Raw genomic sequence first — 288,358 nt, forward strand, 5'->3', positions numbered from 1 at the left:
GGTAGTCCTTATACGTGGTGAGAGAGAGATAGATAGAGTGGGCGACAGCGCGCTATCTCTCTCGCGGCGGGATTGGTCGGCTTACTCCCGCCCGCGGTCTGGAATAATGTTTTCGCCAGGAGTTGTGAACAACACCATTTGTTTTGTTTTTGAAACTCTGGCTGAACAGCCAATGGGAACCCATCCTGTCTTGCGATGCTGGCATTTAACAGTCCTTCCATTCCTTTCTCACGAACCACACTCCTATCATTCTCAACAGGTTCATCGAAACTGAATGATAAAATTCAAATGGGTAGGAGTGTGACTTAGGTAGTACGGGAGGGGATGAGCGGGAAGATTCGGGTCATTGGCCTTGAACGACAAAAGAAGGGAACAATAAACAATTTTGCTTCTGAGCCCTCCCTCTTCGCTGTTGCAACATCACATCATTCATCTCCTCTGTAAAACTTCAAATTTAATTTCTGCACATATTATTTCCATATAAATGCTTATCGTATGCAAATTAAATTAGTTTGAAAGGATTTTAAATGCTGTAATACGCAATTTGCCTTAGCATCCAAACTTTAGAAGCTCATAGCTCGGCAACCAAATATCCTAGGACGAAAATGTATGGGATTAAAATTTTACCACTTTAAATTTTATCACCTTTAATTTTCTATTTTAAATATGTTTCGATAGGAGTGATGGTTTCCGAGATTTATGCGAAAAGCTGGACTCAAAGGTACTTTAAACCCATTGAGTCCATTTTGTAAATTCTTTACATTAGTCATATTTTACGTGCAACAACGGTACATTACACAGAATTATATAAAAACCTTAATTGTTATGGAGAAAAAAAATGCAATTAAATGAAGGACTGATTGTTTAGATCAACAAAATAATATTATGTGACATGAAGCACTTTAGAAAACGGGTGACCAGTTAGCACATTCAGGTGGACTCACAGGACTCTATAGATAAATACCGTATAGATTCTGTAATCCGAACCCTCTATGCACCGAACCTGCATTAATATGAATCATAGCATCGGATAAAGGGCGAGAAATGAATGAACTAATGCTGCCTCCAAAAGCCCTATTGTTATTTGATAATGCTCCTGGTCATCCGAATTGTATCAATTTGATAAGTGATGATGCACAAATTACAGTTGTGTTTCATCCTCTAAATTATAGATACTCTACTATGCAGCCCACGAATCAAAATTTTATTCAGGCGGTGAAAAATTCATATCGCAAGAAACTCCCTTTGAAAATTGTTGGTGAAGAAGATAGCGTCATATTTATCATCAAGAAAATCTATCAAATTATGAGATATAGTTATGGACTTGAAGGAATGCACATTTAACACATATGATATAACTACTATGCCTTATAATATGGTGTATATCACAGTTAAATAATAAATATAAAATCTTATTAACAATATGCAAAAAGCTTGTTTTATTTCTCAAATATTCCAGTAATTCGAAAATTTGCTAAACCAAACAAGCTCTGTATCATGGACGTCAACAAAGTTTAGCGGCCCTTATTGGGGCTTTAGCAACTTATTAGAATAGGGACCTCGGTATATGGCGGCCTCTGTCGTGTAGTGTTCAAGACGCAAGCGTCAAGTGTGTGGAACTTTCCGTGTGTGAGTCTTGACTACTAGTCTTGACTCACACACGGTAGGTTCCGGGTTCGATTCCCGGTGAGAACACAAAAATTAAAATGTGAGTTTTCTCAAGCCCGGGTGTTTTGTGATGTAGTTGTGGTGCAAAATAAATAAATAATAAAATTAATTTGTTAGCAAAGTGCTGCCCTTCAATAAAGAGTGTATTTTTTACTTTCGGGAGTGGCCTTTGCCATTCCGAGTCAGTCTAACTTTACTACTTGTGTTTAAATCATCTCTTCGCTCTACCATTTGCCGATACTGACTAAACTACAAGACTTTCGCTTGCCCTCTGGATTTTAATAGTCCTTTTAAGGTCCTTTTAAAGTCTAATCGGATTTTGTTTGGGCGAGTGTGCGCCCAGTTCGGTTTCTGCCGCTTTACAACTAGCGGAAGGAACGTACTAGTGATCGTGGTGAACCTGCTAAACTTCAGATTATAGAAACTACTGTATTCGGATTGACAAGTACTACAATTTCAAAAAGAGTAAATTTCAGTGTGCCTACTAAAAATAATTATGTATCTACAGTAGAATTTGTGGTGCCAGAAATTATCGCTTTTCTAAATATTTGAATTTGGCTTCAAGCTTCTTCGAATACGAATCTAGTTTGTAAGCAGCTTGTTCTAGCTTATTTACACTTTCTTCCATGGCATCGATCTTCTGTAAATAAGGGAGCAAAGTTATATCTGAAAAAAAAAAAAAATCTTAAAGCAGATTAGCGTACATAAAAGTATACTGAATTTTTAATACTGATATTGTACTGAATTGAATATCCAATCACAATTGACTCAACATTTTACTATTAAAAAATATACCTATGTATAAAATACACTGAGAATTACAAAAAAAAATTTAGCGAATTTTCAAAAAATCATTTTTTATCCTAAGATTTTTTTAGTAAGATGCGATTAGATATTTGAAAATTACGAATATGCAATAATTTTTTTTTTTTAAATGGTAGCATTTATCCATGACAATGTAACTATTGTTGTATTAAAATAAATCAAATAAACAGTTTTACTGACGTACATAATTTATCCAACTCAGTCATAGTTGTAGACAAATTGCCGGCAATTCTGTGAAAGTCTGTGTACTTTGAAATGGTTACTCTATTCATTTCTTCCAGAAGTTTATAATCGTCCTGAAAAATCACATGACATTGTTTTCAGTATTTGGAAAAAAATTGTACTTTGACAAATTGCTTATTTTATTTGACATACTTGAGTAGAAGTTAGTTCTCCATGGAGGTAATCCGACGTTTTTTGAAACATTGTAGTTGCTAAACGACTGAGATTTGGATCGTGGGGATCTAAAGCTTCGAAACTAGAGGTGCTTGTTGATAAAGTGGGTCCTAAAAGATAACAAATCATTGGAAACACTGGCTAATGTCATGCCAAAAATATAAATCGATCTATATTAAAAAGCCAACACCTACCCTTTTTAGGAGATTCTGTTGGATCATAAACGTTCTCCTCTTCCATTATTTGAAAATAAAATTATACACTTATAATCAGATCTGAGAGACAACTATCAGAAAATAAATTATAAATTAAAATTAATAATTGTTACAAAACGTCACATTTGACAGAATGACAGGTAGTTGACAATAGAGTAGAGACTATACACATATTACTCTGTGCTATACACCAGAGATTGTTGACAATAGACAACAAACTACAGTCAGAGACAAAACATAACTGGTTATGGACAACATCGATAGGAAATGTCGCATAGAAAGATTACTAATTAGCATCAGCGCGCAGCGTTGCGATTTTAGCAATAGCAACTACTAAAAATACTTACCAATAATTAAAAAAGAAACCTTTAAGTAATTATTACTCTGAGCAAGAAACAGTATTATTAAAATTCCATTTCGGGGAAGTGTGTTGTTGCATAAACTTTTTTTTTATTAAATAAAAACAATGAAAATGTTCGAAATACTATTTTTCAAATAAAGAATCTTATAAAAATATTTGAAATCTGCAAGTTTATTTCATTACAAAATAACCACAACTGGAGTTGATATTTAAAACAAAGCATACAATAGGGAAATATCACATACTACGAATACTGATAAAAATATATACAAGGGATTAAGAATAATCAATTGTATTTTCAAAATCAATATGGATATTGAGAAGAAATGTTTTCATACAAAAAATTAAAAAATATTATTTTTTAATTACGTCACTAGAAAAACGCGATACGTTTGGCCTTGATAGTTGTAACGTCAAGATTCGTGACGATGGTCTAAACAAATTTAGGTCAAGAACAAATAATGAATCGTGGCATATTAGGGGCATGGCCAATGGAATGGCCGTTTTTGTGGAAATTCAAAATTTAAAATCATTTTTTATGCTACTAATAAGTAACAAAAAAAAAAGAGATGAAGAACACTTAAGAGAAGGTAATATAGGCATCTATAGGGCTTATGACCTGTTATTGAGTGGTTTAAGTGGCCACTTTACACACTGTGTACCATTCACCATTCTGCCCATATTTGAATATCTATATCCCTTCCATTCTTTCATCTGTTGATGTCTACCTTGTAGACGATGAGGGGTGGTTTTAGAGCGACAATGAAAGGAACATTGAATGTTGTAAATGTAAATATTTGTTCGCGCTTTTCCTTACTGAATTTGGTTAGTAAAGGATGAAATATAATCAATTCGTGACGAAAAAAAAAAATTGCTTGCTTGTATGAGTGAATCCGAAGAAAGACATTTAGTCTTTAAAACGGATTCGGGTATGCGGTGGATGCTTTCAATGTTGATGTTTGTGAAGTTAAAGAGCTGAAACCTTACCTTCTCTAAAATGTTCTTCATCTCTGTTGTAATATGTTAATATTAACAGCTCCCCAGGGAGTTAAATACAGTCCTTGTCTGCAGAAATTTGGAAAAACTCAAAATATTGTTGATAAATCCATCTGGTCCATGAAAAAGTAAAGAAATTGAAAAAATAAACATTTTCCGGCGTTGCCTAGTATGTAGATGAAATAATTCAATTACACAAATCTCACCCACGTAACTAAAGGTTTCAGCTCTTTAACTTCGCAAACATTAACAAATGAAAGAATTGAAGGAATATAGATGTTTATTTAAACATTTAAATATTTATGAGCAGAATGGTGAATGTTACAGTGCGTAAAGTGGCCACTTAAACCAGCCAATGACAGGTCATAAGCCCTGTAGATGCCTAGACTTCTATATTACCTTATCTTAAATGTTCTTTACCTCTGTTGTAATATGTCAACATTAACAGCTCCCCAGGGAGTTGAATCTAGTCCTTGTCTACAAAAATTTGGACAAACTCAAAATATTATATTTTAAGTACTTCAATTTTTCCTTCTTTGCACGACTGTTTGAATGCACTTCATTAAATGTTGAATATTTATATTAAATGTTGAGTAACATTAATCCGAAAATTACATATTTTTTTTAGTTCTTATCACATAAAATCATCACCAGTTACAGAAATCAAAAAAATTAACCATACAAAAAACATATTATTTACAATTCGGAGAGACTGAACACTTTTTTTTTAGTAAAGAGCAGCGACTTTCGGTTCATTGGTATAAAGTTCATCTATTCGAGTACTCGACATTTTGTCATTTTCGGAGATCATAATGGACAAAATATTTCAATTAAAATTATCTAATAAACCTAAAAATATGATATAATTTTTTTCTGGTGCGTAAAAAATTATTAGAAGATCACAAAAAATTTAGTCGTAATATTCCAAGTAGTTGACGAGATATTAAAGAATTAAGTGCAATTTGCAACGCCAGTTACATCATAGGAACGGGCGGGTTATAGAAAATAGAAACAGCGGCTGTTATTTATAATAAATAAAAGCTGTTTCATTAGTTTTTCTATAAATGTAGTTACAATAAAATAGATATTGCAGTAATCAGTAACCGCTTATTGACCATATTGGTCCATGGTAAACGGACCATTTTTCGGTGAAGCTTCCAGCCGATTCAATGCATTCACCTTCAGTCCATGTTTCACAGCTGTATAAGAAAGCCGACCATATTATGTAACATTTTATCATTTCTTGCCGAAGTTTTAGGTTCAGGTTATTGTTACAGAAGCCTCTGATTTTATCACAGTATCCGGGTCAAGTGATTTTTTATGATACTGCCAAGGTATTTGAACTTGTGCACTATTTCGACATTCACTCCATTTAACTGTAGAGATGATCCAGAATAATCAAGTTGTTGTTGCTAAAAATAGCAACATTAATTTTCAAACTTATAATACAAAACTCCTCTCCAGCCACAAATACCATTTAGGAGTTCTTGAAGATCTGGGATGCTTTCAGCCAGTATTACTGTGTCATCTGATATTATTTATGGCGACTCCACTGATTTTCACTCCCAGACTAATTTCCTATAGCTTTTTAGAACGCTGTTGGAATACAGATTGAATAAAGGGGGGCAGAATACAAATTTCCCAAACTCCCCCTTGTGTCGCTATCGTCTGTATTCTTACTCCCAAGTATGATTTTGCCATTTGATACAGGTAAATCTTTTTTATGAAATTTTTATCCTTAGTATCATTTTACGCTCCTTAAGCATCTCCATCAGTTCCTAATGTTTCACTCTGCCTTTTGATGAAGCATGCAAAAACTTCTTTGCGTCAATCTCAATATTTCTGTAATAACGCATTGATAGCTAGGAATGCTTTTCCAGTTCTAAATGTATTTCGGAATCTAAATTGCGTGTCATCAAGATCTTCCTCGCAATTGTTTCTCATTCTAGTATGAACAATCATCAGAAACATCTTCAGTACATGGCTCATTAGACTAATCTTCTTCATCGGGTCCATATGCTTTTCTATTAGATGAGGTCACAATGGCACAGTAATGAGTATCTTAGTGAGTCAGAAAAGTAAAAACGTGTTTTTATTTATATTTTTTTAATTTTTCTTCTAATAAATAAGTTATGTCATACAATGGCATGTGAACAGTATAAATAAAAACAGAAAAATGCTGTATAAAAATATCTCTATTAGATGCTACAACTATATAAAATAATAATCGAACATGTTAAAAAGCAAAGCCTACTAAAAGTTTGTACGTAAACAATATGAAGTATAATTAATTATTAAAATTAACCTAAAAAAGCATAATAAAATAAGAACCCCGACCCAAATCCATTAATTGGTGCAAACATGACATTGTATTATGTAAACGTTGTTAAGTACTCAAAACTTAATAAATATCATTATGACACATAATAAGTATAACAAAGAGTTTATGAAAGAAAAGATTTTTTGTGCCATAAGTCCAAATATCCATCCAAGTAACAAGATTAATTCAAATATAAATATCTATATACAAATACACTCATCAAAGGCGCCTTGATCTTTATACAATTACATAGACAGTACAGTCAGAGTCTACTCCGTCGGTCACCCCCATACCATACTTAATGCATAAAGATATTTATCCAAAAATAACTTAATTATGTTTAATAAATTACTATTACAGATACATATTTCTATATACAATAACAATAGTCGTGGAAGGCGTGAAATATATCATCATATTACGGGAGATGCGGTATTTTATCTATCTATTGTGGAAATATCCTAGGGGTGTAATGCAATCGTCACTTCTCACCGGGATTAATATTATATAAACTATGATCTAGAACTTTGTCAGAATTATGCATTTCATCACACAAAGTTGCTGCAGAGCACGATTTGTGACCATACTTACTAAGAAAGCCTTACATGCTAACAATCCATAAAAATAACTATTAAATCTAGAAATCTCAAAACTATCGCTAAACATTGTATGTGCATTGTATGTGTATATGATACGGCCTTAATTTACTGTGGCACCATGATAGAAGAGTACATCTACATACAAAAAGTAATTTTGTAACTGATTTTCACACATACAAAACCATTACCAGAAACTTTTACCCAAATTGGAGCCATCAAAAGCTACATAAATAATAAATCAATAATAAACTACGAGAATTGCGCACTGAAAAAATGCATTTTTGTTAAATATCTCAAAGAGATAAATGTATAGAATATAAAAATATTTGCGCAAATGTGTTGCACAATAATTGTCGCAGAAATTATCAAATCATAATAATTGTTCAAGAGTGCAATGTGAAAACAATTTATGCTTATAAAAAAATTATGTAGCCAAAATACATCACACTATAAATTAATTTGATAAATTACTACTTATTTAGTTACCATTAAATAATACAGTAAAAAATATAATATTTCAATAAATAAGTATTATGCAATGTGTAAAGATCACGGGGAAATGTATTAGTACTAAATAAATAATTAATATAACCGCTATGGGTTTATGTAACCAAACATTTTATACATACTAAGTTTTTGGTTGTTTTTGCATCAAAAAGATAAAAATCGAGGGATTCAAAAACGTAGCTTTACACCTTATTACTAATTACATAATTGGATCAATGTATATACAGACAAAGAATAATAAATAAAGATTCCAAAAAAGTGACAAGCACTGATTCCTAAAAGATGAATACATTGTTAGCGAAATACTGATGATGTAGCTAGTATGGAGTTTCATACGCAACTTCAATATTCACTCAAATCAAATTATTTCAAATATAACGATACAATCATTAAATGTTTTCTTAATGAATAAAACAATTACGTACAGTGGTTTCGCAAATAAAAAGAAAATGTTTCTATTCATTTTCTATAAAGGCATTAATTTGTCACCGAGATACATAGATCACGATAAATTAGTTAGTACATTGAGTAATAAAAATGATGTCAGAATTATATAACAATATAAAGCTGCATTTAAAAATAAAAATTGTATACAACATACATATTAAGCAATTTAACGCATTCCTTAGAAAAGTTTTGTGTACAGAGGTGTCATCGTTTGATTAAAATTAACTGATCAAATTACTTTGTTTAAAACCACTGCTTTTAGTATTAATGAATAAGAAATACATAATTACTGTAATAGAATATACACAATGCCCAGCAAGGCACTAAATGTTGATAATAATAACAACCTGAACACATATAGAAGAGAATATGTAACAATAACAATCCAGGTGTAGAAATTACAGCTACTACGGTTACAGTGAGCCCAATCCATTACTAGCAGTACTATATCAAATACACGGTAACAACGTTATTCTCCAATTTCAAATAACGAGGAGAACATAGTCATCCTCGATAGGAAATCGTGTACGATTCTTGTAAGGAGTAACGTAGTTGGAAGTTGAGAGTTTCCGTAGCATAGAGTTGATGATGGAAGTTTAATAATCGGGATAAGTGAGTCAAGAGGATATGATTTTCTTCCTCTGACGTCTTCCATCGAGTAAGTAGGACATATCCAAAGGTTGTTTAGTCGGCATTTTGGACAGCAGCTTCAGCAGAATGTTGTTTAGCCGACTTTTCTGAGTGGCGCGAGTCTGACAAACAAAGATAAATATTATTTTACACCAGGAAAAAACATTAACACGTATAATATGTTTTTTACTATGTACATTGTAAATTGTATTCAGTTCAGGTTACCCCAGTGAAGACACTTTTTTTTTAAAGTAAAAATTTATTTAAAAAAAAAAAAAAAAAAGAAATATTTGCGTTCTTATGATTTACCCAAATATTTAATTTTGAGGGCCATTTTCAACGAGTTGTAAATAACTCACTATTAGAAAATGGGAATTAAGTTGGGGTAGAGTAGGATTCGAACCACGGACCTTTGGTCCATGAGTCCGAGACACTAGCCACAGGACCAAAACCCGATCTATGAATAAATAAAATGCTTAAATTTTATATTTGAAGCACTAACTTTGTGGTTATTCATTATATTATATAAGTGTTTAAAAACAAAGCTGTTTTTATTCATTTTATTTAAATAAAATAATATTTAAAATAAAGTAAAACCTCATTTTCTTGTTCGACAATTTTATGTTTTCCTGAGGACATTTTCAGGTCTTTATTTTTCCATGCATTCTTATTCAAAAATTCACCCCAATTAATTTGTATCAAAATGTGTATACGAGTAAGTTTATATTTTATTAGTCTGTGCTTTCTATTAACTTGTAAACTATTATCATGTATTAAAATGTAATTGCGTAGCTTGGGACGGGGTATGTACCCTTGTTAGCTGGGCAAAGTGAACATAAAATTGTATATATGATCAAATGTATAAATAAATAAATAAAATAAATAAATTAAGGATTTTTATTTTGAAAAATGTTAAAAACTCATTTGATGCGTCAAAAAATGCAAAGTCGCACGCCGCTGCGTTTGTCCAAGATGGAGAATAAAAGCAAAGTAAATAAAAAAAGGGATAAATTATTGTCTCAAACTAGATTAAAAGTATGTGCAGTTTAATTGACTTTTTAGTTCAAGTGTCTTAATTTTTTTGGCTATTTTGGATTGTATTTTGATACATTTTTCAAGCGAATACAATCTAGCAACATTTCAATGTCCTTAAGGGTTAATTTTTCATTACGTTTTTTCTTTTTTGAACAAACATATTGCCAATTGACATTTTACTAAATTGTTTAGGAAAAAAAAGGTCTTTACATCAATAAATCACGACGCAGAAACTTTGGCAAAAATGTGGCAATAGAAATATTATTTATAAGTTACAAACATTATGTAAAAAGAAGATGGTTTAAACAGTTATCATAAGATTGTGAAACAGTTTTGCCGCGACGTATACATGATACATAGTTGAAATTCTGTGAACCCATAGTAAAAAAAAAGTGATATGACAAAAATAAAATTTCCCGGGGGAAAAATAAATGTATATATTTTATTTTTAAAATTTTAAATTTAAGTACATAAAATGATTTGAACATTTTATGTACTAAAATTAAAAAACACAAAAATTGCATTTTACTGTACAAGATATGAAAAAATTTAAGAATATTTATTTTTTTGTATAAATGTATCTCAAAACAAACTAATCTTAAAAAATAATAATAATTTGAAGAAATTAACACAAAATAATCGAAGCATAATATTAAAAGGTGAGAAAATTCTATTTGTCTTCATTTGCAATTTCAATTATTATTTTAGCTTAATAAGATTATTAGGATAGATACAATTTAAACTACGTTATAAGAATAAAAAAAATAACAGATCAGAAAAAAAATGAAGAAAGTTTGCTTACTTTGACAATGGGGGCGTGTAACAAGGGAGCACCCTTTGGTTTGGGAGCCGGAGGAGCGGGATGTTGTTGCTGTTGCGCCTTCTCATTAATTTTTCCTTCCTTTCCGGAGCTTTCTTGTTTTTTCGGACGATTTTTCAACAGAGACGGTGATACCTCGTGAGGCTATAAGCAAATATCATGCTTAGTAAATATGCACGGTTGATGAATGCCAAAGAGCACTAAATAAATTATGAGACGGTCGCGAATGAGCATGAGAAAGAATATCAAGTTTGACAGACTGGATATGAATTTTTTACATTTTCACAGCCAGCCATTCTGATGAGACACAACAGTGCGGTGTTTGCACTCTTAGCCGATCTTTCGAATCACATCATAGCATCTATCATTAGGAGTTGACGTCGGATGCTATAATTGGATACGAAATACGTAGAGTGCAAACGATACACGCCGCAATAACGCAGAAAAACTCAATTTGTAAATTGGGTTGAAAATAATGTTTGTATTATTTGCTTGCGATATAAATAGTGGTTAACTTACCGCATATGTCCGTGTGATTTTAAGCCTTTGAGGGAACATCTCGAATGCATATGACTTGGTGCAAACAGGGTATTTGGGTTTGGATATCTTGGTGAAGAGCCGAGCACACTTGTCCACGCGTAGCTCGCAGATGTAGACATGCTCCTCTTTAGCTGCCAACGGACGACCCTGTTAAAGCACAAAAAATGTTAGTATTTACAGGTGATTGAAACCACAAATTTTATACAAAACACTTACTACTCATTTTTCATAAACATATACGTTGGAACTTCTTTTACATAGGGGATATGTTTCACACAGTACCGTATAATTTAGTTTTTTAAAATAAATAATAATGCTGGATAGGTTTCCTTGCATAAAAATCAATTCAGGATAAAAAAAAAATTGATCACTATTTATTACACCTTATTTTTTTTCTTAAATATATTTATAACATGACATCAGAATACTTTGAAAATCTTAACAAAGATTATTCACAACACTATCATTACATTATAGGTGAAGTAAAAAAAATAGCTTTGTATACGTAGGGCATTCCAATAATGAAAAGAATTATTGTTTTACATTGTTAAATATTAAAAAAAAACTTTTGGACCATGTTATTTAAAACCATGTAAAACAAGGTTCTAGTTTAGTCCATTTGAGTTTTTTCACAATTATTTAATGAACAGTTTTGTAAACATACTTTGCAAAATGTATTAAGATCCATAACCCAGCATTGTGACATTACTAGTTCTATGGGCACCGCTTCATACAGAGGGACTCTCATTACTTCATTTGGGAAGAATCTGAAAAAGAAAAAATAATACAAACACAAATCTTTGTTAAAACATCTTGGATGTCTTAGTAATTTATATTATGTGAAAAAAAAAGTAAATCATTTTGATGAAATTCGAAAATCTTCTCTATTTAGAGATTATTCCATTAATATATTTTAAACATTATTTCCGATCTGTTGAAATTGATGCGGTTTTTATTTTATTTTTAGGAGCGTCGACTAATGAGTAATGAGCTATCTGCTAATGAGTAAAAACATATTAACTTCTGTCTGTAACCACAATCATTATACAAGATTTAATCAATTATTTCAATTGCAAAGCAGACATGTTTAGCAACTTTCTATAGAGTAAGAAAAAAATATTTTTACAATTTCCAAAGTTAGAAGATAAAAAGATTCAGAAATTTTTAAAGATTGGTATTAATTTATTTAATGTCTGCAACCATTTTTCATTTATCTACAAAATTTAGATGAGAAAGACTGACTGGCTGCCGTATCAAGTTTGTAACTTACTTTCTGGTAGGCTCGTGGTAGGTCTCATGAGGCCGGAGGTAGTGGTGGCCATACACATATCGCTGTCCTGTAGCACTATCCTTCCACAGTCTCTCCACTCGGAATATATCCAGCTCTGAGACACCGATAGAACCGATAGTCTTGTATGTGTGCTTCCGAGGTTCATCCTACAAAACAATTCATTCAAATATAAATTTATTCAGGTGATTTAAAGAACAAGTTTGAATTCACAGTTCTTCATACCCTGAGAAAACCCCCCCAAAGTATACATTATTATTATTATTATTATTTTAATTTTAAGCGAGCAGCTTAAAGCTGATATCGTAAGTGATACTACAAAACCGCATAACCTGTATTTTTAAAGAAAATATTTTATCGCAATCATTTCGATATTCCTACTAACAGCCGTTAGTTTTAAATTATTGCTATGTTTACTCGAAATAATGATAGTTCTTCTGATACACTAGCAGTACTTTTGGTTAATTAAAATTGTAAGTAACATAATGGTTTTTATGTTTCCCTGCCAAAAAAATTAATTGATAGTTATGCGGTATTGCAGTATCACAGACAATATGTTGAAATTTATTTAATGAAAGTTAGTTGTTGGCATGTTTCCGCATTTCCAAGACAAATCTAGCCCATTTCTTAAGTTATTGAGATTATACATTGAGACTAGCTCTTGCGGTAGCTTATTTCAAACATCAACAACCCTATTGCTCAGGAAATGCATCCGTGGGTTTAGGTTGAACATGGTTCTCTCCAGCCCGAGACAGTGGCCTCGAACCCTAGCATCTTTTTTTAGTTTGAACATGGAATTTAAAGTTAAGCAGCTATATATAGCTGTCAGTTGAATATTTTATATGTCTATCGAGTCACCACTTTCTCGCTGTTCTATATGTAGTCTAAATCAGAATAAAAACAGATGTTTAAACTAGGAATGCTACATAAATAAGCTACGACCACTCACTACCTTGTTATTCTTGGCGGCGTCGGTCTCGTCCTTCCTAGTCTTGCCCTTGCCTTTGGCGCCGCGAGGGCGGGCCCCCTCTCCGCTACAGTCGGGTCGATCCTCCCCGATGGGGATGTCCCTCAGGACGTACACCGTGTCCCCCTGCCGCACCTGCAGCTGCCCGCGCACCAGCGACAAGTAGAACTGGTGCCCCTCCTCCGTGTACTCGTCGAGGGAAATCTCCAGATTCACCTGGAAATTCGGAAAATAATCTATCAGAATGGATGTCGACATGCCGGAAAGAGTGCAAAGACGATTTACGTAGATACCACATGGTTTGTGTAGACTTCCACACGAGGAAAGGCTTCAGAAACTCAACTTAACCATACTAGAACAGAGAAGAGCGGGAGGTGACCTTATTGAAATTTATAAAATGCTACATGGGTATTATGACTTCGAACTTGATGAAATTTACACATTAAGCCAGAATACGCAACTGAGAGATCATTTGATGAAAAGAGAAGCCAAAATTTAACTTCAATACAGCTAATGATGGCAGAATTGTGGATGCGTGGAATGATCTGCTTCAAAAAAAAAGTAAAGGCAGCATCTGATAATACATAATACAAAAACCAATTGGACATTCATAAGAAGTGAAATAAACTTGAAAACATAAACGACAAGAGTGGATGACTGATTATATCATCGGTATACTGGTAAAACCCTCAAAATAACTAATTTTGAAAAAAAAACTGTTCAAAATGCAGTTATATACCATTTTTTGAGCTTTACTACATAAAATCTTCTAAATCCTCTGAGGTTTAGTTTCAAATAGGTGCGTAGGTTTTCACGGTCACTGTTATCAATATATTTATTTTTTGGGTGATACTGTGTGTATTGGATTAGTTCCGACGTTTCGGCTACCATTGCAGGAGCGCTAGAGCATTAGACGGGCGCCGTGGCACAGTTGGTTAGACGGCCAACTGTGAAACTGGCGTCGCGGGTTCGATTTCCGCCAGTTGCAAGAAAAAAATTCAAAAAAGATATTTGTCTCAATTGGTCTGGGTGTTATGGTGTATTTTTCATAACCTCCTTCCATATCTCCTCTTTCCCACCAGCTGACAAGCCTCTAAATAGAGGCTTAGCGGGTTATTCCTTAAAAAAAAAGTCTTCAGGGTGAACTGAGTGAAGATGGCTCCTGCAATGGTAGCCGAAACGTCGGAATAAATCCAACACACACGATATCACCCAAAAAAGAAACATATTTGGTTTCATAGTTATCAAGTATAAACACAACCACAATTTTACATATTTGTTTATCCATTAATTCCATTTAAATCGTACTTTTTAAAAAAAATCTCACCTATTGAAACAATTTAAAGAAACTAAGATGGTTTCATAAGAATGCATTATTTCCAAAATATATTAATGGAAAGGGTATGGTATAGGTCAACCATAATAATGAGATGCTAGGTAAGAGTACGAATGTCGGAGTTGTCAGACTGTCAACAAACCAAAGTGATTATCTGGCAACTTAACTGACGAAGTATCGAATGGGTTAAAAGTCCTATTTGTTACCAATTATATACCTAATGGTTTACTATCATGCTATCCCGCCAGACAATGATATTAAATATTAGGTGGCCATTGTCTGGTAAGTCCTGGTATGTTTCATTGTCTAATAAAAATTTGGTTTAGACGACATATTGTTGCGAAAGTGGGAATTTGAAAAGACAACAATCTTTATCAGCACATCTTTGACGGTCGAAGTGTAGCAGGTAAATAAACAGAAGTTTAGTAAACAAATTACCTCTCTAGGTTGGCAACGGTGACAATAATATGGCTCTCCGATATCTGTTACTGCCATACATCTGGCATGCTGCCACACCCCGCAACCCTTGAGCGGCTTCGTGCTGGAATCCCCAGATTTATTGGAGGCAGCATCCGAGTTGGATTCTAAAGAATGTTTAATCACTTCCTTCCCGCTTGCGGCTACATCGTTCTTGGATTCGGTGGGCTTGCTTCTGGATTGCTCACTCTTTTTATCACCGTTAGGAGCGGTAGATTTAGTTAGACTCTTCGCTCCGTCATTTTGGCCCCTTTCACCATGAGTCGGTGCCTTTTCCACATCAGTTTTGGCGGTGGTAGATGATGGTGCTTGAGAAGAAGAGTGTTGCTGTTCAGATTCTCCGCCACATTGTACCATCAATCCTTCTTCTCCGTGCAGACCGCAAACACACATGATAACTTCCTCTGGAAGGAGAGAAAACACAAGCATTAGTCAAATACCATACAAAAGATCAACAAGTCTTTGAATACTCAAATGAGGAAGTTCAGTGGTTTCATAATTTTTTTTATTATTTGTTAATAAAGGTAATTTTTATGTATCGTATTGTAATTGCTATTTTTTTAAGTTTTGAAATTACTCCGCCCGTGAAGTCACTAGTTGTCTTCGGTGAGTTGTCCTGACTGGTGAGTTGGCTTCCTGGAAACCGCAAATCTATCCAACGCTGCAGTTGATTGGTCTTGATTGGATTAGCAAAAACTTATGACGTAGTTCGAAGCAGTTCATTTTTACTAAAATTATTTGTATGAATTTGTTCATACATTTTTGTGAAATTTCACAATACAACAAATTAAATGATCTAAATTTTATCACGTGTAAGAGATCATTTTTTTTATCAGAATTCCAGTGGCGCTGAACTTTCTTATTGAACCTATATTTAGAAAACCAATTAACTACAAAGCTATGTTATGTATATTTTGATCATATATCGAGATATAAATTAAAATAAGTAAAGAGCGAAAAAATAAGAAAATACAGACGGACGCTATGTAAAGTGCTCTATCTGCAAATCTATTACATACTTTGCAGGAGAGAGTTTAAAAGGTTTTGTCATAATGCATAATTTTATTCAGTAACATTTGTTGGTGAATTGTATACGTCTTTAAATTAAGAGTCTTTATATACATTTTAGGTTTTATTATGTTTAAAGAAAAAGGATCATCGGATTATTATAATAACATAAAAATGAAAAATATCAGATCGTCAACAATGCAGTTAGAGTACTTTACGTAGGGGACATCAATATGATATGTATATTTGTCTGTGCGCGAGTGGATTGAGAATACAGTTTTGTGTGTGAAATAGAATCGTGGACGAGTGCATTTTGACTCGATGACCGCTCTCAGGTAAAAATGAATAATGAAATCACGTAGAGATAAGTCCGCCTCGAAGCGTAGTTGTTGGCATGTTCGCTAACCATGCTCGAGGTCCCGGGTTCGATTCCTGAGAAGGTTGACATGAAATATTGATTAAAAAAGTGATATTTCATGTTCTGGACCGGCACTTGAGCGTAAGGCCGATCACCTTACCTTCATGAAACAGATTATTGATATATGCCGCATTTAGTGTACCAGTGCATGATCATGATGATGATGATCACTCATGTAATGAATATTCTTAACAGACCAAAGTGAAAATAACTCACCCTGCTTTCGTTTCTGCAAGAACCCTTGAGGTAATGATTCATCAGGTCCTAGAATGGATGTTAGTTGTTCAGCAAAGTCCAGCTTCGCATTATTATAAACCTGTAATCAACAGTAAAAATGTGATTTTTATAGAAAGTACATAAATCATTTTACTATCATAGTTTACTAATGTATATTATAGTTTTGCATTTCACTTCTACGGATGAGTTCCCGGGTTTGATTCTCAAAAATAATTACATAAGAGTAATAAATAATCATTACCTTTCGAAGTTGCAGAGCGACCATCCCGAGGTTGGAAGTGCGACCGAATGTTTTGGTCACGGAAGCCAACAGAGTGTTGAAGTGAGAATCCAAGAGAGCCACATTCTTATAGTGTCCCGTTTCAATATTCTGTTGTATGGTCGAGAGGTCGGAAGGAGTTCCAGATTGTTCGCTGCTGTTATTCCGTGCTGTTGACTTTCTTCTAAGTAGTGGTGTGCATATGATCTCATTTTTATCATCTGAAAATTTAAAAAAAAACAATTATCAAAATGTTTTTGATAAACCGTGTTGTGGTCCAGTGGTAGTGTTGTGGACTCACGGTTCAAATCCCACTCTAACACAACCCCATTTTTCCAGCACAAGTTCCAATTTACGACCTTTAAAAAATGGTCAGAAAATTTGTTTAAAAATAACTAAAAACTGGGTAATGAAATTTGGAATTGTGTTCTTAAAATTAAAATATTTTTTACCAGATGGTGAGGTAGTGCCCTAAAACTAGTCGGCAGACTTGCTAAACTATTTACGCTTACTGTACATTTGTTTAATTACGCCATTTCTCCAAAGGGGTAGGCAAAAAGGATAGAATGCCATATCACTCTGTCTTTGCATACGGACCTCACTTCCTCTACATCAATACATTTTCTCATGGACATAGGACGATTATTTCTACTTTTGACAATTCGTAAATCTTTTTAGCCATTCTTTCGCTGTCCACATGCTCGACATGTCAAAACCAACACGAAGCACGGCCTTATCAGCATACAAAAGACAATTGACAGTTAAATAACCCATTTTTGCTCCCATTCTTAAATCTTTCAGTTCTTTCATACAGTTATGGATGTGTATGCTGAACAACCACGGTAACATTACACATCCCTGTTTGACTCCTTTAGGGTTGCGCTTTTTGCAGATTAACAAATGGGCAGAAACGCTTTTGGTGTTTAGCCAGAATTTTTCCTGTCATATTTTTCACAGCAAATATTTGATCCATACTCCTCTTCCATTCATAAAGCCACTTTGTGTATCCCACACTCTATCTCGGAACACTCGAGCTTGGGTAAAATCACATTTAATTTTTGTGATCTCACCGGGAATCGAACCTGAAATCCTCGGTGTGTAAGGCTAGCGTCCTAGCTTTTACACAACGGGGCTGCCAATTATTATTTTATTATTGATTAAAGCTTCTCGACTCTTTCTTAATCTTTTACTTTGATATTACAACTGTCCAAAGTTGCTTTCTCGTACAAACCTTATCATACGTAGATTACACAGTCTAAGCATAAAAAACACACTTTTATCTTATGTTTTAATTTTTGTACGTACAAATTAAAAAATTTAAGTATGAAATCGTAATACCCTTTCGGACATTGAAAGCTTTCTCTTCACTTTTTCGGTGTGGCTCACCTTTGGCGTTGACGACCACGTTGTACAGCTCCCTGAAGAGGTTGGCTAGGCGCGCCTGGCGGCTGAGCTCCGGGTTGCCCTCCGCCTGCGCCAGGCGCCGCGTGCGCATGCTGCGGGGCGCGCGCAAGGCGTGCAGGCGCGTGAGGAAGGCGGGTGGCTCCACCGGAGAAGGGATGCGCACCAGGCTCGGCTGCGACAGGATCTTGTCCCGCACTCGGCGAACCTGCAGATACAAATTACACTGTTGAAAGCGCTAATAATAATCGTAGTTAATAACCATTGCTACAAGCATGATAATGGGATTTATCTTTTGGTGCCTTATATAAAAGGCGTAGGAGTTAGGAAGTTTAAAAAAAAACGATAATTATAATCTAATCTAACTTTGCTAAATTTATAAAATTACTATGAATACAGTTTTTGCTTTAATTCGTGTTTGGAATATAGTCATGAGGGTGAATGACAATATCCGGCAAAGCCCCTCTATATAATTTGCCAAACCCACAGTTCCATATTTCCTTCTCTAAAATTTTCTCCATCTCTGTTGTTATTTGTTATAAAGACCCACTATGCCTTGTTCAATCCAGCAACCCATAGAACCTGCTCGCGAGAAGAAGTTTGAACAATAAAATTAGGAGAACTCAGAGTCGAATCAGAGAAAAATCGAGTAATAATATGCCACTGGCTAATAGAGTTGCCCATACGGACAAACACCATTCTACGATAACCAACCACGAAGTAAGTTATAGTTTAGAGCGATACAACGGGCTATAGGTAATCAGGTCGAAAATTGCAAACGCAAACCGAAACCGTCCGTTACACGTTTGTTGTTAAACTAGACCAAACCAAAAATTTGTAACGCTCTTGTTCTATGCAATGGAGCTAAAGGGCTTTTCTAGCGAATTATTACTCTGAGGGAGTACCCCAGTATAAGGTGAGTGCTCATATTATTTTGTATTGGAGTTCAGAGCAGCAATATTGATAACGCAATCTGCAACTATATAAAAACATATGGTTAATCCTAGAGTTAAGACATATGCGTTGAACCAAAGTTTCCCAAAGTTTTTCAGCAACAGAACACTTTGCAAATTTGAAAATTTTAATGGAACGCTTAGCTTGTTTATTTAGTAACTATAACAATTCACATAAAAATATAGGTGAATATAACTCTCCATGACTTTGATGATTTTAAGTTCTTGAATCGTAAATATTTTTGATATCGGACACTTGGCAAGTTGAATTTTTACGTATATCTGTTGTGGCATCAAGCCTGTTTCTGCACTTTGATGTTGCAGCATAGTTAGAAAATCCAAATTCGCATAGATAAGGTGTAGAAAATGGAAGTAAAACAATCATAGCTTGTTTTTACACATCGGTGTAGTCCTGACAAACTTGTCCTGATATCATTTAATCTTTGTATTTTTGTATCAAATCAGTCACCGATCAAATCAATTAGATTTTATTAATCACATGCGCTTAAGCCTACTTTATCTGTCACGGAAAATGGATTCCGAACCCAGGAATCGTCTTTAGTTTTGTGAAAATATTGCTTAAGAGTTTTTATATAAAATCACTCCAATTTTTTGCAGAACACCTATTCAAGCTCTGTGGAACACTGCCGCTCCGCAGAACATAGTTTGGGAAACCCCGTGTTAGACAATTTATAAATTAAATATGCCTATATATAATGTTATTATTAAGAGCACATGTAAGAAAATATTTATGAGCATTATTTCAAGTTCAAAATATTAAAACATTTTTAAAAAACGCAAACCAGCGACCTATTAATCGTGTGCCTACCATTAATCCGGTAAGTAGCGAGGATAGCATAGAATTAAGAATAGTCCAGAAGGAGCGTAGAATCATATTTGAATACATCGGACTGTGTCCAAAAAACCACCCACTTTATCCACTTTACCCCCTTTTGCTGCGGGCATGCGTAAAGTCGCCGCGTAATGTTGCCAGATCGCGAAAAATATAATTATAACAAAAAAAATGTAAGATAATTGTATTTTTAAAAAAATTCTCAAAAAAAAACATAAAGCAGATATTTTTGTGTCATGTTAAAATAATATATGATAAGCAAATTAGCGTAAAAAATTTAACGACCCTGGCAACACTAACAAAAAGTCCATTTTCTTTGACAATCTAACAGATGGAAAAATAATTCAATTTTTAAATATTGCATTAGCTACTTACACATGCATTTGCTACTTACACATGAAATGTGATCCCATCCTGTTTCTATTTGATCCAAGCAGTATTTCTACACTTTAAAACGACAAAAAACGGCAAAGTTGAATTCAAATCGGGAGTTGCGTACTGAGTAACGTCTACAAAGAAACTAATGGGTCAAAACGTAAAACTACTCCTTTAAGAGTAGTTTGGTCGCCTTCTATTTGATACGCGTATGCGGTTTCTGGACTATTCTTAATTCCATGGAGGATAGTTATAAAAATTACCTTATCAAGATTTCTGTGCAGGAAGCAATGCCTGTCCTTGACCATGAGCCTTTCCTTGTTGGTGAGCGGCTTCATCTGCGGCTCCTGCCAGAAGCGGCCGCTGGCACTCAGAGACTGCATCTCCTTCATAAAGCTCAGGGCCTCCTTGTCCTGGCCGAGCGCCGGGGCCGTGCTGGGCTTGATGCTAGCCTTCACGGCCTTGCGCGGCCGCCCCGGGCGAGGGGGGGCCGGGGCAGGGGCAAGGGTCGGGAGAGGAGGCGGGCGGCTCACGCGTTGCGACTTGCCGCCAATCACGCCGCGGCAGTTGTCCGAGTCGCACTTGCAGGGCTGAAAATAGTCGATAAGTTTATTTGTTTATTTATTCTGGATAATTTACATGACGAAAGAATGGTAAAACAGATTTATGTATATGGCGAGAATTAACGGCAAAGTGAGAGGGACGAGGACGACCAAGAAAGACGTGTCATGATCGGATAAACCAAAATCTTAAGAGTGGTCATGTCAAAAGCAGACAACTGAGGGACATGTATGAATATGGAAGAAGCGTGGAATGTGTATCAGGATAGAAGTGTGTGGCGGTCCATTCTCTCTGCCTACCCCTACAGAAATGATGTGATAGTAGCATATATCGTCATTTTTGTGAAAATCACCTCAAGAGCGCTGTTCAGTAAACATCCGTGGGATTCTAGTTCACCAATTTACAATTATATTAAATTTTAATAATTATATCATCATCATCATCATCATACCCTGTACACACCCTATGGTGCATAGGGCACTGCATTGTTACACTAAATGCAGCGTATATCAATCATCTGTTTCATGAAGGTAAGATAATCAGCTGTACGCTTCAGGTACCAGTCCAGGAACATGAAATAAATAAATAGTGAATATTATAAATTAGGATATTCAGTGTATAATAGTGTTTAATAGTGATAAATAATGTTAGAATAAGTATAGATGTAAATATTGTGTTGTAAATATATATTAGACTATGTTAATCATAGAACTAAATAAAATAAATAATAAAAATATTGCAGTGTAGAACCACCTTTCTAATCAATATTTCATGTTGACCTTCCCAGGGCCCCGATTACAATAGGAAGTTAACAGAGTTATCTTCGACTGTCTATAAAGAGAAACCGATATTTGTGTACGAAAATGAGTATATTTAATGAACATTTCACATGTATCTTTGTTGAAAACCTATAATTGAACATGTTTAGAAGGAAAAATTGTATGCATGTTCTACTTTACATACAGAAAACTTAATTTTACTTTGTAGATAAAATTAAAGATAAAAACTAACTTCCCATAGTAATCGGGGCCCGGAGTCTCAATCACGGTAGGAGAAAGCACTGACCACTACACTATGAGGCGGACTTATCTCCATTTGATTTCCTAATTTAGAATTTTTAGCCATCAAGTCAAAAGCACTCGTCCGAGATTCTGGTTCTATTTCACACATATAACTGTATTTTTATTCCACCCGGACAGAGAGAAACAGTTAATAAAATAAGAGAGCTCGATTACAACAGGTCCTGTAGCTACAGAGTGCTTGGGTGGTTGCAAAAGTGCTGCATTGGTTTGGACATGTGGAGCGAATGGATAGTGAAAGAACAGCTAAAAAAATTAACGATGCAACTGTTAATGGATGCAGAAAACGAGGAAGACCAAGAAAAACATGACTCGACCAAATCCAAAAAATACTTAAAGAGAAAATGTATGAATTTAACAGAAGCGAGGTCTGTATGCAAAGACGGAGTGATGTGACATCATAACCTCTCTTACCCCTGCGGAGAAATGGCGTGATGGTGTGTTGATGTTTAAAAATTTGATGAAAATGTGTTTGAGTAAGACTAAAGTAATGAGGCAGTAACAGGTACCTGTCCTTCGGCCGGGTTGAACAGAGAGAAGTTGTAGTCGTAGGTCAACTCTTCGCCGGGTCGGATGTCACGGAGGGCAAACAGAGCCATGCGGAAGAGACCGTTGACGGACCACTTCTGCATCTCGCAGTTGGGACGGCAAGAGTGGTTCACGAATCTTCCTTCCCCACCCATCCTGTGGCCATCGATCACCAGCCCTCCGTCCAGGTGCAGGCAGTAGTGGTGAGTGTCCTTGACGTAACGAGATGCCATCCGATCCTGGGAGAAACCATTTCATAAATAATACGTACTACAATTTTTTTAAATTCAGTAATCAAACATTGAATTTCAAAGGAAAATTATAAGGGTATTCATACGGTGATTTATCATTTTTATAGTGATACCTTGGATGATATTCTGAATCTTATCTACCCCCTGGTTAATTTGAGGATTTTTATTTTTTTAATGCGAAGACGCTTTGCTTCATATAATGGCCGCACTGATGATTAAAGTTAAAAAAAAAAAAAACAATTATGGTTTGGTCAATTAAACCAAATGAAGTGTTTTGGGTAATGTTAAAAGTCGGAAAAATGTTCTAAATGAAAATCATTATCTTCGATTTCATGTGTTCATATATTTATTTGACGTTTGATCATCAGTGTGGCCAGAAAGAGCAAAGTGTAAACGCATTAAAAAAATAAAAATCCCCAAATTAATCACTCTCTAAGGAGTAGAGAAGATTCAGAATAGCACCCCTGTTGTGGAATAAACTCATACTTTCTTTATGCCTTCTAAGTAAAGATATATATATTTTTTATAAGGCATTCCATTCTAAGAAGGATATCTGCCAAGGGTAAAACATAATATACATGGCATTAGGAATATAATTGTGTAAAAATGAAAAAAGCTGAAGAAACCTAAAATTTACCTTATTTTCTGACAAGAATTTTCCTACATGATGGATAACTTCGGGATGTTAATATGGTAAGGAGGAGTACATACTATATCTGTTTCTTATTGGAAAACCGAAGAATACGCGATCTGGAGTCTCGTTATCCTGACCACAATCGCACCATGGACTTCCCGCCACATTGATTCTAAACAGATGCCTATTTGCGCTACAGTGACCAATTCTTAACCCACTAATGCTAGAGATCAATCACTGAAGACAGGTTTGTTTTAAGTATAGATAAAGAAATGAGAATAATACAAGTATTTGAATACAAATATTTGAATTTCCAATTTTAACACGTATTGTAAGAGAGTATTTTTTTTTCCTAGATTGGTACAGTGGGTTTAAATGTTTAATAAGTCAATGCCGGTGTGTTATGTTAGATGGATAGCCTGAAGTGGAAATTTCAGATGATAGATTTGAACAGTAAATCAGTTGAATTAGAAAAATTTACTTAATGCAGAAAAGAAAAGAAAAATTATAGATTAAAGATATAAAATATGAAGATTACCTTGAACTCCTTGTCAGAAACCACTTCCCCGACGTATTCCAGAATGAAGGTACTATTGGAGATGGCCATCTTGGTACGTATGCCCCATCCCTTGTTCTCCGTCATAAACTTGTCTAAGGCGGGCGCCCACTCGTGGCGTTGAATGCGTTGGTTTTTACACAGCTCCCTAAAAGAGAAACGCAATAATGATACAGGAAAATTTGACAACCATACCCCAAGGGCAAATGAATTACATTAGAGGCATAGAAGATAAACATTTCCAACTCTTCTTTGTGAGAAAAGTTGTATGAAAGGATGTGTTAACTCGTAATTAGTGATTCAAATACAGTAAAATAATTATAATCCTTCGCTTTACGAAGTTGAAAATTAGTATTAATTTAAGAAACTTACATGCAAGGGCATAGTTGGGGTGAACATTCCGCATACACCATCCTATTGATGCAGTCGTCTTGACATTCTGTGGACGGCTTGCAGTTACAGGCTTGACTCTCACACCCGTCCGGAGTTGGCTTAACATCGAAGTACACATCTAGAAAAAAGTGGAATTTTTTTAATTTAATTCATCTCAGACCGAATAATAACTATTGGGGTTCGAACTGTCAGTAGGGTCGCAGTGAGTCACATCTTGCTGGAGGATGTAATTCTATAAAATGCTGCGAACGACCAGTTGCATTCCACCGGCAACACTACTGACTAGTCAAACTCGTTAGCGTAGCGAACCCTGGACAATGGGATCACACTTATAACGGTGTGATCACAGTTGATAACGAGAGGATAAAGGCGAGTTTTTGGCGCCTCAAAACCAAAATTAACGGGCTAAGGGAAGGTAACCCCGACAGAAAATCCATCAGAGAAGGCAGCGGGAAACCACTCTTGTCATCTTTTCCCAGGAACCACTATGGAGTTGTCCCGGCTGCGAAATGTAAAATTAGCGCAGGACAGATACATATGCTTTCGCTGTAGTGATCGCCAATGTCGGGGGGACCTGGCAAGGCACTAGAAGTTAAGTTCAGACCAAATAAATAGAATTGCTATCAGTGTTATTTATCTATTCTGAATAATTTTAATAGCACCATTTTTGTGGAAAATCACCTCAAGGGCGCTCTACAATAAACATTCCAACACGCCCTGTAGCTACAGAGAGCATAAGCGGTTGGGATTTTAGTTCTCCGTTTCCAATGGATTATTTTAATAATACATAGGAGCTACATAAAACATGTCTTGCAGCTGCAGAGTGCACCGATGGTTACAATCTAGCTCCCATTTACATTTTACAAAAAAATACTACGAAGTGTTTTAAATAAAAAATTTAAAAATTAAAGAATTTACACATAAAATCTAGATTACAACATATTTTGCAGCTACAGAGCGCATGGACAGCTAGAAATCTAGACCCTATTTACAGTTGAATATGAAGTTGGAAATAAATGTGTAATAAATTTAATTTACATAATATGAAAGCTAATATTATCAAACATCTCGCAGCTACAAAGCGCGTGGACGAATGGAATTCTAGCAACATTAAAATTATCTAAATTTGTTGCAACAGAAGGAAAACATTTTTGAGAAGGTAATATGGAAGTCTAGGCATTTACAGGGCTTATGACCTGCCATTAATAATATTGGCTGATTTATATAGCGCCATTTTTGTGAAAAATCACCTCAGGGGCGCTTCACAATTAGCATTAGCTGGTTTAAGTGGCCACTTTACACACTGTGTAACATTCACCATTCTGCCTATGTTTAAACATTTGGACATACTCAAAACATTGTTGACATAAAGATGATTTCAAAGTCTACAAAAAATGAGTGTTACTATGATAAGTTTATTAGTGTTACAAAGTGAGTGCCGGTTCAATCAATAGAATATTAAAATGTCATTTCTAAACACCAGCAAAATTTTACATTATAATGAAGATATACATATGTTATGTAAGATATATTTTAACAAGAGTAAGAGTAGTTTTAATAAAAATGAGGATTAACAAGAGTTTAACCCACACTGTGACTTAGAATTATTATTGGTTCCCTATATTGCGAACACGTTTCATACAAATGCAGTAGAAGGTAGAGAGCTTACTAGTTCTTATCTTGCGGTAGTTCCAGGAGGGAACCGGCTGATTGTACTGATGTTGCCACCAGATGTCATAGGGCAGTGTGAAGTGAATCTTGCGCTGTCTCACCCACCGCTCGCAGTATGGAGGAGGCGGTAGTACTCCGTTGGGAAAGTCCGTAGAGTTGTAGCTGTTCTTGGATTTGTGGTCAACCGGCTTGGGGCTAAACAAAAATAGCATTTTTCATTACAAAAATGAAGTATTCAAAATAATTCAAGAAATATTTTGTTAAAAAATTGTTATTTATTTATTTGTTAATGAAATCATACAGTCTTTATATAAAACAAGGTACAAAAGAACAATTTAAAAAAGTAAGACCAATTACAGATTTCACACTAATTAATGCAGGAGGAGAGGGGAAAAATAATTTAATTCTAAAAAAGTAAAAATAAAAATATTACATAAAAAGTTCATAAAAAGGAGAAGACATTGTAAAGCTACTCTACTTTCCTTCCTCTCTCTCTGCTTCCATGAACATTTCAATTTAATTGTAAAAAATCACAACCAACAATAAATTATTCGATGCATAACGATGTTATAACCCATTATATAAATAAAATTCAGGTTGCGTCAAAACGCTTCATTCAAAATTATTAATATTTTAGGTAACCAGAAAGTTACATATTTTCCTTGTCAATTTTTATGTAATAGAAATCAATGTATCCAAAATTCAGAAAAGAAGGCAAAAAGGGGTGTCTTAATTAGCTCTTTGTAATATAATCGGTGCTAGAACCAAACGTACGATGTTTGTTCAGAAAAAAAAGGGAATTTTTTAATTTCGTGGGTTTGGAGAGTCCGATTGTCAATTTAAAAAATAAAATATGTTGGTATACATGCTCCTGAAGTATGCTAAAATTTTCGGCAGCTGAAGATTTTACAGCTGCTGAATTCATTGTTAGGCGTGTCTTTATGAGCTCGGCGATTTTCGTTTGTTAAAAAAAATGGTTCAAAGAATTTGTATAAAATTTTGTGTAAAAATTGAAATAAAGTGTGTGAAATGTTAACAAAGGCCTATGGTGAGGTGAACATGGGTTTACGGATACGACGTCAAAACTAAGGCTCAATTGTCCCAGTGGAGGCATTCTGGATCGCCAGTCAGGCCAAACACGTCTAACCTTAGCAGCTGGCACAGACAAAGTAAACAATAAATATAGCTGAAAATTTTAGCATACTTCAGGGGCATGTATAGCAACATAATTTATTTTTTTAATTGACAATCGGACTCTCCAAACCTGCGAAATTTAAACATTTCCATTATTTTCTGAACAAACCTCGTATCTGTATAACGTTTCAATTACATATTCAGTTTTTCTGGGTTACAGTGCCAAGTGTTGATCTTATCAACTCTAAAGATGCAGGCTGCAATGCAAGCTAAATTATTGACAAAGAGTATAAATAAAAGACGGCACAATAACCTAAGAAAAATTAACCTGCATCTGAATGGCTGTGAAAATCTAAGAAATGCAACCTGTCTTCTATTATTAATGCATCGTTATATACGTAATACAAAAATAATATAGTAAAATGGGACTTACTCATTTTCCTTATAGTAGTCTGAGAATAATCCGGCGACCAGGTATTTCTTTTTAGCTTTCTGATTGCGTTTGTTGGTTCCTTTTTCTCGTTCACTTCTGTAACCTCTTTCTACACTGCTGGCTGGACTATCATCCCGCGAAGACATAATGCGTTTTTTACTAATGATATTCTTGGAGAAAACATCGATGCTTTTTTCAAAATCAATCTCCTTTTCTTGGAGAGGCAATGGATCATTTTCTAGACAGTTTTCTTGCATGTTTTTAACAGTCTCTACAGAAGTATCCCTGGATTTGGGAGATCGTTTGATTGTTTTAACAGTTTCTAAAGAGCTATCTCGGGAGCTGGGTGTCATGTCTCTCAATCTCTTCATGGTATTACAACTTCTTGACTTTCTTCGATGTTCTACCCTCTTTACACTACAACTTTCCGCCGCAGAATCAATTTGGTCCTCGACAATTTCTTTAGAAATTTTTTCAAGTTTAGATTGGTCAGCCGCAGGTTTCTCTTTCGAGTTAAGTTTTTTACCCTTCGACTTGGGCATAATTAAAGGTAAATCATCAGCATCTATAACACCAGCGTCAGGTATCTCGTTACTTCTTGTACTTCTTTTATCGGATACGGCATTCGATTTGGGTTTAGAAACTTGTCCAGTCGGTATTCGCTTGCATGTTGCTACACTATCCAAACTGTCGCACGGTGATATATCTCGAATTTTTCTTTTCAGTCTGTCACTCTTAACTTCCAGTCTGCTATTAGGTCTTTCCGATTTGAAATTTAATAGGCTCAGTGGGATGCTATCCTCTGGGTCATTTAATAACAGGCTTGAGGAGATTGGTGGTATACTATCAGTCTCACTGAGAATCTCCCATTTCGAAACAGACTCTAATTCTGGGTTTGTTTGTATACTATTTTTTGAACTGCCACTTGCCAACCCTGCATTGACAGTAATGGCCTCTGAGCTGTTTGTAAGTATCGATGACTTGTTGATGAAAGAAGTGTTATTATTATCAATAGCAACCTTTCCTTGTAACCGTTCCAAAGCGATGACAGAAACCCTACCCTGTTTAGGACAGTCATCTTTGTTAAGAATAACTTTTAGCTCACCTTGCTTTTTTCTCATTGTTCTCTCTAGGAAAGTATTGGTGGCCTCCCCAACTTTGGGCACTCTATCGAAGGCAGAACATGTTTTGATACTTTCTGGAGCAGACTCTGTACAAGTATCAGTAACAGTTTCATCGCTCAAAGAAGTAGGTACATTGAGTTTTTTTCGCTTCTTTTTTATGCTGGGAAAACCTGTCCTATTAATAGTTTTTCTGCGCTTGGCTCTCTTTTTTAAAGGCATGGATGAATCGGCAAGTTTTGTGCTTTTAACATTTTCGACATTTTTAATAGCGACATTTTCAATTTCAGATATCGGTTTTGGGGAGTCTGCTTTGGATGTTTCCGAAACTTTTTCAATTTGGCTCTTGGTTTGCAATACTCTAGGTGGTAATTTGAGTTTACTTTCTTTTAATATGTTAGAAGTTACCTTTTTCTTTTTGCTGTCAACTTGAGTAGATGTGTCAGTCGGTTTTGTTTCAGATTCACTAGAATGATTTCGTTTAGAGTGCCTTAAATTGTGACCACTTTCTAAAATTTTATCTGATATGAACGCTGCTATAGATTCAATCTTTTTGCTTTTGTTAGAAATTTCCGAAGAGATGTGCGGTGGAAGGGATAATGAAGGTATTTGTCTTTCACCTTCCAAGTTGACTTTGGTAACTTTTCCAGCATTCTTATTATCGGAAGGCTTATTAGAAAACTTACCACCTTTAATTGTTTCCATAGACATGTGATTGATGGAAATCGATGACTTCGGTATCTGGAGTTCAATGTCGACAGAAGGTTCGAAGATACCAGTAGGTTTATCAACATTGACAACAACAGTTTCTTCTATAAGAATGTCTGTTCCTTTTGGGAGCTTTTTAGCTTCAGCAGGCAATTTTAATTTAGAAATTGGAGATTTGATAACAGTTGCTCTTGTACTTATGGAACTCAAGTTATCTTTATAAAACTTTGAGCTGTCAGAAGACTTTTCATTAGAATCACTAGAACTGTTTCCAGACTTATTCCTTTCCATTATGCGAGATTCTATAGATTTTCTCAAATTGTTACTCATCAATGTGTCCAAAACTTTTGTAGCTGAGCTAGGATTAATTTTTGAAACTAAATTACTAGTTAACCCTTCTAGCCTATTCTTTTTTCGTGTAATTATTTCAGATTTTGGAGTTGCCATTGCTATTTTACTACTGGCTCGAGAGGAATGCGTTTTATTAGACTCAGGAGAAATATCATCGTTTTTAGAATCATCACTTGTATTCAACGAACTACTGTCATCTTGGTGCTTGCTACTAGAAACATCCAAATGTTTGTTAGATGATTCTGAATGGCTCTTTTCAGTAAACAATGCTTTGTCTTCTGAAAGCTTCTTGGATAAACTTTGAACAACCAGATCGAGACTAGAATTAGCCAAACGATCAGTTTCCAAGCGATGCCTTTTCTTTGGAGTAACAATAGGAGGAGAATTTTTCGTACCAACAGAATTGCTATTAGAAAGAGGAACTGCGGTTGAATTCCCTGAATTACGATTGTCAGACTTTAGAACGACTACTTTATTTGTATCCTGTTTTGACAATTCACTTTCTTTAGTTTTAGGCAAACATTTTTCCAAATCGTGAACCATTTTATTGAAAGCTTTTAACTTTTCAGAGGTTTCATATATTTTTTTAGAAAATTCAGAATGTTCACCGGTAGGTTTTTTGATATTCAAATCATCATCCGTACCTGTAGAAGCTGGTGATATTCTACTGTTGCAACTATCAGCATTCTCATCAATATCTAACAATAAAGGACTAGTAGTAGATGTCGATGTTCCTTTGCTAGATTCGTGGTTGCCACTGTTTACGTTACTTTCTGGAGTTTTATTAAGTACGACATCTTTTTTGGTTTTAGATTCACCTGTGCTAGTAGTTTTGGTTCCAGTTTTTGGTACTACAGTAGATTTCTCTTTAACAGTCTCATCCTTAAGATCTCCCGGACAGTTGGATTCTGTGCAAAGAAAAGCATCTGCATTTTTAGAGTTTTCCGTTTTTAGATCATCTGAAAACTCTGTGGCAACCAGACTTAGACTGAGTGTATTATTTGTTGAAGAATTTATATGATAATGCCTTTTTTTTAAAGGAAGCTTATGTTCATTAGCGCTCGTATCTTTATCTTTACTGCCTTTGGTTTGAGATTCTTGTAGCTGTTTCTTATGGCGACGTTTAGAGATCGGTGTTAGAGCTTCAGGATTATCCAGACCTTTGCGTTTCTTTGAAGTACGCTTCACACATTTCAATATATTTTCAGGTACAACTTTATCACTATTATTTTTAGTAGATTGCTGAGAAACTATTTTGGGCACAGAATGGCACATTTTAACAAAGTGATTGATAAGGTTTTCCATTTCTTGTCCGAATTTCACATCGACAACACCAGATAAAGACTTATTACAAGTCTCCCTATTTCGTGATGCTGATCGTGACCGTCTTTGTTTCTTTAGTTTTTTTAATTTATGCCTATGATGCCTAGAGTCTACACTACTTCTACTGGACATTCTAGATAATCTTCCACTAGATTTCATAACATGTGGTTTGGCTGGTGAAATTAGAAGGTGATTTTTATGTTTTTTCCAGTGAGAAGATGGTTTCTTTTGAGGTTTTTTGAGATTCAAAAATACATTTTTTGATAGCGATTTGTTCGGAACATAAGCACTTTGAGATTTTTGAAACAAATCGATAATCGGTAATGGCGATTTCTCTCTTTTGAAAACAGGGTATACAGTTTCTAATAATTTTTGTGACTTTTTTCCCTTGGGAGATACATTGCGACATGACTGTTTCAATGTATTGTTATTTATGGAGATATCTCTTCCAATTGTTGAAAGTGATGATGTTTTAAACAAACCATCACTTCTTGTAGTAGAAATGGGTGGACATGCAAACTTGTGTGTAAATGAAGAAAATGGGGACCCAAAATACTGCTTGTTTGTTTTGGCAAAACCAAGTCTGTTTGTGTTATTAAAAATATTATTATGGTGGAATAAATTAGAAGAGAATCTTGATCCAAGATTGCTAAATACCGGAGCTGGTGCAAACAAATCAATGTTATTTTGAGGAGGAAAAAGTCCCGGATTAAGTCTACTGGTAGCGCCAAAAGTTAACTTAGATGCAGCGAGGGTAGATTCTCTACTGGTAGTGAATTTTGAAGGCAAGTGCGAATTTTGCAAATTACATTCAGAATCTGAGTCACTTGTGCTGTGTCCTAGAGTTAAGCAACTAAATGTTTTGTTAGCGAGAAGTAATATTTCTTGGTCAGATATAAAATATTTTTGATTTTTGTAATAGCTTCTATCTCTAACAGATCTTGATTTTTTCAACTTTCTCATTTTCCGTCTCAAGTTTCTTACGCTATGATCACTTTTGTACCCTGACTTATCGCTTTTGTAACCAGATTTGTGGTCGCTCTTGTAACCTGATTTACAACAGTGATCGGTTTTATATCCAGATTTAAATCCATAATCACTTTTATATCCAGATTCAATAAGCCTGCTGCAGCTCTTGTACGCTTTAACTTCGTGATCACTTTTATAACCAGAAAGAATATCTCTGTACTTTGGGTTCAGATCTATTTCTCTCCAAGTAGGGTCCAGTGGTTCGTCAGCTTGGGTCTCGTGATCGCTCTGATTATCTCTCCAGTTGCTTAAACTCTTACTACTCTTTTTAGGCATCGCAGCGGCGAGCTTATTCAAGTCTTTTCTTTTGGCATAAACTTCAGAAAGTACATTTCTATTCGGTGGAATATCTTCGTCACTATCTCCAGAATCCGGCGGTGGTTTATTTTTTGGGGGCCGTCCAGGGCCTTTCTTTACAGCGTTGGTCTTATTCTGAGGAGGCCTACCGACCTTTCTACGGGGAGGATAAAGCACTCTATCAGTTGCATATAACATTCTATCCAATACGGCAATATCTAACTTGTTTTCATTCTTCTTGCGGTCTACTTTTAAGACGTCTGATTTCGGGACAGGTGAAGAGGTTTCTATTTTAGTACACTTTTTTTCTGGAATATTTATATTTTTTCTTCTAACACTGGCTTCGCTGGATAAAGATCGGTCTCTATCGATATTCATTCTGCATTTCGACTTAGACCGACTGCCCCGTTTATCGTTGGGACTGCTTTTAGATGGAGATTTATTTTTATTTGTTTTGTGGGAACTTTCGTCAGAATCAACCCTTCGAGCAGGAGAATGTGCCGGAGAGTTGTGATTTGACAAAATACCCGAATCAGGGGAAACGTTGGGAGGATCATTATCATGGCAGAAATTTACAACCATGTTGTTAACATCGCTGAGTTCGTTGATAGGTATTTTTGCATTGACATTCAATTCCTCCTTAACTTTCCTGGGTCTCCCACGCTTGCGCTTTACATCCATAAAACTATTCTTACATTCGCTTTCCCGAGATTCATTAAAATTTGTACTATTACTATCAGCCTTTAGTCCACTTCTTACAAAACAAGATGAATTTAAAATATCCACTTGCGCATTGTTAATATTTCTAGATTCTATTTCAGCGCTAGAACTTGCGATGTCCAGGGGCATGAATTGGCTATTATCGACGCAATCATCCAGGCAAGGAGGGTTAGGAAATATTTGTACACTATCACTAACAGATGTGATTTCTTCCAGATCCTTGTTGATTTGAGTTAATTCTTCCGTCTGTTGCGGGCTCAGGTGCTGATTGGCGATGACCAAGTTGTCGGTGGACAAGAAGTTTTGCGATATTCCGGGAATGGGGCAGGCCAGGACATCCGGGAGGGCCACCTTGTCGATAGAAGCGATGGAGGGGGTGTGGCTGAGGAGCTGCGTCTGCGCCACAAACTCCTGCAGCAGGCGGGAGGCGTAGTGGGGGGCGGCGGGACTCGAGGGGTGGTGGGAGGGACTCTCAGCATCCGAGCTCGAGCTGTCTCCAGCCCGGCGGATGGCGGCGCTGACTAGTTGGGGAGGAAGCTCCATCTCGCTGCTGGATCCGTCTATACAATTCAATAATATATCTAAATCAAACATATGCTGACATTTTAATGGAACATGGAACTAGTAAATAGTAAGAGCCACAAAAAAATTATAAAGGAGATCAATTTTTTAACCCATTTGGGAATCCATCATTGCCTGAAAATTAAAACGACAGTTTTAGCCGATCTCTGTCATTCAGGGTGCGACAACATAATATGCTGATTTGACTGAGGAAGTTCAGTGCTATGGGAAATTGGATAAAAAAATATTTTCTTACACGCTGTAAAAATGAGAGAATTTAATTGTATGGTGAAGTTTCTCTAAAATGTATGAAAAATTAATAAAAATGAAACAAACAAAAAACACCAAACTTTCTCATTGGGCGCCCAGAAACGACGTTTAACCGCTAGACGCCGCAGATGGTTTCATTTGAATGGGTGGATAGAGAATGTATTTTCTCTTCCATTTTAGTACTGTAGAGGCTTTTCGAACAGTCGTTTGATCGTCGCCATGCAGCGAACATTCAGCGCTCACTTCAATATTGCCGCCTGAGCTCGTGTTCCTGGGCTTCTTGCGACATTTTGTATGGGTGTTTACAATTTTTAAAACAGGGTAATCTTAAATATCCCATGTTGTATAAAAATGAGAAAAAGAATGAAAATGATAGCTATAAAATCTTTCTTTACTATCGCCCGATAGTCGAGGCTACATCGTCACTCACCATTCTCCTGCTTGGTCTGGCCGAAGCCCCCGAAGCCGGCGGCGCCGCACGCCTGCTGCTCGGGCGGCAGCAGCGCCGCCAGCGCCTCCTCGTCGATGAGCTCCAGCGAGCACGCGGCCGCCAGCGCCGCGCCGCTGCTGCCGCCGGAGCTGGAGTCGCCGCTGTCCTCGGTGCGCGCGGCGCGCGAGCCGCACGACGAGCGCGCGCTGCTGCAGCAGCTGGAAGACTCGGCGCTGCGGGCCATCTGTGGAGAGGAAAATACCTTCGTGTTAATTATATAGTAAATAGGTATATACGAATATGTAAATACAATGAAGTATAATTAATAGTGACCGACCGAAGTTTAGGTTTCGGTTTAGGCCAGTTTCTGCTAATAAAACGAGTTTCGGTCCAGTCAGATTACGTTCGGCTGCACTCGGGTGCATCTTACAGCTCGTGACAATACAAGTTATATGTATAACATAACAACGAACCAAAAAGCACTAAAAATAAACAAATTAACTCATTAATTTTTTTTATTTTTATTAAATCATACAACTTTTTTTTTATGTACTCCCAGGAGTTACAACAAACTCATTTTGTAACAGAATAATATTTACATAAAGGCATGGTAATAATAATAATAATAATAATATAGTAACAAGTAATAATATGTACATAAAACTGAAAATAAGATAGCAAGCAAGTACAAAGAAATTAAAACAATTCATAATAAAAATTAATATGATATATTATTCGAGGAAAAAGAAGAACTTAAAACTAAATTTCACCTTCCACATAACTCCTCAAGTAGTATTTTTTAAATAAATAGTTATTTATGCCTTTTATTTAACACTTATTTTAATGAATTCGTAATTGAATTTTAATAAAAACGCCTAATTTTGGGCGTTTTGAAGAGACCTTATATAAATAGGATCCGGTTTCGGCCGCAACTATAACAGAAGTCGAAATTAAATTTCGGTTTCGTCTAAAAATCTTGTATCGGTCGGTCACTAATAATTAAATTGCCACGTCACTAGAGCAAATAAAATGTCATTTCAATTCGTGGTTAATTGCCTCTCTAATGGACTTTCATCATGAACATAGGCGGAATTCTGAATCTTCTCTACACCCTAGAGAATGGTTAATTTGGGGGAAGTATTTTTTTCGCATAGACTACAATTTGTTTCGTATAATGGTCACAATGATGATAAACGTCAAATGATGTAACAAACTGTTAAAAAAAAAACGAAAAAAAAAAAACCGAATACGGTTAGGTCAATTCAAGTGTTTAGGAGGGTAATGCTTGAGGTCGCAAAAATGTTCTAATTTTTTTTTTTTTTCACGCCTATAAAGCTTTTACATGCATGAAAGTTTTACAAAATATAAGTATATAAACAACATTAAATTTAAAAAATAAAATATAAAGCAACAAAAGATAGAACAGTGCTAAGAAGTAAAGTTGGTATAAAAAAAGAAGACGAGTATATAAACAACATAGATTTAAAAAAAAAACACAATATAAAGAAATAAAATATAGTAACAGTGTTAAGAAGTATAGTTGGTATAAAAATAAATGAAAATCATCACGTTTGATTTCACGTGTTCATATTAATTTGACGTTTAATCATCGGTGTGGCCATATATGAAGTAAGGTGTGAACGCGTGAAAAAATAAAAATCCCCAAATTGATCACTCTCCAGGGGGTAGAGAAATTGCATTATGGGCACCCCAGTATATTAAAAAAAAAAAGATTTAAAAAAAATTGCGAGCCATATTTTTTTTTTAAATCACGAATACATTTTTATGTAAGGAAACTTATCCAGCATTGTTCTTTTTTAGTAGGTATACTTTTTTTTTACACGGAACCGTGTGCAACGTTATCCCCTGTGTAAAAAGTAGTTCCAGTGTGTATATCGCCGCCACATGGTTAAATCAGCCACTCCATTGGGCGGCTAGGCTGTTCATCAATGCCGGCATTGAATTAAATGGCAAGGCCGTTCGTTGAATAAATTAAGATAGCTCAGCGTCCAACGTGTTGGTTGATTGAAATCTAGTCCTTTGGAAACTGAAGTTTAATAAAAAAATGTTTTTTTCACTAATAAAATTCACGCAACCTATCCTAATCTAACCCAGCTTTACATAACACAATAAATAAAACAATTATTATTGTTGTATTAAAATTAAAGACGCTAAGCGACGTTCAGCCCCTTTGTTAAACGTTGGTTTTTACGTGTTAGCTAAGCGTCCATTAGCCATTCAATTGAATCTCGGCATTTAATAAACAGCCTAGCCCCCCGATTGAGTGGCCGATTTAACTATTTGGCGGTGACATATGCATATTTTAACGTAGTTATGCAGAAAGCAGCCAGCCATAGAAAGGTGAAACTGAGATAATAGCACTTATGTGAAAAGAGTGAATAGCCAAATCTACACGACATTCGGAATGTTTTTGACTTTAACAAATGATAAACAATGAATACATTGTTTTTTTTGTATTAAAAACAAGAATCTAATTATGTATTTCACTAGTTTTTCTGATTTTTAAAGTACTGTAAGATTTTTCTAGTGCTGTGGGTGTTTTCTGCAAATTGAAAAACGCCGTTTTTGTGATCCGACACCATTTTTAGAAGGTGATTATTACAGTTTTTTGTATGAAAGCGGTCTGGCTGTTTTTAGCAGAACATAGAATTTATCTTACTGCACCCAATAACATCAATATTTTTTTTTTTTTTCAAAATTTTGGGGTGGCTGCTTTCTGCATAACTATGTTATTTATGATAGGTTTCAGCTACAAAGTTAGTCGAGGGAAAGGAGAAAATAAATCATTATCAGCCTTAAAAACAAAGGTTCATCTGGTTCCATAAGCAAAGAAGGAAGACCAAATTGGTCTAAAATCATTTACTGCTGCAGCAGCGACTATGGTATGTGTACGTATGTATAAAATTGAGTTTTTTAATACTGTCTTCTCTCTCATGTTCCGAGTAACTGGAATTGACCACTTCAAGTTTCGGGAACAATATTTGAAAAAGCTGTTTGCCGTGTTGATCGCATGTTAACGAAAACTACAGGGGCGTATTTGGGAATATTGTAAAAAAAAAAAAAAACATCGGGGAAAATAATTTAACATAATGACGTCATAGACGTTTGATAATACGAGGGTTGCTACTTAAGTTTTGAGATAGACAAGTAAAAACAAATATTTATAATCGAAAATGGTTTTATTGTTTTTCAAAATATTCTCCTTAGAGATTAATTCACTTTTGCATGCGTTTGAACCAATTTTCGAAGCACTTTTCCACCAGTCCGATTGAGGTACCTCCCAAACATTTTAAAATCACCTCCAATTTTTTTAAACATTTGTTTGCACCAATCGACACGAGCCTTTTTTTGAGCGATTGTCAAATTATGCGGTATCCAACGCGAACAAATCTTTTTGACGACCAAATGTTCATGCAATATTGAATGTATGCAAGTGGAACTAATGCCCAAGCATGCCTCAATCTCAAGGTATGTCACATGATGATCTTGCAATATCAGTTCACGCAAATCGTCGATTTTTTCTGGCACAACGGCCGATTTCGGACGACCTTCACGAAATTCGCCCTGTAACGAAGTGCGACCACGATTGAATTCAACCAGCGAAAGACGGTAGCTCGAGATGGTGCCTCATCACCAAAAGTCGCAGCGAGTTGATCGGCACACTGTTGTTGGTTTGATCCACGTCAAAAGTCATAGAAAATCATCGCACGAAAATGTTCACGATTTAGTTCCATTTTTTTCACAAAATTAATTTTTCAAGTATCTGTAAACAACACAAATATCACATATAAAAATCTGAAAAACATTTAAAGGTGTTGCCAAGTAAGATAAATAACTCAGTCAGATGAATCTCACCAGCATCAATAAAGGTTTCAGCTCTTTGACTTAATGACAAATGAAAATCAATGAAAACAGAACTACGTAATTTTGATTTTGGATTTCTTATAAAATAATTTCGAGAGTCCCGCGTCCTGCGCTTGTAGTGCAGTCCTTCAGAATACATACACAGGTAGGCTAAGTACTCGCTTCCCCTTTCTCTCGTCTCCGAGTCAATCTGCACTCCGCCTTTTGCTCCCTACCTCTGCTGTAAAACCGGTATGGCGAGATTCGCGACATTATTCAATTAATTACTGCACGACAAAAGTTTCATTAGCGGAGGAGTAAACAATTTGCATCGCATTATGTCACCTGAGTAAACATGGCTGGTAGACTAGAAGTTGGAAAGAATGTGAATGTTTTCATTATTAATAAAGATGATCAATCATTTATTTAAAAAAATTAAGTCGGAATATATAGTTGAATAGTTGCTACCTCAAAGTCATTTTGAGTGAACATATATTATTGAAAAAATAACCTTTCCTTTTGCAAAAAAAGTATCGCACGTTGGAGACAATTTAAAAGTAAAAAAAACGAACTTGTTTTATATTTTTTTAGAAAGATCTATAAATCGCGCCAGTGATTACAAATACTTGCATTTTTGTTTCTATTTTATATTAATTTGTACACTTGCCAAACACGAGCCAGACTCTTTTGGCAAGTTCAACCTGAATCGTTCTATTTTTTATGTATTTTTTTCATGTCAAATAAAGGTTTACCAATAAAAACAAAATGGGACATTGGTATAATGACAACAATTTATTGAATTTAAATATTATTTATCAATTATATGTAAACACAACATTTACAAAAAAGCAAAAAAAGGTTTATGATGTTGTAATATACTAATTTTGATTGATCCAGTTCATGTATACAAAAATTTGGATAAACTCAAAATATCGTTGATAAAACCAGCTGGTCCAAGAAGAAGTATAAAAAATGAAGAGTATTTTCAGGCGTTGCCTATAATGTAGGTGAACTAATTCAGTCAGAATTTCACCCACATCAAAAAAGGTTTAAACTCTTAAACTTCGCAAAGATCAACATATAAAGAATTGAAGGAATAGATACATTAAAACATGGGCAGAATGGTGAATGATACACAGTGTGTAAAGTGGCCAGATAAACCAGCCAATGACAGGTCATAAGCCCTGTTAATGCTTAGAGTTCTAAATTCCCTTCTATAAAATGTTCTTCATCTCTGTTGTAATATGTATATTAAGAATTTTATTTAGTTATTTATTAAAATAATTATGCCTAAAAGTTATTACAAATTTTACCAACGTAATTAACAAAATGGACAGTTTGTTTTTATTTTGATTTCAAGAATTCAGTTAGTTCATTAATTATTATTAAAAGTGTCGCTAAAGACATTCATATATGATACGAACAAAAGTGCAAGTGCCGTTGAGTTTGTTGAGTAAAAAATAGCGAGATAATAATAAAAACGCGATACACAGCCAGAAAAAAAAACAAATACATTTTCGTATCCGCTGCTATTAAAATAATCCCTCAAAATTAAAAATGCAATGTTGCCTTACGTTACGGCTCCCAGCTGCGACAATTTGAGCTTTCAGTAAACTGAATTTACAATGTGCTTCGTTATTGGCCGTTTGCAAGTTGCAAGTTTAAACGTTAAATTACTTGTTGAATGTACGCGATAAGCTTCGGACTCTAGAGATAATCTAGCGTCTACACACTACACACGCGAGTCCCGAGCCCGTATTACAATAGGAAGTTAACGTTTATTTTCAATTTTATCTTCAAAGTCAAATAAGGTATTCGGTATAAAAATGTAACGTGAATACATTTTATTTTTCCTAATATGTTCAATTATAGGTTACTGTCTAATATACTACAATTTTTTATACAAATCCACACATTTTTGTACACAAATATCGACTTTATTCCGTCTCGATATGTATGGTAAAATAATCGAAAACAAATGTACGCATATTCTATTTTTCATACAGAAAACATAATTTTACTTTGTAGACAAAAGTCGGCCTTGTGGTGTGATGGTCAGAGCATTTGCCTGCCATGCGAGAGGTCTCGGGTTCAATTCCCGACATGGTTGTTATGAAATATTATTTAAAAGGGTGTTTTTACACTAGAATTTTTCATAGTCCCTAGACTGGTAACTGAAGCGTATGATTGATCACCTTACCTTCATATAACAAAAATGATCAAGATACGCTGCGATTGGTGTACCAATGCAGTGCCCTATGCACTATTGGTGCGGAAAGGGAATGATGGTATAAAATTTTTAAAAAATCTCGTTTTTCTAAGATAGCTATATTTTATAAATTTTAGTATATTTTACATTATCTGGTGTTAACTTATTAAATTTGTACACTTTATTCTATAGTAATCTATATGTACGAAATACCAATGTTGGTATACATAAATATATGTACGTATATAAAAAAAATACCTTTACCGTTGAATCTAGAAAAATAAAATAAATAAAAATAAATGTTACTAAATTATATTAATAACATATTATCGACGAGCAAGGCCTCAAAAGAAAAACATTAGAAAAGTCGAAAAGTGGTTTTAATACACTAAGTAATATTTATTAAAAATAAGTAATAATTGGTTGAATTAGTTTGTGCGACATCAAGAAGAGATCTCGGCAGAATGCACGTATGAGGTTTTCCTGTAATTTGAATTAAACAATACCAAGACTTGTGGCCCCAAGAGTGTTCAACGTTCTGGATAAGCATATTAAGTTCTCAAAAATGATAGCCATTTTCAGGAGAAGTGTACAAATTCGGAGTTCGTCTAACGAAAGAGACCATAGCAGGATACTGCTGCAAGACCAATGGCAATCATAGATTTCCATATTATTAGGCGTGTTGTCCGAATGTTTATTAAAATGAGTTTATTTCATAATTTTGATTTTCGTTATTATTTAATAATATGCACGCTTCATCTTTCCATTATGTTGTATCCGAACTCAACACAGGGATCTTGGCCTCATAAAGTTAGAGATACGCTTTATTTTTTTGTAATATTGCGTATCTTTATTTAAATTAATAAAAATTAAAGCTGCGTAGAAAATTAATACAAATTTTAGGGTCAAAAAATATTTTTTAAATACAATTTCATATATTAAACATCGTAAATCGTAAAGCGCACATCTGTATTTCTGGCTGAGTGAAAACGTTTCGGTGGTTTGATGTAAGGACTGTAAGGTGGCAGTATTTTGGGAGAAGTGCCCGATAAGATAATATATTCCCAGTGAGAGGGAGAGGGTATAACACGGTTAAACAGTATGCAGTATAGAGTGCAGGGGGGGTTTGAGGACAGAGCGGGTATCGGAATGCAGTTTACGCATTACAAAAAGTCGCGACTGGCGCTCGCGCTGGCGCTGGACAGACACGGTTATTTTGTGCGTGCGGAGGCAGAGGCAGAGGCAGAGAGGTTCGGCAGATCAACGCAAACAAGAACCTTTACCTTTCGCGAGACTACTTACCACTTACCGCCGATAACCAACACTCGGCAATGTGTATTGTATAGGGTGAGACTAGTGGGCTTTCTTATTCAATAATCGAAAATTTGGCGCATGCAAAACTAGAAAGAAAATTATACAGCGGAGAGACTATCACTCCCTCTCACTTCTGTTCAATGTACTTCATAGTCCTAACGCTCCTATTTACCTGCGTGAAAAATTTCAACGCTTATCAGTTCATGGTTTACCTCTTCGTTCTAATTCTCGAAGCACTCTCTTAATACCCATTCACAATTCCTCTTTCTTCTCTAACTCATGTAGTGTCCATGCCGCTCGACTGTGGAATCATCTCCCATCCACCCTCAAAGATGTTACTACAATATCTCTGTCTAAAGTTTAAATCACGTCTGAAGAAATATTTCCTTTCTCTTTATTAATCTCTCTTCCTTTCCTCTTTTTTCCTTTTCGTATTGATTAAAGGTAATTTATACACAAATACATTTATTAATATTTTTATATATCTTTAGCTTTTTTATTTTTTTATTTTCGATTAAACATGTTTTAACTTGAATTATAAAAATTTTATTTTATTTTATTGGTTGGTTGAAAGAAATTGCCATTTGGCAATAAAAAAGCCCGCCAACGTACAATTAACATTCTGTACAAAAAGTAAAAAAAAATAAAACGTGTTGAAATTGTCGTATCTCATTTTTGACATAATATTTGAAACGATTTTGTAAATTATTTTGAACAAATGGATGACGAAAAGATGGTAAACAGATATATACGATTAGAATGAATGGCAACGTAGGACAAGCCCGACCAAAAAAGACGTGGAATGATCAAATTAACCAAAATCTCTAGTCTGATCATGCCAAAAGCAGACATGATCTAAGGAAATGTATGAACGTGGAAGAAGCTAGGAATGTATGTCAGAATAGACGTGTGTGGCGGTTCATTCTTTCTGCCTATCCCCACGGGAAATGGAGTTATGTAGTAGTAGTAATTAGTCCTAGTAAGTGTCGCGGACTCACGGATCAAAGGTCCGAGGTACGAATGCCGCTCTACCACAACGTGATTCCCATTCTCTAACAGTGAGTTATTTATAATACAACTCTTCGAAAATGGCCCTAAAATTACAATGTTTGGGAATCATTAAATTATTATTCATTAAATAAAATTGAAAAAAAACTGCATGAAGTTTAGCGTGATCTAGTGAAGATTTTTAAAGTTGCAGGTCATTAGGTGTGGATTTCATTTAAGTACAATAGATTACCGTAGTTTGAGTACGAATTGATAATTTATATACATGTATTTATTAAACGAACGTTTTATGAGAAGATAATATAGAAGATAAGTATTTACAGAGATCATAATACTTGTTTCATTGGCTGACAATTTGTCTGGAGAAAATATAATTTGCTTCTGCGAGTCTGTTTTTTTAATGACATTGAATTTTAATTATTACGGAACTAATATCCCGAGGAAAGGATGGTCATTACAAAACCAGTAAATTAGTATTACGTAAACAATCAATGAATCCCTGTTACTTTACAGGCGAATTTGATACGTTACGTTCAAATTTCCTGTATTGTGGGAAAAGCAGAAGAAAAGAGGAGCGCGATTGTGCGAATCGGGTGGCTATTGGCTGTAAAGTATGCGGGGGTCACGAGGTGTCCGGTAATTGATCGGTAAAGGATCACGAGGTATCCACGACGTTGTAACAGCGTATTAATGTCTACCTACCACCAAATTACAGGTACATAACTGCTGCATAATATTCCTATTACGTATTGCATCACGATACGCTTATAAATACACATTGAACCATCATAAGCGATCTATTAATAAAATAATTTACGGTTTGTTATAGAAGAAAACCTTTTTTTCAAATTTGACACCCGAACGAAAATCTAAAATAAAATAATTATTAATTTATATTTTAGATGTATACGAATTACGTTACTCGTACTGACTTGTTAGTATGTGAGAGCCGTTTTTTTTAATACATTATGAATTGATCATTAACTGATTTAAAATTGCAACCCATTAGGGCCAGTTACACCAAAAACAAGTTTAAAATGTTTAATAATGGTTGCTAAGTTGTTTTATATTCCTTTTTTCGTACGACCCATTTTGTAATTCATTACGAAAACAACGATTATTTTGCTTTAAACTTTTTTAAAGTTTTCATTACCTTTCTTCGCTTAATACATAATAATATCGCGGGATAATTACTACAACTACGTAACGCCAAAATCAGCATTTTTTTATCCTTCTCCATGAATGCTACAAATAGACAAGTCATGCATTCAAATCATCGTAATATAATTTTAACGAATCACGACGTGCCTATTTGAGCATTCACGGAGGAAGATATAAATATGTGTTTTTGTGGATAACTCAAAAATGCTGATTTTTAAGTTACGTAGTTGTAGTAATTACCCAACGATATATATGTAACTTCTATTAAAAATAAGTATTTTTATCGATTAAGTACAATAATTTAAAATACAAATATTTGAATATCTGTTATACAATATTACGCGAATGATTATTATTATTATAATGTTGGCAAAGCGAGATAAAACATCCGATAACATGTTGTGAATTTAATATTATTTACTCGAGGAATATTTACATAAAAAGAGGGAAAAAAACACACTTGTCGCAATAAACCGAAACGGTCTAATTTGCATATGACACATACAACATACTTTTTAGCAGACAGGACACTCGAATAGTCCCAATTTGAGTGAGAAACGACATTCAAATGTCGAGGTCAAATGATTGTATTGTGTACCATTTGTTGTGCTCAAGACACAAAGGGATTCTACAATATATAGGAATACTAAACATAATAAAAACTAGGCGCTGAGATATTATTCATCGCAGCGAGGAGTGAGGATTCAAGACCGCAAGAATGTCGCGCGACGCCGTACTGGGGACTGGGGACTGGGGTCTGGGAGCTGGAGACACAAGGCGCAACGCGGAGGGGAAACATTTTATAATAATGACTAATTATAACCAACCAGCTATAATTATGTATTAGTAAAAATGTTTACTCAAATAAAGGATTAATATCATCGGTGACGAATGAGACTTCTATCACATGTTCATCCAAAGTGTTAGATCACGAGAGCCAGAATCAGTCAATTTGCATGTGGCTATGAATCATATTTATTCATTTGTGAATCGGAAACCATATAAACATCTAGAAATCCTTAATCCACTACTACTACTACCGTTACGCCATTTCCCCGTAGGGGTACGCAGAGAGAATGGACCGCCACACACGTCTATCCTGGCATACATTCCTAGCTTCTTCCACATTCATACATCTTGTCATACATGCCCTTCGGTTCTGTCGGCTTTTGATAAGACCAGACTTAAGATTTTGGTTTATCTGATCATGCCACGTCTTCCTTGGTCGTCCTCGTCTCACGTTACCGTTCATTTTCGCCATATATACTTGTTTTACCATTCTTTCGTCGTAAATTCGTTCTACGTGACCAAACCATCTCAGAGAACGATCAATTATACTTGACTCAGATTTACACTATCGCCTGATTTCATCATTCGTAAATACATTGATTTCCCACACATTTGTCTAAGAGATCGCATTTCAATCAATACCATGATAATAAAATAAAAATCCTACTATCCACAGGTACTTGTTGAATTAATAACTTATTTATTATGCAATCGCGTAAGTAAGTCGCATTTATTGCGTGTTACGGACCGTAATGGGGATTCACCCAGCAACAGCAACTCTAAAGAAACACTGTTCATCCCTAGATTTGATTCAGTCCAAACTTAGAAATAGGCAAAACTGGTATTCCTCTTTAAATATAATATTATTTCAACTATCACCTGAAACCAGACATACTGATTTGAATTGATTTGGGAGGCATCGGTCACATATGCTAACGAAGAATTATCGTCGTCTGATGATATTCCAATAGTTAACTTATTAAGATGTTAATTTATGCTTTATCCTTTCCAATTTTCCTTGTTTAATAAATATTACATATACACGGGTTTTCAGGGCCAGACCGCGGAACTTCAGAGGAACATTCCTTATAGAAAGCTTTTAAAAAAATCCTAATATTTTTTTTCCGAAAACTCATTTTTTAATTTAAAAATAATAAAAAAATATGATTAGAAAATGTAGTAAATCTTTAATTTCTCGGACTAGCATCCCTTCCGCAAACTTCTACCCCTCCCCGACAAAAAAATTGCGATAAAAACTTTTTGGAAAAAATAATTTGGATTTTTTTAAAAGCTTACGAGGAATGTTCCTCTGAAGTTTCGCGGTCTGGCCCTGATAAACCGTGTATATTAACTAGCGAATTACACGCTATTATTACCTCTAAGTAATATTCATACAAAACAAATATTACTTTTTATATTTATAGAGTGTTTTGATCTTTATAAATATAATTCCTATGTACGTGTGATGTCGCCGTACTCCTCCTAAACGGCTTAACCGATTTACGTGCAATTTTCAAAGAAATATAGATCTTTGCGCTGTGCGTGTTCGTAGATATCAAAATCTTCAATATAATAAGTAAAAAAAAGTTAGGAGCATAAATGTTTTATTCATCGATTTACCAGGGTTGCATTCGAGGAGAATACATTTGCAAAAAAATGGAAAGATGTTGTTTTTTTGGGTATAAAAAAAGTTTGTTTTTGAATGTTTACAAACAGAATTTGTTTTTTGTGGATCTCAATCAGATTCTTTCCTTAAACTCTTTATATTTTCTACCCATTTATTTCTTTTTATTAGATTTTTGGTGAGACGACCGGAGTTTGACGTTTGGAAAAAGAATGCCATATTTTAAAAAAAAAAAATTATTTTATGTTTTGGAATTCAACCATTAACAAGTCCTACTTAAATTCAATAGTTTTTTAATATCAACAATTTTTAGTTTTTGAATTTAATCACAAACAAGTACTTACATGAAAAGTATTTTTACAAGATGATAGCAGGCAAGCCAACGTTCGGGCAGGACAACGTCTGTTGGGTCCGCTAGTATTGATATAAATATCATAATATTTTAGAACCCTAACAGAAACATAAGACAGGTTATCCGAGATTATAGTGACTATCGTCCCACATACCCGATTTAAGTGTTAAAAGTACTATAAACGTAACACGATTGTTTGAAAGCAGTGAAATGGCCATACAATACAATACAGTCTCCGTATTGAAGTTTTAGTACCCGTGCTCGTTGCTTGATTGAATTTTAATAGCAGTAATTGTGCGCATATTTTTACTGGTGTACTTCGTTACGCCTCACCTCGATAGCGAATAGCGATGGTGATGAAGTCATTATTGTTTACGTATTTTAATATAAATCTTACACGACTACATTTAATACCCCATAAAAAAGATATACTCTTTAGAAAATAAACTGAGAAATACTAATATATCATTTAAAAAATATAAAAAAGTTGAATGTTGTAATACAAACGTTACACACACTGAAGCCTCGTTGAACACGGTTTTCTTTTCACGGTCCAAATATTGAAATAAAATAAAAATTAAACATTAATTTAATAATGCGTAATTAGGGGGGGGGGGTCTTCTGAGGGGTGTTATTCTCTGTAATTTTGGGGGAAGGGGCAATTTCCAGATTTCATGATACCTGTGGCCACCTCCCCGTGGATTGATGAATTTTGAAGATTCTGACTTTTGTGCTAATTCCGTAATAGGCCACAATAACCGAAACGCCCATCCTATTCCCTAAAGAATACTGGAAATTAATGATTAATTGAATTAACCCATTCGATTATTTAATTAATTTAATTACTAATCATTCGATTTTTTACATCTCTAATGACAGTGAGAGTGAACGACGAACTTTGTGACGATGTCATGTTATTATATATTTGTGGAGAAAAAAAAGGTACAATAGTATTTTTTTTTTTTTTTAAAGCTTGAATTGATTTTTATACAAGGAAACCATATCTAACATTGTTTTATCTTTAGTATACTTTTTTACACAGAACGTGTGGAACGTGAAAGTGCTTCCAATGTAATGTCTGAAACAAATCTATGTAAAGATTCTACTACTATATGCATTCAAAAATTATACACTATCTAGTGACCGACCGAAGTTTCGGTTTCGGGGAGTTTCAGCCAATAAAACGAGTTTCAACTGCGGTTTCAGTTTCGGCCAAAATATGCCTAAAGTGTTACAACCTACTTGCATTGTCCATAAGGACAATTAGTAAGTACTCTCACAATAAAATTGCTTTCAAGAAGTGGATAATGGAGGTGGGTTGCGCACGGATTGGTGAGTGGATCTGGTCGAATAGGTAAAAAAAAAGTGTTTTCGTTAATGAGTATTTAAGGCATATATCAAAATAGTGAAAAATGTCTCCCTCGGGAACGGGTGAGGAAACATTATTTTTAATTAAAAAAAATAAATACAAAAATTGTAAAATAATAAATATATAATGCTCTCAGCAATTTATTAAGTAAAACAAAAAATTTATTCATAAATGGATAAGTTGACGATAGGTCAGCATGTCGGCATTTCAGCATCGAGTTGAACTTTGAAATATTCCCGCACTACGATAATAATACTAGCATTAGCCATCCCCTCCCGACGCGACAGTTAGTACTCGTAGTGGTTAACTTCACGATACAAAGTAAATGTACAGTAAGCCTCGTGATCGATCTGCGGCTTTTACAAAGTAATACTTTCATCATAATTGGATACAAAACCAACATCCTAATGTTTTAAAACAGGGGTCTACAAATACCGGCCCGCGACCACCACAAATAGATACGGTCGCCCGCCAGTTTATTTTGATTGCTTACTTTTGTGTGATTTACTTACATCCATTGGAAAACTTACTTATGAGTGATTTACTTACATTCATTGTAAAACTTACAATGTAAGTAAATCATACAAAAAAATAATAAAATGTTTTTTACGAAAACGACCAATGAGGAAGTTCAGTGCTAAGGGAAATTGGAAATAAAAAATGTTTTATTACACGCAGTAAAAATTAGAGTATTTCTCTGCGATCGTAGAACAATAACGGACGTGCGAAAAATGCGACATTGATTTTCTTTTATATTTGATCTTAAAAAGGTTATATAAAGGCTTTATATTCTAGTTTTGAAAAAAATAATATATTTATAACTAACCCAAGTATCAAAGGATATACTTTTAAAGTTGTGACTAAATTAAACCGCTCTCGTGTAAAGTTACATAAAATCATATGCGTCGTTGTTCTATGATCACGACGATTTAATTAATCTCGAAAATGTATGAAAAAAAAAAGGACTTCTTTAAACTACGTCACAAGTTATTCCGAATCAACCAATGATAGTGTTGTGATAGATTTCCGGTTTCCGGGAAGCCGACTCACACATCAGCCGAACTCACCGATTAGAACTTGTGACGTCCCCGGCGGAGTAATTACAAAACAATAGGGATACCGTAAAATCTTGCAACATGACAACGCTCGTCCACATACCTCGCGCGCAACTGAAGGGGCTCCGCGAAACCTGAAGTTTGAACCGATTCCACACCATTCTTACTCCCCCGATCTTGCGTCTTGCGATTTTTATGTTTTTCCTCTACTCAAGAGAGACCCTCAAGGCTAATCATTACACCTCGAAAGATAAGATGAAGGCAGCTAACAAGTCCTGGATTCGAGAAAAGTAGGAAGAATTTTTCAGTGACGGAATGAAAAAAAATGTTACACGTTGGGAAAAATGTCCAAGGCTTAGCGGTGACTATGTTGAAAAGTTAATACATATATGATTTTGAAGCTTAAAAATTAGTATAAGATAATAGTATATGACAGAGATGATTAATGAAAAGCAAATTATATGTATCATTTTTTTTTGTTGTTAGAAACAAAATTTCAGATTTATAAATTAATTATATGAACTAAGTATATGTATCATATTTATTAACCTATACTCAAAAAAGAAAAATTACAAATATTCATGCCATGTGTTTTATGTTTGAATATTATTGTATTTATTAAACTTATCCTTCAAAATTGCTTTGAGAATGAAATTTTTATATTTGCATGTAATCCAAAACAAGTCAGTTTGATTTATGTACTAGGTATTTTATTATTTCTGAAATTCGCTAAACATGGTTTCTATATAACGTGGTACGAATAATCTGATTAGTTTCAGGGTTGCATATAGCGCGGTATCCATATAACGTTATACGAATTAATCGTGTTTTAGGAGGGTTTTTATAATTATTATTGAGGATAATTTATAAAGCGCCATTATTGTGAAAATCACTTCAAGGGTTGACTAAATTTGTGTTTTATTACTATCGAGTTTTCAGTTTTATCAAAACGCATATATCTTCGAGTGAATTAGCAATATAATGCACATACAAAAATACGCACTCATATTGTTAACCTTTCCCTCACTAAGCACCAAAAAATTACATATAATCCGAACGGAGGGATCAAACGATCCCAGCGCCTACTTGTATATGGCTACTTGTAGGAGAATAAAACGGAAGTGTTTATGACCGTGCAATAATTTATTAATGTTTTCGCGTACACATATTTTTTTTATTTATTTTATTTATTTATAAACCCTTACGGATTATTACATTCATTTTACAAAAAAAAATAAGTTTATTACTAATTCGTGTATTTTATTCATTTTTGTTAGTTTGCCGAATCCTTATGTACATAAAGTGAAATTGACCCTTGTATTCTTTACGTTTTTTTTGTTTTCATATTAAAAAAAAAAAAAAAAACAATTTAAAAACAAAAACAGGAAAATGCTTCTTTCTATTAATTCCAAGATAACAAAAAATATACGTCAAATAGCTTTAATAATACTTGAGTTATCAAATTAAAATCGGTCTATGGGGGATTCGAATACCCCCTTCGGTCCGGCTAGGTTAAACATACTTTAATACACATAACAGAAATGTTTTTTTACGCAAGCAATACAAACTACATAGCGTTAAATAAGAGTCTAATTAAATTAATAATTCGTTAAGAAATCAACCGTAGTTAGTGGAATATAATTTATTTATTATAACAAGTGAATGCATTGGCTAAGTGATTTTTGGAAAATGAAAAGAATGGAGAACGCGGAAGCGCCGTGGAGAGAAATATATGTAATTATTGGTCAGCGATTGTACAACGAAAGTCAATCCGTTATCCGCACCATACTACACTTTATTAAGTAGTATAGTACACACCACACCACAGAGAAAACCTAAGCAATGCCGTAATTGTGTATAATTATAAATAATTAATAATAAATAATTATGGATAACTTATATAGCGCCATTTTCGTAATATAATACCTCAAGGGCGCTTTACAATGTATGTATGTTGCCTAACATCAAAGAAATTACAATTAAAGTATAAGTATATATTTTGCATAAGTAATTTTACAGTAACATTTACCCGAAAAGCCTCCCACGTTAAGACAGTAAAGTTCTTTTTGCGTTGAGGTAAAGCTCAAAAGAAAATTAAATATAAAAAAGAGAATTATAAAAATAAATACTTTCTCGGGAAATTTAATTATTCTTCAGGCATTTTGACGAATCCTTAAATTTTTATAAGGATAAATAAAAAAAAAAAATAACGTAATCCTGATATGAGGGTACTATTTCCAAACCTGGCAAAGTTCTTTTTTTTTTAAAGCTAATCACAAAAAACTGATATAATAATAGCATCCAACTTTATTTTTATATTTCAAATGTTTATTTCAACTTGTTAATATTTTATATGTTACAAGTGACGAAATAATCATGATTATGTCAAGAAATTTTGGAGATTGCCAACTTCGTAATACTCAAGTAGAGGTTGCCGCGTTTGCTGCAAAACCAATAATTTGAAAGTAAGATTCTCGCAAACAAAGCCTTATTTTGAACTGACATGTAGTAATTGTTGTAAACAATTGTATTCTGAATAAGTTTCAATTCATATCTCACTTTTTAAAGATTTTGGATTTTGTCAGGTTTGCAAAACATATTATAAAATCAAGGAGATATTTATTTATATACCTATAATCTGGAATCAGTTAATGGGTCGTGCTTTATGGAACATTACTTATCTAACTAGGTAATAATTAAATAAATATCATTACGTTTAAATGATTTTGCTAAATGATGTAATCTAAAAAGCTGTCATTGTATGGTATTTTGTAACAAACGACATCGCGTGTAGAGCACATATGACCACAAGTCTACCCGCATTAGCTATGTAGGTTTCCTCAGCTGGATTCGACGTCCCGAAGAGGTCAATAATAGAGTCGTCGGTGATCTGGGCGCTAAAATTGTGAAATTGTTCGACCGACAGAAATGAATTTAATGATCTAATTTGTTAATTAGAAAAGGTTGCATAATTTCGTACGCATTGGTGACTGCGGAATATATTTTGACGATGGGAGAAGGGGGACATCGGTAAATACAAGATACGGAAGGGTTAGTCAGCGACCCGGCGCGCACGCGGGTAAGTTGCGATGCAGGCAATGTGGGCACGCTGATCCGCGGCGAATGTAGAGTTAGAAAGTCTCACACCGGCGCAGAGATACCTCCTCGTAATGATCCAACGAGAGCGGCCGAGATAATTCGCATAGAAACTCATAGTCGAGTCGCGAACATTCCGACACTAATCCAATTAGAGTGGCGAGAATGCGGCCCACTGTTGCGAACAATAATATCAACGTAATGATGTATTTATCTGTCCGTTGCTAAGTGGTACTAATGCTCGCGGGATGTCAACCGAACTAGGAAAAGCTCCTCGCTTGTCGCGTATTCTGTACGCCGCCATCACCACCGCCACACGCCACAGTGCACAGCACGTTGCACTTTCTCAGAACAAATATAATCCGATTGCATTATAATGGTAATTATTAGATTACACAAACGAACAAACCATCACGCCATTTCCCCGTCAGGGTAGTCCGTCAGCATAGAACGCCATATCACTCTGCCTTTGCATACATATCTCCCTTTCTCTACATTCAAACATCTTCTCATGCACGCGCGCCGATTATTCTGACATTCGACATGTTCATCTTCGAGTGTTTGTTGGATTTGGTCTTGCCATGTCTTTCTCGGTTTTCCTCGATTTCTGCATCCATCAACATTCTCAAGGCATTTAAGCCTTTCTTTCGCTGTCCATTCGCTCTATATGTCGTAACCAATGAGAACGCCTTTTTAAATTTGGAGATAATGCTTATCTCATCCTTACATAATGTACGGATCTTGATATTTGTGCACCGAGTACTATCGTATATAGTGTTAGGACACATTCGTCTGAGAGATCGTATTTCGACAGCATGCATCCTACTTTCATCCTTGTTTTTCCAATTCCATATTTCACTTCCATACATAAGGGTCGGCAACAGGACTCCATTGTGAACTGCTAATTTTATCTCCCGCGAAAAACATTTATTTGTCTAAGTTGATTTAAGTGCACCGTTCACCCTGAAGTTAAGGACGTCATACCTTCACCATGAAGATAAATTCTCGAGCGATTACGAAGATACACAACTGACTTCGTAATCTTCTCAATTTGAACAACGATAAACATATTTACGAATTAAAATGACATACCTATTATGACGTCATAGAAGAAGATAAATTATCCCGAGCGATTACGAAGATACAGTACCGGCCCATTCCCTTTCAAGTTTTGAGGTAAGTACATCAGTATGTATCATATATTTTTTAAAAAATATCGTTCTGAGGTGGCCAGTTTTTTTCTTAAGCGCATATTTAAAATATGAGAGAGAAATAAGTAAATTTTTAAGTCGAATTAAATTCTGACATAACTGTCAGTTTTTAATCTGAACGGCTAGATGCTGCCCTATTAACATATAAGAGCATCTAGCCGTGAGAACGTTGTCACCATAAAAAAAATAGTTATTACATTTTAAAAAATCTGTTTTACGATCTTCCTGAGAGTACGCGTATCGAGATGTCAAAAGAGCCGGCTTTGTAATAAATACCTCGGTAGATTAATACAGAAGAAAGTTAAGTCTAAGCAATTGTCAAAAGCCTTATAACAATCATGTTCAAGCTAGCATTTTTTGCTTGAATTGGGATTTATTGGAGTTTATAATCTTTTTGAAGTGGCCAGTTTTTATTACCGGAGGCTATTTAAAATATAAATGAGAACTATTTTTAATTAAGTAAGGAATGCGGACTAAATTTTCGGCGTTATCCATTGGTTGGATTCGATCATATGACGTCGAGATGAAAAGTCGGTAGAACATACCGAGGTAGATAGAGATAGTACATACGTTAAGTACACCGTCTCGGTACGTACCGATAAAGATGCAGTTTTAATAAACTACACGAAAAAATAAATGTTCGCCATCTGATTCGAAGGAATAAAATGTGCAAAAGCAAGTGGTAAGAAGATGATTTATCATATTCAATTCAATCACATTACTCGCTTATAAATCTTCCAACAGATGTCTGGTAGAGATAAATGGTTTCGTTAGAGGATTACGGAGCGAGACGTATTCAGGGCGAAATTCCGTGGAGCATCTGGAACCTAAATCAAATCTTCTTAAACGTCCACATAATTATTACAGATCGCTTTTCAAAATCAACACATCCCACACATTACGCATCGCATCTAAAGAGGTTTTCTTATTATTTCAATATCAAAATTCAAGCGAAATGCGAAGCACTATCGGCAAAATTAAGGGGCACGTGGAACGAATGGACGACAAAATAATAGTTTACAAAATATGTACTTGCATAGAAAATATTGCGAAAGGAGGAGTATAAGAAGAAATACATTAAAAAATGTTAGAAACGCTCAAGTTCAATATTTTTGGAGAACATACCAATAGGCAAAACGTGTGGAAAATAGTATAAGTAGTAAGTAAGTGACAATAAACTCTCGGGAGTCTCTGCGAGTCCATGCGAATAAATAATACAGTCATGTGTGTACAATATTCGACTCGATGGCTGCTAAAAAGGAAATCGAGCGGAGATAAACCCGCCTCGTTGAGAGGCGATTGGTTAGTTCACCTACCATCCTTGATGTCCAGGATTCGATTCCTGGCATGGTGGACGTGAAGTACTGATTAAAAAGGTGATATCTGAACAGAAATATTTTATTTTCCCGGACTGGCGCCTAAACCATAAGGCTGATCACCTTACCTTCATGGAACATATGATCGATATATGCTGCATCTAATGAACTAGTGAAGTGTTCTATGCACTATCGGATGCGGACAGGAGTATGATATGATGATTATGATATGCGTTAAAATTGAACTTAATAATTGAAAATATGAAAAAAAATAAACAAAAAATAAAGCATAAAATTTACATTTGTTGCACTAACTTTGTGGTTATTCATTATAATTACAATTAAACAATCTTGTTTTATTTTAATTTTAAACAAAATAACGCATATTACTACCATAAAAGTGTAGTAAGTACCTCAGCATGTCCCCGGGGGAAAACGACGTAATTCTAAGTTCATTCAAATTATTTGGTCACTATTATAAAATGCACATCTAGAGAAATAAATAAATAGACCAGATATTAAAAAATGGTGCACGGTGTTTTTTCAATCGCCTTATAATCGCGTGTTTAGGGCGCGGTTGTAAGTATGGGGTCGGTTGTGTGTGCGGTAATAATAATGTATTAATAAATATCATTATAATACAGGGGGGGCGATTACACAACCAGTGTACGCGAAAACACCGATTAGTCACCAAATAAAGACACATGTAAATAATTTTATTGTGTACACATATTAATATTGAGTACTGACAACCATAATATTGTCTGGCTAAAGAGGGGCGTATAATAAAGGGTTGTTTTATGAAAGGGTGGGCCCATAAATATATAATATAGACACTTGCAACTGCTACTAAACGGTATAAAAGTAAACCAAAAACGTTTCAAAATGTACATTAGAAAAATGTTGAACCGCTCAAAGTTATTTTGGACGGTATATTTTTATTTATTTATTTTTTTATTAAAAGAAAACAACAGCCATTATGACAAAAAATACAATATTTACAAATAAATCAAAATTATAGGCCAATTACAGTTTTCCATTTAGTACTAAATACAATGCCAAAAATAAGAAAAAAGCGTGCCTTTTAAAAGCTACTCCGTATCATTCCACCCGTAAAAAAAATTAATTTACTAAATGTTATTAATTATTTGTATATAACCACTTACCGACTTTTCTTTGTCTACCGGTTTTGAGACGTACCCGTCTCTTCGTCAGGACACCAATTAAACCAACATGCAAAACCCACTATACACCTTCACCATAGTTGTTGCACAAAAATATAAAACCAACCGGTAAGTGGTTATATACAAATATTTAAAAACATTTAGCAAAATGTTTGACCACAAAGTTAATGCTTTAAATATTAATAATAAAATATAAAAAAATTATTTAACATAAAGTTAATACATTACGTCTCTATTTAATATATGTATAAAAAACAGCTTGAAATGCGGTTAATCATTTTACGAATAGACACATACAAACAAAAACACACATACAAAAAACCAACAAAATAAAATATAAAATATGAAGGAATTTCAATGTAACTTAAATCCTCCATCTTCGGAATGTAACAAAAAATTCAATTCGATTATGATTTAATTTTGCGAGTAATGAAGAAATTAGAGAACGGACGCAGCAACTTCCGGTCTCAATGTTTAAAAAAAACGGGGGCGATCTGGGCCATATACTGCGGATGCTTAACCACGCTTGCCTACATTACAAAGCATCCGGTTCTAGGCATCATGGAAGTTCACTGCTGACTATTCGTCGGCAGTTCACGTCAGAAATACGTGACGCGAACCTGATTTGGGAGGTTACACAGGAGCTGGCTGCTGAAAGAGATTCCCGGAGGCTCTTAGTGAACATTATATGCCCAAATTAGGGAGCGGACTTGGAATGATTATAAAATGGATAAACTTTTTTAACCGGCGTTTCTGGTTTTATATTAAGTAGCAATAACAACACGTGGTGACAAACTACTGACCAAAACTATTATAATACCGTCCATGTAAATTATGAACAATTTAATTGTGAGAAGTAACCACCGTATTTAAAACGCGATGACTTACTCATAAATTAAGTATAATGTATATTTTTTGTCTTGTCTGTGTATTCAGACATAAACTAATCATATTACGTAATATCTCAATGTACATATATAATTTACACAGAATAATAAAGTGATGCCGATTGTTGGTATAAGTACATTAAAAATAAACCAACGGTGAATCTTTGCAAGTAAATAATACGGTTCAGAGTCTCATAATATTCTACATTATTTTTAAGAAAATACGAATAGTTAAAAACCGGCAAATAATATTGTAATCGTAATATCAAAGAATTTCTGGGGAAAATAATTATATTCCTTTAACAGTATTATGAAGTTTCAGTGAACTAATGATTCCGAGAAGGAGTGGTTTCATGAATTTATAAAGTGTTATTGAAGGGTTTCAAGGAGAAATGAATAATAAAGACTATTCATAAATAAAAGCGGCACTTTTTGTGTTTTCTAAATTAGCCATTTTAACACGAGAGTCAGACGTGGGGAGAATAATTTGTATGCTAGGGCAGGTGTGGATATACTCAGTGCTGGGAGTAAGGCAAGGGTTGCAGGTTTAGGGTGAACTTGATACAAACACCTTGAATTGAGTCTAGCATTCATTGGATCAATGTTTATTTTAAACCCTCGTAAGAACCTATGCCTCGTAATAACTTACCATGTTATATAACACACAACGGCAAAATGCACGTAAACATCACTTACAACAGAGACCACAAAATCATAATAAATTCTAACTACATATAAAATATACTACCTATAGATAAAAAACACAGCATTGTAGAAATATAATCAAATTAATCTTATGGAAGAGATGAAATTTATTGACATTGTAATTATCTAACACATAGTCTGTTTTATCCGTAGGTACGCATATTTTTTTTATTTTTTTTTTACAATTTTAAAAAACCCGTTAGGGTTACATTAGAAATTTAATATTGTCTAGTCATTTTATGTCTCGTCTAGTCTAGTTAGTTCAGTCATCATGTGCTTTTTCAGATTGATTTTAAATTTGTCTCCAGTAAAAGTTTTCAAGTAGTAAGGTAGGTCGTTGTAGTGTTTAAGCCCATTATGTAGTATTTTTGACTGTCCTGTGTTTGTCTTTGCTTTTTCAATATGATAGTGTTGTTGTTGTCTGGTGTTATATTTGTGTGTGTCAGCATTTTTGACTAATATTATGTCGTCGTCTTGTATGTTTCCCAGTGTTATTTTGTGCACAATTTTTAAGGTCTCAATTTTAGTCAAGTAGTTTATGTCAAACTGGTGTGTTTTTTTGTACAGTTCAGTCGTAGAGGTCAGGTAGGGTAGGTTGTATGTTAGTTTAAGAATTTTGTTTCGTTGTCTTTGTATTCTTGTTATGTCTGTCTTGTTACCAGTTCCCCAGAAGGCGATCATGTAACTCAATTTACTTTTGACATAGGCTTCGTACATCATAATTTTTTCCTTTCTAGGTATAAAATCTTTAATTTTGTAGAAGAGGCTATGTAGTGATGCCATTACTTTAGTGAGTCCGTCTATGTGTTTTGTCCATTTTAATTGTCTGTCCATTGTGAGTCCTAGGTAAGTCACATGTTCTAGTTCTTTAAGAGTTTCGTTGTTTATTTTTATGTTCATGTTATGGTTCTTCTTTGTAAAAAATAATATTCTAGAACTCGTACCTACGGCGAAAAAAAGTGCTGATTTCAGGCAATAAATTAAAGCTCAATTTCTCTTCGAACTCGTTTTACATGCGTGTAATATGGATTAAAAATACAAATATCGAATACATAAAAGCAGTGATTTATAACAAAGACGGATCATTTTCAATCTCTTCCAGTTTCCCTAATAAACGTTTTCGGGGAATTCATAAGTCAGCTACTACGCTGAAGACGCTCCAGAGATTCTTCAGAGGTGATGAATAATAATTATTATTATAAGAGATATCACGGTCGCATAAAATAGTCGAGTGTTATACCGAATAAAACATACAAATATGCAGAAAAAAGTCATTAAAGGGAAACAAAAATGCTAAATGATAAGTATTACCTTTTTCTGTATTCGCCAAATAGTTGTAGATACCTACTAAGATTATTAATTTCCAGAAATAAATTTTGCTCGAGTTTTAGCAAAAAAAAAACAAACTCTTAAGTTCAAAAGGGATTAATATATGTTAATACATAAACACAATACATATAAAATGAAAACAAAAACAACAAATAATATTAATGAAAGTATTCATGGTTTTCTTATAAGCGGATAACATTTGAAGGGTGGGTGGAAGAAACATGCGGGGTCATGTTTTTTACAGATTTGAGTTAAATATGCCAAGTTGTAGGTATTTACAGTATGCACCCGTGTGTCCTATCAAAATATCGTAATATACGCCCAATCATTGGCAAAACGTATTTAAAATTTTGGGCAAAGCTGAAGAAACGCGAGCAGTCAGTATGATATGGAAAAGAAAGATTCGAAGTTCGCGCATAATTTTAAGAAACAAGCGTAGTCAGTCGCTGATCAGGCGGATCTCAACAGTGCGTGTTGAAAAATGCATATTACTGTAATTCTGTTCGCGAGTTACACATTATCTGTGACTCAGCTAAAGGACATAATAATAACTTTACCATATTTAAATTCTGCTATTAATATCGTTCATATTGTCCAGGCGCTTAACGAAAACTAACTCTGAACCCAAAATATTTTTTTTTGGAATGTCACTTAGTTTAAAATTACATTGATTTTGAAGGTTTCTTCCGCGTATAAAGCATACTAGAACGTTTCTTTCCCCTACAATGTGGTTTATTTTTATATTAATCAGCATAATACTTTTGTTTGCTGATCATTTTAACGACTATTTATTTAGAGTCATTCAAAAATGTTAATTAATTACAAATATGCAAAAAAAAAGAAAAGCACTTCATTCATCGATAATGTTTAAAACGGTTTTGAAACTAAAAAATCGTTTTTATCGAAATATTGGTTTCATGACTACGCATGTTTCATCCGCCTACCCTTCATTTGATAACTACAAAAACCACAGAACACCAAACATCTGAGTTTTGAGAGTAAGCGCTTGAGGAGAATATCGGGCATAAGGTGGTTCGATTTAATAACTAACATTGAAGTCCGAAAACGGACGCAGCAGCCTCCTATAACGGGCGTCTCGAGGATGCGGCGGTGGCCCTGGCTCGGACACGTGCTACGCATGACTCCGGATAACCTAAACCCGAGTTGCCTGTTGAGGAACTAAGGGTCGCTGGATTGACGCGGGAGGAGGTGAGAGTGCCGGCCGGCGATAGGGTCTCCTGAAGGCAACTAGTGATGTGCACATGCTCCACTTAGAAGCGGATGTAGAAAAGAAGAAGAAGAAGTTAAAAAAGACAAATATTCTCCAAAAAAAAAGACGGTCAAAATGCCGAATACCTACAAAGGTGCGGGAATTAGGAGGGCAATAAAAGGTGGGTCCATAACAACAATTTAATAATGCTAGCTCGTTCGGTATCCAACTAATTAATCGGCATATTAAAGAAAGTCATTAGATTAATGACACAGATAAGCGGTGAGAACATTTAATTCAATTAAGACGAGGGGCGCTCTAAAACATCACATCATCCTGTTAAATACACACATAAAACACATGCAATATTAAATTTACTAGTTGAATTAGCATTTTTAGGCAAACAAAAAAAACACACCCAACGTTATAAAATCATTGCCACATATTTACAAAAATAAATGGTATCTTAAAATATTTTATTTTGTGACATATTTCAAGAAGACCGGCAGAATGGAGAAAATATATAATAATGTTAATATTATTTTATTTATTTGTAATTTTTTAAAAACCAGTAGGGTTATAAAATGTTACGTATCGTCCGGTTAGTATAGTCCTCATGTGCTTCTTAATGTTAATTTTAAATTTGTCTGCAGCATAATTTGAGTAAGGAGAAAGCACAACATGAATTACGTCGGTAATGTCGTAACATTTACAACGTTTTTATTGATTCGAAGCAATACATTGTTGAAAAGTTAAACAAGACATTCATGAAGCGTAGGTACTTAATTCATTAATTATACTATCAATACACAGCGGGTGTTTCTAATTTGGTTTTCAGTGTTTAACAAAGAAACAGTCTGATTTAATTACAATATCATTATTATTTATTCGCAGCACTATATTTAATTAAAAATATTTCAGACATAAGTCCCAACTCCATGAGACAAAAGTACCTTATTGTACATATAAAAACGAACAAACTATCACGCCGTTTCCCCGTAGGGGTAGGCAGAGAGGATAGAACGCCATATTACTCTATCTTTGCATACATGCTTCGCTTCCTCTACATGCATACATCTTATCATGCACGCACGCCGATTATTTCTACTCTCGACATGTCCATCTTCAAGTATTTGATGGACTTGATCGTGCCATGTCTTTCTCGGTCTTCCTCGTTTTCTGAATCCAGCATTCGCATCGTAGATCCTTTTAGCCGTTCTTTCGCTGTCCATTCGCTCTACATGTCCAAACCAACGCAGCACCCCTCTCTCAATTCTGTCGATAATGCATGTCTTAGTCTTACACAGTTCACGGATCTCGACATTTGTACATATAACAGGGCATATTTTTTGTTGAGAAAGCTTACCTCGTGAGAAAATATTGTGATATGGCATTCTATCCTTTCTTTTAACGACGTGATGGGTAATTTAGTTGATCGATAACATAAATCAACATTGAAAATACGTGGATTTTATTTTAATTTTGAGATAAAAAGGTCTTGTCTCGAAATTTGGCATAAATATGCGTGGCGATAAATATATATATAATGTCCATAGCAATGCATAAAAATTAAACAAAAAATAATGTGGATCGTAAACGGGCGTCGAAAAATAGCTGTTAAAAAAACTATGTAACAAAATGAGAGTAACAAATTGATCCCTAGCTGAAGTAAAGTGGCGAGCAACTTAGGATCAGAGATCCAGCGTCGGTAATTAATAGACTTGTCAGAATAGTATAATACCGACGAATTAGTAATCGTCGATCTTGAATCTCGTGTCACGAATTTTACGCCAACCTCCACACCACAGCAGATGTAATACACTTGATTTATCAGCTTCTTTGTCCTTTAACATGTTGGTAATTTAAACCGTACACATTTAAGAGTACCTACACGTACGTTTTTTTTTTATCGCGCACGTGCTACAAAAAAAAACATTTAAAAAATAAGTAAATACATTTTTAAAAGTAAACAGATGGGTACATAAGGTGACATATTTAGTGGTCGTTATGCATTGTATTGTATAATATTTGGACTAAATCAGAAATATTGTATTATAATATATGTGGATTAGCACAAGTGTTCTGAAATGGACGATTCAGGATATATTTATAGGCAAAAACGCTAGGAAGTCAAAAGTCAAATAAATTATACACACGGAGAAATTTAATCGAGCAATATCCTTTACAAGGATTAGAAAAAACTTCAATGGTAATGAACATTTTAAGACTTATTGCATAAATTAACGAATATTCAAGTTTTATTGTTTTAATAGTAAAAATTAAACGTATTATTTTTTTTTAAGAAATGAAGTCTTAAGATTTAATTAGAAAAAAAAATAATTCTCAGTATCCAAGTGTGTATGAAGTAGAACCAGCACGCTTGACGAGTGTTTTCGACTAAATGGCAGCTCTCAGTTAAAAATCCTGAATAAGGAAATCGAGTGGAGATAAGTTCGCCTTGGCGCGTAATAATTGGCGCGTTCGCCTACCATTCTTGAGGTCCGAGGTTCGATGATTCCCGGCAGGGTAAACGTGAAATATTGATTTTAAAGGTTGTAAAAACAGCAATATTTCATTGTTGCTGGACTGGCAGACTGATCACCTCATTTGAACGTAACAGACGATCGAAATACGCTTTATTTTGTTTTACAAGACAGTGTCACATGCACCACTGGGTGTGGAAAGGTGTTTGATGATTATAACATATGGTATAATTGGGTGGGGAGGAGTCTTGGACGTGCATAGTCGCTCAATAGAAATTGCACAGAAAAATATAATTAAGATAATGTACAAAAAACATAGACTATTTCCTAGTAATGAATTATACGTAGAGAGTGGACACCTTAGTTTTAGAAAATTATGTTTATTCCAGTGCCTGAAATATGTTCACTTAAATAGGGAATTTTTACGTAATAATTTAAATCGTATTAGCAATAGATCTGATAGTGTACTGTCAGTTCCAGGATGCAGAACTAAGTTCGCACAGAAGCACTCCTTACATGTTGGTCCAAGATCCTTCAATCTTCTAACTAAGGAATTACAAAACATTAAATCACTGGTCCAGTTTAAAGTAGGTTTGAGGTCTTGGATTAGCATGGACGGAACAGATAGACAACTTAAAAAAAAAAAAAATCGAAATTAAAAATAAAATGCATACTACAAATAAATCCTATTTTCATAATTTCAGCGTATGTCTATTTACTTTATTTTTTACTATTTCTTTTCTTTTCATAGTCATGTCATACCATATTTATATGCTATAAACTTATTGTTAATTAAAAAAGGAATGGCCCACGCTCAGACGCTGAAGTCTTTGTGGGTATTTTTTCCAATTTATGTTATAGCTTAATTTTATGATGTATTTTTTTAAAGTGTATTTTGTAATTTAAATTCTATGTAAATATATGTATAGAAAAATAAACAAATAAAAAATAAATAAATAATAAACTCACGCTTTACATTTTCCACTCATATAAATAATATCAAAGAAAAGGCCCAAAAGATCTTAGGATTTATATTCAGAATATGTAAACCTTTTAAATCTGTATCATCGATAATTTGTTTATACAATTCATTAGTTCGTAGTAATTTGAATCTGTAGTCCGGTCACCACATTTCATAACTCACATTAATTTAATTGAATATGTGCAAAAAAAAACTTCAGATCTTAACATTTTAAAGTAACCTGGGCAGAACCCTTCAGTTTTATGATCAGCGCCTAGAACATTTTGGTCTAGATAAGTTGGAATACAGGAGACAGATTTTTGACTTGATATATCTATATAAAATAACTAATTGTAATGTTGATTCTACATTTTGTTTAGAGAATGTACCCCTGAATGTCCCCAGTCGACGATTGAGATCGTACAAAACATTTTATCTTCCAACATTTAATAATAATATGGCGCGCTTTAATGCATTATCACGTATGTTAAGATTGTAAAATAATGTAGAAAGTAATGCTGATATTGTATCTTTAACGATACATTAAATAATTATAGGAAAACTGTAACGTAATTTATAAACTTAAATAGTCACTAATGTTAGTTAGGTAAAATAATTTCTAATAATCTGTGAGTAATAATTTATTGTAATAACTTTTATAACAATCATAGAATTCAATTAAGCTAGCCAATTTGAAAAAAATCTATTATATATGTTTTTTCTTTATTTGTGCATGCTGTGTTCACACATAATTGATGAACAATATCTAAAATAACAATTTGTAATTATTATACCGATGTCGAATGTATTGTTTATTGTTTGTGAAACATAATAATAAATAATAAGAATAAACTGATGATAGAAAAAACGAAGCTATGAATAAAGAGGCAATTACTCAAGAGCATTTTTGTCGAATACTATTTATGTCCGAAGTAATGAACGAGGGAACATCCGTTGATATTGTCTCGGGTACACGAATCGATAATTAGCCATTCGGCAGCGGAAGATGGCATGAGAAGATAGTCCGCTGGGTTCGTTGGCTGGGCGCTGGTGCCGGCGTTGGGGACGATTAGCACTCTACATTCGCCAACTACTAACTGCGCCCGGGGTACTAATGGGAGACGGGAGATGAGAGACGGTAGGCGTGCCAGTAGCCGGTAGCCGGTAGCGAGCTATTACTACTACTATCGACCATGGGAATCCGTCCTTTAAGAGTATGAAACCGGCGATCTCGAAAAAATCGAACCATCCGTTAACGCCGCAAGTTTTACATGCATTTACTACCGGTTTGTCGTTAATCTGACGTCGAAACGAGGCTTAACGCCCTTCGAGCGGTGTAAGATAAACATGAATTAAAATTATTCGATCAAAGCGATAAAAGTTTATTTTTCGCAAAAGATTTATTGATTCGGAACAAAAAATACTATGTTCGGGTGGCTGAGATTATTTATGTAAAATTAAACGGATGCATACATACGAGGAATAATAAAATAATGATTAGATTTACAGTAATAATGCCTACGGCTAAAATTAGTGACACATATTTTGGGTATCGATTACCGGATTTTTGGACCACAAGATGTACTTTTTTACTGTGAAAATTCAACCAAAAGTTGGGGTGCGTCTTATCGTCCGCAAAATATGGCATTTGCTTCTATGATACACGTTCTTTGCGGATCCCAGGTACTCTCTAGCGCGTAATAAGACGCCAATATGTTCAGTTTTCGTTTCCACATAATCAAAGTGACTTAAGAATTATGTGGAGATCGGAATGTTCGGTTCTTTTAGAATATGAATTCCTCGTTTTGGATCCTCGATTCATGATGCGGGTCAAATCTTTTGCGATTCGACATGATTACATCACGTTACCGTCGTGGCAATGTTAACACATGGTTGCGCTTAAATGGCAATTTGTCCGGAGACTAATAATTTACGTAAATACAATTCTCAATGTTAAGAAGCTCCTTGTGTTGCGAACCGCGCGCGTGGGAAACTATTACACGATAAAAACGAATTTGTTTCATGTTAATAATTCCATCAAGACCATATATTTATAATTTTACATTTTTAACCTTTCTCTTACTGTCTCAAAAACATCCGCGCATTACGGTGCTGTGTTGTCACTACACATGCAAAAAATAAAAGATTTTAAATCGGAAAATGTAATATTCATAGGCAAGTAATTGCTTCAATTACATATTTAAATAATGAACGACTATCTGAAATTGAACATGTTAAATACTTAGAACTAACAATAGAGAGCCAATTGACATGGACAATTCATATCAACAATTTAACTATCGAGTCTTTTTTTTTAAATCAAAAACTTTGTTCCAAAAAAGGAAACAAATTTAATGTAAGAAGCCTTTGTTAAAACTAAAATATGTTATATGCAACTACTATGGGGAACAGGAAATCAAAACGACATAAACAGACTACAAAGACAGCAAAATAAAATATTAAAGTTAGTTAGTTACCTACCTTATCTAACAGCAACTTATAATAATAATAATTATGGATAACTTATATAGCGCCATTTTCGTAATATAATACCTCAAGGGCGCTTTACAAAGTGGTCATATAAAGATATAAATTTAATTTTAACTTTTTAATCTAAGAAAAATAATGTACTTTTTCATATTTCATATAATTAAAGAACTTTTTAAACAAATAAACAATCCAATTTACAGGACCAACCTGCCAATGGTTATGCCTGTTGGAAGGGCTATCTCTATGTTGAACAATATCACTTTGGACATTGACATTTTTCACGTCTCTGAGGGAGTTTTTCGTTACAAGATTCTCTTACTTTTTAACATATTATTCTTTGGATATTATGTATACTAATGTGTTTTTTTTACATATACCTAATTTTACCTAATTATTTCTATATGTATGAATTAAGATATTTTATTTTGTAATGTACATATATATGAATAAATAAATGATAAATGATAAATGTATTTTATCGTAAATACTACGTGATGGTAAAGGTAAATGTGTATTTTAGTACTTGCATGTTGGTGTAGTGAGTGTCTTGACGAAGAGGCGGGTACGTCTCGAAACCGGTAGACATAAAAAGTCGGCAAGTGGTTAAATACTAATATTTACGAACTATCATTAACTACAAGAAACATTAATGACAGCTATTTATGCGAGTTTCGCTGTTAGAATCAAATTATAAATGATTATGCAGTTAATTGGTATGATGTTACCGTTGAGGACACGGTGGTAATCGCGTGTAAACAATATCGGATAAGTGGAGGCGTATAAAAAAAAATTATCGGATAAACCCATCCTATACCTACTGTTAACGAAAAGCGGACGGTAGCGAAAAAAAACCAATTTCATTCGGTTTTAAAAAGGTTGGAAACATTTCAAAGAAACGAACACGGAAAGGGACCTATCTTTGATACGATGAGAATGGTCTTCAATTTTGGGCACTGGATGATGAAATTCACTACAAATTATATAAAAGATTTATAACTTTTACAACGACGCGCGACGAATTCAAGAATTTTATTGCAATCTAATGTAATGTAAAAAATGTTGTTTATTTTCTTCTAAATCCAAATCTTTCAGTTTTGTATTTCTTCTATCTTGATGTAATGTAGGTACCCACTAGGTACCATTAGGATGGGTCAAGGGAAGGATGGGAAAGAATGGTAATCGGCGAGGAATAATATCGACAAATGCAGTTATATACTAAACACCTACATTTATTACAGAAACAGACCAAAGAATTCAACAAATAAATACCAATTATTACCAATGTAAAAGCGTACGAATTGATCTCATAATAAATACAGCCATAAAGAAGCACGGTGCATAAAGGTTCTTTAAGTTCAATTATAATTATAGCGTAATTAATTATGGTTATGTATGAGGGAAAGAATGTGACTCAACCTGTCGCATGTCGTGTTCGAGAAATGAAAGACGCGCACGCTTAGCATAATAATTTTGTATGTAGCTTTATAGATAAATGTGAACAGTATTGATTAACAAGTCTAAGGAAACAATTTGATGGCATCTATTGTCGGCGGAGAAGCTCAACTCTAATTAACTAAATATTTCACTGCCAGTATAAAAAAAATAGCATCCTTAGGTGATAGCGAAGAAAAAACTGCATTTAAAAATGAAGGTCCTACTTGTTATCTATACAGGGTGTTCATTGAACCCTGTCACATCCGTAACCACGATGATCAGTATGAGCAAGAAGACATATTGGCAAATTAATATATTTTTTTAGAACGAATAAAATTTAAAAAAACAAAATATCAAAAAAAGGGAATGGTTGCTTACTTCTGCAGGGGAAAAACGAGGAGGGGGAGTGGGGAATCTGATCCCCTCACTTCTCCCCTGCAGAAGTAAGTAACCATTTGTTTTTTAAAATATTCTATTTTTTTAAATTTTCTTTGTTTTAAATATTTTTTCAAATATGCTAATATGTCTTCTTGCTCATACTGATCATTGTGGTTTCGGATGTGACATGGTTTAAAGAACATCCTGTATAACATTTATACTCGTCGTCATTAAACCCTAATACACACTCGATGGTGCATAAGGCACTGCATTGGAAAAGTTCAAGCTGTGTATCTCGATCATGTGTAACAAGAAGGTAAGGTGATCAGTCTTACACTTCGTGCGCCAGCCCAGGGACGCAGTAAAAAACAACCTTATGACCAATATTTCAAGTTGACCCTCCCAGAAATCGCGCCCAGAACCTCGACCATGGCGAATACGCCAACCGCAACACTACCAGGCGAATTTTTTTCCACTCGATTTCCATTTTCAGGATTTTTACCCGATAGTAGCCATCGAGTCGAAAACACTTGTCCAGAATTCTGGTCTATTTCACACATAGAACTGTACAACATTTATAATAGGATATCATTGTGTACATATTTACACGTAGTATGTACACAAAAAATTAACCTTCTTACAAATTAGTTCAGACACGGCGAACGGTAGGCGTAGTCTGGATATTGGATAAGCTGAATGGCAATGCATCAACGCGCTCCGTTCGTGATAGTAAGTGCAGGAGTAGTTGGCATTAAGTTCCAGCACTTTTTTACCCAAACCCACTTCGCGATATTATAATAACATCAAGTTGCGGATGTACTGGAGCCAGCAGCCCACGGAGGACATGATTATTTGCCAGACGATTTGTCTAGACTCTAGACGGAGAACAATGCGCAATGGACCGTATGGAAAGGATCCGATTATCAATTACAAAACACAAATGGTTATGCTCGTAATACTTTCGGGCGTATTGATTAAGCAAAAAGGTCACATTGGCTTAGCATGCGGTGCGTAATAATATGAGCACATTGCGGGTGAACTGAATTAACTGAGATTATAAAGGTGACGTACACTTACAACTTATAATTTATATGTCTGTAGTCAATTTAATCCAAAAACGTTATTTTCCTGGTTCATTAAGCACAAAACATTTTTGTCATCTTTTAACACAACCAAAACAAAAACACTGCTTATTATGGGAAAGATGCTGTATGGATGGGTGCGCGTGAATTGATTTGAGGTTAAATGAGAAAGATGGATTACAATTAAAGTTATTTATTGAGTAGATACACACGAGTTACATCCTTACAATTTATTAGAGAAGGAATTTACAATAGCGAACACTGGCGAGGAGCTGGTTGGTGGATGGGCGACACGAAATGCCAAGATAAAATGTGCATATTCTTTCGCTGCACGTCGTTTCATTACTTGTCCGAGCTGACGTTGCGTCGGGTTACACGTTGCGGGCCAGAACGGTGTTCGCCCTGTCAACTTTACGGCTTGATGGTGATGACTTCCACAACGCTAAGGGAGAGGATCAGAAATACTATCACACGTGAAGCCTGCGACATAGAAGGTATCGCGAAATGGGGCAGGAAAAGGCGACGATTTTGGGGCAACCGCGTGGTGAGAATGGATACCAACAGCATGCCAGAGGGTAGTCGCCAACCGAGAGGACCTTCAAAGAGGTAGCGAGCCAGTTGGAATTTGGTGTCCCGGGACACTTTTTTGCAATAAACAGATCCCCAGATCTACTACAAGATGAAGAAGAAAAAAATATTAAAACAGTTCAGTAAAAAAATTAGGAGTTAAAACATTGTATATTCGTCCCAACTCAACAGAGGACTTGGCTTCCATTGGGGATTTGTGTCTCAACAAATGTTACATAAATATATTGAGAATATAAAAAAGTTTGATAATTTCGTCAGTTGGTTCACTTAACCTGCTAAATGAAGGGTAAATTACTACAGAGAGAATAAACCGCCACACACGTCTACCCTGGCATATATTCCTAGCTTCTTCCACATTCATACATCTTGTCATACATGCCCTTCGGTTCTGTATGCTTCATGATCAGACTAAAGATTTTGGTTTATCTGATCATGTCACGTCTTCCTTGGTCGTCCCCGTCTCACGTTACCGTTCATTTTCGCCATATATACTTGTTTCACAATTTTTTGTCGTCCATTCGATCTACGTGGCCAAACCATCTCAGAGACCCTGTCTTAATCTTATCAATTATACTTGACTCAGATTTACACTCGCGCCTGATTTCATCATTCGTAACCCTGTCATCATTGATTTCCCTCACATTCGTCTAAGATATCGCATTTCAACCGCGTTCAGCCGGCTTTCATCCTTCCTCTGCCAGCTGCATGTTTTATTTCCATACTTAAGTGTTGGAACTAAAACTCCGTTGTGCACTGCCAGTTTAGCTTCGACTGACATATTTTATTAGCAATTACTGTGCTTAGTGCGCCGCATTCACACTTTAGACGCAACGTTAGACGAGGACGACCAAGGAAGACGTGGCATGATCAGATAAACCAGAATCTTAAGTCTGGTCATGTCAAAAGCAGACAGAACCGAAGGGCATGTATGACAAGATGTATGAATGTGGAAGAGGCTAGGATTGTATGCCAGGATAGACGTGTGTGGCGGTCCATTCTCTCTGCCTACCCCTACGGGGAAATGGCGTGATGGTAGTAGTAGTAGTAGTAGTAGTTTTCTAAATATCAAATAATCGCTTTATTTCCAGCATTTATCTGACATCCACCCTTTATCCCCTGTGGGCATTTTTTTTGGTTCGGGTATCTTGGAAAGTACAGTCTTGATGTAAAATTTTGTTGAACAGAAATGTAGATCATGTATACTGCCGTCAGATGCTATTATTAGTTTAAAACACAAACATTGGCATAAACGACATCCATATTCAAATGTGTAGTTTGTACAAAACTTGGATGTTATAATGCGGTTACAAGAACAGTAGAAAAACAAAAAACACGCTTGTGAGATTTGACTTTATCTCAAGAGCAGGATAACAGCAAGTAAGATTAAATTTACTAATCAAATCGGTATTCAAATATCATGTGGGGTGATAAAATACCTTTTCAGTTCGTTGGTCATTTAATTAAAATTCTGTAGATGTTCTAAGGATTCTTACAAGCAATTAGCATAAGAATACTTAGGATTGTGCGCATATATTTTAAAACTATTCAAGTTTCTATCCGGCAACTGTCATTCTATAAAACGCAATGCAATCAAAATAAGCATTGCCATAAAAATTCATAATTTTTAAAGTAAATAAGCGCTGACCAAAAAATAGCAATGCGGAGCAAAACAATAACAAAATGGACGTCCGGAGAGCCACGGAGGAGTCGCAGCATTGATATATCGAGATCTAATATTTATTATTTGAAGAAACGAATATATTAGAATTAGGTAGCTAATACAATACGACGTTTGTATACAAAACACAGAGTAAGAAATGACTTATCAATAGTCCAGACATGCGCAAAAACTAAACGAGGATTTGAAGCATCGGGTTCCAGGGCCGCGATTATGATGGGAAGCTAAGGACGTCATACCTTCACCATGACGGTATAGTGGAAGATACACTACCGACCCCCCCACATTCAAGTTTTGGGTAGGTACATCGATATTTAGCGAGGGTCGCGTACGCCACGGAACGTACACATATCTACGAATTAAAGTTGAATCGGGTTGTGGTCCCGTGGTAGTATTGTGAACTCACGGGCCAAAGGTCCGAGGTCCAAATCCCACTCTACCGCAACTCGATTTCCATTTTTCCGGCACAAGTTTTTTACAACTTTTAGGAAATGGTCTGAAAATTTAAATATTTGAGTAAATAATAAGAACTCAAGTATTTATCTTTTTTCTAACAAAAAAGTGACATACCTTCATTATGAGGTCATAGTAGGAGATAAATTCTCCCGAGCAATTACGAAGATACACTACCGACCCCCCATTTTCAAGTTTTGAGGTAAGTACATCGGTATGTCTCGACGGGTCTAGTACTTCGCGGTACACATATCTACTCATTAAAAGTGACAAAAAATTCGTTCCACCAAAAAGTTTTTGCTTTTTAATTACAATTTATTTCATTTTTAAATTTGAGATAGGAATAAGCTAATTTTGAAGTCGAACTGAATTCTGATATGACTGTCTGTTTTTAATTTTTTTTTTAAATATTTTTTATTTATTTGTTTATGATGCAGTAGTTAGTTAGACTGGCTAGATGCTGATAACATATAAGATCATCTAGCCGTCAGAACGTTGATACCATAAAAATAAATTTAGTTATTATATTTTTTCCCTCCGTTTTACGATCTTCCGGAGTGTATGTATCGAGACGTTAAAGGAGCCGCCTTTGTAATCGCTCGGTAAATAAATACAGATGACCGTTAAGCATACCGTCTTGGTAATTGTCAAAAGTCATATAAAATCATGTTCAAGCGAGCATTTTTTGTATGAATTGGGATTTATTGGAGTTTATAATCGCTTTGAAGTGAGCACTTTTTATCTCAATAGCCTATTCAAAATATAAATGAGAACTATTATAAATTTTAATGAATAATAACGCGTTGAGATGACAAGTCGGTAGAACATACCGAGGTAGATAGAGATAGTAAATAAGTTAAGTGTACCGTCTCGATATGTACAGATGAAGATAGCGTTCATAATCGCGGCACAGGTCCCGGGCTTGGGGTATCTATAGGTATAGGTTGATGTGTGAATAGTCGTTCCGCGGTTATTTATTAGCTTATGGATATCTCGCAGCCATTTAGAATCGCAACGGTTGCGCTCTGATATGACGATAAGCGATAATTATACCTCTCGTATGATGAATCGTAAACCACAGTAGCGCAAATGTAGAAACAAATAAAAAATACAGATGATGCGGGTAAGGTAAGCGAACGTGCGAGTAACGTGTAATTATTAAGTAATTAAACCAGGTTTTATACCGCATATGGACTGTTGCTGTGTTGACAAAATGCAATTATTGCGCCGTAAATAATAAAGCAAAAAGCCTTGTTATCGTATTGCTACGAGTATATAAGGTTTATAATATATTATGTTAAATACCTATTGATTCAACTGAAAAAAAGAGCAATTCCTGCCTCGATGCAGGCCAGAAGGCAGTGAGGCAGGTAATTAGGAAATTAAATTAAAATAATAAAATAGGGTTTTAGTATAATAATTCAATGCAATTTGTATTACGAGGATCTGATACGAGTTGAACATGGCTTTATTTTTACAAAGAAAATAAAGTTAGATTTGTTAAACAATATTTTAATAAAACCCGAACGTCGCGATGATATATAAACAAATTTAAGTACTGGGTTCAAAGCATTTTAGTACGTACCCCACCGAAAGAGTTTTCACGATACGAGTACTTTTGAGAATAAAATGCTTCATAGGTGATTATTTTATATTTTTGTTACATTATTTTTAAAAAATAATAAAAACTAATATTGATTACGTGTCCAGGCGGATGAAGAATACAAATCTCAGAGTGAAAAGGCCACAGACCTGGACGAGCGTTTTCGGTTAAATGGCTACTCTCATGTAAAAATCTTAAAAATCGGCCTCGTAGTATAGTGGTTGGCGCACTCTCATACTATTCTTGAGGTCCTGGGTTCGACGTGAATTTTTTTTTATGGTGGTTAAACAGTGCAATATCTCACTGTCTCTGGACTGATACCTAAAGCGTAAGACTGATCACCTTACCTTCCATGCAACAAAAATGATCTAGACCGTTGCGATTCCGAGAATTAGGGCGTATTATCAGAGAAAACAGGCTGTCGATGCCGCGACGCCGGCACTTTTATTGTTTTAAGATTTAACACTTAACAAATGGTCTTTCTTTTAAGTAGAACATTACAAAATGTAAACAATAAGGCGTCATTGGTCTTAAATATAACATTTTTATCAATTTACTTTTATACTGTCGAGATGGGGTTCCAGTAAAAGAGGGTAGATCAATAATTAGAATTCCATGGTCAAAAGAAAATTGGGAACCGCTGGGTGCGGATAAGAAAATTATGATGATAAAACATTTGTTTTAATAAATTCTAATAAATCGTCGCGAGAAACATAATGTTAGTAAATAATTAAGTGCAATGACGTTAAAAATATTTACAGAGGGATTCTAGTAGCATTGATCACTTTTGGGGGTATTAAATTTGCACTTTATCACTGTATCTGTTTCATTAATAGCATAAAAACCAAATAAAGTCACCATTTGTTTGAAACTCGTAAATTGATAAAAGTAATGAATGTCAAGCCGATAATCAATCTTCTAATGGTCTCACAAAAACGTCAACTATCTAGTCGAGTCATTCGCTCGTCCCAAAGCGGCCGCCCACTCCCCACGCCTAATCGATTCCGTTCGCTTAGCAGCTAAATATTTCCAGAGTAAAGAAACACTTTACGTCCAGTCAATTACGTCGGATCACCTGTCATTATTTATTAGGAGATACAGATCGGCGGGTTCAATTTCCATTCGATTTGTTGCGAAAACGCGAGAGAAGCGCATGTTTTATTCAGGCGATGTAGTAAATCTGGCGAGATTCTAGACTGACTATATGCTACGTACACGATGTGTATACGGTACATTCGCACTGAGAACAAAGAGACTATCTACTATCTACCTTACTGTACGGGGCTAGTGAGCGCGGTATTCCAATCCCAATCTCGATACTACACTCGTTCTGCTGTCAAAAGCGAAAATGCCGTTCTTTTGACAAAAATCACAAAATGAGTTAAATCGACATCATTATTTCCTTTCCGCACCGCATTGGTACATCAATCGCAGTATATATTGACGGTAAGATGGTCAGTCTTACGCTTCAGGTACCAGTCCAGGGACTGAAATATTCTAGTGTAAAAACAACTTTTTAAATACATATTTCATATCAACCATGTCTGGAATCGAAATCGAGACCTCTTGCGTGGTAGGCAAAAGTGCTGATCACTACACCACGAGGCAGACAAATGAGTAAAATACGAGGTAATATATAGCAATGAGCTATAAAAACATATTTTGACCAAAACACAATATCTAGAGATCCAACACACATACAGTGTTTTTCAATTTGCATAAAGTTGATAAATACTAAAAAGTCCCATACCCGGAAAATGTGACTTTTGCAAATAACTACCTTTTTGCTTATTTTTTTTCTTCTTTTTTAAATTTTTTTTTTGCACCACAACAGGCCAGGAGGCCCAATTACAGCGGTGAATTACATTACAGAACAACCAGGTTTGAGAAAAATCACATTTTTAATTGTTGTGTTCTCACCGGGAATCGAACCCGGAACCTTCCGTGCGTGAGTCAAGCGTCTTGACCACTACACCACGGAGGCCGCATATGGCGGCAGTATAAGGTATATCGACAATGTTTGAAGACAAGGACTGGAATTAACATCCTAGGCAATTATTAAAATATCATATTACAACAGAGATGGAGACAATTTTAGAGAAATTAATATGGAAGCCTAGGCAACTACAGGGTAAAAACCATTAAACCAGCCAATGATAGGTCATAAGCCCTGTAAATGCCTACACTTACATATTACCTTTTCTAAAATTGTTCTCTGTCTCCGTTGTGATATGTTAATCTCGTGAGGGATATACGTTTATGTAACCTGAAGCCGAACGCTTCCGAAATATGGTGGGCATCCAATCAAATTAATTTCATTTCAAACACCACGTAGATTGTGAATCGGGTTTTGATCCCGTGGCTAGTGTTGTGGACTCACGGATCAGAGAACCTAGATTCGAATCCCACTTAACAAAAACTTGATTCCCATTTTCTAATACTCGTGGAAAACGACCCTAAAATTGAAATATTGGGGTAAATTGTAAGTACGCAAATATTTATTTAAAAAAAGAATAATCAAACGTTCACAATTAGCGTCAATAATAAATTATAAATAAAATGTGTAAACGTTCAAAAGAAACGCATTACATTGTGTCTTTTCTCAGGTATGAAAAAGAGGTTTGATGAAAATTGCAAATTAACAAGAATTCAAAATTTTACTTATTTTAAATTGTGAACCTACGTATCTACAATATATAGATTCCGAGAAATGCATCAAGACAAAAAAAGCGATGAATTTTTCTCGACAGTTAAATATTAAAAATTTTGTATAGTAATGTATTCTTTAATTTCTTTATCGATTTTGCTTCGAAAACGATTTAAAATTTACAATGAAATTTAATTTAATATGAATTAATAACACACAACGCACATTATTTGTGTTTCGGTAACGAAATTAAAAACTAGCTGAGGTAAATCCATTTTTTGTGTGCAAAAAGCTTTAGTACCATACTCGTATACAAATTATTTATAAAGGGATATTTGCTGGTGTTCCAGATCGTATTAGATTAGGTATTAGAATTCAAGACTAGCAGACAGGACGGGGTCGGGGATGGAGCATCGAACCACGCGGTGATCGAACGTAAAGCGTCAATCGATTGCAGTGAGATTTATGCACGGTTGACAAACGTTTCCTTTCGCAAAGGTCGTTTCACGAATTCGTTTAGGCACGATTACCGTGAACTAAAATACTGCTTTGTCGTAGTTTCTATTGGAATATTGTTATACTATCTGAAAAATTATGTACAGGAACGAGAGTTAACCGAGGAGTTATCACGAATACTCTAGTTAAATATTACATATCTCACGATTCGGTATAACTACATGCCGAAGTATACAATAAACACGTTACAACAAAATATAGCAATTGAGTTGATGGATACTGGGGAAGTAAGATAAATTTCAATATCCAGACATAAACGTCGTTCTTGTAACGGAGAATCATCGGCACAATAATGAAATACATAATCACATTATCTCTCTTGAGTTGAGGATAACATTAAGATTTAGAATTTGAAATAATAAAAACATTCTTTAAAACTAATGACCCGACTATTTTAATTTGAAAAAAAAAATATTGAATTTAAAATTTTTATGAAAACACATATTCATAGGAACTTTTGTTAACCGTTTTGCTAAGCTATGACGTGTTTATAACAATTTTAACGTCATTATTTTATTTAAAAAATGGAATTATTCGTGATATATCCTGGTGTTTATTTTGTCGCTACCATCGTCAGAATATTTTTCAATGTCTTATTTTCTCCACTTACATGCAAAACGAGAAATTAATAATTCGACGAGAGAGCACGATTGTTGTAAGTGTTATTTCTCTCCTCGGGAGACAAGATATCCGCGTGAAAGTGCAAGGCTCGGTGCTTGGAGTCTAGTGCAACAAATCCATTGTACATTAGACAGATAATAGATACACGTATTGCCCTCTTGACACGAATGCATCTACCCCGACTCGTAATAATTAACGCCCGACCACAAAAATACAACGCGATGCTGGGTGTAACTGTATGTCTAATAAAGACATGTCGGAAAGTCGATATAAAAGAGTACTGTTGAATATTTATCTCTAGCAGATCTTGATTGACATTCAAATAGAAAATGGCCCTGCCGAGGTGAGATCATTTTGTCGATGGTTTAATGAATGGGAAACGTATGTAGAGTGAACATGTTTTTGAGTTGAATGATATCTAATTTGAAAGCAATGAGCTACTCTATAGGTACGTGAATGTGTGAGCCTTTTTTAAAGGCGGATCCGGTTTAGTAAAATCCTGTAAATATCTCTTTCTCAGTTTATTTTGGCTTTTTCACCTACCAACTGGGGTGTTCTAGCCAGTGTCGAGTAACCTGTACACATCCAAATAGTTCGTCTGAAGTTTTTGTTTTAGTTTTGATAAAATGACGCATATTAAACATCTCAGTAATACCTCATTTAACTCTAAGTTTCACTCAGACATCACCAGCTGCCACCGTGAGACCGAGTAGTATAGGATTCTATTAGGACATATTCGGTTTAGTCTACGCATATCATGTTCAGAAAATTAATTGAATAAATTCAACTGAACGAAACGGGGTTCTACATAAATAAATTAACTGATTATGTTTAACCGTTAGATTTATAATATTATAAAAGAAGACAAGAGACTAGCTCAAAGATGTAAGTAAACATAAAATATAGCTCGTATTAATACTTGTAAGAAAGAAAAATATTCCATAATTCCTCTCGTATCCCGCGGTAAAAGTTTGTGCACAAAGTCATTATTTCTCCAGACAGTGCCAGAGCAGGGAACAGCCAACACAGAACTACACGGGGACACAGAATGAGAATACACAACACAACACAATACATAGAACGGAACACACAACCTAAGGCCACTGGATAAATGTGCTTTCTTATTATGTACTTAGACAAGTACCAACACCCGACACCGACCCGCCTCGGATTCGTGTTTAAAACAAACACAGGCGTAAGAAGTAAGAAGATGTAATGCGAAAATCGTGCAGATTTATATTAAACTGGATGATTATTACAATACTTCCAAACGATTACTTCGTCTCGGCTAGACGTTTACGAAATTACGCCGTCATAACATAATACTCCGAATATTAGCAAATAATAGCGTATTTATTCGGCCAACTTACGGTTACATATTAAACAAATATTGGGTTTGGGTGCCCCTGCCTACTACCTGCCCAATTAATGGTCAGTGTTAAGATTGTACTAATAACCATCGAGTGTTAACAATAGCGTAACGCACTACATCATTCAACACATTTTCCACACATAATAACGGTTTAAATCACCGAGAAATAGACATTAAAAATATGTGAATAAAACTAAAAACTCTGGTAATTTAATATGAAGAACTGAACAGATTAATATCTTCTCTCGATCGCATCGTTGAATCTCTATAAACGTCAGTTTGTGGTTTGAAATTATGGTAACGATTATTCGAGAAGTATTAATCAGAACAAAAAAATATTATACTTCGTGAATCATGTTGTTTACATTCCACATCACTATTGCAAATAAATTAGTAGTAGAAATATTAAAATAAATCGGAAAATAATAATTAAAATTTAATCTAACTTTACTTAACAAGCATCATACTGTTTCATATATACATATTGATATTATATTTATTTTACATTGTTTTAAAATAAAATAAAATAATCTGAGGTTGCTCCGTGTAAATCCGTTGAGGATAAGATTTTTTTATGACCGTATGTCAACGAACACCATTTTTAGTATACATTTTATTTTAATTTTATTACTTTTTTTTGTAAATGGAGTGATATGAAGTAGGCTTTCTTGGCATTGTATTTATTACTATATGCAGAAAACTATAATTGGTCTAAAATTTGAATTTTTTGTAAACATTACGTTTTTTTGTAATGGCTGCTGTTTTCTTAAAAAAATAAAAAAATGCAACGGTAAAGTAAGTACTATTCAAGAGTAACCGCTGTCGTAAAAGAACCTTTCCGTTTTGAAAATACACAGATTGAGTTAGCGAATTGTAAATTTGACAATCAATATGGAGTCAGATTGCAGATTGATCAGGAAATGAATTATTCCATTGTTGGTTTGTAAGTTATGGCTAAGAATTGAATGAAAAACTGACCCTTGATTGTATATTACGAAGTAAGTATCAAACTAGAAGAGCTGTCAAGGACTAGAGCGCTTTTGTAGCAGGACATTCCAAGTTAGTATTTATGAAGACAGTTTTGATGGAGTGTCGAGAGTCTGGTGTGCAGAGGTATCTATTTATTGTATATATACGTACAGCACCGCGAGTTGAGGACGAGGAGACGAGAGTGAGGCTGGTGCAGTGTAGTTGCTGATCTCTACAGTCGCTAGTTGGTTAGTCATATACGTGTGAACCCAGATCACGATTCTTGCCAAGTGGTTATACGTAATAGGTCTTGTAGTAAGACGTTAGAGACCACAAAAGCGAGATGACGCGTATTCAATTATTAAAAAAAAAAACTTTAATTAAATTACGAGGAACTCGTAGGAACTTTTAAATATTATAGTAAATTTAACTTATTTTACAAGGAAAAAAATATAACTACAATAAAAACATAAATTTTTCAGAGTAACATTTTTGGATACTTAATAAAAATTTGTGATGTTTAAGTTAATAAAATTAGTATGTATTTTTATATGAAAATAACACTAATTTAAACGTTAATTTTAATGACGAGAAAAAAGTTCCTTATTTGGTTTAGTGCAGATGGTAAGATTATTGTAATAGTACGAATTATGGACATGTGAAACTGAATTAATAACATCATTTGTCTTAATACAGGTCATGGCTACTAAAGGACTGCTACTTTGAATACCAAATATGATAAATTATGTACAATGTCACTACTTTACATAAATTTATACCACATCAGATATTGCAAACTACTGAATAGTAATACGGTAGAAAACTAATGGTTTTATTGTCTATATCTGATGAAACTGAGAGAATTATACAATGGAACTGACGATAAAAAAAGGTAGTAAAAATATACATATATGTACGTGCAATTATATATCTGACTTTCTCATTCTCTAAAATATGTCTTATTATTGAGTTGATAAATTTTAAATGCAAGTATGTCCACAACGACCCACCAGTGTCCATGTGGGACCCACTAGCTTCTGAATTGAAACATTGTTTTTCGACAGTGTTTTTGTAAAAATGAGAACATGTTTTAATTTGAACAGTACTGAAATGATATTTATTTTTCTCTACATTTTGTAGAACAAATATTTTTTAAAAATGAGTGGACATACTGGCGTTTGATATTTATAATCTCAATTACAATTACTCGCGTTTAAACATATTGAGAAAAAAGGGTAGTGAAGGGTTCGTTAAGTGGCAAATTAGATCGGAATTCAGCAAAGGTACAATTGCAGAGGAAAAACAGTTCAAATTTATAATACGAAGAAACGAAATATTTTTAAAAATATATATAAATACATACATACGCCTACTTAAAAAAGAAACGAGCACGATACATCCATTTTTATTTATGTACAAAACTCGGTTTTAATTATTAATTATTATTAGCATGGTTGGATAATTAATATGGCGCCATTTTTGTGAAAATCATCTCACGTAGCACGTCTCGCAGCTACAGAGCACGTGGACGATTGAGATTCTAGTTCCGCGTTTCCAATTATGATCTATTTACATTATAACAGATATGAGCTAGATTACAGCACGTCTTGCAGCTGCGGAGCGCATGGACGGTAAGAAATTTAGCGCCCTTTTACATTCTGTTTTAATTTGACAATGAAGTTTAGTGTTTGAATGAAATAGATTAAAATAAATTGGAAAAACTTATTTTTAAAAATAAGAGTTGGATTATAACAAGCCTTGCAGCTACTCACATTGCAACGGTTGAAATTTTGGATCCCATTTACAAAATTTAGGTAGGTATCTGATAGTTGATAACATTTACATATTGAAGCTTGATTACCAAACATTGAGCAGAGTAGATATTGTCAAGTGTTCATGCTTAAAAGTAAACAATAAAAATTTTAATATTAAAGCTTGGTTTAAGCTTGGAAAATATCCGAAGGGGTAGTTTTTGTAGATTGTAGATAGTTACAGCCGGACACGTGGCTAACAGGCTGCTTGCCGATTCCTGGAAGGTGGTAGATGCACATATGTGCATGTGCAGTTACCGAGGGATGGTGCGTATTGTTCCAATGACTAGGTGTCCGTTTTTGTCTGAATTGTTTCGTTTTATTATAGGTACGCAACGTTCCCGCTCAATTTTGATTTTAATGATTTGTAAGTATAAATTCAAATGAATAATTTGACTTTAAAATAAAAATTCACTATTGCAGGTCCGGAGAACACGTAAGTACTATGTAAGAGCAGCAACCAGACACTAGACGCTGCGCTGACTGATCGTTTAGTGCATACAGGTAAGCAAGTTTACTAGCTAATTATAGTCGTTTTCATTAAGCTTTTTGCTTTACGTTATTAAAGCGTTGTTGATATTTGCAAGGTGTTGGATTAGACATAAGATATTAGACTATTTGAATTTTTCATTGCATTGAAGAATCCACCCAATTTATAAATTTGTTGCGAGAGAGGAAAACATTTTAAGAAGGGAATATAAAAGTATAGGCATTTACAGGGCTTACGACCTGTCATCGGCAGTTTTTTTATTAAATTAATTTTATTCAGAAAAAAATATAGGTATGTAATATTAGAACTAAACTACAGAAAAGATAATTAACTTTTTACTTCTTTAAGTGGCCACTTTACTCACTGCGTTTCTTTTCTTCCATCTGTTGAGTTTAGTGAAGTAAAAGAGCTGAAACCTTTATCGTGTGGGTGAGGTTCATCCGGTTCAGCTCTTTTCAACAGATAGGCAGAATGACGAATGTTACGCAGTGTATACAGTGGGAATTTAAACTAGCTAATAAGGTCATCAACCCTATAAATGCCTAGACTTCCTTATTCCCTTCTCAAAATGTTTTCCCCTTTCGTTGCAACAGATTTAGATCTAAATAACTCTCTAGAGAGGAAGTCCAGCCTGTCTGCAAGCATTGGGACACACCCAAAACATTGTGGATCCACCCAATTTGTTCAACATTCACGGTGTTTATAATGAAATTTATTTCTTAACCGATTAGCGACTGTGACTTTTCTATTACTACTATTTTTACTAGAATGAAACCTTTTTAATCTCCTTTCTATTTCTGCATAATATATCTGTAGCTCAATCACAAATAACTATCGACGTGCTAATAAGCGACGTGATAACAATTTCTCACCATGGTTGTTTATCGTATTCGCGATCACAATGCAACATCCGTGAACACCTAATAATCAATGTCAAAATATTTACGTTTCGCGACATATAATCATGCTGCGCAATCACATATTTGAATTTCACCGGTGTAAATAAGGAAAATACTCTTAAACTGATGTTTTTATTTAGTTCTTTAATATTTACCATGCTATTTATTGCATTCAACCGACGCGACGGTTGGCAAGCCAAATGTCAGAAAAAGCAGCCACCATAATAATTGTAATTTAATTTTCACTTTTTTGTATAAAATACTCCGTACTATTTTGCAAATGCTATATATTGTATTAATTTTTATAGTAAACGCCGATTTTTCGCCAATGAACTATGTTTATTTACGAGGAAAACAAAAAACAAACCGACACGAGCGTTGATTTAGAGATTACACACGAGTTGACGTATGACTAACTTAAGCATGTTCATTATTCTTCAAAAATATTAATACCATCAAAACTCTTTATTGCTCACTAGTTCGACCCCATCTAGAATACGCTTCTCCTCTTTGGTCTCCATTCTACAGGACTTATCGAGTCTGTCCAACACCGTTTTTTAAGAAAAGTGGCATGGTTGCTCCGATTACAAAGGGGTAATTATTCTTATTTTGAAATAGAGCAATCTCTTAATCTGTCTTCATTGGAGAGACGTAGAACTGAGATGGACCTTATATGCATTTTCAAAATACTTAATACTTTAAGTGATGTCCCATCTCTGTTGCAATAAATTTCTTTTCATGTTCCCAACCGTGTCACCAGAAGTCAAAATCTGCTATTTATAAAATCTTCTAAGAGCAACTTTGGTTTTTATGCCCCAATGTCCAGAATGTGTAGATTAGTCAATTCATCACACGACTTGGAATTTTTTGGGATAGATCTTCCGGCTTTTCGTAGATCTCTTCGCGACTAAACAGTGTGGGATGAAGTTGGATTGGCATGGTTTAGCTCAAAGTTTTTGATCTTTCGTTTTTTTAATATATTGTATACTATTATTGTTTTGCCCTTGTTTGTCTTTGCTAAATAGTTTTATGTTCCTTTTGTTCAGTTTCTTGCATTTATGTTTCTTCATGTAACTGTTGTAATTGGCTTAGGCCGTATATATATATAATAAATAAATAAATTATTGTTCACTGTGATCGCTCAAATGCTTAGCAGGTTTTTAAGCACCTCAAAAGTTATTTGTGATTGAGCTACTGATGTAAATTGGCGTAAAACCATCGAGTCTTCGCAAAACGTCAAAATAAAATTATGTTTCTGTACTCAGAGCTAGGGTCACGAGTTTTATTGTGAATTTATGCAAACATGTAAGTACGGCGGACAAGTATTCGAATTATAAATATTAAAATGCGTGACGTTTCATGTGTAGTTGATGAATGTACATTGCACATGCATGTGAGAGGAGAGAGGCATAATGGGAAGAGAACGTAGAGTACTATAATAGGTACGGGTACACTCGCGGAGTGGGATTCCGGCTGAGATACCGGTCAAGTTACGAGTGCCGTGTTGTTTATACTTTATGTGCAGTACCTGAGCCCCGATTACAAAGGGAAGTAAACAGAGTTATCTTCAATATTCTATAAAGTCAAATCGAATCTTCGATACGAAAATGTGTGTATTTGTATAAACATTTTAAATGTCTTCGTCGGTAACTTGTAATTTAACGGGTTTCGAGAAAACCACACAGATATGTAGGATAACGTTTCTGAGGGTTGGAGCTCCTACTCCAGTTAGAGATTAACAGAATACATGATGTTGCTGTTTGAACGCGTTTTCATTACACGGCGACTAAATAATGAATTATGTTGCGCGATTTTTTTTTTTACTTATATTTTTTTAATTTCAAAATACAAGAAATGTACAGTACATAATTGTATTCCCATGAGTTAGCAAACTCATTCTGGGACAATTGTATTGCGGCGATGAAGAGTTGAACTGGCTGCACTCTAACTACATGCTGGAGCTGAGTGACTGAACTAGGCGTTGACTGCGCCCTGTGGTCTCTTTATAGACCGCGTTTCTTTGTTGTTCATTTCTCCATGGTAGAGTAGATGTTAATGTACTACAAGACGATGCTCTACTGTTAGAGTTGCGTAATATGTTGAATTAGATTATATAAAAAACGCTGACTTGCTTCATCGGTCGTTAGACTATAAATTCAAGTAAAATTATTTAGCACGTGTGTGTCGTCGTTCATGGACTATGAACCCCGCAAATATACACATTTCCGTACACGAAATTCGATTCGACTTTATGGACAATTGAAAATTACTCCGTTAACTTTTCATTGTAATCGCGGCCCTGGTAAGAATATATTATTGCTAATATAATAAGTTCGCAAAAAATAAGCTTCAGTGGACCTTTTAGAAAGTTTAAGAACGTTTTCTAGAAAGAAAAAAAAATTTTTGAAGATATTAATTGAAAAATACCCGAATTCTATGCATGCTTTTGAGTCACCATAGTTATAGGAAAACCGGAAATGAATGATTCATTCGATTATTTCCTTCATTCAATTACTAATCAGAAGATGTAAATTTATTCGATTATTTTTATCTCTAGTAAAAATATATTACTCAATGAGCAATTCGGAATCGACAAGGAAACTTCTACCGCCTGTATATTACGCGATACGTTAAGCGACGTGACAGTTAAACTGTTCCTTAATAAAACCACGACTCAACGTTGCAGAGAATACAGTCATTCAGAAATATTAATAAATATAATAATATTTAGGCTCACGCAAAATTATATACAGGGAAATGATATGATAGGGCCGTGAAGACCGAAATCGTTAATATTTATGTATTGTTCACCACCGATGTATATTGCATTCAATTAATATTTATAACAACCAATAAACAGACTTTATAAAGCCTTATTATCTGATACCTACTTAATCAATTTTAAAATAAATTTACTTAAATGATTAGTACGTAAAATTATGCAATTAAAAAACAAGTATTATGCTAGACGTGCCTAAACAAAAAAAACATAAGCATTTTTTTTTTTATTTATTAAATCATACAAAATTTTTTTTTTTACTCCCAGGAGTTACAACAAACTGATTTTGGGACAGAAAAATATTTACACATAGGTATGTTAAAAACAATAAAATAGCAACAAATAGTAATAAAGTAACAAGTAATAATATGTACATAAAAACTGAAATAAGATAGCAAGCAAATATATGATACAAATCATACATCCGCTTGCCATCCTTTAAACAATCCAAAATAAAAATTAAAAATAAAATTGTTATATTTACATATTGCAAGAAAGAAATATTTAAGGGAAAAAATAACTTAAAACTAAATTTCACCCTCCACGTACCTCCTCAAGTAGTAATTTTTTGAATGAATACAGTTATTTATTGACGTTCTATAGGACTCCGGTAGCCTGTTGTACTCGCTACAAGCAAGGTATAGCAGAGACCTTAGACCATACCTTGTCGTGCGTGATCCAGGTACGTGAATATTTTGACGCTGTCGCGTATTATACTGATGGACGTCACGATTAAAGGTATAGATACTTAATAACATTAAAGTAGATTATATTGAAAAAAAAATAAATAGGTATGAGAAATACCATTTTACACTTTTGAAAACATAATTTATAAAATAAGACAAACGTGTTCAAATAAGTCACTTACTATAGTTGCATCGGTGTTTACGTTTATTTTTATATTTAGTATCACTAACACGTAACAGGATTTTCTACTTAAAGTTTTATATAACTATCCCTCAGCTTGCCGGCGTCAAATTCCAAAGAAAGTAGTGAGCCGCAGTATCAGCCGATCAAAGGTAATATTGTGAGAAATCATACAAAAAATTGACCTCTTGAATACGTGCCACTATTTACTGCATCGATTACGACAATAATTACACAGATGATCGTCCAAAACCTACATTGCCGTCGTGTGGCAAAATGGTTCCGTTAACGTAGTAATGATATACCCAATACATAAGAAAACAAATAATACATAAACAAAGGCCTAATGATTTTAAGTAATAAATAATTTCATAATACACCGTCATTATTCGCTGAGGAGCGATCATATACTTAACCGGTCCAGCCATATTTCTTTAGTACTATTTTAAAGCGAAATAGTATAAGCTTAGTGTCAGTAATAATACTTCACTGCGGTTGTATATGTTATATAATATAGTTTCGAGAAGAAAATATTTCATTTGAAATATAAAAGTAAGTTGAAGCCCTGTCTGTTTAATTTAAAAGTCCACTTAAACTGTCAGCCACACTAAGCTTGAAGGGAAATTCCTAATTAAAAAGAGAGAAAATTAAGAGATTCAGAAATTATTTTTTGAGTACCAAATATTATTAGAAATAAGCGCAGATTAGTTAGCTTAGATTAGCAAGCAGCAAGGCTGATTTGCAGCAAATAGTCTCTAGAATGTATGATGTATGCCTGGAGAGCGAATTGGCGATGAACGAAAGTAAGTCAAAAGTGATGGTATTTGAAAGGGATAGTGAGGTTACTGACTGCGTAATAAATGTAAACAACGAATGTCTCGAGCAAGTAGAAGAATTTGTGTACCTGGGAAGCATGTTTTCAAGAGATGGAAGAGTAGAAAAAGATGTTGAAAGAAGAGTGAATGCGGGCAACAAAATGAACGGAGCACTAAGCACAGTAATTTCTAATAAAAATATGTCAATCGAAGCTAAACTGGCAGTGCACAACGGAGTTTTAGTCCCAACACTTATGTATGGAAGTGAAACATGGAACTGGCAGAGGAAGGATGAAAGCCGAGTGAACGCGGTTGAAATGCGATCTCTTAGACGAATGTGTGGGAAATCAATGTATGACAGGGTTACGAATGATGAAATCAGGAGAGAGTGTAAATCTGAGACAAGTATAATTGATAAGATTAAAAAAGGGTCTCTGAGATGGTTTGGTCACGTAGAACGAATGGACGATGAGAGAATGGTAAAACAAGTATGTATGGCAAAAATGAACGGCAACGTTAGACGAGGACGACCAAGGAAGACGTGGCATGATCAGATAAACCAAAATCTTAAGTCTGGTCATGTCAAAAGCAGACAGAACCGAAGGGCATGTATGACAAGATGTATGAATGTGGAAGAGGCTAGGAGTGTATGCCAGGATAGACGTGTGTGGCGGTCCATTCTCTCTGCCTACCCCTACGGGGAAATGGCGTGATGGTAGTAGTAGTAGTAGTAGCAGATTAGTTCGTAATAAAATGATTAAAATGTTTCGTATTATATACGTAAAACGTTAGTAAAAAACGCATAGTAAAATAAAGTGTTATGTCAACAAATTATTACGCAACTTAGTAAATTCTATAATGGAAATTTATCAGTAAATTAAATGATAATTATTTTGATAAAATGCCTTATATAAGTTTTACTCGATTTTATTTGACCAACGAGCATTTTACCTAAGAAAGCATTTTCGGGACTGGCTAATTGTTTACAACATTTTCGACCTTCATATTATATTTTTTTTTACAAAATTTGACTTTGTTACCTGGTTAAATTTTGTAAATAAATTGTATCAAAGTTGATAATATAAACAATCAACCAGTCCCGAAGATGCCTACTCGGGCGAAAGCTCTAGTCTATCAAGAAATATCTACAAAATACCAAATACTTTTTAACTTTGCAAAAATCATATTTATAAGTTTGGAAAATCTTCAATTAAGTTAAGATCGAACCGCATAATACGAAGAATATAATAAGGAGAATATAATATTCGATCAATGTAATAAATAGTCACAGGAATGAGCAAATACCGAATATGGTCCGTCGGCTGATACGAGCTTCATAAATCAGATGAGCATTTCTACGCCAAGTCTTTCCCTTGCACAATCAATAAAGAGCAAACATCGCGCACAATATAATGTAGGAACTAGACAGTAGACAATACTATACACACACACATCGCGCTAAGGTACTCGCGATCCAGTAATACTCGGACGTGCAATCCGCACACTCTAGGCTAGATTCCGCATGCCGGCGCGTTCAGCAACGGAGGCGAAGTATAGCCGAGGGCTGGATCCAGGGACGGTATGAATGGAAGGTCCCTTTGCAGCCGTCACGGAGAAAAGCTCCAGAAAGTCCAGAAAGTCCAGATTGTATCATTACGTATTGCGCATACAGGCACAGTACAGTAGACGGTTTATCAGTCGGCCGCGGCCGGCCTTGGGACGGACCTTGAGCGCCGCGGTAACTACTTGACACCACTACCTCACGCCCGCGAGGCTATCCTGCACTCGGTGGCGGTGATCACTTCGGTATTTTAAAGGCAACGATTGCGTTTATTATTAATTAGCGTGCGAAATTCATTAGATTCACACGAGAAACGAAAAATATTTAAATTGCCATGGCTGATTGAGACATCCTTCAAAAATTTTCAGCATCTTTCAGGACGATTTATTTGGAATCGTCTACCCCCGCGCCGAATTGATAAAACATTAAAAAAATAATGTTTGTTAAGGCTATAGTCGGGTTGTAACGAAATCAAACGACTTAGCCATTTCAAAACGTTATTTTTTCAAAACCAAAGTGGTTTCAAAGTAGAAAAGTTATTAAATTTAAGTTATATAAAACTTTTAAGTATATTTTTTATCAGAAATATATTTTTAAAATAATGTTTTTATCTACTGCAAGTTAATTTTTTTTAATAGTGCGGAAAATAGCGTTTTAAAATGACTAAATCGCACGATTTTCTTACTTTTTATGAGACTACAGCCTTAAATATTTTATTTTATTTTATTAAGGAACGCCAAAATGCATATGTTAAAAAACACATAAAAGTTTGATTAGAGGCATTCTCATAATTACCACATTAAAAAAGTTTAATATGTAAAACACACACATGTCTACTAAATAACTTTTAACAAACTAAATTTACACTGAGTAAATATGTACGTTCGATTCCCGACATAAGTTGACATGAAATATTAATTTAAAAAGGTGTTTTTACACCAAAATATTTTCACAGTCCCTGGACTGGCACCTAAAGAGTAAGACTGATCATCTTATCTAAATGTAAAAGAGAAAGATCAAGATACGCTGCGATTGGTGTACCAATGCAGTGCACCATTAGGTGCAGAAAGGGAATAATGATGATGATTAATGTACGCAGATATATTATTGAAAATGAAAAATAACAAAGTCAGCGCGTCAAATATTATTTTTTAACTTAAGTCTGTGTATGATTTTTCTTATATCGGAAGTAAGCGAACTCTTTAGAACCAAGTTCACCTTTTAACAGTGAATGCCATTGATTTGCTAAATTCTGTTTAAAATTTATTGAAAATTGCAAGTACACAAATGCACTATCAGGCGACTGTGTGGTAAAACTATGCACGATAAATGCACAAATGTTGAGATCCGTACATCATGTAAGGCTGAGATAAGCACTATCGACAAAACCAAGAAAAGAGCTCTGCGCTGATTTGGACATGTAGAGCGAATGGACAGCGAAAGAACGGCTAAAAATATTTACAATGCGAATGTTGATGGATGCAGAAATAGAGGAAGACCAAAAAAGACACGGCATTTTTTTATTTTTTTGACTTTTGGTATGTAATGTTAATTGTACGTTGGCGGGCTTATTGCCAAGTGGCAATTTCTTCCAACCAACTAATAAAACAAAAGTTTTATTTGTATAATTCAAGTTAAAACATATTCAATAGAAAATAAAGATGAAAAAGCTAAAGATATATAAAAAAATCAATACTATTACTCGGTGGGAAAAGGAAAAAAGAGGTAAGGAGGAGAGATTAAGGAAGAGAAAGGAGATGTTTCTTCAGACGTGTTTTAAATAGAGATACTTTAGTAACATCTTTAATGGTGGATGGGAGATGATTCTACAGTCGAGCGGCATGATCAAATCCAACAAATACTTGAAATGGACATGTTAAAAGTCGGAATAATCGGCGCGCGTGCTAGACAAGATGTATGAATAAAGAGGAAGCGAGATCTGTATGCAACGATAGTGATGTGGCAATCTATCCTCGTTGCCTATCTTTACGGGGAAACGGCGTGATGGTTTGTTTGTTTGAAAAATTGCAAGTAGGCACTTTTAGCAGTAGATGTTTCGTGTAAATTAAACGTGAATTCAAAGTGCTAATGGTAGCCACCTCTAAACCAGAACTCGTTCTTCTATAGGTGCCCATACAAATGGTGCACGATGCAGCACACACACGGCCGCGCCATACGCACATAACACCCGCACACCCGCAGACGAAATACCACCACGCGGACGCACAACGCACAAAGGGATGGCCGAAGTGAACTTCCTTTATCTCAGAATTGGATTTAACGATCGGAGCACCGGACGTGTAAACAGCTAAGCTACATACGTATTATTTATATTTTGAACTACTTGAGCGTAGTGCGTTATCCGCTATTTTAGAAATCAGATCTCGGAAATACAAGTTCTTCAGGACAGAGCTCTGAGAAACATTCTTGGACAGAAATGGGATTCCCATGTCAAGGATATATACCGACAGACAAAAATACTTCCTTTCAAGGCGATGCCACCGCATGACATAACCAATACTATTGTGAATATCATAAACTTTTCTGCTCACACAAATTTAAAATACACATTTGGTCGTGATATTCACAATTGCAATACGCGTTACTCGGGGAATCTTCGTGTATCTTAGTTTCGCTCAGCGAAGTTCGGCAGAAGGTCTCTGGAAAATATTGGCCATTCCGAATTTAATAAACTGCCCGATGAGCTAACACGAAAAGTCGAATAGAAAATCCAAAAGTGTAGCAATTAAAAAGATTACTTAAATCTTTTTGAAAGTGATAGTTATTATTGTAATTTATATAGATGGTGTAAAGTACTGTGTTTTATGTTTATTATATTATTATGTTTTCTTACTATTTCGGATGTATTTACTATGTTTGATATTATGTATTGTCACAAAAATGTTTTCTTTATACGTACGGTCCCAAATAAGATTTTTTAATAACTCCTGGGAGTATAATATGCACTAAATGTATTATATGTTTTATTAATAAAAACAAAAATATTGATATTATTTTGTCGGTCTCGTGGTGTAATTGGTTAGCGCGTTTGCCTACCATGCAAGGTCTCGGGTTCGATTCCCGACATTGTTGATACAAAATATTAATTTAAAAGGGTGTTTTTACATTAGAATATTTCATAGGCCCTGGACTGGCATCTGAAGCGTAAGACTGATCATCTTACCTTCATGTAACAAAAATGGTCAAGATACGCTGCGACTGACGTAGCGATGCAGTGCCCTATATACGAATAATGATGATGAGCAGTGAAACGTTGCAGTTTGAACAAACTTTGAAATCAATATTTATCGTCCACCCTGCTAGGAATCGAACCCAGGACCTTAAGAATGGTAGAAGAACCCTCCGTCAGCCACTAAGCGAGGCGGACTTATCTTTACTCGATTCCCTTATTCAGTATTTTTTATCTGAGAGCAGCCATCGAGTCAAACACTCGTCCAGGGTTCTAGTTTTATTTCATACTTATTTTTAAAAGCACAGTGTAAACACATTTTAACATAAATACCATGAAGAATCTGTAGTGGTGAACGGTGATTTTATTAACAGGTAATCTATAGAAAAATATCATATATTTGTACCTACATAGTAGATACATAATATAATATAATATAAGTAAGAAATACTATAAATTGCTATTTTTTTCTGAGGTTCTGTGTGATACAACAACTCTCATCTGTGAAATCAACTCAAACGACGTAACTTCGTGATGTATTATATTATGTAGCTATATTATCTATTCATATTAAAAAAAATAGCACAATGAATTCAGTCGGTATAAGGTATTCTCATTACGATCGAAATGTCGAATGGCCGATTTGTTCTAGAAATAAATAATGTCAAAAACGGTCGCGTCGAGCGCCACATGTCCTGTGAAATGACGCATGAAAGTAATTATAGTCATATGTCAAAAGCACTGTCTCAAAGAAAAATAGCTCTTAAGAAATAATGTTTGAAATACTGTTTTCCAAACCGGGAATTTTCAAATAATTTGTGTAATCTGCAAGTTTACTCTAGAAGAAAAAAACCGCCACTGAATTTAAGCTGTTCAAAATATAGTATACTCATTTGTATGAAAATATAAGCTGGAATAATAGGCTAGTTTCTTGACTCACTGCTGGCGCTGGGCGCGCTTTATTAGTTTTTTTTTATTTATATTTGGAGAAAAATACAAACAGCGGCAATGATTTATAAGAAATAGTAATTATTTGTTTGTTTTTCTGTAAATAAAGCTACCGTAAAACATTATTATCTATAGTCAAATATAATGGTAAGCTGCGCATAATCGCTTCTATACACGATTCGCCCATGTTAGCTTCTTATGCCGCGAAAAAAAAGAGATATTTAATAATGAGCACTATAGGGAACTCTGATATAGCGATGGAAATCATTACCTTCCTAACCAGTAACTAACTCAGTCCCAGAACAGATTTACTCTAGTGAATATTCACGCCAATGGCAAGTAACAAAGATTTATCTATCCCATTATTGCGACTTATTAATGATTCACCTGCCACAACATGCATGCTTTTTTTAATAAACAAATATTTTAAGCAGGCCTGTGATTATGATTGTATAACAATATTGAATACGCTCCGTCAAGGAGAACAGTTTACTACCGGCAGCTACGGTAGAATTGAATACGAAACAAGGAGTCATCGTTACGGAGCAAAAAGGCAAACGCGATGAAAACGAAGAGCTATTGAATTAGTTTCGCTGCATCGAGATTATTATCGTTTCTTAATCTGCCAATAAACGCCAATAATAAACTGGTCTAAATAGCCTCGCTTGGCGGAGATACGATGATCAGTGGAGACAATCTGGTTACGCGAGGAAAAAAACTATATTTTAAAAAAGTGGTTTGCTGAACGAAGCATCGTCGATTATGCATCGAATCCGACAGGATTTATGCGATAAAAAGGGGAATTATTTTTATGCATCGGAATATCTCGGAGTGTGAATATTTTTTCAGGACATATTTGGACGTAATTGATTGTGCTTTAAATCAAGTTGATTGGCGAATACCTTATATGGCTCGAGCACACAGTTTATTCAATGCGATATCTACATTACATTTCTGTTTAAATAGTAAAACGATGAGAAAATTTAGTTATTTCGAATTGCAATATTTTGTTTGATTCATTTACTAGAAGTTTACTCGAAAATAGTACCGTTAATCTATAAATAGCATTTCAAGTGTCGATTCTTTCGCATTTCACATCGCTACGACAAACCGTTAGAAATTTAGATTTAATAATAATTATTCTTCCAAATCCCGATAGGAACACACTACCAGAAGACATAGTAGAGGATGGGTCATGGGGTCTACCACAAACTCTGAATTCGGGCAAAGAAATTTCAGGTTTCTGGGCCCCAAAATATTCAATATGTTTCTTGAACATTGCAAAATCATGACCCTGATTCAATTAAATAAATTTATAAAAAAATGGTTACTGGGTTTAGGTGTAGAAAAATCGGAAAATTTACTCAGAAACATTCTTAAATAATAACTGGTATAAATAAATATTGTATAACTGTATAATAAATTAACTAGTAGGTAGTCATGTAATTATTTATTTTGCATAAAAATGTCTGCCTTAAAACAGGTTGTACCTAGTTAGGCAGACAAGACATGATCCAGAGAAATCTATTATCAATGTGTGTATGTAGTAGATAAAAAAAATGTTATTTTTTGTTTATAAACCATGATTGTTATTATTATTATTATGAATAATAACAAAATAAATTTTCAGGTCCTTACGACTTAGCGTGAAAAGGTTCGAGTCTGTATGGAATAGAAGCTGAGTTTAATTTGATTAGAAAATATCACAGTTGATCTACAAATTGCATCTAGAATGACGCGTCCAAATATCACGTCGCCACGACTTCCGTTTCGGAGGAGGTGCTGTGACGGACAAACCAACACACACATGTATTTTTAGTTTTATAATATAGATATTATGTATGGGAAATCATTTCAATAAAAATAGCAAGTAAATAAAAATAATATTAAGGGTAGCCGTGGATTTTAGCAAACAGACACAATAAGTTTGATTGAAGTTAATAAGGGTGATAAATAAAGGGAATGCTATTTTTTTTTTATGCACGTAGCCCCATTTTGTGAAAATTTGGAATGCGAATTTGTGATCTAATAACAATTCATTGATAATTAAGTGTTACATATTATTGGTAGTAGGTAGTAGTAGACCCCAAATAAGGAAAAAAAACTGTTCCCGGGTCGCCAGCTATTTTTCTACCCGTAAGGGGGCCCCGTATTCAAAAATGTTGAAAAACACTGTCTTAGCATGTCACGCTTTTGTCCCGTATGTTATTTCGTATTGCATATAATATCTATCTCCTTTCTGTGCCCAGGTAGATGAAGAATAACTTTGCGTGTCAATAGAACCAGAACCCTGGAAGAGTGTTTTTGACTCGATGTCTCCTCCCAGGTAAAACTCCCGAATAAGGAATCGAGTGGTGATGAGTCCGCCTCGGATTGTAGCGGTTGGCTCGCCCGCCTGCCATGGTTGAGATCCCGGAATCGATTTCAGGCAGGGGGAATGTGAAATATTGATTTTAAAGATGCCTTTAAATTGCAATATTCCATTGTTCCTGGACTGGCATCTAAAGCGTAATACTGATCACCTTACCTTCATGTAACGGATGATCGAAATACGCTGTATTTGGTTTACAAATGCAATGCCACCGAGTGCGGAAATGGGAATGAGGATGACATCCATTCTCGTTACCGCTATAAAAGTTTTTTCGTTTTTTATTTTCATTAGAAAAAAAATCTCATACATACGTACATAGAATTAAGAAAAGTCTATAAACCGCATACGCACATCAAACAGAAAGCGACTAAACTACTCATAAAAGAGTAGGTTTACGTTTAGACCCATTAGTTTCTTTGTAGATGTCGCTCAGTACGCAACTCCTGATTAGAATTCAACTATGCCGTGCTGTTTTCTTATAAAGTGTAGAAATACTGCTAGGATCTTAAAGAAACAGGATGCAATCACATTCCATATGTAATTAGCAAATGAATGTGTATGTAACAAATGCATTACTTCTGTCGAAGAAACAAAATGAACATTTCGTTAGTGTTGGCAGGGTATTAATTTTGTTTACCTTACTTTGCTCATCTAATGAGAGAACTAGTGAAAATTGGATCTCGGATTAAACAACTCTATCGTGGACATTTGACTTGACAGTATCCTTAAAACATCAAATATAATTTAACATGATATAAAAATATCCGTTTTATGTCAAATCAAATTTGTTTTATATTTTAAGTTTAAAGTTCATTATTTCAATTACTCTTATTTAATGACCCTTTACTTATCTACTTTGTCGTGTAAATCAAGATTTCTGCGTGGACAATAAAATATTAGAGAAATTAACATATCGCTTTTTTTTACCTTACATTTGTGTTATAATTATATTTTTTCCCATCGTGCAACATAACGTGGCGGCATGCGCGCGGCGAAAGTGAGGCATAGTGGGGGAATTATTGGACACAGTCCGATGTATTCAAGTAAGATTCTACTCTCCTTCTGGACTATTCTTAATTCTATGCATACGTATTATTTTGGCGTGATTCCTACATAATTTTAATAAAAATTTAAAATACGAGATTCTTCAGTAATAAAAAAATAAAAACATTAATCGGCGCTTTTATAAAGTTGCTGCATGTCACTTGGTAACTTTTTCCTTTCCAATGTCGATACGAACGAACACTCTGTGACTGACACGCCGCGCCGAGTACCACAAAATACGATGATTTTCAGTGAACGAGCAATGCTAGGATGAGAAATAATAAATATAAAGTCGCTGTCAAATCTCTCAATTACGTAACCTCACTGAATCACGGTCAGGCTGGGTGGCTCGGCTAGCCGGGGTTCACCAACCTACATAGACCACGAGTGAAAAAACTCAGACACAAAAACACACCGGCAAAAAGCATGACAGGGAAATAAAGCATGGGAGAAAAAATAACACTTTTGCGCTGTCTTAAAACACGAAAAGTTCAACAGAGAACTATTAATCAGCTCAGGCTACCCCAAGGTCAAGAGTTTAGTGTTCATTTACTCCGTGCACCGTGCGCCCAAATATTGGGGGTCTGAGGATTATCAACGACGAACTGAAAACAGATACCTACCTTACGAAATAGAAAATATGTACAATGAGTATTTTTGTCGGGATCATAATCCGCGAATAAAATAATATTTATAAATGGTAAAAGTTTCATTAATATTTTGAGAATATCCTAATCTCTATAGACAAATGCTGTAATGAACCCTCTAGGGAGCTCGCTAAGAATGACATATACTTAACAGATAAAAGGATTTACAATTCAATAAGCAAAGTTAACAGAAGTAATAGTTTTTTTTTAAAATTATTATTATTATTAATAGCTAGAACAATTAGTACAGGAAAAAACTGGGTCCAAAACATGTCGCAACCAAAATTTGTTTTACAGTTTTTCAAAAAAGACCAATTTAACTTCATGCTTTAAAAATATGAATTATATAATAATATTATGTAAGGATATACTAAAAATGAATGATTTGCAATGAGAAGTTTTAATTTTTTAATATTTTTTTTTTACTTTTCTATATGAACACCTCGCTGGGGGCAACCAGTGTCGAGGCATTTATTTACATCGTTGTTTATATTATGATCCATTTTACACACTGTGTAACATTCACCATTCTGCCTATGTTTGAACATAAATATTTCTTCAATTCTTCAAAGTGTTGATTTTTGTGAAGTAAAAGAGCTAAAATCTTCATTGATGCGGGCGAGATTCATCTGACTTGACAAATATTATTAGTAAAATACACGACGACCTTTGTGGTGTAATGGTTAAGACACTCGACTCGCGCACGGAAAGGGTTCCGAGTTCGATTCCCGTTGAGAACCCAAAAATTTAATTCTCAAGCCTGGGTGTTCTGTGTTGGAATGCACCACTGTAATTAGACCTCCAGGCATTTTCTGGTGCAAAAAAATAATTTATTAATGACTTCATTACTCCCTAGGGCAGTGGTCGGCAAACGTATTAGTCAAAAGAGACGAAGATCAGCAATACAACTTAACAACAATTAAGATTTTATTTGAGAGATAGATTTATTATGCAGCAGAAGATCTAGGTATTCACTCTCCTAGCAACTGAAAATTCTTTGAATTGGCAATGATAAAGAACTTTAGGTACAATTGTGTTGACCAATTCTAAAACGCTGTATTTTTGGAAATGTCTGCGCACAAAGTGCTTCTTATTTAATGATGCTATGGCAAACAAGCATCTCGACATCAATTTTTGTCTTTAAAATAGAAATAAAACCATTTCTCACTACGGTCACACTTTTTGGCCAATTTAATGATGTTTCTCTGTGCATTTGCAATATATTAAAGTTCTTCGTTAGGGTCCGTTAAAAAAATAAAACGGAAAATTCAACTTGAGCTGGACGAGCCGCACTCAAGTTGCTAAAAAAAACGACATAAACAATTGGTTAGTAAAATTGAAAGAAATTCTTAATTTAAAAAAATGTATCTGCATATTTTTTCTACTAACGTCTGCATTTTAAACTTCCCGAGTTTGTTCGTATTGCGTGAGTGATAAAGAAACAATTTAATTGAGTCGCCAAACAGGTATCAAAACATTGGAAGTATGACAAATGGCATTTCTGTATAATGTATTAAGTAATTAATTCAAAATGCAAAACGCTCAACGGCCACAAAGCCCGAAATGGTATTTTAAAAATAATATTTTATGGACACCTATGTCGTGATATCGGTTCGCTCAATATTGGATATGCAAATGAACACATCGCACATCCGATAAAATAGACTCGTAACTCAAAAAATCAAAATTCCCAGGGTCCGTATTACAATGGGAAATTAACAGAGTTATCTTCGATCGTCTATAAAATGAAAGCGATTCTTTTAATGAAAATGTAATAATATGCACATTTTCGAACAGAAAATTAAATTTGACTGAATACACGATAGAAGATAATTCTCCCATTTTAATCGGGGTCCCGGGCCTATATAATTATATTACAATTGGAAGTTAATATTTATCTTCAATTTTATCTACATAGTAAAATTAAGTTTTCTATATGAAAAACATAATATTTTTAGATTTTTTTTCTAAACATGTTCAATTACAGGTTACCGACGAAACTACCGTAGATACATTTTCATACAAATATACACATTTTCGTAAATTTATATCAATTTTACTTTATGAAGATACCGTTTGTAATCACGGCCCTGGAGAGCCTAGAAAGTAAACAAACACGTAAACTTAAAACCATGCATTTTTTAAATTTTATGATTTTTTCCATCCTTAAAGCAGAGGTTCCTAAACTTTTTTGTGTCGTAGACCCCTTGCCATTTTTTCGGTTTTTGGTAGACCCCCTACTTACCTGATATTGATTTTTCATAAATTTCTGACTGTAGTGAAGTTTAGTGTTAAAAACTTAAAGTTAAAACAAATATTAAGTTTTATTAATTGAATTTAAATTAAAACTACTCAAAATAAAATTTTGTATCTGTTATATAAAATAAACGTAAAATAAAATAAACATGAAATAAACTAAGCAGTAAGTAAATGTTTTTAGTGGGAAGGATGAACCTGATGCGTTAATAATAAATTATCAACATTTGGCGTCAATTTTGTCAGGTTAAATTTCCTCGGCCAATGATGTCAAGTCTGTTTCTTTTTTTCGTTAGGAGATTAGTAACACTAGGTATGATGATGGAAAGGAAATTAAAAATTTCCTCGCTATATTGCCTACATCCTCAACTTACACAGTTTTATAAACGTATATAATTTTTTTTTTACTTCATAGGTACTTTTATAAATAATGTACATGTCTTTATATTATAAGTATAATGTAAGTAAATAGGTACTATCAGTGTATGTTGAGATCCACTATCGTGGACCCCCATATTTATTTCTTAGACCCCAAATTATTTTTTCGTTGACGTTGACCCCTTGCAGGTTGTCATAGACCCCTGGGGGTCGATATAGACCACTCTGGGAATCACTGCTTTAAAGCAATGATGCCGATACGTCATATAATATATTTAGATTTGTCTTAAAAAAACGTTAGAAAAATTTTAAAGTAAAATCTCGATTTTCACAAAAATTTAAATATGACACTGTTTGAGAATGGTGCCGTTTAAATAAGAGTCAGTGTGAGTGTGTCATATAGCTATCGGGCGAGTAAATCGAGAAGCTAGAATTACGTAGATTAAAAAAAATAAATAATTCTTTACATCATCACTCCCTTTCCGCACCTAATGGTGCATAGGACACTGCATTGGCTAACCACTCGCAGTGCATCTCGATCATATTTTATAACATAAAGGTAAGGTGATCAGGCTTACGCTTCGGACTATGAAATATCCTAATGCGAAAACACCCTTTTAAATAAATATTTCGTATAAACCATGTCGGGAATCGAACCCGCGACCTCTCGTATGGTAGGCAAACGCGCTGACTATTACACCGCGAGACCGAAAAACACCGTACAAAAACAATTCAGTACACGTAACTTAAAATCAGATTTGTTAAGTTATGGCTCTATTTTATCGGATGTGCGATATGTATAGTGTCATATCTTGCTAGAGATAGAGAAGAACACACAACACATGGCGGAATAAGTTCAACGAATTAGTTAATCGCTTCAAGGCCAGACATGTAATTAGTTATTCCAAACCATAGGTCAAAACCGTGAACGGAAAGATTGAGACGTAGGAATAGGAAGGTGTAAATTATCATATGCAGTGTGGATTGTTTATTCATTACACAGAATATATTCACGCCACACCACTAATTGCCGTGTGTTCTTACTCATCCTTGAGATAATGGCTTTATAGGGAAACACACTGCCTACTATACATTAGGAACAGTATTAATTAGAGCAAAACTATTTGCATCGTACTGCCGTCATAAGACAAAAGACAGCTTTTTCTGTTCTACAAGATATTTCGAACCATTTGACAGCCGTTTAGGAGCCGTTTTCGTCATCGTCCTCCTATTGGCACTTGATGGTGCATAGGGCACATAATTGGTACACAAAATGCAGCGTCGTTAGATCATCTATTGATGCTGATCAGCTTTACGCATCGCGTGCCAGTCCAGGGACAGTAAAATATTGTGGGGTAATCAATCGAATCAATCATTCCCTTTCTGCACCTGATGGTGCATAGGGCACTGCATTGGTATACAAATCGCAGCGTATCTTAATATTTTTTATTACATGAAGGTAAGATGATCAGCCTTACGTCCAGGGAAATATTCTAGTGTAAAAACTAGTACTACTACCATCACGCCATTTCGCCGTAGGGGTTGGCAGAGAGAATGGACCGACACACACGTCTATCCTGGCATATATTCCTAGCTTCTTCCACATTTATACATCTTGTCATACATGCCCTTCGGTTCTGTCTGCTTTTGACATGACCAGACTTAAGATTTTGGTTTATCTTCTTTGGTGGTCCTCGTCCCACGTTACCGTTCATTTTCACCAAATATACTTGTTTTACCATTCTTTTGTCGTCCATTCGTTCTAAATGAATAAACCATCCCAGAGACCCTTTCTTAATCTTACCCATTATACTTGTCTCAGATTTACACTCTCGCCTGATTTCACCCTTGTAAAAATACCTTTTAAAAAAAAAAAAAAAAAATGACAACCATGTCGGGAGTGGAGACCTCTTGCATGGTAGGCGACCGTGCTGACTACAACACCACGAGGCTGACTAAAACCACCATTCAAACAAATATTAAATGGGGTAAACCACCTATCAAACTAATATTTTACATCGACTTTGCTAGAAAACGAGCCCGGGATCACAAGCCTGGTAAGCGAATGCGCCGACCACTACGATACGAGGCGGGCTTATCTCCACCTTTTTCTTCGGATTTTCAGCTAAGAGTAGCTATTAGTCTCAGCTACGAAAACACTGGTTAAGGATCCTTGATTTAACACTTTTTTGTGGAGAAGCCTCAGAAAACTAACAATACATTTCAGAGATTCGACCGGGAATCGAATTTGGAAACATCGGTGCGCACGTTGATCAGCGTGTACCGAGTTGTGGTCCCGTGGAAAGTGTAAAGGATTCACGCATCAGAAGTCCGAGATTCGGACCCCACGCTGACAAAACTCGATGCCAATTTTCTAATTGTGTATACATTTAAGTTAATCATAAATCAATCATTTTTAAAAGTAAAAAAAGAGTCGTGTGTCTTAAACTACGGGGGCTGTAGAGCGGGGTTCGAACCTCAGGTCTGTGAGCCTGTGACACTACCACGAAATTACAACCCTCAAATTCATAATGTATATGCATGCAAGCAAAATAAAGAAATACATCTTTCTCGTGTTTTATTTTAAAACTGGCGATAAATATACTAAAGTAAATTAAAAACCCAATTTGGACACACTCAATGAGGAACTTCAGCCCTACGGGAAATTGTATACCATAAATGTTTTCTTGCGCGCGGTAAAAATTGAAGCGTTGTACTGGTTCATATAAATCAAGCAATGCTAAGATAGTTATGGAAGATTTCAGGTTTTCTTGCCGTCAATGGGGCAATAGGCAGAACAGATCGGGAATAAGCGGAAGAGAATCTATGACGTCACACGCGGAGTTATTTCAGAAATTAAAAACTTTAAAAAATCATAGCGCTGATAATACGGTATATAAAAATTAAAAAAATATATTTTAGGCTTAGTTTAATAGTCTATTAAAAAATAATTTAAAAAAACACCTTCCTCATTGGATGATTAAAAGTAAAACAATCGAGGGATTAAATATTTAAACATATTTTTTTAAGTCACGGATAATTTAAGTCACGGTAAATTATGAACGACCACTTCCGACGAAACGAATATTTAAAAAAATAAAATTACGTATTTTAATATGTTATAAACATTTACTAAATTATGTAACCCGATTCGGATTTAAATGTAATTTTACAATTATGGTGAAATTATAACAAAATATAAGAAAAAATATAAACATCGCAGGTGACATCCGTGACAGGTCAATACACTAGTTTTTCATAGGATTCCGGACTAAATTCCCAGTGAGGTCATATGGATTTTCATGAAATTCCCTCGAGCCTGTCTATTTTTTCAAGTGATTCACCGCTAAAACTGAGACATATTACAGTAGGTACTAGTAATAAAAATTTAATATGGAAATAACGAAAATAAACGGAGGGATGATTAATATAAAAGAAGTCGGACCTAACTACATAGCAACTACAAGCGATCTCTTATTTCCCGTTCACACCTAATGCTTTTTACGAAATTTAAAAACTAATTACATCGTATCTCTATTATTTGTGTTAAACCAAAGCAAGACATTAACAACCCACTGAGGGATCATTATTTTGTATAAAAAAAAGAATACAATGTAAAAGTATAAATAAATATTCTACTTGATGAGTTCTGATGCATACCTTATTTTTTAGTTTTTCAATGGCTGACACCTTTAATAAAGTATATAAAAATATAATTATAAAAACAAAGTACAAAATATTTGCCTATGACATAAAATAAAATATTTCAGTGGCAAGTATAGGAAAAAAATATGAACGCTTTAAATAATAACTTTAGCATACAAGTCAAAATAACAGAAGATAAATAATACAAAGTATGGGAGTGACAGAGACAATGCATCATAATTATATTCCTTTATATAAAGGTAATCAGCGCCAGAGACAAGTGCTACACGCAGTTAATAATTAAAGTTTAAACAATATTTTGAGTTTGTCCAAATTTGTGTAGACAAGGACTGGATTTAACTCCTTAGGTAGCTGTTAATATTAACATATTACAACAGAGATGAATAACATTTTAGAGAAGGTAATGTAGAAGTCTAGGCATTACAGGGTTTATTACCTGTCATTGGCTGGTGTCCTTGTGTACAAAAATTTAGGCAAACTCAAAATACTGTTGAAAAATCCACTTGGTCCACGAAGAAGTATAGAAATTAAAAACAAAAATAATTTTCAGGCGTTGCTCAGTATGTAGATGAAATAATTCAATTAGATGAATATAAAATAAATAAAGGTTTCGGCTCTTTAACTTCACAAACATAAACATTGAAAGCATCCACCACAAACACGAATCCGTTTTAAAGACTAAATGTCTTTCTTCGGATTCACTCATACAAGAGAGCTTTTTTGTTTTCGTAACGAATTGATTATATTTCATCTTTTACTAACCAAATTCAGTAAGGAAAAGCGCGAACAAATATTTACAAACATAAGCAGATGAAAGAATTAAAGGAATATAGATGTTCAAATATGGAAAGAACGGTGAATGTTACAGTGTGTAAAGTGGCCAATTAAACCAGCCAATGACAGTTCATAAGCCCTGTAGATGCCTAGACTTGTATATTACCTTCTCTAAAATGCTCTTCATCTCGTTGAAATATGTTTGATTAAAATAAGAAAAGAAATGCTTAAAAAAACATATATTTTAATTTAATAAGGACGAATTTTAAAAATGTAAATCTATACAACACATTTAAAACGTGGGATTTATTTTATGTTTAGAGTTGTAACTATGATTGATTAACAGGTTTTGCCTATTCTGTATTGAACGTCTTTGTAAATAGTAATTTAGGTATTTTTTAATCTTCCATAAAGGATGCAAAGGAAAATAACATAAAATTTCGCGGAATCATTACGGCATAAATAAACAAGATATTTTATTGAAAGCTCAGTCATAACATCTCTTATCGCAATGATTTATTGAGGTTTTATTGCAGACAATTTTATCTGCCATTACATTGCTTATAGCCACATTCGCAACATAAAAAATATTATTATTATTTATGTGATTACACTGATTATTAATAAATCTTATTTAAATTTTAGACTATGAGAGATATAACGTAATGATCTTGAATCTAAATAATTTGAATAATCCTTAGCATGTGATGACAAAGTACATTGTTTTTCTTAAATTACAAATTAAGAAAGATGGAATTAAATTTATTTCTTTATATAATCACTTTGTAAAGCGCCCTTGGGGTATTATACTTCGAAAATGGCGTTATATAAGTTTTCCATAATAATAATGATCTTATAAATCGGTGTCTATAATAAGTTGAAAGGCTTTAACAAAAAAGAAAAATGACAAAAATGAACGCAATATAGATAAAGAAAAAGGGGAGAGATTTATTTTTTGATAAAAATTTCGTTAATATAATTTACCCAAACATTACAATTTTGGGGCTAATTTCAAGGAGTTGTAAAACATCATCATTCCCTTTCCGCAATGGTGCATACGGCATTGCATTGGTACACCGATGGCAGCGTATCTTGATCATTTTTGTTACATGAAGGTAAAATGATCAGGATTTTTTCGGCCTCGTGGTGTTACGGTCAGCACGTTTGCTTACCATGCGAGCGGTCTAGGGTTTGATTCCCTAAATAGTTGATATGGAATATTTATTTAAAAGGGTGTTTACACACCAGAATATTTCATAGTTCCTGAACTGGTACCTGAAGCATAAGATTATTAGGGAATTACACTGGCTACGTTTTCCACAGAGGGTGGAATAACTCTGTTAGCTTATGTATAAGTGACTGCACAACTCTGCTCCAGAATATTTAAGGGAACTCTGCATTCCAGATGAACTAGCTGACAGACGTCTTACGCTTAGATCAGCTACATCTACGTCGAAAGGAAAAATGATTATACCTCTACGCAAACAGCGCACTAAATTCGGCGAACGCGCATTTGCGGTCGCAGGCCCTACGGCATGGAATGCTCTCCCAGCAGAGGTCCAAAACTGTGAGAGTGAAGTGATGTTTCGGAAGAAACTTAAAACCCACATGTTCTCTAAATCATTTGAATAAATTCTTAGCATGTGGTGACAAGGTACATTATTTTTCTTAAATTAAAAAACAAATAAATAATTAAATTGACATCTTTATATCATCGCTTTGTAAAGCGCCCTTGAGGTATTATATTACGAAAATGGCGCTGTATAAGTTATCCATAATAATAATACAGGATTGATCATCTTACCTTCATGTCACAAAAATAATATATATATAATTTTATTTATTTTATTTTATTTGGGAAATCAACAGTTCTACATACATATTAATAGAAAACAAACAGATATAGTGTATAAATTTAGAACTTATAAACAGATTTCCACAAAGTATACAAAGTTAGTAAAGAAAATATATTACATATTAAATAAATACATATAAGTTTATACATATAAAAATGTTATTTTCACGTACTCGTAAATATTTAAACAATTTAATGTATTTTTAATGTGTGCATTGTTTTAATTCCATTCTTTGATATTACATTTACGTAACTAGGTATAAAACCTGTATATGAAACCAATTCGCGGTAAAAAGTGTTAAATACAAGACGTGATTTAAATTCGGCAGTAAAAAAGGTTTTAAATTAAACACGAAACCGGAAAAGTAAATTTTTGGCGACTCTCTGTCCACAAGCGTAACAAATAAAATATGGCGGCGAATGTGCAAAAAAACGACTAATGGAAGGAAAAAAAACGGCGTGCCGAATTCGAGTTTGATATGATACGTTCAAGGCTATTTAGTCTGCAAAACATGCGATTGTTGCTCTCGCAAAGGCGGTAAGTGGGAAGGGAGGGAGAGGTCGGTGACGCTAGTAGTAATCCACTAGCACTTGCTAGCTCCGCTCTTCACGACTAATCTATCTATGTATTTGGAGTGAGAAATAAATACTTTATTTCTCACCCCAGTACCAGATTTCTCAATCTCACAACAACGTAATTGAAAAATATAAAACTAAAAAAACTTAGAAAAATACTAGAGTTAAAATCTTACATACAAATAATAAAGGGTTAATTTACGATGTTCCACTGTAATGGTCACTCTATAAAACCTGTTAGGCTTATCCCCTCCCTCCATCCCCCTCTACTTTTTTCACTAATTCTCAAACAAGAGAATATTTTCATAATTTAATCAGTGTCATGTGCCTATTAAAATGCATGTCGTGTTGGTTTTATATTTTTGTGCAACAACTATGGTGAAGGTGTATAGTGGGTTTCGCATGTTGGTTTAATTGGTGTCCTGACGAAGACGGGTACGTCTCGAAACTGGTAGACATAGAAAAGTCGGTAAGTGGTTATATACAAATATTTAATAACATTTAGAAAAAAACTTTTTCGAAAAGGTAATACGAATGTCTAGGCAAAAAAAAAAAAAAAACAGCCAACGACAGGTCAGGTCTCCCTTTCTGTACCTCAATCACAAATAACTATAGACGTGCTTAAAAACATGCTAAGAATTTGAGCGATCACAATGAACAATAATAAAGATGCTTAAGTTATCGCAGTCTTTTTACCGAGTTCTTTCTTGTACCATTTTTAATACAATTACAAGTTTTAAACAATTATTTTTTTTATACTTACGCACCCACATGCACGCACCCACTCCCTCATTCATTCCCACACGCACATGTACCCTCTCTCTCATTCATTCACGCATACACACATTCACATACACATGAATACAAACGTCACACGCATACAATTACGTAAACTCTTTTCTTATATATTATGTGTCATTAGATTTACAGTGGATTTTTTTAATTGGCTTTAGCATTGTTAATATTTTTCTACTTATTTTGCTTATGTAATAGCTGTAAAAATCCCAAATAAAATAAAATAAGTCAACGCGTGTGTCGGTTTATTTTTAGTTTTCCTCGTACATAAATACAGTTCATTGGCGAAATATCGGCGTTTACTATAAAAAATAATTATCGACAAAATCAAGGAAGGAGCCCTGCGTCGCGAAACGTAAATATTTTGACATTTAATATTAGGTGTTCACGGATGTTCCATTGTGATCGCGAATACGATAAACAACCATGGTGAGAAATTGTTATCACGTCGGTAGTTATTTGTGACTGAGCTACTGGTGATGTGTAGCAAGTACACATTGCATCTAATAACTTTAATATCTCTATAAATATAATAAATAAGTACGAGATGCGTGAACTACGTAAGGCTGAGAAAAGCATTGTCGACGGAATCAAGGGGTGCTGTGTCGGTTTGAATTTGAACGGACAGCGAAACAACGGCTAAAAGGATCCACGGTGCGAATGTTTATGGCTGCAGTAAACGAGGAAGACCGAGAAAGACATGGTACGATCGATTCCATCAAATACTTGGAGATAGACATGTCAAGAATATGAATAATTGGCGTGCGTGCAAGAGAAATTGTATAAATGTAATGGAAGCGAGGTCTGTATGCAAAGACTGAGTGATGTGGCGTTCTAAACTCTCTGCCTGCCCTTACGGGGAAAAGACGTGATGGTTTGTTTGTTTATACTATCAATTCTGGGCTAAGATTTTCGGTATTCCTCTATTATCTGTTGATTTTTGTGAAGTAAAATAGCCGAGACCTAGGGAGCTAGCGAGTGGGTGAAATAATTCAGTCAGATAAATCTCATCCAACTCAGCTTAAACAAGCCAATGTTTTTTTTATTTTGAATCTTGAAATAGGGATTACAAACATATTCTTAAATGTGCTCTAATCATATAACAATGTACATATATTTCTTTTATAAGTTATTTAACACATTTCATAAGTTCTGTAAATTCCTACACTTCTATATTCCCATTTCTCTGTTGCAATAATTTTCCTTCCTAATAACTCCCTAGGAAGTGAAATCCAGCCTTTTCCATAAACATTTGTAAATACTCAAAATATCGTCAATAATGAAATGCATGAACGATCGACTGTCACAATTCACTACGCGGGAAAATCAAATTCGTCATCGCGATGCCGACGCATTTTGCGAATGATAAAACGATAGTTAAGTTATGCACGTGTCACGACCTGTTTATATTGATAAATGGTTATATATTTTAATTACAACGCCCAACAATGAGAAAGTTGGGTGTCTTTTCAATAAAAAAAAAATGTATTTGTTCTTTCCCGTTTATGTATAGTACACATTGCATCTAATAACTTTAATATCTCCATAAATTGCACAAAAAGCTTTAATAAAAATTATCTGAAGAGTCCCATTCAGAAATATCTCTCTCGGTATATTTGAAAATCTTAATGTAAAATCTATAAAACAAATTAATGTAAAAGCTCTGTTACTATACGCACATAAACATTATTCTCTACCTTCCGTTACAAATACAAGAGTTACTAGATACTCCACCCTGATGCTGCAAAAAAATACAACCTTCGGTCAAAGACGATTGGCCTACTACTCGGTTAAAGTGTGCAATCTACTTCCATTATTCATAAGGACAATTAGTAAGTACTCACAATATAAAATTGGTATTAAGAAATGGATAGTGGAGGTGGGTTGCACACGGATCGATAAGTAAATCAAGCCAAATAGGTAAAAGGGTTGCACACGGATCGATGAGTAAATCAAGCCAAATAGGTAAAATGTGTGTACTGTTTATGAAATTTGGTCTATTGGTCTATATAAATTGGTTATGTTTTTTATGATTATTTTAGTTTATATTTTTTATTATGTCAATGATAATTAGGTTAATGAGATTATTTAAGTTTTATTATTATTATTATTATGTTTACTTTGTTAAATAACTAATTTAAGGCATTTATTTATTTATTTATTTATTAACGGACATTGTCCATGTATACAATTTATAAGGTTTAAATATTACAATAAAAGAGTAGTTTAAAACATTTAAAGAAAAAAGAAAGAAGCATTGACAAACATAAGGGACATCGAGACAAGATCTGGACTATTTATTTAGTGCTCGTTTAAATCGTTGTAAACTTAAACCAAAAAAGTGCATGTTTCACATTTTGTAAAATATTTCCCTCGGCACGGGACACTTCAGTGAGGGAACATTATTCTGTATAAAAAAAGAATACCAACAATGTAAAAGTATAAATAAATAAATAAAAATAAAATAAATCGTGGGTTAAGATTTCCGACTATACATTTTTTTAAAACCGAAGATAAATGTGTCGCATGTTGCGGAGAACGTAGTAAGAGAGTAATCCCCATACATTATTGTCTCACAGGCGTCTCAATTTTGATAATGCAGGTATATTCAGGAGGAGCAAGAGACAATTTCACGCGCCACGCTCGAGAGCAGCAAAGTTTCTAGTACTTTTCCCAGAAGACAGTTAGTAGTTCCCGACTTTCGTCGGGGGCGGTTCTTCGTTTACGCTACGAGCATGAGCTAATGGTTTTTTCATGTTTTTATCAATTAAATTAAACATATTATCACTTTTATTTACATTTTCAAGAAACTTCGCCGTACAATTTAATGCTACAATTTTTACCGCGCATTAAAATGTATTTTTTTATATTCTGTTTCCCGCAGGGCTGAACTTCCTCTTAATATAATAATAGCATGAAAATGATTCTAGATCAAATATAAAAAACATTCAATCAGTTCGTAATTTTCACAGCCTTTCAGATATTATTAACGTATTACTACGTTCTGTGTCTAGGCGAACGAAGAATACAATTCTACGTGTACAATAAAACTAGAACTTGATGGCTAATCTCAGGTTAAAATCTTGAAAATAAGAGTGGGGATAAGTCGGCGTCATAGTGGCGCATTCGCCTATCACGCTTGAGGTCCCGGGTTCGATTCCTGGTAGGGTCGAAGTAAAATATTTGTTTTAAAGATGGTTTAACACTGCAATATGTCAGTGTCCCTGGACTGGTACCTGCAGCGCAAGACTGACGACTTTGCCTTCATGTAATAGATGCATTTGGTGTTACAATATTGTGCTCTACAATACAGTTTTAGGGGTATGGTGATGATTTGTTGTTTATATCGAACCAGAAAATAAAAATTTAGAAAAACGCTAATAGTAAATGGGAACTCTAATGGTCAGTTTATAAGAATAACATGTCAACGTTTGGATTGTTAGGTAAATATCAAATATGATATAAAAAACTGCATAAGTGGAAAACACGGACGATAAAATACGAATAGCGAAATTATGCACATACAAGAAATGTGGGGCACTGTAATGCCTAAAGATTCTAAAGGGTTACGAAAGGACACTTCATCAATAGGGAAAAACAGCTAAGTTGAAATGTTAAAGGGGAGAGATATGATCTGTACGTGGTGCCATCTTACTATTCGTGAAAATCTTCTATGTCTATATTGTTGGGGTGGGTCACATACCTAAAACGCCCGGAAATGGAGCAGCGTCGCGACGCTTCCGTGTGCCTTATATTGTTTATTTCAACAACGAGGGTTGTTGGCACAACATGTTTTGCATCGGAAAAGCAGGAATTAAGGGCTGGCGTCAGCTAATTTACGAGCGAATAATGAAGAGTAATAATTTAATCGATAACTTAATTTGCATTATAAGTCACACCGCATTAAAAGTATTTAAAAACATATTAATGAAAGTAGAACATACGTTTTCGAGGTAACACTATGTTGTCAAAAAGAAAACTATTTTTTTACAATAAAATACAAGAAGGGAAATTTAAGTCTAGGCATTTAAAGGAGTTACAGGGTGATTCTGTTTGGATTTGAATTTCTATGGTTTGAACTGAAAAGTTTTTATTTGGAAATGAAATATTTATATGCGAATTCCTGCATACAAATATTTTTTTATTTATTTAATTTTACAATACGCCCAAGGGGCATTTACAAAAAATATACAGTTAAGTACAAACATAGTGCGTAAAAATTTAAAAGATAAACAATACATTTAGAAACAATAAGAAGCATACTGCCATGCAAAATAAAAAGTGAAACTTTACATAGTAAAAAGAAAAAATAATTTTATATGGATATAATAAAAGTAATTGAATTAAAAAGCAAATTGCAAGTAACTTGTAAAGAATTCAAACAAAAAAATAAATACATTTTCATATATTTATAAGTGTAAAAATAAATATACAGGTAACTACAAACAAAGAAAGTAATAATTGTATAAATACACAACACATTAAAAGAAATAAAAAAAGATTTTATATACATGTAGAAACAATAAAAAGCAAACTGCAATGCAAAATAAAAAGCGAAACTTTGCATAAAAAAAAAAGATTAAAAATATGAATATAAGAACAATGTTAAAATTAAAAAACAAATTGTAAATAACTTGTTAAGAATTCTAAATATATATATACACACATATATACACATACATATATACGTATAAAAAACATTACTTAACAGTAAGTATATGTGTGAAAATAATATAATATACGGTACACAAAAATATTTGATAAATTAATATCAGAAAGAGATAAGATAATAATAATACACATCAAAAACAGAGAAAGAATTGTATGAAAAAGAAAGTTTTATTACGACATTAATAATTTGCTTCAAACAGTGCATTTAAGAACGTTTTAAAATTAATAATTGTCGTATTAAAAATGTCTATTTCACAAGTAAATTTGTTGGCTAATATGCAACATAGTGGATAAATGGTGAACAATTATACAGTGTATGAAGTAATATAATTCAGCCCACGACAGGTCATATGTCCCGTATAAGCCCAGTCTTCTATATTCTCGTTTTAAAAAGGTTCTCCTTTATTAAGATATCTATCTTAATGTGTTGACGCCCAACTCACCCGGCTGGGGTTATAATTTTTTTAATCGGAGTAAATCAAAACGCAATTTAGTTATTTAATTTTAAACAGGCCTAGTATGGCGGCCGGCCTGCGGTCGCCAGATTTGTATCGGCCAATAGACGTGTGGGGGTGACTCGGTTTCAGGTCGCGTGAAAAACCAAAGGGGTGCCGTAATGAATGCGAAACGTGTCCGTTACTCGGCTCCGGCACGTCAGGCCGCGAAAGGGAACAATATCACGTAAATGGTATTCATTATTATTATTACCGCTGATAGAAAAGCTTTAACTAACGTAGAGTGAATCATGAGAGCATTTTAATTATTACGGGGCTAATCCACGAGCAAATGGAAAAGGGAGACTAATGGGTTTGATAACGATTCATTGTAAGAAAATAATACTAACCTAATGTGATTCTAAATGAAAGATAAAATTCCGCTCCGAAAAAAACTCAGATATAAATTATAATATTTATTATGTTAGGGTTGTGGCTTGTATATATATATATATATTAATACAGAATGTACATGTATTTATAAACTGAAACACAAAAGATTTTTTTATCGAAAATAATATAATTTTTACTATCATCAGGCTTCTAAACGCTATATATTACTGTAATGTGTTACAGTACTGTGCTAAAGTGAAATAAGTAAATGAAGGGTTGGACAAAAGCGTGGGGTGATGGGAGTTAGGTGTCGGTGTATGCACATTGCTCACGTTATTGTTATGCAATATGCATATTATAAGGAGAGATTAAGTAAGGGGTATTAACTCATTCATATCTATCTACCCATGCGACAAGGGGAGTATGGGGTGCAAAGAACGACCTAACATTTGGAATTTGGACCGACGTGTTTTAAGTAATAAACAACGAAGTAGATATTTTTTACGGACCCTGCGAATAAAATACTTTATGCAAATACGAGTACATAGGTTGAATTATTGCGTGGAGTCCAAGATGGCAAAATACGGTGATTAATAAAATTGCAGAATAGAACACCCGGACGTGAGAAAAATCACAATTAAATTATTGCAATTACACCACGGGGACTGTCGTTTTTTTTAAATTTTTTAAGTGTCTGATAACCGAACATACTTTTTTTGAGATACAATAAAACTCCGTTTATCCGAACTCCAGCAGTCCGGATTGCCAAATATCCCGATTGCTTTTTTTCTTTTAATTTTAATTTAATTGCGCAGGTAACTTTGCTAGACATGTTTAAGTTAATTTTAACGTGATTCTAATTTGTTGTTTTATTTTAAAAGCAATTAAATTACTCATTTATCCGGATACTTGAAGTTTTATCGTACATCCAAAATTATTTATGATCATCAAGATCAGATCCTTTAAATTGTTAAATTTCAAGAAACTTTTTCTACTGCAATTATCATCATCATCCCCCACTCGAACCCAGTAGTGCATAGGGCACTTCGTTGATGCTTTAATGGCAGAGTATCTCAATCGTTTTTGTTATATTGAAGGTAATGTGAACAGTCTACCCTTTCAGGTGTCAGTTTAGAATGATTTATAGTAAATTCCATGCCCGATACGTAAATATAAATGGATAAAAAGATGAGGCACCATTTCTGCGAATAATACGAATTAATCATAACAATGAAAATAATATTTCACGTCCACCCTAGCAAGAATCGAACCAAGGACCCGAAACAAAGCAGGCGAATGCGCCAACCAATACACTGCGAGGCGGACTTATCTCCACTCGATTGACTTTTTAAGGATTTTTACCCGAGAGTTACAACCAAAAACAGTGACAAAAGTATTAAAAAAAACATTTACAGGAAAGCAGATATAAGTAATAAGTACACACATCCGAGCTATCTGTAAATTAAAATTCATTCTAAAAAAAAAGGCACAAGTCCACTGATGCCATCTAGTTTATATTATTGTTATAAAATAACATCCGATCATTGTGCCACTATTATTTTTTGAATTAGGGTAAAAAAAACGTTAAGTACGACACATTGTCATTTTTTATTTGAAGGCTACACAGACATTTTAAAGAACATGCCGTTAATGTGCGGATAAAAAACAAGGAACAATTTTTCTGCATACTAACTAAAAAACGACAATTTTGGACGTGTGCCAGAATTATCGCTCAGGTGCGATATAAAAATAACAAACAGTACGAGTAAAAATATAATTCATATTTAATATGTTCTTTTTGAATCGAGTCAGGAGTTGGTTAGCAATGGTAGACAAGAAATGCCTATTTGGATAACTTCGTACAGAGATTTTTATTCAATTATAATATACAATAGTGGGGCTGAATAAGAAGGAATGCAATCATTATTATTATATCATTATCTGTCACCAGTTGGCACAATAATTATGCGAATCAGTCAAGTAATGGGCGATGTTAAATAAAACAAGACACTTAAAAATTTAATACATTTTTTTGTAAACGCATTACAAATTTTACCGAATCAATTATTTCGCCTAATACAAACATGCGGGCCGCTGACGTTAGGAATTTAATGTCTTAAATAGTCCTATACTTTGACTATTAAAAAAAAAATATAATTCAAACCGACGTGCGTCCAGCTTAAAGTATTTTTTCCGACAGATAAATAACTTATTTATTTATTTACTAACGGACTTAGTCCATATGCTGCTATAATACGTAATTCATAATACATTGTTCATTTCGGCCCGCTGCCGCAGGCCATGTGTAAAAATCCAACACAAATTTCTATCAAGACAGGCGACTCTAGTGTTTTATTCTTAAAGCTTGATTACAGTAAAAATTTAATTACTTTGAAGTGGTTTTCATGCATTAAGGTATTATTTAACTTATTTTATCTGGTATTATAAAATGATTTTTCAATAAATCATCAGTAATTGCTTCTGTTGGAATGAAACGAAGTGATGTTTGTAGTATCTGACCCTTAGGGACATTAAAACCAAATGTAAAGCATCGGTTGCCTGAATGTTTACGTGGGTACGTAAATACTACAAACGCGTATATGGGCGGCCTCCGTGGTGTAGTGGTCAAGACGCTTGACTCACGCACGGAAAGTTCCGGGTTCGATTCCCGGTGAGAACACAAAAATTAAAAGTGTGATTTTTCTCAAGCCTGGGTGCTCTGTGATGTAATTCACCACTGTAATTAGGCCTCCTGGCCTGTTGTGGTGCAAAAAAAAAAATGTAAATGGAAGTATATTTGAGTCGATCGATTTTGTCAGCAACCATATCTGTTTCAACAACTTCCAAAATGTGCACGATTTTTCTTGATTTAATTAGTGAATTGACATAATAAAAAAATACACTCGCCACTTTTTGATTTTGGAAGTCAATAAATCTCAAATTTCGTGTATACTTGAATGGGATGACAGGTTCGAGGTAAATTGGCATATCGGCAGTTCAGTAATGAACATCAACGCATGACATAATAGCGTATAAAGTGGGTCGGGTAAAGGAAGTAGTACATATCTGCTGAATACAACAGCACTGGGTTAGCGAGTGATTTGCGAGCGGTCAGAGCCGAGTACCGAGTACCGAGTAGCGAGCGGTGACTACCGCTGCACGCGATGTCCTTTATATGCGCTATCGGGGCACCTACCGAGAAGGTAAACTTCACTTCACTAATGCCGCCACTTACCCACTACCCACTACCCACTACTAACCTCTAGTTCTACACGGGCTATAAACATGGCGCGGAGTGGTGTACGGTGTACCTACGTGGTTCCCGCGGAGACTCTCGACTTCCCATCTGATATAATAATGGCAACCGCCAGCCGAGAGCGCGGAGCGCTAATTTGTTGTAGCTCTTACCTGGAACAAAAGAGATAATATTGTCAATTACAAAAAAAATACAACGATTGCATGTCTTAATACGGTCAAAACAAATATAAACGTAAAAATATTAAACGACCTACGACAGCCGTTAACAGCGTACAGTTCCCGTTTTCCCGTAGCCTCCTCTGATCTAAGATCGGGATAACATGTGTTACAAATTACTTATTATACAATACAATATTCCTGTTGAAGAACGGTAGAGTTTCGAGATTGCACAATACGTTACGCCAGTTAAAGATATTGCTGTTAGCATACAGAGTTGTATGGTGTGAGAGGGAAATATATATAACACGAACAATTAGCGAGAAAGGCTATCCCTTTGTTACCTCTGTAGGATGCACAGAAGAGTTGATTTACAGCCGGAGATGCTAAGGAATGGATGACCCTATCGTAAATAATATTATAAAGGCGAAGCGGGGGATACCTCATTGAATTCGTTAGACGCTGCTCAGTAGAAAGCAGAAACCGAAACAATAAAAATTGGACATCGTCCCCACGTATCACCCTTAAAGCGGCATAGGATGTTTTTCTGCAAATATTTCTTGATAAACTCCATATTTTATGATTGATTATTATTATTATTATTATGGATAACTTATATAGCGCCATTTTCGTAATAAAATACCTCAAGGGCGCTTTACATGGTGATTCTATTGTTAAGTTAATTTAATTGAATCTTTTAAATTTGTAATTTAATTAAAATAATTTATTATATTTCTTGGTTTAAATTATATTTCTTGGTCAAGTTTTATTATTTTGTTTACTGACGTTCAAGCACTTCCGCCGAAGTAGGCGAGGCATTAAATAAACAAAACAATAAAACTGAACAAATAAAATTTATTAAAATTATTATCGTCATGAAAAATTTATTAAGACGATACTCTAATTTACGACGCTAGGATATTTAGAAGCATTTTTTATTTTTTTTTATTTTTTATTTATTAATAAAACATATAAGACATGAATTTCATGATATTATATTCCCAGGAGTTGTACGAGAAAACTCATTTGGGACGGTACATAAAAAAAATAGTACATTTCTTGTAACAATACATAATATATTATTAAATTATATTATATTATTAAATTTGGTCAGAAAAGTTCACATAATATTACATTATGTAATATTTAGCTTCGCATGCCATCTTTCTGGGTATAAAGAACCACGTGGGCATGTGGTGTGGTGTGTTCATGAAGCGACGTACGTGAGAGGAATCATGTTGGACGGGATTTTTTCATCGTATTTCCAGGATTAACCATTTTTACCAAGGCCGCACGTTGGCGTAAATAAATTGCGGATAATGGCGTCAGAAAGGACAATGCGACGGCGTTAGACAATACAATACAACTTTGAACGTCCGACATGTCCATGAGTATTTTTGTAATACAACAAACCAATAATAAACATATTGGAATGCGCATTATAGGTTGAGCGTCGTTACAGATTCGGTACGGCAAGTTTATTTTGACTACCAATTCCTACGCACTACGCACTGCACATATCAAACATTATCAGCGTAGTTTACAAAACACGATTAATAAAATCTGTACCTTAGTTGAAGGATAAAACATGGGAATCTATTTTTTGCCATTTTGAAGTTAGAAATGCACAAATTGTTAAATTTGTGCATTTATATTATTATTCATAAAAAAATACTTTCGTCATATAAATGCATTTTTAAGTTAAAATAAAATTCTGGAGTCCACATTGTTTTAATGTACCCGTCACACAAATCTATCTCTTTTTCATGTACCTACAGTTCGCACCAACTATGCACAGAACTCTCCTTTGATTTGCTTAACGCGAAATTATAATGTATTTTTCAATAGCATAAATATATTTAACTACAGTAAACGCACTTTTAAAATAAGAATTAAAAAGTTTCTTGGTAAAAAAAAATATTTTTACATTATAAATTTAAGATGTTTCTATTCGCTCATATCAAACACACACTCACCTTGTCCATAAACCCACCCTCACACCCATATACACTCACACACATATTCACATACCTACCAAAACCACACTCCACTCACTTACCCACGCATCCTCACACACATGCACTTCTACACTTCTACATCTACCTGAACTGGATTTTTATAATTGTATTTATGTGGAAAACTGATTTGGCTTTATTTCATGTTTTTTTTACAATGTTGTGTATATTTTTTTGTATTGCTGTTGTTTTTCTGAATAAACGAAATGAAATTAATGTAAAAAGTCTCAGTAGTCCCAGATATATATTTTTATTTTGTCTTTAAATAGTACAAACATAATAAATGAATGTCCTAATATTAACTTATAACTTATTATTATTAAAATATATACTAATTATTAACATTATTCAAACGATATACGTACACTTAAAAAGAAAACTTCTATAAAGCTAACACGAATAAGATTACTTTTTAAAACTTATCTGCTAAACACATGTTTTTTTAATTGACATTTAAATAAAATAATATTTTTTTGCTCTCTTATTTCTAATGGTATTTCCTTATAATATAACTGTACAGCTCGGTGCATCAATGAGTTCTGTGTACTTGTTTTCCTACGAAATGGTAGTCTTACTTCATGTTTATTTCTTGTTTTATATACGTGTTCACATTGATTAGAAAAAACCTTTTGAGTCAACTCTTTTGAGGTATAACCATTAATCATTATATGAACAAAAAACATTACATTAAAATATATTAGTTGACGTACTGTCATAATTTTTGCTTGTTTCAGCATCTACTTTATTCTGGTGTATTTATTTTTTCTCAAAATTACTCTCATAAAAGAAAAAAAATTCTGCAGAACAGTAAGTTTATTTTTTTCCCCTTCAGTTGCCAAAAACCAAATACTACTACAATAATTTATATGAGGCACAATTATGGAGTTATAAATCATCCTGCACGAATCTGCAGTTATATATCTTCTAATTCTTCCCATAAGAGGATTCCTCCCTTGCTATCTTATTTGTCACATATCTTGTATTCTGGGAAAAAGTCAATCTAGAATCTATTATAATCCTTAAATATTTTATCTCTTTCACTTCCTTTAATATTTCGTCATCCATCATTATTGTTGGTGAAATAGGATTTTTTTTATTTCCTATGTTCATAAACTTAGTTTTATCTATATGCTATTTTTATATGCATTATTATTATCAAAATAATAATAATTCAACATTGAAAGTTCTTCATAGATTGAAATTATCTTATCAAAAGTTATGATGTTTTGTAAAGCGCACAATTACAAAATCTTGTTTCATAATCATTTCTTTAAAAGGGACTTCCGTGGTTTATCCTTTAAGGTACAGAAATAAATAGTGGCTATAGAAGATAACTTACGGGGAAAATTTGGGAACTTTTTTGTCAAGTTAGTTATTTTTTTAAATGTATGTTTAAATTTAAATAAATGTAAAATAAAAAAATAAAAAAAAATAAAATAAAAAAAAAAATATATAAAAAAAAAAAATAATAATAAATAAAAAAAACAAATAATTTTTGCGTTTTTGTAAAACGAATTAATCTATTTTTTTCATGCAACGACAATATCAGCTTGATCGTATCGCTTACATACGTCCATATTTGTGACATGTTTACAAACATAATGGGTATGTCAGGTGTGTGTGAGGTGTGAGCGTGAGTAGTGAGGTCTCTCCACCGCGGTCTTGTGGCGGTTAGCGCGGCGGTCCTAGTCACCGACGTTAGCGGCCAGCGGCCAGCGGTCGGATCAAATTACTCGCCGCGCTATGCCAGAGATAACCGCTCATTCATAAAATGCCTCACCGGTGACTTATTACACATTGCTATCGAGCTCGTGTGTGCAATGAGCGAGGTTTACGAGACGCGTTTTGTTCCAGAAGGATTTACTGAGCCACAAATGCATTCCCGAAACGCGCAACTCCATTAATTTATTAAAGTATCAAGTCAATGATTTGTACTCGTCTGTAATAGCGCATCGGTGTGGAAAATCCGCTACATAGAATATGTACAAGTGTTGGTGTTGTTAAGAATGTTGTTTATTCTACAATATTTGTTTTTCCTCCTCGTCAAGAATTATTCCTGTGTATCTTGAAATAGAGTACGAATATGAACAGAAAGAAGCCGTTGAAAATTACCTATATGAGGACTACAGGGAAATAATGGTTAGTCACTTTTTGGTCTAAATTAACTTTTTAATGCAATTTCGTTAACGGTATTTGATACTATTAAATGAAAAACCAAACGGCAGAAGAAAATAAATAGTGAATAAAATATACGCTCTTAAAATATGGCATACAGGGTAAAAAAAAATAAGCCATAAGTATGAAGGGAAAAAAGTGTAAGTCAGCTTAAAATATACTAAATATTTTTAATGCGTAGAAGAGAAATTTATGACGGAAACTTGTTCAACTCCTACCGACCGCAGCCGACTACTTTACAGCGTAGTCTAACAGCAGAAAAATTCAATAAAAAAACTTATTTCGTTATCATTAAAGAGACATGAAAGTCTTTAAAGTTTAAAGAAAAGCCTAAGAGTCAAACCGTCTTCTCTTTTGATATAATTGAGGTTGGTACATCCACTTTCAGATCGATCTATATCACCGTTTTATAAGGAAAAATGACATTTTCCAAGCCGACCCGACCCATTCGTGAATAATGAATTGAAAAAGAAAATCCTGAAAGGATATCTCATAGAATATATGTATATCATATCTCATTACAATAGTTCCTGGGAAACAACCGTTGTGATGGAGAATTAAAAATACTGAAGATTGTAACGTTGGTACTCGAGAATTAATCATCCCTAACGAAATATTATGAAGATACCAGGAACCTCTGCAACACCATTTAAAATGGTATATGTATATTAATTTATAGGGAACTTTAGCCCTACGGGAAACTGAAAACAATAAATATTTTCTTGCGCGCGGTTATGTTGGAGCATTTAATTGTACATCAAAGTTTCCTGAAAATGTACGAAAAAAATAAAAACGAACTACTTTGAACGACGTTACTGGTTCATATGAATCAACTCAAAAATGAGAAAGTTATGGAATATTTCCAGTTTGATTGCCGTCAATGGACCAATGGGCAGAACTGATCGGGAATAAGCGGAAGAGAACCTCTGACGTGAAAGCGAAAAAACATTTTTTTCGATTAGTTTAATAGTCTTATTAAAAATTAAACTAAGCGAAAAAACATTTTTTGAATTAGTTTAATAATCTATTAAAAAAAAAAAAAACTTATTGCTAAATAATGTTTTAACATTTATTGAAAAATATTATATTTATTTTATTATTTATTTATTTTTCTGATTATTTATTACAATATATTTCTAGAATATTATACCAATGTCAAATAAGTTTGAATTAAATTATTTTAATGGTAAAATATGTATTATAAAGGTTTTTCTTAATATTGCATATTATTATTATGATTTTTCTTTTATTTCCAATTTTCGTTATTTTCATTATAAGATCTATTATGTTTAATGTATTTTAAATTTGTTAAAGGTCTATCTGATTTTTCGGCCTTGTTTTCTGTAATATTGTTTTGCTCCCATTAAACATATGTAAATATACATATGTCGCTGGCTAATAATACTAAGAATGGTAAAATCAAATAAAAAAAAGGATAATAAAAAAAAATGTAAAAAAACTAAAAATATTAGAAACCTTCTATAATTATTAAAAGAAACAGTACTTTATGATTTTCTTGTTATTTTAATCCTTAAAACTATTTAATTTTTTAATTTGAAATTTTTTTAATTTGGTAACACAGGTCTACGATGTATGCAAGGGAAGCGATTTGCTGATGAATGTCGATAAATCGAATGTGATGGTTTTTGAAAGAAATGAAAGTATGACTAAATGTGAAATCACTGTGAATGGAGTTTTACTAAAACAAGTAGAGGAATTTGTGTATCTAGGAAGTATGTTAACTAGGGATGGAATGACAGAGATATATTGAAAGGAGGGTGAGTGCCGGGAACAGAGTGAAAGCTGCGCTTAAATCAACCTTGGCTAATAGATGTGTGCCGCAAGAGGCAATATTAGCAGTTCACAACGGAGTCCTGGTCCCAAACCGAATGTATGGGAGCGAAGTATGGACTTGGAAAAACAGGGATGAAAGTAGGCCGAATGCTGTCGAAATGCGATCTCTCAGGCGAATGTGGGGTAAAACTATGTACGATAGATGCACAAATGTTGAGATCCGTACCTTATGTAAGGCTAAGACAAGCATTATCGACAAAATCAAGAAAGGAGCTCTGCGCTGGTTTGGACATGTAGAACGAATGGACAGCGAAAGAACGGCTAAGAATACTTACAATGTGGCGTTCTATCGTCTCTGCCTACCCTTACGGGGAAACAGCGTGATGGTTTGTTGTTGTTGATTTTTACATTTATTTTTAAATAGATTTAAACGTCTATTGAATGTGTTATATAATTTTTAAGTTTAATTTTTGTTTCTAAATCTTGGATGAAAAATAATGTATCTTTAAAAAACGAATGTCTTGAACAAGTAGAAGAATTTGTGTATCTGGGAAGCATGTTTTCAAGAGATGGAAGCGTAAAAAAGATGTTGAAAGGAGAGAGTGAATGCGGGCAACAAAATGAACGGAGCACCAAGCACAGTGATTGCTAATAAAAATATGCCAATTGAAGCTAAACTGGCAGTGCACAACGGAGTTTTAGTCCCAACACTTTTGTAAGGAAGTGAAACATGGAACTAGCAGAGGAAGGAAGAAGGCCGAATGAACGCGGTTGAAATGCGATATCTTAAGCGAATGTGTAGGAAATTAATGTATGACAGGTTACGAATGATGAAATCAGGCGGGAGTGTAAATCTGAGTCAAGTATAATTGATAAGATTAAGAATGGGTCTCTGAGAAGGTTTGGCTACGTAGAACGAATGGACGACGAAAGAATGGTGAAACACGTATATATGGCGAAAATAAACGGTAAAGTGAAACGAGGACGACCAAGGAAGACGTGGCATGATCAGATAAACCAAAATCTTTAGTCTGGTCATGTCAAAAGCAAACAGAACCTAAATGGGCATGTATGACAAGATGTATGAATGTGGAGGAAGCTAGGAATATATGCCAGGATAGACGTGTGTGGCGGTCCATACTCTCTGCCTACCCCTACGGAGAAATGGCGTGATGGTAGTAGTAGTAGTTAAAAAAAAAAAAAAAAACAAATATGTTTGTATTATAAGTTTCGTAAAATGCAATTTGGCCATATGCGTTAAGTCACATTAAAAAATGTAATCTTTTGGAATTATTATTAAAGTTTTTGAGCCCCCAAACAACAACTGTAACTAATGAGATTTTTTTTTCCTTGTACTTTCTGACACACACCCTTCATTCCTTAAATAATTTGATATGTTTTGTTTTTTAATTTAGGTTTACATACTAAAATATTTGTATTAATGGTTAGAATTTATTTGTAGAAAACGTATATAAAAAAAACTGAATATTTGTTTATTGTCTAAAGTATTTAAGTTAAACATTGATCTTTATATGTGAAAAAAAAAATTACAAATACATTTTCACCAATATAAATAAGCATAAGGATGGGCAGCGGGTTCCTTATAGTTGAGAATGCTAATAAAAATCCATACAAAATTCCGGTATGGTAATTACTTAATTACATAAGTATTGAGTACTAAGTACACATTTCGTTATTTGCAGGTTTTCTTTCCAATGAAACGAAGTAAATTTATAACACTTTGAAAATGAAAAAGTAAAGAGATGTCTGGTTATGTATTTTTCCTTTGCTAGGGGGTGTTCAACCCCAGTGCCGGTGAGGTGAAAGTTCCCAGGTAGGTAGTAGGCAGACAGGAAGCCGGTCCACATCAAGGCGACGCGAGGATCGAAAGAGCGAACCAGCGAGGGGTTAGCACCCTGGTCAAGTCACGCAACCTTATTTATTACTGTTAGACTACGGAGCCTTGTTTACAACTAGAGGAAATCACAAAGGGGGTCGAACTGGAAGGAGCCAAGTTGTGAAAAAAACATGAATTATACATTCACCCCTGTGGCCGCGTTGCTTTTATTTTATTTGAAATAAATCCGATAAAAACCTTCTGACTAAATATGTATCAGTTACACAGAAGTTTTTGCGCTATTTCTATGTCTAGAAAGTTTGTGAATGAGGAAGTTGGGGCTGAGGCATCTTTCGAGAATTGATTTATTAAATTTCTTATCGAATTTCATTCAAGTTTATGAGCGACTTTCTGTATGAAAAAACACTTTAAATCAATTTTATAACAAAAATCACATTTGCCGCCGAAGTTACCGATTTTATTCCTTGGACTAAAAGTTTTCAGACTCAGGAATAAAATAATATTTAACAATGTTTGATTATGTCCAAATGCTTGCAGACTGGCTGGATTTCCTCCCTAGGGAGTTGTTCGTATTTAAATTTATTTCAACAGAGAGGGAAAACATTTTTGAGTTTATCCATATTCCCTTCTCAAAAATGTTTTGACTCTCTGTTGAAATAAATTAAAAATAATATTTGTTTAAATAACTTATGCGGAATAACATATTACTTATAATTGACAAAATTTTACTGCACCAGAAAATAAAAACACGACAGAAGGGGCGAATATAAGCGATTATGCTCAGCTTACCATTATACTTACGACATTCGACAGTATTTTTTTATAGTAATTATGTTTATGGGAAAATAATTGTTATTTATTATAAATCACCACCACCGTTTATATCCTTCTATAAAAAAAATATCTATGAAGTGCGCCCAGCCCGTTCTCAGTGAACGATGAAACTATCCGATTACCTCAGCATATTCCTCCATACAAAAAAAGTACACTATATTTTGCAATTTTAAATATTTGCGTTCCTATGATTTACCCAAATATTTAATTTTGAGGGACCATTTTTAACGCGGTGAAAATAACTCACTATTAGAAAATGGTAATTAAATTGGGGTAGAGTGGGATATGAAGCACGGACCTTTGAGCCGTGAGCCCCGAGACACTAGCCACGGGACCACAACCCGATTCAGCCCAATTTTAACCCAGTCACGGTTTTTAGTACTAAAACAAGCTTGAAAATTACAAATATTATTTAAAGATGATCTATTTGTAAAATAGTATTTCGAATATGATTTACGAAAGACTATTTTTCTTTGATAGCATATGATACCATTGACATATTATGTACCACATAGGACATGTGGCGTTCGAAGTGGCTGTTTTAGGCATTATTCATTTTAAAAAGAATCGGCCAGTGCTGTGTTGACATTTCAATATCAATCGAAATATCTGCTGAATGTCGTTGTGGTATTTTTTAATAAACTTTGGTACAAGTGTAGTATTAAAATAGTGTAGAATAAAACAACGTTTATCGCGAAGTTAATAATAATTGTTGTATGAGTTAATTTTTACAGAAACACAGAAAAAAATGCCATTTATAATTAATTATATTACTTATATATTATGTACTTATATGTAGGTAAAAATTAATTATATTTTTTTGTAGATTACCAATAAAAAAACATCACCGCTCACCACTGCCAGATAGGGTTGTATTTTTAATGTTGTGAGCATGTCGTATATCATTATATTATTCATTACTAAAATAAACAATCGTAAATTGATCAACAACAATGACATAATAACAAAGTAAATTGTTTTACTTAAATTAAAAATTAAATAAATAAGTTAAACTTAAATTTATTTATTTGTAGAATCAGTTTGTAAAGCGCCATTGAGGTATATTACGAATAATGATGTTTTTTGTTGATATTTCTGATGAAAATTACGAAAATGGCGCTATATAAGTTATCCATAATAATAATAATTCCGATACATCAAGGTGCAGCATACTCGTAGTAAAAAAATGATTAAGAAGAATATTACGCTTTTCAAAATATGTAGATAAGGATTCAATGCATTTGTTTATAACGAAACAAAACTATTTTTATCCCAAGCACCCTCGGCAAGTGTAGAATCGTATAACCCAACAAGAGGACAATACATTCAACAAACTAAAATGTTTGCCGTCGTTAGATTTTAGATCGTATTATTATTTTAATATTAAAAAAAAAAGCAATTTGAGACATATACCATACGATATTGCAGACCACATGATGTTTTTCAGTCGCTTGCATGCTAATTATTATTAAAAGTAAAAGATGGCAGTGAGTGGGGTTAAATGGGAATTATGTACAAGAAAACGAAATGTCTCGCCGTTAAATATGAATAGTGATCAAATTAGATCGCTGTTTAAGGAAGCTTTTTTGCTTAACAGATAAATCAATGAAGTGTGATATCAAGCTACAGGAAGTAATCTATTCGTAAATGAGGTTCGCGAAATAATTTATTGAAAATATTATCAACATAATTGGCGTTATAAAAAAAACGATTCTCATGGATCTGCCTGAATAAATAAATATCATATTGTCCGCAGGAATTCGATGGGAAAAAATGTGACATTGAGATATGATCGTGTTTTTACGTATATAATGTTATATTTAAATCAAAGTATACGAGCATAATAAGCACGGGAGACAGTGCAATACGTTGGATGTTTAAATACGAAACCTTGGGTTGGTAGGAATAACCGACTACTTATTGGGGAAGGAGCGAGGCTAACTGGCACAAGGAGTTAACCGCCAAAGGTAAAGATATAATCATCGATCAAAGGATTTAAAACATATTATAAAGTATCATAAACACGGGATTACATGGCGCAGTGTTAAAAACTACTCCACGAGAGGAGATAGTCTTTGTTTATTTATCAGCGGTTTGTTCGTGATCGCCGGTAGATATTTTATTTAGAATTTTTCATAAAATAGTTAAAATGCATAAAAAACTATTATATTTTCAATATTAGTATGGAAAGTTAGAATTTAATAAATAAATACAATAAAAGTCCGACTATCCGAACTCCAGTCATCCGGATTGCCAAATATCCAGATCTTCACCAGGAAATAAAAAATAAAGGAGAAATTTATTACCTTAATTTGATTGTGCAATTAACTTTGCTAGACATGTTTACGTTAATTTTTAATGTGATTCTAATTCGTTGTTTTATTTTAAGAGCAATAAAATCTGGCACTCATTAATCCGGAAAATTTAAGTTTTATCGTCCATACAAAATTATTTATGATCATCATGATCAGATGAAGGTAAGTTTGTTAAGTATGAAATTGATAAATCAAAAGAAACTCTTTCTACTGCAATTATCATCATCATCCCGCACCCAGTAGTGTAAATGTAGGTATTAAACAGATATTTAAAAATGAGGTACCATTTGTGTGAAAAATACGAATTAACCACAACAATGAAAAAAATTATTCATGTCCAACCTAGCAGGAGTTGAACCCAGGACCTCAAACAAGGTAGGCGAATGTGCCAACCGACACACTACGAGGCGGGCTTATCTCAACTCCATTAACTTTTTAGGGATTTTTACCCGAGAGCAGCAGTCGAAAGCACTCGTCAAAGGGCGCCGTGGCGCTGTGGCGCAGTTGGTTAGACGGCCAACCGTGAAACTGGCGTCGCGGGTTCGATTCCCGCCGGTTGCAAGAAAAAAATCAAAGAAAGATTTTATTCTCAATTGGTCTGGGTGTTGTGGTGTATTTTTCATTATCTTCTTCCATATCCCCTATATCCCACCTGCTGACAAGCCTCAAAATAGAGGCTTAGCGGGTTATTTCTTTAAAAAAAAAAAGGTTCTGGTTTAATGTCTGCACATATACGATGCTTTTATTGGTTTTAAATGTTTTGTATATACCTGACCTATCATAGTAATGTATAAACGCGGTACTGTGAAAAGCAGAACCGATTTGAAATTTTATAAATGACGTTTCTATACAATTATATTACGGAGATTAAAACATTCAGGCATGAAAATCGGAAAGCACATTCGGCGGAACGTTGAAGTAAGTTCGTAAAGGTTACGAGATATTGCAGAAAGCTGAAGATAAAGAGAATTGTAATCCGGCGTTTGCGGTAGCGATCCACCTGGAGATCGGGAGCAGCATCACGATCTCGGAGACATTCCTCTACAGATCAGATAGCGATCTCCGCATCTCGCCAACTCTGGGACACATTCCCAATATAATACGAAAAGGAAATAAAAGCACGAACGTAAGAGAGGACACAGCGTAAGAAATACTAATATTCAGAGAACACAAAATATAGAAATTACTAGAAAATTGTTTGTATTGTACATACTTACTTGCAGAGTAAAGTTTTGGTGGAAAACTATGTACTCTTGACCAGTATTTACGTATGTTCGTCTGTTTTTCTTCTTCTTTGTAAACTGTTTTGTTAACGAATAAATAAAATAATAACGGTCAAAGATAAACTTAGGAATACAACATTTTTATTTGATTTGATTTCAATGTGTAAGTGGGGAAACAAGTTGAATAAAATTAATTTTAATTATAACTTTCAGGTGTTTTTCTTTTGATATATCGTCTGTCAAAAGACAGGTAAAACTCATTAAGTAAAGATTTACGGTAGAGTGACTTCATTTCAATAAGTTTTACTATACATTTTTCAACAATCTCTTGTATGAAAAAATATTTATATTTTTATTTTTTACACACGAGATATTAACCATTGACATGTCTATCGTTTTGCTTTTTTGATAAACTGTTTCTTATGGAAACTAGGACCATCCAAAAACCCAAAAAAGCGCCCAGTTTTATCTGCCGTCTTCGGACGTACGGTATACAAATATGATCAATTATTTTGAAAAACGGAAAATGTACCGATACGGAAAATTTCATTTAATATAAAAAAAAAACTAAAAAAAAATCATTTCAGTTTTGTGGTGCGGAAGACGAGACAGCCAAACGTCAATTGGGTAAAATTGGTCCGGCGTGCAGATTTTTCGCACAGTATCGGGGAGGCATTTGCGAGAGATTGATAGAAAAATAATGTTCAAATACCTATTTATTGAAATTGACCGGCATATCCGCTTAAAAAGTTTTTCCTGTCAATGTAAAAATGCAATAACGCATCGAGAATACGGCACAGTAATAAATAATATAGTAGGATTTGTTTAAATTCTATAGGTCAAAAACAGTGGCGAGACAGGATCTTAGAGGAGTATTTGTACATGTTTTTATATTCATGGCGCACGGTGCGCGGTGGTTTTTCTGCCTTTGCTCATGTGATCCTGATGTGGACTAAACAAATGGACGACGAAATGGAATATTTTTCCATGTTCGAATTTATCATTCGAAAAAATCAGCAGAGATGTCGAAACGGGGGCCATTTGACAAGGGCTGTCACCTGCTCAAAAGGATAATACGAATTAAGTTGCACGCAAACTTGGAGCAGGGATATAAATCAATCAATAGTCATTTTGTTTCTGTACAAAAAAGGGTAGCACGAAATTAGAGGAATCAATGTATTCATAATTAGTACACCTTACATCAAAACACACATGCTTATGACATAAAAATACAATAATTTATAAATTTATGAAATAGCATTTTAAACATTTCAATAAAAAAGTATGACTCACATGAATATTTTTTTAAACGCAAAATCAAAGAAGTTTTTATGAGTAAGATAATAATATATAATATAACGGTTTGAACCTGATCCTAGACTTTTTTTACAACTCGATGAAAGTTGACATACATACTCACATGTTACTTACATAAAATGAAAATTGTTTTTAGGCGTTACTTAGCACGAGAAATAATTCAATCAGATGAATATCTTCACAACAATTGAGGTTTCAGTTCTTTAACTTCACCTAAATCAACAGATATAAGAATTAAAGAAATATATACGTTTAAACATAACCAAAATGGTGAATGTTACAGTGTTTAATATAGCCATTCAAACCAGCCAATGACAGGTCAAAAATCCTGTAAATGCCTAATTATTACTAATATGCACAATTATGTATTTAGTATTTGGTACTGCGAAAAATCGGAGAGCCGATGAACACAATGTTTGCAGTGGGAAGAAAAACATCATAGAAAAACATATTTTTTCCAGATAAGCAAACTGAAAATTAGCCCTTACTAAAAAAACCAGTAGCCATCCGAGTAGGTGGTATTTATATAATTACAGTGCGTAGTGCGTAGGCATGTCGGTCGGCAGATAGCACTAAATCTCGAGTAACAAAACATCCCGAGGAATGCACGCCCTGGAGTCATCCTCAGTCCCGGGGAAGGTTGTCGCGAATGTTCGGGAACTACAACAATTAAATTTGGGCATAACAAAAACGGGTCGAGGTAGAGTCTTCAAAGGCAAAGAGGTTTTACGAAACCATAGCTTAGTACTATAATTTGTATGCATATAACAGCATACATGTTTTTTGTAATATATTTTATGTCCTTATAGAGTATCATCTACGTTTGTTATTTTTTATTTGAAAATTTATTTATAAACCCTTACGGATTATATTCATTTTACATAAAATAATATTTACATTTTTCATTTATACTCTGTTGTTCAAAATAATATTTTTTACATCTTTTGTAAAGTTTGTCTGAGTCTTTTGTTTAGTTTTGTCTGGTAGTTTATTGTATAATTTCAGTCCCTGGTTCATTAGTCTTGATTGTCCTTGTCTTGTTTTAGAAAGTTGTATATGGTATTTGTCTAATATTCTCGTATTATGTCCATGTTGACTACAATTTTTTATTAGTTTTAGTTCTTCGTCTACAATTACATTAGTGGCTAATTTGAAATGAAATTTATAAAATTAAAAAGGCATATAAAATAAAAATAATGAACTTAAGTGTTGTAGATTTTTTATCGGTTTTCATGGCAGAATTTTTCAAACTATAAATTACGTCAAAATGACTGTATAATAAATTTTGTACATTTTTTCATGTTTAATCTAAATTAATGTAATTATTTTATGTTTAATCTTAAAAAAGAGCAAAGATAAATATATTCTTACAAACGCAAATAAATTCATCATTATCGTCGAGCACAAAAAACAAAACAAGAGGGACATTACCTTCGAATGAGAAAGTTCAATGGTTTTTTAAAAAAAAATATTTGTTAATAGACAATCAAACTAAACAAAAAAAATAGATTCGTATTATCAGCGCTATGATTCTTCAAAGTTTTTTAATTTTGAAAAAACTCCGCGTGTGACGTCACCAGTTCCTTTCAGTAAGTTTTGCTGATTGGTGAGTTGGCTTCCAGTAAACCGGAAATCTATCACGACACTATCTTTGGTTGATCGGAAGAACTAGCGATGTCATTAAAGTAGATCGTTTTTATAGAAATATTTTTAAAAAATTTTTTCATACACCTTTAAGAAACTTTGCAGTACTATTTAATGTCCTAATTTTTACCGCACGTAAGAAAACATTTTTTCAATCAAATTTCTCGTAGCGCTGAGCTTCCTCATTGCTTACCGTGTGCCCAATTCAAGTGACTTATAATTTTTGAACAATGTACTTGAATTTTATTTTAATATATTTTTATAACTAGACAATGAGAAAGTTCGTTGTCTTTTTTATTTTTTTTATTTGTTAATATACTATTAAACTAAGCAATTTTTTATATTTTTTTACGTATCGGGTTATCAGCGCTATGATTTTTTATAGTTTTATATTTCTGAAATAACTCCGCGTGTGACGTCAGAGGTTGTTCTCTGTTAGTTTTTTCCAATTGGTTTGTTTACGGTAAGCCAACCGGATATCCTTCATAGCTCTCACATCATTGGTTGGTTCATATGAACAAGAAGCGTCAATCAAAGTAGTGCGTTTTTATAAAAATATTTTTTATTATTTTTTTCGTACATTTTCAAGAAACTTTGCCGTACAATCATTCAACTCATACTGATCAAATCCCTTACAAACGAAGTCATCATTAGCTCAGCATTAGCTCTAATTTTTACGGCGCGCAAGAAAAGATTTTTTGTATCCAATTTCCCGTAGGGCTGAAGTTCCTCATTCGTCACATAACTTGAAATTCTTTGGGATAGATTTTCCGGTTTTTCGTAGATCTTTTCGCCACTAAAACAGCGTGGGATGAAGATGGATTGGCATAGTTTAGCTCGAAGTCCTATATAATGATCGTGTTTATGAAGATATTGTATACCATTATTTTATTTCCCTTGTTTGTCTTTGCTACATAGTTTTATGTTATTTTTGTTCAGTTCCTTGTATATATGTTTTTTCGTGTAACTGTTGTAATTGCCTTAAGTCGTATTGTAAATAATAACTATTTTTGCATCAAAGTTTCGACTGTAAACGAACTGCAACAATTAAAAGGTTTTCAGGCGTTCATTTTTTTAAATAAGTATACAAACAAATAAAAAATATACTAAAAACAAGGAAAACAGAAAAAAATAAAATAAATACAATAGTTGAATAAGTAAGACTGAGTGAGGTTAGGAAAATAATGGTTAAAAATGATCTGTGGCAGAATCATAACCATTTTAAAAAATTATAAATTTATTTCGTTTTGATATTAAGTATAACAAATAAACTAATATTTATATTCCTCTTATATAATGTATTTTGTTTAACTTAAATCTACTGGTATTCTAACAATTGTTTTACTTTTATGTACGTTTGTTTAACTTTTGAGGAAATTAATTTCATACTTTCAATGGCTTCTTCATACCGGGGATTCAAAAAAGGCCAGGTTGGCAACTTGAAGTAAATTGAAGAAGTCGTAATCGGGGTTAGAGCAAATAATGACTCACGGGTGCTTGAATTAATTAATAGTATCGAGAAGCCCTACCATAACATTTCCAGGAAAAGTTAAGGGAGACGGTTTTATAACTGCGCACCGTTTGTTAATGAGTAAAAAAAAATGTAATAAAAGATGTTGTGTGGGTTGTAGTATACGTTCGCTGATATTATTTACACTGGAACCTCTTTTTACACGACATACGTTCCACACAGTACCCGTTTAAAAAAACATGGTGGATAGATTTTATTGCATAGAAATCATTTTGGGATTAAAAAATAAGAAACTGTTTATTAATAATAATAATAAAAACTCTTTATTAACCATAATAAACCGTCATTATAAATACAACATAATAAAACAAAGGTGTACATGACTAAAGTGCGGACTTTTTGTCGTTGGCAATTTCTTACAGTCTAAATATTTTTTTTACTTAAAAAAAATTCTTTATTCAGAATTAAATAAAAAGATTATAATAAATAAACTATGAAAATATAATATCAGTTATGGTGCTAAGTGGATACATTATTTACACTATAGTTACATTTATCAACTAAGAACAGTTTTAACACTTGCAAAATTTTTGATACAATTTATTTAATATATTTTATATTTAAGGGTAATTAAATATTTTTACGGTCATGCATAGGGGCCCTCTTTGAATAATATATTTGTTCGCTAATGGAACTTTCAATTGACTTTTATTTCTCTTTTCCCGATTGCAAAAATATTCTAGTCTTGATTTTACCATACGACAAAATTCCATGATATTACCCGTTAATGTTAGTCAATTTAGTCTAATAAACATTAGCATGCATGTAGGTAATTGGCATTTATCATTTTCCTAGCACATCTTTTTAAATTATAAAAACATCCTGTGCATTAGAAAAGTTACCCAAAGAATTATACTCGTACCATATTTGAAAATTGAATATACATACGCAAATTAAGTGGACATATTTACAATGTAATTATTAGAGTTCGAGTACGAGGGCCCTATTTCAAGATTGAAACTAAAATAAAGCCTAAATTTAATGGTAACCAGAATACAGAACGTAGTTACATAACATACTGTTAGGAAATGAAAACGATAGCCGGTTTATAAAAACGTATCCTGAAAATTTGGTGCAAAATCTTGGTAGTCAAAATGACCCGAGACCACATTTCAGCGCAAATGCTTGGGCAAGAGTGAAACCTGAACATCTAGTAGTGTTATGATAATAACTCTTAAAAGACTGTGGTAAATAATTCCAATGCGCGCGGTGATGTAACACCGTGTTACCACTAATAAAAGACGGAATATTCTTAAGTTCAGACATTTAAAAACAACATGGAGACGTACTGTTTAATAATTCATTTTCCATAATTTATGCAAATAGACATATAATTTAGCCCTGTTATAGCAAAATAAATTAAAAATCATAAATACGCCGCTCACATTACGCGCGTACATCCCCTTATCAATGTCATCACCCGACTGAAGACTAAATCTGTTTTACACAACACCCGCCACAGAACAGCGTCTCTGTCTTCCTTGTTATGAGTTCTATTTTCGTGCTCTCTTTTACACATATGTGTTGCTAAACTAGCGGACATTCATTCTTCGCGTCGCAAGGATAAATATTTTTTGTGTTAACATCTAGCATAGATGTACAAATTTTTCTTCCCAAATCCGGTGTGAAAATGTCCATTTGAAAATTACAGAAAATACGAGTTCATAATTTTAAAAAATAAGAGAGGTATATCAAGTCTTGTATCATATGTCGACTAGTGTGACATCACAACAAGAGATAAATGGTATTTAATTTTGTTACATTATCATTTAACTAAAAGAAGGTGAACGTACCTACTTGCAGAAGTTTTGTTAAATAATTTCTACAAAGTATGTACTTACGTATGTATGTTCGTAATATTAATTTTGAAAAAGCAATGGACAAATAAAACGAATGTTTCATAACGCTAAAAAGGCTGTGGTAAAAAAATTCCTTTGCGCGCGGTGATGTAACATCGTGTTACCTTAAGCAAAAGACGGAATATTCTGAAGTTCAGACATTTGAAAAAAAAACATAAGACATACTGTTCAATAATTTATTTACCATAATTTACAAATTTTCAATTTATCCCTGTTATAGCAAAATAAATAATAAATACGCCGGTCATCTTACATGCATGCACCCCCGCTTACTGCCAATAACCAATTGAATACACAAACGCCGGCTACAAATCAGCGTCTCTGTCTTCCTTGTTAAGAGTTCTATCTTTGTGATCTATCTTGTACAGATTTATTGCTGCATTGGCGTCACATTCATTCTTCGCTAGCTAGGATAAATATTTTTTTGTATCAAATCCCGCGTATTTATACAAATTTTACTTTCCAAATCCGATGTGAAAATGTCCATTTGAAGATACAAAAAATACAACTTCATAATAAAAAAGAGAGATATATTAAGTCTTTTATCGCATGTAGACTAGTGAGTAATTATGTACATGTTTATAGTAAATATATTTAATCATCTATAGTATAATAATTATGATAAATTTAATTAAGGGGCAGGAACTCGATAAATACAGTCTGAAATTACAACTAAAAAAAAATACACATAAAACGACTCCGAAGCTGCATTTTTTACTTGTTTTCCCCTTTTAGGATTCTTACCCAAAAATAGCCATCGAGTCGAAACCATCTTCTAGGATTCTGGTTTGATTTCACACACAGAACTGTATTCTTGATCCGCCTGTAGACTGACACGGTGAGAATATAATGTAGTCTATTGATAATTGGATTTGAATAATTATTATGACATATTTTTTTTTAAATTACGCATGTACTACCATAAGCTCAATTAAACAACAAATAATTAAAATAATACATAGTAAAAACAAAACTGCAAGTTCTTTATGTGATTAAGAAGATGTATAAATAAAATTACGAGCAGAAGAATCTGAGCCCTGAATTAAAGAAGATGACCAACACGTGACAGTAATTATTGTTATAAGGACAGGATGAAGACCGGTCCGCTCTCGGGTAAGGCAAGAGGCGGTAAGTGCAGTGGGCGCTACTTATATTCACAGAAGGCAGACGGTACGTAGTGAGCAATATTGTAGAACCCGGTCGCATTCAATCACTTATCATAAAAAACAGCTATTCTTCAGTGCGAAGATTTACACTATTATTATATTGTGCAAATGGGATACAGCGAAACGTGCATAAAAAAATCAAAATGTAAAATGGTTAAAAGTGAATAAATTAAAATTTAATATCTCACAAAACAAAATATTTTAATATTGGGAGAAAAATATACCCCTTTTTTAAATTTTCAATATTAATATATACAAATATTAATATTGAAAATTTAAATATAAATTCTGTGGACGAAATAAAATATCTCGGGGTTTACTTGGATAGATATTTGAATTTCAAAACACATTCTCAATATGTAATAAAAAATAAAAAAAATTATAGGAAGATTGCGAAATGTAATAGATGTAAAGAGTAGTGTTCTTATATATAAAACAATCATATTTCCACACATAAATTACTGTTCTTCTATTCTTATTTTTTTTGTAATGAAGGAGAAATTTTAAAAAAAAATACAAATTCTTCAAAATAAGGCGGTGAGAATTATACTTAAAAGAAATATCTATTCTAATGTAGAAATAATGCACAAAGAAATTGGCTTGCTCACAGTAAAGCAGCAAGTTAAATATAATGTAGCAATTTTTATACATAAAATAATTAAGGGGATGAATAAAATAAAAACAATAATAAAATTTAACCAACAATGTCATACATATGAAACGAGGGATAAAAAAAAGATAAGATTACCAATGAGGAGAAAAACAGAATCCCAAAACTCATAGTACAAGGGATTGAAGCTGTACAATGAGTTACCTGAAGAAATAAAAGAGGTAAAAAAGATCGAAATATTTCAAATTAATTTGAAAAAATATGTTATTGAGAAATTTTGATAAAAAAAATTGTAATGTAATCAAAAGTTTATATCAGTTTTTAAGATGTTATGAACTAACTTAATAAAGCATAAATAAAAAATATATCTTAAAAAATGCGTAAAAAGTACTTTTAGTATGTTTGCCTCCGAGTCATTAGTTAAGAGACTAGAAGCTATAATACATTAGTCTGGTATGTAGTGCAAAATAGTGTTATGCCGGGATCTTTAATGAATACGATTGGGTTCGTTGCAAAAAAACAATAATGTAGGGATGATTAGAAAAATAATCATAATGATAATTATGTCAAACATGCATTACAACTTTCATAATATAATATTTCAAAGTATCATGTTAATTATTTGGATTTTTTTCATAATATAATAAATTGGAAAAAATGCCCACAGACTTCAGCGTCTGAGCGTGGGCCATTCCTTTTTTAATTATTAATAAGTTTATAGCATATAAATATGGTATGACATGACCATGAAAAGAAAAGAAAAGAAAAAGAAAAGAAAAACAAAATTAACATATGCTGATATTACAAAACAAAGAATATTCCTAATTCTTATTTTTTAAATTCAGATCTTTGTTTTCATGTTTCATATTGTTACCTTCGGTGGAAGAAAGTTATAATTTACTAAATAGTTATAATATTCTATTAAATAATTTTTGCCCTCCAAGTCTAGGTCTTTAAAGTGCCTAATTGCTGGGTGGAGGGCGAGTGTTCTCATATTGTTGCATCTCCTCCCACAAGCGCAAAACCTTTAACGTAACGGGCCATTGGGTAGGAGTTTTTTTATATGGGAGTTGCATTATTTTTTACATTGCTTATAATATACAAGTTTATATTTCAAAAGAGAATTTTTTTGCAATTATATTTCTTTAAATTGATCTAAACTGTTGGGATCAGGAAGGATATACTAAGTGGGCCAATCAGTTCAGGTCAGGGTAGGGGGTGAGTTCTCTCACTTTGTCAGGTTTAACCCATGGTCCAGCGAGGAAGCGGCTTCTTTTGCGATATAAAGCATCACGCAAGTTTCATCGTGTGCACAGCAGAACCTAGATCTAGGAGTTTCAGAAAGGTTCATTTTAGCAGGTGATTATTTAATCTGCAGTGTCCTTAAGGGCTCTAGTGATTACCCTCACTTGATTTCGGCTAAGTTTTACCAGGTCGAAAGCAAACATTCGTGTGAAAGAGGTTGTTGTTTTTCTATTTATGCAACTAAATAGGAATGATACATAGTATGCATATTAATTTATGAGGCTAAAATACGAGTAGTATCATTTTAATTACTTACAGTTTTATCTCTAAGAAAGCTGACTAGCTAAAAACTAAAATATGTTATATGCAACTACTATGGGGAACAGGAAATCAAAATGACACTAACATACTACAAAGACAGCAAAATAAAATATTAAAGTTAGTATATGATCTCCCTTATCTAACAGAAACTAAAGAACTCTTTGACAGGCGCCGTGGCACAGTTGGTTAGACGGCCAACTGTGAAACTGGCGTCGCGGGTTCGATTCCCGTCAGTTGCCAGAAAAAATCCAAGAAATACTTTTTTCTCAATTGGTCTGGGTGTTGTGGTGTATTTTTCATTACATCCTTCCCTCTATCCCACCTGCTGAAAAGCCTCAAAACAGAGGCTTAGCAGGTTATTCCTTAAAAAAATAAAAAAACAAACTAAACAATAAAATGAAACTGAAGTCTTTCAACTAGAATCCTCAATACAATAAAATAAACAACCAGACAAAACTTAACGAAAGACTCAGACAACCTTTACAAAAGATGTTTAAAATATTATCATTAACAGTAGAACATGAATTAAAAAAAGAAAAAATGTTTTCTGAAATGTATGTAATCCGTAAGGGTTTATATATTTAAAAAAATAAAATCTGGAACCTATTAGGTAAAGATCCTCTAGGAATAAAATCAACTGTAATGATAACTAAGTTTAATAATGTAATTAAATTCGGTTTCTGTAAATAAAAATGATTTATTCATAGGTCCGTGTTCAGTCGCTTACGTCTAGAACCACGAGAAACCCTGTCATGTCCTGCTACTGTGGCTTGATGGAAATGGTCTTCCGCGTGGAAAATATCGGAGGTTCGTTCAGAAAATGATTTGAATGACATAAATAAAAAAATATGAACCATTTACTCTCTTCCACAAATACGCATGGCAATATGTAGAGGTGAGTGCATTGTGCAATTCCTGTATCAGATGATATTAAATGGAATTAAAAATACGAAATATAGTCTCGTTGTAGCTTAAACAAATTGTGGGAGAAATATTTTGCACATTGGTAGAGCATTATCATCCGTTATCCGTCTAATAGTTCAATTCAATAAAAAAAGAATTTCTGCCTCGAGACAGCCTTTCCTAATAAGGGAGATGTAATCGCGTCAATCGAATGGCCATCATAATAAATTATTAATCTATTGAAAGGTGGTATGAGATAGGAATCTCTCACACGAGCGTTAAAAATATGAAAACACAAAAACCAGTAGTCGTGAATGGTCCAGAAAGTAGTCAGTGAATGGTTTAGAAAGTAGTCAAGGAATGGTGAAACGTAACTTTGTCAAACCATCCCTCAGAGATTCATCCTAGAGCATCCTAAAACTAGAGAAAATTAACTAGGTACGTACGTAAATGCAATTAAAAAGCAAGAAAAGAGTATTATTCTATGTGTAATAAAAACGGTAAATTATTTCCCTTTCGTTCACAATATTTTGTGTCATTTCTTTGATTAATAAAAAAACAACAAAATATAATTCAAAATAAATATTATAATTTTTTAACCACACGCGTAAATATGCAAAAGTGGTAGAAAAAAATCAAATTATAGTAGAATTAAATCGAACCACGCGACAGTCAAAACTTGGCAAACCTACATTAAGTACAAGATACATTCAACATAATATCGTTTAGGCAAGTTCAATACCGCGGAATTTGGCAAAATGTTCAGGAGGGACAAAAAACTTTGCGATTTTGTAAAAAAAATAATATATAAAAAAAAATTCAAATGCAGTTTATTTTGTGTCGTTGATATATTAGAAAATATTTTTTTACTATAGTATGCGTCTAAATGAAGTTAATTGTGGCAGTTTACGTATGGCGCATTCGCGGTATTGCCTTTCGGCAAATCGAGTACGTCTCGTCGCTGTATTGGATTTAGGGATACACGTGGTACTGATTTGCTTCTTTAGTAGGGAGGATTCATTCACGGTAATGGATTTTAACCAAATGAATGCAAGCAGTCTATTGGTCGATTTCAACGTTCAAATATACCAATCAATGCGGCTTGTCCCATTTAATTGAAAATTCTGGTATATAATATATTATAATATACGATGTATATTTAAAAGGAAAGGTAAATGAAGAACACTACAATTTAAAAGAAATTAATTGTATCGAAATGTTAACTGCCGAGAACATATAAAAATACGAAAGTTAGATTCGTATAAAAGATCTTACATTTATGTACTGTTTACAGTTGAACAAAATGTGTTTTTCGATAAACTGAAGGGCGACGCGACGTTCCCCACAGCCCACAATGGGGCACGAAATGGCGCTTTTGAGGAAAGAAAAAGCTTTCCGAAGCGGGATTCGATTGCGCTAAACTTCACAGCATGCGATAAAGTTGTTTCTTCAAATATAAGGATTGCTAAAGTCGAGGAGAGGTTTCCAGTTAATTACAAATTTCTGTTTTCCGCTGTTTTCTTATAATTATGAACCGTGTAATAGAGGCTTCGCTATTCTCCGTTTGGGCTAATTACGAGGGGACTCGCATCGAGAGCTCGTACTCACACTTTCCTAATCACTTTCAATGGTGATTTTTTAAAATTATCTTTCAGGCACATTGAATACACGAGTCAACATTAGTTACGAACTGCGTTTAGATTTCAAAACATTGAAATTATTAACTATCACTAATAAAATATTTTTAGGTATATGGGATGAAAAGTGAATTTAAGCATAATTAATCCTGCGAGTGAATTTCTGAATGAAGTATAAACAACACGGAATACAACATTATTTGAATAACAAATATGAATCGGTTTATTTAGAATATCACAAAGCAAATATTTTGAAGAATATGAAAGCGTCGAATAATATGTTACGCATAGGATTTCGCGTGTTTACATCGCTTCATAAGCGCTTCATTCCAAACATTTTAGGATCAACAAACCGTCCTTCAAACTCGTTGTCAATTCAAACAAGAGTCGTGTGGCGATAAATCTTCAGACAGAAGTAATCAAATATGTTTAATCAATTCTTCATCGCCCGACGGAGATTTGCATACATATCCATACAAGACGCGAATAATAAAAAGCGTTATTGAAAAAATAAACGAACAAATTAAACCTACGTCGTATTAAAAGAACAAAAGTTTGTAGATTACTGTGACATTTGCCTCCGAATGACGTAATAATATCGTACGTACGCACGTACGCTATACGCCCACATCCCACGGAGGAAACAAATTGAAACACAGATACACAATACAAGAGTATCGGGAACAAAGAATCTTAAATATACAAAGCAACTTTGTACTGGCATTACTCGGAGTGGGACGGACGAATCGATACACTTTGTCTCAATCCCCGTTCCCGTGCTCGTGTGCCGTGTGCCGAGTGCCGTGTGCCGTGTGTTCCCAGCTCCCAGTGCTCGGTTTCCAGTTCCCGGTAGAGGAATTATATTTGCCCGCTGAACCGTGAAGCATCTTAGCGTATGGAAATAAATAACGTTTCAATCGAAATGTCGTAACATTTCTCACATTTTGTTCGGCCAAAAGACGAGTCGGTGTTGCTGGTTACTAGGACATTTTAATATAAAATAAACTTACTTTCAAAATGAAAAAAAAACGATAAATTTCGAGTGGACGCGATTCGTTTGATACATCGACCGATAAAGTATGAATTTACTATTCATATTCGGTTTATGAGCCATAAAACGCTTAAGTCTTTACTTAGAGCTGTTCGCAATATGACAAAGACAATGAATGCACTATAATAATACCACGATAGCGTTGTAAAAAGACGATAACAATGGATCGTAATAAAGATGCCCTTATTTTTGTCATTCAACCTCATTTGAAATGTATAATACAATGGCTCGCGTCCGCGATGCACCGCGTTAGGAGAGTATATGCACCTTTAATAAATGCAATTCTATTCAATAAAAAGCAATGGTAATGTTGTACGTAGTACGTAATGGCGGCCACTGGAGGACGAGCGGTTTCACCGAGTTTACGTCATTCAAATTAAACAGCGCATCATTAAATTTCTACGACGCGATAGGAACATACCCACAGAGAAAACCAGTAGAATGAAAACATTCAAGTGATCTATTTCGCATTATCGGCTAGTAATTACCAAAAATATATTTTTTCATAAAAACAATAAACGGGTGTATAATATATGGCGTTACAAGAAGTTTCATAAATACCAGGAGCTCAATCACAGATGGCTATCGACATGCTAAAAAACGTGCTAAGTATTTGAGCGATCACCACGAACAATCATGAACACGCTGAAGTTATCGCGGTCGCGTTGCAAAACGAAATTCAACTTCGGTCAGTTCAAGAGGATTGGTTGAATCTCGCACACGCCTTCTTTCAATTTTTCTCGAGTGCCGTATTGCATTTAGCCGGCGGTCGGCAAGCCAAATGTTAAGAAAAGCAGTCGCCATAGTAATTGTTTGTAACTTGAAAACGAAATAACAAACCGGCACGAGATTACACGCGTGTTGACTTTTTTGATTTGACGTTTGACCACGGACTACGGATACGGAACTTATCTATGGCGTTTTGCAACGCGACCGCGATAACTTCAGCGTGTTCATGATTGTTCGTGGTGATCGCTCAAATACTTAGCACGTTTTTTAGCATGTCGATAGCCATCTGTGATTGAGCTCCAGGTGTACGTACATACACGTGTTGAATATTCATGCGCGTAAATAATAATAATAAAGTGATCCAGAAAGCTTCCAGTGCAGCGATTATGAACGCTATCTTCATCTGTACATATCGAGATGGTACACTTAACTTCTGTACTATCTATAGTGAAGCAGAATTATATGACATCAATAATTACAATGTAATAAACTCCTGCCGGGAAGGTAGAGGAGGAGGTGTAGCAATGTACATAAAGAAAAACTTAAATTACGAAGCAAAAAATATTGAAAATAACAGAGATATGGCAAACATTCTGATGGCAATCATTTTAATAAGTCTCATAAAACAAAAAATAAATTTGTGTGCTATCTACAGACGACCAAATAAAACCGAAGTACATAGTTTCATAAATCTTCTAGAAACCCAAATACTTCCGTATGGAAATAAAGGAAAAACAATAATAGTTGGGGATTTTAATATCAATATATTAGAAAAAGACAATGTACTAACAAATGAATATGTAAATAGCCTAATATCTAATAATTATGTAATTCTTAACGAAATTTCACTTGAAAAATATACAAGATGGAATCACAGAGGAGAAAATTCGATTATTGATCATGTATTAACAAATTTTGTAGAAGCTAAATATACAATAGACTACAAAGATACTCCACTAAGTGATCACAGAGCACTCTATCTAAATATAGATATACCTATCGAAAGACAAAAAATATTTAAACAAAAATACACCTTGGAAATAACAGATTATGTCAAATTAAAAGAAAATCTCGTGGCGAAAATACAAGAAGTTAATAGTTTTAAACAGTTACAAGACATTATCCAAAACGAAATAAAAAAGAACACAAAAACCAAGGTGAGAAACTTCACAACGTCAATAAAGGAGGGTTGGCTAACTAAAAACATATTTCAAAAAATAAAAAATAAAAATCAAGTATATAAAAAAATGATTAAAGAAAGAAATAACAGTCAACTTGTAACCGAACTAAAAAATATTCAAAAAGATTTAAGAAATGAAATCAGAAAATCAAAAAAACAATATTACCAGAATTATATAAAATCAGCAGAAGGCAGCAGCAATAAACTTTGGAAAATAATAAAAAATATCAAGTCTGGAGAAAAATTGCAGTCAGCTAGTATAAAAGAAATGAATGTAAAAGATGGGATTTTCACAAATGATGAAGAAGAAATATCAAACATTATCAATGAATATTACTCCAATGTAGGCCAAAACCTTGCAAGTAAATTAGATGGACCATGTCTAAACATATCAGAAAAACGAAGAAGAAACATAAATAGTACCTTTTTTCTTAGACCAACAACGACAAAAGAAGTGTGTAAAATAATTGACAATCTTAAAAAAAATGCATCGCCAGGATATGATAAAATTAAACCTTCACTCATAAAAAATCTCAAAGATATTTTAAGCCCGGTCGTATCAAAATTAATTAACATGCATATAAAGTTAGGAATCTACCCGGAAGAACTAAAGACTGCAAGAATAACTCCTATATTTAAAGGTGGAGATCGAACGGAACCTAATAACTATAGACCTATAGCAAATTTAACAGTATTTAATAAAATCTTTGAAAAATGTATTCATAAACGATTAATGGGACATATTAAAAATCTTAATATAATATGCTTAAACCAACATGGTTTTCAAGAAAAAAAAGGAACTGGAACCGCTCTAGTAAATTTGATTAATTATATTCAAACAAATATGGATGCTAAAATTCCAACCACAGGAGTAATATTAGATTTTAAAAAAGCTTTTGATACGGTTCACATTGAGACCATGATAAAAAAATTAAATGATATAGGAGTAAAATCTCAAGAATACAAACTATTAAAATCATACTTAACTAATCGGAAGCAGTATACCTTTGTAAATGAAAAAAAAAGTAAAATACAAACAGTAAATTTTGGAGTCCCACAAGGATCTATTTTGGGTCCACTGTTATATATTTTATATATTAATGACTTATCACTGTATAATTTTAAAGGGAAAATTATTATGTATGCCGATGACATTGGACTTTTTTATAAAACTCAAACAGACGTATTAACAAACAATGACATAAACGAAGACCTTACTATATTGACTAAATGGACAAACACAAACTTACTTACACTTAATGAAAAAAAATGCAATATTATCCATTTTGAATCTAGAAAAAAATGTCACAAAGTAGATGCTTACATAAATAATGAACGACTAACTGAAATTGAACATGTTAAATATTTAGGACTAACAATAGACAGACAATTGACATGGACAATTCATATCAACAATTTAATTACCAAAGTGGCAACTTTATCGAGTCTATTTTTTAAAATCAAAAACTTTGTTCCAATAAAGGAAAAAATTTTAATGTATGAAGCATATGTTAAAACTAAAATATGTTATATGCAACTACTATGGGGAACAGGATATCAAAATGACATAAACAGACTACAAAGACAGCAAAATAAAATATTAAAGTTAGTATATGACCTTCCCTATCTAACAGCAACTAAAGAACTTTTTGAACAAACTAAACAATTAAACGTAACTGAACTCTTTAAACTAGAATCTTTAAAATTTATTCATAAATTAGCCACTGAAGTAATTGTAGACGAAGAATTAAAACTTGAAAAAAATTGTAGTAAACATGAACACAATACGAGAATTTCAGAAAAATATCATATACAATCTTTTAAAACGAGAAAAGGACAATCGAGACTTATAAACCATGGACTGAAATTATACAATAAACTACCTAAATTTAGTAAACGGGGTCTAGAATTTCAACCGTACATGCGCTTAGTAGCTGCAAGACTTATTGTTATCTAAATTCTAATTTTATAAATATACTTTTTATTTCGTTTTTAAAATATCACTTAAACTCTAAACTTCATTGTCAAATAAAAAAAAATGTAAATAGGGGCTAGTTTTCTTATTGTCCATGCGCTCTGTAGCTGCAAGACGTTCTGTTATCTAGCTCATATATATCATAATTGTAATATATCATAATTGGAGACGAGGAACTAGAATCCCAACCGTCCATGCGCTCTGTAGCTGCAAGACGTGTTGGGATATTTATTTATTGTACAGCGCCCTTGAGGTGATTTTCACAAAAATGGCGCTTTATAAATTATCCAAACATTATTATTATTATTATTACCAGACAAAACTAAACAAAAGACTCAGGCAACCTTTACAAAAGATGTTAAAAATATTATTATTAACAGTAGAATTTGAATTTTAAAAGTGAAAACATTTTGTTAAATGTATGTAACCCGTAAGGGTTTATCAATAAAAAAAAAATTTAAATAAAAAAAAAAAAAAAAATCTCTATCTACCTCGGTATGTTCTACCGAATTGTCATCTTGACGTCATATTATCGAATCCAACCGATGAATGACTTCGAAAATTTAGTCCGCGTTCCTCACTTCATTAAAATTTAAAATGGTTCTCATTTATATTTTAAATAGGCTTCGGTGATAAAAAGTGCTCACTTTAAAGCGATTATAAACTCCAATATATCCCAATTCAAGTCATAAATGCTCGCTTGAACATAATTTGTATCTGACTTCAGACAATTACCAAGAGGGTATGCTTAACGATTGTCTGTATTTATCTACCGAGCTACTATTTTATTACAAAGCCGGCTTTAACCTTTACCACTTTGTTTTACGTTGGGTGCTCATTGCAAATTCGGAAAAAAAACGGTCACAACTTATGTTGACGCTTAATAGGAAACTATTTTAATATTGAAAGCATTAATTTTGTGGTAATTTTTTTTCCTAAATGTTATTAAATATTTGAATATAACCGATTACCGACACAACTATGGTGAAGGTGAGCTGAACCCGGTAAAGCTTTGCTGTTGCTAGATTTGAGTAGATACTTGAATATATATTTTAAATGAATGGAATCGAAAGTTTGATATCAATTATTGTATTTAGTCTAAATTAAATATGTACGTATACATTCTTTTTGCGTTTTGTTTTACATAAATTGTGAAGACAGAGAATATTGATAAATAGGTATTCGAACATTGTTTTCCAGTCACTGTCTTGCGATGCCTCCCCGATACTGTGCGAAAAAGACTACTGCATGTCAGACCTTTTGTTATTTTCAGGTTCTTTAACCGCCAGCTGGGTTTCGACGTGAGCTTGACATTTAATTCGAAACCGAAATTCTTGATTGTGTCGTGAAAGCGTGAAAAAACCGTTCGGATAGACGTAAAAAAGATGGTGTAACTTTTCATTGGTAAGTAGGTACCTAGGTACTTGTTTATGGTTGAATTCCAAAACTGCAAATAATTCATTTTCAAATATAGAATTTTTTTGCAAATGTCAAACTCTGCTCTACTTACCAACAGTGGTGCATTTTGTAGAGGAATCATTTTTTCAAAAGTGTATTAAATGGCAGTCAAAATTATTTAAGCATTTACTTAAAATCCATTTAAAATAAGTAAATATGTAGAAATTAAGAAAATGTAAGGTATCTCATCGATTTAGTATCCATTAAAAAGAATTGTTGTTTGTACACGTTAAAATACGAACCTTTTTAATATGCAATAAAGCAACATCCTCCAAATTTTTCAATATATGCATTTTAGTCGAATGCAACTCTGGAAAATCGATGAAACTAACTTTTTTTCCACTTAACATATTGGAGATGTGTTTATTTATAAAACTTAGGACGTAAATTTAAAAAAAAATGCAAAAAACCGCACGTAAATCTGTCAAGCCATTTTCGAGTTTTTGCGAGACTAACAACGGCGATTTATTATTATACATATAAAAATATGAAAAAAAGATTATTAAACAGTCAATATAGATATATATTTTTTGTTGTTAAATAACTGTACTTAAATTCACTAGTCTTTTGCTTAATGTAACACGACGTTACAGCACCATCTCTGAGGGGGGTTTAGCGCATTCACGGAGAATACTCAGAAAAATGAAGCAGGTGCAATGCGAGGAATACAGAAGAGAGTCCCAAGTGCGACGGGGAGGACCGCGAGCTGGAGGCTGGTGGTTGCTGGCTAGTACTCGGTACCGGGTGCCGGGTACCTATACCTGGTACCCACAGGAGTCAAGGGCGACCGGCTCTGGGACAAGCTAATGTGGAGGCAAGATCCGCAATACTAAACTGCAGAAGAAAGTCGCTGGGAGATAAATTACATAATTGGATTACTCGATTTAACAATCGATTATCTGGTTTAAACGATCATTCATTTAAAGAGAAACATATTTTTTATTTGATTGAATTAACGGACAAAGTCTATTTTGAACATAATATTATAACGAAACAATCATATCGCTACTTAAAGTTTAAAAATTCACAAATCGAAATTTCGTTTTATTGCAAAAATGATATAATAATAATATTAATAAACCTTTATTAACCATAATATACAATGTCATACATACAAAAATAATAACAAAGGCATACATAGTTAAATGGCGGACTTATTGCCACAAGCAATTTTTCACGAATTTCGCATTATAAATGGCCCAAATCGCACAGCAGTCCTTTTGGCATTTAGCGATTTGGTGACAAATTTCAGAGCAAAACATTTTAACGTTGATCTCATTGTTACTTACTTTGTAAGCTCATTAAATAATTTGAATTATAATATTTTGAATATGAAGTATTTAATTTTGTTGCTTCATTTTTAAATGTCAACCTACAATTACATTTAATAGAAGTCGTGTTTTTCTATTTTTTAAACCTGATAATATTAAAAACTTGATATAAAAAGTTAGATTATAAAAAAAGCAATAACTCGTATTAATATACTGAAAAAAGTCAAATTTCGATTAGTGGCCCTTTTTTTTAAGCAGCGATATACATAGTAAAAAATCTAGGAACGAAAAAACAAAAGAAAAACTTAAGACAAATGAAGGGTACAGCTATTTTTTCTCCTGAATGAGTTCAATGAAATGGAATATTCAAAACGAACAAAATGTGACTACCTGTCTTATAAACGGTTGGCAAAAGAAAACAGTGAAAGTGCAACGACCTCGTTTTTGTCAGTTCAAAAAATAAGTTTTTCTTTAAATGTAAAGAAGACTACTTTTCTGCTTTTGTGTGCAAAAATATACATAACATTAATTGAAAACCTATTTAATAAATACATGAACCCAGAGTCCTTTAAATAACGTTTTTGTTCTTCTTTTTGCTTTCCTGTTAAATTCTAATTAATATAATAAAAAAAACCTTAGAGTAATAACCTAATAGAGTCGCCCATACGGAGAAAAACTATTATATGATTATTGACTGTGAACTTAGCTACAGATTACAGCGATACAACGGACCGTAGGTACTTGCTTTGACAATTGCGAGCGCAAACCGAAACCGTCCATTAAACGTTGATTGTTAAACTAAAAACCAAACTAAAATCAAACCAAAAATTTGGAACGATTTTGTTCTACGCTTTTCTAGAGAATTATTACTCCAAGAGAAAAATATATATGGGGTTAAAATTATTTTTAAGATAAACTTAATAAACTTTACCAAGCAGTTAATATATGAACTTATTTGCAGTCAATATTTTGATGTCGTGCAATTAACTTTATATCATTATCATTTCCCTAGCCGCACCCGGTGATGCACAAGGCACTAGATCGGCACTCAGCACACATGGAAGTTAAGATGATCATCGTTACGCTTCAGGTGCCAGCCCAGGAACATTGAAATATTGAAGTGTAGAAACCACCTGTGAAACGAGATTTCACGTCAACCCCGCTAGGAATCGAACCTTTGCTCAAATGAATAATTCTTTTACGATTTTTTTTTTAATCTAGAAATATTGCGTTCTTATGATTCAACTAAATATTTTATTTTGAGCGGTAGAGTGGAATTCGAACCACGGACCTTCGAGCCGTGAGTCCGAGAAACTAGCCGGGGGACCACAACCCGATTCGAATTTGTTTTGTTCCATGTTTTGTACCTCCTTTAAATAACTCAATACGTTGTATTTGCAATTTGTTATAATTGTAATTATTGCAATGATGTATCTGTCTCTACTTAATTTCAGAGCCTTATATATAACGGAAATAAATGAATAATATATATAAAATCGTAGAACAGTAAATGTATAAAGACTAACATAAATGTAACGCGGCCTCGATATACAATCATAAACATTTGGATTGTGTTTTGAATTTAAATGCGTCATCGAAAGCAATTAGAATGTGATTTCTTTTTCTTAAACTGGAAGTTGCGTAGGTTTAACAGAATAATCCTTCATCAATCAGATTATACATTGTGATATACATAAACACATGCACTTAACTAATACCACATGCGCCCATTGTAGGTGAAGTGAACTAATTGACGAAATAGTCAAACAATTGTAATCAAAGTTTTCACTTTACAGTATTGTGCCTTTTTTTCATCAACATTTTTTGTACATAAAAAAAAAGATTTTTTTGTTTGGATTATACTGATTACAGAAATGTAATATAATCAATGAGTTTACTTTCCTTAAAAATATCAGTTCACTTCACCTGCAATGAGATCATATCGTTTCGATTGTAATTATTGCAAGATTTAAAAAAAATATACAAAAGGTATTTCGGGGTTCTTGTGGTGATGAAAACAAGAACGTGTAGATTTATTGTAATATTATACGTACAAAGAAAATCTTATTTCTTAAAAAAATAAAATCGTTTTACTAAGAAAGTATTACCGAAAGGCCAAAGAAATGGAATGGTATATTTAGTAACAAAAATTCCTAAAGTACTCGTATATTCAATTTTAATAAATGGAATGACAAGTTTACAAAGCAAAGAAACAAATGGAAAGTTGAAGATAGTATTTCAAGAAGCCTCTGAGAAAAATAGGAAGAAGGGTCCAAAACTAATCGTTTTTATGTTGATACTTGACAGTTTTTTTTTTGTTTTTAAAAAAAATTTTTAAGAAGAAATAAGAATTTTATTGTTTATGTAAATATTTCAATTTTGGGGGCATTTTCAACTAGCCGAAAATATTCAACATAAAGTTGACGGTACTGAACATCCTTTCGGTAAAAAAAAGAGTAATTTCAAATACTTTAGTGTTAATATTTAAATTAAAAAATAAATTTTTGCCCGAATACATGTTTTGTGATGTTCAACGTAGTAACAAAATTCATCGCTATCCTACGAGAGGAGGTGAAGGTTTCAGACTCCCCAAAACAAGAATCCAGGCAACTCAAAAAAATCTGTATCATAAAGGACTTAAGGTGCTTAATGAGTTGCCAAAATATATCAGGGATGTTGGGTCTATCGCATGGTTTCGTGGGTTGGCGATGATTTTTGTTATAAACAAACATCCATATAGGTTTATAGAGTGTCATCGGAAAGCGTCTGGACTTTATAACAATGTAGTGTTTTTTAAATTATTTTTGTATATATATTGTTAGTTAGTTAAGGTATAACTAGGTGTTCAAATTTTATTTGTACAACTATCTAAATAAATACATTACAATGAAAATATGTACTATAATATGGGAATCAAGTTGTGAGTTGTGATCACAGCCTCGTCTCAAATATAAAGGGTTGTTTTTACTTTAATAAGATTAAAAGAAAGGGGAAAGAAATCCGTTTTACATGTAGGTCAAGTATGTAGGTCACAAATAATAAATGTTCTTTTTCGATTCCGGATACTTATATAAAAGGTCGGGTATTAAGTATTACCTTAGACTAAAGACAATATTCGTGTCAGACCTAACCCAACCCTCGTAATGCGAAGCTACTTAACACAGAAAGGAGGGTCGACTTGTACATGTCTTCATTAGCATTTTTAAAGAGCAAAATAAGGTGCCAGAACGTTTTTAATGAATTTATTCTGGTCTCGTCATCGGGGCATCGGGGGACTGAGGCAACAACAATAACAATGGCAGCCAAATTAACGAATAATTTGAATTAATTATTTGAATTGAGTTGGATGGGAGGAGCACCTCCCGCTCCGCTAGCTCGGAACGAGAATTATTTTCCTAACGCCTTTGTCTTCGGACAGGAACAGAAGGGAGTATTTCCAGGAAATGGGGATTGAATAAGACCCGGGAGAAGCAGCCTAATGGGAACATCGATCGTATTTAAGCTCCAAATAACTTGACCCCGAAACGGATAATTTATCAGTCAATTAGAACAGAATAAGAGCGAGAGAAATAAAGCAACGGATAATCCATCTTGAAAATAGCTCGTCAATATATTTATACATTACGCAAAATAACTTATCCCTAACTCTATGAGCCCAAGAGCCGTGTGTCGAGTTGGGATACAATATAATGGAAAGTGGAAATATGCACATCATTAAACAAAAGCAAAAATAAAAAAGTATTACATAAACATATAACTCAATAAACATCTGGACAATACGCTTAATAGTACATAAATCTATGCATCATCCGACATCCGTGCTGTAGTGGTCAAGACGCTTGACTAACAAACGGAAGGTTCCGGGTTCGATTCCCGGTGGGAACACAAAAATTTAATGTGATTTTTCTCAAGCTTGGGTGTTCAGTGCTTCACCACTGTAATTGGGCCTTCTGGCCTGTTGTGGTGCAAAAACATAAATGTATAATATATCGTCGTTGCACATCAAATATGGGCCATGTGACTCGGAGCACATTCTGAGAAAATCGATAAAAACGATTTAAAAAAAAAAAAAAACTAAACCGAAAATAACACTTATGTGCATGAACGAAGTAGGGAAAATACAGAGTTTTTTTTTTTTTTAATTATTTATTTATTTTTTATTAAAGAAGGTAAAAACATGAACAGAAAATATAAAAGGAAAAATAATGAAACCCACTAAACCGCGAAACCGGCTTGTCAGCAGGTTTCTTATTTTTCCTTTACAAAGAGAAACGTTAGAGAAATTATATAAATTTTAAAAGTAATATAAACATTATTAAGAACTAAAAGCATACCCAATTTTCACACAACATTTATTTATAAAAATTAAAATAGATGACATTAAATGATAATCAATATAAAGCTCTGTTACACATAAGCCATTTAATTATTATTTTCTTAAAATCTTTGTCAACATTTTCTTTTAAAATCATCTTAGGAATCTTATTAAAAGTTTTAGTAATTGTATAAAGAAGTGTTCTTTGGCCATACTTGTTTACAAACCAATAAAGTAATATATTTATTTAAAATATTAATTATTTTATGCCAAAAAGTCGCATTTTGATGATTTTCTCAGAATGTGCTCCGAGTCACATGGCCCATATTTGATGTGCAACGACGATATATATATAATATTTCGCAGCACTACAATCGTTTCATTTTTATTTTGGAGAACTTAATATGTTCATTTAGGACATTGAACACTCTTAGAGTCACAAAAGAGAAATTTCTCTAAGCAAAACTCGTACGTGCTTTAGGTATTAAATAATTAAAATTACAGGAAAACCTCGTACGAGCATTCTGCTGTGATCTCCTCTTGTAAATGCATGACCAGAAATGTGTCAATGACTCTTCTTTTTAAAAATGTCTAATGTCCAACACCTTTATAAATTGAAACAATATCTCAGATACAAGTAAGACGTAATTGGATTGTCTTAAGCACACGCGATTATAAAACCAAATCACCACAGCTTCGCTGTGGGTAAGTAAAGGAATAAAACAAAAAAGCGGGCGTTAAAATAATCGAAAATCACGAAAAAATAAGAAAACCGAGTATAAAACTCTATATTGCAAATATACTGATACTGATATACTTCGGTTTACGATTTCAAAATGGTAAGATGATCAGTCTTAAGAGGAAAAGCTGTAGAATATAACATTACGCATTGAGAATAATTAAATCAAAATAAAATTCAACGAACAAAATAAATGTTAAAATGTGAATAAAATAAATGTTAAAATGTGAATTCTTTTAAGACTTTTTATTCAATTAGCACAATTGACTGCCAACCGAATTATAATATAATTGGAATAAAAATAAAAATTCTAACTAACTAACTAACTAACCATCACGCCATTTCCCCGGAGGGGTAGGCAGAGAGGATAGAACGCCACACCACTCTGTCCTGGCACACTTCCTTTGCTTCCTTCACATTCATACATCTTCTCATGCACGCACGTCGATTATTCCGACTTTTCACATGACCACTTTCAAGAATTTGTTGTACTTGATCATGCCATGTCTTTCTCGGCCTTCCTCGACTTCTACAACCAGACACATTCGCATCATAAATCTTTTTAGCCGTTCTTTCATCATTCATTCGCTCCACATGACCGAACCATCGCAAAAGACCTTTCTTAATTTTGTCGATAATGCTTAACTCAGCCTTGCATTCTGCTCTAATTTCGACATTAGGGCACCTATCATACATTGTTTTTCCGCACATTCGCCTGAGGGATCGCATTACAATAGCATTCAGTCTACTTTCGTCCCTTTTTTTCCAACTCCATGCTTCGCTTCCATACATTAGGGTTGGTACCAGAACTCCATTATGAACTGCTAATTAATAAAAATTCTATTTGATATGAAATTCTCGGATTTGAAAACTAAGGAAATAAAATATTTTAGAAAACCTCCATAAAAGGTCAAGAAGGTTATGTACATATTTGAATATTTATGGCAGAATGTACATATTTCATTTGGAGATTCTGAGAGACACATTATTTCTTATATTCAAGGTAAAAATGAGAAGAAAAAAACATAATTCGTAGTCTTCGTATAAATATTTCGTTTAAAAAACATGTACATTTAACGAACAATGTACCCCGAACAATAAGGACAGAGAAGAACTATTTATATTTGACCATAACATTAATTATTTTTACAAGCAATGTTATGATAGGTCACGCGTCATGCATGACAAATAACAATGGGTTAGATCACTTTGTATGTTTTTAATAATAATAAAGTTGTTGATAATATTTACAAAATTAAAAGGGTAAAAGTTAAAACATAATTCGTTTTGTGAAGTTTATAGCAAAAAACAATGGTCAATATTACACAACCAGTTAGATTGTATCAAAATCAAGTTCACGAGTAATCTCTTTCGCCGTCCTTCCTTAACATGAGAGATAACACGCACCTTATTAACAGGAAACTATGCTGAATACTGCGCAAGAGTTATCGGGGTCAATATATGCGACAGAGATCGTCAACCTTCAAACCTCAGATCCTTGAGTCCGCAACGTCACGGGACCACAAACTGATTATAATCGAAGTTTATTATGATTGCGATAACGCAGTAAATAATCAAAAATGTGGTTCTATGTAGTTCTAATTTAATGGTGTTTTACTCGTGTAGTAGATTATGATAAAAAACGAGATCATTCACATGTATCCTTTAGGATATATTGCCAAGACCAGGGTTAAAAAAATACTAAAGCGTCTTTCAAATTTATTTACCCCGAGTATCACGATAAAACGCGTAATTAAACACACATTATGCTATTTGAAATGCCGTGAAAATAAATCAATTTTGATTAAAAATTTGATGATGTGGTTTCGTATTTAAACAGTTGATAATTTTTCAACTAATTGATGTTATAATTTTACAATCATTAAACACTAAGATCATGCCATTTCCCGGAGGGTGTAGAAACGTCAGAAACAGCAACGGGGGTTTATAAATTTGCCCATAAATGCATTTGAATGCGTGTAAATTTTGACATGACCGAAATGAAAATTCAACAGCCGCAGCAAAAAAAAAAAACAATAATATACATTATTTTAAAACATTGTTCAGTACCCCTTACCCCAGCAGCAGGCTGAATGAAGGTTCGGGCGACAGTGGACAGTGGGTCAAGGGCGTGTGTTGGCGAGACTAGTGCGGGAAGGGGTCGGAGGATACTATGGGTAAAGCCATCGGTAAGAATTACGAGGACTCTTCGTACAAATATCCCGCAAATATCGCTCAAGGTTTATCACATTTCAGCAATAGTTGGTATTTGCGAGAAAACACGTTTTTTTTATGCTGAACAGTGCAGCGATCGGATTGACAAACGAAATATCCTAAAGTAGGTCAATGCATTGCCTTTATATGAAAGACTACATTACCATTACATATTAAAATACAATAATATCCCTCGATACTACATATTTAACATTATACGATAAGTGACATTATTTTTTTTATCAACATACAATAAGAGGGTACAGATCATAAAGGAATGGAATAAAACATAAATACATACTTATAAAACACTAAAAATTTATGGATATTTACGTTTCTAAAATCAATAATAATTCAAACTATTATTGGCACATTCAGTCACTGATTAAAACAGAGGGGCAAATGAAAAAATAATATACCCAAATTGTCGAAAACAGCACAATAAAGATAAAATAAAAATATGTTTGAACACATCTGAACAAAAAAAACAATTTTCAATGTGGCAATTTTCGTTTATTAAATAAGCAAGAGGGTAAATGGGATATAAAAGTAGAATAAATTTTAGCCAAATATGCCAAACACATGAAACTAAGATAAAAGAAGATAAGATTACAAATGAGAAAAACAGTCCTAAAATTCATCTTTCCCATCCGATACATTGTTTCAATCCACGAAGGTACACTGGACACTGGACATTGGACAATTTTTCAAAAAGAGTTATTGGCTCGTTTCTGGTCATGCGGTTGTGAGAACAGATCCCAGCAATATGCTCGTACGAGAATTTCCTGTAATTTGAATTTTTTAATACGTGCGACGTTCGCTCAGAGCAATTCCTCGTTTGTGGTCCCGAGAGTGTTCAATGTCTCGGATGAACTATTTAGTTCTCCAAAACGAAGGACATTCTCAGGAGAAGTGTACATGTTTGGATTTTGTCTAAGGGAAGAGACCATTGCAGGAGACTGTTGCGAGACATTACTTAAATTTATATACTATAAACCGTGTTGTCCAGGTATTTATTGATATAATGTTTAAGAAACAAATTTTATTTTTAGTATTTTTTAATAATATGCAAACTTCCACTTTCCATCATGTTCTATCCCAACTCAACACGGGGCTCATGGTCTCATCGAGTTAGGGATACGTTATTTTTGTTTTGTAATGTGTATATGAATAAATAAAAATATGATTTATCTTGTACAATTTATGGTAACCTGTTATTTATTTGTTTATTTAACACTTTATATACAAATACAATATACATATACATATAAGGGAGGGCATATTGCCTTAAGGTTATTTCTTCCTATTTACCTAAGCCGTTCAGTTTGATCAAATTACAAATACATGGACATATTGAATCTTAAAACAAAGATTAACAAAATAAAAATACATCAAAATATTAACACTATTATACTATGAAGAAAGGAGAGGGGATGGGGAGGAAAGAAGAAGGATAAAGAAACAATTTAAATATTTAGATAGCGACATTTCAATCTTGACTTAAATGTAAATAAAGAAGTCTCAAGAAGTATAATAGTTACAACATTAACAACTAACATTAGTGGGTAGATTACTCCACAATCGAGCGGCTACTACTGTGAAATAGGAGGCAAGAAAATTAGAGCGATGACAGGGTACTATTGGTTTCTAATTCTAAGCCCATGGAATATTTCTTAATGATTAAATTGTGCAAATATGAAGAACTGTTCGTTTTCCAAATAAAAAAATAATAAACTAACCATAACACCGTTTCCACGTAAGGGTAGGCAAACAGGATATAACGTTATATCACTCTGTCCATCCATGTCCGAATATTTGTTGGATTTGGTTATGCCATATCTTTCTTTCTCTTTTTTTAACCAAACAAAATAAAATAAATATAAGCTATAAAATATGTGTTTTAAAGCCCCCGATCGGTTATAAATAGAATCCTCGAGGGTATCCATCTCACCTCCTCGTCATGGTGAGAGTGGTAGGTCCGGACCAGCTGGCTGACGTACTCCCACACTCTGTCCGGGGCTTGGGCGGGGGCCAGAGGCGCGGGCGGCTCGGGGCACAGGGGGCCCAGGGGCCCGAGGGCCGAGCCCACCGGGGCCCTGGCCCCGCCGGCACCGAACTGCCGCATCATCGCGACCCTCGCGATGACATGGCGCTGGCGGTCATGAGATATCACAACGAAACTGACATAACGTCGAAACGCATTTTAAAAACGAGAAACGTGACGCAACTGCACATGAATAAATAAATATATTTCGATTGTTTATTTATTTATTGTATTTTTATTTTGAGTAAAACAGAACACTCGAGTCACTAATCGAGGGGAAATACGCGTGTCACGATTTCACAATAATTCGCCACAGTGAATTAATTCATTAGATAGATTGATTAATTCGTTTGCGCAAAAATACTTAAGCGATATTCTTCGAATGGTTTAGTAAAATAACATTATGTAGCGAAACAAAAATAATAAATACACTTTACTCTGTGCGGAATATTCCAGACGTTGTAATCTCGCGATTTTATAGGCACTTCAAGGTTTCAACTCAAATTATCACTTTTATTAAAATAGCGTTGTATTTGTTTACCCGTTTTCCGAGTATATTTTTCAACGAAAAATATTTCACTGTTTCACTTGTTTCGAGGAACTTGTATATTATTTTTAATTCACACGCGGTGTATGTATACCGTGGACATTACAATAATAGGACTTGTCTCGAACCGGTTACCTTACCAACTAATCCCTATTATCTGTAATATTTTGGTACATTTAATTATATTCTCCAGATCCACTTAAATTTTTTCGTGTTTTTTGCAACAGATAAATTACAAAATAATTTGTTTTAAAATACCGAAATGGATCAAACGCGATATGTGATAAAATAATGATTTGTTGCAATTGAAAATGGTATAAAGCAACGTCAATAAGTGAACCGAATAACGTTTGATAAAAATGATGAAATACAATCGAGATTTATTTAGAAGATAGATTTTTACGTTTCCCGGAAACAAAATTGCAAAGCGTCGATTAGAGGTTTGCGCCGATCAAACCATCGCGTGGCGTGGTCATATCTTATTTTTAATTTATTTTATATATTTTATGAAGGCAACAGAATACAACACAATAAATATATCAAAACAACAAGTAGGGAGAATAATGCTTTGGTATAAAATGTCATTTTAGTTGTATTCCAATTAGAGACTAATTTTTTTACTAGGTATGTCAAAACAGGGTGTGTGTGTGTGTGTGTGTGTGTGTGTGTGTGTGTGTGTGTGTGTGTGTGTGTGTGTGTGTGTGTGTAGGTGTGTGCGCGAGTGTGAAAGAATGGGTGGGAGGGTGTGTATATGTGTGTATGCGCGTGAGAGTATCATAAAAAAAAATATATAGGTGAGGATAATTACAGTTTAAGATTGACATTTTTTTCAGAATATTATTTTTTAACGATGTTGCAGAGTCTAGTAAAATGTCGATGTCAAAAGTATCTACTTGATTGTACAAGGTAAGGGCACGATTAATGGGCGAATTTGTTGCTGTCTTCGTATTGTATTTCGATATGTGAACAAGTTTTGTGTGTCTTGTCCGCCTAGATGGGATATTGAAATGAATCGAGGAGAGTAGGTCCGGGCAGTCAATTTGGGCACGAAGTATTTTATGAATAAATAAAAGGTCCGCAAGTGCTCGCCGTTTCTTTAAAGTTGGAAGTAGGTGACACGTATCGTTGTTGCCGTATTTCAAATTAAGATATTTGACGAACTTGTCTTGAATGTGTTCTATTTTATATATATATATATATATATATATATATTATATTGCGGATTCCATATTGTAGATTCATATTTCGAGTAAATACTAGACATTTTTTCAGTAATATAATCTGACATGGAATTTTCTCGATCTGTTAACTAATTAATAGTTCCTGGATGCGGTAGATCAGGTAGAGTTGCGTTTTTCGTTTGTCTAGTGTCGATTTAAAGTCTAACGTAATTTTGCACACGTGTTGTTACTTTCGGAGTTGTTATCTCAGCGGAGAGTGGAGAGAGAGCACAATGCGAGTGCGTATTGCACAATCGGGGATAATTGATGCCAACAGTGCAGCACTGTGAACTGTCAGCGATACTCTTATGTACACAACGGATAAAAATGAAAGTGATTACATGTCAAAAGATATAAATATACGAGTACCTACATATCTGTAACTGATATTTAACTTGAGTTTAAAAGTAAGTAGGCGGGTAGTTATTTCATACATGTTTCGCAACAAAATAATGTGCCAATATCACTCAATATGTATTGTAACAAAAATAATTGCATTTCTTGATCGACTTTTCGATACTATAATGTATTTTTGTGAAGCGCATAGCGCAATACACGTATTCGGGTATCGTGAGCATACAACGAAAAGTGGCGATTTCATTTTTTTTTTTAAATAAGTTTTAGTGCTGGATTATATCTTTTAATGAAAAAAAAACAAGTCTACAAGTTTTTTTTACAAAATTGATAATTGTATACTGATAAAGTCAGTCCATGGACATCTGTTACATGAAATATCGTCAAAATCCAAACACTTCCATTCTCACACGATCTATTGCTAATGCTTTGTACTTGTACTATATGAAGTGAAATAAACTTAAAATTAAATGTACTAAATAATATAACTATAAGTTTTTATAAAGTTATTTGCAAAAGTCATCTTTTGAGATATGATTTTTTTGTGTTTACTTTATGCAAATTAAAAAACAAACTGTAACTGATCATAAGTAAAAACACAGTATGCCAATTGAACGTATTTATGCAGAAAGCAGCCAGCTATAGAAAAGCGAAACTAACGAAATAATAGCACTTTTATAAAAAGAGTGAATAATCAAATCTACACAATTGGAATGTTTTCGACTTTGACAAATTATAAACGATGAATACATGAGTTTTTTTTATATAACAAACACGAATCTTACTATGGATTTGACCAGTTTTAATGATTTTTAAAGTACCGTAAGATTTTTCTATTGTTGTGGGTGTTTTTTGCAAACTGAGAAATGCCGTTTTTGTGATAATCACTATTTTCAGTAGGCGATTATTACAGTTTTTTTATATGAAAGCGGTCTGGCTGTTTTAAGCAGAACATAGAATCCATTTTACTGCACCCGACAACACCGATATCTCATTTTTTTAAATTGTGGACTGACTGCTTTCTGCATAACTACGTTCAATGTTTCTAATGCATGATAAAACCTGTGTGGTATTTTTTTTTAACGAATAACCCGCTAAGCCTCTATTTTTAGGCTTGTCAGCAGGTGGGATAGAGGGGATACGGAAGGAGGTAATGAAAAATACACCCAGACCAATTGAGAAAAAAATCTTTCATGGATTTTTTTCTTGCAACTGGCGGGAATCGAACCTGCGACGCCAGTTTCACAGTTGGCCGTCTAACCAAATGCGCCACGGCGCCTGTCTACACTAAGTATTTGACTATGAATCTCTAGATATTGTGTTATTGCTTAAAAAACTTGTTACTTAAAAAACAATAATGTAAAACATTATATCGTTTTTCGTACTGAAATTTTTTTTACTGCTCATTGCTATACCTATATTAAATGGTTCGAAATTTCTTGTAAAAATACGTATATTTATATTTAAAACTCATATTTAACAAATCTTGTGATTTTTGCCAAAAAGCTGCCTTTCTGCTTATGATGGCAGTATAGGTATTGGACATTATGAATATAATGGTCAAAAATAATTTATTGTAATGCATTCATTTTAAGAAAAAACAGAAAAAAAATGTGTATTTTATGGTGGATGATAAATTCTTACGTGTACTGATTTTTGGCCATTAGATTTATTAAGTGTCCAATTACTATAGCAACCACCCCAGTAAACTTTGGATACCAAGTTTCTTTTGTTTCATACAGTACAAAGCATTATTATCGTAGTAATGTATTGTCTACGTAAAAACTTCATTCTTGATTTGCCGGTAAACAAGAGTTCGACTTTGCCAGTTTTCGTTGTATGCTCACTATATACATTTGGGACTTATTTATTATTCCACTTCGGTATTAAAATCGTAACAATTTGATTCACGGACAAAAAACACATTTTATATCCACATAACGCGTTATTTAATCAGCCGCCAAATGGTAAATACTTAATGTTCAAACCGATAGGATTTTATAGTTCCTCGAATTCAAATTAGCCAATTAACATTCCCGTCATCGGATGCAAAAAACCGACTAGAGTTCGACCCGACTAATTGAATTGCATTTTATGTGTTTTGTGTTGTCAAATATGCGCTAAATTATTTGAGAAAAATAAACAAAATTTCAATAAATAACAAGAAGAGAAACATTAAAATATTTTGAAACCGTGGGCATGACGATTTATAAAAATAATAAAACAGGAAGCTACATATGCATGCGTTATCTAATTAAATTACGAATTTAGTCAACTTTTAGTTTTATCGCAGTAACGAGATATTAATTATTGTGATTATGTCATAATGTGTACAAGATAACATCGAAAGAAATCGTACAGAAATTTTGCACCCAGTACTCCTTAAGCGGTGTTTAGCCCAACAAATCATGTTGCTGGTATTCTAAGTGTCGAATAAAATTAATTTTAATATATTCGCGGACATAAAAAACTTTATTACTTATTCGGAGGTCTGTTTGATTATTTATAATGTAGACAGTAGACAGGTAATAAAGCCGAACGACACGGGTGTCGTCAGTGCAAACATCGAAACATCAATATCTTATCTTTATAAATGGAAACGTTATTTTTATTCGCGACCAATGTAACAACGCGATGTTAAACCAAGTAAGTTGTGAAAATCTCACTAGAATTGAGAGAATAACTTTGATAAGACCTAATTTGACTATCGCCGAGGTAATCACTTTCTCCGTTAAAACGTTTGAACGCGATAACGGATTCATATCGAGCCATGATCGTCAAAACATTGTAACCAACAAAAACCAGATTTTACGGGAAGATATTTTATCGTCTTAATTGTGAATATAGGTAATATTTATTTGCATAGGATAATGCTTCTTCTATACTTTGAGAATTAAGTGTTGGTTCTCAAAAAAAAATCCTTAATTTTTTTATTTAAAATTAATTTATAAATCCTTACGGATTACATTAATTAAAAAACATACCTTTTTTATTTTAAATTAATTTATAAACCCCTAGGGATTACATTAATTTAACAATGTATACACGCATTTTTTTTAACTTAATAATTAAGAAGAAAAAATATTCTCCGGTAAAATACGGTTTTTGTCGGTTACGATGTTTTGGCGATCATGGCTCGATATGGGCCACAGTGGGGCGATCCGTCGTTTATTTACTTTTCGTTCAAAAATAGCACTATCACATCCCGGCAAAAGTGATAACGAGAACCGAACTAAACAACACAGGCGAGAGAGCGGATTGCGAACACGAGATACGCGAACGCGATACGCCAGCAGCGCGATCGCCGGAGAGTAATTCATCTTCCCGCTAAAACGACGCTATCAATCCGAGATCGGATTCTTTCGGTAATTCGCCAAATACGCGCACTCGGCAAGTAAAGGTCAGCACTCAACACCCGGCGTGCGGACGGCCGCGGTGCGCGGTTGCGATGTGTGCCGTCCGGTCGGCCGGCACCGCGGTCGCGGGTTCTCGACTCCCGACGTTCGGGGGCAACTTTTCGCGGCGATCGCAAAACAGGTTTCACTTTTTAAAATGACAATCGGCCGAAGGTAGGTACCGGGTACAACCCCACCAGGGTGAACGGCGAGTAGCGCCTTCACGCACTGCCCGACTGCCGCAAACTGCACATTGCCACTTCGAAACAAAAACAGGACACCAAAGTTCACAAATAACAACCCGGCGTTTGAGGGGGTTGAAGTTAATAAACTGCTCGAGGGCTGGTAACTAACCTAGGTGAAGTTAACGCCGATTATACTTCGCGCTCGAGTCACTATGCACACTTCTCTCGACGGGAGGTAGGAAAATACTATTATTCACTATTGACCATTTTGTTTGCCGAGTCGAAACAGTGATAGGGTTGTAAACGTTTCATTCGTGTCGCGTACAACGCACCCGGTGATTCCTAGAGTGATTTGCGCATAAACAAATAAAAACAAATGTATTTTATTCGAAAACACTGGCAGGTGACCGCTTTTAAATTATATATAAATAATAATACATCAGGGAAGATAAATTATAAGTACGCAATGAAAAACATGAAAAACGATACACCGAGTAAAATCATTTAAAAAAAATTAAACAAGCAACAGGTCGCTGAGAGTTGAAAACGGTATTTTCACTTCAAACATAAACAAACCATATATATTAAGTATGTCAAATAAATCCATCATAAAATAATGAACATAAAATTCACTCCATTAACACTAAATAACACAAGTACCATCATATTAATATCACTCGATATCAAAATACGAAGAGAGCACTGAAATCAATTCGGAAAAATATGTTTTGCCGCGCGAATTTTCACGTAAGACCGTGCGCCGCGGTCGTAAATACGACGTTAATAAATCATAGGGGAAAATCCACGTGCTTCGAGATCGTCTCCAATCCCGCCCGAGCGGGGAGCCGAGCGGTGGCGGAGATTGCCGAGCGGATCCGAAGCTATAGTATTGCGCCGCGGCGAGACGACGATTTTAATATGAAACCAGTTTTATATGAAATCTTTAATTTCTTCTCACCGCCCGGCGGTCGAGGGGAGGGGGAGGTATTGTTTCACGCGCGAGGGACAGAGAGGGATGACGCGGAGGGAGGGAGAGGGGTACAAGTCGGGTGAATAAGCTGTATGACTTCAATGAATTACACTTAATGGTATAAATAGCAACCACAAAAATATTAAGAGGGGTTTTGAAACATAAATCGGAGAAAATAAAATGCGAACGAATAATTAAGGTTTTTATTATTTGTATTTGTAAAACAATTGTTACGCGTGATATTTTGAGGATGAAAATTCCCGAGATATGATCTCAGTGTTTGAAAAGAATCCTAGATTTTTTGGCAGATTGAAGCTACTAACACAGATAATTGATATGGAAAATAGTGGAAAAACCATTAAAAATTTAGGGCGAAACTTACTAGAAGGTAATAACATGCAAAAAATAATGAAATTCCGGGTTTATAAATATTTATGACATAGTTGATTTAAAAAGTGTTTTTTCACGTTTTTTTTTTATTGACATTTGAAACGTAAGACTGATCCTCATGCTATCATGTGACACATATACGAGATACGAAACAATAGTATGCATAGCACAAAAGTCAACATTGTTTTTCAGAGCGCTAAACACAATTTTAATGTAATAAATATAGTGAGATAGTTGCATGCGATACGAACGGAGCTTGCGAAATGAAGGCATAACATGCTAAGTGTTTAGAATAAAATATTGGGATGTTATCCCACGTCTTTTGTAGGTATTTTTTAAATCTTGATCTAGATTTATCTGTGATTACGATTTTAAAGCATAAGTTTTTGGGTCACCTCATGTTTCCAGTAATGCGAAAAGACGAACGCAGATATTTCTTTTACAAAAAAAAAAAAAATATTTATAAATATATTACAGGCATCTCAAATTCGTTTGATATCTACCAAAAGTGATTTAGTACCTTCAGTGAGGGAAAGCTAGATTTTATGTGTGCAATTTAAATGAGCGTATTTGAGAGATTAAAGCATACCAAATTTTAAATATTCTTTTTCGTGGGCATGTGTTATCCAAATTATTTGTGCGCTATTTATAATACCTCAAGGGCGCTTTGCAAAGTGATTATATAATTATTAATTTAATTTGGACTTAAAATTGATCATTTAAGTAAAATCATTAATGTTAGTAAATATCATTATTTAACCACTTACCGACATCATATGTCTACCGGTTTCGAGACATACGCAATAACCCACTTTTTATTTAAAAAATAACCAATCGTGTAACGTTTAACCTCTTAGCTCCTACCCTCCCTAACCCCGCCTCACTCATTCCACAACATATCGCTAAATATTATTCTTATCACTGATACTAATTTTAGTGCATGTTCGGACATGGTGGTGTTTGCATCCCCTTCAACTCTGAATTGTATTTATGTATTTTTTCGTAAATACTATACTAAGGTGATGGTAAAGGTGAAAGTGTATTTAAGTATGTTGTATGTATGTTGGTGCAGTGAGTGTCCTGACGAAGAGACAGGTATGTCTCGAAGCCGGTAGATATAATAAGTCGATAAATTGTAAAACACAAATATTTACTCACATGAAATAAAATGTTTGACCACAAAGCTAATGTTTTGAACATAAACAATATTAAGTAAAACAATTAATTTTATCTTCACGCGCTACGGATTTATTAAAATGATTTGATTTCGTAGCCTACTTATTTTAAAAGTCACCGCAAGCTCCCGCCCTTCCTAAAACAGGAGTGCTTAATTTTTAAACGCATGGGCACCCCAGGACACCTCTGCCAGGTGGCCCGCAGGAAGGGAGCGACCATCACACTGCGCGGGGCAGAGTGAGGGAGACGGCGCGAGGGCGGAGCGGGGAAGGGAAGGGGGGAGGGCACCGCGCACAGGTAGCCGCCGTGGGAGTGGTAATTGGGTATCTCCATACTCTTGTACTCCACATACTGATACCGGGAGGACAGAAGGTTAGAGGTGGGAACACAAGGAGAAAGGGTCAACTGCGTGCGATGCTCACTCTGGCAAAGCTGCTCCTTTTTATAATTTTAATGAAAAATTACGAAATCATTGACACGATAGTTTCGAATAGCAAAAAAATGAGTCAATTGTCGGTCTTGAGATGTGATGGTTCGCGGTTCCATGTTCGATTTCCAAAAAGGTTTAGTTTCGGTTTCAGTGCCGAAATACAGCATTTATTGGCATAAATAAAACACGGGTGTCCACTTTTTGCCGTCTTGAAGTTAAAAATGCAGAAATAATCGCAGTAAGCTATTTTATGCGTGAATAAAATACCAAAGTTCACTTTCGTCGTAAAAATGTTTTTTTAAGTTGAAATAAAAATCTGAAGTTTACTCTGTTAAAATGCGAAAAACTTTAGTAGTCGCAGACGTGCCATTTTATTAGTACTATTAGTATCAAAATAATCATTATTTTACATTTAATGGTATTTACATATCTCATTGGGTTCAAAAGTTATGATGTTTTGATAATTGCACAATCACAAAATCTTTGAACATTTTGTTAAGTGTACAAAAAATAAGAAATAGGTGCTTAAAGTATAAAGTAGGTAGTTAACAAAAGCAATTTGATTCGTAAAATGCAAGGAAATACAGCAGCTTCATAAGTCACAAAAAACATGTTCTAAAGTTACAAATATATTTATGATAATTAGAAGAACATGAATATGTGCTAACATAAAAATAAAAAAAAATAAAAAAATTATAAAAATAAAATCCAAAATACACATTGTTTTTTAATTTTTTATATTTAACGCGGCGATTTTCCACCGCAACGTTTCAAAGTCCCTGGAATATCTGAAATGTAAGACCGATCGTCTCACATTCACGATACGCTGGGATAAATGCACAAATGCACAAATGCACAAATGCAGTGCCCTACACGCATTTAGTTAAGGGTTAGAAGAAGCAACATATTAGTCTAATTTGGACACGCTGATCGACAGCGATTTTTGACGGGCGACAACCCTGCCACCTGGCTGAAACGGAAGAATCATTAGGTTCCAATATGACCAATTGAAGTTCAGCCATCTTATTCGGTCAAAGGTATAAATCGTATGAAGTCTCTCATTTGCTTCGATGGATATTTTCCGCTTGAAAGTGAAGTGAAATATTATAACACAATTCCGTTTTTTTCTTTTTAATATTAAACCCGTAAAAACCTTTATTCCTCGCGAGTACCATTTAGTGAAGGCGTGAAGGATCTGCACGTTTTAATTTTTCTTCCGTTTTTACTTGAAAATTATTTTCTCTACATTGTGATATTGAAATTTACCTGGGATTAAATTCACAATTAGTACACCTTAACACAGACGCCGAGTAATAAAAGATTAAAATAAACAATAGGTACGAAGGAAAAGCATTGGAAAAAAGCCCTAGAACCCACAAGGTCGAGGTTTTATTGCGATGTTATACCGCCCTCGTCCTTGACCGACCCCCACCCCCGATGCGTCTTTATATGACGCGACGCAATATACAATGGAAAATAGTGAAAATTTAATTTAAAAAATATCAACAATTCAGAAATTCATTATTATAATTTCTCTTTTTTACGTTCGGCGATGGAATCGTAATTATGATTTATAAATACGGCATTGTGTGAATAACTGTGAACGTAGGCAGATTGATTTTAAGTATAGCTTTTAAAGGGAAAAAAGTAAATACACCGTAGGAACTAGTTTACATATTTTTTGTGTTTTTCAATAGGAGATAGGTAAACTCGCCTGAATGATAGATTCAATCACCTTAACGATAATAATAATAATAATATAATAATACAATGCATTTAAAGAAATCTAGACTTCAGCTCTAGGATTAATATCTGGCGACTTTCCAGGTGAAACTGGAAGATTTCTCATATTGTTCTTGAAATAGTTCAAGAACTTCTTGGAAACGTGACATGGAGCTGAATCGTGCTGGAAGATTAATTCTCTAACAGCTTCATCCAAATCATTCCAGTTTCCTTAACAAACATGTTTCCAACATTGTTTTATAACTCACAAATCCACAAAAACACGTATAACTCGGTAAAAGTAACCTATAGAACAACTGGCATTGACAACTCAATGCAGAATGACAGGTTTTCTGATTCATATATGTATATAAATATCTGACAAAATTGTCTTGCATCAGTGAAGCCATCTTTGAAAAAAAAAGAATCGCTAAATGAACGGTGCACTGAAGTCTTCCTTGGCAAACAAATGTTTATCGCGGGAGGCAAAATTATCAGTTCACAATGGAGTTCCAGTGCCGACTCTAATGTATGGGAGCGAAGTGTGGGATTGGAAAAATAATTATGAAAGTAGGTTGAATGCTGTCGAATCGGGATCTCTCAGGCGATGTATGATAGGTGCACAAATGACGAGATCCGTGCACTATGTAAGGCTGGGACAAGCGTTATCGATAAAATCAAGAAAGGGGTGCTGCGTTGGTTTGGACATGTATAGCGAATGGACAGCGAAAAAACGGCTAAAAAGATCTACGATGCGAATGTTGATGGATGCAGAAAACGGGGAGGACCGAGAAAGACATGGCACGATCAAGTCCGTCAAATACTTGAAGATGGACATGTCAAGAGTAGCAATAATCGGCGTGCGTGCACGAGAAGATGTATGAATGTAAAGGAAGCGAGGTCTGTATGCAAATAGTATATTATGGTTAGTAAAGATTTATTTTTTATTAAAGACAAAGTGATATGGCGTTTTATTCTCTCTGCCTAACCCTACGGGGAAATGGTGTGATAGTTTGTTGTTATTGTTGTAGAATCGCTAAATAAAAAAACAAAGTTAAAACATTGAATTTTGGATGATTCCGAATATTATGTATATAATTATTAGTTTTGACTTTCTTTCACTTTATATTGTGTGAATACATTTCTGACAGTGTAAAACATGTAAAAGCCTACATGGCGTTTAAATAAATAAGTCAATCAATGTTCACATTAATTTGCACAAAAGAGTACAGTTTTATTAGGCTTACGCTTCAAGTGCCGAAATAATATTATCGCTGGAAAACAACACGCGTATTGTGCGTAGACATTCGTGGTTTGATAAAGATGAACTGAGTTGTGGATGAATCCGCGTCGACTATTCTTCTTTTGACGTTTCTGAATCTACGTCACCCCGAAGATTGCCCCTGAAAAGAAGATCGAAACGTCGGAAAAAGAAAAGTCTACGCGGGTTTATCTATCAAGTGCAATATTTAAAAATGAATATGTTTTAAAAAAAGTCGAAAAAGTTATCAGTCTTAAAAAGGGGAGCGATTTCACACTTCTTTGGGTAATAGTGGACCTAAAAATACCTTATTTTAAAAAGGTTAGAATATATTCAACGTAGAAGATAATTTAACTTAGTGGTTGGCGCGTTCGCGTGCCATGCTTGAGGTCATAAGTTCGATCCCTGGCAGAGAGGACGTGAAATATTTGTTTTAAATGTGTTTTTAAACGCCTTGTAGGCTTTTACACGTTTTACATACATATATAATATACAAATAAAGACAGACATGTGTTTTGCACAGAAGTAGCAAAAAAAAAAGATTTTTAGAAGAAAAAGAATAAAAATTATATCTTTACATATTGGTATAAAAATGGAAAGAACAGAAGTGCATTTTTAAATATGAAGACAGAAATGCATTTTACACAAAAAAGTAGCAAAAAAAAAAAAAGAATTAAGAAGAGTAAGAAAAAAATGTAAAAATAAAAGAAGAAAAAGAAGGAAAGAAATAAAATATTTAGATTAGTTCCTAAAACTCTTATATCCATAAAATATTTTTTCTTTCTTTGAACAACATGGAACTATTTGACAGGCGCCGTGGCGCAGTTAGTTAGACGGCTAACTGTGAAACTGGCAACGCGAGTTCGATTCCCGTCAGTTGCAAAAAAAATCCAAATTATTTTTTTTTCAATTGGTCTGGTTTTTGTGGCGTGTTTTTCATAACTTCGTTCTATATCCTCTGTTTCCCACCTGCTGACCAGCCTCTAAAGTAGAGGCTTAGCTGTTTATTACCTTTTTAAAAATTATTCTTTGATTGAATTGACGTTTTTGATTGAGTGACATACATAATAAATTTGATGGAATTTTTGGCAAATCACAATTTCTTGCTTGTCATGTCCGATTTCCATTATAATGTCACGTCAGTTGGGATCCGGATTTGACACAGATGAATACCGATTGTCTATCCGATTGATTTTAATTCGTGAAACGAATATAGAGAAATATCTGAGAGATTCAATTGGCACTGTCAAAATAATCATAATGGGCTAAAGTGTCTCTTGGCTCGCGGTGCGGGCATTGGGCATTCTTCCAAACATTGATTCAAATCGGTCATTGAATTTTAGCGTTAGATCGTACTGAGTTTCTGGAAGGAACCTCGTGGATGTAAGATCAATTTTGCTCTTCTGAGAGAACACTTTTCCATTCCTTGACTTACCACATCATTCTTCAGCAATGACTTTTCTGTTAAAGGTGGCAGACGTTGAAATGAGCTACCTCTCTGGAAGATATTGCTTTCAGCAATAAGCCCGCTAAAGTGCACATATTTTTAAACTTAAAGTTTTAAAAAATAAATGCTGCAGCCGATCGAAATATGCCAAAGAAAAAAATATTCAATCTGTATCCTTCCAAATGGTACCTAGTTATAAATATGTATATAATAAAAGGGGAATTTTCCCCTGATTTACATAAAAACCAGCAATCGCGGTCATAGGTCCTATGGAATGGAATGCTCTTCCCAGCAGAAAAGCGAAACTGAGAGGGAGACGTTTCGAAAAAAAACGTAAAACCCACCTGTTATCTAAATATGGCGAATAAATCCTTATCACGTAATGGCAAATATAAAGAACTTAAAAGGTTAACATTCTTTTCAATTCAATATTCCGTAAACTCGCTTGTTAAAGTTTTGTAAAGCAGTAGTGGCGATACACGAGGTATCAATAATAATAATATTCACACATATGTACTTCAATAATATTTGAAAGGTGTATTCGATTTGCGCTAAACGATATTTTTTTTAATCAGCAAGCGGGTGAAGTTTTCTTTGAATAACGACTGTATTGATTAAGTCGATATTTTAATGAAGAGGCTATTTGTAAAATTTCCAGGGATTTCCAGAACAGATTCTTGATTTGTGTCCGATTCTAGATTTAATTTCTAGATTCGCGATAAACCATAAAGTAGGAAGCTTAGAAATTATTGCGACAGAACTGATAATTTATTAGACGGTCAGTGAAGAATCAATTAAGACAGCCACTTCAACACAGTCAATGACAGGTAATAAGCCCTGTAAATGTCTAGACATCCATAATTCCTTCTCTTAACTGTTCTCCATCTCTGTTGTAATATGTTTATCTAAATCGAGAAACTCAATACTTTATACGAAAAAAACTTTACGAGAAACACCCAAAGAGATAAACAGAATTGATAAATTCTGTAAGTAAACAATTTACATAAAGAAATTAGACTTAAATAAACTTATGTAAGACGAATATCGTTTATTTTAAAACGATAAGTCGACAAGTCTACATAATGAAATATGAGATAATTTTACTGAGTAAAGAGTTTCCAGTTAAATTTATCGGAATAAATTTTTTGTTAGTTTTTTGATAATTTATTATGGTACTTAATCTCTGGATGGTTTGTGGGCATTTCTTTACCCGTTATACATAAACGAGACTATTAACCCGGCTCCTGGAGGACTGAGTCACCTTCTCAGTTCTCACTGGAGTAATTCACATTCAGCGCATTAACGTCGCGGGGGTTGGCGCCTTTCACTTCGGTAGACCGAAGTATTTAGATGGCTAAGTTTGTGAGGACCCAGTATTGCGGGGTTTAACGCGATCCCTTGCCCGGGGCTACGGGTGAAGACCTCAACGGCTGTGGTGGCGGAGATGAAGTGCATCAGTACGGTGGAACAGGCGCACAAATCTGCTCCCAGGCCACCCGGACATACTTCGGGCTATGGGCTGTCGGAAGACAGCGGTGTCGGGCAAGACGTTGCGTTGAGGATGGCGGCGGAGGAACTAGTCAACGGTGGCATCCGAAGCCCCGGTTAGCAAGAGGGGTTACCGTCTCGGCATCAGATGGCAACCGGGCGTAAAACATAAACCAAGCACCAAATCTCCTAGTCCGACGTCTAAAATGAGGACTAGGATGGCTGACTCTAATGGGCCTGCCACACGCTCGACGAGTGGCATGGGAAGTAGCGAGGAAAGGAGGCAGAGACGTAGGGTGGCAACATTACTCGTCATGCCGCATGTCATGCTCCTCGTCATGCTCCTCGACGTGCCCACCGCTCCCTATTTTGTCGGTTTTTGAGCGCGAGTCAAAGGACCGGCAATATGAGCGCGAGTGGTTGGCCACATAATCGCGCGGTTGCAGTACGCATCGAGCGCTCACACAAGACGTACGCGTCATTTTTGAATTATGTATATTTCTTTGTATGACATTGATATAATTAGCTATACTAAAAATGCATAAGGCGCACGCTGGTGTCACAGTTTCATCGTCCATTGTATAAAAAGACAAATGACAAGTGAGAAACGTCGCGAATTAATAGAGTAGAGCAGTGTGTGGGCGGAGAGGGCAACATCGGGCGAGAGGGCGGCAGAGCGAGGAGCAAAGTGAGGAGCAGCGCAAGGAGCATAGTGTGGCGGGGCTATAAGTAAATGGGATACACAGCCAGGAGGAAGAGGAATAGGAATGTACATATAGGTAGTATATGGCTAAAAAATACACGTGTAAAATTAAAAACAAAAAACTAATCAAAGTTAACAATTTAGCACGTAACAACGTAGAAAATCAATAAAACTAAACGAATGTATCACATTCCATATCAATAGATAGCATAATTTAGTATGTTCACAGCAGGTAAATTGGAGACAAAATGCGCAAAAAGAGGAAACATAACAGAATGGTATAGCAAAAATAAGTACCGTTCGCATGCCACTTAATAATTCATAGTCTAGATTTCTACGTCGCGCGGTGATAATAATAATTTGTTCAGCGATGTTTTTATGGGGCCACAGCACCGACTGAATGGAAGAAAGAAATTTTATCGTTTTAAGTTAGGCGTTTGTCATGAAATCATTTTCGACGAATAAAAAAACAAGCCAAAACATAACATCACAGAGTATTCTAAAAATGCGTTTTTGAACGATTTTGTACTTAACAAGGTACATTCAGCAATTCATCAAATATTCTGAAATCTATAAGTATCCTAATACACCCAAAGAAAAAATGTTCGACGCACGCGCACTCCCCGTGCTTACTTATGAGTGCGTTATATCTAGGTTTAAAATAATTCTACACAAGCTTAAGGTGACACAGAGTGATGGAAAGAAGAATGTTAAACATCTTGCTAAGAGGTGGTATTCCAAACGCTCTCGCGGCCGTATTATATCGTGTATTTGCATACATATACATGATAAAAACTGTTTTTTCGTGCCGCGAGAGCGGTTCAGAATAGCACCCCAGGGATCGCAAGCTGAATCAGTGGATCGGGAAAAGTACCAAAATTACGGACGTGGGAAAAAGAATTGCGGAATATAAGTGGAATTGAGCGGATCATATTCTTCGGATATCGGACGGTAGGTGGAAAAAAAGGTGATGGACTGAAGGCCAGGAACAGGACGCAGAAGCGTAGGGAGGCCCCCGACCAGATGGTCCGAGGATATCAGAAGAGATGCGGGTCCAATGTGGCAAAGAGTGGCAGCTGACAGGGAATGTTGGAGGTCCAAACGGAAGGCCATTGCTCTACACTGGACTCGATAGTAAGGTTAAGTAAGGTACATTTCGTAGGTTAGGTAAAAATGTACTTTAACATTTATATTTTAAGCACTTAACATTGTGGTTATTCATTATCTAATTAAAATAAATGTCAACAATATTGCAATTTGTCCAAATTTTTGTAGACAAGGACTGGATTCAACTCCCCGGGGAGCTGTTTACATTAACATATTACAACAGAGATGAAGAACATTTAAGAGAAGGTAATATAGAAGTCTAGGCATCTACAGGGCTTATGACCTGTGTGTGGTTGGTTTAAGTGGCCACTTTACACACTGTGTAACATTCACCATTCTGCCTATATTTGAACATCTATATTCCTTCAATATTCAAATATAGGCAGAATGGTGAATGTTACACAGTGTGTAAAGTGGCCACTTAAACCAGCCATTGACAGGTCATAAGCCCTGTAGATGCCTAGACTTCTATATTACCTTCTCTTAAATTTTCTTCATCTCTGTTGTAATATGTTAAAATAACTGTGTTTTTAACAACTTGTTATGTATTAAATTTTATCTTATTTTTGACATAACTTGATTTATTGCCTCCATATGTATTAGAATCATATAAATTTCTAAATTTTACCTTGATGGGAGCGTGCAGTTGCTCCGAAATCAGTCGGTAGTGGTTTAAATGGTTAAAAACAAAGAGTTTTTATTTTAATTTTAAACATTGTTTTCATTTACTCACATATGAATAAACAACTACTAAGATAAAATAAATATTAAACAACTTTGTTCTTAAACACTTGTTTTTATTTTGTCTACCGACCGGTTTCGAAGATACACAAGCTTCTTTATCGAGGTATATTTATCTATTAAATATTATCTTATTTGATTTAAACAGTGATTACTAAATATTATTAAAAAAATATACATTGAAACATATGGAGTTAATAAGTCAAGTCTTTTTGTCGTGTTGCTATTATAAATTTATGTTGTTAATACACTCATCTTTTTATTTTTATACCAACTATACTTCTTAACACTGTTCCTTTATTTTATTTCTTTATATTGTGTTTTTTTTTAAATCTATGCTGTTTATATACTCATCTTCTTTTTTTATACCAACTTTACTTCTTAACACCGTTCTATCTTTTGTTGCTTTATATTGTATTTTTTAAATTTAATTTTGTTTATATACTTATATTTTGTAAAATTTTCATGTATGTAAAAGCCTTATGGGCGTGAAAAAATAATAAAATAAAAAAATAAAATAAAATAAAATAAAGATGGGAGTTGTAAAATGAGATGGATACGATCTTTAAAACTCGACAAGAGTGGATAAAGAAACTTGAGTAGCTTTGAAATCGGTCGGTAGAAAAAATAGAAATAATTGGTAAAAAACAAAGTTGTTTTATATTTATTTTATTATAATGAAACACCACAAAGTTAGAGCTTCAAGTATAAGTTTTTAATTATTAAGATATTCGTAATAACATTATTCTAAGGAAGTTAAAGCGTTAAAAGTAATGGGCACTGTTATAATAAATATAGGCAGAGGAATCTACCGATTACGCACAAGATGACGTCAACTCTAAATATTAAATACAGGAATATATTCACACGTGCATATGAGTAAGTACAATATCAGACAGTGATAGGCACAAATGTAAAATAGTTATTTTTATATTTATATCTAACATCGGTCGTTTCATAACCAAAAAAAAAACAGTCAAATTAGATGCTCATACGAGTTTTCGAAAATCTATTTTACTGAGTTAAGCGCTTGAAATGTATGACATAGTGATTCACGGCCAAGCCATCTTCTGTGTTGGTTAGGATTTACGATGCGAATGTTGACGGATGCAGAAAACGAGGACCGAGAAAGACACGCATGAGTATACGTATGAATGTAGAGGAAGCGATATCTGTATGCAAAGACAGAGTGACGTGCCGTTATATCTACTCTACCTACCCCCGGCAAGATAGTTTGTTGCTGTTGCAATAATGTTACATACGAAGATCATTTTTATTTTTAAGTTTTCCTCATGAGACTCGTGTTCGTGGAAGACCTCCTAAAATATGGAAGGACAGCTGATAATCCACCTCATAAGAGGAACAACCATCTGGAGAACAGACCGCAAAGGTCTACTTATAGCAAGGAAAAAGTTTTCATACAAAAACACCAATTTTGAATTAAAAACTAGAGTTGACGCCGTCACATATAGAAAAATTACACTATCGCGGGGCGGCTCAGACTAATTAAACAGTTCATCTATTAAATAAGTATTTCTCAGGGGGCGGTAACGCCCACTTGTGGGCGCTGAAGACCTTCAGGGGGGCGGAAGAAGGCCCAGAGAAAATGGGGAGGCTGTTAAAGGCGGTCTAGGGGGGCGAAGGCTAATTTTTTTTACATTACGAAAAATGATGTTTTCCTGATATTCAAAAGTAAAATTAATTTCATTTTTATTCCTACCTTGGCTATTTTCAATCAAATTCGAACCTGATATTAAATATGAAATAAGTGAAGCGTTTTAAACACCGTTTGAAGCGGATAAAGGAAATAAATACTATGCAGATATTCATTTATGAATTACACGATTGTAATGTCTCTATTGTTGAATACCTAATACCGAGTAAAACGATAATGTTCAACGTGTTTAGTAAAAATGTCTACATACTTAATACTTCTGATTAATGATTACGAATTATAAACTATTTTTATTTTCATAATTATTTATTTATTTATATATATATATATACATACGCCCAGCCGGCATTTACAAGGACGATCCACAACTAGACATAATATTATACAGTAAAAAAGTACAAAAATATGCACATCATTGATATGTGAAGAAGAGAAGACATAACAAAATTAGACTAGGTGGGAATGAAAGTGGGAGAGAGATGGTTATTGAATTTAATTTAGAGATCGCATAAAATAAGACAATAAATTATCAAGGAAATCAAGACTAGGATATTTGCTGGCCGACCTAGGAATTCTAGACAAGGCAGAGTTAGTGGCTTATTACGAGACATATCATTTTATTTTAAAAATCGAAAATGGCACGAAGATGAGACGTTCCTTAAAACGTAGATTCGTAGATTGCCGTTAACAAATTGAATTTGGAGGTTCGTAACGGTTCATTCAATTGAGAGAAAAATTGTACAGAAAATTGCACGGGGGGACATACTAGACGATGGCGTAACATTAACTAAAAATGCTGACATACACATATATAATACTAGACAACAACACTACCACATTAACCTTTTCACTACCAGCGTCATTCCTCAGATACACGAAGAAAAATAATCATATCTCGCTGTTTTCTTAACCAAGCTATTCCATTTTTTGCATGCATCTAGCCAAAGATATATTCTTTACAAACCAATAAAAAAAAAAAAATCGGTAGTTCGCGCTTGTTCTGACGTTTGTGTTTTGTAACGATTGTTTTCCTAATTATTTTATAATTTAAAAAAACTTCACTATAATAAAGTTTTTTTAATTTGTTTATATAATAATAATAATACTTTATAGTTTTATTCCACTTAAATTTATATATTTTTTTTTTTTTTACCAATGACCGGGTTTCGTCGTGACCGACATCGTCAGGCCGGTTATTATTATAATTAAAATGCAGTTCCACCAAGAAATCTCAGTAGAAAAACTCAATATATTTATATATATGTTTAACTTTTTAAAATTTCTTATATTTTTATTTATTTTATACGTTTTTTACCATTTTTTATATAAAACAGTAATATATGCCTTTTGTACTCTGTACCTTTATTTCACACCCACTGAGCCCCAAAGTAATTCCCGAAGTACATGTTTTTTTGTAAACTATGCAAGCTTAAAAGAAAATTCAAAAATGAAACTATTTGAATAAATAATAGAATTTATAAATGCAACAAATTTTTTTTTTATTCTGGTCTGAAAGGGTTAAAAAAGCTAAGGCAAACGTAGGACGGTCAAAAATACCATACAATAAATACTTTACTATGACTTACACTGGAGACAAATTTAAAATTAACCTGAAAAAGCACAAGATGAGTACACTAACCAGACGAGACATAACATGACTTGACTTTATAATGTTTCATATTTAAGTAACCCCAACGGGCTTCTAAAAAAATAAAAAAAGAAAGGTAAAAGTATACGGTAAATTTGAACAAAAATATGGAAGCGAATGTGGAGATTAAGAAGATGGGCGGTGTCTGAGAATTTTTATGTATTTGAACATTGTTTTTCTGTCACTCTCTCGCAAATGGCGGCCTCCGTGGTGTAGTGGTTAAGACACTTGGCTCACACGCGGTAGGTTCTGGGTTCGATTTCCGGTGAGAACACAAAAATTAAATGTGTTGTAAATGTGTTAAATTTTTCGAAAAAATAATAAAAACTAGACTGATTTTGTGATTTGTTGACTACAGTTAGCAGTTCTAAGATCTTTTATATTTATATTTTTGTAATTCCTTTATAAGCAATAAGTTAAGTTTCTATAGCGTAAATTGAAGAACTGTTACATATAAGCATGTGACAAGAAAATAAATTGTTTTAATTAAATTACAAATTTAAAAGCTTCAATTAAATTTATTTTACTATAGAATCACTATGTAAAGCGCCCTTGAGGTATTATATTACGAAAATGGCGCTATATAAGTTATCCGTAATAATACGCTGTATGTATAGCACAACAACGAATCAAAAAGTGCTAAAAAAAACAAGGAATTTATTCATTGAATTTCTGCCTTTCATTTAACACTTATTTAAATAAACTCGTAAGGTATAAAAATAAAAACGCCTCATTTTAGGAGTTTTGAAGTAGCTTTTAACTTATTTAAATAAGTTTCGGTTTCAGCCGAAACTAAAACAGAAGTTAAATTCAGTTTCGGTTTCAGCTTAAAATCTTGTTTCGGTCTGTCACTACAATCCAGGGTGAAAATACGGGAATACTTTTGTGTGACCGCGTTTAATCCTAAGGCGTAATAATATTGACAAATTGAATTTTAAGGTTCGTAACGGTTCATTTAAAAATGAAAAAAAAAATCGGTAAGTTTGCACAAAAATATGGAAGCGAATGTGGAGATTAACAGCAAAGTGTTGATAAAGGCTATAATACTGCAGCACGTGAACGAGTACGAAAATTTACAGTGAAATTGACATCAAAAGAAAATTTACGACTTGTTGAACTACGGAACATTTAATGTTCGGAAATAGGATTCATTGGAATGGAAATATAAACAATGCTCGAAATCGATTATTCGAATAATCCTACGCAGTCAAAATCTTTATACCGTCCACGTCGGCGTCGGCGGCACCCATGCAACCACATTGCGTCATAAATCGCATTGAAAATAATCAAACAAATACTGGATGAAATAACAGTTCCGAGTGCGAAATAGAACCAGAACCCTGGACGAGTGCATTCGACTCGATGGCTACTCTCAGAATCAAAAATCCCGAAAAAGATAATCGAGCCTACCATCGTGAGGTCCTAGGTTCGATTTCCGACAGTGTGGACGTGAAATATTGATTTCAAAAGTGGTTCTACACGCAATGTTTCATTTAAATTCAAATTAATTTATTTAACCAAACATTACAAATAACAAAATATTTAAGGCGTTATATTGGGACAATCATTGTTGTTGTATTAAAAATAAAGAGGCTAACCGACGTTCAACCTTTTCGTTCAACGTTTATTCAATGAACGCTTAGCCTTTCAGTTGACTGCCGGCATTTAATGAATACCCTAGCCGCTCAGTTGAGTAGCAGATTTAACTATTCGGCGGCGCCATCCATAAGAGCCCCAACTAAAGCTCAAAACACCAAAGTTTTGAGTTTTGAGAGCAAGTGCCTGAAGAGAGTATTCGGCATAAGGTGGTTCGAATCATAACTAACATTGAAGTCCGAGAACGGACGCAGCAGCCTCCTATAACGAGCGAGTTGAGGGTGCGGCGGTGGACCTGGCTTGGAGACAGCTTTCAAAATGCGAATCGAAGATCTAAGATTATGTTTCTTAGCTTCCAGGAGTTACTTAGGGTGGGAGAAGTTGCCTAGAGAAGTTATTTAGAAGTTGTTTAGAGATCTCCATTGAAAGAGTTACTGAAATATTGCGAAAAACTTTGAAAAAAGTATTGTCAGATTTGTAATTATGCTTCACCAACTCAATAGAGAATGTAAAGTTTGCGGTGTCAAGTAGTTTAATTTAAAACTGTTTGGCAAGATTTAGAGACGGTTTTAAATTACGCTATTATTCAGGTAGGTAGGTTTTAAAGTATAGTTTATTTTGGCATCAATAACTAATTTTCCTTTTTTGGTGGAGATTTTTAAGTTTGCTTATAATACCCTCATTCATTAGATCCATTTTTCAAATAATTAATATCCAGATAAAAGTAAGATAATATCTAATACTGCTTCAATTACAAATAAACATGCTCGAGTCGCAATATATTATAATCACTAATATTAATTTGGTTATTTTTATAGCGCCATTTTAACATAAGCATACATTCTAACGAAGCTAACACTATATATTGAACTGTGATTTTAAAATTAGGGGCACAATAAACGAAATAATCAGGATCTGAACTGACTGGGACTGTCGATGATTGGCAAGTAGGCAACTGCACGATTTCTTCATTCTGAATAAAATGCTGATCTAAAAGTAATTTTCTTTGACATGTATTTTCTCTAATACAGAGTACGATGGATATTTTGGAGCCATATTTTGTAAACAATGAATTAATCAAATATTGCCTGTTTATTACAGATGAACGAATATCCGGTAACTTTCCGGTATCCGGCCTAATTTAACTGTACGACCGGATGCCGGATAGTAGCTTAATAACCGGCGAATATCTAATATTCATGAAACTGCGAAAATTGCATGAAATCAATGCCACTAAATTGATTTATTGATATCGACCGTGTTTGGGAAAAGGGAAGTAAACTCATTATTTTAAAAATGTTTTTTTTTTTGTATTTACTCTAGAAAAAGAATTTAATCTGCAAATAAATTTTTTTTTTAACTGCGTGAAAAATAGAGACAACTATTACATCAATTTGATACATACATTTACATTAACGTTTCCCATTACGTAAAAGAAAAACACAATTCGTGTGTACATAATGGGAAGTGACGTCTTACAATAACGTGTAAATTTTATTTTTAACTAGTAAATATTTTCAGTATAAGATATAAATTACAAAAAAAAAAACAGTGCACGACAAAAAAGAATTATGAGTATAACTTTAGACAACTTTCTAAAATATGTTGTATTCCTGACACTTGCACTTTTTGGTTCCTTAGTTCAGTTCCTTAATTTTGGAATTAAGATGTTACCAGTTGTTCTAGGTCGCGTACTTAGGTTTTGTGACGTAGCAACACTACTATTTATATAGTCTTTATGGATTTGAAGTATACAATTATTTTTAAATAACGATTTCATACCTAAAACGAATGGGCCGAAATCCAGCTAGCCGGCTTAGGGGCTCGCCGAATTTCCGGTATCCAGCCAAATCACTATCCGTTTCATCACTACTTTTTATAACTAAGTATGGTTTTGATATCGAAAGTACAAAGGAATTTCGAGACACACCTTCTATCCGTATTATGATGATTTATTTTGGTATCCACAGTTTACAGAACTCACATAATTAAATATTCGGAGCAGAGCGTCATGATTAGTTCACAAGAACAGCACGAATTACAATACATATAATGTGGGGTATTGTTCTTATAGAACAAACCTTATAAACTTTTTCAAAGATGAGCAGTAATCATATTTAATGTAATTACTTCATATATGATTTTCTGTTTTTATATATATTTTTATTATAAACCTTATTATGTTTAAAATTTGATTTACTTTTTATGTTAATTTTTAAAGTTCTCGTATACTTTTTATTTCAAACTTTTGTTTTATTTAAACTTTTTTTTTTTTTTTAATATTATGTTATATAATTTTTAGGCTTGATTATTGTTCCTTAGTTTTGAGTGCAAATATGTAGTTTAAAAAATATCAAACCTTATATGTTTATATTATAAATTTGTAAAAGGCAATTATGCCGTGTATGTTAATAAAAATAAAAAATAAAAAAAAATATATGGCTAAATATTTTTTGTTTGGGATTTTGTTATCATAGTACGTAAACAGAGGGGAAAACATTTTTGAGTAGGAATATAGAAGTCTAGGCATTTACATGGCTTATAAACTGTCATTGGCTGGTTTAAGTGACCACGTTACACACTGTGTAACATTCACCATTGTGCCTATGTTTAAACATTCACATTTCACTGACTCTTCCTTTTCCTTTTCAAGCGTTGCCTAGTAGGTGAAATGATTCAGCCGGATGAATCTCACCCGCATAATAAAGGTTTCAGCTCTTTTACTTCACAAAAATCATCAGGTGGAAGTGTTAGGGAAATGTGGAAACATAGGCATAATGGTGAATGTTACACAGTGCGCAAGGTGGCCACTTACACCAGCCAAAGGCAGGTCATAAGCCCCGTAAATGCCTAGACTACCCATATTCCCTTCTCAAAAATGTTTCCCTCTCTGTTGCAATAAATTAAAATAACTCCCAAGGGAGAAAATCCATCCTGTCTACAACTATTTGGACATACTCAAAACATTATTAATGTAAACGTGTTGATTAAAAATTATATTTGACAAGAATTCATTAACTACATTTTAAGAATTCTTATACAATATTTCATAATATTCATTATTACAAATCATAACTAAAAGTGTGAAATAGAGAATTTTTCTGTGTACAGGCCGGATTAAGAATATAGTTATGTGTGTGAATCAGAACCAGAATCCTAGTCAATGCTATCGACTCATCAATGGCTGCTCTCGGGTAAAAATCCCGAATAAGGAAATCGAGTGGAAATAATACATCCTCGTAGTGTAGTGTTTGGCGCGTTCGCCAACCATGCTTGAGGTCCCGGGTTCGATTTCTAGGCAAAACATATTGACTAAAAAGGTGATTCTACACTGCGATATTTTATGTTTCTGGGCTGGCGCCTAAAGCGTAAGGCTGATCACCTAAGCTTGTTGTAACGGAATATCGATATACGCTGCATTTGGTGTACTAATGCAGTCCGCATGATAATGCTACTAGGGAGAAGGGGAAGAAAAATAGAATAACTCTCAGGTCAAATATTTTACGCCCCAAACATTTTAACAAGCTACTTAAAAAAAAAAAGATTTCCACGCGTCCGAGACAAAGATTAAAGTAATATATTTTTTTTTTAAAAATATTTTCTTATTATTGATTTTAATAATTACAATTAATTGCACGAACTTATATTCGCATCGAATGGCGTACAGATGTTCCATTCAGACGGAAATAATCCCATTTCCTAGCAGTTCAAGGATTAAGAAATGCAAAAAAATATAATTATAAAAGCTTTCCTATGTCTTTTCCCAACTGGCAGAGAGAGCGCATTCTTCAGCCGACCCACTGGGACTTGGCACTACTCCAGTGCAGAATGGTCAAACTGGTGGAAATCCTCACATAGACAACTATTCCTACACTAATTATATTTTATTCCGAATTCATATTATGATTTATTTACACCGAATACAAGAAATTATGTCATTATTTTACTAGATGCCACAAGCATACATTTTTTGTACCTAGTTTCGCACTAATTAGCGCAATTTCAACGGTTGTGGAATTGTTTTATTCCATACAGGAGTTTCTGTATTATGGGCGTTGCGAATAATGTACACTACATTTGAATTTTTTTTTTTGAAACTTGAATGAATTTTTATTTAAATTTGTAGAAACGGAGAGGGAAAACCTTTTTGAGAAGGGATATGGGAGTCTAGGCATTTACAAGGCTTATGACCTGTCATTGGCCGGTTTAAGTGGCCACTTTACACACTGTGCAACATTCACCATTCTGCCTATGTTTTTTAAAAAAATATTTTTTTATTCAGATAACAAATGAAAATACAATTTTACAACTAAATACAATTTTTTTACATTAATTTAATACGTATATTTACATTAACGTTTCCCATTATGTAAAAGAAATAAACAATTCTTGTGTACATAATGGGGAGTGACGTCTTACTATAGTTTATTTTATTTTAATTAATAATATTTTTAGGATACCATATATAAATTACAAAAAATATATAAACGATGTTTTTAATCAGTGTTTAATACCCTATTATTAATGTGTTAGTGGCATGTCCATGGAAATAAGTAAATATACTATTTTTGCTAGGTAATGGATTTATTTTTAGATAGTGGGGCAAATAAAAATTGATCGCCTAGTTATACCTTAGCTCAGAGGTTCCCAAAGTGTGCGCCGTAGAAAGTAAAGAGGGGCGCCGTGAGTCGATCCTCTATCATTATCCGAAACCACAAATATTCGCGGGTACCAATAAATCTTTTAAAATTTTCATTCCGTTTGCCACATCATATTTATGTGAAGCTGGATTTTCAGCTATAGCTGTAATCAAGAACAAATATATCTCAAAGATCAACGTGGAGCAAGAAATGAGAGTAGCAGTCTCAAGTCCCCGCTTTGAAAAACTGTTCGAAAATCATCAAACTCACCCGTCACATTGAATTGACTGAGTAACTATAGGTTTTTTTTTTAAAGTCTTTTTTGTTGTTCTCTGTTTCAATTCTGAATTCTTATAAATATATGAGAAAACTCAATTTCATATTGCGGGTGTTTTAATTTTTGTGCCTATCTACCTAACTACTATTATTGTAGGTACCTATTTCTTTCGACAATAATATATATATATATATATTTTCAGCCGGATGAATCTCACCCGCATGATAAAGGTTTCAGCTCTTTTACTTCACAAAAGTCAACAGATGGAAGAGTTGAGGAAATGTGGATATTTAAACATAGGCAGAATGGTGAACGTTACACAGTGTGCAAGGTGGCCACTTAAACTAGCCAAAGACAGGTCATAAGCCCTGTAAATGCCTAGACTTCCATATTCCATTGAGAAGGGTCTCAATAATGTTTTCCCTCTCTGTTGCAACAAATTTCCATTTAGATAACACCCTGGGGAGGAAATCCAGCCAGTCTGCAAACATTTGTACACGCTCATAACATTGTTGGACTGAAGGAGGTATATATTTCACGCGTGGATTTTGTTTCCTGGCTATCTATATAGGAGTAGTGATGAGGAAGAGTGGGTATTTTTCTTTTGAGAGATTTGATGACACACGAAGAAAAATAATATGGGTAAACATCATACATCTAAACGAAATTGCATGACCATATAGAAATCGCCTTGACAAAATATTTTTTTAAATGATTAACTTTTGTAGACTATAATTGCCAAATGGACATTTCTTCAGACAAACCAATAAAATATGTAATTTATTTTTAGTTTCAATAAGTATGTGAAAAAATATCAACAAAGTATCGTGGGCATTCTGCGAAAAAGCACTAAGTCAAAATTACTAGTTGAAAAATATTTAAGTTGAAAAATTTGTTAGCCATTGACAAATAATTTTATAACTAAACATTATAAAGCCAACAATGCAAGTCACATAATAGTCACTTTGTGCGACTTGTTTTACTATTTTTTAAATGAAAATGTTTTCCTTTATTAAGTACCTATTTTAAATGTTGGGTTAAAATTAAATCAATAAAAACAAAGATAAAAAAAGAGTTTTTTTCCCTCTCTTTCAGGAATATCGGCATTCTAGATGTTGGGGATGCTAGCAAACCAACTTTAAAACTCATGTGAAATATTTTTTTCACATTCCCTGAATGGATTTATATTCGATTGCCTTATCATGGAAAATAATTTGCCTTGTAGTATAGATAGGACCTAGTATCGATACTAGTATTCAATAGGAAAAGGGGAATAAAAGATACGGAAAAGAGGGGAGTATAAGGAAGAGGTAGTTGTGGGGTGATGGTTTGACATTGGAGACGCATGGACAGTATATGAGCTTGAAAAGAAGGACGAATTATGAATAGGAATTAATAAATAAATTAATAATGTGCCTAGAGAATGTAAACGAAGAGGTTAACTAACCATCATCTTAATAAGTGTTTAAATTTTTTACAAAGGTGGAACGTTAGGACTATGGAGTACCGAGAACAGAAGTGAGTGAGCCTTATACGAGTAAAATCCTAAATGCTATTAATGCAAATGAACTTTCAGTGCTTAGGATAAAAGAGAATGTGAATTTCAAAATAACGGAACTGGTGCGATATGTCTTGTTTCCAATCCACGCTGATGCATCGGAAAGCATTGCAGCGTCCACCATCAGGGTTGATGTGATTTGTGTGGTAATATTTATATGGCTGAAATATGTAAGATTTCAGTCGGATGGTTTTAAATGAATCTTAGTTCAATAGCTTAGTTCCAATACGGATATAATCCAAGACAATTTGCGGATGCAACATGCTCTTTTAGGGAGCAAACATAAGTTTAATTATTCGAAATCGTAGATACGCTTTATATATATGGGGAACTGAATAGCAAAGAATGATCGATTTAATGGCTTGGTTGATGAGTTGCATTTCTGCAAATTTGAAATGTTAAAATTGACATAAAAGAAAAATACACAGAATGTAAACGAAGATCTGTAAAAATACATAGTATATGCTGAAAAAAGGTTAAGACAAGTATTATCGTTAAAACTAAGAAATGAATCTTGTAATATTTTGGGTATGCGAAGCGAATGGCAGCAAAAGAACTGCTAAAAGAATGACAAGATCTAAAAATATACAGCCTGATATTAAAAAAAAAAAAAAAAAACAGGAAAATGGAGACGTCAAAAGTAAACGGCGTGCATGCATAGAATGCCGGAAAATAGAGGTAATGGAGTCCAAATACGGACTGATACTGACAGGAATATAGTATGATTATTCAAACACATTATTTTACTCCATTTCGATTCAATATGTGTGTATGCTTGACTTCCGTTTTACACAGGAATTGCCGATTAAAACTTAAGCGGAGAGGTTTCATATAAAAAATTATGGTATTAAAGATTATTCACTATCAGACAATAAACATACCCATTCATGCACATTTGGCACAACATCATTTTCTTCACTTGAGAAGTTCAAAAACGAATACATAGTATAACTGTTATTCATTATTAAATGAATGTAAAACGGGAGTCTGATGTATGCGCTAGATCATACGAAAACTTAAGGGTCAGCATAGAGTAGACATGTGTAAATGAACAAAGCTGTTAATGAATATGTTCTAAAATAAAAGTATTACACGTAAAATAAAAATAATCCTACCTTAGTTTTTGGTCTGCCTCGTGTTAGCTTCGAAGGTTTTGCATCAGTTTTAGTCTTCCTCGGCACTGCTTCCCCGAGGCACTTTTAGTCTTCTTACGTTCCACGGTCTTAGCTCGTACTGCAGCTGAAGCCTTTCCCTCCTTTAGTTGTCTTTGTCTCGAGTTCCGTTTGTGCGGAGCCTTCGGCGATTGATTGAATTTCGCTTGATTTGCTTTCCGATACTTTGTTGGCGGTACTCGGTCTTAACGCACAGTCACTGTCGCTACTTCCGTCCTTGGAATACACTGTAGCGGTTAGTTTAGGACCGTTCCTAGTCGGCTGAAGCTTTTTCGGGGACTTATCTTTGCGTACGGTTGGTTTCGTTACTGTTTCGGAATCACTATCCGAAGAAGAGTCTGTGTCGGAGCAGGAATCGCTGCAAGAATCACTCGAAGAGCTCGACTCGGAGAGAAGCGATTTCTTTTTATTTTTCATCTTGGCTTTCGTGCCTCTGACAGTTTTTTGAAGTTTTTGATTTTTGAGGGGAGATTTTTCTCCTTCTTGTTTCTCATTGGCTTTTTCGTAGTTCCCTTTCTTGGCGGCTGCCGTGGGAACGGGGTTTTCTTCTTAGGGCTGACTTTAGCTCCAGTCTTAGCATCCCTGGGGATGGCTGCAATCTTGAGACGCAGACCACTCTCTGACGACGTGACACTGAACTGCTGCTGCAGTTTGGGTTTAGCCGGAGACTTCTCCACATCCTTTGACTTGTGACTGGAGGCATGACTACTGTGACTCGAATCTGAATCCGAGTTGCTGGATGAATAGGAGCAACTTTCGGAATTCTAAAAATAAAACAAATAGCAATTAGGAAAATTTAAATTATTAAGAAACAAAATATACTAAACATTGTTTAGGTCACAAGTACATAGATATTCTAAAATAAATATTTATTCGACAATTTAACAAGAATACAATACAAACTATTATATATTCAACTGTAATTACAGCTGGTGCCATTCCATACATGATATATAAATTAGTTAGGGTTGAGTACTAGATAATTACGATTATTGTTTTATATAAGAATATATGGAAGATTTTATTACTAATTTTTCTATCCAAAACAAAAAAGAAAGTTGATTTCCTCAAACTATATTTAAACCTTAAGGATTGATTTTGGAAAAAACAGAAATAGTCCATTTATATTAATTTATTCTGTAACGAAACATGTCAACATTGACTTCTGTTGCCAATGCGCGTATCCGAGTGTACACTAGCGAAAAAACAGTAGGTCTGGCTATCTCTTCTTCTGTCCCCAACACCGGGTCGCTGCTAGTACAGGCAGGAACCTGAGCCAGGGTCACCTTTCTTTTCCCATTTATCCCCTTCCAAAAAGGATACTCCCGTTGTCAGGGAATGGTTGGCGTCAGCTACCCTACGCAACTATCGCCGCCCTCTGTAGGACTCTGTATCGCATTTTGGAGTACCTACTCGCCTAGACCGTCTCAACACCCCGTCTAGGAACTGGCTTACTCAGCGGTCTGTCAGGCAGGTCCAGACAGGGCGAAGATTCCAAACGATTATTTACTGGAGCCGGAGACCAGCGGAGGATGAAGCCGAAAATTAAAAGATTTGATTCGACTTGTTCGTTCACAGAAGTTAGGTTTCACATTGCAACTGATTTGTGCCATGCCGCAGTTGAGTTGAGTAAGGCACAATCACAAAAAACCTCAGAGTAATAATTCTCTACAGAAGCCCTTAAGTTCTACTGCACAGAACAAAAGCGTTCAAATTTTTTGATTTGGTTTACAACAAACGCGCAATGGACGGTTTCGGTTAGCGCTCGCAATTATCAACGCAAGTACCTACGGCCCGTTATATTGCTGTAATCTGTGGCTAACTTTGTGGTCAATAATCATAGAATGGTTTTTCTATACACGGGCGACTCTATTAGGTTATTACTCTAAACAATTTTTTTTTTCTATATTTTACTATTTTTATCTTTTAAGCTGATTTACATACTTCAACTTAGTTTATTACCAGATCCCAGCCAACTCCCAGAGTGTAAACCATTTCTCTTTATTGAGGAGTTGGTCTTGAAGCCTCTTTTAAAACCCTTTTGTACAGTAAAAACGCACCCTAAATTTTACACAAAAATTAATATTTTTAAATTATAAAAACAATTTAATAGAGCTCATTTATTCTGACCCGATTGTGCATGTTGCAAAAGAAGTTGAAAGACCTGAAAGTTATCAGTCCTGAAAAATGGTATTCTCTCCTCTCCCCACGGCGAGGCGTTCCACTGCCTGCGGGGTTTGTTACCTGTGTCCGCGCAGGAAAATAATTGCCAGTCTAAAAATCCCATCTGATCAGTTCAAGTGGAGATCTCGTGTTCAACAGATGGTAAAGAGAGTTTGTATGTAAAATATTTTTTCATAATGTTTAAAAATTATTAATTGCTTCTTTACATTAATATCATTAGGCTGAAGAGACATGGTTGTCCAAAACCAAAGCGAAATTGGATGACGAATAATAAGGTTATTAAAATTTTGTTGCTTTTGAAACTTTAGTACTATTCCTGAGATACCACTCATCTGATCTATCTCAGGATTTCGCCATTCTCTTCAGCATTTTCGTGAGTTACTGAATCGAATGTTAAAAATAAAAAACCTTTAATAAATAATTAACGCTATGTATGTAAATGTATAAAAAAGCTCAATTATACGAATTCAAGGTTGAGGGTGAAATAAAGGAGAGGAAAGGAAAATGTATTCTTACAATAGAATTGACCGATTCGGAATTCACACAATCTTAACTTTCATGATAGATTGTTTGTATGTAAATGCCTTTAGTGACATATCTGACATTGGCATTAAAATATTGCATCGAAGTATACGCATGAACTAAAATTGTGAAAAGATATAAAATATCTTACATCAGAATCAGAGTCGGAGTTGGAGTCTGAGTCTACGCTGGAGCTCTGTGATGGTTGTGGTTCGACACCCATTTCTGAAAAAAAAAACAATTTTTTTTAATACCTTTGAGTGAGCATAGATTTCCAACAATCGATTATAGATATTGAGGGTTCATTATTTTGGAAGACAGTATTAAGCTCTCAAGGACAAAAACAATTTTCAAGACGGGTTCAGGACTAGATTTTCCTTGAGGGGAGGGGTTTGAGTTAGAAATCCTCGATGATTTTTCAATGATCTAATTATTTTATTTTATGTAATTCAAACAGTTTTTCTTTTCATGTTGATGTGGTACCATAGAATTAAGAATAGTCCAGAAGGAGCGTAGAATCATATTTGAATACATCGGACTGTGTCCAATAAGTCCCCTACTATACCTCACTTTCACCGCGCGCATTCGTGACGTCGCCGCGTAATGTTGCTTGATGGGAAAAAAAATAATCGTAACACAAATGTAAGGTAAAAAAAAGCAATCTGTTAATTTCTCTAAAATTTTATTGTGCACGCGGAAACATTGATTGACACAACAGAGTAGATAAGTAAAGTTTCATTTAATAAGAGTAATTGAATTAATGAACTTTGAATTTTACATAAAACTGATATTTTATATCATGTTAAATAATATTTGATGTTTTAAAGATAATGTCGGTCAAATATCCACAATAGAGTTGTTTAATCCGAAATCCAATTTTCATTAGTTCTCTCATTAGATGAGCAAAGTAGGTTAAAAAATTTACTACCCTGGCAACACTAACAAAATGTTCATTTTGTTTCTTCGACAATCTGAGAGATGGAAAAATAATTCAATTTTTAAGTAATGCATTTGTTACATACACATTCATTTGCTAATTACACATGAAATGTGATTGTGTCTTGTTTCTTTAATATCCTAGCAGTATTTCTACACTTTAAAAGGACACAACACGGCATAGTTGAATTCAAACCAGGAGTTGTGTACTGAGCGACGTCTACAAAAAAACTAATGGGTCAAAACGTAAACCTACTCATTTATGAGTAGTTTAGTCGCCTTCTGTTTGATGTGCGTATGCGGTTTCTGGACTATTCTTAATTCTATGTGTGGTACGTTATATTTTAATTATGTTTTGTTGAACTACATATAGCTGAACTTGGTTAAACTATCATCGAAATAGCGAGATCTCGAATGTAATGAGGAAACATTGAATAACATTTTAGTTTATGGTTTTCTCCATACATTTATTCACTTTTACAATGAGTCACTTCTCGGATATACCAAAAGAAAATATTATCAACAGTTGAGCAAAACCTCTTCGATTGTTTAAAAACTTCATTTTTAAAATAATAATCTAAGTGATAAAATCCAAACAGGCAGCTGATCCTTTATGAGTGTCTTAAGTCCCTAATTGGTGTTTTTGCTGACAACATAGAAAAAATATCACACACATGGTTAGAGTTGCGTGTAAAAAATCCAAGCTTTGTGAACTCATTAGGTACTGGCTCACATCACATTGAAATTTACAACTTCTTTTGTAGTTTATGAATGACATCCTTATTTCAGGGTTTTTACAAGGTTTTTCAGTTTTTTATTTTCAATGGTCAATGCATTATAAACATTACAAAATGTTTGATCTGTAAAAAACTAACCCTTGAATTATAAACATGTCTACTAACAAGAGGAAGTCTCTCAATTTGTAAAAAAGTAGCAATTATTTGTGAAACAGTATGTGCCGCAAAAAATCTTGAAAGGTGTAAACAGTTTTCTTTAAGTGTCAACATTGTGGAAAAATAAGAATGTTTATTTATCTGCATTGGAAATTAGGAAAGTGGTATGTTTGGAAGCATTTATTATATATTGTTTTATAGTTTTATTTTTAAATTATCTGTATGATTTATCTGTATATTTATTAGTTTACTTAATGACAATGTGTAATGGCAATTGGATTTTTAAAAAAACCCTCTCTAACATAAGGAATAAGCTTATAATGAGAAAATTGACAGTCCTATCTTCCTCGCAACAACGGAGTTTGATTGTATATATTTCGTTCCAACTCAACACAGGGCTTTAGTCTCCATAGAGTTGCAACTTGTGTCTCAATAAACGTAAAGGAATAATTTATTTGCGAATGTATGAATAAATAAATATAAGATAATATTTATAGGTAGTTAATGGGATTCAGTATCGAAAAATGTTGTTTTTTAAATTTCAAATCTCCCGATGAGCTAAATACTATAATCTAATCAACAATTATTATTTTCTTGATTTGGTGCTATTATATAAAAATTAATTTTAAAAAGGGTCCAATCTTTAGTCACAAACTAGGCTTAACAACTTTTCCGAATTAATTAATTAATTATTGCTTTAGCTTTTATACAAATAAAATATAACTTCCCAACAAAATTCAATCAAATTTATTAAGACAACCTATTTAAGAAAAGCTGGTTCCAAAGACGGAAATACAATTTACTAAAAATACTTTATTTTCAGAAATGTATTGAATAATATTAGTTTATTAACATTGAATTGAATTGAATGAATTGAATCGGGTTGTGGTCCTGTGGCTAGTGTCTCGGACTCACGGACCAAAGGTCCGCGGTTCGAATCCTACTCTACCCCAACTTGATTCCCGAATGCCGATTCAATTAAAAATATGATTCCCATTGTTCCCTTGTGAGCCTAACTACATATTTGAATTTAAATCTATTGTCGAGAGGCATGTGATATTATGCAAAATGTAATTACTCCGTTCAATGAACTTTTCCATTACAATAATCACGAGACTATAGTAATATTTATATAATACATTATTAAAACATGATTCTGATAGGTCTACTTAGTAGAAATAATAGCAATACACGCTTTCCTAGTGAATTTTGGTTTATGCAAGTAAAGAAGACTCATAATACAATCAAGCATGGTAATGATAAAAACGGAATAATATGAAAAGTGCTTACTTATATATCATTGGGTAAAAACATGTTCAATTATACTTCATACACCTTCAATATGCCAAGCACAAGTATAAATGTAGACATTTCCAAAAACATTTGCAATGAAATCTGAAAGACAAAATAAAATCATATTAATAATTTATGAGCGATTAAGATTCAACCCGATATATGTTTCACATACATTAGAATCAACCACATTTTTTATGTAGCTTGCGCAATTATCTAATAACACAAATTATAAGCCGCCGATTTCATAATTTGTAGCGGCAATTTGCCGAACATTTGTAAACAAATATGCGATAACAATAATTTATCTATCAATTTATAACAATGACGTTTACGGTGTCATAAAGACCTGTTTTGTGGTACACTAGGATGAGGAATTTGTTATAACCTACCATGACAATTAAAATTCCCAATTCGTCGATTTAGAAAGCAAAGGTTAAATTACGATATAACAATCAAAGAAAGGTCTGTTAAATACATTTATGCACAAAACAAAAGCGATGAAAGAGGATTTTACAGGCATTGGCGCCAAATAATGCATACGTTTACAACCGTTTTTAAGTAGAAATACAAGTCAGAAAATAAATAAACGAACGAAACTTTACAATATGAAACCACTTTAAAAAATATTTTTAAAAGCATTTAAAAGTGTGTCTACCTGACAAATAAAGGTCCAAATACACAAATTAATGGAATTTCTTTTACATTTTTTAGCCAAAGCATCTAACTAGACTCCATGTTTACAAAAGCTTTACTTAGAGTGTTTTTTAATTGCACACGAGAAGAATTTGTATATCTCTTTTTTTTCGTAATTCAGAGTATAATGAGAGAAAGAGATGAAGTTATTGACAATAGTTACTACAAAGGGAACTGTAGCACAACATAAAATGGCGTCCGGCAGATGTGTTCTTTGGATGTTGCTATTATGTAAAATTGGTGAAAAGTGTTACTCAGGTACTAAAAATTGTGCAATTGTAACATTGTCGTAGTGACAGCGGTGACAGCTGACGTTTGCCTATTACCGATTTGCCCACTGTTGCCCACATTGCGCATTTTGAGTGTCAGTGACAGATGGAATATTAACCACATATTAACAATAAATAATCTTTTTTTTTAGTTAGATTAGTTGAAATTTCGTTGTTAACAGCTTACAGTCATGGATATAACTCCACTTTTTAAAGCTTGTGTTAAAACAGTTCGCACGCGTAACAAGGCTTTTGGGGTTCAAAATGATGGTGATAAAAACAGAATTTTGAGAAATAAGCCGAAAAATGCTTTTATGTCAAAAGCCAAAGATATAACTTCACAAATAACGAGACTACGCGATTTCTTACTAGATAATAGAAATGCTTATTTAAATTTTTCTAATTTTTTAAGAACTGGAAAGCACATGACGGATGCAGAAAGAGACCAAATAGACAATGGTGCCCAAAGAATAATTAATTCTTGCTCTCATGCAATCCAAGAGTTTAAGAAAGACACCCGTATGATTAAAAGTTCTCCGCAGGTGGCGGAATTTATGGAAGTTGTTATAAAGCTAATCGAGTTATATCTTAAAGCTGTTTGTGTGATTCAAGTGGAACAGAAAGCTATAAGGGTTAAAAGAGCTTTGGATATAAGAAAGCTATCGAAACTGGAGGTTGAAGAGAAATCAGAAACGTTCCATATAAGAAGTAAAAGTGATTCATTTGATGATTTGCCTTCAAAAATCAATAAAACATTACTCGACGATGAAGAAAAGGAGCCGAGCTCACAGAACAATTTATTGTCTTCTGAAGTGGCAGCAGAAATGGATTCTTCGATAACTTCCGACCAGTACGCATTATCTCCCGAGGAATTACAAATGTTCGAGTCAGAGAATGCCCAGTTATACAACGAGTTGAATAGTTTATCAGAAGAAGTCAAACAAATAGAAAGTAAGGTTTTGCACATAGCCGAGCTCCAGGAAATATTTACAGAAAAGGTAATTTACCCTTTTATTTATTTGATTTAAATACTATATTTACATTTAAAGACTCACCAAGTCAATTGATATGGCTTGTCGGTAGAGATGTTTTTTCTAACTAACTAACTAACCATCACGCCATTTCCCCGGAGGGGTAGGCAGAGAGGATAGAACGCCACACCACTCTGTCCTGGCACACTTCCTTTGCTTCCTTCACATTCATACATCTTCTCATGCACGCACGTCGATTATTCCGACTTTTCACATGACCACTTTCAAGAATTTGTTGTACTTGATCATGCCATGTCTTTCTCGGCCTTCCTCGACTTCTACAACTAGACACATTCGCATCATAAATCTTTTTAGCCGTTCTTTCATCATTCATTCGCTCCACATGACCGAACCATCGCAAAAGACCTTTCTTAATTTTGTCGATAATGCTTAACTCAGCCTTGCATTCTGCTCTAATTTCGACATTAGGGCACCTATCATACATTGTTTTTCCGCACATTCGCCTGAGGGATCGCATTTCAACAGCATTCAGTCTACTTTCGTCCCTTTTTTTCCAACTCCATGCTTCGCTTCCATACATTAGGGTTGGTACCAGAACTCCATTATGAACTGCTAATTTAGCCTCTTGCGATAGACACTTATTTGCTACGACAGACTTTAAGGCACCATTAACTCTGTTACCGGCACTAACCCTCCTTTCAATATCCTTGTCCATATTTCCATCTCTCGTAAACATACTACCCAGATATACAAATTCTTCGACCTGTTTCAAACTGTCTCCATTTACTACAATCTTACATTCAGTCATAGTTACATTTCTTTCAAAGACCATGACGTTCGACTTTTGCACATTCATTAGCAAATCACTCTCCTTGCACACTTCGTAAACCTTTGTAACCAAGGATTGCAGTTCCTCTTCGCTGTCAGCTAGGAGGACTGCGTCATCGGCGTACAGAAGGCAACTGACAGTTAGATTACTCATTTTCGCTCCCACATCCATACTTTTCAATTCTTTCATACATTTATCCATGTATATGTTGAATAACCACGGTGACATTACACATCCCTGTTTGACTCCTTTAGGGATGTCAAACCAGGAAGTTAATGACCCATTTACCCTTACACACGCTACACTATCTTTGTACAAAGAAGCAATAGCGCGGACAAGGTTGTCACTCACTCCATACTCCGATAGAACCATCCATAATTTTTTCCTATCAACTCGATGTTTTTTCACAAACATTAAATAATAATAAAATTAGAAACGTCAGCATAAAATATAAATGTTTGGTAGTACCATGGTTAAAATAGTTTGGTAACAAATCGAACATACCACATATTATATGATCATCATTCCCTTTCCGCACCTAACGGTGTATAGAGCACTGCATTGGTACACCAGCTGCAGCAAATCTAGATTATTTTTATTACATGAAGGTAAGATGATCAGACTTACGCTTTAGGTGTCAATCCAGGGACTAAGAAATATTCTTGTCTAAAAACATATTTTTTAATAAATATTTCATGTCGGGAATCGAACTTGAGACCTCTTGCACGGGGTAGACAAACGCGCTGACCATTACACCACAAGGCGGATATGCACGCAATGTATGGAACCAAATATTTACAAACATACTACACTGATATACTTTAGTTGTCAAATATTAATGGGCATGCCACTATGTTTTGAACTTGAGAAATATTATTGACCTGCATTTTTTTTTACGCCTCCACTCGTTTGCGAGTGATTTTGAATTGACCTGCATTAGAGAATCATATATTTTTCATTGAAATTTCAGGTTTTACAACAGGATCAAGACATTGATAGAATATCGGGAACAGTTTTGGGTGTTACTGAAAACGTCAAGGATGCTAACGAGCAGATAAGGCAAGCAATACAGAGAAACGCAGGACTGAGAGTTTGGGTTTTATTCTTTCTGTTAGTTATGTCATTCTCTTTACTTTTCCTCGATTGGTATAATGACTGAACTTTTATAGTGACAAAGATGATTTCTGTTTTGAGATTACTGTTTATTCTGGTACTGGTGTCTTATGTTGTTTTGTGTCTACTTAGAAGTATAATGATTATGAAAACTAAAATATCTGAAAATAATATAGTTACTTTTTTAAACAATGCAACTTTATTTTGTTTAACTATTGCAAATGGTATAAAACAGCGGACAGCAATTGGTTTTGGTGGCGGGCCGTATGAATATGTCAATTCTTTTTGGGGGTTACGCGACGACCGTTGACGTCACTCTTGCTCATGAGAGCCGAATAAAACGGGTTTAAAACCGATGTGTTTATTTTAAGCATGCATATTATGCAATTAAAGAATTACTGTGATGAAATAATGCAATTTGAAAAAATAGAAAACATGCACACTAAAACACTCGTTATTCTAAACATTGTAATTTACGAAAAAATAAATCGTTGATTGACGGCTGGGCTGCATGTACTACTATGGTCTGTTCAGGAACTAAACTGCAATCTGCGGGGCCAAAAGGCCCTCGCACTTCGCAAGCCGGACCTGGCCTGCGGGCCGTTAATTGTCAGTTGGTGGTATAGAGTTTACGGAATATGGTGACGTAGACCAATAATCATTAGTAACTAAACCTAAAACCCAAGTTGCTTCTTTTTCATATGCATGCTCCCGCTGTCCCGGAAAGCCGTTGATATGGATATTTCAACTTTATTCGATGGAACTAAGGGACGCGAGATTGACATGGGAGAAGGCGAACGATGGTTAGTGATAGGGTCTCCTGGAAGCGTCTGGTGATGTCCACTTAGGAGCAGATGTGGAAAAAGAAGAAGAAACATATTTGATGGATGAAAATGAAAATTAATTAGGGAAAATAAAACAATATTTATTTAAATTACTTTATTTAGAATTTCTATGCACGATGTATTTCACACAATACAAACACTTAACATTTTCCATCATCTGTCAATATTGAAATACTATTAACATTGTAAGTACAAAGCAAACCATGCGGTTAAACATTTTGGGAGTGACAAAAAGAAATACATTGTACAAATCACTCATACATAATTCCCAATAACTCATTTAATAATATTTGGATGTCCGAATGATTCGAATTTCTTCTACAGAACATAAATGGTAGTTCATAATCAAAATACAAAAAAAAAACAAACCATAAACTTGCAATTATATTAAAAAAATGTACCCACAACTAAAATAGAAATTGGAAGAATGAAGAAATAAAAAAAATTCATGTATTTAATTCTAATTACCAGTGCTATGGTAGATAATACATTGCAGAGATTGAAAAAATAATATAAAAAACAATTTATGTTAGACCTGTCGCTTTGTCAATCTTTCAATAATGTAACATTGCAAAAAGTATGTAGTGTATTGGTCACAACCAGAGTAACAGTTTAATGCTTATTTTTCAAAATTTAATATTTACTTGTCCTTATTACAAAAATGTGCAATGTTTTGTTAACGGCGTCAATGTTTAAAAATGAATTTATTCTTACTTTCTTGAGACTAGGCAAGCACTTTAATTATTTTTACCCTTTTTTCATCAGAGGAATACAAAACTACATTCATCGATATTAGGTCAAATAAAATAAGAAAACAGGCGTAACAATCTCCGGTGACAACTGTCACCAAGCAGTGGCAATGCGAGGGATGTGCGATGATCACCGTTCAATTTAAGGTTGTTGTTCAATTTAACTTGTTTGTAAAAATTAATCAAATTTCCAATCAATCATTTCTAGGAATGAAAATAAGATTCACAAGTAATGTTTTATTATTGTTTTTAAATTAGATTGATATTATATGGTAAAAGACAATATTTTAATATTTGTATTTAAAATTCATGGTTTGGAAAAAATAAAATGCATAATACAAAAAAATGCCCTGATATTATAGTAATTAGAGCATAAAAATAACATTGAATTTTTTAAATGTAATCTAAACGAAAATTTATTTCATGCAGTTTAAGAGTAATGTAAATAAGTTTTGTGGAGTAACAAATCCTAATTGAAATTCTAGCTAACTCAGATAATTTTCAAAAAAACATGCTTATGAACAGAGGGGGTTCCCTTAGTATGTGCATAAGTGCAGCGCACTGCCAAGTATAAATGTGTAAATAAATCAGTAATTTATAATAAAAATAAGTAATGCAAAGAAACAGGGATTCGTTGTAACATTATACTCATAGAACATTATATTCAATACCAGCAAAAAGATCTAGCGGGATCGACTCAAGCGGATGATTTTATCATCCTGTCTACGCATGCGCAATCGTCACCGTGCATATTCTGTTTTGCACAATCTTTTACCCGGAATTTGTATGAAAAATACCATACCCGCTAAAACCGTTATTTGAGTGAGATAGACTACACTTCATACGGCGAATCAGGCGTCAGAGGGAGAAGAAAATATACATACTCTGGACATTGCCAACGCAAACGCGGATTTGAAGTATGAAGTTTGTTTGTAACGTCACTTGGAAAATGCATAATGGTAAGTCTAAGTTAGTACGAATTTAGTTGACTTAGTTACGTAAAAGCGTATAAAACAGCATGCCAACATTGCAAACAAAAACAATGGCATATTTAGCATTCCTGGTTCTGATGCGCAGGCTGTCATATTATTTTCAACAATATTTTGAGTTTGTCCAAATTTTTTTAGACAAGGACTGGATTCAACTCCCCGGGGAGCTGTTAATATTAACGTATTACAACAGAGATGAAGAAAATTTAAGGAAGGAATATAGATGTTCGAATATGGGCAGAATGGTGAATGTTCCAGTGTGTAAAGTGGCAACTTAAACCAGCCATTGACAGGTCATAAGCCCTGTAGATGCCTAGACTTCTATATAACCTTCTCTTAAATGATCTTCATCTCTGTTGTAATATGTCAATATTATTTTCATTCGTTTACCATGTCAGACTATTATGTAATATAATTAAACTTAATATATAAGCTGACAAAATGTAAATAAAAGGCATTGCCAAAGTTTTTGGTCAGGAGACGCCAGTGTTATGAACAAACCACACATACACGACATACATCAAAATTAAAAACTGTCACCACATTTGAGGTTTTCAATTTGGAATATATAAAACATATTCACAGTAATATTATGATTTATTAGTCAATAGTATATAACCTTTTTTTAAACTGGGAACATGCTATTATTATACATAATATATTAAGGGCCATTCTCACTTTTCCGCAAGACTAGTTCAAGATCTTTTTTTTTAAAAAGATGAATGAATGAAAAATTTATATGTTATTCAAATACTTAACATAAAATATAATCTTTAAAATATTTACACATAATATTCATCTAAGTACCAAAGTGAATCATGCAATATAAAAATATGTACTTATTATAAAGATTTTTGAAAATGTGTGCCAGAACAAAAATTAACATTCATCAACCTTTGATTTTGTTGATATTATTGACACTGGAAATGAAATTGACACTAATTTGAACTATTTGTTTTATCAAAAATTTCTATTGTAATTGTTTGCTTTTGTTCGGACTCATATCTCACTAGTTACACATCATTTAACACTTATAAACTAATATAAATATATAAAAGAATGATTGTCATTCAATCTCAGTCCGCTTCGTTATATGCAAAGTTGTACTTTTGACTACCTTGGAAACTGAGGAGTTTTCCTTCGATCAGACATTGTACAACCCAAGAGGTAGAGACTAGAGGAATGCTTTCGAGGCTAGCTTTGTTCTGTATTTCGTGAGGACAGTCGCACTCCGTTACTACAGCCACTCCATTACCCAGTTCCATGTTCTCTTCAGTCAGTATTCGCGTGTTAGCTCCGGCGAGACTGCACACTCTCTCCCAGAACTTGGTGAAGTTGTCATTATCGCTGCACAATAAGATCAGTTTATCCTTGAAAGGAGTTGCGCTCCCGCGTTCGAACGACGATATCTGTAACAAATAATGGTGAAAGTGTACCAAATTGCTTTACATTTAACTCTTAAAAGACTGTTAAAAAATCGCTTAGCAAACAGTGCTGTAAAATCGTTTTACATTAAGCAGAAGACGAGATATTTTAAAATACAAAATTACATTTATATGTATAGTTTAATAATCTATTTTCCATAATTTATAAAATTAATCATACGATTGAGGCCTGTTAAAGCAAAATATGACTTTGTTAGTAAAAAAATAAGAGATATTTCAAGTTATGTATTCTATGTAGACTCATGTGACATCATAGCCACACAAGTGTTAATTAACTCATTCAGATAGAATACATGTTTTTATTGAAGAGAAATATGGAACCCCAGGCATTTACACACTCTGTAACATTAACCATTTTGCCTCTGTTTTCACATTAATATTTCTTCAATATTATGATCTTTCTTATATTATTTTTTACATTGGTGGATTATTCATACACTCCATAAATTATTTATTAAATTAAAACTGATGTTTTTGGTTAGATTTATATTTTTATTAATAGTAAACGGCTGTCACAAAAAATAAAAAATAGTAGCAGAAACAATACCTATATGTTTATTGTTTTTGAAAATGCCTACTACCATCTACCATCTACACTTCTATACTCCATTTTCTAATAATTTCATGGTTTTTGTAAGGATACCGGTTTATCTAATCTATACCTTCCATCTGATGTAGCGATTTCTCTCGAATGACCATCCGGTGGGAAGCGTAAACTCACTCTGGTCCATGAGTTTATTTTTCAGGCAGCTATTGATGACCCACAGGTAGGAGAGTGCTTTAATATTGGCTCCCAAGCACTGGATATACTTGGCTGTAAGACACGGTCGGGGAACGATGAGCTTGCAGACGCCGTATTTGCTCTTGGGAATGTCTTCAAAGTGGCTATAAACCGTGCCACCCGCCCTCTCTAGCTGCTCTTTGAGCCTTTCCTTCTGGAAGGGAATGTTGACGAGCATGTTGTCTTCATCCTTTTCTGTACTGGGAGAAGATTCCGTGCACTGTTCGCTGTCACTCCAGTTTTTAGGGGAAGCTTGTTTATTTTCCTACAAATACAATTAGAATATAAACTCCAGGCTAAAACTGGTAGTCCGGGTCATGGGAGGCAATCACAGGGTGGGATTAAAGTAATATTCTCTCGAGTATATCCCTTTTTAAAATTAATTTAACAATGCGTAATAATAATAAAATTATGCTATTTGTTGTCGGAATGCCCTACATCTCATACTTACTTGGCGTGTAATATATGGTAGTGATAGTGAATAATCTTTGTTACAATTTTTTTAAAGTATTTTCATGTAATGATATATTTAAGAAAAATATTAAGGTACAATAAAAAATAATAAACAATTTTTTTATTGCTATCGCGAATCGACTTTTATATGAGGAAGCAGCGTTCTTTTTTTTTAGTAATCTTTTTTTACACTGTACTGCGTAGAACATATCCCCCGTGTAAAAAGAGGTTCTAGTGTACTTTTACAAAATTTAAGACAATATATTAACATCATCATTATACAAGAGAGGGTATCGCAAAGGAAATGGAAGTCTAGGGATTTACAGGGCTTATCCCCTTTATATCGTTTTGAATGTACAAATATACAATTTTTTAAAATTGTTTTTAATATTAGTGCATTATTAATTTGATTTTAACAGCTTAGTTGTATTCGTCGGTCCATGTATTTTATCTCCAACAGTTCTTAAAATACTTTTTATAAAATTTGCGCATTCAAAATTAGACAAATTTTATTATTACGCAAGTTAGCATTTACACCTATATACTTTCTTAAATCATTCGTAATATTACCTTTCACCCAAACCTACGTAAGGACTTTAAGAATGAGAAACAAAAATATTTTCGACATACCCGAGATCTCGGCAGGTCGGTACAAGTTAGTAGGAAGTGAAGGCCACTAAAAAATATGCTTCCTTCCGGTGGAATGGGTCCCAACTTCATCACCGTATCATGGTCACACTCAAATTTGGTCACTTTGGAACTCCTTTTCCCAATCATCTGTTTGGAGGCGCCCTTTATTGGCAGGTCCACTGCTGAAATTACACGAATACTGCTTTAAATTAGGAACCTACCTCAGGCCTTTATTGATTTAGTAAGTAGATTTTCACTACAATATTTCATCATCCCTAGACTCATTATAGATAGACATCTTGCCTTTATGTACACACAAGGCTGCGATTGGAGTATTAATCCAGCGCCTTGTGTACCATTGGGTGCAGATAAAGTAATGTCGATTGTTCAATATTAAAATCAAATTGGAACCTACTTAGGTGCTTGAGTGAGAAGAATGATTTAACACATTAGGATCTACTAATATGGACATAATATCATAACTTTCTTATTTTTTGAAAATATTTCACTACTGATCGGATCGTATGTGATAGTTTGAAGTAAATCTTATCTAACATACCAGCCTCGTGGTGTACTGATCAGAATGTTTGCCTACACGCAAGAGGTCTGGGGTTCGATTCCCGGCATGGTTGACATGAAATATTAATTTAAAAAGGTATTTTAACACTATGATATTTTATAGTCCCTGGACTGGCTCCTGAAGCGTAAGACTGATCATCTTACCTTTATGTAATAAAAAAATATCAAGATAAGCTGCGATTGGTGTACTAATGCATCATTAGGTGCGGAAAGGGGAATGACAATGATGAACATACTGGGACACTTTTGTTGCTGACTGTTTTTTATAGGGACACAATACCTCCTACAATATAATTACATACTTCAGTTTCACATAGGCTATAGCCGTCTTTTCACTACCAATGTTATTTGGCCTCATGGACAGCTATAAGCTGGCATAATCGCGAACGTGTTCAATGTGTTCTTGTCGTTTAAAAAGTAAACCTTTTGCATTTTTAACCGTGCTCCCCTGGAGTTGTGATAAAATGCGATCCATCGCTTAGTTAGCTCCGCAACTGATTAAGTGTTTTTAAAAGGTTTATAGTAGAAATTCTCACCTAACCAGGGCCCATATTACAATGCGAAGTTAACAGAGTTATTTTTGAAAAAATAAATTATTTTTATTTATTTGGATAACCAACAGCTATAATTATCTTATATATAACAAATAACAAATAAGCCAATTACAGGTTTTTACAAGTAGCATCACAGTGAGTTAAAAGATATTTTCGAACATAAAATGAATAGTAATTTATGTACATCCAAGAGAAAAGAAAAAATACTACGAATTAGTTCAAAAGCAAACGCCATACGTCATTAAGATTATTTGCAAATAAATCTATGTTTAATGATTTATTTATTACATTAAAATTATTAAAAGTTCGCCATAAATATGAATTTTGCCTATAATTAGATGAAACAAGAGGTATGTGAAGATTATCTTCAATTGTCTATAAAGTAAAACCGAATATTTGTATGAAAAATTAAATACTCCTGCAAATTTATTTTTGAAACATTAAATACTCATATAAATTTATTTTTGAAACATGTTCATTTACAAGTTACCAATAATATGTACAGAATCTAGAAATGTCTTTACAGTTGAACTGAATGCTTAAGGCTGTAATCTAATAAAAAGTGAGAAAATCATAAGATTTCGCCATTTTAAAATGCGCTTCTCATTTTCTTATTTAACAAGTATTTATGATAAAAAAAATAAACTTAAAAGTTTTACATTACTAAAACATATAATCCTTTTTCCGGCAGACTACGTCTCTTGAAATTTAAACTAAACTATATTCTGTAGAAGTTTTTCAGCATAACATTTTTTGGTGGCATTTTGAAATTATCTGATAGTTGAATTGGATAGAAAATATTTTTTTAGGAAATTTCATATTAAATATTGAATTCAAATCTTTGATTGAGTCGTTGGTTACCTCTGATCCCGTGTATCTTGCGCGGAGTCTTCTGTACCTCGGGCTGTACCCCGGCCACCTCTTCTAGGGCTCCACTGGAGGCTCTGCTGTCCCCCCCCTCGCTGCTCTCACTTTCCTGTCTCCGCTTCGGAGTGCCACCTACCCTGCGGCTACCTCGCCCCCGCCCACCTGTGGAATGAAAACACCTACAAATAAATATATATATATAACTGCACAGAACAGGAAGTTTATCATATTATAATTAATTAAAATAGAATAATTTATATAAGGAATTACTATACATTTACATGAAAATTAAAAACACCTTTACTATGTAGTTTGTAAACTGAGGTCTCGATTTCGATAGGAAGTTAAAAGACTTATCTCAAATTGTCTATAAATAAAAATTGAATTTTCTGTACGAAAATGCGTATACAATTTGCATACATACAAATTTAAAGTATGTTCATCGGGAAGCCATAATTGAATACATTTTTAATAAAATAATCATACAAATATGCACAATTTCAAAGAGAAAATTTGATTTTACTTTACTAAGTTGAAAATAGCTTTGTCAACTTACAATTATAATCGGGGCCCAGGTATGTAATATTTGCTTATGTATTTGTTATTTTGAAAAGTCGGAATAATTAGCGTGCGTGCATAAGATTATGAATGTAGAAGAAGCGAGGTCAGTATGCAAAAAGGTGTGGCGTTATATCTTAATAGCATATTGACATAAAATATGTACTCGGTTTGAATCAACATGTAAATTCTAAAAAATCTTTTGTAAACAACGAATCTTGTATAAATAAATAGAAAATAAAATTAACCCTTTATTAAAGCCTAAAAAATAAATTATTTTTGCAATGTGGAGCCACAAGACTTTTAAAACAGATTAGGATAAGTGGGTGAATTGGGTTTAATCTATCAACAAAAAACATTTCTTAAGACAGTGAAAAATTAAGCTGTGAAATTTTCATGACAAAAGTTTGAAATCTTTAGAGACTAGCCTAATTTTTATATGCCCCTAAGCTTATTTTCTATATTTAAAAGTCAGTGAAAAAAAACACTATGCATTATTTAAAACAGTCTTCTATGATAAACAGTTAACGGACCCAATGATGTTGAAGCTTTAGGACTTGATGGAGAAGATGTGACTCCTTTGGGTGTGTTTCCTTTGTCCCGCAATCTGGCGCTGCGAGGACCTTGGATTATGTTGTCCAGGTCCAGCTCTCGGTTCACTCTTCTCCTTGGAGTTCCCGGAGCCGAGTGAGGGGATTTGGGAGGGTTTGACTCCTTGAAGGACTTAGCTTGATCCTCTGTGAGGTATATTTCCGAGGCAGCTACTAGCACCATATTGTTTCTGAAATAAATAGAAAATTTATAAATTCCGATTTTTAATAGCTGATTAAATCGACGCAATGAAAAAGTACTCACCCATCAGTGGTGCATTTATAAGAAATATTTCCCGCTTCTGTTTTGTCTACAGCCATGACCAAGCTGGGCTCGTAGTTTTGCTGGTTGTCGACCATCGCATAAATTGACTGTCCTACTAAAGGAAGCTCCGTCATATTACCGAAGATAATAAAGTCATCCAAAAGAGTTTTAGAATGACCGTCGTCAAACTGAATTAAGTACTTATTGCTGTCTAACACCTGTTTTACTTTGCCGGAATAATATCTCTTATCTACCCACTTGGCTAGAACTAGATTGCCTTCAGAATATTGGGCTTCATCAGGTACGAGAACGGGGACATTGCTGTCAGTGGAACCGGTACTGACTGCCGGGGAAGATGACTTCAATTTTCTGATCCGAGGTATTGTTTTCGGAGAGCTTCCATTTTCCTCGGAATTAATATGTTTCTCCATTCTAAAAGGGGTAAGGGACGATTGACATTTATCAGGATCTGTAGGAATCATTTCGGGAGAATTAATCCCTTCGAATTCGTTCGGCTCTTCGTTGGTAATTGAAAGATCGGATTTTTTTATTTTTCCCGACAGCACTCGCTTTGTTTTAGTTTGAACTTTCTTTTTGGAACTTTTAGGGGTTGTACGATTGCAATCATTTTCAGTTTTTTCGGGGCTCTTCTTATTAATCTCGCGAGAAATATTATTAGAACAACTAATTTCCGTAGGAGACTGCGCATCATCATCTCCGTAAACTTCGTCGAGGCAAGTAATGATTTCATTTACTTTCTGCTTGAGAGTTTGTAGTCCTTTGACCGAAGTCGGGTGAGTGTGAAAGGATAACGTTTTTCTGGGAAGTTGAGGGATAACGAAGGCACCGTCACTGGTGCGAGAGGAGGAAGATGAGCTGGTGATGGACGTGAAGGAGGAACGCGGGTGCGGAGGGAGCTGCAGCAGTCCTCCACTTGTCACGCTCGAGGGAGAGGTACTCTTGGACACGTCGCCTCCGTATGGGTCTATAGTCAGCCTTCTAGACACCCTTTGATATTCCTTGAGGGTATGGTTCCCTAGTGCGCTATCTGTTTTCACAATAAACATGGACAGAAAGTCGTTGTTGTCGTCCATACACATCTGTACATTGAAGCTGGGTACGTTAGAATGTCCGCCATTAGAATAGTGAGATCCGTTGGAGTGGCCGTTATTCAAAGACGAGTTAGACGAGTTGTTCCGGATACTGAGGTCTGATTTGGAATTATTTGACAATTTAGAAAGACCGTCAGGCGGTTTGTTATAATCGACAAATGGCGGAGTATTGTCACCTTCGCTGTCACTGATGTGAAAGGATTTTTTTAAGAGAGATCCTTCAGTAAAGGGTCCATTTTCCGGAGTAGAAGAGGAATATCCATTTGAAAGGTAAGGTTTTGACTTGAGATTTAAATTGGTAGGTAGATCGATATTATAAGGTGAATCTAGTTCTACAGATGCGGTGCTATCTTGATCGGTAGTTCCGCCCGAAGAGGATAGTTTTTGAACATTACCATTTGATAGTTCCCCCGAACTCTGGTTGCTTTCACTTAAGAAACCATCTTCGTTACTACTTTTACATTTAGAATCTTCAGATAAATGGATAATTTCCCTACTTTGCAGCTCTTCATCCTTTGAACTGTCTATTTCATAAGTTGAGGGGGATAAATATAACTTGATACTTTGAGAATCACCTCCGCCGAAACTACGAGATTCTCCAGAGTGACTTTGTTCTTTAACTATTGTTACGGGACTTGAGATTTCAGATTGCACTGTTTTTCGTTTATCGAAAGTGGTATCTGTTTCGAGTATTTTTGCCATTTTCTTGAAGTCCGAGGGAGAAAATCTGGAATTAAGTTTTTTGGGTCCGATCCTTTCGATGTCAGAGCTTAGAGATCTTTTAAGCCTTCGTGCGGGTTTAGGAGATAGTTCATTGCAGCAAATATCGCAGCTCCCACTCCTTTTTTTTCTCGGAGAATGAGGGGTGGATCGGGAAGTAACGTTTCCTCGATCCATAATGAGGGGTGTCATTTCTAGGGAAGTAGATGATCCAACATCAATGTTATCTGTTGACAGACAGCTCTTTTTGGACGGTGTCGGAGAGTGGTCTGAAGATTTTCTGCGATTACTCGGTACTTGAACCATCTTATTTTCTACAAAATAAATTGAAAAAAAAACTTTAATAAAATGTTCTTTTTAAACGATAGCTTAGTAAAAGAACAAATACTATGATGGCTATTTTTTACATAAAATTTAAAATAAATGTTTTAATAGTTAGTAGTAAAAGAATAAATTTTATAGGCTGGAGTTATTTTTTATGGATTATATAATTAGATATTAACATATAATAGAAGATTTAAAATTGTTTTATATTTAAGTTATGTGTCTCCTTTGCTAATTTTTATCAAGATAATTAAAAATAAACAATGTCCTCTTTCAAATATATTATACAGTAAAGAAATAAATTTGTATTGTGTTTTTAAACACCGTTCGCCTACAATTCTTAGCTGTTACTTATGTTTATCTCAAAGTACCTTCCATATATGTTTTAAAAATATTCTAGATGAAGCAAGATAGATTGAGTAAGAACTGAAGCTACGAATAACTATGGCGAGACATATGAACAGAAAAGGAAGATGGTTAAAGCACAATATTATAAAATAAAATAAACATGATACTTTATACCATCTGGTTTGGAGTAAGGAATGTGCAGTTTATATAAATAGAATCGAATCAGAGAAAAGAAAAATAGATTTTTCAAGTGAAAAGGGGTTTCAAAAATATTTTCTATATAAATGTTTAAAGTGTTTTAGCTCATTGCGAAGAACTAGAAGTATTATTGTGCTTGTATAAACCATGTATGCTGATGCTATATGGTAACTGAAGAAATAACAAATTATGAAGTAATGTTTTCGAGATACACGACTGTCAGATGTGATTTGTGAAGTCGGCATACAGGAGGCGTAATTATCGTAATCCAAAGAAAAAAATATTTCAAGATAATTTCAAATGAGGTTCTGCAAGAAACAAAACTCACGATGCTCGTTATACAAGTTAAGAATAAATTTATAACAGAAACATAACATGCAGTAGTGATCCAAATCAAGACTTTAATTTTTGTTGGATTTCTTCAAAGATTGGTGTCAAAAATCAAAATAACACCAAAGAAAAAATAAGCATGGATCATCAAAAAGAAAATAAGAATAATGAATCGAATAATAATATGCGAATTCATGATACTGAATATCGTTTTGTGATGAAAGTAATTGACAATATCATGCCTTATAAAAAAATTATATTTAATCAAACTGACCAATAATGGTAAAAAAACAACCATGTGTGAACTTCTAAAACATGGAGATGACGCATACAAAGCTAGTTAAAGAATTCAATCAAACGAAGAATGAAAAATACGAAAAAAATAAACATAACGCGTCTGAATCTATTAACTTGTAATATACTAACTGAAACTATTTTTATTTTTATTGACTATAATGTAAGTTATAACTAGCTGTTTAAGTTTTTTTTTTACAACTATCTAAATAAATATATTACATTAACATATTGAATACATAATTTTCATAAGTTGAAAACATTCAAAAGTAAAATTTTATTTCCAGTAATTCTACAAAAGAATTATTAACAATGTTTTTCTTGCGAAATACAGAATCATTCTCGTCATCATATTAATGTTTTTATTATGAAATTTCATTTAAAAAAATATGGATTTTTTTATTACCCGATGATTCAGAAATAGTGATAGCTGAATTCTTCTCATTTGTAGAATCTGATTCGGTTTCCAAAATGACTAGTGAAACAGGTTTACACACAACTTCCACCTGAAAAAAAGGTTTCGGTGTCACAAAACTGTAGCAAGTACAAAGCCTTTCTTGACAAGGGGTGTATTTTTAAAACTTTTACAATTTATCAATTAATCAGCAGTCACAAATTTAATAGTTTCATCTTACTTCGTTAGATGTTGACAAAACATCGGTGGATACTGAATGTTGACTGTCGGGAAGTTCATATTCAGTATCCTGAGAAAATATTGATTGACTACATGCTTCCCTCTGCTGCATAATTCCATCCAGATCAGTCCTTTGGCTCATAACCTCACAATAAGTGTCTTGGCTCTCGTTTACTGAAATTAACACAAACATTGAGAAATGTAACAAGAAACAATATAAAAATATTATCAGAACGCAAAAGTATTCAGAAAAGGGAGTGTATTTACTTTCCGCCGGAAAGGTTTGCGAATTTGCAAAATTGCCATCGGATGACACCGGAAGGTTTTCACTGTTCAAATCGAAATCAAAATCATCATTAGAGTCCATTTTCAACGGAAACCGTTTTCCCGAATTAAGAACTAGACGGACGATGTAAAATTGAAGAGCAAATCATAAAAATAATAAACAAAACACGTTTTGGCGGCTACTCATTCATAGGTAAAAATGATTGAAAATAATAATTGACGTACACAATACGCAAGGAAACGTTATGTGGTTGAGATAGTAACATGTAAGGTTAAAAACGTCACGCCAAATTCAAAAGATCAACAGTTAACACGCTAAAATGTAAAACACAAACGATTCCGAAACCGGGAAACCGCCATGTTTGACATAAGCAGGCACTATATTTTTTATCTTTGATTTACGTTTTATGTTGCAAAGAACATATCAGTGTTGCTATATTTAATACACATCAAAAGCGTGACGGCTTAAATAACGAATTTTCGATTAATATTTTTCTTTTGGAAAATCAAGACTTATTAAAATTACTGCATACACAACGAAAAATAAGCAGTTTTCACACGTTTTAATTGAAATGTATGCGTTCTTATGATTTAACAAAATAAAATTAAAATTAAGTTGTGAGTTTGAACTTTGGACCACTGCACAACGGTTCCCCCATATGACAAAAATAAATAATAAAAATCGTATAATTTTAAGGATTTTGTTTTCATTTTCATTTCAACACCTTTTATATGTTTGAATTTTTCAAAACTATAAATGATATGTTTTTTTTAAATGTATCTATTCTTATTACTTCCTCTGAAGTAAGCGCGTCAAATAAAGCAACCCGTATTTTCAATGGGTTCACTCGCGCATTATGTTAATTTGACATCGATTCTCTGAAAGTGTTTTTTTCAATGGAATTCTAAAAAACAAGGGACGCGAATAATTTATAATAAATGAAAATGTATATTAGACGGTTTATATAGTAACAACATAACTTTAACGAAATCATTATTTCATATTTTATTTTTATTACTGGTAATTTCATTTTGATTTATTTTTTTACGTCCTTCTGCAATTATAATCGCGGCTCTGGGCCCCGATTACCGTAGAAAGTTATAAGTGGTATCTTAGACCGTATATAAAGTAAAATCTCAATTAAGTTGTTGCATAATTTTTAGGATTATTTTTTTTTTACAAATCTTGGGTAAAAGGGAATGTATGTTTGAAAAAAATATATATTAAGCCAAATATACAGGGTGTTCTTTAAACCCTGTCACATCCGAAACCACGATGATCAGTATGAGCAAGATGACATATTGGCACCTTAAAATATTTTTTTAGAACGAAGAAAATTTAAATAAATAAAAAATCAAAAAAAGCGAATGGTTGCTTACTTCTGCAGGGGTGAAACGAGAAGGGGGAAGGGGGGAGTCTGATATGATGAACTCAGGTAGACGTAGTATATACTGAAGGCCTTTGACACTGTTACGCATAGTATATTACTCAATAAATTATGGAATTTGGGTATCCACGGTAATCTGCATAGGTGGTTGACGTCTTACCTTAATAATATACTACAATCAGTAGTCGTAAACGGGGTTAGTTCTGATGTTGTAAATGTACCCTCAGGCGTTCCACGAGGATCGCATTTGGGGCCATCACTATTTATAATTTTTATTAATGACATTAGTAAGTGCTTTAAATTTGCAATTTTTTTACTTTTTGCTAATGACATGAAAATATATTTAAAAAAAAAATCTAATTTAGACTGTGTCAAACTCCAAGAAGATCTCGATAGATTAAATTTATATTGTAAACAAAACTTACTAAAATTGAATATTAAAAAATTCTCTGAGCTCACATTTGCAAGGAACAACGTTAAAATCATCCATAATTATTGCCTTGACTATCAAGTACTTACTAAAGTTAATGAGTCGCGGGATCTCGGGGTTCTACTTGACAATAAGTTAACGTTTGAGGCACATGTCAACTCAATTGTGAAAAAATCATACCAAATGTTAGGTTTCCTTTTCCGTATAGGGAGAGAATTCAATCATGTGCGCACTCTTAGAACTCTTTACTTTACATATGTTCAAAGTCAATTAGAATTCGCATCTCTCGCTTGGAGCCCTCAATACGAAACATACATTAACCGAATTGAATCTATACAATCAAAATTTTTATCGTATTGCAATTTAGACGGTTGACTCAGAATACAGGTCCAGATGAATCTACAAACTTACCTAAACTCCAAACTCTCCAAACTCGAAGGAACATGGCTGACGCCATTTTTATGTATAAAACTTTGAATAACATGATAGATTGCCCTAAGATTCTATCACTTATTAATTTTAGAGTCCCAGTAACGCAGGCCAGAAACCAATCTCTATTTAAAATTTCTAAATGTTCCACTAAATCTTTTCAAAATTCATTTGTAAATAGAACCTGCAATATGTGTAATTAGAAATTAAATTGTATTGATATTAATAACATATCTTTAACAGTGAAATTTCCAAAAATAATTCAAGTTATGATGTTGCGCCTTGAATCCGCAGCCTATATTATGCAGGTTATGTGCAGTTCTGTATGTAGGCACATAATAAATGTACACTGCATGGTCATCTATATTTGTATTATATATTATAATGTGCAACTGTGTGACCAATATTCAAAAGTTGATATATTTTGAGTAATATGTATTACATTTACATTTCTAGTAATATTATAAGTTTTGTATAATTAGTTATTTTATGTAATGTATAATTTTTATGTGACATCATTTACAACAACAATATTATGTGGAAGACTCTAATTGGACTTTATGATATGTATTTATGGTATAATTGAATCTTATAAATTTATAAATGTCTGTTGGCTTTCCAATGAAATAAAATAAAAATAAATAAAGAGTTATTCCTAATGATATTAATGGATCTTACTAAATTATTTCGCCGGATAAGAGACAGAGGACGATCTAAAAAAACATTATGAACAGTCTCTCAAACGGACTCAACAGATAATCCATGGTAATATGTACGAGTAGGTATATTATATACCTACCACTGTTCATTGGTCCATAGGTCTACGATAATAGAACGTGCATTACTACCAATCGGTATATTTCAAAAGAGGACGCAGAAGCTAGAAATAAATACGTAAAATTGTTTCGGCTTTGCCTTACTCGGGAAATGTTTCAAATATGGACTTATTACAAATATGACAGGAGTCGTGGCGCAGTTGGTTAGACGGCCGACTGTGAAACTGGCGTCACGGGTTCGATTCCCGCCAGTTGCAATAAAAAAATCAATGAAAGATTTATTTCTCAATTGGTCTGGGTGTTGTGGTGAATTTTTCATTACCTCCTTCCATATCCCTTCTTTCCCACCTGCTGACAAGCCTCCAAAATAGAGACTTAGCGGGTTATTAAAAAAACTCTTGTGGTAACACGATGTTACATCAGCGCGCAAATGAATTATTTTTTACAGTCTTTTAAGAGTTAAACAGCCTTTTATTTACTTTTGATCCATTGATTACGGGGCTGAGAAAGTTGCTTGCAAAAAGGCATCCATTTTATCGAAATCTGCTCTAGAATTAATAAACATTTTAAGTAAGTAGGTAGATTTAAAAAGAATGCACATTTGACCCAGTTAATCAATGAGGTATTACATTAATTATCAAAGTGACTTTATTTTAAATGTGGGTACAACGTATTATTAAGTAATTATACCTATCTACTAAATCTAAAGTGTGACAAATTTTCAATGATTTTTTAGATTCTAAGTACCTATATATTTTACATTTTTTTTTTGTATTTTATACTGATTTAGTATATAATTAAAGGTATGTTGATTAATGAATGATGGGGTATAATTGTTTTTACAATTTCTTTTGTGCATTTCATAAATATTCATAAACAGCTGTAAATATTGCTAAAAAAAATATATATCCAAAGAGATATTTTTGCTTAAAATATTTTTTTTCATTGTTTTTTTTATTTTAGTAAATGTTACTGTCCCAAACCATGCAAGTTTCAGTCACAAAACGATACCTATTTAATATTTTTGTTTTTTTTTGCACCTTAATATGGCTCAGGAAATATCACATACTAGGAATACCTATCAAAATATATGAAATTGATTTAGAATAATTAATTGTATTTTCAAAATCAATATGGAGATTGTGGAGAAACGTTTTCATACATAAATATAAAAAAAGAAATTCAATTTTGTTTGTAATAAATTAACATTTCAAATGCAAGTTTAAAACAAACCTTTTTAAAATTTTATGTATTTCTGTGGATATCTGTCATTAGTTTTATTCTCTGTATATTTTATTTGTTATATTTTTTTTACATGTATTACTGTTGATATCCCTAATAAATAATATAAAAAATACGTTCGTAGAAAAACGCGACGTGTTTGGCATTGGTTGTTGTGACGTCAAGATTCGTGATAATGTTCTAAACATAATTAAATGTCTAAAAACAAATAAACATAAATCGTGACGTATTAGGAGCGTGGCCGAAGGAATGATCGTTTTTTGCGGGAATTCAAAATTACAAATTTAAAAATATCTTTTATCCTACTAATAATAAGCAAAAATTATTTTTTTCTGGACAGTGTTTTGTAGACCTTTATTACTTTAAAAACGTAAAAAAAACGTGATATTTCCCTATTGCTGTGAATTGATCCGTGAGTTCACAACACTGGGCACGGGAATATAACCCGGTTTTTAAAAATATAAAATTTAAAAAAATGAAATGAAATAGGTTTATCAGTTATTTATGAAAACAATAAAGTGTAAAAGAAAACAACTTCTTTTAGGTGCCCACCTTCTTTATGTAGATGTAGAAATGATGTGCATATTTATATATTTCTGTTTCTGTTGTGTCTTGTATAGTAATAATATTATTGTGAATTGTAAAAATAATACTAGTGTGAATTGTAATATTATTATTGTGCCTCTAAATTTAAAACATAAATTCTATTAATGTGTATTGACAAAGAAAATAATTTTCAGAATTGAGTTGTAAGTTCACTTTTTTTGATAATGATAAATCATAGATTTGCGAAACGCACAAAGTTCACGTATTACTGTTTTAATTTATTTTTAAGTAAACCCCTTGATTTATGTGCGCGATATGAAAGAAAATAAATAACTCAAATTTTATCGTACACACTACGCAATTTGAACTGAATAATATGAGGTTTTATCAGTGTGAAATGTGAACTACATAGAATAAGTAGGTATTTAGATGGGCTATTATAACAACTTATTTAAAATCAGATTAGATAAACGACCAAATAAAACACTGCCTCATTGGTTTATTTATTTATTAATAAATCATAAGATACTAAAGTATACTACATACAAATAACATTCCCGACTTAAAAAATGTTGACTTTTTTTTAAAAAGCACATTATCAGAACAAAAAACCAAAGCAATTTAAAGATCTCTATAACTAAATATATCACAACAATATATACGCCAAAAACATTTCTTACACAAACAAAGTACAAATATACAAACAAGTGGAAAATCTAGGATTAAGGGAGATAAAGTCGTTAAAATCACATGCTTCGCAGACGATCTAACTATAGTGGCAGTGACAATTCCTGATGATTAGAACATATATGTATAATCTCAGTTAGTAAAACAAAGAGTTAAAATATGTTTATATGTTTATGGCACTATATATATATTGATAAATTGAAACAAGCGACATAAGAAAAAAACCACCCAAAACCTGAAAGAGCCTACTTAACATAGAAAAGTGAGGTAGGTAAAATTTATCATCTAAAAGATCTAAATCAAATATATAGTGCATGCTTTCACTTTCTATTTTGTTGTATCCCAACTCAACACAGGGCTCTTGGCTTCATAGAGTTAGGGATAGGTTTTTTTGTTGTTTTTTTTTGTAATACGTATCTTTATATGAATAAACATAAATAAATTGTCACTTAAACATAATCTTTTTGTAATGATTTAATTCTTTATTTAAATAAAATATTTATGGCATTTTTGCTTTTAATTTCAAATGTATCTTGACACCAGGGATAAAGTATTTTGAATATCGAGCGTGCTGCCAATATGGCAGCGCTAATATGGTTAGAGTTTTATCGGCGGACTAAAAGCCCTCCCGGACAGGCGATCTTCCCACCAAATTGGACTTTACATTTTCGAAATTGGTTGCAAAAATATATCACGGCTTTTTGCCCGTATTTCGCGACACGACTAGCGGCCATGCACCCCTATAGTGGAGGTGTCTCTCTAAAACTGCTCCAATGTACGTAGGTACTGCGTTTAACAAAATTCATTTATCTTTCTTTATACGAGCTGAACCCTGCAATGCTTTGCTATTGCTAGATTTGAGTTCTTGCTAAATAGATTAAATGAACACAATCGAAAGTTTGGTATCAATTATTGCATTTAGTCCAAATTAGATAAGTACGGATACATTATTATTTTTGTGTTTTGGTTTAGATAAATTGTGAGGACAGAGAATTTTGATAAATAGGTGTTCAAAATTTATTTTCCTGTCACCGCCTTGCAGATGCCTCCCCGATACTGTGCGTCTTTTGTTTAGAATACACAAAATCGACGTTTCGCTGTACCGTTTTCCACACCTCAAAACTAAAGCGATTTTGTTATTTGTTTAGACAGAGTATCAAATTATAGTTTTTTGCATCGGTGTGTTTTGCATTTTACAAAAAGAGTTATATTTGTATACCGTGCGCCGTTTGCCCAAAGACAGCAGATAAAACTGTGCTTTTTACGGGATTGGATAGTTTTTAAATACGAAATAATATAGGGACACGCATGGAAAATATCTATAATGTGTACAAAAGAGCTCTGCCCTGGTTTGGACATGTAGTGCGAATAGACAACGAAAGAACGGCTAAAAATATTTTCAATGCGAATGTTCATGGATGCAGAAATAGAGGAAGACCGTGAAAGACATGGCATAACCAAATCCAACAAATACTTAAAGATGGACTTGGTAAAAGTCGGAATAATCGGCGCGCATGCATGAGAAGATCTATGAATGTAGAGGAAGCGAGATCTGAATACAAAGATAAAATGATGTGGCGTTCTATCCTCTCTGCCTACCCTTACGGGAAACGGCGTGATAGTTTGTTGTTGTTGTTATTGTAAAAAAAACATTTCTTTAGTGCCATAATTCAGAGAGAAACTACGTGAATTTTTGTTACGTGAAGGTTGCATGGACGATGTACAATGATGAAGTTCAGTGCTGCGGGAAATTAGATACAAAATATATTTTCTTACGCGCGGTAAAAATTAGAGCATTAAATTATGCGGAGAAGTTTTTTGAATTTTCATTTTATCATCATCAAATTACATTCGCAGGAAAAAAATACGATTTTTATACAAACGAACTATTTTGAACGACGTCACTAGTTCTTCCGAATCAACCAATCATAAAGCGTTGTGATAGATTTCCGGTTTACAGGAAGCCAATTCACCAGAGTCACTTAAAAAATTTGAAAAAAATCATAGCGCTGATAAAACGATGTACAAAAATACCAATTTTTAAATAGGCATAGTTCGACAGTCTAAGAAAAAAAATTAACTGAACTTCCTCCTTTTTAAAATTGTGAAGTTATGCAAATCACAAAATCCTTCTTATCGGTTGAGATATTATAGTTATTTTCTTCATTTTCGTTGAGATACGTCTCGGCTATGACAAGATTACGACGCTCTATTTTATTACCAACTACCGATTTTAAAGTTTTACCATAGAAGGAAAGTTGTATTACCATCCGCGCTCTTAATTAATTTGCTATCTTTATTAATAGCAAATAACCGCTAGTAATTGAAAAACGGATGGAGAAAACTCATGACATATAAATTATACTTTCCTAGATAAATATTGTGGCTCAAAAAATACATTAAAATAGGTATGGTACATTGACATAATTATACATAGACATATTCTGAGTCCTCAAAAATTAAGACAATTAAATCATGCTCAAAGGCTCATTCATCCCCAACGTATTTAGACGTTTTTCGACCGCCAGCCAAGCGTGACGTTTAGAATCGAAACCAAAATACCGGCTTGTGTCATAAAAGCGTATAAAAACCTTTCGGATAAACATAGTAAAAAGGTATTTCATTTGTAAATATTTATGAGTGATAAACAAAGCTTAAAATAATTAACCTTTAAATATAATTCCAATTTTTGTAAACGTAAAACTACGCCTAGCGGCACAATTCCGAAGCTGTTCTTAGTTACAGAGATGCACTGATAGGAATACGTTTTTAAAATATAATAAACGCGAGTAAATATTATTTCCGCATTCTCCAAAATCCAGGGAAAGTAAATAAATGGGTCGAAATAATAAGGAATTTAAAGAAAAAATATGATAGGGATCCACCAAAAACGGATGTAGATTGTTAACCTCAGACAATCCATCAACTTTTGGTAGCATATGCATGATCGTTGAACGCAGCCCTGTAGCTCAATTAAAAATAACTATCGACGTGCTTAAAAACATGCTAAGCATTTGAGCGATTACAATGAACAATAATGAACATGCTTAAGTTATCGCAGTCATAACTCAACGCGTGTGTAATCTCTAAGTCAACGCTCGTTTCGGTTTGTTTTCCTAGTAATTAAATACAGTTCATTTGCGAAAAATCAGCGTTTACTATAAAAAATAATACAATATATTGCATTTGCAAAAAAGTAAGGAGTATCTAATGCAAAAAAAGTGAAAATTAAATTACAATTACTATGGCGACTGCTTTTCTTGACATTTGGTTTGCCAACCGCCGGCTAAATGCCATAAATAGTATGATAAATAATAAATAAATAAATAAAAATAGCAGTTTTGGAATATTTTCCATATTTACACCGGTGAAATTCAAATATGTGATTGCGCAGCAGGATTATACGTCGCAAAACGTAAATAATTTGACATTAAATATTGGGTGTTCACGGATGTTGCATTGTGATCGAATTTATTCAGAACAGAGCTCTAAGAAACATTCTTGGACTTAAACGGGATTCCCTTGTCAAGGATACCTACCGACAAACAAAGATACTTTCTTTCAAGGTAATGCTACTGCATGACATAACCAATACTATTTGAAATATTATCAACTTTTCTGCTCACTCAAATTTAAAACACACATTTGGTCATAATATTTATAGCTACAATACGCGTTATTCAAGGAATCTTCATGTGTCTAAGTTTCGCTCAACAAAATTTGGCAGTAGGTCCTTGGAAAATAACTCCTGGGAGTATAATATGTAATTTTTGTATTATATGTTTTATTAATAATAAAAAAAATAAAAAAAACTATAAATAATCTTTTTTTTTTTTTTTTGTACATAATGTTATTTGTACATTGGCGGGCTTATTGCCAAATGGCAATTTCTTCCAACCAACCAATAAAATAAAAGTTTTTTTTTATAATTCAAGTTACAGAACATATTCAATAGAAAAAAAAGATTATAAAGTAAAAAATATATAAAAATAGAAATAAACGTATTTGTTTATAAATTACCTAAAGTCAAAACAATTGCTCAATGGGAAAAAGGAAAAAAGAGGAAAGAGGAAAAAGGAAAGGAGGAGAGATTAAGGAAGAGAAAGGAGATGTTTCTTCAGACGTGATTTAAACAGAGATAATGTAGTAACATCTTTGATGGCAGATGATTCCACAGTTGAGCCGCATGGACACTATATGAGTTAGAGAAGAAAGAGGAATTGTGGATGGGTATTAAGAGAGTGCCTTGAGAATTAGAACAAAGAGGTAAACCATGAACTGATAAGCGTTGAAATTTTTCACGCAGGTATATAGGAGCGTTAGGACTATGAAGTACATTGAATAGAGGTGAGCGGGAGTGATAGTCTCTCAGCTGTCTAATTTTGAGCCATTTCAGTTGCCTACGATAATCAGAAATGTGGTCATATTTCCTAAGACCAAAAATGTACCCTATGCATGTATTCTGAAGTCGTTCAAGTTTATCGAGTTGCTCACAGCTTAAATCAGTCATGGAAACATCAGCGTAATCTGGAATGGGTAGTAGTAATGCTTGTACAATGGTGCATTTAGTATTAATGGGTAAGAATTTTTGCAACCTTCTAAGTGAGTGTAGACTGAAAAATATTTTGCGGCTTAATTCATTAGTATGAGCTCGCCAGCAGAGATGTTCATCCATTTGTACTCCTAGATTTTTTACGGATTTTCTGTATTGAATATTGGTACCATTGACAATAAGAGGATCTTGGTGAGAAATTGTTTTCATGTCGCTTATTAGCACGTCGATAGTTATTTGTGATTGAGCTACTGGTTTAAATATACAAATTTAGTAACTATGGGTACATTTTCGTGTCACTACTTTTTTGAATATTTTACTCTAGAGGGCACGTATGTATATTTTAGGCATATATTAACATGTCAGTGGTACGGTACCTAAATAATGCCTAACAAATCAGTTTTCTAATATATCGATAAACGTCTTGTCGATTTTCAAAACCATTTCGAAAGGAAAACGAAATTCTGTTTAACCAAGTTCATACGATGCAATTACCCGCCTGAATATTTTTATCCAATATACTTTCCATCCTGTAATTTTTTTAGGTGGACAGCAAAAATGAGTTGTCCCGTGGATAAAAATGAACGTTTTTTATTCTAACCTTAAAAATTGTAGGTAATAGTAAAATATCACATACTTCGAATACATATAAAAATATATGAAATGGATTCAGAATAATTAATTGTAATTCCAAAATCAATATGGATATTGCGAAGAAATGTTTTCATAAAAAAGAAATTCAATAAAAATACGTTCGTAGAAAAACGCGACGTGTTTGTTCTTGGTTGTTGTGACGTCAAGATTCATAAAATTGTTCCATACAAATTTCAATGGCAGGAACAAATAAACATGAATCTTGACGTATTAATCACCGTTCAATCAATCACCGTTTTTGCGGAAAATTACAAATTTAAAAGGATTTTTTATGCCACTTATAATTAGCAAAAGAATTTTTTTTTATTGACTGGACAGTTTTCATAGACCTTTATTACTTTGAAAAGATTAAAAAAACTTTATATTTCTCTATTATGATATCAATTAAACAATATGTTTTCACACAATTGTATAAAAACACATTTTGAAATTGAGCCCGAGACCATATGCATGCTATGCAAATTTGCTGAACAAGTAGACCAAGAAACGGATATAATTGCTGACATTTTAATAAACACAATGTTTTAAAATTAAATAACGTTTTCTATTTTACATTAATTAAGTAATATGGTTAAAATTTAATCCGATAAAGTGGTGTATCTTTACGAGTAAATTTTTCAGAGCGCGTTTACTCACCGTAAATCCACTTTTCTAGCTTTATTGAAAACGTGATCCACCAGCCCAGTTTAAATTTTGTTGAATTTCTTAATTCTCTATTGAATATTGAAAACAATAATGTAGGTATGTAGCAAAAGGTTGTACATAAACTTTCTTTATGTTTGTGCTATAAACCTTATCTGAAACGTAATGTACAAATGTACTATGTTTTTAAATTTGGTTATTATTTTTGCACCACAATAGATCAAGAGGCCCACTTTTAGTAGTGACTTACAGCGCAGAACTCACAGGCTTGAGGAAATCATATTGAATTTTTGTGTTCTCACCGGGAATCGAACTCGGAACCTTCCGTTTGAGAGTCAAGCGTATTGACCACTACACCACGGAGGCTGCCATTCATTGCTTTCCTTAAAATCGATGACTTTTTGTTATGTTTGTGAAATGAAACCGAAACCCCGGACGGTTGTCAGATAAAAATGGAAAGATACAATAATAATATTTGCATGATAAAATCCCGATATAGTGAATAAAGTAGGGGTAAGACACCACTTGCCTTTACAACAAAATATACAAAAAAAAAGTCTACAGTAAAAGTAAAGTTGTGAGAAACATAGAAAATAGCGGCAAAAAGTTATATTTTTTATTTTTTTATTAATAAATTTCATAAAAGTTACATGTTTTTTAAAAATTCTATACATATCTACTTTTACACATCTAGTAAATGTTGTCACTATAACTCTCGAGAAAAAGAGACTAACTCTTGTGCTTGGAGACACTGTAGTAGTTGTTTATTTATAAGAGTTTATATAATTTTAAATGCGAGTACACGAGGAAAAAAAAACATAGGATATATAAAGAAAAAATATAAAACAATAATACATTCATACTAATTAAAATTTAATGTAGTTTTTACACGTGTTCAAAAAATTTCTTTAGATTTACTTTAAATTTATTTATTGATGTATTATTTTTAATAGTTTTTAGTTCATTGGGAAGATTATTATAATTTTTTACACCTTTGAAGACAAAAGAGCTATTTTAACCATGACTTGTGTGGAATTTAGGAATTTTAATATTATGTTGGTATTGGAGTGACTTATTCGTCTCAAATTCTTTTATTTTTTATTTTTTTAGTTATTGAAATAAAATATGGGCTAATTCAAACTTACTAGAAAAAAATTAATAAATTGAAGACGGTTAACGGAGAAGATGGAAAAGCTTGCCTAAAAACATAACCTTTGAAAAAGAACATAAAATATGTAGAAATAAAATGAACAAACTCATTTTAAAAACGAAGAAAAAATATTATAATACCTTATTTAGTGACTGCGGTTCTGATATCAAATCTACGTGGAATGAGATAAATAAAGTTCTCGAAAGAAAAAATAAAGATGATTGTTACACGGTTATGAATAAATATTTCTTGGATAAAAATTCAAGGGAAGATGCGACTGAAATGTTCGCATTTTTTTTTTGAGGTAGGAGTTAACAAATTGTTACAGAAATGCAACACAAAAACTAGTCACGTAACAAATGAATTGAGGCCTTATGTAATGTATTTACCAAAAGCTAAAATTTCTCAAATCACTAAAATTATAAATGCAATATAAAATTCTAGAACCACAGGAATTGATTGATTTAATTAATCAGAATGCGCGATATTAGTGACTGAAAATTTTATTACAATTTTCAACCTCATATTTGTGTGAGCTAGGTTTCTCGACATTAACCAATATTAAAACGAAGAAACGCGAAAGACTTAGCAATTTGGATCAAGAAATAAGAGAAGCAATATCAGATATAAGACCTAATATCGCTGAAATTTGTAAAAGCTGGCAAGCTCAGGTGTCACATGAAATAATTTTATGTTTTTATGTGTTGTTAAAATTAATAAAAAATTTAACTCGTCTGTAATAAAATAATCAGTTTTATTTTTAATAGAAGTTATATTTGCATGTTTTTTTAATCTTTAGTTTTGGTGTACGGCGAATTTTCCTTACGATCTAAAGTGCTCCCTGACTTTAAAAAGGTTCAGAACCACCGATTTAGACATACATAAAAGCTCAGAAAACTCTTGTGATGATATTGTCGAGTTGATGCGGGACATTTAAGTAAACTTTTAAGAAAAGAACTGACTATTGACCATTGATTGTAAGAACGGTTACCGTAACAAATCGTTAGTATTTTGGGACGTGCTGCGAGTCTATCGTAGTTTATTAGTTTCGTATGCAACCCACTTAGTTTGTCGATCGTATTTCAAAAATGGGTTTGAAATTTAACTACCCAAATAAAACACCTCTCACCGGAGCCAGAGGTGGAGCGGAACTGCTGCCGGGTTCTGGATATTTTTGCTGTTTTAATGCAACGTTTTTTACGTAGTAAATGATCTATTAAAAGGGATGCGAAAAGGTAATTACTTAACACTTTGATACCGGCCGAACACACATAGAATTTACCCTGTGCCCGGCCCATTTTTGAGAAATTTCATGCTTTGTGAAGGGTTTCTTAAAAGTGTAATAATTATGAAAATACTCAGTTAAATAAATTGAAACATCTCATATTTATTTGAAGAAATTTATTTATATATTAAGTCATTTTTGTATGTCAGTTTTGCCAACATTGGCCTTTATGGAGAGTCACTTTGCAATGTTCGCCCATATACAGGGTCTCACTCCTTTTTTTGTGCTTTGTATCCCGGAGCCGTGTAAACACGTAATTATAATAACCACGCGTTGTGTCCCGGTCCCGTGTTTTCACGTAGTTTATCAACAGTGAAAAAGTACTAATATAAGTAACTAGATGTCAATAAAATGCGCTTTTTTAGACAGCTGGCAAACCACGTGAAAACACGTCACCGGGACACAACGCGTGGTTATATACTCACGCGTTTACACGGCTCCGGGATACAAAGTGTTAAGAATGAGGAAGTTCGGTGGTTTTTTCATATTTTTTTATTTGTTAATAAACTATTTAACTTAGCCATTTTTTTCCAATTTTATACATCGTATTATCAGCACTACGATTTATAAAAGAGTTATATTTCTGAAATAACTCCGCGTGTGACGTCAGAGGTTCATTTCCGATTATTCTCATTCAGTTCTTCCCATTGGTCCAGAAATGGCAAGCAGGCCGGAAATCTTCCATAGCTCTTATACCACATGTTGATTCATATGAACCAGTGACGTCATGTAAAGTAGTGCGTTTTTATTAAAAGATTTTTATGTATTTTTTCGTACATTTTTAAGAAACTTTGCTGTACAATTTAATGCTCTAATTTTTACCCGTGCAAGAAAACAAACATTTTTTGTATCCAATTTCCCGTAAGTCTGAAGTTCCTCATTGTAAAGCAAATTTTAAATACCATTATTCTATGAAAAATAATATTCAGTACTTATCTTCGAAGATTTTGAGATACACAAATAACTGATAGATAAAATGATTCCACATTGAAATTCGAATAACACAATTAATGGTTCATTTTTAAAACATAAAATTTATTTTTTCTTTGATTTGCGGCAATCTCTTTTCAATTTTGGCAATGTTCTAAAATAAAACGATTGTCCGACGAATAATAAAAACAACGAAAAAACAAACCAGTTTGAAGTAAAAACTTGACAAAAATAGTACACAAAATTGCATCGGGAAATAACAGTAACCAAAGAAGCTGACATGCACACATTTAATTCGAGTTGACAACGACATAACGTGACTTGACATAATATAACATGTTTATATAACTCTGTAATGCTCGGTATTATAGCAACAACATATGTTTGCATTTTGCGGGTGATGTTAATTAATTTATTTACCTTACCTACGTCGACTCTGACTCTGAATGTATTTTTTTATCGGAAATTGAATATCGCCGAAGGAAAATATTCTCCCGAATAATCCAAATTGTTTCCAGAATACTCCAATAGTGGCAGTTATTATGAGCGATAACTCAAAAAACGTTTGGATGTTCTTTATTTACAAGCATTTACGCCATTCGCGCGTATTTTTCATTTGAATAAAATGATTCGAATTTAATTCCCTGAAACAAGACTCATCAATAAACAAAACATTATAAGTTTATATTTATTTATATAATATAACAAATTAAACAGTGGAATAATTTTATCGATATGGATGTCAAAAAATAAGGGTTTAGAAATTATATGAAAGCACTATCTTTGTGATTTGCTATGTTAAATTTATTAATATAGTTAGTTAAAAATATACTGACCGGTTTTGTCAGAAAAATGTACATCTATACAAAAAACATTTTTCTTTTTTTAAAACTGGCAGTATAATACAGTTTAAATTGGGCACATAGTCATTTTGATGAAAAATTATTTATTTAAATCACAAGGAGATTTTTTAAAAAGTGAATATGAAGAACATTGTGTTGGACAAAGTCATAATTATTCACAATTCAACACAAGATCGACTTGTGACCGCGTATGTCTTCGCTTACTTCCCCACTACTAACTTAACACATTTAATCCCGAATAATCAATTGAATTAAACTAATCCATTAACTTTATTTCTACTTTAATTTAAATTATCTACGCACAATAAAAAAAAATTGGCAATTTACGCATTTAATGATAGTGATAATAAAGACGGTTAAAGAATTAGAACATAAATATTGCATTTTATGTGGCATCAGGTTTATGAAATCGGTTAAGATATTGATCCATAATTGAAAATATCATCATTGTCATTAAAAAAATATTCCTCAAATAACCCACTCAAATTAAACATCGAAAACCGATGAATCATCATTATTGTCCTCAAGTTTATCAACAATATGATCGACATACCGAAATTTCTGCTCAATACCAATAATATGCCAAACAAAATTATTCCAATAGTCTGGTGTAACTATTCAATACCTTCTTGCATTAGTTTTCTCAGATCACTTGTATGAAAAGTAGAATTGTTAACTTTAACGCGGTGTTTTACCATCGACCACACCAGTTCAATTGGGTTTAATTCGCAATGATAGGGGGGTACTCGAAGTACAGTTTTATTTTTTTCGCTTGCAGTGACATCTACCACACACTTGTCATATGTCCCCCCGTACGAGCTGACAACCTGCAACACCTTCTCTTTTGTCTTCGAGCCATCAAACAATATCATATTTTTTACATTGTTTATTTGGAAGCTTGTCCAATTTGAGTGATATGGGGCATTATCCATAACAATGCAGCAATTTTCATCCAGTGATGGCAAAATATGTTTAAACCACTCCAAAAATGTTTCTTCGTTCATTTCTTCGTGATAATCTGCAGATTTTTTTTATTCGAAAATTAATAAACCATTCAGAAAAAATTCTGCGGCACTTTCAATATATAACACTATTAACAGTTTTTCCTTACCTGTTGAAAGCTTCTCGTCTCGGTTTAACGGTATTATCAACCCAATTTTTGTAATACATCTCTTGCATTGGTCTAAATTTCACCTTGGTAATATATCGTACAAACTTCACAACGGTATCTTTCAATAGCCCTTAAATAATCTCCACGCCAAAGAATTAGGTCTTACCGCTCAGTCAAAAACTGCCACGTTTTCGATTACAATATTAGAAACCCAATCTTTGATTACCTTATGGAAAGTACTTAACTTCAAATTTGGTAAAGAATCATCTCCTTTGACAGCCTGCAAAACTTTGTTTATTGTAGGATATTTTTTTCCAAATAAAAAGAGCGAGCGTTCGATCTAATTGCATTTTTGATTTTTGAAATCGTCAGTTGTCGTAAATATGCTCAATCACCGTCTCTTTTTATTTGGCGATTCAACTTTCCCGGTTCTTGAATATTGTAACAATGTATATTTTACGGAATGCACCCCAATACCAGTCTGCTTATAAATTGTGTGAATGGCACAAGTTTGCGAGATATCCGGGTTCTCAGATAATTTTTTATATATGTATTAATAATAACAGTGTGTTTAGGTTTGTGTACCACATATAAAAATAAATAAAATTAATCAACACCAACATTCCATTATTTTATATAGTATAGTAACTTCATCATTAATTTATAAAAATCATCATTGTTAAGATTTGAATGCTTTCCTATCCTCTTTTGTTATCTACTCAAAGATTTATTAAAGTTTCGTTAATATGAAATAATTCCGCGTGTGACATCAGAGGTTTTCTTCTTCTTATTTTTGATAAGTTCTGTCCATTGGCCCATTCACGGCAGGCAAACCGGAAATCTTTCATAACTCTCTTATCATCAGTTGATTCATATGAACCAGTGACGTCGTTCAAAGTTGTCCATTTTTATTAAAATGTTATTTATTATTTTTTTCGTACATTTTCAGGAAACTTTGCAGTATGATATTAAATCATTGGAGCATTAAGCTCCAATTTATACCGCGCCCAAGAAAACATTTATTGTATCCAATTTCCCGTAGGGCTGAAGCTTCTCAATGGTAATAGTGAATTTGAACGTAATATCGGTTAAACATCCATTTTATCTCAGGGTCTGAATGGGTTAATATCTTAGTAAAGCAAGCGCTACACGGCGCGGCGTAGCGATGAGCACCGTAGGTGAAGCTTACGTAGCGGGGGGAAAGGTATGCGCAGTACGAACCTAATTCGTACTGTAGTAGATTGATCTTATTTTGGATCGAGTAGTGTTTTTATTTCAATAATTGCAAGTAGCATATTTGTTCATTTTTCGTATAAGATACAGCTTTTAAAATAATAATAAAAAATAACAGTCCTCGAAACAGGCCTAGAAATCTTTCAACCACATGACAGAAACTACTAGAAACAAAATATTTTAGGTTTTAAATCTTCAGAGTAACTCGGAGGACAATATAAAATCAGTATACAATATTTTTAGTTTGTCCAAATGTTTGTAGAAAAAAATGAACCAACTGGTCCAAGAAGTATAGAAATTGGAAAGAATTTCCAGGCCTTGCCTATTGGCTGAAAAAATAATTCACTCAGATGAATCTCACCCGCATCAATAAAGGTTTTAGCCCTTTAACTTTACAAAAATCAAGATACGGACGAATTCTGTAAAAATGCTTTGGTAAAAAACAATAAAATGTTGTTGCTCCAAAAAGATTTAATGCCAAATATATAAATAATAGTCTTCCAATTATATATATAAATATACCCACATGAACGGCGCCGTGGCACAGTTGGTTAGACGGCCAACTGTGAAACTGGCGTCGCGGGTTCGATTCCCGCCAGTTGCAAAAATAAAATCCAAGAAAGATTGTTTTCTCAATTTTTTTATTTTTTTTATTTATTTTTCTTTTTTAAATTCTAAACAATTTTTTTTTTAATTCCCGCCAAACTGCAAAAGCAGTTTTTTTGCAGGGATTTCTCTCTTTAAACATTTTTGTAACACAATATAATAAATGTTTACATAAAATATTTTTTAAAAAATCTTAAAAATATCAATAAAATAAAAGTTTAAAAAAAAATAAATACAAGTAAATCAAGTCTTTTTTGAAAACGAAATATAAAAAAAATAATAAACCAACACTTTTTTTGACACTGTTTTAAATTGTTTGGTTTCCCCATTTTTTTATATATTTTTTTTTTTACAGACTAAACTTAGAATTTAAGAAAAAGATTTTTAAAACCAATTTTACTTTGTTTTTATTTATATCACTATTTTTTATTTCGTCCGGGAGTCTCTTTACTATGCGAGGGAGTATATACGCCCTGGTCCTCTCTCCATACGCATTTATGGCTCTTCTTTCTATGAAGTTTCCTCTCGCTTTTTGGCGAGTTTCAAGCTTATGTGATATTGGCGTTTTATAGAAATCCATGAAGTCCTCTGTTACCAGGCGATAGTATATCATATTCTGTACCGTCAAAACTTTACACATCGGGAAAAGATTTTCGTAGTCATTTTGACAAGTTATTAAGTTGGTTTTACTTGCTAACATTTTAAGGAATCTAATTTGTAATTTTTTTATCCTATTTGTATACGTTGTAAATGTTAGCCCGTAACAACTCACTCCATACGATATAATTGACTCAACCAGCGCATGGTATAAACAGTACAAGGTGGCCCGCGGAACACAGAATTTCAAATAATTAAATTTTATAAGTACCGCTTTTAGTTTTTGGCAAACACTTTCTACATGTAATTTCCAATGAAAATTATTTTCGATAGTTAAGCCTAGATATGTATATTGTTTGACCATTTCTATCGTTTGACAGGCACAAGGTGATTTTTTTAAATGGAGACATTCATAATCGTGACCTTTAACATTAAGTATTTTGTTTTGTTTACTTGTATGCGTAGAATGAATAAGCATCACTTTTGTTTTATTTATGTTCAGTATTATCCCATTATCGTGAGCCCATTTCATGATATTGTTTAAGTCCGATTGAATATTTTTCTCAACATGTGTAATATCTTTGTCAGCGCACAAAATGCAAGTGTCGTCAGCAAATATGTATTTGGTACATTTTTCGATAACATTGGTCTGGGTGTTGTGGTGTATTTTTCATAACCTCCTTCCCACCTGCTGACAAGCTTCTAAATAGAGGCTTAGCGGGTAATTCATTTAAAAAAATACACATGCATACATGTATACTGTAACGACTATATTTCATCCTGCCTTATTTAAGTAGCGCGCGATTAAGCACGAGTCTAAATGATATTTTTGCTACGCTAAGATTCAAGCATGGCAATACGACGTCAGACTGAGCATTTCTAGAAAAAGCAAAATATCACACGTGGCAGAATAAACGTGTAACGTGACAAAATCAAAGATGTAGTTCTTTTATATGGAGAAAGCATGGCCTTACGGCATGTATGTACTATGTAATTGAATTTGTAATCGTATTGTCGTTTCATTTTGCCAGAACACGGAATCTAATGATGTATTTTAGTCCATAATTATAGGCTTCCTAAACACCCCATTTCATTATTTTTATTTATTAAAAATATATAGTATATTTCCATCTTTATAATAGAACATCATTACATCTGTCTAAATTTTGACAATTTACGCCAATTCCCATATACAAAATCTAAGTTAAATTAAATTAAACCCGATGCCGAATCGACAACAATAAAATCGGTCAAAGTATTATTTAGAGGAATGACGCGTACAGCGATGACTTACGCCAAGATGTTGGCCGGAGGTCATCATCTTGACGGAGTGTTTAAAAACTTGAACCTCCCACATAATACTCCAGCTATTTGAAACAGAAAAAATCTTTGAATGTCTACAAAGAAGATTTAAAAAAATTTAAGGTGGATGATTGGTGTCAAGAATTAAATATTAAATATTTATTTGCATTTTTATTTAATTTCTAAATCATTTGCAATTCGGTCTTTCAGATTTTATATTTAGGTAGGTAAACGCACAAAACTGTATAATTTTAGCTTGTAATAATAAAATTGTAATTTCGAGAAAATGCCTTTGTTATTTTGCAATTACCTGGTCTAAATGTTTTAATTAGATATTGCTATGATTATTGAGGCTCCGAGACTATTTAAAATTTTGAATTTTTTTTTATCTTGATTCTTCACACATTTTGTGGGAAGGTCGGACATAATTATTGTTCTCATTTTGTAGAGATTCTCATCTTTACTGGTTGAGCGACACTGGTGAATTGCGTATATTTTATGAGGGATTTGATCTGCAGTAATTTGTTTGCCTTACTTTTTGCATTATCTCACAACAATGCACAGAGTGCAGCTGTCAACCAATAAAGGGACAATTAATTTTTTCTATATAATTAAATTTTCAATTTTTTGTAAATCTTTAAAATATGTTGATACATTGAGTGTTGACATTCTTTTATTTTAAAAGAAAATATGGATATTTTTCACTTTTTCACAAAAAGACGTTACAATACACAAACACACTCACATATATACACACTCTTACATACACTTACATATATATACATACATTTTATCCTTGTCTTTGTATTGTATTGTGTTTAAGTTGTCGTGGATAATATTACTTACCTTGTATATGCACATAGAACCTTTTAAACACATTATGAATTTTATGTAGAGAAGAAATCGTGTATAGTAACTTATGGATACATTTCCCATTGCAACGATGAATTAACAAAGAAAGATTATTTGCAAAGATAAATATGGGATTGTCAACATTGGCGTGCGTTCCAGATGCAATGTTTGTGAACAGACTGGAATCCCAAAGGAATCCTGGCGGTGGGATTTACTTTTCCCGAATTGCTTTCCGACTTCCAACTCCGTCTCGACAGCTAGACAGCCAGACAGCTCGACAACTTGTCAACTTTTGGGCGGATGGATGCTGCAACTTCGCAGACACCACCGCCGACTTGCTGCGTCTGCCATTTGATTATCTCATTATAGCGACGTATTATCGGCTGATTAAATAATAATAAATTAAAGAACATTAATATCATTACTGCATCTACCCTGGAGATTGCTCCATATTGATGGGGTTTTATTATACGTGCATACTGAGTTGTTCTTCAACATTTAACGTGAGTCGAGGTCAGTACTTATTTATCTCAATTTAAACGTTCCGTTGCAAAGTCGGTTCCTTAAAATTTGATCTACACCTCACAAATTCTTATATAATATGTAGCGCACGGAAAAATACTTCATAAATCTATGACACACTTTATCTATTGAAAGCCGTCTTCTTCATTGATGAAAAGTAAGCTTATAAATTGTCAATGTATCCAAAATAAAACAATAGGACAATGTTTGTTTGAAAATGTCTTAAAAAGACGAAACGCGTCAAGATGTACCCTGTGTATATTTTATAAAAAATAAAGTAGAATTACAATCCAATAAACTTGTTTTATTTTGGACATTACCAAATTAAATTTGGAATTCTACCAATTGTCTGCATACACAATAAATAATTATAAATTGTCATTTGCATCTACCTGTCAATTTTAATGACAGTGTTTTGTCAGAAGCACCAGGCCTGGTATTCCGAACGCGTTTACAGCGCGCTATAATGCGTATTTAGTACGTAAAAACGCGCTATAATTTTGGGTGTGTATGTATATGTGTGTGTAAATAAATATGAATATTTATGTGGGTATGTGTATATATACATATATGTATGTATATATACATGTATATGTGTATATGTGCGTGTATGTATGTGTGTATGTGTATGAATGTTTATAAGGGTGCACACGTGTGTGAGTATGTAAATGGAGATATATAAATAAACATGTATGTTAGTCTGCCTTAGCACGGGTCTTCTCCTACTAGGCATTACTTTAAAATAAATATATTTTTTTAAATATTAAAAAAAAAAGTTTTGTACTAAAAAAAAATTCTAAGAGGAAACACGGTCAGTTCTCCATGCAAACGTATTCTCGTATTTACTCACTGGATTATGGGACTGAAGCAGTGATTTTTTGCATACGATACATATTTACCTTTGGCGTATCTTTATAGTTTAGCTTTTTAGATAAATTATTTCATATGGGAGCTAGGACTGGTATACAAATACGATAAATAATTTTAAACAACGGTAAAGGTACCGATACAGAAAATTTCGTTCTGATATTTTACCAAAAAAAAATACTAAATCGGTTCAGTTTTGGGGTGTGGAAAACGGGACAACGAAACGTCGATTTTGGGCATTTTAGTTACGCATAATTAATTCGACGTGCGGTTGTTTTTTTCGCACAGTATCGAGGGGGCATTTACTAAAGAGTGATAGAAAAACAATGTACAACATTCAAAACTTGAATTATCGGACAAGTCACCTTAAATTTTAAACAGCGAATAATATTTTTACGAAATAAATAAACGATTGTAAAGAGAGATATCACCAAATCTCCATAAAAATTATTATCTGAGAATCATACCTTTTTATTGCCATATTACGACAGCTTCGTCTCACAACCGCTAGATGGTGTATAAGAAGGAATTATTATCGAGAAAACTATAATGTTTAATGGTATTATATATGTACAATCAATAAGATTCATTATATTACACTCGTATTCATCAAAAACATTGAACGCCGCATAAGCAATAATGTTTTGAGCACGTCCAAATGTTTGCAGAAAATCTAGATTTCACTCCCTAGGGAGTTATTAAGATCTAAATTTATTGCAACCGAGAAGGAAAACATTTTTCAGAAGGGTATATGAAAGTCTAGGCATTTACAGGGCATGTCGTTGGCTGGTTAAAGTGGCCATTTTACACACTGCAAAACATTTACCATTCTGCCTATCTTTTAACGTTCACATTTCCTCAACTCTTCCTGTTGGCTTTTATGAAGTAAAACAGATAAAACCTTTAAGAATGTGGATGAAATTCATTTTGCTGAATTATTTTCTACTTGGCAATGCCTGAAACACCTCAACATCACTTGGAGCTTTTTTATTTCACAAAAGTCAACAGATGGAAGAATTGAGGAAATTTTAATGTTCAAACGTAGACAGAAAGGTAAATTTTACACAGCTAAATTTCCATATTCTCTTCTCAAAAATGTTTTCCCTCTCTGCTGCAATAAATTTAGATCTAGGTAGTGTCTAGATTCCATTATTGTAATGGCATCTACGCAGGTCTACCAATGAATAAAATGACTCGCCTTCAGTCTGTATTAAATGCCGCAGCGAGACTTAATTTCGGAATCTCTAAGTTAAGTCATATCACTTCGCTACATCGAGAATTAAACTGGCTACGAGTTATTTTTTCCCACAGAGTATATTTAAATACATTGGTGTTAATTTTAGAATTTAAGAAATTACTTATTGCCCGAATATATGTTTATTGATGTTCAGCGTAATAACGAAATTCATTGCTATTCTACAAAAGGAGGTGAAGGTTTCAGACTCCCCAAAACGAGAATCCAGGCAACTCAAAACAATGTGTATCATTAAGGACTTCATATGTTTAATAAGATGCCAAAACAGATGAGAAATGATAGGTCTATCGCATCGTTTCGTGGGTTCGCGATGATTTCTGTTAAAAACAAACATCCAAATAAATACATGTGTTATCGGAAAGCGTCTGGAATTTGTAACAATGTTTTATTTTTTAAATTATTTTGTATGTGTTTTGTTTATTAGCTAAGGGATAAAAAGGTGTTCAAATTTTACAACCATCTAAAGTAAATACTTAACATTACAAAGGGGGAATATAAACTCTGTTGGCTTATGTATAAGTCACTGCACAACTCTGCTCAGGAATATCTAAGGGAACTATGCATTCCAGATGAACTAGTTGACAGACGTATTACACTTAGATCAGCTACATCTACAGTGAGAAGAAATATTATAATACCTCTACGCAAACAGCGCACCAAGTTCGGTGAACGCGCATTTGCGGTCGCAGGCCCTATGGCATGGAATGCTCCCCAGCAGAGGTTCGAAACTGTGAGAGTGAGGAATGTTTCGAAAAAAAACTTAAAACCCATTTGTTCTCTTAATCATTTGAATAAATCCGTAGCATGTGATAACAAAGGAAATTTGATTTACATGAATTACAAATTTAAGAAGTTTAAATTAAATATACTTATTTATGGAATCTCTCTGTAAAGCGCCCTTGAGGTATTGTATTACAAAAATGGAGCTTTGTAAATAATGCATCATTACAATAATAATATGTGCATATATTTTTTTATTTTTTTTATTTATTTAAAAGTTCAATAAGGATACATAAAATACACACATTTTTTAAGTAAGCATTACAAACATTCTTTATATATATCCTCAATTATAGAACTCCACCATCTTTCATAAATTATATAAAATAAGTGTGTAAAATCAATTTAAGTAATAATAAAGATTAAGTTTAGTAAAAGATACGAATAAAGATTGAGTTAAAGAAATAAAATTGAGTTAAGCATAGGAAACTACATTTTTATTTTTTAAGAAACGAAAAGAGAAAATAAAAACAAATAAGATGTAATAAAATTGACTAAAATTAATTTACATACACAAAAATAAGGATTAGGCATTTGATTTAAGACACATAGTAATATTTTTTTAATTTCATTTGCTCTATCATGATAAATGTCAATGTTAACTTTTTTTCTATTTTGTCTTAAAGTAGTCTTAACATACTTGCAAGAGGGTTCAAATGTGCCACATTGTTTGTAAAAATTGGAAGGTAAATGTATTAGGTGATAATGTAATATTATTAGTTTACAAATATAAGTTTTATATTGAATAAAATTATTGATTGATTTTTATTATTCTTCTTCTTATTTTTTCTCTCCCCGATGGAGGTTGGAAATCATCGGAGCTATTCTCCTTTTGTTGGCATCTGCCCTGAACAATGTCTTAGTTCTGCAATGGAACCAGTCAAGTAAGTTCTTCAGCCGAGAGATGCGTCTTCTACCTGCACTGCGTCTTTCTTCAACCCCTGTAGAATGACTTGTAAAATGTTATACGTTTCGCCTCTCATCACAAACATGCCCAAAGTACTCAAGTTTTCTTTTCTTTATGGTCTTCAATATCTCTTTATATTTTTTTAATCGGTCGGAGTGCGTCACCGTTTCGAAGTCCGTCAACCCAGGAGATTTTTAATATTCTCCTAAAGCATCACATTTCAAAGGCTTCGATCTTTTTTGAAGTGGCTTGTATGTGTGTCCACGTTTCGACGCCGTAAAAAAGTACTGAGAAGACGTAACATCGTACAATGCGCATTTGGAGATCTAAATTAAAGTCTCTACTGCAAAGAAGATCACGCATCCTGAAATAGCAGTCTCGCACCATCTCTATTCTGACTTTGATCTCTTGTGAGTGACTTCATTTATCATTCAGCTAGCAACATAAATATCAATATCGATGGACGCTCTCAATAACCTCCGCTCCAAGTTTTAAAGTCATCGGGTTTTTTTTTTATTAATTAGGTAATTAATCATCCAGGGTAGATTGTAATTTTACAAATTTTTGCATTGTCATATTACTTCTTATGTTTTAATTTTTTTCAATGTTATATTTGATAATTTTGACAAATTTTATAGATGCTGTAACGTCGGGCCTATGAACAATAAATAAATAAGGCGCCGAGCCGGAGTCGTGGATATCATGGATCGTGCAGCAAAATTGAAATGGCAGTCGGCAGGACAATTGGCAAGGCAAAATAATGGCAGGTGGACATCCAGAATAAAAAAGTGGAGACCATGGGCATACAAAAAAAGTGTTGGGAGGCCACAGAAAAGATGGACCTATGACAATGCCTCTATAGCCGGTAAAACATGGATGATGAATGCGGGTGATAGGAAAAAATGGAGACGTTTGGAAGAGGCGTTTATCCAGCAGTGGAGAGAAAAAGGCTAAAGAAGAAGAAGAATAAGTAACGTCGGGCCGATGATTAATTATTTCATAATATAGCAATATCAATAAGTGCACTTAGCGACGAATCTTTGCATTAACTAGAATCCATTTCCGTAAACGGTATAAGTCTGTCAGTAGCTCAATCACAAATAACTATCGACGTGCTTGAAAACATGCCAAGCATTTGAGCGATCACAATGAACATGCTTAAGTCATCGCAGTCATAAGTCAACGCGTGTGTAATCTCTAAGTCAACGCTCGTGTCGGTTTGTTTTTTGTTTTCCTCGTAAATAAATACAGTTCGTTGGCGAAAAATCGGCATTTACTATTAAAAATAATACAATATATTGCATTTGTAAAATAGTAAGGAGTATCTAATACAAAAAAGTGAACACTAAACTACAATAACTATGGCGACTGCTTTTCTTGACATTTGGCTTGCCAACCGCCGCGCCGATTAGATGCTATAAAAAGTATGATAAATAGTAAATTTATAAAAATATCAGTTTTGGAATATTTTCCATATTTACACCGGTGAAGTTCAAATATGTGATTGCACAGCAGGATTATACGTCGCGAAACGTAAATATTTTGACATTTAATATTAGGTGTTCCCGGATGTTGCATTGTGATCGCGAATACGATAAACAACCATAGTGAGAAATTGTTATCACGTCGTTTGTTAGCACGTCTATAGTTTTTTGTCATTGAGCTACTGATTGAAATAAAGCGTGAGCGAAAATCAATTCAACGATGTAAGTTTTTTTTTTAATTTTAGTACGATGAAATTATAAATTATAGTCCCGAGTACTCAAACTTAGATAAAAATACATTATAATGCTTACGTATTATGTTCACGAAATAAAATGTGACGAGGTGTTAAAAGTTAAGTTAAAATATGAGATAGTAAACAAAAAGTCAGTCAACTAATAAAGTTTATTGCAATTTTGCAATCCGCTCGAAAGACCAAATAAATTATGCTACAATGATTTCTTTACCAACAAAAACATTGCTATTTTTCTTAATAATAATTAAGGGAAATGTTCTAGAAGCCGTAGAATGTGCATTGCCGCGATGTTTTGATTAAAATTCTTACAAACTTTGATTAAGGAATTCCCTCCAATACAAAATATCCGCGTTTTTAAATATAAAACGCGTTCGAGAACATTTACAGGACCGCCCGCCCGGGGCGAAATATTCTGCCGCTCGCGTTCTGGGAGGAGAGTTTTTGCTAATTTAATGTCAGACAAATGTTTAAAAAAAAAATACCCACCCATTAAAGTTCAATTATAAATTAAGACTAACATGAACATTTTTAAAGAAAAATATTTTTTTTATGTTATAGTTTTCCTGACGCTCTAGTCCTGTCTTTGTGAAACAAATTTTGAGTGTATCCAAATGTTTGTAGACAGTAGAGTTTTTTAGCATTTAAAAATAACAACAATGATGGAGGGTAGAATGGTGAATGTTCAAGTGTGTAAAGTGGCCACATAAACATTTAAATCTTTTTTGTCTTTAAAATGTTAAGATACATTCATACACCTCGCTCATTGAATCGATTATATCTTACGGAGTGCGTGTCTGGGGTCTCACCTACAAGTCTCATCTGGGTAAAATTTATGATATTCAGGTGAGACTGTTAAAAGGGATTGTACCAGATTATCCATGAGGCGGAACACATGGGCGAAGGTGTATTTTTTAAATTTTTTATTTATTTATTAAATTCTGTAATGTCCTGCCGGTAAAACAACTTTGTGATTACAAATTGATTGTAGATCACTTTGTTGATCCAGAAAATAAAAGAGTTTCCTACGCTCACAACACTAGATTAGAAACTAAGGGTTAGCTGGTCGTTCCCCGAATTACAAATTACTTCGGAGAACGAACATAAAATTGCGTTATTCCAAGGTTGTTCATCGATCTTCCTCAAACCTTCATTAACATGAAAGATCTATAGTCGAAAGAAAAACTGAAGAAATATCTTCTAAATACTTTATAATGTCGGTAACGGTAAGAAATAAATTCGTATAATATAAATAAAATGATGCAACAAAAATCTTAACAAATTGAATGTATTTTTTTTTTAATTAACGCTGTTCTGCACCACTGAAACTAAAATAAAATACTGGCCAATGACTCTGTAAATGCCTAGACTTCCAGATTCCCTTCTGTAATTTAAAAAAATAAAAATATAATAATAATATACAATACTAATGCAAAATGTTCTATGTTAAAATATAAAAAAAACGTTTTAGCATCGACATTACTTTTTATTTACTTATCGTTTAATACAAGCAAAATAAAATTAAGAGCCCTTCACAGGTTTATGTGTTCAGGCGGGTGAAGAATATTTATTTATTTATTTTACACTTTATATTCATATACATACAAGGACGGGCATATTGCCCTAAGACGATTTCTTCCTACCTACCCAAACCGTTCGGCTTTGGAATATTACAAAAACATGGACATATTCTAAGGAATTATACTTAATTTTAAACAAAATTAAAAACTAAAATTAAATAAAAAAATTAAAAAATGACAAGAAAAGAGAGGAGAGGAGATGGGAAGAAAAGAAGAAGGAGAAAAGAACAACTCAACTATTTAGATAGATAAATAAAGAGAAGGGGCGTCTCCAACATTAGCGGGTAGATTATTCCACAATCGAGCAGCCACTACTGTGAAAGAGGAGTCAAGAAAATTAAAGTGATGAAAGGGTATTAAAAGGGTTCTCTCGTCACTAGAACGAAAATATAGTCCATGTTATGATAGAGGTCGGAAGAGTTACATAATAATACAGTTCTGCGTGTGAAATAAAAATTAATAGCAACAGTGACATAGGAGATAAGACCTCGTTGTGTAGCCGTCGACGGGTTGGTCTAACATTCTCGAGTTTCTGGGTTCAATTCCTCGCAGGTTTGACGTAAAACTATAACATTTCGCTATTTCTGGACTGCCACCTGAATTGTAGGACTGATTGATGTAATGATCATGTAACGAATGATCGAAATAAGCTGGATTTAGTTTACAGATGCAGCGCCCTATGCACCAATGGATTCGAAATTGGGAATAATTATGATTATGGTCCCGAGCCCTGATATTATGTTTACTGAAAATACCTATAAATTATTTTTATTTTTGAGTTTGTCCAAATGTTTGTAGACAAAAGACTGGATTTCATTCCCTAGGGAGTCATTATGATTAACGAATCACAACAAAGATCTCTATCTGTAAATATTGTAATAAAACCAACTGGTCCAAGAAGAAGTTTAAAAATTTGAAAATTGTTTTCAGTCGTTGTCTAGTATGTGAAATAATTCGATCAAATAAATCTCTTTACAACAATAAAGGTTTCAGCTCTTTGACTTCACTTAAATTAACAGATGGAAGATTTGAATAAATATGGATGTTCAAACATAGGCAAACTGGTTAATGTTACATAGTGTGTAAAGTGGCCACTCAAACCAGCTAACGACAGGTCATAAGCCCGGTAAATGCCTTAATTATTTATTATTCCATGTCCGCTACCTAGTTGAAGCATATGGTGTCCATAACGATCCTCCAAGCATCTATGTCAGCTGCCAGCTCCTGTGCATCCTCCCAAGTCAGGTTTGCGTCCCGTAATTCTGACACGAACTGCCGACGAACAGTCAGAATTTGACATCCAGGACCTCGAGAACATGTTGCCTTGTAAAGTAGGCAAGCTTGTTCAAGGCTCTCAGGAGGCATCCGCAGCACATGGCTAAGCCAATCGTATCGGCCTCCGTGGTGTAGTGGTCAAGACGCATGATTCACACACGGAAGGTTCCGGGTTCGATTCCCGGTGAGAGCACAAAAATTAAAATGTGATTTTTCTCAAGCCTGGGTGCTCTGTAATGTAATTCACCACTGTAATTAGGCCTCCTGGCCTGTTGTGGTGCAAAAAAAAAGTAAAAAAAAAAAATGTAAAAATCACCGTCGTTTGATGACAGTTGTCACTGGAGTTTTCTGCGTCCGTTCTCTTATAACTTTATTCCTCACAAAGTCAAACCACCGCACACCCAAGATTCTTCTGAGACACCTATTCTCAAAACTCTGAATTTAGCTGTTTTGGGCCCTAGTGAGGTGCCACGATTCGCATCCGTAGAGGAGAATAGGCGGCATTTGGTTTTCACTGAGTAAATATCCGATCTTCAGACAGCCTGTGGCGCCTACTATTCTTAGACGCACTTCCAGTTCTTTTTGAAAGCTGCCATTTTAATGTAAATGCCTAAACTCCCATTTTCTCTTCTCTAAAATGTTCTCCTTCTCTGTTGTAATTTGTTAATATATTAAAAGTTTATTTCACACTATAAAATAAGAACGCCGCAAAAAAAGGTCATCTATCAGCAGCGATTTCGATTTCAACTTTTATTTATGAATTTATTTTGTACCTTTTCGTATATGCAATGAATGAATAATTTGAATTGATTAATTTTAGAGTACCTGCTGTCAACACTAGGAGTACTTTATTGTTTCATTGCTCCAGTACTTCTTCCAACCAACAAAACAATTCATTGATACCGAGACTGCATAGGTTAGGTAACACTTATGGAACAGCTGCAGACATTCTGTCCAATTTTTTACCATCTTATAAGTCCACAATATCAAGTTTATTTGTAGCTGCTCGTCAAACTATTATTGACAATTCAATTTCATAAATTAAAAAAAAAACTTACTTGTTTATTTTTATTACCTTATACTTGTTTTTTATTTTTTACTATTATATCAAATTGCACTGTAGTATTGGCAAATACGCATTTCATAGATACATATTTTTATTTCTTATTTTTCGTGATAATATGCTTGCTTGTTTATTAATTTAACTTAAAAAATGTCTTTCTTGCTTACCGTAACACTTTATTTATTGTTTGCCTTACAGAATTTATTTCATAAGCTTATATCTTTGCATTTTTTGTTTATATGCTTAGTGTTTTTTCTTGCATACCTTTGTTATTATTGTTTTTTTTTCTTTGTAAAACTTTTTATCATATCCTTTTCAACTAATTTCACATTTTTTTTCTGTATATTTTATTATTTAGTATGTTAGCATGTATTTCATTTTTATTTTTTGTAAATGCCTTTTGGGCGTTAATGAACAAAATAAATATGTATAATAAAAAGCATTATATTTTAACGGTAGATAATAAAAACCGTTTATCGATTTAATTTTTATTTCAGCTGAAATTCTATGAAATTTTTGATGATCCTTGCTTCTCAAGAACTCGAGTCAAGAGTTTATCAATACATTTCGTTAAGTTGACATCAAACCAAATTGAACAGCAACGAGCATATTTGCGATCAGCCGAACTGTGAGTTGGTGGGGAGTCCTTAAAACCTTTTTTTAAAATCCGCACTTCGTTTCGAGTCAAAATTCTCACGGCAAGAAGTGGGCCCTTCAAGTACTCCAGTATCTTGGAGAACACATTAATCATATCTCATGTACAATGGAGAATCGTTCGGCGATCGGACTCTGCCTTAAGCCTTTGCTCATAGCGCGGCCGCCATTTTGTCGAGATTTTTGTTTATACCCGATACAGAATGGGATCATGAAAGGGCAAGATGAGGGGGAGGAACATAATCTGCCCCGAGGGTGCAACGCTTAAGGGGATGCTGATATTTTAGACCCGGGATTAGAATATCGATTTATTTAAATTTCATTGGCTTTATTGAAATTTATGTTCGAAATCAATTGTTATTAAAAATTTACTCCAAAAATATGCTGACCACCGGGAATTAAGTTCGAGAACCCCTTAGAATAGTAATTCGTTCTCATTATTTCTTTTTAATTTATTCCTTTGAATGTTTTTGTATAAAAATGTTTCTTTAGTATTTCGGTGGTAATTTTTTTGACATTGATAGACATTATTTAATTTTAAGTGAGATTAATATTTTTTCTTAAATGTCTCTAAGTTTAACTCCGATTTTTTTTTAGGGTTTAGTTTTATTATATAATATTTACAATAATTTCGATTGTTTGTACGTTGAAATTTGTTTAATACACGACGAAATAAAATAATTAATCCATATTACGTTATGGAATAATCGAATGGGGTGGTGCTTTTATAACAAATATATACCGGTCGAACAGATACAAAAAGTATTATTATTATTTTATTTTTTATAGTTTTTTCAGGTTAAAAATATAAGTATTCGATTGAATACTACTAAATACAATTTTTAAATAAAAAAATATAAAAAATTCATTAACCTTTCCCATTACATAAAAGAAAAAAAAGTCTTGTCTACGTAATGGGGAGTGACGTCTTACAATAATTTGTTTATTTTATTTTTAATTATTAATATTTTTAGTAGGACATATAAATTACAAATAAAATAATGAAATGTGTTTTTATCAGTGCTTTACAAAAAAGAATTATAAATAAAACATAATTATAGTTATATTAAAAAAACTCTTTACTTTTCCACTGTCGAATTGTTTAAGAAATTCTGGGTTTTAGATATGGAATCATTATTTAAAAAGTATTGTTTACTTTAAATCTATAAAGACAACATACATAGTATTAACAAATAACAACTGAGATGGAGAACATTTTAAAGAAGGGAAATATGAAGTCTAGGCATTTACACGGCTTATGACTTGTCATTGGCTGGTTTATGTGGCCACTTTACATAGTATGTAACATTCACAATTTCGCCTATGTTTGAACATCCATATTTTAAATTCTTCCTTTTGTTGATTTTAGTGAAGTTAAAGAGCTGAAACCTTTATTGTTGTGAAAAGATTCACCTGACTGAATTATTTCACATACTAGGCAACGCCTGAAAACAATTTTTCAATTTTTAAACTTCTTCTTGGACCAGCTGGTTTTATTACAATATTTAAGTATACTCAAATATTGTAATTAAAGAGGAGTATTTTTCGTTAATGAAATGATCAAAGAAAATTAAAAGTACAGTCAGTTATTCTTGACTGCACTTTTTAAATGAGAAACAAGCGATTTTTTGTAAATGAAGAATTTTTGAAAACAAAAAGATTATTTACCGTTCATTAAAGCTAGAAAAAAATTGTTTTTGCCATGTTTTGATTTGAAAAGAGTCCACAAAATCTTTAAAACGGATCCGGGTAAGTGGGGGTTCAATGCACTTTTTAAATATGTTGTGTTCAATATATTATAAGTCAAGTTCAATATATTGTAAGTCTTTCTAAATTAAAACAATCACTAAAATGGACCAGATCTTGTCTTGAGGTAGTAATTTATATTGAATTTTTTGTCCTAGCTTTAATTTTATTTATTTGTATTTTATTTCAATTGTGCCTCTATACATACTTTAATACTATAAGGATATGATTTTATCATTTTTTTAATGGACAAAGTGCGTTAGTAAATAAATAATAATAAATATATAAATAAGACGTCTCTCACCTTTATGTGTATAATAATTTTTTTTTACGTAATGGGAAACATTTATATTAATGTTTCTATTAAATTTATGTAAAAAATTGCATCTCGTAAAATAATTTATTTTTATTTTTTTTCTGAATAAACAAAAAAAAATAGTTTAGTTTATCTGTTATTTTGCATTTGGGATATATATTTTCTCATGTAATAGTAATAATAATATTTTTTCTGTTTCTGAACAGGAACGATGATATATTATCTTTCTGAAAAAAATATATTTCTCTATTTTAAGATTTGTTATTCAGGGTGAAATTTTCTACCTAATTTATTTATAAAAACAAGTTAACATAACGCAAAAAAATTTAATTTGTCTCAAGAGTTTAAAGCATAATTTTTTGTTTAAATTGAATATCAACTAGTCAGAATTTTATAAAGACGGCTCTTTCTTACAGAAAACACCTTAACAGTTTTAATCATATTTATGAAAAGCAGGTACTGTACGTACGTACTAAGTAAATGAATTACTCAAATCAATCAATAAAAACCGACTTGTTTCAGAGTTTGCTTGAAATCAAGTCATTTGTTTGTCATTGTAACCGTGAATAAGTGAATTAGTACAACGTATTATTTGATCAATCATTTCCTTCTGCCCCTCTTTCAATCCGGTTAAGGACCACGGAGATATTTTCGCACAAAACATATTTGTACCGGATTTCGTTTGCCAAGTATTCTTCAACCCCCGCGTCCCCAATCCGATCTCACGAGGTTCCGTTTAGAATTTCCCGACCCTTTGAAGTTTGTCACTAAACGGAAGGTTGTCGCGTCCAAAGTACAGAGTACCGGGCACCAGGGTACCGGGGTACCGGGGTACCGGGAGTCTTCTCCTGACCCTTTGACCGAGCGGAGTTAAAGCGTAGGACACCGTTTTGAGTTTTGTCTATGGTAGGTCGTTATCAGCGATAGCAAAGAGCAAGTGAGCTCTACTCAGAAAGGTGGACGAAAGACATAATATATAATGTTAAATTTTTCAATTTTCAATTTCAATTTTATTTATTCATATATATGTACATTACAAAATGGAATATCTGAATTCATACATATAGAAATAATGAAAATAATTTGGTAAAATTAGGTATTAATAAAAAAAAACACATAAGTATACATAAAATCCAGAGAATCATATGTTAAAAAAGTAAGAGAATCTTGTAACGAAAAACTCCCTCAGAGACGTGAAAAATGTCAATGTCCAAAGTAATATTGTTCAACATAGAGATAGCCCTTCTAACAGGCATAACCATTGGCAGGTTGGTCCTGTATATTGGAATGTGAAACAGTCTATGCTGACGCTGTCTAAGGTAATTATCCGGAACATAAAATCCGAATGCTCCGTATAATTTCAGGGTTGTCAATAATACTGCGCAATAATTGAAAGAAGTGCGTAGTTAAATACACATTCCTTCTAGTCTTCAAACTGCTGTAGCCAAGCATACCCTGGAAGAACTCAGTGGGATAAAGCCATGGATAATATCCGCACTCCCTCGTGTAGAGAAACCGAAGAAATTTATTCTCAACCCTCTCCACCATAAGAGAGTACTTCAACTCACACGGTCCCCAAATCATCGAGCCACTCTCGAGTCTACTTCGCAACAACGAGTTATAAAGAATTGTCAGTACTCGTGTACTATCAAAAACCCTGGCAGTACGCAAGACGAATCCTAACATCTTCAATGAACTACTACAAACTGTTTCGATCTGATCATGAAATGTCAGGGAACTCACAAAAGTGATGCTTAGATCTTTAACCTTCGCAATCCGCATAAGATTCTGGTCATTCTTTCCATAGCGGAAGAAAAGCGTGGGTCCTGGTGAAAGACATAACTGAGCATTTTGAAATATTGAAGAATAATATATTTCGTCTTCCCCATTCAGATACGTTTATTATATCCGCCCGGAGAGTACGAAAATCATCCAAAGTTTTAACCCTCAAAGATAGCTTCAAGTCATCCGCGAATAATAAAAAACGCGATTTCTCCGAAACGCTCACTTAATTACAGATTTACTACGTTTTTTGTACATTTATTTTGTTTTTGTTAGAAGAATTTTTTGGCTTCTATATTGTTGTGATATATTTAGTTATAAAGATATTAAACTTACTTTGTTTCTTTGTCTTTCTGAATACAAGCTTTTCAGAAAAAATGTTAATGTTATTTCCTGGGAATGTAATTCATACATATAAATTACATTCCCAGGAAATAATACTCTGTAAAATACTTCGTAACTGAAGTAATTCATAAATCAAAAAAATTCCGCCAGCTGCAAGAAAAAATCCAATATTTTTTTTCTCAATTATTAGTCTAAGGTGTACGTTTTAAAAATTACTTCCAAATCCTCTCATTCCCATCTACTGACAAGCCACTAAAATAGAACCTTAGCGGATTAATCCTTTTTAAAAAATTCGTTCACCGTACACACTGTACCCTTGAATCGAAGTGAAAAATATAGAAAATAACTGAAAAAAAAGTTGGAATCAACACGTAGCATTTACTTTCGCGCACGAGCTGTGTTCGTATGTGCAATTGCAGATCAAGTGGCCGATAGAGCTGGTTCCACACTTATTAAGAGAGTTACGAGATTAGTGGTCTGCTACTGCTGACGTCAAAGTAAATGAATGACGTTGGGATTTCTCCACACCTACACCTATGTAGCTGTAGTACAGTGCCGTAGGTGTGTGTCTGTCTTCCACTTAGAAATTCCCTAATTAGTAATTTGGGTATCCCACAGCAGTTAGATGAATGGGTTCATTTGGTTAAATCCAGCGAACGAGGTTTAATCTCCCGCACCATGCGAGAACGTTCGCCACCGACATAATATAAACTCTCTAAAAACTTTCGCTCTATTTCAGCTAAACTTAATTAGAAATACAATAAATACAACCATACAGACCCGTATTTTTTACTTGAATTACAAAAATCGGCAAAAATTTTAATCGGCTTGTGGTCCCGTGGCTAGTGTCGTGGACTTACGTATTAAAAGGCCGAGGTTTGCACCCCTCTCTACTACAACTTGTTTCCCATTTTTTAACAGTGAGTTATTTACAAATCATTGAAAATGGCCACCAAATTAGAAATACATATTAGACCCAAATTATGAGAACCCAAATCATTCATTAAAAAAATAAATATTCCAGAATTTCAATTAAAATCCTTTTTCCTATTAAAGACTAACGTCTATATATAGTAAACTCTTCCATCTTTTAAACATAGAAAGAATAGTTAATGTAACACAACGTGTAAAATATCATTTAAAAATGAAAAAAAAAATAGCCTCTTAAACCAAAGAATGGCAGGTCATAGATCCTGTAAATGCATAGACTTCCATTTGTTGTGATATACTAATCATGGTGAAACTCTAGGGCAGTGGTGTCTAACGAATTGTTCGCGGGCGCCTGCTAGCTCGCGACCTATATTTTAGGCGCCCGCAAACAAAAAGATGGATATAAGAATACTGAATATCGAATTGCAAAGTTTGTGTTGTAACTTTTGACATTTGAAAATACATGTGTTTTATCAATAAAGTGAAAGACGAGCCGGAAATAATTACACTCCGTAGTGATATTGCACTAAAAAGTACTGTTAACGAAAACGATGCAGTTTTTAAAATCATAGACCCAATCAAATGTAAAAACATACTCAGCTCTGCACTTATTGTCAAAGCGTTTTTTGGGTCAACCTATTTATGTAAACAGGCTTTCTCCCAATAAAAAATTATAAAAAACAAATACAGAAACATGTTGACTGGCGAGCATGTAAAAAACAACATGATTATGGCATGCACATCAGAGCAGCCGGATTTTAGGAAGTTATCCGAAAATATAAATTGTCAAATTCACATTGATTTTATTTCCGTATATAAAACGAATGTGCTTTATTATGAAGTGTATTTTATTTGACCTAACTGTATAAATTTGTAAAATTGTAAAAACTCGGGTTGTGGTCTCGTGGCTAGTGTTGCGGACTCACGGCCCAGAGGCCCGAGGTTCAAATTTCACTCTACCCCAAACCTGATTTCCATTTTCTAATAGTGAGTTATTTACAACTCGTTGAAAATGGCCACCAAAATTGAAATATTTGTGTTAATTATAAGAACGCTAATATTTTTTTTTTCTATTGAGAAAAAAAAAGGAAATTTAATCACAATATTAAGTATATTCATAAATTTCAGTTGGTAGAATACATAATGTCGGAAGAGTAAACGAGCCTTGAGCAGTTAATATTGAAGTTAAACTATAACAATGGTTTCAAAGTAGCTCTTGGTGCAAATTCGGTTGAACACCACTGCTCTTGGGCGTGAAATCCAGGAAGTACTTGTGGACAAACATTTGGAAGAACTCAAAATATTTTTGATAAAAAATTGTTCCTAAAACACTGCGATTGGAGTACCGATGCAGTGTCCTATGCACCATTAACTGCGGATAAGAGGATAATGATGATGTGTATTTAGTATTAATGTACATTCAACATTATATTGTTAATGGCAAACTACCATCGTAAACTTAAATGCATAAATAAATCATGTATAATTTGGACCCACCACCGCAGTCCCAGGGCGGAGGGGGTGACGGGGCGTTACGAGGGTTGACGGAGGATGACGAGGAGTGATGGAAAGTGACACGAAGTGACCGGTGACCGGTAGCTGGTGAGCGGTTGGCCACACGGAGTAGGTGGTAGCCTCGCTTTACAAGTGGACACCATGTACTGGGAAGGATACTGACCACTAGCGACTCTCAACCTACATAACTCATTAAATTAATTTATAATATCGTCTTGTTGCAATATTAAGATAATAATAATTACACTAGATTGTTTAGTTAAGATTTTATGGATAACTTATAAGCGCTTCACATTGTTGGATGAAAGCCTTGTTCGCACCTGGCCCCCGATTAAAATGGGAAGTTAAAAGAGTTCATTGACTATAAAGGGAAATCGAATTTCTTGAACGAAAATATGTTGCCAAATTTGTTGCAACGTGAGGGAAAAGTCTAGGCTTTTAAAGAACTTATGACCTGTCATTTGTTGGTTTAAGCGGTAACACTGTGTAACATTTACCATTCTGTCTATGTTTGAACATCCACATTTCTTCAACTCTTCCATCTGTTGACTTTTGTGAAGTAAAAGTAGTCTAGAAGACTAGCAATTTTTTAGGAAAGTTACAGTTTTTTTTTATTTAATTATTTTTTAAATATTTATTTAATTTTTTGTACACAGTATTATTTGTACATTGGCGGGCTTATTGCCAAATGGCAATTTCTTCCAACCAACCAATAAAATAAAAGTTTTATTTTTATAATTCAAGTTACAAACATATTCAATAGAAAAAAAATATTTAAAAGCCAAAGATATATAAAAATGGAAATAAACGTATTTGTTTATAAATTACCTTAAATCGAAACTATTACTCAATGGGAAAAAGGAAAAAAGAGGTAAGAGGAAAGAGGAAAAAGGAAAGGAGGAGATATTAAGGAAGAGAAAGGAGATGTTTCTTCAAACGTGATTTAAACAGAGATAATGTAGTAACATCTTTGATGGTGGATGGGAGATGATTCCACAGTCGAGCCGCATGGACACTATATGAGTTAGAGAAGAAATAGGATTTGTGGATGGGTATTAAAAGAGTGCCTTGAAAATGAGAACAAAGAGGTAAACCATGAACTGATAAGCGTTGAAATTCTTTACGCAGGTATATAGAAGCGTTAGAACTATGAAGTACATTGAACAGAAGTGAGAGGGAGTGATAGTCTCTCCGCTGTCTACTTTTGAGCCATTTCAGTTGCCTACGATAGTCAGAAATGTGGTCATATTTCCCAAGACAGTTATACATCAACTAAAAGTATACAAGTAAATTGTGATATTTAATTTAAATTACTTATTGAAAATTCTTGATGGAATTCCATTGTAATGATGTAATAACTTATATTTGCATATAAGTAATTAATTTTAATAATACTTAATCATAATCCTAATTTTAATATATTACAATGAAGTAACGTTGTTTATTGTATTTACTACTTTATTTGTTTTAATTAAATTAAATTAGTATTATTATATTTATTTTATTTTATTTTGTTTTATTTGATTTGATTTGATTTGATTTAATTTTTTTATTTTATTTTATTTTATTTTATTTGATTTGATTTGATTTGATTTGATTTGATTTGATTTGATTTGATTTTATTTCATTTCATTTCATTTCATTTTATTTTATTTTATTTTATTTTATTTTATTTTATTTTATTTTATTTTATTTTATTTTATTTTATTTTATTTTATTTTATTTTATTTTATTTTATTTTATTTTATTTTATTTTATTTTATTTTATTTTATTTTATTTTATTTTATTTTATTTTATTTATTTTATTTTATTTTATTTTATTTTATTTTATTTAATTTAATTTTATTTTATTTAATTTTATTTAATTTAATTTTATTTTATTTTATTTTATTTTATTTTATTTTATTTTATTTTATTTTATTTTATTTTATTTTATTTTATTTTGTTTTATTTTATTTTATTTTATTTTATTTTATTTTATTTTATTTTATTTTATTTTATTTTATTTTATTTTATTTTATTTTATTTTATTTTATTTTATTTTATTTTATTTTATTTTATTTTATTTTATTTTATTTTATTTTATTTTATTTTATTTTATTTTATTTTATTTTATTTTATTTTATTTTATTTTATTTTATTTTATTTTTTATTTTTTTTTTTTTTTTATTATATTATTTTATTTTATTTTATTTTATTTTATTTTATTTATTAAGAAAAAACCACAGCCATTAGAACATAAAAATAAATGTTTACAAATAAACCAAAATTATAGGCCAATTATAATTTTTTATACATTACCAAATACAATGTAAAAGAAAAAAATGGTACCTTTAAAAAGCTATCCGTATCATTCCACACGTAAAAAATAAAAAACAAGTAGTTTTGGCAAACTAAAGGTTTATGTTTAAATATAAAAAAATAAAAAATGTCAAATGATTTTTTAAACATTTATTTTTATATTATGTAGAAAACTATGTGTAAACAATATTTTTATTCTCTTTCATATACTCTTGTAATGGCTGTTGTTTTCAGAAATCAAATAAATAAAATAAAACCAAAACATCAGATTTGATTGTATGATGTATTTCAGGCCTTGTGTAGTGGACGCGATGGATCAGAATAGCGGCATTCCTTCTGACTTGAGATGAAACGGGTACTGGAAGTTATCACCGAGTACGCTAGTGTAGTTTGTAATATGTAGTCCTGTAGTGAAGTGTGCAGTGTGTAGTGTATACAGTGCCGGTCTGCCCTGCCGGAGCATGACTAATGGGCATTCAAAGCTAGGCACAAGGCTACTAATTAGAGTATTCGAATCTATGGCGGAATACTGCTCGGGGCGCCTCCAGCGGACGGAATATTGCGACTGGAATTGGCACACATTACAAGAGACATATGCGCCCAAAACTATTATAATATACACAAAAACCACAAAAAACACCCAGGAAATTTCAGAGGCGTCCTCATCACCAGCGATATCAATTCACATTCTAGAATATATAGGTTTAATATGAACCCTTAAGACCGAGTGTTCATTCAAATGTACGATTTTTCGGTTGGTGTGGGAGGAGCTACTACCCCAGTTGGAGGTGATGTGAGGAACGTTGTCGATGTTCGTATGTGTATTTACTACATAATGAATAAAAAAATGAACTAGAAGCGCAAGAGAAGCGGCGATAACTGAATTAAACCGACTGACTGCATGATGTTACCCCGCCCCGCAGTCCTTTAATATGTCGTGTTATTTTGTTCTTCACGTCTCTATGGCGGGATAAAGTAAGTGGATTACAGAGCTTTGCGCTTGGTTTGTATCCGATTTCGTTATTAAGGGTTGACGTCCTGCGAGTAATAATGTTGGTCACGCGCAATATAATATATTGTGTTAGTAAGAAAATGCTAAGTCGCTTCATCGTATTCAGTATTAGACAGTATTCAAATCCCTTCATGAAATAGCTATAATGTACCAAGTGGGCCTCTGTATTAGGGGGAACATATGTCAAAGAAAATCCACTCTTAGGTCAGCATTTGATTCAGGCATATGAAAACTTGTCAAACTCCGACGCTGCCCAAACACTAGGTTCTGAGATCGTACTTTAGCCGTTGCCGGCTCCTCTGCCTGGAACCAATTGCCTTCACACTTTCAGATCATTGACAGTCCAAGTCGGTTAAGATCTCAACTGAAATTTCACTATGTATTTATAACTGAACTTTATAACTGAAGCCGACTGAACTATTCATAAATGAGTAGTTATACGTTTTGACCATTACTTACTCTGTAAACGTCGCTCAGTACGCAACTGCCGTCGCTTAGGGCAGCATACCTATCTAGTTAAATACTAGCCACTTTATTTTTATGTTAAATTATTTTCAACTATAATTTATTATATTTACACAAAAAACATAAAATGTTATCATGTTAATTGTTATCTTTTTTTTATCATTTAAAATATTTTGTGTTTCCTTTTTACTTTTTTGTTGTTTTTTTAATATTTTATTTTCACTAAATTGTTTAGATGAATTATTCTATTATATTTCATATTATGTATAACAAAATGAATCGTTCACTGCTGTGATTATTTCTGTAAAAAAAAATATATGTATAAATAAATAAATAATTCAATTATGCCGTGTTGTGTCGTTTGTTAGTGTCAAAATACTGCTGAGATTAAAATGGACGAATTTAATACTCAAATAGATCAAAAGTAAACCTTGTTCATTATTTTTTAATGCTACATGTTTTCAGTTTCTCTGGGATCTATTTGGTGCAATGAGTTGCACTTATATTCGTAGATAATTAAAGTTAACGAAAGTTGTTTGTCTTATAACAACCGAATGGGAAGCTGCAGTGTAAATATAGTTAAGGTCTTGGTGTATTGCTCTTTACTCTCATGAGATGAGGAATGGGATGTACGTAATGAATTCCCACATCGTCAGTTGGCTGAGGAAACCGTGCAAGTATTTCGCCTATAATAATTACAACAACTGTTGTGTACTTTGTACAATTGCTATAGTGGTTTGATACAATTTTGAATGGTTTGCAAAATACCAATGTCATCCATTCAGATTTGACGATTGTTTAAAACGTATTTATTTATTTCAGCCATTTACAGACAATTTTCAATAGATGGTTTTGCATAAAAAAAACAGTAATTTATGTCCCAATTTGCTAAAAATAAAATCTGTGTTAATTCAGGACATATTTTATTTATTTAGAATTCAAACCGATGTACAAGTTAAAAGATTATAAATAGAAACTAAAAAACATATTTATTTATATAAATAGTAGCCTGCCATCCAAACACTTATATTCACTTAATAATAATAAAATAAAGCGACGACAGTTAAAACTATATAAAGAATAAATATACTTAACAATAAAATAAAAATATATATGGATAAAACAAGGAAATAATGAGAAAGAAAATAATGAAATTGACTAGGAGTGGTGAAGGATCAATGAAGGAAAATAGGAGTGGAAAATTTCATTTGCTTTGATGACGATTTCGAGTGCAAAAGAGTTCCCAAGTCACGCATTTCGTTTGCTTCTCTTATTATATTTTCATTTATCATATGGCAATTTTAAATTTAATTTTTATTTCGAGTGAAAGATATTTTGTAACATTTAGAAACATCAATACAAAGTTTGTTTTCAATATAATAATTTGATAATGCATAAAAGTATTTTCGTAATTTTGTAGAATCATTTCTACACCTAACTTTTAGGTCATTTTTTATTGTCAGCATAACAAAGGTAATGAGCATTTAAAAAATAAACGAAAATTGAATTTCATAAAAATAGTCAATAAATAAAAGTGGCCCAAATGTGATCCCTGTGGTACGCCAGACGGAATAGAGATAAAATCAGATTTATAATCTTCAACCATAATTGACTGAAGTCTATAACTTGTAAGTAATGAACCATCTGTATAAGTCACCGTGTATTCCCAGAAGGATAAAAATTCAGTGATCTACCTTATCAAACGCTTAAGAATAATATGTGTAGGTATACGACGTCAATTTGCGTTCTGTCATATATATTAGATGTGAGGTATGCGGTGAAATTTACCATATTGGTTAAAACAGAGCTCCTCTTCAGAAAACCATGCTGACAATTCTGTATATTTCAAGGAATTTTGAATAGATTTTATCATAAACCATGAGTTTAAATAATTAAAAAAAACTGAAAAAAATGATATGGGACGGTAATTTTTAATATAACTTTGAGTTCATTTATTGCATTGTGTATGCAGATAATTGGTAGAATTTCATAATAAAATTTTGTAAGGTGTTATCAAACTAATGTTTTGGATACCTAACACAATTTTGTTATTTTTAGATCAAGATTTAAAAATGGGTATTATTATGGCTTCCGTAATATTTTTAGGGAAGGTGTTTTCGTTAATTGATATAAGATAACATTCGCTTAAAATATGGCACAAATTTGTTTTTGCCGAGGATTTTGACGTGATTTGGATACGTCGACGTCGACGCATTGAAAATTCCAAGTAATCGAGTGGATTTTTATATTTAATCCATCTTCAATTAACTTTGCGTTTATTTTATATTGTTTTTATAAAAGCAGATGAGCACCTTGCTTAATTGACAGCTAGCAATAAACCTGAAAATAGTACCGTTGAGTATTACATAAAAAGTGAATGAGTAGAATTTTAGTCGTTGAAGGCTGGAGCTTTTACCCCAGTTGGAGATTGATAAAAGATATAGTTTCAGTGCTCCAAGGTGTATTTATTACACGGCGAATAAATATACGTAATTTTTACGGAACACGAAAATAATGGCGAATTGAAAAGGCTGCACTGGACTACATGTTGGAACTGATTGACTGCGTTGGTCCTGCCCCGTGGTCTCTTTATAAGCCGCGCTCATTTGTTCTCCATGTCTCCGTAATAGGAACGAAGTAAATGTAGTGCAGGGCGTTGTTCTTATATAGACGGACGTTTTATGGGTAATACTGCAAGTTTTGTTGAATATAATGTAATATATTCAATAGAAAACGCTGCATTGCTTCTTGCAGTCGTTGCTCTAAATTTTAGGTGAAATCATTAAACGCACGTATGTATCAACGATCAATGGACTATGATCCCAAAAAATGTAAAGGCCAAGTGTTGTTTAGTTAATAATATCAGAGTTGAAGTAAACGCTAAACTATTTAATAATGGTTGTTCGATTTTCAGAGTGACATTCGACAACAAATTCTGTGCGTTTTGGGTTTGTACATTTTTGTTAGGGTAGAACTCAATTTGCATAAATCTGTTTCCAGCATAAATGGACCCAGATAAAACGACAACAAATAACTGCGAGAGATCTGATGTTCAATACATTTGACGTTTAATCAATGACCAGGCAGCATTCAAATAAACCCCATTTTATATATTTAAAAAAAAACTACATTAACGTAACGACTTCAAAAAGATGAATACTGCTTCTAACATACAGGTATGTGAGAAGTCAGCTGGAATACGTTTCGATTACATAAAATCCACAATAAAAAGTATTTATTAAAAACCTAGAAAGGATACAGAAAAAAATTGATCGTACCGCAAATGCAATTCAAACTCTGGAGTACAGAAGAGTAATTATTTAAACTTGTTAACACAACAACGTCATACATTGCTCTTTACTTAAAAAAATCTACAGAATATCTTGTACTAAACTGGACAAGACTCTTAAGCTACATTCAGTTTGCCGATACCTTGGACACATTTTAAAGATAATTATTTTTTATTATGATAAAGATATTGAGCGTGTCATTATTATATTACAGTTCGCTCCGGTCACGCAGACATTTTTCATCTCTCCTATACTAAATGCAGAAAATTATTTATAGATTTTGATAGAACGCCAGTATAGTAAAACTTATTTGTAATTATTATTACTTATAATGTACGTAATCAATAACTTATGTCATTGTGGTAAATGATTTTATGTACGTGATATGATAATAAATATAAAAAAATTAGAATATTGTGCACACGAAGAAAAAAAATAATAGATATGTGATGCTTAAAGAGAGTAACATGTTCATCTTCAAAATTTAACAAATACTTGAAGATGAACATGTCAAAAGTCAGAATAATCGGAGCGCGTGCATGAGAAGATGTATGAATGTAGAAAAAACGAGATCTGTCTGCAAAGATAGAAAGGGGAAACGGCGCGATAAATTGTTTTTGTTGTCCTACATAAAAGTATGCATAGTATAATTATAACAGTTTAAGGCATTTAGACGTTTTTAAACACATTTTACGTTTACAGAAGGGATTATTTTATTTTTGAAAATTTTATTTATCGAAAAAAATTGTTGACAAAATAAATATAAAATAACAAATGGTTTGTGCTTACTTATTAAAAAAAAACTTTTATTTCCTCTCTAGTAGAGTGAAAACTTGTGTTAAGAGACGGAATTCGTTCCACATTGATTTTTATATTGACATATATGATATGATATTTATTACATACATGTATTTTTTTTTATTTTTATTAATAACAAATTAAAATACAATATTACAACTAAATACAATTTTTCACAATAATCAAATACATATATTTACATAAACGTTTCCCATTACGTAAAAGAAATAAACAATTCTTGTGTACATAATAGGGAATGACGTCTTACAATAGATTATTTTGTTTTAATCAATAATATTTTTAAAATAACATATATAAATTACAAAACAGATATTAACGATGTTTTCGAACAGTGTTACATAAAAAAGAATTAAAGATATATTTTTTTACTTCTTTCTTAAATATATTGTATTCCTGACTGTACTTTTTATTATCTTTGTTCATTTCACTAAAGAAAAATATTCCTCTGTAAGTATATATATATTAAATTCTAAAAGATACACAATTTTCTAATGTATGGCCCTTTTCACATATGCCACGCCAATCCACCAGCCTGGTAATTTTCCGGGTACACCCTACAAAAGGTGACACATTTTGATGCGCTTGTAGGGTATACCCGGTAAAATTACTGAGCCGGGTGGATTGGCGGAGCATGTGTGAAAAAGGCGTATGGTGTTCTGGATAGGGTTTTTATGTGTTTTTAAAAAAATTTAAATTTGATACCAGTCATAGAAATGTTGCAAGAACCACAAGCTAGAGGTTGCTGACTAATTTCCTTGGAGAAATTGGTCGCAGAGAGTCTGAGGGGTTTATGGTGGCTGTTAGATGGCCAGCACATGTTTTAATTTAAATTTTTAATATATATTTTTAGTTTTTTAATGATTTAATTTTAAAGATCCTCATGACTTTTTAACTTGTTCTAACTGTATTAAAAAAAATAAATTTACAACATCTTTTTCTTTATTTTTTAATATGTTTTTTTTTCTCTTTTTACTCGGTATTTTGCTGGTTTTTTTTTCTTTCTTTAAATATGCTTTTTGCCATACAACATACATTAATTTTTTTATTATGACTTTAAATATGTTTCTTACTATGTATTCTGTTTTCCTTTCGCATTTTACTGAGTTTCAAAATATTTTTATAGACATATTTATATATTTTAATGGTTTTTTCTATGTTTTCACTGCATTTATTACTTTGTTTTTATAATATTTTTTTGCTACGTTTTTTTACTACATTTTGACTATGTTTTTACTACATTTTTATTATGTTTTTACTACATTTTTACTATGTTTTTACTACAATTTTACTATGTTTTTATTACATTTTACTATGTTTTTACTACATTTTTTACCATGTTTTTACTCCATTTTTTACTTTGTTTTTCACTTTGCCCTGTATCTTTACAACTGTTTCTATAAATTGATTACTGTTTTTTATATTTTTTTGACTGTCTTAGAACGGGGTAAATAACCCTAGTTAGACAGTCAAACTTTACATAAATTATAATTTTGTGAATGTAATATAATGATAATAAACAAATGAACAATATTTTGAGTTTATCCAATTTATTTTGGACTAAAACTGGATTCAACTCGGGAGCTATTAATATAAACATAACACCAGCTAATAACTGGTCATAAGCCCTGTAGATGCCTAGACTTCTATACTACCTTCTCTAAAATGTTTTTCAACTCTGTTGTAATGTGTTAATAGATTTCAATGTTTTTATATGTGAATATTTTTTATTTAGTCTTAAAATAGTACAAACATAATTTATAAATGCCCTAAAATGAACTTACGTCTAATTATCATTTAACTATACAATATAATTTACATTTCTATACTACTATAACTATTTATACACTTGAAAGTTATAACAAAAAATATTGCAGAGAACAAAACATTTTCCAACCACAATCAAGGTTGGAACCACACACCACCCACCGCAGCAGCACATTATCCTATCAAACCACGACAGATTTGAAACAAATTCACCATATTACAAAACAAAGCTCCTAGAATTATCTAAAAAAAAAGAAACTGATACACAAGGGTTTAGCCAATGCTAAATGACTTAATTTAAGTACTTATTTATTGTATTTATTCAAATATATTGTTTTCAATGTTTAAAATGTATATTTAAGAACCAAAATGAGTTTACAAGTAATTCAAATAAATCAAGTCAAAGAAAAAATCGTGTGCTAGAAATACCACATTGTTTTTACAAGGCTAGCACAGAGACAATTTTGAATTATTTTTTTACTGATAATATCTTAGAGTTTAAACATCTGATAATATTTTATGAATACCAAACATTCAAAATTTTCCTTCTTTTAAAAAACACGCACTTTCCTGGATTCAAACTAAAGATATTAACTGTTTTTTTCTTTGATATATTTTGTTGTCCTATAATAATAAGGAATATTTTTATGTTTTAAATAATTTTTATTACCTTCTTTAATTACCATGAAATAAAAGTACCTTCTAATCTTTTACATAACATTTTCTTTTCTCTTTCTTATATTATACAAAAATATTATACCTGTCACAATATATACAAAAAATCATAAACATTTCTAGTATACTTACGAACAGGCCATCCCTTTGTGGGTTTTTTTTGTTTACTATTTTTAGTGTAAATAATGTATTTCATTACTACGTAATTATCCTTAATTTTTTAAAAGTCTGTTTTACCTCTTATGTATATTATAAAACAAACAAAAAATAAAATAAGTTGTTAACAAAAAAAAACATTCAATACAATGATTTTTGATAAAAAAATCATTAAATCATATTTGCTATTGATTTAAATATTTCTGAATGATTATTAAAGTTTTTTTTCCCAACATATGAATAATGATACAAAGCTGCAGTTGTATTGCATCTGAGTAAAGTTAAAGACATATATTTTTTTTATTACAAGGAAAAAACATCACATTAAGATAAGCTGCAGAAAAAAAATCTCGAAGTTATAAAAAAAATTAACTACAGTTTATAACAAGTTGTTTTTAAACGGCTGAAAAACCGAACTCTACAGAAATTGTGTTAAAAATTGTTTCTCAATATAATTTTTAATTTTCTAACGTAAAACGCCTCCAAAGTTAATTATGTTAATAAAGTCAGAAAATCCTTTTAATATTCTTAATAACCTTAAGATAATCGTACAAACGGACGATCACAATATCTTCCCCTCGGGGGAAGATCTCTTTGTCTCTCGACAGAAGTTAGTCAACAAAGCACCACCTGTGAAATGAATAACGCGTGTGAACGCTTCTTAATTAAATTAGCTTAATAAATAAGCATAAATATATTTAAGTGGTTCAAGTCTCACTCAAGGTCTCGAGGCATCGCGAGACAATGGGAAAATAATATTAGGAGATGAGAATTCAAAGGTACTGTCGAACATATACCCCACGCGGCGCGAGAGCGAAGGTGCACAGACAAATTAATAATATGAGTTGAAGTGCTTAAAATACAAATTCTAAGTAAACTCATTAATCTACAATATTTTTAGTGTGCCCAAATAGTTGTAAATAAAGCTTGAATTTCTTGGATACGATACATAAAATACAAAAATGTCTGTTAATTGAGTCTACTAACAGATAAAAATAATCTATGAATTTTCTCATTAAAAGTTTATAGTGTGATGATACGAAAAATAACAAATTCAAAAAATACTTTGTTGGTTTTGTTTTTGTTTGGATTTTAGTTTAACAACAAACTTATAATGGACGGTTTCGGTAAGCGTTCGCAATTCTAAACCCAAGTACCTACGGTCCGTTGTATTAGTGTAATACGTCACATGCAAATACTATTTATATTTATAGAAAATTTTTAAGCTTTATTAATTACAAGCTGTCTATTCCTATTGAATTTTTAAACAAATATTTTAAATTTAATACACTTGATTTGAGAAGTTTATACAGAAGACGGAAACTGAGTGAGTTGATGTTTCTCTTTAAGATGTTTGACTCTCCTGACTTGCTAATTTTTAAAAATATTTTTATTTATTTATTTACACTCTTTATCAAAATACAATTCCATGCTCACTTTGCCTAGCCAACAAGGGTACATACCCCGTTCTAAGCTAGGCAAAATGATTCGATTCCGAATACCTGTTAGGACTACTAGACATAATGTGCCGTTTTATATAGAAATTACTGCAACAAATTATGCTATTAATTCACCCATTCCAAGATTGCACAGTCAAAGGTGTAATGGGACATTACTTTGACCCTTCTATATCTTTTAAAAGAAAGTAAATTTCTACATTAAGCGCAAAAAAGATAAAATCTACGTGCTATTTTGTCTCTTGTTGTCACTTTTCCCGCAACCCACATCTTACTTCACCATGTCCCCCCATCCTAGGTACAAAGCTTCTAGGACGTTCTACCCTCCGCCGTGTCTTCTTCTACTAGCCTGCTGACCCTTTGTTCCCTAGTCTGCTCCGACCTGTTGAACGACCACCACGGATCAAGGCGTCGGATTCACGTTCGAATATGTTTTGCCGAGTTTGTCTCTTGCCGTTGGATCTTAGTGACCTTTTATTTCAGTTGTGACATCGTCTATAACGTGTGAATATAAACACTTGAAAAAATGACAGGTTATCGATATAAAAGGGTTGAATTTATCTGTGCCGATGTATCGAAAAATTACGCTGCGAAATTCTAATAAACGACAATTATTGCCAAGTTACGCGAGTACAAACTTAGTGCGCATTATATACTAAGGGGATAATTTGAACCTAACTGTGGTTTTTTTCTCTGATTGCAGGTGTCTCCACCTTACTTGTTCATATTCAGACATTAAAGTACTTGTAAATTTATGGTTTCGGACTGTGTCGCTTGAGTTAGGAAGGTTATTATTTGAACTATGTGCCCAGAGACAAAAAGCATAATTAAGTAACCCGGAGACTTGGCGCTCGTGTAGGTAACCTGTTATTGTTATACTGGAAGTTGAGCCCGATCAGGATATAAAATCAATAGACATTCACCTGACGAATTCGCCGGGATAATACGTTCTTATCGATCTTTTACTTGGACTTCTGTACAAACCTTTTCCGAAATATCTTTGAAAGCCGTTGTTACTTTCATATACTTTACGCTACGAACGCGTCGGCATCTTAATGCTATTTACTTCTCCGCCCCGTACCTCCCGCCAATCCGCTTAGTGACAACGTCTGCGAGTGGGAATCTATATACAATTCGCGCCTAATTCACCAGCCTAGTAACCGACTTCTACCTGACCTCGCGACCTTTTGTGACGTCACCGAGATATTTAAGAACTGTATCCTACTCTGGTCCTATTATACTTGAGTCTACACTACACATCTTTAACTTTTTCCACTGGCAAACACATAATAAAATAAAAGTTTTGTGGATCTCTCAAAACATATTCCTATCTCTTAGCTTAAGTGATTTCTTTATGTTGTTAAGGATAAATCATTGTAGCTTTTGGTATTTATATAATATATAGTAAACTGACTTGTATCAGTAATTATCCCTTTTTTTAAGTACATATCATAATCCCGAATCAGAAGTTATCACGGAGTATCAATCTGTTATTACTATTAATTATAAATATATTGGATCTATCCGTAGAATTTTAGTATAATAAAATCATCATTATTACCTAATATTATAAAATTTATATATTCAATACTTAATACGCTTATTGGAAAATATTGATCGAAACTTATTATTAATAATGTCTTGAGAGTTTAATGGACTAAAAGGACAATTAACAACTAATAAAATTTTATCCTAATTCTGATATTGAAGAAACTTGTAATTGGATAATTTCCTTATACAATTATGTAAACGAATATGAAACCTCGCTCCGAAAATGGAACTTATCAAAGGATATTTGTATATTTATATTAAAGGATTTACCTGCTAATAATTATTGTTTTTATCTGTCACCGAATTCTCGGTTACGACCGTTGTTATAATTGTCCTTTCGTTAAAATTGTCTGTGTAATGTTTATTTATCGATTAAGATTGTTGCCTGATCAATTTTACCAATATTCCTGTAATGCATATATTTTTATATTGTAAATTGAGTTTTGTACAAATAGACTGAAAAAATATTCCAAATAAATTGATTGTATATTTGTAGAATTAACCTAGATTCCATAATGGCTGTCTAATTTATTAACCTGTCTTTTCTTTTTTTGTTGCATTGCTTCTATTATTTGTACTGTATTATAATTGTTTTTCGTTGTAAAATTAGTTTAAATTTGACATTGTCCGTAAATATGTTTAAATTTTTTTTTTTATCATGATTAAATAAACTATCTTGTATTCGGTATTTTCTTTCGGTGAAAGAAGAAGTCTAGTGATCTGTTGTAACCTTTTAAAATCAACTTGATATCTTGGCGGAGTTATTGTCGTTAGGAGCCCACCTAAAAAACTGGGACCAAAGGGCCTTTACTCGTAACACTGAGCTAGCTGAGTACATTGAGGTACTGTGCGGAGGAGGGGATTGGTGAGAATTGACATCCTTACCTAAAAGTAAATTTAGTTGTCCCGTACAGTATTCTCATCTGGTTGACCGATGACCAAGGATGAAAAGGTTACCTATTGCAAGTATCTAGAATGACTTTTTACAGGGACTGATCAAGTTTAAACTTGATAATAAAGAAAAACTTTAGGATTCTGATTGCTGTTAAAATATCTATTTTAATTTGTAATAAGAGAAAAAGTAATATATAAATTAAATGTCAAATATATTTAAACGTATGACTAGATTTTCGATTTTCGATTTTCGATTTTTATTGTATAATTTTTTTTAAACTTAATTTTTTAAAAAGGTTTATTTAATTATTTTTTTTAAATGTATTTTCTTTTAAAAATTGTCAGGCTGTGAAGATAATATTTTGAGCAGTAACTGCTAAGAAACAAAATTATTGATTTTTGACATCATGTTTCATTTGTAAGTAAATTAAAGTTGGCGGTCTTCGTGGTGCAATGGCTTAAGCACTTGACTCACTATTGAAAGTTCAGAGTTCGATTCCCGGTGAGAACACAAAACTGAAATCTGAGTTTTCTCAAGCTTGGGTGTTTTAAACTGTAATAGGGAAATATCACATACTACGAGTAGGTATCGATAAAAATATGTGAAATCGATTTAGAAAAAAATATTATATTTTCTAAATCAATATGGATATTGCGGAAAATTGTTTTTATACATAATTTAAAAAACGAAATTGTTAAAAAACATGCCTTCAAAAACGAGACATGTTTGTCCATGACAATTGTGACGTCAAGATTCGTGACGATGTTCTATTTCAATTTTAAATGGTCACAAAGTTACACATTTAACCGAATCGTGACGTATTAGGGGCGTGGTCAATGCAAAAAGTATTTCCGCGAGAATTTGAAATTGTAAATGTATACGGTTAAACATATTTTCTATGCTACATTAGTATTTTCGAACGTTATTTTCTTTACTCGATTGTATTTCATTAAATTAATAAATTTTAAATTGCAAAAAAGGGATTTTTCTCTATTTACTACTGTTGTTGGGTCTTTTGGCCTGTTGTGGAGCAAAAAAATGTAACATGTAATTATAAAAATAGCATAAATTTAGATTTGCTCATATTGAACTAAGTTTAATCGTTACCGATGCCACTATGGTACGTCGGAAATTTAAAGAACTTCAAAATTACATTAAAGTGATTCAAAAATCATTTTTATTAATTTGTAACCGTGGTTATGTGGTAGTCTCATGGTTTTGTCGATGAGAGGTACGGGGTCTAAACTCTGTCTTCCGACAAATTCCATTCTTATTTTAAAGCAAGCGTTTTTCGACTTGTAAAAATGGCCGGAAATTAACATATTTTAATAAATCCGACGAGTGCCAATTCTTTTATTCTTAAAACTTCCTTTCCTAAATCTCCGTCTCTATTATGATATCGATCTTGAATTAACTTATTTTAATAATGAATAAAAGCGCGAAACGCTATTCTGCAGAAATTGATTCATCTTCCTGACATAGCTAAGTGCTCAGCTAATTTAAATAAAAACTCAATTTTTTTACACTTCCCTCTACTCCAAGTAACCGGCAATCATTTTTCAATATGACTGATCTTCGCTGTAGAAAATATAAATTTCTACACAGTGTTGTACCAAATTGAAAAATGTTTCATGGAAATGAGACACCATTTTTCTCGAGGCATATTTATACCGATAGGTTATTAAAAGATAAAATTGAAGAGACGACAGCTTAAAGCTACAAAAGAATACATAAACCTCGTTTAAATAATTTTCACGAAGATTAGAATTAATTTAACGTTATGTAGCTTTTAAATGTTAACTAATTTATTAATTTTCCCAGCTCAATTTTTTTCTACTTAAAAGTGGAAAGGGCTTAAATCTGTTACTCAGAGGCAGATGATGCAATTCCAGAATTTGATTAAATGACATTTCGTTTTTTTTTCCAGTTTATGATCATGTTCCATTGGTTTTGAAGAATTACAAGTCTTATTATGAAAGAATCAATGTATTAAGACACTGAAAATTAAAAAAAAAATGCAATAAATTATTATAAATCACTTAAAGACAGTAGATTATTTAGGGTTTAGTTGAACATTTGAGGTTTGGATTTGCATCCGTCTGCCTCTTAGATACATCATTGTATTTGTAAAATTTACTTGGTACATGAAATTCTGAAAGTCAGGTTTTTTCGCCCTTAACATGCATAAAAACCCATAGTGCCAAGCTTTTTGCAGCGCGGCAAAAAGCGGTGTAGGGACCGCGCCCTCGCAGTGCCGCGAACCGCTCGCCACTATGGTCATTCAATTAAATTCGATTTGTTTGTATTTTGCTTTAATATTAAAGGCACATATGGGTATATATAATATATAAGTAATATATGGTCATGATCGTAGAACAACGACGCACGTGATTTTCTTCAACTTTAAATAAGAGCGGTTAAATTCATTTTCGACTCTTCATGTATACTTATTGTGAAAATAAAACTTTGTTATTAATGTTACACATTTTTATTCTTCTGCAAGAACATAACTACAGTTTCGGGAGAGCACTCCTCCCATCGACGGATGACTTAAAACTTTATATATGTATACATAAACGATATAAAACTTGATATATATATGCGATATAAAAAACTTTATATACAAATATGATATAAAACTTTAAGATGAGTTTTATATCACCCGTTTATGAAAAAAATGCTCTTCGAGACTGAAGTAATGTTCTTGTAAAATAATAAAATTGTCTAACACTAAAAAGGAGCTTTTTTTCATAATAATTTACAATCGATTTTTTTATTTATTTTATTAAGTAAACAAACAGTATGTACTTAAATATTGTCAATTTCTTTGTATTGTGGGTGTGTGGCGTTTTGCTTACCTGTCGGGGTCTCTCTGTACACGCTGTGTGTAACTTTTATACTCACAGGCGTGTGCGTGAGGTAGGATTAGGCTATCTTTCTTTTTACCTGCATCCATCCGCTCGGGGCCTCGCGTCCCTGCTGGAGCCTGCAATCGGTCCCGTCGGTACCTTATGACCTCTCGCTCAACACCCTGCTATGTTCTTTTCAGAAGGTGGCGGGGAAAAGGATTCACATATATATTATCACACAAGAAATAAGAACGGTTTACTTACATGGATAACACTATTTATTTTATAAGAAACTGGCGTGTAATACAAAGATATTTTATTACACATTTAATAAAAATCTAACTTCATTTCAATTTTATATCTAACACGTGTTTTATAGAAGACTAATTTTATGTGAGGAAGCACTGCAGTTGAATTTCAGACAAGGAGAGAAGAACGGGCCTTGAACTTCGCGCCTTTTATAGCCTTTGTTCTTGTCGCCCTCTACTTCCGGCTGGGTATCGAACCGCAGGCTGGTAACTTAACGAGCTGCGTTCGCTTGCGTGGTTTCGCTCCTCGGTAGGTCCTTGAGGATTGTTTATAACGGAGGCGCCACAGTATGTTAGTGTAGGACACCCATGCACACACCGATAAATTGTTTACACTTAATACAATAATTTAAATTATGTTAAATATAACAAATGTTAAAGAAAAGTAATGAAAAAATATGTATATAATAATAAAGTTAAATATCTGATTCTCTCAAAATTTCTAGGATTTTTTTTACCTAAATTTACATACATTGTATCAAAAAATATCAGCCTCGGTAAATATGTTGTTATGTTGGTCGCATATTCTAGGTATTGTAGATTGTTTCAAATAGTTTGTTGACGCGTTTTCTGTATAAAACAAAAGATTTTGTCTTGTCGGTCTAGATGGCACACGGAACGGAAATCTTTCAAGTAGGTCAGGGGAATCAATTTTATTATTTATTAATTTGTATAAAAATAACTGGTCTAACATTATGCATTTCTTTTTAACAGAGTTTATTCCATGGTACTGCATACTTTCATCGTGGTTACAGAAGTTAATGCTTAACCGGTACTCGACCTGCTTGAATTTTTTTTGTTGGACCCTTTCTAGTATATTTTCCTTTTCTAGTATACTTACATTATAGTAAGGTGACCCAAGTGTTACGAAGTGAATGCCTATAAAATTAATAGTTTTAATATATATATACTTATATATTAACCTAGAATACGGCCATTATAATTAAGTCAATGTTGCATTTTTCACACACTCATCGGTGTTCTACGAACGCGACGATGTTTTCTAACAAACAAAAAAAATAAGATGAAAAAAAAAAATTTTCTCTACGCAATTTTTGTACCATTTTTTTACATTAAGGATTTCAATTTTCAATTTCAATTTTAATTTCAATTTATTTATTTTAAATATGACATATTCATTACAAAAATATATTCAATACGTACATATTATAAAAAAGAAAAAAAAATACACGAAAGAGACTCATGTCAAAGTAGTCGAAGAATCCTGCTCCGGAAAACCCCTTCGGATACATGGAACAGATCAATATCCAGAGCGATGTTGTTCAGCATAGCGGTAGCCCTTCCAACAGGCATAACTATAGGCAGGTTGGTCCTGAATATCAGAATATGAAACAATCTATGCTGACGCTGTCTTAGGTAATTATAAGGAACGTACAAACCAATGCTCATCATAATTTCAGAATTATCGATCATACCGCGCAACAATCGATAAAAATGTGTAGTCAAATACACATTCCTTCTAGTCTCTAAACTGTTGTAGCCGAGCATACCCTGGAGAAACTTGGTCGGGTAGAGCCAAGGATAATACCCGCACTCTCTCATGTAGAGATATCTCAGAATAGGATGTCCCTCACAAGAATGTCCCGTGCCGAGGAAAACATTTAACATAATTTTGAAACATGCCTTAAACACATATTAAACATAATAAAAAACTAAAATAACGAAATGTTTGTATTGTATGTTTTTTGGGTTTAATTTTTGTTTTTAAATCTTAGGCAAAAAGTCATATCTGTTTTTTTTTAAAGATAATAAAACAATTTTTTAAATATTATTAGTTTTGTAAAAGGCAATTAATTATTACTTAAATAAAATAAATTTAAAAAAATTAACACATTAACTAATTTGGCCGGATCTATCTAATCATCAATCCGTGAGCGATTCGTCTCTTTTATCTTCTACTACTACTACTACCATCATGCCATTTGCTTATAGGGGTAGGCAGAGAGAATAGACCGCCACACTCATACATTCTTAGCTTCTTCCACATGCATACATCTTTTCATACATGCCCTTCGGTTCAGTCTGCTTTTGATATCACCAGACTTAAGAATTTGGTTTATCTGATCATGTCACGTCTTCTTTGGTCGTCCTCGTCTCACGTTACCGTTCAGTTTTGCCATATTTACTTGTTTTACAATTCTTTCGTCCTCCATTCGTTCTACATGACCAAACCATCACAGATACCCTTTCTTGATCTTATCAATTATACTTGGCTCAAATTAACACTCTCCCCTCTTTTATCCGTTTCGTAGAAATAACGGCTAAGTTTTAAATCCAAATCAATTTAATTTACCAAAATAACATTACAAATAACAAAATATTTAAGCCAACAAATATTGGGACAACATATCAAATCACCAAGCCTTAAGCAATGGTTCGACATTGTTAAGGTATAATCTTAGAGTAATAATTCTCTAGAGAAGCCCTCTAGCTTTATTGCATAGACCAAAAGCGTTCCAAATTTTTGGTTTGGTTTTTAGTTTAACAAACAACGTATAACAGAAGATTTTGGTTTTTGTTTGAAATTCTCGGCCTGAGTACCTACGGTCTGTTGTATTAATTAATCAATTAATTTATTAACGGACATTGTCCATGTATACAATTTATAGGGTTTAGATATTACAACAAAAGAATAGTTTAAAACATTTTAAAAAAAGAAAAAAAGCATCGACAAACATAAGGGACATCAAGACAAGATCTGGACTATTTATTTAGTGCTTGAGTTAACAATACGACAAAGACGGGGTAATTGGAGAATTCAGGCCATAGTTTGTTCTATGCTGATCGATGAACAGTAGTTCATTGTTTCTCAACCTATATGTCGGAATATTGAATTTTACTTGTCCCAGTAATGATGGAACATCGATCATACTATTGAGTATGCCGAACATATATATGGAATCAATATTAGTTCTACCTTTTATTTTATTTTTATTTTATTTTTATTTTTGCACCACAACAGGCCAGGAGGCCCAATTACAGCGGTGAATTACATCACAGAACACCCAGGCTTGAGAAAAATCACATTTAATTTTTGTGTTCTCACCGGGAATCGAACCCGGAACCTTCCGTCTGTGAGTCAAGCGTCTTGATCACTACACCACGGAGGCCGTTTTAGTAGACTAACAATATTTAACATTGAAATAATAACTAATTACCTCTCTCTAGACCAAGCATCCACGCTACTTTTTAAAGCAAGCAAAGTTTCGTATCGATGTAAACTGTAGCTAACTTCGTGGTTGATATACATATAGTGATCTTTGTCCGTATAGGCGACTCTATTAGCTAATGACGTATTATTACTTTAAGGGTATAATACTCTCCAATAGCAAGAGTATTTGCCTCTTAAACATAGTTTCACTAATGTGAAAGGTGTCGATCTCCAAAGTGATAATATTCAGCTTCTTGACTGCTCTTTCAATTGGCATAATCAAAGCGTGGATGCAGGAAACGAGAAAAACTGAGAGAGGCATGGATTGACTAAAGCCAACAAATACTTGAATGTGGAGATGTCAAAAGTTGGAATAATGTAGAGGAGTTGTACGAAGTGGTATCCTCTCTGCCTCTGAAACGACGCGGCGTGATGGTTTGTTTGCTCGGTTAAAAACATATATTTAAGTTTGTAAGTGAATTTTTTTATGGAAGTTCATTGTAATTTATTATATAAATAAAAGACGAGTGATCCACAAATTTGGAATACCCAGTGACCGGTTTCATCGCTTTCGCGACATCTTTGACACTGGTATATTTATTAAGGAGTTCAATGTATTTATTCAAAACAGAGGTAAGGATAGATAAAACAAAATCATATGAAAGTAAGTTAAATAAAGTTATTTTTATCTTTAGGATCATTATCAATTTTTTTTCCTGGTTAACTAATGAGTTGATATAATGCAGTCTTAATTAGTTTAAGTATTTTATTTTTAGTGTCCCATCCTTCGTGAGTGTGGTTTTTGTCAATTATGATTTCTGAATAACAATGGGTAAATCGTCATTAGTAAAACTGAATTGAACTCCTTAAAAAACATATATTTTTTAAAATAAATATTTATAAAAATCACGTTAGACTATTATTTATTTGTACTTGTATTCAAAATTATATTTTCCACCCGTAAAAAAAACATGTCCAAACATTTTTAGTAATGAAAATGTAAAAATGATTATTAAATAATTTTATCCTGAAATGAATTCTGAAATCATTGTAAAGTGTTTACTATAAATAATATAAGCGCTGTTCCATTTAAGTTTATCTAAATTTCCGCTAATTGTATAAATTTGACTAATCAGCACTATTGAATTTGGCATTCGGCAGCGATGTTAATTTAACGGAAAACCTACTCACCATAATTATTTCATACTGTTTAATCCCTATCGTAATATTATTATGCAGATTTCTGTGTTGACCCAATACGTGCACGCAAAATGGCAGATTTGGAATTATTATTTAATGACTTATTGAGAATTATACTGGAATTAGACTAAAAGTAGGGTACACATGAGCATATTCTAATGTGTGCTCTAACAATAATAATAAAATTGTATTTATTTTTTATTTTATATTTATTTAAAACTAGCTGACCTAACGTTGGCTTGCCTTGGAAAAATACTTTTTATTGATAAGTAGGTACCTGGGTACTTGTTTGTGATTGAATTCTAAAACTAAAAATTGTTAATATTCAAATATGAAATTTAAGTAGGTACCTAGGTACTTGTTTATGGTTGAATTCCAAAACATATCTTAATGTTACAATCAAATAAACAAAAAAAAACAGATTCATATGAAATTGACAAGACTTACAAAATTAAAATGATTTATTTAAATCAGATAAAGAAAACAGTAACATTTTAAAACATTCATATTTAAAACTATTATAATGCCTCAAAATGATTTATTTATACTTTGAGAAAAACTAATTTATCTCCTGATCATTAGCAGTTTTTGGAAGAAAATTTTAATAAGTGTTCAAATATAAATATTGATTAACATTATTTAAAATATTTTTGTTTATTTTATTGTATTTAGAAAGCCAGCAATTCTTCAACAGTGCATGTAGTCTGTAAAAGGTTGTACCAAAATGAAAGCAATATAATAGGTTTATAATTTTACACCACTTTTATTTTTAAAAAATCCCAGTGACCGGGTTGCGTCATGACCAACGTCGTCAGATTGATCTGATTATTATTATAATACGTATACTTTGTATACGTGTAATGACTACATAAAAAAAAAAAACTATAAAAAAACAGATTTAAAATATCTGTTTTTTTTTTTAAATATAGTACTTGTACTAAATGCTGCGGGGTAATAACGAGGATGTATTTTTAATTCTATATTTAAATGCATGAAATATTTATAATTCTTGTCATAGAATAAAGAATTGTCCAGAAACCGCATACGCACATAGAACAGAAGGCGACTAAATTACTCATAAATGAGTAGGTTTACGTTTTGACCCATTAGTTTCTTTGTAGACGTCGCTCAGTACGCAACTCCTGATTTGAATTCAACCATGCCGTGTTGTGTCCTTTTGAAGTGTAGAAATACTGCTAGGATCTTTAAGGAACAGGATAGTTTCACATTTCATGGGTAATAAGCAAACCAATGTTTAAGTAGCAAACGCATTACCTAAAAATTGAATTATTTTTCCATCTGTCAGATTGTCGAAGAAACAAAATGGAAATTTCGTATGTGTTGTCAGGGTGGTATTTTTTTTTACCCTACTTTAATCATCTAATGAAAGAACTCATAAAAATTAGACCTCGGATTAAACAACGCCGTGGGGAAAATCTTCTTTAAAACATCAAGTTTTATTTAACATGATATAAAAATATCCGTTTTATGTAAAATAAAGTTTGTTTTATATTTTAAGTTCAAGGTTCATTAATTCAATTACTCTTATTAAATGACCCTTTACTTATCTACTCTGTTGTGTCAATCAATGTTTCCGCGTGCACAATAAAATTTTAGAGATTAATAGATTGATTTTTTTTAACCTTACATTTGTGTCATGATTATTTTTTTCCCATCAAGGAGCATTACGCGGCAACATCACGAATGCACGCGGCGAAAGCAGGGCATAGTGGGGGGTTTATTGGATACAGTCCGATGTATTCAAATATTTCTCTACGCTCCTTCTGGACTATTTTTAATTCTATGATTCTTGTATTCCACAAAAAGCGGTAAGCCGTGTACAATTATAAAAAAAAAATTTAGATACTAACAAACAACAACAGTTTTGGAGAATACCCTAAAGAAGGAAATATGAATGTCTAGGCATTTACAGGGCTTTTGACCTGTCATTGGCTGGTTTAAGTGGCCACTTTACACACTGTCTAACATTCATCATTTTGCTTATGTTTGAACATCCATATTTCTTCAATTATTCCATCTGTTTATTTTAGTAAAGATAAGAATCTGAAACTTTTATTGTCGTGAAAAGATTCATCTGACTGAATTATTTCGCATACTAGGCAACGCCTGAAAACAATTTTTAAATTTTTAAACTTCTTCTTGGACCAGTTGGTTTTATTACAATAGTTGAGTTTGTCCAAATGTTTGTAGACCAAAGACTGGCTTTGTCTACCGACATTTGGAACAACTCAAATATTGTAATGTTTTGATACGTAAAAGAACTAGAATGAATTAAGGATACTCGGAAAATTAATGTACAGTACGAAATTGCATATCAATTTAACGTACTAGATATGTAAGTACTTAATAAATTAAATAGCTCGATAAAACTTCGGTCAATTTAAAAAATAATATGCATGTCAGATTTTTACAAGCTCTAAACTTGAGAATTTCTTTGATATACCTACATAAGAAACGCTTACGATTGTATATACAATATATTTATGTAAGATTGATATAATTTAGGCAAGTGGATGTGGTATTGCGGTAAATATGTGAGTTGCGTGCGGGCCATTCATCATCGCTCTACGTTCACAGACTTAAATTGCCTACAGTAGTCTATAGTCTGTACACTATAATTATTTCTTTATTTATTTAAATGTAAAATACAGCACTACTGCCAGTTACAATGTAGATAAATTATATTATTAGGTAATTACAAATACATGTTTTTTAAAAAAGCACAACAGATTATTAAGGTCCAACATATAAGATTTAAAAACAATAGTAAAAAAGACGAATAAGTCGCTAATAAACCAATATTTTGAGAACAAGTATGTATGTCCAAATATTTGCAGACAGGCTGGATTTACTCCCTAGGGAGTTATTTCGATGTAAATTTGTAGCAACAGAGAGAAAATCATTTTTGAGAAGGGAATACGGAAATCTAGCCATTACAGGGCTTATGACCTGTCATTGCCAAAATTTACTTCACAAAAGTCAACAGATGGAAGAGTTGAGGAAATGTGGATGTTTAAACAAAATCAGAATGGTGAATGTTACATAGCGTGTAAAGTGACTACTTAAACCTCTTACCTTAAAGCTCTTTAAATGGCTCGACTTCCATATTCCCTTCTCAAAAACGTTTTCCCTTTCTGTTGCAACAAATTTAGATAACTTATACACATTATTATATTTTTTTATATTTCTATTTATTTCTTAAGTTAGCTTATATTACAAAACATAATATATAAACTAATATTAACATTTATTTTACTTACATATCTATTTACATCATTTTACAGGACACATAACATTTTTAAAAAAAATTAATTCAAACTTTTTTCATTCTTTATACATTCAGGCATCTCTTCATACATTTTTAAACTTTTAGATACATACAGTGGAAGAATCTAAAACTGGTAATCCCAGTATGCAAAAGATTCACCTCTCTCGGTAGGCTGTTCAACAGACTAATCATTCTCCCCACTGGCATCGTCAACGGTAAATTTGTCCTGCAAGCAGGAAGAACATATGGTCTGTATTGCCTAGCTCTTAAATAGTTGCTCGGTACATGTAATTTTATACGCTCCAAAATGTTGGAATTGTAAATTAACCCGTTCAGAAGTTTAAATTCTACATCTACACCCTTATACTTAAATGCATACTATTATGACCAAGATCTAAAAATAATAAAATAAAATTAAAATTAAAAGGTGACTCGCAGAGGTTTCCTTTTGAGAAAATAAAGCTCAGTTGAAATAAAGCAGCGGTTATCACCAGACCCCTTACACCACCGATTAAACAAATACCTTGCTAGAATGAACCTTTCGGAAAACTCGCCCTTCATCTCGCCCCCCATCTCGCCCCCTATCTCGCCCCCCATCTCGCCCCCTATCTCGCCCCTCATCTCACCTAGCATCTCGCCCCCCATCTCGCCCCTTATCTCGCCCCCCATCTTGCCCCCCATCTCGCCCCCATCTCGCCCCCCATCTCGCCCCCATCTCGCCCCCCATCTCGCTTCCCATCTCACCCCCCCTCTCGCCCGCCATCTCGTCCCCCATCACGCCCAATACTTTACGGATTTGGGTTTGAAGGGGAGATTTAGCCAAATGAGAACTCTCGATTTTCACACAGTAGCCAGGCTCTTTGTAGACCTGGCCTTGGAGGGCGGGAACTATTCACTGGGATCCTTCACAATTGATTTTTACAGGACACATTGACGTCAGGAGCTTGTATAGCACTTACGTCAAAATAATGTAAACGTAAGAATAAAATCTATAAATATAGAAGTTATTTTCAATAGAATATCATAACATAATTTTTTTTAGTACGAAACAGCATTTTTCGATATTATTTCTGGCCGGTTGCCTTAAGTTTTTTTCCTTTATCCATCTTTATGGGAGATTTTTATTGAAAACTATGGAAGACTTCCCATTTACAGGGCTCGTGACCTGTCATTGAATTTTTATGTACCCAATTTACACGATGTGTAACATTCACAATTTCGCCAATGTTTGAACATCAATATTTCGTCAATTATTTTATGTGCTGATTTTTGTGAATTCATAGAGCTGAAACCTTTATTGATGCTAGTGAAGTTCATGTGACTAGATTTTATCATCTACATACTAGACAACGTCTAGATTGTTTTTTAGTTTCTTTTCTTCTTGGCCCAATTGATTCAATCAAGAATATTGTGAGTTTATCAAAATTTTTAGAGGTCAAGGTCTTTGGTGGTGTCCTGTAAATGATTAGACTTCAGTATTGTATTTTGAATAATGATTTTTATCTCTATTGTTAAATGTTAATAATAATCAAATATTTAAAACAAATTAGTTTGAGCACGCATATTTATTAAAATCTGTCTGTAGGATTAGGTTGTTGAGGGTGAGACTTCAGTTAGGGGCTCGTACTTCAGTTAGAGATTAACAAAAGACACGGGGTTGGTGTTTGAAAGCGTACTTATTACATGGTGAATAAGATGCAGGATTAGTAGCGCGAGTGTCACGGCGATGATGGGTTGAAGAGACTGCACTTGAACTACATAATGGAACTGAGTGACTACGTCGAAGAGAGTCTTCGGGCTGGCTGGACTGACTGAACTGAACTGAACTGAACTGCTGGGTATTACCTAACCCTATGGTCTCTTTATAGACCACGTTTATTTGTTTTTTATATCTTCATGGTAGGGACGATATTAATGTACTGCAGAACGTTGATCTCGTGTTTCGAAGAACTTAATGAATTTAATTTAATAGAAAATGCTGACTTGCTTCTTGGAGTAATGATTCTATATTTCAGGTGAAATTATTTAGCACGTGTGGGTGTGTCATCGATTATGAACTATGAATCCCACATGTTTATTTACGTTTTGTTATGTTTATTTACCACCAATACGAATTAAGTAAAATAGATTATAAAACCAAAATCTAATTACTTGTAGGTTGCGAGTTTCCCGCCCATTCTCACACTCCTAAATTCGTATTTCGCGGGAAATAGTTACCTGCTGTAGATACATATCTACGCTCGTGTCGAGACATAATGGCGGTGTTACGGTTCACTATGGCGTAGTAATAACTTCTACGCAGGTGTCTGGAATGGAATAATATCGTGTGGGAGACATGATAGTCTGCAGTCTGCGAAGCGATTGATTTTGAATCGACATACGTCATAATAAAACATTTTACTATCTATATTTGAGTACGAGTACCCATAAAGTTTGCTTTATACTTACGAATATAATTTTCATTACTGAATTAATAAATAAAAATCAATAACTGCAAATGTTAGTGTGTGCAAGTATGTATAATGCACATTATGTATACACGTTGTTATTAAAAATATATTTGCATTGATATCGTACATTTTGGCCGTTTTAAATCGCCGCTTTTCCAAAATCACACTATTAAAAAAACAAAGTAAATAAGTATTCAAAACTATCATTTTTAAGGTATTTATGATAAAAAAATGTACTTAAAAGTTTTCTAAAAACAAAGTATAAATACTTTTCAACCAGTAGATCACGTTTATTGAAATATAAGCTAAACTGATGCAACAATATTTTGAGTCTATCCAAATTTTTGTACACAGGAACTGGATTCAACCCCCTTGGAAGTTATTGATATTAATATATTGCAACAGGGATGAAGAAAATTAAAAAAAAGGGAATATATAAGTCTAAGTATTTACAAGACTTATGGCTTGTCATTGGCTGGTTTAAGTGCCCATTTTACACATTGCGTAACATTCAACATGGAATTGAAGGAAAACAGATTTTCAACCATAGGCAGAATAGAGAATGTTACACAGTGTGTAAAGTGGCCACTTGAACCAGTCAATGACATGTCATAAGCCCCTCGTAAATACGTAGATTTCCATATTATCTTGTCAGAAATGTTTTTCCTCTCTGTTTCAATAAATTTAGATCCAAAGGTGATGCATTGAACTGGAATATTATTTTAAAAAAAACTTTTATTTTGGTTTTTAAAAAGAAATACAAGCATTATAAATCATACCAATTTGATCGTATTTTTCTTAAAATAAAGATTAAATTATGCCTTACCTAACCTTAAAAAAACGCCTAAATAATTTGTGTAGTTGAAACCTTTTTGTGGGATAATGTTTTTTGTCGTTTATTATAATAAAACACGTCCTATCGCTAAGAAGTACTAAATCTGAGTAACGTCTGAGTGATTTATCTTCGGTTTCTTCGCGGTCACCGCGTTCCACGTGGCTCCGCCCACTTTTCCGTCATATGACTGGCACCGTAGCGACCTATATTGAGTAGCGACTGTCACTACTTCACTACATTCTTTCTCGCTTAACTAAAGCTATATATATAAGTTATATATAAGTTATATATTACAAAATTCTTAACACTACGACTACGAAATGTAATTTTGCTAGGTGCATTATCTGTAAGATTGATTGACTGATATTAGTTTTTTTCCGAAATCCTGGCTGCAGAAGATCCTTCCTGGGTACGGTGGACTCCGCTGGATTATCTTAGGCCCCGATTACAATGGAAAATTAACAGAGTTATCTTTGACTCTATAAAGAAAAACCGATATTTGGGTACAAAAATGAGTATATTTGTATAAAAATTTTAAATATCTTCGTAAGTAACTTATAATTGAACATATTCAGTAGAAAAAATGTATACATATACTGCTTTTCATACAGGAAACATAATTTTACTTAGTAAACAAATTTGAAGATAAATGTTAACTTCCCATTGTGATCGGGGCCTTTGTCTCGCATGGAACAAATTTGAATTTGTCTAAATCTTTGTAGAAATTAAGTAAAATTAGATTTGATATCAACATTTCGTACATATCTTTTTGACAAAGATAAAGCTGTTGAGAATATGGAAGTTTTACCGTTTTCAGAACTTTTGATCTGTCGTCGGCTTGGTTAAGTGACCACTTTACACACTGTTTTATATTCACCATCCATCTACACATAATATTTATTTAAAGAGCGCAGGTGTCGAATATTAAATTTTAATGTAGGATTCCATTAAAGATATATATTTCTTGTAAAAAATATTATGTCCAATTACAATATTCGATTATAAGTCTATATATCTTATTATTAAGTCTGAATCTGTGACTGATTTCATACATTCTCTCGGCCACTGTGTAAATTTGGTTCACCGTGGTCAGCGCGGTCCATTCTCTATTCACACACAAACGGGACGCATAGCTAATGGGAACCGGGCGGTCTGTGAGACAGAATCGGTAATATATTGCGACCAGGTCCAGATATGGAAAATCATTGTGATAACTATATTGCTACATATTTGTAAACATATTTTTTTCTATTATTTATATCACTACAGAGATGGGTAGAATTTTTTGTTTCAAGATTATGGATATTCGAGCGTTTACAGGGCTTATGACCTGTCATAGGTTGGGTTCAAGTGGCCACTTTTATGTAGAATTCTACAACATTCCCCATTCCGCTTATTAGCGAATATCCATATCAGTGACATTTTTGGTTTTAGTATATATGTCATGAAACAGAGAAAGCTTTCGCTAGCGCGTTTGGAGCGCCATCTATGTATTTGATATTGAGGTTAAGTATTAAAGCAAATTACTTTATTTATGTAGCTAAGACTCTATCCGAGTTAAATTAATTACTAGTAATCGCCTGCAGATGGCTCTGCAATTTTATTTACTTAATTTTGACCAGATCATGTTTTTACACAATATTTTTTGGTATGTATATATATTTACATATTTATACACACACAATTCTGGGTTTTTTATCCCAAGGGGGAGTAGGTATATTATTATTTATATCACTACAGAGATGGGTAGAATTTTTTGTTTCAAGATTTTTTTCTTTTTCTTCACATCAGTTGGTCTCTCTCCACTGCTGAATAAAGGCGTCAGAAATATATCTGTATGCGGGGATGGGGAAATGTAATATGATAAATAGAAGTGAGTCATAAAGTCTTGATCGTGGTACCATGCTTTCAACGACGCTTTGTTGTTGACAGCTTCAAAATATTTGGTTTGACTTCAAACGTTGTATTCCTGAACTCATGCACTATATTGCATTATGAATGAAGATGAAAATTAACAAGAAAGAAAAGAACGATACGAAGCTTCTAAAAAGATTGGTCTTGAAATTGATATAGAAATAATCAAACAACTTCTCAACATTGCCCATTATACGATGTTCCATTGCATTAGTCACCCTTAACCTATTAAACTCACGCCCCTCCCTTCATCTTCTCCCTCTTTTTTCAACTATTCCTCCTACAGCATAAAATATTTTCATAAACTAATCAGTGCATGTAATGGTTACTCATTAAAATGAATGCCGTGTTGGTTTTATATTTTTCTGCAACAACTATGGTGAAGGTGTATAGTGGGTTTTGCGTGTTGGTTTATTTGGTGTCCTGACGAAGAAACGGTTACGTCTCAAAACCGGTAGATATAGAAAACTCGGTAAGAGGTTATATAAAATATTTAATAACATTCAATATGGCCCGAAAGAACGAAGAATTACCTTAAATACAAACTAGCAGATGTGTTATGCTAGGCTGGCTTTTGTCAGCTCTGCGGGACAACGCGTATTGACTCTTTGACGCTGTTCGCTGTTAACAATATTAACTCTTCTTCGAGTATTCCTTCTATCACGTCCTTCTGAACTGGCATCCACACGCATTATTCGTTGCATTCGACTTTCAGTTAATTCCTGTCTCTGCATTCATAATTCTATTATCATTCCTATCATAAATTCGGCATGTTCGTTTAACTAAAAATTTACTGCTTTGTAGAATACACCGGCTCCGGCCCTCCAAAGTGCTTCCATAAATGTATGAATCTTGCGCGTTGTGAATTAACATACAAGAACATTTATTATTGAAGTGGACCCGAAGAATTTATTTGTGAACAAACGGAATAAATTTATTACATTTTGGCGGCAACACGCGATTATAAAATGGCATTCTGGTGTCAAAATGCAAATATTAGATTCCTGATGAATAATTAACACCTGTTTCAATCGAGTACTTCGTTTGTCTGTTAATTGACCGTTCGTCGGCAATTTATGTCAGATACGAACCTGACTTCGAAGGACGCACAGGAGCTGGTAGCTGGTAGCTGGTAGCTGACAGAGATGTCTGGATGCTCTTGTGAACACCAAATTAAGGTGCTAGACTTTGGAATGAGCTACCTCTACGTATAAAAATGCATCTTCTCTAGCCCCCTTCGAGAAACGCCTGAACCATTACTATATTCTTATAATCCTGACCTCCCTGTATTTGACTGTTTTTTAAAATGCATATTTTTATCGCTTTTCTTTCCTTGGTTTCTCTTTTTCTCTCCTTTCAAACTCATTACCTGATTCCAAAATCCTCATCCTTTAATATGTATGGCAAAATGTAGGGGAAACGCGTCCAAAATGATCTCTCTAAGGGAAATTTGATATTTAATATATAAAAAATTACATTTTTTTGATAATTCGATGAGTTTTGAAAAGTGCATTCATTTTCTATCTACCACAATTCATCAAATTGTGTTATTATTCAACATGTCATTTCTTTACCGATTTAAGCGAAACCCCACCAAAGGATCGTTTTACCCTACCACGTGTACAAAATGATCCCTTGAAGATCATTTAACAAGATCATTCAGGAGTTATTGTTACTAATAAAACAACTATAATATTGATAAACTGACATAATGTAAAAGATAGGTATTATTTTATAATATTGTTTGTGCAGTATAAATAATGTGCTGTATTACAACTTTATTTGATGTTTAAAAATTACCTTAGATCAGACAGGTGAAAATGAGTTTTTTTTACGCACACCCGTTCTCACTGCACGCGTCTCTCCGCCATTACTGTCATACTGGCTTATAGAATTAAGCAATAGATAGCATTGGTAGTTTCGCTAAAATCTTAAGGGATCATTTTACCTCGAGGGATCATTTTGTACACAATTATCCTACTTTTATTTAAGTGGTTATGTGCTAGTCTTATCTTTCCATTTAAAAACAGTTATTTTTAATAGATTAGGTTTTTTTTTATTTATGTGCCTTTCGACATATATTTTTGTTTTTTAGTACAAATTTCTACCAACTCTTTTTTCGACCAGTCTGTTTTTTGGTTAGCTGCAATATATTGATTTTAGCAATAAGTCCGCCAAAGTAATTATTCTTTGTATTTAAAATACTACTACTACCACTACTACTACTACTACAATCACGCCATTTTCCCGTAGAGCTAGGCAGAGAGAATGGACCGACACACACGTCTATCCTGGCATACATTCCTAGCTTCTTCCACATTCATACATCTTGTCATACATGCCCTTCGGTTCTGACTGCTTTTGACATGACCAAACTTAAGATTTTGGTTTATCTGATCATGCCGCGTCGTTCTTGGTCGTTCTCGTCTCACGTTACAGTTCATTTTCGCCATATATATATTTGTTTTAGCATTCTTTCGTCGTCCATTCGTTCTACGTGACCAAACCATCTCAGAGACCCTTTCTTAATTATTATTATTTGAAGTTGAGTATTTGAAGTAAATAGTAGTATTTGAAGATTTAAATAAATAAATAAAAATATGTTCCAACTGGGTATGACGATAATTTCTATTACAATATTTAAAAAATGTTTTTGAGGTGGGAACAAATCATTGATAATATTTTATTTTTTTATATTTGAAGCACTAACTTTGTGGAACATTTTTATGATTACATTAAAATAACTTTATTTTTTATAATTTATAATTTAATAACCAACTAGTTTTGGCCAATTTAGGGTTAATTACAAACTAACATGATATAAAATTTACCCTGTGAGGGTAGAGTGGGTGTGGCTAAGGGAGAAGAGAGGTGGTAGAAACTGGAGGTTTATGTGTGGATTTAGGGAGAGGGAACATGTTCAAAATTGGACTATTACTTAAATTTATTTGGTTATTAATAAAATTTAAATTGTTATTTACAGCATTTCTAATTTCTAATACTTCTAAGTTATTGAGTGGACTTCACATTTTTGTTTACGTGTAAAATTTAAATACCATTTTTAAAGTTAAATGAGTAATTATTTGTAAGAATATGTTCTGCAAACTCCAAAAAATTACTGTTTTTAAGACATCTCATTTGTTCTTTAACTCTAGTTTTAAACGAACTTGATGTTTTTTTTCCAATAAAACATTAATTGCAGTTGTGACAAGTTAAATTTTAAATGCCCGATTTCTCTAATTTATTAGTTTTATGTTTTGTATTTATTAGTATATTTCTTTTATTGTTATTTTTGTAATATTCTGGTCTTCGGTCATTAGGTAACCCTTTTAAAATTTAATTTGAAAAATTATTTATAAACTAAAAATTTCTCCATAGTCCATTGACATTTAAATCTCTGTTGTTTGTGAAGAGGAATTTATTTTGAATAATTTGATTTAGATACAATAGTTTTTATTGAATTCAATTCCATTTGGTTATAATTTTTTTTAAATAAAGTGGTACCTACATGCAAAAAAACATTTTCAAAGTAACAATATTTTGAGTTTGTTTAAATGTTTGTAGACAAAATACTGGATTTCACCCCCTAAGACAAACTCAAAATATTGTGACAAACCAACTGGTCCAAGAATTTTAAAAATTGAAAAAATTGATTTTAGGCGATGCCTAGTATGTGAAAAAAATCGACCAGATGAATATCTTCGCAAGATTAAAAGCTTTAGCTCTTTAACTTCACTAAAATCAACAATGCAAGAATTGAAGAAATATATCCATATTTCATTTTTAACATCCGTTCAAACATAGGCAAAATTGTGAATGTTACACAGTGTGTAAAGAACTGGATTCAACCCCCTAGAGAGCTGTTAGTATCAACAGTGTAATACAAGAGAGATAAATAACATTTGAGAGAAGGGAATATAGAAGTCTACTGTACTACACTACTATAGAAGTCCACTTAAATTACCAATGACAGGTCATAAGCCCTGTGGATGCCTAGACTTTGAGATCTACTTTGTGGTCAAAAGTTTTACTAAATGTTGTTAAATATTTGTATGAAACCACTTACCGACTTTTCTTAGTCTAACGGTTTCGAGATGTAAACGTTTCTTCGTCAGGACACCAATAAAATGTTCTTGCATCTGTTGATTTTAGAATTGAAGAAATATTGATATTCAAACATGGTCAAAATGGTGAATGTTACACAGTGTGTAAAGTGGCTACTCAAACCATCCAACGACAGGTAGTAAGCCTTGTAAATGCCTAGACTACCATATTCCCTTCTTGAAAATGTGCTCTAATCCTATTGTAATTTATTAATTTTCAAAGTTATTTCATTGTAACATATTAAATGATTATTTGATTCACATGCTTGTTTCCCGTTGCCTAAATAAATCACTAAAGCTACGCAGAGTCGTTATCAGATAAGAATGCCTACGCTAACATATATTTTACACTGCAGTCACTATGTGAGCGTAGGCGTTCTTATCTGGCGAAGACTATACTACAAATTAACCTAGTTATGCAGAAGGCAGCCTGCCATAAAAAGTGAAATTGATGTATTTGCAGTTTTGTGAAAAGAGTGAAAATTCGAATCTAACAACAGTTGGAATGTTTTTACTTTGACAGATGAGAAATAATACATTCATTTGATTTTTCATAATACATTATTAATTTGAATAATTATTAGTATTTGACCACTTTTAATGATTTTTTAGGTCTGACTGACCACACTACCTAATATGTTCATACTCTGAAGTATGTTGTGTCATTATGTATTGAACATGTTATATTTATATTGGTTATCTTATTATGAAGAATCAATCAATTTATTTGTTATAATAACTTTAAAAATAATATAATTATGTGTTAAGGAAATCTCGGTATTTTTTTAAAGTCTGAATGATCATAAAACCTAAAATATGCATTTTGCAGAAAACAGACAGATCTGATATTAAATGACTTCTTATTCAAACTTTGAATGTTTGAACCCGTTGAGATTATTGAAACACATAAAGTAATTTAACTGAGAGGGAAAACGTTTTTGAGAAGGGAATATGGAAGTCTAGGCATTTACAGGGCTTACGACCTGTCATTGGCTGGTTTAAGTGGCCACTTTACACACTGTCTAACGATCACCATTCAGCCCATGCTTGAACATCCACATTTCCTCAACTCTTCCATCAGTTGGTTTTTGTGAAGTAAAAGTGAAGGAAAATTTTGAAACGCTGGATCCACCTATCTCTAACAAATCACATCGGCGTTTTAAAATTATTCTAATAATACATCAATTTATTCAAGTTCGTAGAAAACTTTGAGCTGGACGCACGTCGATTTGAATAGTATTTTTAAAAAAATACATAAGGTGGAATTTGGGACTGTATAAGTACATAAAAAAACGTCAAAGAGCCTGTTTTAAAAACATCCGTAATTTTGAAGTAATATTTTTTAGGTATGAAGGCGTTTAAAGCGTTTTATAAATGTTTGTAGTGTAATCAGCCTGTTAAATAATAATAAAATTGTTACTAACCGTTTTCGGTCGCTAAAATACATTACGATCATTTTCAGAGCCGCTGCAGCATTTGACACTGAGATATGTTTTGACACAAAATTTGATATTTTTTGCATAATTCGCTATGTGTGATTATTTTTTATACATTTATTACCATTCAAACATTTTTTTACACCACGTTGTATTTGCCAAAAATTGTTCACCTATTTTATATATATATATCTATAATATAAGTCATCAATCTTCTGTAAAATTGTATAACTCTCTAGTAAAACGTAAAATGGAATATGGATCAACTATTTGGAATCCACATGAAAATAAATATATATGTATTGTTGAATCTATACAACGAAAAAAATTCTAAGACTTTTACAGCAGAAATGTCAATTGAGTTCCACGCTGAATAGTTATGAAAAGAGACTTCAAAATTTTCACTTTAAAACGCAAGAACCTAGAAAAAAGGTAAATGACTGTTGTATTACAAAATATATTTTTATATTAATTTTTACATAAATTTAATTTTGATAACTTGCATTACTAGTTTTGTTTCGATTCTTATTTAATTAGTTTTTAATTAAATGTTTTTATTAGTTTTATATTAATGAATGCATTTTTCAAAATTATTTAATTTAATCATTTGTATTGTTCATTACATTCGTATTTTATTTTATTAATGTTTACATGATGTGTATAAACGATGTATTTTATATTAATAAATCAATTTTTTTAATAATTTAATTTCTTTTTTAGCTTATCATTTATATGGTTAATTTAATTTTAATAAGTTTTTTTTACTAGTGTTTACATGTAATTGACGAAAAATGAGAAGCGCCTTTTTTTATTGGAATATTTCTGTATACATAATGTATTATTTTTAATTGTTTGTAAACCAAATAAATAAATTGGGTACACGAATAACTTAACAAACATAACTAACGTTAGTGACCTGGTACCTGCATTCTTCTTTATTTTCATATTTGACATATTTGTAATACATTATTTTTCTCTGATTTGTATTTTAGTAAAATCGTTAAAAAAAATTAGGAATAATATGTAATCAATCTACTGTCAAGTGAAGTAATAATTGTATAATATGATTTAAATCCAAAATATGGCAATCCGTATTGTTTAGTCTTAACTGGTAGAAAGTTGTAATTTAGACAATCGATAAAAAACATAGAAATTACCAATCAAATTTTAATTTCGATCAAAATACGTACAAATTGTCTGTCAGCTAACCAAATTGATTTATAGAACACACGGCCGTCAGTTATTGTTAAATTCGTAGCGCTGACGAAAATGTACTCATTCATTCCATTTAGTTACAAAAAAAATTATTTATTTTTTACGAGTACGTACGATTTAAATGAAATACAATTTAAAAAAGTTAAAGCTAAGACAAAAACTCAATGGAGAAATAGCTTATTAAGTAATTTTTTATAAATTTTGAAGGAGAGAAATTTTAAAGTTTGATGGGCTCTGAAAATCCGAATTTTAGCTTACATGTCTAATTCTAGTGTCAGTATTGTCAGCATTATGCATTTGTTTGCTCAGGATTTTTTTCAACATAGCGTGTTTACCAAATGCTAACAAATTTGAATTTATCGGCATATCACATTTTGCCATCTAAAACAGACACCAAAATAAGATATGTTTGAAATTTCATATTTAACTCTTGTGTGGCTGTGATGTCACATTAGTCTACATACGATTTCCAGACTTGATGTAACTCTCTTATTTTTTAAAAATTATGAAGTATTTTTTTTTTGTAACCTTCAAATGTACATTTTTACACCCAATTTGGAAAGTAATGTTTGTAAAACTATGCTGGATTTTAAAACAAAAAAATACTTATCCTTGCTGCGCGAAGAATAAATATCCTCCAATACAGCAATAAATCTGTATTAGAGAGATCACGAAGATAGATAGATAAATGAATAAATAAAAAAAGTAAATTTAACCCATAACAAGAAAAAAGAGACGCTGTTTGGTGGACAGTAATTGTGTGAAACAGATTCAGTCGGTTATTGACAGTGCTAAGGGACGCACGCATGTAAAATGAGTGGCCTATTTAAGATTTTTAATTTATTGTGCTATAACAGGACTAAATTATACATTTATTTTGCTAAATTATTGAAAAAGAATATTATACAGTATGTCGCATTGTTTTTTTTTCAACTGTCTGAACTTTAGAATATTCTGTCTTTTGCTTGTGATAACACGGTGTTACATTGTAACGTTGCAAAAACAAGTCCAACGTACCCCGTTTTTGAAGACATTTTAGTACTCGAATATTATTTCTCTGACTAGTAATTAGCCGCGGTAGTAATTCATCCATATGAAGCCCGTGCCCTAAAAATAATTTATTTTTCATTCGAAAACTCGGGACGAGCAGTCCAGCTGTCACGGTAGAACTCTAAGGGCAGGCAACCACACATTTAAAAAATGTAGTCCTTCAAGAAAGGGAACGTTCAACGTAACGTAAGCCTATTTGTTTTTAATTTACTAGCGCAATTCTTGTACAGAGAGATGTCAGATTCTAATGAGATTGTATTTTATATAGGTTTCCCTTTTTTCTCCCTTCTTCCCCTTTCTTCTTCTCTTTTTCTTTTAATTTTTCCTACATCTTTTTATCTACTTTGTCCTATGATAAAGATTTTTACAATATGCTATATTTACTCCATGATTTTAATGGATGACAAATCATTACGAAGTTTATTCGTAAATACCTGGAAAAGTTGGTGTCAGATTCTAAAGTTTTCTTCAACATCATGAGACACAAATTAACAAATGCAATGAAGCAGACGATCATTTACTGAATTCAGATGTCAACAAATAATCTTCTGGGAACTCGTCAACTGAGCCAATCATGACTTCAAGCATATCAACCGAAGACGTCGCATATCAAATTCCATCTGCAGATT

The 288,358-nt window shown here is 33.3% G+C and overlaps 5 protein-coding genes across 9 annotated transcripts; 1 reads left to right on the plus strand and 4 right to left on the minus strand.

The window, feature by feature from the left end:
- Positions 1–1,415: 1,415 nt before the first annotated feature.
- On the minus strand, positions 1,416–3,306 carry Blos2 (biogenesis of lysosome-related organelles complex 1 subunit 2). 2 transcript variants are annotated; one of them, XR_015825386.1, is made up of 5 exons: positions 3,084–3,289; positions 2,869–2,999; positions 2,678–2,789; positions 1,661–2,334; positions 1,416–1,619 (listed from the first exon to the last, which is right to left on the minus strand). XR_015825386.1 is itself a non-coding variant. In XM_088242492.1 (4 exons), the coding sequence occupies exons 1-4, from the start codon at positions 3,127–3,129 to the stop codon at positions 2,198–2,200; spliced, it is 426 nt and encodes a 141-aa protein (XP_088098618.1). In that variant the 5' UTR covers positions 3,130–3,306; the 3' UTR covers positions 1,416–2,197. The 2 variants fall into 2 exon arrangements, 1 of the variants encoding a protein (XP_088098618.1); XM_088242492.1 differs by having other exon boundaries at positions 1,416–2,334; positions 3,084–3,306.
- A 5,506-nt stretch (positions 3,307–8,812) lies between these two features.
- Positions 8,813–164,617, minus strand: ash1 (histone-lysine N-methyltransferase ash1). Of its 2 annotated transcripts, none has more exons than XM_088242515.1 (19): positions 164,358–164,617; positions 157,904–158,700; positions 34,982–35,225; positions 28,172–34,280; positions 26,603–26,799; positions 24,913–25,051; positions 24,523–24,688; positions 23,081–23,338; positions 21,195–21,521; positions 18,736–18,958; positions 17,332–17,570; positions 17,070–17,169; positions 15,389–15,831; positions 13,600–13,830; positions 12,630–12,796; positions 12,024–12,126; positions 11,339–11,506; positions 10,802–10,963; positions 8,813–9,086 (listed from the first exon to the last, which is right to left on the minus strand). In XM_088242515.1, the coding sequence occupies exons 2-19, from the start codon at positions 158,078–158,080 to the stop codon at positions 8,952–8,954; spliced, it is 9,588 nt and encodes a 3,195-aa protein (XP_088098641.1). In that variant the 5' UTR covers positions 158,081–158,700; positions 164,358–164,617; the 3' UTR covers positions 8,813–8,951. The 2 variants fall into 2 exon arrangements, with proteins under 2 accessions (XP_088098641.1, XP_088098633.1); XM_088242507.1 differs by having other exon boundaries at positions 13,597–13,830.
- On the minus strand, positions 114,955–194,288 carry LOC148285647 (uncharacterized). Of its 2 annotated transcripts, none has more exons than XM_088242561.1 (5): positions 194,185–194,288; positions 193,524–193,628; positions 190,556–190,629; positions 187,642–188,462; positions 114,955–116,567 (listed from the first exon to the last, which is right to left on the minus strand). In XM_088242561.1, exons 3-4 carry the CDS (start codon positions 190,625–190,627, stop codon positions 188,112–188,114), a joined length of 423 nt encoding a protein of 140 aa, XP_088098687.1. In that variant the 5' UTR covers positions 190,628–190,629; positions 193,524–193,628; positions 194,185–194,288; the 3' UTR covers positions 114,955–116,567; positions 187,642–188,111. The 2 variants fall into 2 exon arrangements, with proteins under 2 accessions (XP_088098687.1, XP_088098693.1); XM_088242567.1 differs by lacking the exon at positions 114,955–116,567 and adding an exon at positions 156,444–156,737.
- A 115-nt stretch (positions 194,289–194,403) lies between these two features.
- Syx18 (syntaxin 18) lies at positions 194,404–197,622 on the plus strand. The gene is made up of 2 exons (XM_088242546.1): positions 194,404–195,489; positions 197,283–197,622. The coding sequence occupies exons 1-2, from the start codon at positions 194,683–194,685 to the stop codon at positions 197,469–197,471; spliced, it is 996 nt and encodes a 331-aa protein (XP_088098672.1). The 5' UTR covers positions 194,404–194,682; the 3' UTR covers positions 197,472–197,622.
- Positions 197,623–200,939: 3,317 nt separating this feature from the next.
- On the minus strand, positions 200,940–211,370 carry LOC148285649 (uncharacterized). 2 transcript variants are annotated; one of them, XM_088242537.1, is made up of 9 exons: positions 210,958–211,370; positions 210,692–210,864; positions 210,463–210,562; positions 206,731–208,876; positions 206,409–206,656; positions 205,312–205,479; positions 203,318–203,496; positions 202,116–202,499; positions 200,940–201,417 (listed from the first exon to the last, which is right to left on the minus strand). In XM_088242537.1, exons 1-9 carry the CDS (start codon positions 211,055–211,057, stop codon positions 201,085–201,087), a joined length of 3,831 nt encoding a protein of 1,276 aa, XP_088098663.1. In that variant the 5' UTR covers positions 211,058–211,370; the 3' UTR covers positions 200,940–201,084. The 2 variants fall into 2 exon arrangements, with proteins under 2 accessions (XP_088098663.1, XP_088098654.1); XM_088242528.1 differs by having other exon boundaries at positions 203,318–203,499.
- Positions 211,371–288,358: the final 76,988 nt, after the last annotated feature.

This window comes from Micrasema longulum, unplaced genomic scaffold (genome assembly GCF_059751315.1).
Source record: "Micrasema longulum isolate JH-2025_06_02 unplaced genomic scaffold, ASM5975131v1 h1tg000017l, whole genome shotgun sequence".
Classification (NCBI taxonomy): domain Eukaryota; kingdom Metazoa; phylum Arthropoda; class Insecta; order Trichoptera; family Brachycentridae; genus Micrasema; species Micrasema longulum.

What these genes read in the sequence shown, in the direction of transcription:
- Blos2 (XM_088242492.1), bottom strand. Translation starts at nt 3,129, where the DNA reads ATGGAAGAGGAGAACGTTTATGATCCAACAGAATCTCCTAAAAAGG. An exon ending in GAGAACTAACTTCTACTCAA is followed by an intron (nt 2,790 to 2,868) that starts GTATGTCAAATA and finishes GTGATTTTTCAG; the next exon opens with GACGATTATAAACTTCTGGA. An exon ending in GACTGAGTTGGATAAATTAT is followed by an intron (nt 2,335 to 2,677) that starts GTACGTCAGTAA and finishes TTTTTTTTTCAG; the next exon opens with ATATAACTTTGCTCCCTTAT.
- ash1 (XM_088242507.1), bottom strand. Translation starts at nt 158,080, where the DNA reads ATGATGCGGCAGTTCGGTGCCGGCGGGGCCAGGGCCCCGGTGGGCTCG. An exon ending in CCAGACCAAGCAGGAGAATG is followed by an intron (nt 34,281 to 34,981) that starts GTGAGTGACGAT and finishes TGAATTGTATAG; the next exon opens with ACGGATCCAGCAGCGAGATG. An exon ending in TCGCTCTGCAACTTCGAAAG is followed by an intron (nt 17,170 to 17,331) that starts GTAATGATTATT and finishes TGTTGATTACAG; the next exon opens with GTTTATAATAATGCGAAGCT.
- LOC148285647 (XM_088242561.1), bottom strand. Translation starts at nt 190,627, where the DNA reads ATGGGTGTCGAACCACAACCATCACAGAGCTCCAGCGTAGACTCAGAC. An exon ending in ACTCCGACTCTGATTCTGAT is followed by an intron (nt 188,463 to 190,555) that starts GTAAGATATTTT and finishes TTTTATTTTTAG; the next exon opens with AATTCCGAAAGTTGCTCCTA.
- Syx18 (XM_088242546.1), top strand. Translation starts at nt 194,683, where the DNA reads ATGGATATAACTCCACTTTTTAAAGCTTGTGTTAAAACAGTTCGCACG. An exon ending in AGGAAATATTTACAGAAAAG is followed by an intron (nt 195,490 to 197,282) that starts GTAATTTACCCT and finishes TTGAAATTTCAG; the next exon opens with GTTTTACAACAGGATCAAGA.
- LOC148285649 (XM_088242528.1), bottom strand. Translation starts at nt 211,057, where the DNA reads ATGGACTCTAATGATGATTTTGATTTCGATTTGAACAGTGAAAACCTT. An exon ending in CACTATTTCTGAATCATCGG is followed by an intron (nt 208,877 to 210,462) that starts GTAATAAAAAAA and finishes TTTATTTTGTAG; the next exon opens with AAAATAAGATGGTTCAAGTA. An exon ending in TAAAGCTTCAACATCATTGG is followed by an intron (nt 205,480 to 206,408) that starts GTCCGTTAACTG and finishes TTCATTCCACAG; the next exon opens with GTGGGCGGGGGCGAGGTAGC.